This window comes from Pinus tabuliformis, chromosome 2_2 (assembly GCF_031772625.1).
Source record: "Pinus tabuliformis cultivar Carrire ecotype Pingquan chromosome 2_2, CPIR1, whole genome shotgun sequence".
NCBI classification, from domain to species: domain Eukaryota; kingdom Viridiplantae; phylum Streptophyta; class Pinopsida; order Pinales; family Pinaceae; genus Pinus; species Pinus tabuliformis.
The window spans coordinates 1,124,246,995-1,124,535,352 of record NC_142300.1 but is presented as its reverse complement, the minus strand read 5'-3'; the positions used below and the strand labels follow the sequence as shown (position 1 = coordinate 1,124,535,352).

General features: G+C 39.2%; 1 protein-coding gene across 2 annotated transcripts; it reads right to left on the bottom strand.

Moving 5' to 3' along the window:
• Window positions 1–52,281: 52,281 nt before the first annotated feature.
• On the bottom strand, window positions 52,282–247,855 carry LOC149197348 (PX domain-containing protein EREL1-like). 2 transcript variants are annotated; one of them, XM_089405829.1, is made up of 10 exons: window positions 247,337–247,854; window positions 243,387–243,512; window positions 195,107–195,205; window positions 155,468–155,560; window positions 150,901–151,009; window positions 124,465–125,246; window positions 105,726–105,890; window positions 105,225–105,467; window positions 54,513–54,731; window positions 52,282–53,302 (listed from the first exon to the last, which is right to left on the bottom strand). In XM_089405829.1, the coding sequence occupies exons 1-10, from the start codon at window positions 247,424–247,426 to the stop codon at window positions 52,979–52,981; spliced, it is 2,250 nt and encodes a 749-aa protein (XP_089261955.1). In that variant the 5' UTR covers window positions 247,427–247,854; the 3' UTR covers window positions 52,282–52,978. The 2 variants fall into 2 exon arrangements, with proteins under 2 accessions (XP_089261955.1, XP_089261956.1); XM_089405830.1 differs by lacking the exon at window positions 243,387–243,512 and having other exon boundaries at window positions 247,337–247,855.
• Window positions 247,856–288,358: the final 40,503 nt, after the last annotated feature.

The following is a 288,358-nucleotide window of genomic DNA, read 5'->3' as shown; positions in this document are numbered from 1 at the left end:
GCTCAACAACCATTCTAGAAAAAGAGCTTGACAATCTAGATTATCAAGTTTATTTCCCTTTTGCATACAAATTGCTAGAAGTGGCTTTAGAGATACATTTAATTATTTATATTTCAAATCTCTTATTTTCATAAAATTTTTCTATTTTTTTGGAATTAATGATTGGATAAATTTTTGGATTTGACAAATTATGACATCTTTCTTAAAAGTAAATCACTCTTTATAAATGTTTCTTTAGAAATTCACATGTGGAAACATTAGATTTTTATGATTAATGTTGTGTTTTATATTGTTAACCTTTAATCTTGTTTTTATCTCTCATACTTTCTTATACGCGAAACTTGCAAAATCTATTTCTCGTATCGTTCTCGCTTTATTTCCCGCTTCTCATTTCTGGTAACATAGGCTAAAGATCAAGAGAGAGTTGTTTTGATAAGAAAGAGTTGTTTTGATGAGAAAAAGATAAGTACCTTGTGTTTCTTTTTGTTTTGATAAGAGAGAGTTGTTTTGATGAGAAAAGGGTAAGTACATTGTGTTTCTTTTTATTACGCTGATATGTATTCCTTTTGAATTTGTTCACGTCCCTTTTAGTCTACCATTTTTATCTCAGTCTGACATCTAGTGCATTGCCACCCACAAATTCTACAAATACCTTTGGAAAAAACCTAATAAAGGTTATTGACCCCTCCAGCTGGATATTGCTGAGATTCGTCTGGTTGGAGGCTACCAAAGAAAGACTACAACGGATTCACTAAGACTGCAATTTGTATGAGGAGCTGTTGCGAATTTGGACGAAGTCAATTGCAATTGGTATCAAGAGTTGTTGCGAGTTTGCATGGAGTCTTTATACACTTGCATGACTTATGTTGTATCATCATGGCATACATCATGAATCTTTGTCCATTCTTGGTCATTCTTCTGGCATTCCTGCCTTTGTGCTGGCAATAAGATGTTTTTTTATCTGTAAATTTTCCACGTTGGCATGAAAGGAAATTGGAGATCTAAATTTCCCTTCTTTAATCAAAGTGTCAACAAAGACTATTTTCTTTTTCCATTATATTAGTAGGAAGATGAGTTATTGTTGTGAAAAAGAAGCCGCCATTTTAGAAGACTCCCCTGCCTGCAAGGTAACCACCGACAGGAGAAGTGAAGTAGCAACAGTGTAAAGGCTGGCATGCCTCGATGTTTCTTGCTTCTTTGGCAAAAGAATGAAATATTTATGTTTCTAAATGAGTCGAAGAATGCAGGGACGACACTGGAAAGAAGATTATCCTTTAAATTCAAGAATTGTCGAGATTATGTATGACCCCAGAATGGTACCAGTTAGGCGATTTTTTGCCAAATTAAGTTGTATCAAGTGTTGGAGTTAATCGAGAATTTGGCCAGTGAGACGACTTTCTCGAGCAGTAATAATTTTTCGATGAAATGAAACGAGGGAATATGGGACAACGTCGGTGGGAGGCGGAATCTGAGCCTTTTTTGAGCAACTCATTACCATCACAATTAGTTGTGAAACTCTCTACCACCATATTGAAGAGAAAGGAGTCGTCTACAAAGGTGGAGGAATTTCCCGGATGGTTAAAAGTGGTCGGAATCTGGGCAAAAAAAATTCAAAAAAACTTGTGGATGCAATGTTTGAATCATGTTTTTGATGGTGGAAATGGATTTAACACCATAAAAACGTTTAAAACAACTAAAATTATGAATTTTGATGACTTTTATTTAAATTTACAAAAAATTGATAAAAAAATACATGCAAAATTCCACCTAGCTCCATGGTATATACATGTTCTTAATTCAAGAAGCATACACTATATCGATAACAACAATGTTGGTAAATGGTTCAATGTATGGTCAGTTCTAGGTTGCATGTAGGAATGAATGACATATTTTAAGACTAATTAAAAATATCTTCAAAATCTTTCCTATAACTATAAAAAAATGATGGATTTTAACTTAAAAACTTTGACTTTTATACATTGTCCAAATGAATTTTCATAAAACACTAAATACAAATAAGAATACAAAAACGATGCTTAATCTCTATATATTTAAGACTTTTCCTCTAAATTACAATTGTCTATTTAGAGAAAACAAAATATTAAAAAAACTTAGTGGCTATTTATTATTCTCTAGTTGTTATAGAATTTCTATGAGAAATAGTGCAAGTTAAAGATGTATACGGGTTGGGATTTCATAGAAAGGTGAAAGTGTTTTTTATTTTTATTTTGTATTCAAGTATATGTATAAGAAAAAAAAAAAAATTATTTAACGTCTACAGGTTAAAGATAGTTTATGGGACAGATTGCTTCTTCATCTGCTTGATGTATTTGACCTTTTTTTTTATTTGGAAGCTTCACAATAAATGCTCCCAGCTTCTCGACAAACCCCTCACTAAATAGATTATTCCAAGAGCTATTTGCCAACATATCTGCATAACTTTCCCTGTTTTCTTTGAAGGCCTCACATTCTAAAATGAAATGCTTTTCTGTTTCCACTTTTCTGGAAGAACAAAAAATGCATACTCTTTCCTCCCACACTTCTTTTGGCCTTTTCCAACGCCCTGTTTCACAACAGAGTTGATGAGAATTAGTCCTTAATTGAGAATAAGAATTTTGGCTCTACAAGAGATATTGGTCTCTATGTATGCTTTTGGTTGATGACTATGAGTGGGATTAAACACTTCAATATAGTAATTTTTTTTTCTTCCTAGCTCCTTATCTCAAGTACGCTTGTGGAACTTTTCCATAACAAAATCTTTTATCTCTTTGTTGTTTATGGGACACATGTTCAAGCAAATATCCCATTTACTAAACCATTTTTTATTTTGCTGCATCCAAATTTGTTTGTTTATTTGTTTGTGTTTTTGTTTTTTTTTTCTTTGTTGTACAATCTGTCATTAAAGACAACCTTAGGTTATCTACCCTCTTCCAGTTGCTCAATTTTTTTAAATACCTTATGACTTGCACCATAGAAATTGCTTCAATGGAGCAACTCCTATTCCACTTAACAAGATAGCATAAGGAACTGCACTTTTAATCTTTAATTTGTTTGTAATCAAACACTTTTGAATTTTCTCAATTTGTCTCCAATGCATGTCGGATGTACTGTTGGCCCATAGTTCACAACTATAGAGAATCACCGGAATCTGGAGCAAGGGGACCTAAATCTTACTCTAAGCTCTAAGAAGCGATAGGGAAATTGCAGGAGACACAATCCGCTAGTTGATCGCATAAAAAATGAATTCTTGCTCAGAAATCTTGTTGATATATTTCCATCGAAAATGCTTCCGACTTGGGACAATGGAAGATCCGGGGAGGCTTATATTGCAAAAAGAATCGACCGTTTCATTGTACGGGGCAGCATTATTGATAAGTTGGGTATGCCACAGTTTTCCATTGGGCAGGGCTTCATTTCCGATCATAGACCTATATATCTTAGCTGGAAGCAAGGTGGTTTCAGAAAAGGTTACTCCTTTAAATTCAATAGGGAATGCCTAGAGGATTTAGATTTCAACGAAGTCATCATCAAAACCTGGAACGAACTGTCTGTTAATGATAAAATTCCCCCTTTTTTGACTTTTAGGGATAAGCTATCAGCTATGAGGAAAGTGGTCAAGGACTGGAAAATTAAAAAGAGACAAAGGGATAGAGCCTCTTATCAAGAAATTCAGATGGAGCTTGACAGAATCATAATGGGTCTGGATGCAAATTCCCTATCCTTTAGCACAAGATGCCAAATCAAAGACCTGGAAAGGAAAAAATAGAACATCCTCAAGCAAGAGGAAGCCTTCTGGAAGCTCAAAAGCAGGATAACCTGGTTGCACGAAGGTGACAGGAATACTAAGTTTTTCCATAAATTTGCAAATTCTAGGCGAGAGAAAAATACAATATGGAAAATAAGCAATGGCCAAGGGGGTTTCTTCACCTCACAGAAAGACATATCTAAAGAAGTTGTACGATATTTTAAAAATCAATACAGCAGAAAAGAAGGATGTAGCTTCCCGGACATTCTTTGGGGTATCGACCTGTTTCCTAAAATTTTTGATGATGAAAAGAATGCAAGTCTTCTTCAGCCTATAACAGAGAATGAACTCCTGGATGTCATAAAGGCTTTTAAAAAAGACAAATGTCCTGGCCCTGATGGCTGGACAATTGAAATTTTCCTTCACTTCTTTGATATTATCAAACAGGACTTGCTGAGGATGGTTGAGGCTTCCAGAATCTCGGGGAGCATTCACCAAATTATAACTTCAACTCAAATTGTGCTCATCCTAAAGAAAGTAGAGGCGGATTCATTTCAGGATTTCAAGCCAATTTCCTTATGCAACATCTCCTTCAAAATCATCACAAAGATCATTGTTGAAAGGATTAAAGGGACTTTAGCCACTTTTCTTACAAATGACCAACATGCTTTTCTGAAGGGCAGAAATATCCTGGATGCCGTCGCCAATACTCAGGAATGTCTTTTCTCCATGCTCTCATATAAGTCTGATGTCGCCATTCTTAAAATTGACTTGAAGAAAGCTTTCGACTACTTAGACTGGGGCTTTGTAAGGTGCTTACTAGCGAAAATTGGCCTTAATTCGCGATCCATTAGCTGGATCATGGCTTGTGTGGAAAATGTGAATTATGTTGTCATTATCAATGGTATGCTTACTCCTTTTTTCCCGGCTGAAAGAGGACTTCGCTAGGGCTGCCCCCTCTCTCCTCTTCTGTTCATCTTGGCTATGAATTCTCTAAGCCTTCACATTAACAAGGCAGTCTCAGAAAATAGATGCAAGCCTGTAAAGATCTGTAAGAACAACTTCATCTCTCACAATCTCTTTGTTGATGATGTTTTAGTTTTTGCAATGCTTTGCTGAATGTCGTGGAGCTGCCTTCAAGACATTTTAATCAGATTCCAAAAAGCCACGGGGTTATATATTAATAAGTGAAAATCCACCCTTTATCACAATGACAGCAATTTGGAAACGATGCTTTGGATCTCTGCCCTATTTGGAATCGAGTCGAAACAGATCTCATACGGTTTTAAGTACTTGGGATTCCAGTTGAAAGCAAATAATTACTCTAGAGCAGACTGGCAGTGGTTGATGGACAGATATTATAAAAAAGTCTCGGCTTGGGAATTCAAGTTTTTATCCTTAGCAGGAAGAGTTATCTTAACGCAAGTTGTGCTAATGCAAATGGCTGTTTACTGGGCTCATATTTTTTACCTCCCTACAAGTATCATCCTCAAAATGAATCATATTTCGGCTAACTTTATTTGGGGTGGCAGTTCTAATCAGCAAAAATATCACCTTGTCAAACTGGAAATGCTCTCCTTGCCCAAGAATATGGGAGGATGGGGATTGCTGGACATGAGAACTTTTGGAAAAGCTCTCCTATGCAAATCTCTATGGAGAGGCGTTTCTGGGGAAGGCCCGTGGAGCTCCACAATAAAAAACAAATACATGAAAGGGCGGGGCATAAAATATTGGTATAGAAGAGGCAGGATTGGAGCCAAATATGGCTCGGCCATTTGGCTCAGTTTTCGCAATATTGAGAATTATTTCTTAAAGCATTTGATGTGGAGTTTACAATCAGGCAACAACGTCCTTATAGGTATTGATCCTATTATGGGTGGTCAGCAAGGCATAGCTATGCCACGGGAGCTTATTATGTTTTTCCACAAACTTGGTTTTTTTACCTGGGACAAGCTCATTTCTAAGTGGCATGGTCCAATCCCTATCTGGAAAGAATCCTCCGATTTCAGCATGCCTGCATCCTTGGCTGATCTGTGGCTTTCATTTAAGGAATCGCTATCTGCACACGACTTTCACCATTCCTCCACAGCTGACTATCTGTCATGGGCTATTCCAAATACCTGTTCTCCGGTCCAAGTGAAAGATATTTACAAGGATATGATTGGTTCTAAGCATCCTTCAGCTGGCTCGATTTTTCCTCTGCTGTTATGGAAGTCAAGGTGCCCTCCAAAGCTTATTTTGTTCTCATGGTTGGTGTTTCAGAATAAAAACCTGACATGGGACAATTTGAAGAAACGAAGTTGGCACGGCCCGAGTAGATGTGCTATGTGCGAGTCTCATGAAGAATCCAATCTCCATATGTTTTTTAAATGTAAATCCTCGCTGCTAATTTGGCAAGCCTTGGCAAACATATACGGTTTCCCCCTCACTGATTTCGATTCATCTCAGGAAGCTTATTTTTGGTGGTGCGGCCAAAAGGATCAATGGAGGCTTATGGTTATTCTTGTCCCCTAGTTTTTGTGGAAATGGAGGAACCACAAAATCTTCAAAGACTCTAAGATGCCCCTACTGTCAATTGTTCAACAGATTATAACATCCTTTGAAGTTGTGCCTTCGAATCAACCCAAAATGAAAAAAATATCAGTAAGTCGCATAGCTATATTGATAAATGTCCTCCATGTGCATTTTTTGATGGTGTTGTGCAACAGGGCGTTTGTGGCTGCGGGGTACTCATCATCATGGATATAGACCTTAAATTCAATAGTTCTTGGAATGGGGGTAACGGCACAAACAGTTTGGCCGAGGCGAGAGCCCTTGCTGGCCTTCTTGCATTTTGTTCCTTCTGTGATATTCAGGCTATCTTTATTTTTGGTGACTCAAAATTTGTAATATATCATGTTCTAGGGTCAAGCCACATCAGATGCCCTCACCTGGTAGGCTGGATGGCTCAGATTAAATATCTTTGGGGTCTCATAAAAGATAAATCCATTTAGCACATCTGTCGCTCTCAGAATCGGCAAGCAGACTACCTATCGAAACAGGGTCTGCTTCTTGATGCAGGCACATGGTCCTTGAGGATTGAAGATGGTGAGAATTCCTGCTTCATTCAGTATTTCTCCATTCCCGGCTTATGATCCATTCTCGGCTTATCTTCGGTTTTATTTCTTTCATCTGTTTTGCTGTTTTCCTTTTTGACAGGTTATGGTCTATGGCCTGTGATCTAGTCTCATTTATGCTCATGACCTGTGATGCACATAGAATATGACTTATGTTGTATCCATCTTTGATCTTTTGTCTATATCTGTTATTATGTTTCTGCTCTTCCTACCCTCGTGGGGGAATTGTCTTTCTTTCTATGCTTTTTACATGAGTCCTTGTGTTAAAGATCAAGACCTATCAGCTCTTCAGCTGTCTTTTGTAAAATCTGGACTTTTATATTATCTCAATATGATATATTCAGCTTTTTCTTTCTGATTAAAAAAAGAGAGAGAGAGAGAATCACCAAAATCACTAGAATCCCAAAAAGAGTTTGAGTGGTTTTCCAGTGCCATAACTCTACCTCTCTACACCTATTTTGAAAAGCATAAAATGCTCTCCAACCCCCAAAGTGCTTTTCTTTCTACAAATATGATTTATTTTATTTTATTAAAATAAACAGTGTAAACTATGAAACGGGAACTATAAACTCAAAACGGGAACTCTGGCCAAAAAACCCCGAAAAAACATCAAAAACAATGCTAAAAACGAAAAGTGTTGATGCCGGAATAACACCTTTTTTTTTCCAGGGTAAATTTTAAACATGTTTTAAAAATGGCGACGAAAACCAATTTTTTGTGCAAAAATTATCCAAAAAATACCCTCAAAACGAAGTGCTGATGTTCGAATAACATTTTTTTTTTCTCAATGGTAAATTTTGTGCAGAAAACACCCTCAAAACGAAAAGTGTTGATGCTGGGATAACAAATTGTTTTTCAAGGGTAAAATTTCAACATTTCAAAATAATAGCATAAAATATTTTATCATGACCCCGAAAAACATTAAAATTTCATATAGAAAAAATAAATAAATAAAAATAAAAAATAAAAAAGTTAAAACAATGAAAAACACAAAACAAAAAAAATAAAAATAACAAAACATAAATAAAAATATATACTAAAAACAAAACATAAAATAAAATTAAAAAAAAAAAAAAAAAAAAAAACAAACAAACATCAAAAATAAAAATCAATCATAAAAATGGAAATAAAAAACAAAATTAACCAACAAAAAATAAGAATTAAAAAACTAGAAAAAAATTACAAATTATAAACAAATAAATAGTAAAAAACCCATATTAAAAAAAAAAAAAACAAAACAAAAATATGTAAACTTTAAAAATTTGGGAAAAGAAAAAAAATAAGCATTATAAAAAACTCTAAAATTAAGTAGGCAAAAATAGAAAAATTAAAAAAAAAAAACATTAACAAAAAACTAAAAAAAAACTGAAAATTAAAAACAAACTAGATTTAAAAAAAAAAAGGAAAATTAACAAAAAAATATTAAAAACTAGTGAAATTAAAATTAAAATGATGATTACTTAAAAAAATAAATGTATATATATATATATATGACAAAAAATAAATAAAAAATTGTTTCATAAACCATAAAAGAATTTAGAAAAAATTAAAAGAAAAAAAAAAAAATTATATATATAAAATTAAGTAAGTAAAAATAGAAAGATTAAAAAAATCATTAGCAAAAACTAGCAAAAAAAAAAAAAATTTAAATTAAAAACAAACTAGATTAAACAAAATTAGAAAATTAACAAAAAAAAATAAAAAATAAAAACTAATAAAATTACTATTAAAAGCATTTAGAAAAAACAAAAAAGACAAAAATAAGCTCAAAATATTAAAAAAAATCAAAATTTTAAAAACATGCGTCTTTTCCAATTAAAAAAATAAAATAAAATTAAAAAACATTCTAAACTTAAAAAAAAAAAATGTGTTTTTGATTTTTAAAAATAAAAATAATTTTTTTTTTATTAAATTTTCATTACATATTTAAAAACAAACAAACAAAAAATCATTAAAAAATTTTAATAAAAATTATTAAATTTTAATTTAATAAACAATTTTAATATAACTTAAATTTTAAATCATTATAATAAGAATTAAATTATTAAAAACACTTATCAATAAATTTAATTAAAAAAAAAATTTAATGTTTGTATTTTTTTTAAACGATTTTTTTTTTTAATTAAAAAAAATATATATTAAATTTTATTAAAAATTAAACTATTCAAAAAATTTAACAAAATTTTTTAATAAGAATTAAATTTAATTTTTTTAAAACTTTCATTTTATAAAAAAAATAAAATGAAAAAAAAAATTAATGTGCGCCCCCGGCCGCGCCACCCCCGGGCCGCTCGGGGGCCATGGGGCGATTCCAGGGAATCGCCCCATGGCCCCCGAGCGGCCCGGGGGTGGCGCGGCCGGGGGCGGGGGTTTGCGTGGGTGGCGCGGCAGGGGGCGGGGGGTCTGCGTGCAGACCCCCCGCCCCCTACCGCGCCACCCCCGGGCCGCTCGGGGGCCATGGGGCGATTCCACGCAGACACCCCCCGCCCCCGGCCGCGCCACCCCCGGGCCGCTCGGGGGCCATGGGGCGATTCCGCCGGGGGGGGTGTCTGCACGCGCCACCCCCGGGCCGCTCGGGGGCCATGGGGCAATTCCGGGGTCGCCCCGGAATCGCCCCATGGCCCCCGAGCGGCCCAAAAAAAATTAAAATTTAATTTTTATTAAAATTATTTGATAATTTTTTTTAATAATTTAATTTTTAATATAATTTAATATAATTTTTAATAAAATTCAAAATAATTTTTTTCACATAAAAAAAATCGTTTTAAATTGTTTTTTTTGTTTTTTCAAATAAAAATTGTTTAATTTTTTTTTAATTTTTTGTTTTTAATAAAAACAAAGATGGTTTTAAAAAAAAAAATTTATTTATTTATTTTTAAATAAAATATATATGTTTAATAAAAATAATTGCAGTTTTTTTTTTAATAAAAATTACGCGCTTTTATTGGGTTTTTTTTATAATTTAAATTTGTTTTTGTGTTTTTTTTTTATATTAATTTTACCAGTTTTTTAATTTTTTTCCCTTAATTTTCTTTTTTTTTTTTAAACTAGTTTGTTTTTAATTTTTTCCTTAGTTTTTGCTAATGTTTTTTTTAATTTATCTATTTTTACTTACTTAATTCTATAAATATATATTTTTTTAATTTTCTTTTTTTTTTTTCCAAAGTTTTTGATGGTTTGTGAGATATTTTTTTTTTTTACATTTTGTATTTTTTTTTAATATTAATTTTACTATTTTTTTAATTTTTTCGTTATTTTTCTATTTCTTTTTTTTAAACTAGTTTGTTTTTAATTTTTTTTTCTTTTCCCTAGTTTTTACTAATGTTTTTTTTTTTTAATTTCTCAATATTTACTTACTTAATTTTATATATATATATATATATATATGTATTTTTTTTATTTTTTTTTCTTTTCCAAATTCTTTTATGGTTTGTGAGATAATTTTTTTTAACATTTTTTTTTTTTTTTTTTTTTGACATATATTTTTATATTTTTTTAGAGACAATTATTTCATTTGGATTGAAAATTTAATTAACGATGTATAAATATGTAGTATATCGAAAATAAAAAATATCGACTTTCTTCTTTAAATATGCAAATCAATAAAAACCCCACTACAAAAAAAATAAAAACTAGAAAATATGAAAAAGAAGACCACTTCCAAAATTATTAAATTTACGAAATAATTATTTACATTTCCTATGTTAGAAAAATTTAAAGTCAAAAAATAGGTCTTTTAAAAAAAGGGTCTGATGCAGAATAACCACTTTTTTAAATCAGCATGAAAATCACTACCATTCTAAAACACAATGTACATAAAAAAAAATTAAAGTTTCAAAAACTATGCTTTAAAAAAAACATGTGTGTTCTGCATCACCACTTTTCAAAATCGGGTCACTTTTTTGCTATCTCTACAAAACGGGTAACAGTAGCAGTTCCCGTTTCATAGTTTAACAAATTAACAAATTATATAAAATGTAATAATGAAAAAAGGAGTCAATAAATTATATAAAAGGTAAGGTAATTAGATAAAATTGAAATTGAGATGTTTTTATATCATGTGTTAAATATACAATGTTTATATTTAAAAATAATTGAAGCTTATTTCACACAAAATTATCTTGAGCATGAAGGTTGTAGTCTCAAATGTTGTAGGTATATTTTTTTATGAGAATAGATTTTCAAAGTCAACACGTATATTTAGAGTCAATAGTTGAAACATGTAGTGTACTTTAAATATGTAAATTTTTATCGTTAATGAACTCGTTGACCTTCCACTCATCAAATATCATGTTATTGTCATTTTTTGTTAAGGTTAAAATCAAGTTAGAACTTTTTATGAATAGGGTATAAATCCCAACTTATCTCACTATTAGTGGGAATGACCATCCATACATGATCAAATAATATTTAGGATTTAGGAATGCACATTCATCTCATTGGTAGTAAATAGTAATTAATAAATAATGAAAATTTCAATAGCCCATATAATGAGAAAGTTAAGACTTTTTCAATTATATATCTTAAGTTCACTTACATATATGGTTGTTTCAGATGAAAAGATAGTTAGGGAAAAACAAAAATGGTTAAATTGGTTTATAGAATATTTTAATTTTATGAAACATTTTCATCACTATGGATTTCATCTCTTTTTTTTTGGTTCAATTGGTGAGACATGTTCAAGGGGTTTGAACTTCCAAACATTTGGATATAGAAGGGATTGCCAACATGTTTTTGTCAATTGTGCTATGACCCATGGATCTCATCCTTCTTGATGCTTAATAGAGTTGGAGTTAGGATAGATATATATTGGGAATTTTTTAATATATATATTTTGCTAAAGCAAGAGTCAAACCTTCTATTAACTTGTGACTGAAAATATGTTACATAAGTTACAACAGGCGTTAAGAGGACGCAATTCCTCCAACAAAGGGAAGAATTAAATCAGCACTTAGTGCCCGTACAAAAATTTCAGCCCTGACCAAACATTTGGCGGACTTAAAGATGGGAATAGAGATTGTAATCAAAAGAATTCTGGTCCGCTGAGGTTAATGTGGACCCACTAACATGCTCGTTGAACCTGGACCGTAGATTTGATGCTTCCTGATCCAACGGTTGAGAACCGTATCGGGTGGAGAAGTACTAGACGGGATACCTGCCCATTGTATTAACAACCTACGCTGACTTTCTTCCAAACCCACTAACCTACTCGACAGCCTGTAGCCGTTGATCTGCTCCCTCATGATCAAATGATTAATATCCATATCGTGTGGAGTAGAAGCCCGAGAAATACCCACTCAATGAGGGCAGTATTCTCTCTCCTCCCAAAGCCACGTGTAGACAGTTGAGTGGCATTGCTTGCAATTCATATATACCACTTTTAGATTTGAGGGCACCCGATAAGGGTGGTATACCGGACGCTGTTTTGACTCCCACTTCCTTTCTTCCGGACCCACAAACCTGCTCGACAGCCTATAGCTGTCGATTTGCTTCATTATGATCAAACGCCCAACGTTCATATCGCACAGCGTAGTAGCTCGAGGAATACCCACCTGATGCGGGTGGTATTCACTCTCCTTCTCAAGCCACGTGTAGACATTTGAGTGGCATCGCATGCAATTCGTATAAACCACTTTTGGATTTGAGGGCATCTGATAAGGGTGGTATACCTGAAGCTCATTTGACTCCCATTGACTTTCTCCCAGACCCACTAGCCTGCTCGACAGCCTATAGTTGTTGATCTGCTCCCTCAAGATCAAATGGCCAATGGCCATGTCTGACGGAGCAGAAGCTCAAGGACTTTCTCTAGCCAAGCTTCCAATAGCACCAATGCAAAGGCAAACTGTGGTGATCGCCTGCGAGACCCTCAAGTTCCCAAACTCTGTGTATCTTCCTAAAATACTCCTATTCTTCATTGACTAAAGGTGATATTTAGTTGCCCTGACTGTTCTGGTATTGCTCCATGTCTATGAGGGCCCGAGATGAACAACCTTCATGCATTTGGTTGTCTGGTACCTCCTCCCACCTGCAGCACATGTTGTCTCGTGTGCACCTTACCCCTTCATTGGCTAGCCAATCTGCTACTTTGTTGGCTTCCCTACGAACATGCACAAAACTAAGAGTTCTTAGAATTCTTAGGTGTGATTGAATTCTGTGATAGACCTGTAGAAGCCTCCAGTGGCTTGAGATTTTATCTAGTGCTGATCTTGTGCCTATCCGCTTGACTGATTTGATGACTAATTCCGAGTCAGCCTCAATGATAACATTATGAGTGTTGTGCTCTATTAGTATCTCCAAGCATTGCTCCATAGCCATGAGTTCAGCCATATTGTTGGTGGCTTTTCCCAGATGACTGTGAAATATTACTTTTATGTTGCCCTCCTCATCTCTTATGACTCCTCCATAACTAGCGTCTCCAGGGTTATCTTTCGAGGCTCCATCTATGTTAAATTTTAAAAAACCCTGTGAAGGGGGTTGCCTGAAAGTCTTTCCCTCTGAAGTATGCTTTGCGGTATTATTTAGACTCTGAGGGATATGTGTCTGAAGTTCCAAACTTTTCAGAATGCATGCTTCTATGTGTCCTGTGTGCTTTCCTGTAGAAAATCCCCCAAGGGTAATGACTGTCTCCTTGAGTTGTTTAAGGATTAGCGCTAAGATACTACTAACTGGACAATTTTTGTCTTTGAAGATCCAGTTGCTGCACTCTTTCCAAACATTCCAGATCAAGAACCTTGGAATCAGAGCCCAGGCTATGTTCACTGTTTCATTGTCCGAGAAATCTCTTCTCCAATTTTTCAATGTATCAGTGATATTATTTTCATTCCTGTCTGTCTGCTTGAAGACATCTGCTACCCAGTTCCATAGGGTTGATGTTAGGCCCCTATACTACTAGTGTAACCCCTTATTGTTATTAGTACAACCCACTTATTATATTGATGTACCCATGTAGTTCCCATATTGTTACTATTGTACCCCATAGAAGCCCACTATTGTTATTATTGTGCCCTTACATTATTATTGTTATGTCGGCTCTCATTATGTTATAACCCCTTAGACTCCTATATATAAAGGAGGTCTTTTCATTTGTATCATCCAAGAATTGTTCATTTATGTAATGTAAAGGAGGTTGCCCCCTCGAAGAGGCTGAATTCTAAGGCGTTGATCTATCTTTTCTATCTTTTCTTGAGCTGGTTCCATAACATTTGGTATCAGAGCTTTGGATTCTAGGGTTTTTCTGCTCCAAACAGGTCATCGTGGAATTTTCACTATAACCTTTTTTCTGTGACGTTTCAGAAGTCGCAAAAAAAACCCATTTGAGAAGAAATCGCTTTGAACCTTGGGTCCGAATTTCAGATCTTTTTGCGCGATATTTGCGGAGATATGATCTGAGGAAGTTGGTCTTTTTGCAGACTCCTGAATTACATTCAAAACAGGTGACCTGGGGAAAATCGTCATAACTTTCTCTCTGAGCATCGGATTGCAATTTCGTAAGAATTTATAGAAAGAGGACGGATTTTAGTTTCTTGTGTATCTTTTTCAAATCCAAAGGTCAAAACAGTGACACGTGGCACTGCATACAAGTTCGCTCTTCTGCTATAATTAGGTCATCTTGGGAGATTGTGCATAACTCTTTCTTGGAGAATCCAATTTGGATCAGACTGGTGGCATTGGAAAGAGGACACAGAGGGCTACTACAAGTCACATTTTCAGAACTTAAAAATCTGAAAGTACAGAGTTACAGTCGTTTCAAGGTCAAGCTCCTAAAATCAAGAAAAAGCAAGATGAGGAAGTTTGATGGCAAGGATCCAGTAAATTGGATACTTCAGATGGAGCAATATTTTGATCTACATGGTGTACAACTGTTACAAAATGTATGTATTGCATCTTCATATTTAGAACCAAATCAATTTTTATGGTATGAAGGGCTTTGTTCTCGTAAAAAACTTGTTACGTGGTCAGTTTTCACGGAGGAAATGATAGCACATTATGAGGATACAAAGAGCAACACCTTCTTTAGAGTAACACCACTACAATTGGAAAGAGTAAAAGGGCTTTGTGACATAGTGGAAAGAAAAATTATGGAAACCAGGAAGCATACCCCTCATAACTATAAAGATGGAAGTGTTGTTTCTCCTAGCCTTCCACAACCTACAAGGGTTACACCACAACAATTGGAAGAAAAAAGAGAAAAAGGGCTTTGTTACAATTGTGATAGCAAATGCACTAAAGGTCATAAGTGTGCTGAGAAGAAATTATTTTACATAGAAAATGAAGAGGAGGAAGAAAAGGATCAAGAAACATCAAAAGAAGAAGATATACGCCAGGACCCCAACCCAGAGAAAGAAGAAATGAATCAGACCATATCTTGTAAAGCATTGGCAAGAATTACCACTCCTCAAACTCTCAAGATAGAAGGACATATCAAGAAGAAAAAGGTGCAAGAAGTGAAATATCACATCGAGAAAGAAGAAATGAATCCAACCATATCTTGTAATTCATTGTTCGAAATTACCACTCCTCAAACTATCAAGATAGAAGGACATATCAAGAAGAAAAATGTTCAAGAAGTGAAAGATCACATCAAGCATCAAGAAATGAATCCGACCATATCTTGTAAAGGATTGGAAGAAATTACCACTCCTCAAACTCTAGAGATAGAAGGACATATCAAGAAGAAAAAGGTTCAAGCAGTGAAAGATCACATCAAGCATCAACAACAAGTTCTCCAACTTCTAAAGGATAACGCCGCTTCAGTGCAAAATCAAATGAAACAACATGTAGATCAACATCATAGTGAAAAATGTTTTGACGTAGGTGATTGGGTATTTTTACTGCTACATCTCAAGCAAGCTATTTATGAGAAGGAAATTTTGGCAATACTACATGCACTTAAAGAATGGCGACCTTACCGAAGGGGAAGACTCTTCAAGGATGAGGATGTGGAAGCATTGTTGTGCGCCACTTCTGTTATCCAACCAGATTGGATAAACGAAGCAATGGATGAATGGAAGAAGGACGACGAAGTATGGCTACTTATTCAAAAGTTGCAAAAGATCCCAATTCAAACAATATTGCCAGAAATTGAAGAGGATGGAAAATCATATTGGAACATAGAGCAGTCACAGAAACAAGAACCCGACAGCTACGAAATTGATCAATTTCAGAGTATCTCATCAAGTGGAAGAACTTACCCGTTGAAGATTCCACATGGGAGGACAAGAATTTTATACAGAATCATGAAGAAGTACTCAAGCGTTGAGGACAACGCTTTTTGAAGGAGAGTGATCCGGATTTAAACAGGAACGCAACAAATTACAGAGATAACCATATACACAAAGATGCAGCGGAAATAATACTTCATTTCATTAATGGAAAATACTGAAATATGCTTACAAACAGAAATGGAAATAAACTAGCTAGGGCGATGGTAGCTTATCTCTGAGAAGAGATGTGATGGCTACATGCCTCTGAACTGTGTTACAATGAGGCTCGAAGGCCTATTTATTGTTGAGAAACAATGGAAAAACCCTTAACATTCCAAAACCTAACCCTAGGAGATGAAACGCCAAACTGTGGGCCCCGTTTGGGGGTAAGTTGGTACATCAACTTCCCGGGGTCGTAACTTTGGCATATGATCTCCGTTTGACGCGTACAATAGCTCATTAGAAAGATCTATCCGAGCACTATCATTGTTGGAACGGGAAACACCAGTCCATTCCATGGACTCGTGTTGTGGACTCGTGTTGCCCCCGGATTCCCCAAAAAACGTCGTTTAGGGCCTCAAAACGGCTCCGGAAGTTCAGGACCCGAAAAACTGCTAAAAATAGTAAGTTGTGCTACAATTAAGGAAACTGAAAATGCTGAGAAAGACAATGGTGGGGGTCCAGGTGGACTTGGCAGGTGGCCACCAATATCCACCTGGATCATTCCTCCCCCCTTAGGAAGCAATGGTCCCCATTGCGTTGAGCTCCTCCATGAGATGAGGAAACTTCTGCTGAACTTGTTCCCTGGTGAGCCACTTGCCCTGCTGAAGGAGTTGGCCCGCTTTGACAACTCGATATAGTTGGATATTCTGTTGGCGAGTGTTCTTGATCTGTGTGTCCATGATCCGATCAGTTGCAGATTGTTCCATGCAATCTGGATTTAATTCTGTGGGTTTGAGCTGTTCTGCAATGTCGGATGTGTCTAGCAATGGTGGAAAGTATGGCCGAAGGCGGTCCACATTGAATACTGGGTGCAGGCCAAGGAATGGGGGAATGCTGAGCTCAAATGCATTGTCTCCCATAGCCTTAGTAATGGTGTAAGGACCATATCGGAGTGGTCTCAATTTCCGATAGGCTCCAGTAAGGCGTTCCTTTTGCAAATGCAACCAGACTTTGTCGCCCACCTGAAACTTGTGTGGCACCCGATGTTGATCATGTCGCTGCTTGTACTTGGCATTTGATTTCTCAAGAATGTCATGGACCTGCTGGCGAATATGTTGGATGCGCTCAATGAAGCTGGTGGCCTTATCTGTTTCGGACTGGACATGAGCTGAATTCATGTGAGTAGCTGCAAGTGGCATGGCCACATCAATGGGGCATAGTGGCTGGAATCCCAAACCCACCTGAAAAGGGCTATGGCCAGTGGAGCTGTGAAGAGCTCGGTTGTAGCTGTGTTGAACGTAGGGGAGGCTCTCGTCCCATGTGCGTGGATGCTTTGAGTTATACATGCGCAGAATGTGCACAATCATCCTATTGACAACCTCTGTCTGGCCATCAGTTTGAGGATGGAAGGCTGTGGACTTCGTGAGTTTGGTGTCCAGCATTGACCAGAGACTGGACCAAAAGGTGCTGAGAAATCGACTGTCCCGATCTGAGATGATAGACTGTGGGATCCCAAAGTGCACCCACACTCGTTCAAAGAAGAGTTTAGCAGTGGCTTCTGCTGTGATATTCTTCTTGCAGGCCATCATAATGGCCATCTTTGAGAACCTGTCGACGACCACAAAAACACAGTCATTTCCATGCTTAGTGGAAGGAAGGCCTGACATGTAATCCATGGAGATGGATTCCCAAGGTCGACTAGGGGTAGGCAACGGGGTATAGAGGCCTTGCTTCTTAATGGTCGGTTTGGCAATGGCACAGGCAGTACATGATCGGATGTACTTCCCAACATCCTGTCGAAGATTCGGCCAATAGAAATAGTTTTGCAGTACTGCCACTGTTTTCTCGACCCTGAAATGCCCAGCAGCCCGACTGTAGTGTGCTTCCCAAATCATCTTGGCACGCTCGCTTGAAGGAACACAAAGGTGACCGAGGTGGCATAATAGGGCATCCTGGAGGTGAAAATCTGCAACATGCCGACCCTCCAAGAGTGTCTGGTATGTGTGGCCGAATTCTGGGTCGCTTTTGTAGAGAAGTGGCCAATCAGAAGTCTCGTGCCCGCAAGAGTTGAGCACGGTGGTTAGCGCCATGATCGGTGGTCGACTGAGGCAATCTGCAACATTATTGGTGCTGCCCTTTTTATACTTGATATTCAAGTGAAACTGTTGCAGGTATGTAGACCACTTCTGATGGCGATCATTCTGCAATTTCCCTTGGGTCTGTATGAACTGCAGAGGTCGGTGGTCTGTGTGGATGACCGTTTCCTTCCCCAAAATGTAATGCTTCCATTGTCGGCAGGCCTGTACAATGGAATACATCTCTTTATCATAAGTGGGGTACTTCCGGACTGTGTCTGAAAGTGTTTCACTGTGATATGCCACTGGATGTCCATGTTGAGTAAGGACTGCCCCAATAGCATAGTCAGAGGCATCTGTCTCGACCTCAAATGGTTGTTGTAAATCTGGTAACGCGAGCACTGGTGTCGTGCAGAGGCGATCCTTCAACTCCCTGAATGCCTTCTGTTGAGATTCAGACCAAAAGAATTTTGCTTTCGCCCCGCCCTTGGTGACTTGACTCAAGGGCCAAGAAATATGAGAAAATCCCAACACAAACCTGCGGTAGAAGTTGGCAAGACCTAGAAAGCTGCGGAGCTCTGTTAGAGTGGTTGGAGAGGGCCAATCCCGAATGACTTGGACCTTGGCTGGATCGACATGCACCCCCTGTTCATCAATGATGTATCCTAGATACTGAACCTCGGTCATGCCAAAAGTGCATTTCTCCAAATTGGCACATAGCTTGTGTTGCCGCAGTGTTTGGAGAACCTGTCGGATGTGGTGGAGGTGCTCTTCCCAACTCTGGCTGAAGATCAGAATGTCATCCAAGTATACTACTACAAAGGAGTTGGTGAATGGCCGCAAGATGTCATCCATTAGCCTCATAAAGGTTGCAGGAGCATTCGTCAATCCGAAAGGCATGACCAACCATTCGAAGAGGCCCTCCTTGGATTTGAAGGCAGTCTTCCACACATCTGAGGGTTCAATTGGTACCTGGTGATATCCTGACTTCAGATCGATCTTGCTGAAATATTTCGCCCCCTTTAGTTGGTCTAGGAGGTCATCAATCCGCGGGATCGGGTACCTATTACGAACAGTGATCTTGTTCAGCGCCCGATAGTCAATACAGAGTCTCCACGTCCCATCCTTCTTCTGTACCAACACTATCGGGCTTCCACAGGGCGAAGAACTCGGACGGATGTGACCTTTCTGCAGGAGCTCCTGAATCTGCCTCTTGATTTCATTGTTCTCCAGAACGGAGCGCCGATAAATTGGTCCATTGGGTAGCGGCGCACCTGGGGTCAGATCGATGGAGTGCTTGACTTGACAGTGCAGAGGAACCCCTGCCGGGGAGGTGAAGATGTCTTCGTACTCCTCCACAATCTTGTCCATCTGTAGCTGCCGTGCAGAGGGACCCCGTTTGGAGGCCGCGGCCACTGTCTTCTTCTTCCCTTGAGGGCGTATCATCAGGAAAACAAATTTCCTGGTTTTGGAAATGATCTTACTGCATTGTTTTGCAGTAATCAAAGAGATGGCGGCAGGTGGTGCTACCTCTGGTATCCTGAACAACTTATTTCCCAATGTAATAATAACAGCACAGGGCCTTGATTCATACACAGCATGTCGCTTCCACAAGTATGGTTGTCCTAGTAATACATCACAAACTTCAAGGGGAGCAATGTCACACAATACCTCATCTGTGAAGGGCTTGATGTTGTATGGAAGGCGACACTGCTGGCTCACGCGAAGATCTCGCCCTTGGTGAAGCCACCCAATGGTGTATGGTTGTGGATGTGCTGTGGTCGGTAAGCCCAACCGCTTCACGACCTCTGCCGAAATGAGGTTCTTTTGACTCCCGCTATCAACAATGAACTGTATCGGGGAGCCCTTTACCCACATCTGGGAGTGGAAGAGACGCTCCTCCTCCTCTGGATCTTCGGGTTCATTTTTCTGGATCTTTGCGGTAGCAACAGTGGCGCTGGGATCCGCATCAATGATCTGCTTCCCTTTTTCATACCCCTTATCGGGTTCTGACTCAGAGTCGGAACATGCATCTGATTCTGAAACCTTTAGCTCAGCCACCAGTGACTGCTTGGCCCGACACTCACTTGTGTTGTGAGTGGAGCTCTTATGGAACTCGCACCATTTTCCAGTGTCCTTTCTCGGCTTCGCGGCGTTGCTCTTTGCTTGCAGCTTCGGCTGGTTGTCTTGGGCTGTCCCGCCTTGGCTTTGTCCTTTGTTCTGTGGTTTAGGGGCACCTTTCCCCTGCTTTGGATTCGCAGATCCAAAGTCTCGCTTCTTTTGTTTAAACTTCTGCTCGACCTTGACGGCATACCGGTATGCTGCGCCGAGCGAGGGGATGTTTAGGAACTGTATTTCTTCCTGGATGTACTTGTGCAGGCAGCCACGGTATTTGAGTATCAAATGTTGCTCCGAATCCTTGATACCCAACTTTGTGCGAAGGGTATGGAAAAGATTGGTGAACTCCGGCACGTCTTGGTCCCTTCCCTGCCGCAGCGTGGTCCACTTTATGTATTCATCCTCATAGCTTCCGACAGGGTAGTACTGCTCCTTGATGGCATCCCGGAACGAATCCCAGGTGGGTGCGGCTGAAAATAGTGAGCCAGTACTTTCATCCTTCTGCTCGCAGTAGGTTTCCCACCAGTCCTTGACGTGGGGGGCTGCTTTGAGAAGAGCAAAAACAATCTTTTCCCGACTCGAAAATTCATGAACAGAAAAATAACCCTCTAGCAGATTTAACCATTTATCTACGGCATCGGCGTCTATCTGACCCTCGAATATGGGGATTTCAAAATTAACTTGTACCTTAAAGGGTGTGGCGTTTCCAGAGGAGCTGCTGGAAGCCGATGCGCCGCTTCTGGGTAGCCGCTGAAGGATCTGCGCAAAGCTGTCCATCATCGCGTTCCGTTGTCGCTCGAGTGCTTCTTCGAGCAAGATTTTGATGGGATCTCCTGCCCCCTCATCTTTCTTCTCGTCCGCCATGGGAGGCCGTCGGATTTGCGAGGCTGGTCTTGCAAAGGTTCAACCAGTTCAAGCCCTAACTCCTTATATCCCGACCTTGTTGGGGACATGCAAAGAAAAACAGAGAAAAAGCAGACCGCTCTGATACCACTGATCCGGATTTAAACAGGAACGCAACAAATTACAGAGATAACCATATACACAAAGATGTAGCGGAAATAATACTTCATTTCATTAATGGAAAATACTGAAATATGCTTACAAACAGAAATGGAAATAAACTAGCTAGGGCGATGGTAGCTTATCTCTGAGAAGAGATGTGATGGCTACATGCCTCTGAACTATGTTACAATGAGGCTCGAAGGCCTATTTATTGTTGAGAAACAATGGAAAAACCCTTAACATTCCAAAACCTAACCCTAGGAGATGAAACGCCAAACTGTGGGCCCCGTTTGGGGGTAAGTTGGTACATCAACTTCCCGGGGTCGTAACTTTGGCATATGATCTCCGTTTGACGCGTACAATAGCTCATTAGAAAGATCTATCCGAGCACGTCGTTTAGGGCCTCAAAACAGCTCCGGAAGTTCAGGACCCGAAAAACTGCTAAAAATAGTAAGTTGTGCTACAATTAAGGAAACTGAAAATGCTGAGAAAGACAATGGTGGGGGTCCAGGTGGACTTGGCAGGTGGCCACCAATATCCACCTGGATCAGAGAGGGGCATGTTAGGCCCCTATACTACTAGTGTAACCCCTTATTGTTATTAGTAAAACCCACTTATTATATTGATGTACCCATGTAGTGCCCATATTGTTACTATTGTACCCCATAGAAGCCCACTATTGTTATTATTGTGCCCTTACATTATTATTGTTATGTCGGCTCTCATTATGTTATAACCCCTTAGACTCCTATATAGAAAGGAGGTCTTTTCATTTGTATCATCCAAGAATTTTTCATTTATGTAATGTAAAGGAGGTTGCCCCCTCGAAGAGGCTAAATTCTAAGGCATTGATCTATCTTTTCTATCTTTTCTTGAGCTGGTTTCATAACAGTTGAGGTGAAGGAGCAGATATTGAGAAGATGATTTGTGGTTTCTTCCTGTTGGCCACATAGGTGACATCTTGAGGGGCCAATAAAACCTCTCTTTCTCAGATTCTCCCAAGTTAGAATCTTGTCTTGTTGAACCAGCCACCTGAACAGTTTGATCTTCATCCAATGTGGGCTTTTCCATAGGTCTTTCCATGTCTTGTCAGTGTTTTGAAAGTTAAGACCTGTGGCTATTCTTTTGGCTTCTTTGAGGTTGAAAACACCCTCATTATTTCTGCCCCATCTTAATTGGTCATCTGAAGTTGAGGTCAAAATTTGTCTCTTTTCCAGAATAGCTTCTAGGGCTTTAGCTTGAGTTTTCAGCAGGGTCAGCTCATTGTAGTCTGGTAGTTTCCAAATTCTCCATTTGCCATTATCCTTTGAATGATCCCAATAGTCACTTACCTTCTTTAATCCTTTGTTAATAGTATCAGTTTGGATGCTTGCTAATTCCTCTCTGCTGAGGTTACCTTCTTGCTGCCAGTTGTCCTCCCAGAACTAGGCAAGATTTCCATTTCTGATCTCCCAGAAACTATAATTTTGAACTGAAGCTCTGTTCTCCAAGGCTTTATTCCAAATTTGGGAACCTTTTATGTGTCCTGTCATTCTTATGAGGTTTGTTTCTTGCCAGTTCATTGCATATTTTTGTTTCCAGAGATTCGCCCAAGGATTTTGTATTTCCTTTAGCCATCTCCACCACAGTTTTTCTCCCATAACTTTATTTAGAATTTCTGGGTCATGTAGACCCAAACCACCATGGGATTTGGGTTTGTAAATTTTGTCCCAAGCTTCCAGAGCCCATTTCTTTTTCTCTTCCCCTTTCCCCCAGAGAAAGTCACTTTGAATATTAATGATTTGCTAAAGGACTCTTGTTGGTGCCGGAAGGGCTGATAGCATGTAGATTGGGATAGTTTGGAGTATCGCCTTAGTGAGGACCAACCTCCCTGCTAGGTTCAGGGCTCTGTTTGTCCACTTGCTGACCTTTTCTTTCAATTTATTTATTATAGACTCCTATATGTCCTTGTTCAACTGTTTGTCGATGAGGGGAACCCCCAAATACTTTGAGGGCAGTGAGTCTCTTTGAAAGCCTAGAATTCTGGACAGATTTCTTTGAATAGAAATGTCAGTATTAAAAAAGAAGATCTTTGATTTTGAGAGGCTTACTTCAGTACTAGCTGCCATTGCAAACTCATTCAGAATTTGCTTGAAATCTTTGGCTTCATTGACTGTAGGTATGCCCTGCAGCATAGTATCGTTCACAAATTTTTTATGTGTCACAATGTCTCCGTTCCGAGTGATTCTCAGTCCCTGTATTCTTCCTTCCTCCTTGGCAGCACTGATCGCTCTGCCCAACCCTTCCATCATGAGAATGAAGAGAAATGGGGAAAGAGGATCTCCTTGTCTGAGACCTCTCGTAGGCTTGAAGGTTCTGGATGGAGAGCCATTGAGAAGAATTGAACAACTGGCAATGGTAACAAGAGCCATGACCCACCTTATCCAATTATGGTCAAAGCCATATGCTTTTAGAACATCCCTTATGTAAGCCCAACTTAGTTTATCATAAGCTTTCGCTATGTCCAGCTGTATTATCATTCCCACTTGCTTGTTGGTTTTGAGGGCATGTACCACTTCATGAGCTTGAATGATGTTATTGAGAATTTGTCTCCCTTCCACATAGCCCATTTGCTCCTCTAACACCAAAGTTGGGAGGAGGGGTTTTAGTCTATTGGCAATGACTTTGGAAATGATTTTGTACACCACATTGCATAATGCTATGGGTTTGAATCTGTCAGGAGAGGTGGCTTTTTCTTGTTTGGGGATTAAGGCAATGAAGGATTCATTGAGCGCCCTCAAAACTGATTTATAGTTTCTCAAGTCCTCCACTACCTCTAGAATGTCTTGTTTAACAATCTTCCAGCATATTTTGAAGAAGTCCACATTGAAACCATCTGGGCCTGGAGCTTTTCCATTATGCATTTCTTTGATAACTTCATTGACCTCTTCCTCCGTTACTGGTCTGTTGAGATTATGATTGTCCTCCCTAGAAACCAGCTTAGGAATGTGCTAAGTAAATATCTTCGTGAATTGGGATCTGTTTGCTATGGTTTCCTCAGCAATGCTTTGAAAATGCTGGACTAGTACATCTTCCATTTCCTCATGAGTATTTTTCTCTGTTCCTTGAGGATCTATGAGTTTCGAAATTATGTTGTTAGTTCTGTGTGCTATAGTGGATTTGTGAAAGAATTTGGTGTTTCTCTCCCCTTCCTTAATCCGTTGTACTCTGGATTTCTGTCTCTAGAAGATTTCCTCTTGTAGACATCTGTTGTCCCATTCTCGTTGAAGTGAGTTTGCTAGCTCTTTTCTTTCCTCTGTGAAGCCTTCTGTGATGAGAATTTGGTTAATTTCCTGTAATTTCTTTCCCACTTCACCTTGGGCTTTGAAGATATTTCCAAACTCATTTTTATTCAATTCTTTGAGTTTACTCTTGATGTGTTTGAGCCTAAGATGTAGAAGGAACATTTTCGTGCCTTGAAAGTGTAACTCTTCTTTCCACCACTTCTCAATGTTTGTGAGGAAATCAGAGTGAGTGAGCCAGACATTCTTAAACCTGAAGGGTTTGTTTCTCGGTTTACCAATTAAGGAAGCTTCCAGTTGGATGGGCCAGTGGTTTGAGCCTCCAAAAGGGAGGATGAACGCTGTTAGGCTTTGTCCAATGAGAAGAAGCTCTTCTGAGATTATGAATCTATCTAATCTTGAGGCTACTTGGGTAGTGCCCCCTCTTTTGTTATTCCAGGTGAAAATTCCATTGCTTGTGTCCATATTCACCAGTCTCATATTGGTGAGGAAGTTCTAGAAGGCAATTGAATCTCTACCAAGTGATCTAGTTCCCCCTTTTTTTTCTGTGAGAGATTTAATCATATTGAAGTCTCCCCCTAGAATCCAAGGTATCGCTGGGTGTATTTTTTTCATTTCCTCCAGAGAGGTGAGGAGCCTAAATTTATCTTCTAGATGTTGAGGGCCATAGACATTAGTGATCATGTAACACTCCCTTTCCCCCACAGGTTGAATGATCAAAGAAAGGTGGTGCCTGGACGCCTCCGCATCAAGAATACCAAATTGCTGAGGATTCCATAAAGTGAGAATTCCTCCAGCTGATTTTGTTTCTTTGACTTCAAGATACTCATACTTACTTAACCATTTTCTATGCTTTTCTCTGATCTTCTCTACTGAGCATTTGGTTTCCTGTATGAACACTATGTCTGGTTTTTCCTCTTTGATTCTATTACTTAGATTTCTTTGTTTTCTTATACTCCCTAGTCCTCTAATGTTCCAAGTTGTGAGCTTCATTGAGGGGGATTTGTGAAGGAGTAACTGGAGAGATCTTTCATCTTACCTGAGTCAATCATGAGTTTTCCACATTCTAACATCAATTCTTTCTGTCTCTTCCTTCCTCTTTTCTTACCTGGGTTTTTGGCAGCTTTTCCTTTTATTAATCCCATTGATGTAACCCCTCTATTTTCTTGATTGTTGTGGCCTCCTTTGACTCCTAGCACTTTTTGATGTGACCTATTGAGGAATAACTATTGCACCCTATCAACTTCTTCCTGTGGTAGAGAGTTAATTCCTCTGTTGCTTCCTTGTTCTAGAAACTTTTCTAGTTCAAGGTTCTCCCTCTCAAGGATCTCCTGTAAGTCTTGGTCCTCCATGCCACTTTCACTCTTGGTCATATCATGGTCCCTTTCTAGATCCATGGTACTCAGTGGGTCTATTTTGTGTTCATTCTGTTCCTGAGTGATCTCCATGCTAGTTTCTTTTCCTTTCCCGCTTTGCTAGTCCTCTGGTTTCTTTTGTATTCCTTCCTCTTCTACTTCTTCTTCTAAAATTTCAAAATTGTTGTGACTTAGTGATTTTCTTTCAATAGGTTTCTTTTGTGTCTTTTTCCCCCTCCTTTCCATTTTCCTCCCACTTTAGTAAAACTTGTAGGGTCTTTCCCTTTGTTGGTTCTCTGGTGTTCCTCCCTTTTATTAAGTGGGTAGTCTTTGAATAGGTGTCCATGTTCATGACATTTAGGGCATTTAAATGGTATGTGTTCATAGTCAACTGCCTAAACCCATTCCTCGTCATAAACTTCAAGGATGACTTCATCTGGAAGTGATCCTGATAAGTCCATCTCAACACATATGGGAGCAAAGGAGGTATATTTTCCTCACAGAGTCACTTATGAAATCTTTATGAAATGACCTAATTTATTACCTATAGCTTTTAAAGATTCTGGCATCCAATAATCTAAAGGTAAGGAGCATAGTCTGATCCATACCTGGACCGATGTGAACGTCTCTCGCTCCGGAACAAAGTTCATCGTCCATGGTCGCATATAGAGACCAGCAACCACATAGAAATATGGTCCTCCTTCAAAAATTTTGTCCTTGTCCTCCAGGTTCGTGAATACCACAGTAAAAAAACCTTTGAAACCAAGATGTATATTTAACTCTCCTTTTGGTTTCCAGGTGTTTTTTATCCAAGTGTATAGAGATTTCTCCGTCGGCCAGATGACCATAAACTTGCATATGATCGCATAGGTTGTCATATGATCCCTGTGCTCTTGCAAAGCTGGATCATTTAAGATTACCCGCGGTTTATGTTAGACTTTGGTTTGCAGGGCCCCATCTTAGCTTTATTCTCAGATCCCTGACCGTTGTCTTCTGCTTTCTCCTCCTGTCGGACTTCCTCGTGGGTCCCTTCCTTTTCATGGGGTTTGTTGCCTTCCGCTTTCTGGGTGTCAGAAATTTTTGTCTTATTCTCTGTGTAGTTTTGAGACTTGTTTCTATTCATTTCTTTGCCTCTGTTTGAAACAACATTACAGTAGGAGGGAGTGGAGCTCCCTCCTCCTTGTCCTTCCATGGCTACCAACTTAATTCTATTACTTCCTATGTCAAACCCTAGTTTTTTCGCTCCAGCACACACACACACACATATATATTGAAGTAAAATGATGAAAACTTGACTAAACTGAGAGGGGGTATGAATCCGTTTAGTATATTCATGGAAATTAAATTATTTTCTTCAATCTCACTAACTAAACCATTATATGAGCATCTTAGCAAATGATGACCAACAAATTGAATATGTGAACAAAAATTAATAAGCAAACTAAAACATCATATCAACACATAATAATAATGCATATTGACACCAGTTATATGTGGAAATCCATAAAGGGAGAAAACCATGATTTTATTATTGTAGCGATGCAAAGGCAAGCTCCTACTCCTTTTTACATTTGATTTTTTGTAGGCCCCAACCTATAGGAGGTTGCTACCTCAATTTTTTGCAAGCTGCAACATTCAATGAAGCTCCAACTCCCATATGTTTTCTGTAGGCTACAACGCATAGGAGGCTCCTACCTCAACCAACTCCAACCAGATATTTATGAAGCCTCAACTTGAAAGGAGACTACCATCCCCTGATGCAAACAAGAAATGACAATGTGTTGGCTTACCTAGTCATAAATTCTTCATATGTCCATCTTCATTTCTACATCTTCTTCCCTCCAAAGCTGCTTCACATTAGCTTCATAAGTTCTAGGTAACTAATTCATAATAGTTCAATCAACTCTCTTACATTCTTCCATTCTCTAACATCACAATGCCTTCCAAAATCATATCTTTTATAAAGATAGTTTTATGGTTGTTTGTATCCCACATAAGAATATGAAGCGAATAGGATTGACTCTTTGCATTCCACTCATTTCCAAACTCTTCATATATTGAATATTAGAACACAAAAATAAATAATCCATCCAATATTAATTTCAACCACATGCAATCATTAAATGCATCATCCTAATGCCAACATCAAATACCAATATTTATCATTAATGCATCACAACAGTATTTTCCTTTGCCTTGGAGTCTTGCCTTTACATCACAACAATTCAGCTCAATCAACAATTTTACATCACAACCAATTCTTCAATATAACAACCAATGTTTCTTGTTTCTCCTTGCATTGTTGCTCCTTATTGCTCCTTTCCTTGTTGCTTAGTGCTTCTCCTTGCATTGATGCTCCTTGTTGCTCCTTGCCTTGTTGCTTCTTGTTGCTCCTTGCATTCCTTCAATTCTCATTTGCATTGTTTCTCTTCACTGCTCCTTGCATTCCTTAAATGCTCATTTTCCATCAATGAAAATATTACCAACAATCTCCCCCTTTGGCATTGATGGCAATACATTTATCCTCCCCCTTTCATTCTGCGAAGTGTATTTTTTCCTATGATTACATACCCCTTTGACATCAATGGAAAGGGGGTTAAATATGTCTTGTAGCATGTAAAAGAGTCCTTATTGTAGTTGTCATCATTGCATTAATGCTCTATAACCTACAATGTATTGTTCTGCACAATGTTGACAATATCATTGAATGAATGTCACTCAAATGGCTTATTAGGGCTCCTCCACATTGAATAAATGTTGCTCCAAATACGCTTCAGGATTTTTTTTATCCTTGTAAGAGTGTTGCAACATATTGTTGTGAGAACACTCTGAAAGAAAGAATATTGTTGAGAGAACACTTGGTAAGGAAAACATGGTATGCATGAAAAATGTATTATATTGAGCATTGCAATCAACATATGTATGCTAAAGGTACCCCTATCATATGTAATTTACACCAAGATGACAACAAAGTGTATTGAGTGGAACCTCATTGACTGACACCATTATAGAATAGTTAATAGAATATAATAAGACCACCCAACTTCATTTATATTGGAAAAACACTTTGTCTATAATCATCAAGGAGTTAGAATTTGGAATAACTATTCTTCCTCCTAGATTTAGTTGATTTACCAGAGGCTCTGGTAATTCTGAAGTTGTTGGACCCACATGGATAACATTAAAAAAAAACGTCATTTGGAAAACTCTTCTCTCCATCACTCACATGAATGGAAAGAGCTCATTTATCTAACAAATGAGCAACATGTCCCTTCTTTATCAATTCAATATACCTGTCCAGTTGTTGGAAATACTAAGAGGGGGGGTGAATCAATATTTATTTTCAATTGTTATTTTTACCAATTAGATCACTTATAATTAGAACACAAAATGAACAATAAAAATAAATACTTTTATTAATCTCAATAAATCAAGTACAATATTTGTGTAGGGCTCCAGCCCTAGATGAAGACACCAACCTTCAATCTCCCAGGCTCCAACGTATATTTTGTCAAGCACCGACTTGGACTTGCCAAGGCTCCAAACTTGTCACTTTGAGGCACCAACCTTTAGGGCTCCAACCCCATCTCTGGTACAGACACCAACCTGGCCTCTTGAGGACTCCTATCCTCTAGGGCTCCAACCTTATATTCCAAGGCACCAACCTTGTCTCTTTGAGGCTCCAACCCTATCTTCCAAGGCACCAACCTTGTCTCTTTGAGGCTCCAACCTCTTGGGCTTCAACCCTTAGCTTTACTTCATCAAGATATGTTTGGTTATACTTCGTGGATCCCAATGTCTTCTTCAACAACCCCTATCAATCTTCAGTTATGCCTTCACTTAGTCTCCACCTCACATCATCAATGACAACCTTGTTCTTCACATGAAGGTGTCACTACTGCTCTTCATGTTACCCAAACAAATCTTCTTCAAGGTCACCTCATGATGGCTTCAATGCATCATGGTATTCTATGATCTCCACAAATCTTCAATATGTTGCTTCACAAAGTTCTCCAACTTTGCCCTATTATGTTCTCAAGAGAAGACTTCAAAAAGCTCTATTTGTCCAATCCCAATAAATCAACACTTCGACCATGAAAATTATGACAAATTCGACCACGATAGCTTCAACCACGACAACTACGACAACTTCAACCACGACAACTACAATAGCTTCGACCACGACAACTACGATAGCTTCGACTACGACAACTATGGAAGCTTCAACCATGATAACTATGGCAGCTTCGACCATGACAACTACGATAACTTCGACCACAACAACTACGATAACTTCGACCACAACAACTATGACAACTTCGACCATGGCAACTATGGCAGATTCGACCACAAAAACTACGACAACTTTGAGCAAGATTTTATGCCCAAATAGAATTATCCTTTTTTTTTTGTCCTAAACAAATAGTCTCCTTGTTCTCCTTGACCTTCTATCTTCTTCTATACTCTATATCTCTAAATTCTTGCTCGAATTGCTGATCAAAATGAATTGTTTAGACATCTATTTATAGAGATTTCGTTTATAATTGAAGGGACATGTATATTTGAAGTGAGGCCGACTTGTATGAATGAGTGTAGGTCGACTTACTGCTAGGAATAATTTCCTTAACTTAAAAATTCAATATCTCACAAACTATTGGGAGTTTCGGGGAAAATAAAGGTTCATTAGAAAGAGGAAAAAATCCCTTTTAAGATGGTCTAGGATCCATTTTGAAAGGATTCCTCCAAGGTGTCCAAAATATTTCTTCTTTGTGATTGCCCTTAAATTTTATGCATAAAATGTTTCGGACAACATGAGGAATGTTTGGGACAACGTGGCTTCTTCATTGTTATCAATGTCATCATATGATCATAGAGTCATTATGTAGGAGTGCAACATCCATGTAGCATGATGCATGAACAATCTCATCATATACTAGTGTAGGCATAGTGCAACATCATTAGGAGAACTCCAAAATAATATTGCAACCATCAAATGATCTCCACTCATGTTATTAAGACTTCATCAATTGTGGTCATTCGTCAGGAATATGACATCATCAAATGAAGTCCTCCATATGTCATCAAGGGCTTCTAAATACTTGGCACTTGGTACTTCTTAAGACTTCTTCATTAGTGAATTGACATATTAATTGATGACATTCTTATCAAAGAAGAGTTATGACATCATCATATGGAACCAAGCATTTATTGTCTTCAACCTCATCATCTCATTCTAAGGTTTCATGATATTCATTAGGCATATCAAGAATATTTTCCATCTCGGCCAATGTCATATTGAAATCAATAACAACATTGATTAACAATCCCCCCCCCTTTGTCATTGATGGCAATATATTTTCCCTTCCAACATTCTCTTTCCCTTTGACATCAATGGCAAACAGGGTTCCCAAGCACTCCCCCTGTCAAGTTTCTTATTTTCATCATATTTTCTTTATCAATAGTAGTTCTTCATAGGTATGTTACTCCCCTTGTCATGGTGTTATTTTTTCTGGCAATGTGGTCCATGATAGATGTGCTTAAATTCCTTCATGTGATGAACCAACTCCCCCTTATGAAATATTACCTACTAGTGATCAAGTGGAAGAGATATTCAATAATAATCCATTGGATGAATAAGGATTATATTCTTCAAGGAGTGTTCCTGAGATATGATCTATCAAAGAATGATTGTCCATATAGCTCATCAAGGATTTCATAAGACCCATTCATGGATAGGTTCTGCAAGAATGCATAATCCTCATGAGCTCCTCTAACTATATGCATGGTCTTCCTTTTGGAAGAGTCTCCCCATCAAATACTTGGAATATCAAGGATGACTTCATCAACTCAAAAACATGTGTTGTTGGATAGAGTGTTCAAGGGACTTTCGGATTCAATTTGCTTCATTCTCCATACTTGTATAACTTTCTTATCTGGCATGGTTCTTCCTTGTGCACGGGCCCAAGTCAAGTTACAATCACGTGACATATGTCCAATGTTATGACACTTGAAGCATTCTATGTTGTTCATGAATAAGATTCCATGACTTCTTCTTGCAAAATTGCTTCTCGGAGATTGATAGGGACCATTATATGCCCTACAATCTTTTTCCATGTGTCCAAAGTTTGTACAAGCATAACAATAACCAAGAAATATACTTTGGTACCTGGGAGATGGAGTTTTCCTTGATGTAATTCTAAAGTCTTTCTTCCTTGAGATCCTTTCATGATAACCATTTCTTCTTGCATCCTTGGCACCATCTGCATTTCTTCTTGGAGTGGGATTTCTTCCAATGTCAATTTGACTCTTGCCTTTGTTTGGGGCATCAACATTTCTTCTATGCTTCCTCACAACCTTGTTGTTTAAAGCATTATAATTCTTTCTTGAGGATTCACCTGCATAGCCAAGACTTGATTTATCAAGGGGAGACCTTTGATGACTTAGGATGTCATCTAGGGTTTGATAGCTTTTCAAGTTCTTATTCAGCAAGTCAACTTCCTTTTTAAGAAAGACAATTTCTTCCTTCATTTTCTTGCATTCTTCATCCTTATTTGATAGAATTATCTCCACTTCATCTTTGTTGCTTCACATGATTGGTCCTTAAGCGAAGTGATTTCCGATTTTAACTTGGTGATGACATCATCTTTTTTTTTCTAGTTGGCATATCATGGTGTTTCTCTCTCTTTTTGCTTCATCAACTTGTACTTCTATGAATGTCAAAGCTTCCATCGCCTTCTCAGCTCCTTGTGCTTGTTTCCTTGCTTCTTCTAGTTGAGATCTAAGGGATGATACCTCTTCCTTGTATTGACCAATCTCTGCTTCAAGTTTGTTCAATCTCTTGTGCCTTTGTTCAAGTTGTCTTAACACGATATCTTCCCATTTCTTTGCCTTATCCAATTGATTTGTCATAGATATGACTTCTTCATGATGCTTTCTCTTGTGTTGATGAAATTCTTCCTTAATATTGGCGAGCTAATCCTCTCTTTTTTGTACTTGAAGCTTGACAAGGTCAACTTCCTTCCTTGTCTTATCCTGGTCACCAACTTGCGATTTCTTCTTAAGATCCTCATTTTCGTTTTTCAAATTGTTAATCTCTTCTATGGCAGCCATAAGTTTAGTGAGGGAATTTTGTTCAAAAACTTCTTCATTTTCTTCATCTTCTAGATCTTCTTTAGCCTTTATGTTATCACTCTTATCTTCAGCTTCCTTGATGGGTTTTGGATTTCCTTCTTGTTTTCCATCATTTTCTTGACTAGAGATCATTGTCAATGCTCCTTTTGAGTGAATATAATGAAGTTTATCCCATATGCCTTTTGCTAACGAACATTTTTCAAAATTGGCCTTCATAGGATCTGGTAGCCCATTCAAGATTTCTTTCATTGCTCTTGTATTATGTTCCTTGGATTCTCCATCCATCATGCTATCAGCAATCACCAATTTCCACACTTCAATACTTTGAGTCTTTAAGAAATTCCTCATTCTTGCTTCCCATATATCAAAGTTTCCATTAAAAAAATGGAGCCTTCACAAATTGATTGACTTCAATTTCGGTAGTTGAGGGAGACGCATGTTTAGGAGGATTGGAGACTTTCTTCCTTGGCTTTGCCATTTGTGTTCTAATAATCAACCTTCAAGCTGTTAGGCTTTGAGCGAAGGTACTAGCTCTAATACCAATTGTTGGAAACACTGAGAGGGGGGGTGAATCAATATTTCTTTTCAATTGTTATTTTTACCAATTAGATCACTTATAATTAGAACACAAAATGGACAATAAAAATAAATACTTTTATTAATCTCAATAAATCAAGAACAATATTTGTGTAGGGCTCCATCCCTAGATGAAGACACCAACCTTCAATCTCCCAGGCTCCAACCTATATTTTGTTAAGCACCGACTTGGACTTCCCAAGGCTCCAACCTTGTCACTTTGAGGCACCAACCTCTAGGGATCCAACCCTATCTCTGGTACAGACACCAACCTGGTCTCTTGAGGACTCCTATCCTCTAGGTCTCCAACCCTATCTTCCAAGGCACCAACCTTGTCTCTTTGAGGCTCCAAACTCTAGGGCTCCAACCCTATCTTCCAAGGCACCAACCTTGTCTCTTTGAGGCTCCAACCCTTAGCGTTACTTCATCAAGATATGTTTGGTTATACTTCGTGGATCCCAATGTCTTCTTCAACAACCCCTATCAATCTTCAGCTACGCCTTCACTTAGTCTCCACGTCACATCATCAATGGCAACCTTGTTCTTCACATGAAGGTGTCAGTACTGCTCTTCATGTTACCCAAACAAATCTTCTTCAAGGTCACCTCATGATGGCTTCAATGCGTCATGGTATTCAATGATCTCCACAAATATTCAATATGCTGCTTCACAAAGTTCTCCAACTCTGTCCTATTATGTTCTCAAGAGAATACTTCAACAAGCTCTATTTTTCCAATCCCAATAAATCAACACTTCAACCATGACAACTATGACAACTCGACCATGATAGCTTCACCACGACAACTATGACATCTTTAACCACGACAACTATGACAGCTTCGACCACAGAAACTACAGCAGCTTTGACTACGAAAACTATGGCAGATTCAACCACAGAAACTATGACAACTTTGACCAAGATTTTATGCCCAAACATAATTATCCTTTTTTTTCCGTCCAAAACAATAGTCTCCTTGTTCTCCTTGGTCTTCTGTCTTCTTCTATACTTCGTATCTCTGAATTCTTTCTTGAATTGCTAATCAAAATGAAGTGTTTAGACATCTATTTATAGAGATTTCATTTATAATTGAAGGGACATGTCTATTTGAAGTGAGGCCGACTTGTATGAATGTGTGGTCAGCTCACCGCTAGGAATAATTTCCTTAACTTAAAAATTCAATATCTCACAAACTATTGGGAGTTTCAGGGAAAATAAAGGCTCATTAGAAAGAGGAAAAAATCCCCTTTAAGATGGTCTAGGATCCATTTTGAAAGCATGCCTCCAAGGTGTTCAAAATAATTTTTCTTTGTGACTGTCCTTAAATTTTATGCATAAAAAGTTTTGGACAACATGAGGAATGTTTGGGACAGCGTGGCTTCTTCATTATTTGGCTTCTTCATTGTTATCAATGTCATGATAGGATCATAGAGTCATTAAGTAGGAGTGCAACATCCATGTAGCATGACGCATGAATTATATCATCATATACTAGTGCAGTCATAATGCAACATCATTAGGAGAAATCCAAAATAATATTCCAACCATCAAATGATCTCCACCCATGTTATCAAGACTTCATCAAGTGCCATCATCAATTGTAGTCATTCATCAAGAATATGACATCATCAAATGTAGTCGTCCATATGTCATCAAGGGCTTCTAAATACTACCTATTCCAATAGATATTCCCCCAATCTGATTTATAACTTGATTTACAACAAGTTGTGAATTCTTCTTTAGCCCAATTCATGAGCCTCTAGCAATTTTCTTTTCTTGTATTTTCTTTTCTTGGTCAGGACATAACCTTGCAAGCCGAGGTACAAGATGTGACAAACCTAGCTTTGATATATGTGAATAATATTTTCGAGCACCAATATCCCCATTTTGAAACCGAGCAGAGACATCTTTAAATGTTGCAAATTGTTGCTCATTGCCGCCCAAACCTGATCGATACTTTCAATTAATTCTTTGTTTGCAGCACACACTTCCTCAATACTAAGCAAAGGAGCATTGCTTGCCTGGCCTTGGTTTTCAGTTGTAGATGCAACATAAACATGATTTCTTCCTAAAATAGGAGGAAACTCGTCTGAATTAAGCATTGGTTCTTCAACATTAACAACAGTAGGCCGACTAGAATAGTTCATATTTCTGTTTCCATTTGTCTGATTCGAGGATGAATTCACAGGATACAAGGAAGAAAGTTGCCCAAGACCAAAATTATTTCTTGATTATGTTGCATTAAGAACCCTTATGTTTCCTTGACCACCACGTACAAGTGAAGCCATAGACTTACCTGATCTCTTTCCTTTGTTCCTAGATTTATGCAAAGCATTTTCTTTTCCTACATATTTAATCTTTTTAGCATCATATAGTTTCTTATTGTCTTTGGTCCCTGGGAGTCAAACAATCCATTTCAGTTGGCTTGATTGCTGGTAATGTGTGCTCCTTGGAAAAAAAAATGCAAGATCTTCAAATCCTTTCTCTACATAGAAAAATATATTAGTGGTGAAGGTTGATTTTCACTTTCAAGTTGACATTGCTCTCCATTCAAATTCCCTTTCTGCGTTCAGATTTTCTTTAAATATTTTCTACTAACATCTGTTTTATTTCCATGTCTCCAATGAGTATTGATAGGACTACTCTCCCCCTGAGTTGTTGTTGTTCTTCTAACGCTGATTGAATTCTTCTTTTGCTTTCTTGAGCGGCTCCCCTTGAGGCCATGATGATTTCAATTTTCTATTGAGGTCTTAGGTTTCTCCTTTTTCTTCCTCTTCCATACCTTAGTTGGCTTCCTTCTCAAGCTCTTTAATAGATATTGCAACTTCGAATCCTTGACTTTGTGACCAAGGTTATCACACACATAACATCTTGTATGGTCAAGAAATAGAGAAAATGGTGTGTTTCTTTTTTGTGTTCGTGTTTTTCTTCATATACACTTTGCATTCAAACGCATTATGTCCAAATTCATGACACCTATAACAATAGCCATAGAAAGAATTTATGTACTTGGTTGCTAATGTTCTCCTTTGTCTGCTTGTTGGATGGTACTTTCTTGTTTGTTGCATATTTTGGTGAATATTTTTGATCTTCTTGTTCTTACAATCTACTGCAACATGTCCATGTTTATGGCAAGAAAAACATGTGATGTTTTTCCCAAGATAAAAGAATATCCTTTGAGATCTTCCGAACTTGTTCAACTCGTTTTCAAGAGAGAATGATCTTCTTGCAATGAACCCTTCTTTCATCTCATTCATTGGCTTTTGATATTGTTGCTTGTTTTTGTTTTCTTTACAAAACATGTTGTTGTTAGACTCTTGTTCTGTAGGTCCTTTTAGAGTTGCTTCATTATAATCTTTAATGGTTTCCTTTGCTGAGTTCTTCATGGAGGTAAGGTCTTCTTCCTTACGTCTAGCTAAATCAACCTCAGCTTCTAATCTTTTACACTGTAGGTCTCTCTCCTTGAATTTACTACTCATCACCTCCTCTAATCTCCTTGCTTCTTCAAGTTGAGTCTTCATGTTGACAATTTCCTCCTTGTACTCATGTTCTTTCTCATCACATATCTGCATCAGTTTCTTAAAATATTTATTTTCATTTTTCAATCTTTCTATACTAGCCAATGATAAGTCAAGCCTATATTGATTTTCATATGATTTTTCTTCATGAGAGTCAGGCACATTCACACAAGTAGAGGTTTCACTTTCCTTTTGACGGGGTTTTCTCTCCTTCCTCTTTCTCTTTCCTTTCTCTACATTGTTGCTGCTAGCCTCTTCAAGCATGAGCTGCAATCTATCCCATATTTCTTTTGCAGAAGTTAGATCTATTATTTTATCAAGATCCTCATCATGAAGATTGTTATACATGACACATTTTTCTTTATCATTCCATTGTTGTTCTCGCAAAGAGGGAGAATCTTTTGCAGTAGTCATCACATACTAGTTTCCATATACCAGGTATGTAAGATATTAGATCAGATTTTACCTTATCTCTCCATTCATGAAAGTTTGATGCACTCAACACAGGTACACTTTGATAGTCCATGACTCAACCCAATCTACCTTCAAGTTGTTAGGCTTATATAGAAGGAACCGACTCCCAATTGATGAAAACTTGACTAAATCGAGAGGGGGGAGTGAATCAGTTTAGTATATTCATGGACATTAAATTATTTTCTTTAATTTCACTAACTAAACCATTACATGAGCAGCTTAGCAAATGATGACCAACATATTGAATATGTGATCTAAGCAAACTAAAACATCATATCAACACATAATAATAATGCATATTGACACAAGATATATGTGGAAACCCATAAAATGAAAAAACCACGATTTTATTATTGTTGTAATGCAAAGGCGAGTTCCTACTCCTTATTACATTTGATTTCTTATAGGCCCCAACCTATAGGAGGCTACTACCTCAATTTTCTGCACGCTGCAACATGCAAGGAAGCTCCAACTCCCATATGTTTTTTGTAGGCTACAACCCACAAGAGGCTCCTACCTCAACCATCTCCAACCGGATATTTATCAAGCCTCAACTTCAAAGGAGACTACCATCCCCTGATGCAAACAAGAAATAACAATGTGTTGGTTTACCTGGATATAAATTCGGCATATCTCTATCTTTATTTCTGCATCTTCTTCCCTTCAAAACTGCTTCACATCAACTTCATAAGTTCCAGGTAACTAATGCATAATAGTTCAATCAACTCTCTCACATTCTTCCATTCTCTAACATCACAATGCCTTTCAAAATAACATCTTTTATAAAGATAGTTTGTTGTTTGTTTGTATCCCACATAGAAATATGAAGTGAATAGGCTTGATTCTTTGCCTTCCACTCATTCATTTCCAAACTCTTTATATATTCAATATTAGAACACAAAAATAAATTATCCATCCAATATTAATTGCAGCCACATGCAATTATTAAATGCATCAACCTAATGCCAACATCAAATACCAATATTTATCATTAATGCATCACAACAATCTTTGCCTTGGAGTCTTGCCTTTGCATCACAACAATTAAGCTCAATCAACAATTTTACATCACAACCAATTCTTCAATATAGCAACCAATGCTTCTTGCTGCTCCTTGCATTATTGCTCCTTGTTTGTCACTACCTTCCTTCAATTTGCATTTTGTTCCTTGCATTGTTGATGCTCCTTGCCTTACTGCTTCTTGTTGCTCCTTGCATTCCTTCAATGCTCATTTGCATTGTTTCTCCTCGCTACTCCTTGCATTCCTTCAATGCTCATTTGTCATCAATGATAATATTGCCAACATAAAATCCTTCTTGGTCTTTAGTAAATGGAGGAAGTAATGAACTTAGAAGGTTTTTTGAGATTTTTAGAATAGATAGATCTTGGGTGAGTACATGATGGAGTGTTTCTAAATATAAGAGATTGTATAGTTAATTAAGCAAACACATTTGAATCAAGTTTTTTTAATGAATAGAGAGATTGCTAATGCTTTTGTGACCAAATGAGTTATATTAAATACTTATCACTCCTTTCATACTTTTGCACAAGTAAATCAAACTAATGCAAATATTTATACTTTTGCACATGGGTTTAATTATGAGGATATCCTTTTTAATATTTTAATTAATATAATAAATTACCATATTTTAAAATTATTATTTGTTTGTTTTGTTTAGACGTCAAAGTGATCCATATGAAAACTAGTTCATAAGGATTATTTAACATATGCATAAGAAATTGATCACTCATTTTAAATTAATGTTTTTAAAGATAAACGTGAATATGGATATTGTACATTGCATTAGAAAGTTTGAATTAGATCTTTTTATACATAGTTGTTTGACAAAATAAGGTTAGGAATGATTACAATTGTTAAAATGTAATTATATCATTAAATGTGACTTTATCGTTCAAACAATTGCGTAATGATAGGAAGTTATGTAATGTAGTCTTCATATTAAAATGATGTTTCCGAGGTTGATGTATTGTTGGAGAGTCATTTTTGTGTAACGATAGGAAGTTATGTAATGAATTCTTCATATTAAAATGATGTTGCCTTGATTGATGTATTGTTGGAGAGTCATTTTTGACCTTGAATAATAAGAATTCCAATACTTTGTCCCATGGAGGTTTCCTTAACACACTGTCAGGGTTTTATCATGTAAAATTCTTGTGTTTATTTGTGTGATTTGTTTCTTGCTCATTGTGTATTTTTCTTTATGATTTAATTATTTTTTATAGGCTCTAAATAACAACAACTAATGGGCTTTCTGTAAGAATGAATTCGAATATATTCATTGGCAAGTGAAACATATACCTTCATATATCTTCATTCTCATGTGGTCACAAAAATTAAGTTAATTTTTTGTGCTTGTTCTACTCGTAATCACAGTGATTGCAATAACTTATCAACTACCACATCCTTGGCTCGAATCATCAAAGGCAATGTCCAAAAAAAAATTGTTTGTAGGACATGTCACATTTAAACAGGATGACTCCATACTCCACGTTGGTGAGGATATTATTGCTATTGCACCAACCCCATCTTTTAATTGCCTGATCAAGGGTCCAAATTGAATGAATGTGATGTAACATGGAGGTTCAAATGTAAGAAGGAAAAATCATGGATGAAGTATAGGGATTTTAGAAGATTTGCTTTGGGTTTCGATCTAAATTGGAAATATAAGGTCACAAGGGCATCAAAGTTCAAGGGCATATTTCCTCTGTGCCTGCATGATTTTTTGATATCCTCTTAACCAATTGATAACCATGGATTTACGAAAAAAAGGGGGTTGAATGGAAGTTGACTTTTTGTTTCGCTTGATTCCAGTTCCAGTCAAAGTACTTTATTACGTCGATACACCTGTTGTTTCCACTCACTTAATTTTCGGAAGGTAGCTCTAGGACTCTACCAACGAGTTCCATGGTGCACTATTGCATAAGCAACTATTTTTATGGTGCACGACCAGCTCCTTGCTAATTCTATGACACACGTTCAACACATTTTCTGCAGTGTCGAGTCAGAGTAAATTCAAAAGCAATCTTATCTACAATGAAGTTGTATATTATCCCTCTTTCTATTTCTTTTTTCTCAATTCCCTACTAACTCAATGAATTATTTATTAATATGAAAAATGTTAATAATTTCATCAAATTTATTTGATGTATTAAGAATATCAAATTTAATTGATGCATCAAAATTTATTAAGTAATTTTGATGTTTATACAAAACTTCATTTATTTTTATGTATTATGTGTATTGTTAATTATGTAACTTTCATATTATTTTATGCATAAAAATTTAGAACACAAAATTATTTTATAATCATTAACTATCTTACAATTTTCATATTTATAATTATAAATTGTTTTTATATTCATAAAATTGTATTGTATTATATACTAATTAATTTACTATTATTATTTTTATTGATTATAGAATTCAAAACACAAATTTTTCAATTTAAAAATCTTATCGGTCTTTGTTTGCACTTTTTGGAGCAATTACTAGTTAATACTAACAATGGATTGTTTGTAAACCCTACGTAGGGTTTGGATGAAGGTTTATTAACCTTACCCTAATTTCTTGTTGAGATCGTGCACTCAGTAATGACATGGATAATATGAGCCTCATGATGATCGATCATTCTTAATGTAGTAGAATCTTTAATGATGATGATGAGGACATGGAATTGTTGATGACATGAACTTGTTGATGATGAATTGGACTAGATATAGACTTAACGATAATGCGGACTCCTTGATGTTGTGAACTCTTTGATGATAATATGGACTTCTTGATGATATGAATGCTGATATGGATTCCTTGAGGATGGTGATGTGGACTCCTTAATGATGAATGATGTGTATTCTGTGATGTTGAAGATGTGTACTCCTTGTTGATGATGATAAGTACTCCTTGCTAACAATGATGTATGACTCATTAATGACGTGAATGATGTGATTGGATTCCTTGATGGTGATCTGATCTCCTTGATAATGATGACGATGATCTAGATTATGAGGATTGTTGAAAATGACAAGAAGAAATACTAAAAATATAAATTCCAAAAATAGCATTTCAAGATATACTCCAACTCTGTTGGAAATAGCAAAAAATAGAAATGCTAAAAATAGCATTGCTATAAATAGCATTTTGGGATAGATTCCAATTTTAATTAATCCCTGAATTAAAATTCGAATTTAGTCTCACTAGCTGTTTGAAAAATAATTAATTAATTAATTCATCTTGAGTTAATTAATTGGAAAAAATCAAACATGAAATATATGTGAAGACATGCAACAATTATCCCTTCGATTGAGGAAGTTATCCCTTAATTAAGGAGATAAGGATGAGTTGTATTTGAGTTGTAATTAGTTAGCTCAGTTAACTTAATTAAGTCCAGTTAAATTAGTTCCAAACAGTTGGAGGAACTAATTGTGAGTTCAGTCAGTTAATGCATGCAACTAGTGTTATCTAGATAACTGAATATTATCTCATAAATAATTCATGCATGTCAGTTCAGAGAAAGACCTAGTTGAGATTAAAGGAAGGGACAGTGTACTATTAGTTGAACGAATTTTCCTATATAGGAAACTCATCCATGCAGAAGAAATTATCTCCTTCAAGATTGCGCAGTTATTTCAGAGGTTAGTGTGGTGTGTGAGAGAATTATTCACACAAGTTGCAGCTAGAGGACCCAGGAGAAACTGCGCAAGGAAATAGGAGGCTTGGAGGACTGAAGGAAGGCATATGTGTTGTCTATTCTATTTATGAGCAACAGTGAGGGATTGTACTGAGCGTTGGATAGCTTGAGAGCTAAAGCTTTGTGTAATCCTGAGATATTTCCACTTGTATGATAATACAGATAGCGGGGTTTTTAACTGAGGCTTTCCCCTGAGTATTCTTTTGTGTTTCATGTGCATGATTTCCTCTTCTCTGTTATATGTGATCCGATTGATCTTGCTCAAATTGATTAAGCTTTCACAAAGTTTGATAGCAGAAATAGATCAAGTATTTTGCTTTAGTATATTGCATTATCAGGTGATCTACAAGTGAAATTTCTACAATGATGTGGACTCATTGATGATGATAATGAGGACTCAGATTTGACATAGACATGTTGATGATGTGGACTCTCTGATAACATGAACTCCTTGATGATATGGACTCCTTGATAATGTGGACTCCTTAATGATGTGAAGTCTTTAATGAGATTGATTGGATTTGAGAAGGCTAAGATCAAAAGGGAGCTCACATGCTCTCAAAATATAATTATTGTCTTGATTATTTCATTATGAGTCTTTGTTGTTCTTTTTCTTGTATAGCCTCCTAGTGAGGATTGCATGTACATAATGGAAACTGTCGAGGTGTGACAATTACTGAAGAACAATGTGACAAGAAGACTCGTGATAGGCTCTATTCTTAGAGGAAGCAAACAAGATCAACCTTATTGAAGTATGTTTCAATGAAGTTGGTTGTTAGTTTTGAAGACCGATGTTGATCTATATATGCTCTGCTATGTAGATATTTTTTTGTTTAAGAGGGAGTTAATTTTGGCATGAGCCTAGTGTTAGAAAATCAAAAGGCATAAAATATTTTCTTATCTTGATAGTTACTTGTGATTTCTTTGAATTCTTATTATCTTCTTTTGTATCTTATTTTATCTTGTTATCATCAAGGAGCAGCCAAAAACATAAGTACGTGAAGATCAACACAACAAAGACACGGGATATAGGCTCTCAGTGAGAGCTAAAACACCTCTTCCAAGTGAAAACCCAAAAATCCTCTTCTTTCCTTTAGAACCAAAACAAATGAGACAACCAAAACCTTTTGACCAAGACAAAGACCTCCTCCAATCCACCAAGTCATCCTTCCAACATGATTAACCAAACTACAAAAGTCAAGTCAAGTCAAACTACTTCAATCCTGCAACAAACTCAAATTTTGACCCTCCTACTTCAGATTTTCAGCCCTACTGCAGACCTGCAATTTCGACCTTCCTTCCCGCAGCCCAAAAATTCGCACATGTGGTAGAAAAGAGATAATTTTGACTTCCTTTTACTTGACAAGTGTCTCCTTCGCTAGGGTTCCTCCTCCTTTTATAGGTATTTCACACTTATTTCTTCACTTCAAATTGCAAATCGAAATCGCTGATTGGATTATTGCTCAAATAGGTCAAATTGCACTGCTTTTATAATCTTCATATGAGATCAAATTCCTTTAATGAAGCTAACTTCTCTTTTCTTGAGGCCGACTTGGTGGAGGCGGCATAAAATACAATTTTGACTCAAAAACAATTTTCTTTCTTAACATACAAAGCCCAATAAGGGTCTAAATCATAATGACAATGACTATGGCTCATGACTTACACCTTAGAGGAACTCAATAGATGCTTTGACCTAGAAATAAATAAATAAAGCATGAAACTCATGCTTATAAATACATTTTCTTTCCTTTGTTTTGACAAATACATTACATCATGACTCAAATACAATTGTGAAGACTGATACTAACAACATTTCTCAAGACCTAGTGATATCTTGGCACAATGGACTACAGGTCCATCAATATCTCCATGATAAATTATTTGAAGAACCTGGAAGACTCTATTGTTGACTTGGTTGATTTACTTATTGGTTCGTTGATCTATTTGTTGAAGTCTATTATTATCTGTTGGATTCAATTATGGTTTGCTTGATTATTATCTGTTAGATTCAGACATTCACCTTTGTAAAAAGCTACTTATTGTCTATACTATGGTTGCCAATGATTGCTTTTGTGAGAAGCCACCACTAAGGTCTATTATTATCTATTGGTGTTTGCTTCCAAGAGAAGCCATGGTTGAAGCTAAATGAACAATTGAATGTTGTTTTGTTTGAGATCCATCATGGCTACATTTTTGATGTTGAACTGGTTGTGGATATTTATATGAAGAAACTGGAATGTGTTGATTTGGGGTAGCATCGGATGTGCTCCAGCCACGAAATTTGGTGGAGAGATTGGGGCACATGAGATCTCCAATACCCAGAAAGGGTTTGGGAAGATTCTAAACAGATCAAGAGATATTAAAATAATTAATATTTTTAATAGAGTCCCTAAGTCTAAACTTAGGGAAAATAAAATATTAATGTGTATTAATATGAATCTGTGTTAGAGTGGTCCAAAAGACATGGATCAAGCCATATATAATCTTAGTCGTTGATTATGGACTTAATCTCGGCCATTGATATGTCAACAGGAAAAATATAAGAGGAGGCTTGAGGGTCACTTGGAGATGACCCCAGAGTGATCAATCATTCTATTCTTTAGAGCGGGATTTGCTAAGAGAGATAGAATCAGTGATCGAGAGCGCAGTTGAGGGGCATTGAGTACAGAGAAACAGAGAAGGCAGAGATTGTGTCGGGAGAGAAGCGCAGCAGCCAAGGAGAGTGACGCAGAGCCAACAAGGGCTCACGTAGGGCCACGCAGAGGCAGCCAAGTGCTGCGCAAAGCACCAGAGAGGCTAGCATGTCTAACGCAAAGGCCCAGAAGGCTGACGCAAGGCCTCCTAGGGCTGATGTAGGCCAAGAGAGGCTGACGCAGGGCCAACATGAGACAAAGAGGGGCTGACGCAGTCCAGATTGGGCAGACGCTGGGGTTGTAGAGCAATTTTGTGCCGAGGAGCTGTCGGAAGGATTTTTTGGGTTTCAGCCAGGAGATTTCTCTCAAACTGTGAGGTATAGCTGCTAAGGAAATTCTCTGTTGGGTAGGCCAGTTTCGACACCCAAATTGTACTTTGATATTGCTTAATAAGAAAACCCTCAAATAGTTGCACCAGTTTTCCCGCATTGGGTTTTTCCAGGGACATTGGTCCAAAAGTAATGGTGTCATGTGGTGTGTTTGTTCTTGTTTCTTTTAGTTGTTGATCTGTAATATGTTGAGCAGGCACTAGCGTTTATTTTCAGTAATTACTTTGTAAATAACTTGTTAAAGAAAAATAACAAGTAGGTAGGAATAAAATAGAAAAAGTGCATGAAGGGTTTCTAAACTAAGTAAACTTATAAACTTCAACATGGTATCAGAAGAAAGTTGCAGATCACAGGAGGACTAAAAGACATCAGCCGAGCGGAGCAATAGTAGCGAAAAATCGTTGTCCCGAGGTAACAGAAGTTGTTTTTAGCGGTGCACAAGTCAAGAAGTGTGACGCAAAGCCAACCAGAGCCACGCAGAAGAAGCCGAGAGTTGTGCAGAGCCTTAGAGAGGCCAGCGTTCCTGACGCAGAGGGCCAGAAGGCTAACACAAGGCATCCCAGGGCTAACACAGACCCATCTGGGGTGACGCAGAGCCAACGTGAGGCAGAGAGGGGCTAACGCAGTTCACAGAGAGGCAGTTGCTGGAGTCTAGAAAGCTGCAGAAATATTGCAGAGTGGAGCTGATGAGATATTGTAGTCAGAACAGTACCTGACAAAGCAAGGCCAGAGGAGTTGTTACTGAGGATTTCTAGCCGAGGAACCTGGATCAGCAGTGTAGTTCCACAAGACGATCATTCCAAGAGGGAAATCAAGACTCAAAGGGAGTCCAGAAGAGAACTTCCAAACAGGAAGTAGAGGCACAAAGGAGTCGAACAAAGAACTTCCAGGATGGAAGTAGAGGAGTGTCATGGCACTACACGGGGTAAGAGACCAAGACAGACTAGACAAAGCATCGAACTTCACAGTTTAGAAGGCCATAATATTATCAGTGCTTGACAGGAATCATGTCAAGAACTTCGCCTTGAAGGTTATAGCTATCCCAGTTGACCCCAATGATAACGACAAGTACGAAGAGGCGATGGCAAGGGCCAAGTGCATTATCCTTGATGGGGTCAAGGATCATGTGGTACCACATATAGCTGAGAAGAAAACGATTGTTGAGATGTGGGAGGCTCTCAAGAACCTATATCAGCGTACTTCTGTGTAGAGAAAAAAGTTGCTCGAGAACCAGATCAGGTCATATCAGATGAAGTAGGGTCAATCGATTGACACCTTCCTCGAAGGACTAAATGAGATCCGAGACCAGTTGACTGCAATAGGAGCGACACCAGATCAGGAGCTTATGGTGAGGACAACCTTGAATGTTGTCTCAGAAGATTGGGAAGTGTTTGTCCAGAGTATCCTGGGCAGAGGGACTCTCCCACCTTGGGACAAGATGTGGGCAGCTCTTCGCCAGGAAGAGATCAGACAGCAGTCGAAGATAGGTAGCAGCAACAAAGGGATCAAAGTCAAGCAGGAGGAGGATGTGGCCCTAGCATCTGAGGGAAAGCAGGAGAAGCGGAAGAAGAAAGATCTCTCCAAGATCAAGTGCTTCCACTGTGGGGAGATGGGTCATTATGCGACCCAGTGCCTAAGGAAGAAGAGTAAGGGAGAGTCTTCCGAGACTAAGGCAGCGCCAACACGAGCAGAGAAGGAAGTTTTGACAGACAATGACTGTGCCATGAGTGCACACGCGTCACTTGAGCGGAAGTGGGGAGACATCACGCTGTAGTCAGGTGGACTATAGGCGACGAGGGGCAGGATCCTTGAGGTACCCAGTCTCTTGGATTAGACCTTGCTACGAGAGCCCTGACAAGGAGTAGCAGGATTAGTTGAGTGGGTAGAGATGGATGCGGATGGAGTGACAGAGAGAGCTACAGTGCAAGAGTCCCAAGACAGCGCAGAGCTAGCAGGTTGCAGCAGTGTGAGAGGCATAAGAGTGTTGCATCAGTGTAAGAAGCCACGACGAGGTGTAAAACGGTGCGAGATGCAAGGAGTTGTTGCAACAGCGTAGAGGTCAGAGAGAGGGAGCACTTGTCAGCGATAGAGGGAGCTTCAGCATCAGTGGGTGTTTCTAGCCCAACAGGGAGGTCAGATGGAGGATCAGTTAATTACTTCTCAATAACTAAGTTGCAGTGCAACAGTGGGCAGCGCAATGCAACATGATGAGAGGAGGTGCAGTGCAAATGCAAGCTGGGAGAAAGGACCAGCAATAGCACGGATGTAGAGGGAGTTGTCGTACAGATGCAGCAGTGGCAGTGGAAAAACCATGGGCAGCAGTGCAGAGGATGTTGCGCAGGAAGGCCTAGCATCAGCACAGGTACTGATGCTGGATGATTAGAGTAATACTCAGTGAGGAGTATTGCTAGAGCACAGTTCACACTAAGAGGGAGTGTTGATTTGGGGTGGCATCGGATGTGCTCCAGCCACAAAATTTGGTGCAAATTATGGCACATGAGATCTCCAATACCCAGAAGGGGTTTGGCCAAATTCTAAACAGATCAGGAGATACTAAAATAATTAATATTTTTAATGGAGTCCCTAAGTCTAAACTTAGGGAAAATAAAATATTAATGTGTATTAATATGAATCTATGTTAGAGTGGTCCAAAAGACATGGATCAAGCTAGATCTAATCTTAGTTGTAGATTAAGGACTTAATCTCGACTGTTGATATGTCAACAGGAAAAGTATAAGAGGAGGCTTGAGGGTCACTTGGAGATGACACCAGAGTGATCAATCATTCTATTCTCTACAACGGGGTTTGCTAAGACAGATAGAATCAGTGATCGGGAGAGCAGCTGAGGGGCATTGAGTACAGAGAAACAAAGAAGGCAAAGATTGTGTCGAGAGAGCAGCACAGCAGCCAAGGAGAGTGACGCAAAGCCAGCAAGGGCTCAAGCAGGGCCACGCAGAGGCAACCAAGTGCTATGCAAAGCATCAGAGAGGCTAGCGTGTCTGACACAGAGGCCAAGAAAGTTGATGCAGGGCCTCCTGGGGTTGACGCAGGCCAAGAAAGGCTGACGCAAGGCCAGCGTGAGACCAAGAGGGGCTAACGCAGTCCAGATTGAACAGACGCTGGGGTTGCAAAGCAGTTTTGTGCTGAGGAGCTGCTGGAAGGATTTTCCAGGGTTTCAGTTATGAGATTTCTCTCAAACTGTGAGGTATAGCTGCTAAAGAAATTCTCTGTTGGGTAGGCCAATTTTGGCACCCAGATTGTACTCTAATATTGCTTAATAAGAAAACCCTTAGATAGTTGCATCGATTTTTCCGCATTGGGTTTTTCTGGGGACATTGGTCCAAAAATAATAGTGTCATGTGGTGTGTTTGTTCTTGTTTCTTTTAGTTGCTTATCTGTAATATGTTGAGCATGCACTGGTGTTTATTTTCAGTATTTACTTTATAAATAACTTGTTAAAGAAAAATAACAAGTAGGTAGGAATAAATCAGAAAAAGTGCATGAAGGGTTTCTAAACTAAGTAAACTTAGAAACTTCAATAGAATGACTAGGAATCCCCTTAAAGAGGGAGCATTGATTACATAGCATCATGGTTAGACCATCTCCTGTAGGTTGTGTACTGCGAGACATTGTTGCCTGGGAGATGTATTGATGATTCCTCATGTAGGCTATGTCATGAAATATTGTTGTCTTAGAGATGTATTGATGATTCTTTTTGTAAGTTGTGTCGTGAGACATTGTTGTCTGGGAGATGTATTGATGATTCCTCCTGTAAAATGTGACATGAGATCTTGTGGTCTGGGAGATGCTTTGTTGGTTCCTCCCTTATGTTGTGTGCCATGAGACCTCGTGGTCGGGGAGATGCTTTGAGATGGATGTTATGTATCTTTCCTTATGATGAGATTAAGAGAGAGAGAAACTTGGATTTTGTTCTATTCCTTAGGTTGCGGGCCATGAGACCTATGGATTGGTCAGGAAGATTGATTTTGAAAAAGAATGAAAAACAACCTCCCTAGTTAAGAGTGAGTGTTGAAAAATAAAGTAGATATTGTCAGAATTTTTCATTAGAAGCATGGAAGAAAATCTAATTTTTGGCATTTACATGTCGGCTCTAAGAATGCTTCATGTCAACCCCAATAGGGCTAACTAGCCCTCACATAGCGCCTATATATTAGAGGTCATTCATCCTCATTTGGACCCATAGATTAATCAAGAAAATTCAATCTGCAACTACAAGAAAAAGATTTCACACGTACAAAAAGGAAGAAAGGTTCACTTGATTTGTGTTGACCTATTTTCTATGGGCTCAAGTTGACGAAATTTTTATCTTGGGCATTTTGCTTTTGTTTGGGCTACTATCTTGTGTTAACTAGAAGGCCAAAAAACTTTAGAGATGTGGATACTTTTGCTGACTACAACTTTGCACCTTTAAGGTGACATTGACCTAAAGTTGACTTAGGGTTTTAACTGCAATTATTGGGTTGAGTTTGTAATTTGTTCATTGACACTTCTAGGGTTACGTCAAGACCATTTTCGGCCTTTTGTCACAGTGACTACAAGCCTAAGTTTCGGCCTCTTTATGCAAACCTTATCTATTAGACAGAAGTGGTTTATCTCTCCTTTTATGAGTAGACTTTGATTGATGACTCATTTGGATTTGTTGGAACATTTTGATGTACTATTGATGAACAAAATCTCTCTCTCAAAAGGAAAGAATTTTGGGTTTGCCCCTTGTGGGTTTTGCCTTGGCTGTGAGCCTAATCTTGGTGTCTCTTGTCTCTTGCTTATTGTCTATTGTTCATTGTCTACTATTTACTGCTCTTGTTGAAAAATTAATGGTTGAAGATTTTCAAGTATATCTACTTGTTGACTGAAGTATAAAGAAGGAATAGTCTATATCAACAGAAGTAGTTATCAATTGTTGAAAAACTACTCTAGTCATTGCAACACTAGAATTTCAACAAGAAGTTAAAATAATTTATTGATAAAAAAAAATTCAAATCTCACATATCTTACAAATATTTGTCAACTGTGTTTAATTTACTAGTAAAAGAAAATTCAAATTCCACATAGTCTCGTGAAATTCATATTGTGACAACATCCTTGCCTCACAATCCCTTCAATCAAATCCACATTTGTAAATATTGAACTTTGTGTGCAAACATATTACACATAATTTCCCTACGTTAGAATAATGGTCGAGGAAAGGCCTGCAAAATCTTTTTCTAATTATTCTAAATGTTGATCACCCACACTCTGCCTCTTGAAAAAAATGGTTTAAAGGTTTATTTCAAACACGCTGCAATTCCATCTTGCATAATGCTTTCTAAGCCCGAGGAATGTTGACCTTTTAACAATTGCACGACAGAATTTGTAGATATTACACCCAAAAAAGAAATGGACGTCTATTTGCATTACTTTTCAGGTATTTATCAGACATTGGGCTTTGCATGCACACATATTATACGATTCCCATAATTTCGCAGTGTTGGAAGAAGATGCCCACTATATCTTCCTTCAACTATTCTAAACGTTGATCACGCACTATCTGCATCTTAAAAAAAATGCTTTAAAAGTTTCTTTCAAACATGTTGGAATTCTACCTTGCATAATGCTTTCTTAGCCCTAGGAATGTTAAGTTTTTAACAATTTCATGGTGATATTTGTAGACATTACACCCAAAAGAGAAATGGACATCCATTTGCAGTTGCTTTTCAGGTATTTGACTGATTAGTGATTTGTTCATAACTAATATGCCACCAAAGATGGACCTGAAACTGAAACTATTTGTGCGTGGATCAACACACAATTTTGGAATGTGTAGAGTTTTTCTTGATAAGAAATGTGCATATAAAAACTTGAAGTTGTCACTTTTGCTAATAATGTCAAAATCATCCAGACTTGCACTCGGTCCATCAGTACCTTAAAGGGATTCTGAACCTGGATTTCTGTGTTAATACAAGCCTGATCACCTCACTACTTGCCGTTAGACCACATTATCTAGTGATATAATTAATCTTTGTGTGTTGTGCATTCAAGATTAATGAAGAATTGAAATAGTGTAGATCAGCTGTGCTGCTTTTTATAAATCAAGAATATGTAGATCAGATCTTAACTAACAACAAAGGGAAAAATCAATTCTTAGCATGGTGTATACCGCTAGCCAATATAAAGGATCACTTGTATAAATAAATAGCATACCAGCCAGGAGCTGGCCCTTCATGAGAAATTTCAGAGAGAGGAAGTATTAATGTGGAATGAAATCCCGTCAAAGGGACGTGCCACATAATAGGAACAAGCATAGTGCTAATAAAGAGGTCAAGAAATATTTGTTTGAATAAAAGTCACTTGGCACTGGGTTATTGCATTCTATGTAATTGAGAGCCATAGTAACCATGTTGCAAAGTAGATCTAGCCTTGTGGTGGGATATATATTGTGAATGATTGAGACAACACATCACAATCAGAATTAATAAATCCACACAAGTAATATGCATCGCACTAATAGCCTATTATTAATGCATTAATCTTTGAATAGCCACTGTAAGGGAAACTATTAAATACAGATTGATTATTCTAAGGAACTTTTAAACAAACCAATAAAACGCAGTTCTCTAGACAGTTTCAGATGAAAATTGCTCAATACAACATATTTTTAGAAAATGAAGCATCTCTATAAAGTGTTGAAAGTGTATCTTACTGAAGGCATTCAAAAACAAAGAATAGCAATGCCTCCATTGTCCTGTTCATCAGGTCAGGAAATGAAAACAAGCTGAATTGCTAATTGCCATAAAAAACCCTGCTCTCAAAAATCATTAGAAACATGGTGGAACTTTTATACAAAACGTATTTCGTCTTTGGAGATATACATGGCAGAACTTCTACATAACATATTTTATCTTAGAAGATATAGATCCAATATAAATCTCCCAGCATGTGCACTTCATCCTTCAATTGTCGCAGCAACAATTATAAGTTACACTGGATTGGGAATTCTGATTTCCTTTGGCTTACACTTGTAAGCCATAAAACTGTACATAATATTGCAGGCCGTCATTTTCAACCCCCTTTAAGGAATTATTTTTGTTGGGCTGTTAATACCCCATGAATGTGTACATGTTTATAGCGAAATATTGATAATAAAGTATTGAATAGAAGTATGCGAGATGCTTCAAATGAGTTGATGAACAGGAGAATTAGCTGGGAAGTTTGAAAAGAGTGAAGATATTGATGCTTCACAGCACTGATCAAGACTGTAAAAGATGTTTTTGATGGCTTTTGATTCGAGACAGTTATGCAGCACAAAATAGATGGCACTGTTAGCTCCAAACTTTCAATGGCTCCAACAAAATCAATTTTCCTCAGCATGCATTTCTTAAACCTCTTCTTCTGTGTTGATCCTTAATACCAGCCACATGTAAAACAAATGCAAGCTCCAAATCCATCTATATGCATTATTCTTAGCCCTTCGAGATATGCATACCAGGTTATTTTTCTAAATATTTGTTTAGATAACTTTTTCTACTGGGAGCTTCATCCCCTTCATCTTTCTCAGGTTTTTGATCTGCCAAAAGTGCAGAACGTGTGACAGCATTCACAACCTTCCGCAATTGAGCATTATCTATGAAAATGTCTGTCAACATCTTGCGCACCATGGCCTCACTGGCCCCAGCTTCCCTGTCAACCATGTTAGTTGCTTCCTCTAAACTTGATTTACTCCCATTTCCATGAAGTCCACTATTTGTTTGCATCAAAGTTACTTGCTCAGTTGAATCAATGGCATCTTCATCTTGCTGCGCAAGAAGTTGTGCCTGCATACATTTAAATATAAAATAAATAATGTTAAAAGTTATATTCTTATTACTTATCCATTTGATTTCAATCTTCCACCCCGTATCTTTTGTGTCCTTTCTTTTAAATGAATTTTCAGTTCACACTTGCCTTTAGTTTAGTCTCCAGCATTATTAAGTATAGAAACTTTCAATTTCATGTATATTAGCATTTGCACAAGCATAAACAATAGGAAGCTAGTGCCACTAGTCATTTTCCTTTTACACGCATGCCCCTTACGCATCACTTTAGAGCAACTGGTTACCAACTAAAAAGATCTCCACCAAAAACAGGAGAAAATACAACCCAATTTACCAGAACCTTGAATGGTTCCCAGAGAAACATAAAACAGAGGTATAGACCATAAACATCCATAAGACAAATAGCATATGCCCAAAAATATTTCACAGTCAAATGATAAACAAAATAGTAGGTATCCAATTCCACAATGCTCAAAAGTTTCAGAAGCAAAAAGGAGAAATGCAGCCAGGACTTAACGAAGGAAGACAAACAATAATTACTCAAGTATAATGGTGGAAAAGACTTAACCGAAACAGACTCAAGGACAAGATGACAAGAGAGGGATTCCAAAACAAGCCATTGACATAAGAACTAGATAGAGAACTAGTCAGTTGTAAACAGCATGCAAAAAACACAAAACAGAGAATCAAACAGCAGGAAAAGTACAGCTACTCCAAAAAATTGAGGAATTAGAGAAAAGGATCATCAATAAAAGTTCAGGAATGCTCCATGAGAACAAACAAGAAGCACCATTTCAGCTTAATGTGGGACACATAATCTCAAATGTTTAAGGATACTTTGCTGTACTGTTGAAACATGAATCTCTTTTATCTCCTATTAGTTGTGGTTGCACGCTTTTGTAGGAGATTTCTACATACAATAAATTATTAACACAAAAAATTGGACCTTTTGTAGGATTTAGTAGATTTCTGCTCCTGAAAGCTAATTCAGGATGAAGAGGATCAGAAATAAGATCCATTGGTGAATACATTTTTGTTCTAATTCTATGGATCCCTAAAGAAAAACCTCTTTTCCATTTTATAAAGTAGAGAAATTTTAAGTGACATCATCACGTTATATTAGATGTTTAATAGTCAGATCCCCATACCACAAAAGCCAGAAATAAATGTAAATTTCAGTTAGTTTTCATCCAGATGAAATCCCCCCTACCTCTGCAAATAATAGGCCAATTCGGTTATCAGATGTTGCCAGGAGATCTTCGGCCTCCGAAATTGAAGAAGCATTTACAGTGTGCTTATCTCCAACTTTTGCAAGAATATCTACACTGCACTCTTGAAGCCGTTGGCGAAGAACTGCAGCTTCATGCAGCAGCTTAGCTCTTGCAGCACTTGCTTGCTCTTGCTTTTGTCTTTCTTTTTGAAGCATGGCCTGGAAAACATCAGACAATTGGATGCATTAAGCTTTTTGTAAGTCCATGAAGTAGTACAGTTTATCTTTAGCTAGAACAGAAATAATATAGCAGTTATAGAAGTACTAACCATGTTCCGGAACTTCAACAAAAACTGGCATGAAACTACAAGATTAACAGTGATTATCCCAGACATATAGAGAATGTTTAAATAGGCTGTGGCATGAGGAAGCACACAGAACTGGTTAAGCCTTGAACTCAAGATCCACCAATAATGGAGCCAAATTACAGGGGTTCCTCCCACTATTTTGTTTTATAGAGCTGTTACAGCTTACAAGTAAAGATGAGGAGAAGAGAAGTTTCATAGACAAGTGTCCAATTCAGCCAATCTGTTCAACTCATCCACAACTACTCGAACAAGACAATGGGGAAGAGAGAACTTGCCCCCCAATGAAGCTGCTTGATGGATGCTTATAAAAAGTGGTAAAACACCCAAGAATTAAAAGTCAATCCAGAGATAATAGCTGATGACGTAAGTTACCTAAGTAATCATGCTCTAATCTGTGAGTATTTTGGTGCATATCCATCTGGAAAATCACTGAAACAGAAATAATTCTCTGTGCATATCCATCTTGGCTATTAAATTAATATTGAGGAAAGAGAATATTCCAGGGAAGCCCTTGGTTCATTATACCTCTTTATGAAGCAATGGATTGTTGGTTTTGACTTTCAGCCCATCAGAGGAATTCCTATTAGCGCCAGTATGGATATGAATGCATTCCCTGCCCTTGGGATTTGAATGTAGAGTGGTCTTTGAACACAAGGGAATATGTTAAGAAGATATGTCAGATCAGCTGACATCAAAGAGAATAGATCAAAAGTAGATACTGTGTAAAACTGAATCTGGAAAAATCACTTTAAGATAGATTAATCCTGCAATTTCTTGATCTGGAATGGGAACAAGCAGTAGGCTATGAAAATATTACTTTCAAATGCAGATTATATTACAAATACAGGCATTTGATGACTGTTTGTCAAAAAGCCAAGGTAGCGACCACAAATGACAAATAAGCAAAATGAGAGACAAAACAGGAGGTGCGAAGTTAAAAAAAAGGAGAAACAGAATGTCATCTTAGGAGAAGAGGGAAGGGAAAACATCTAAGGTGAACACATTTGAAGTCAATTAAGGAGGCTATGGATATTTACTAGGGAAATGCAAATAGTCCTAAGGAAGAAGAGGGGAAAAAATAAAAAGACATCAGGAAAGCAAAAATCATAGAAAACTCCCACAAAAGCAGCTCAGGACTCTCAGCAAGGTCACATACATAAAATCATGGACAGTATAGAAGCAAATACAACAATGATTCAGGAAGGCCAGGAGGTCACACAGGGATGAGGCAAAGGGAGGAAAAATAGGCAGATTAAGCCATGAGGGAAGCTCAAGTAGAGGAAAAGAATGCAGGAAACAATCTCCCAAGAAGGGGGAAATGAGGGTCACCAGAGTATTCTCAAATCCAAAGAAAAAACAATTGAATATATGAAGTCCCCAACAAAGAGGAACCAAATCAAATAATGAGACAGTGACAAAGGAAAAGAACTTCAGCAAATCCCATCTCAGACAATGTCAGGAAGTTAGAGTACCTCCCCAACAGTGACAGAATGATCATAATCTTTTTGAATGTTTGATGTCTGAACTTGGAAACAAGAAAAGAGCAATCCAAAGGCTGACAAAAAGCCTCAAACTGGTTATATGTTTATTATAGCAAACAAAAATACCAGACTAAAATGTATAGGAATTGTAAGAAAATATGGAATAGAAGCAACAGCTGTTAGCAGCACTGGCCCTCATCCGGAGCCCAAACACATTGATAGTTGAATCCTCTATAACACAGTATTCATGAATATCAGCTGGAAAATTTGGTAATACTTTCAGGAAAAGAGTCTGTGTTACCAACATTTATGCACTGATCAACTCTCAAGATTTAAAAAAAAAACTTGTTGCGAATCCCTAGGATATCAACGAACTATCCCGTGGATCATATGAGGGGGGCATTAATACCACGCTATCCATAGATGATAAGAAAGGAGGAAGCACAAGACTAGATTGAGCAAAGTTCTTTGTGGAAGTGTTCACATGCAGGTGGGCTCTTATTGATAATTGACCCAAAAAATAGGATAGTTTACATTGTAGCAGTACAATGGGAGATGCATTTCAGCATCTATCAGAAAAATCAAGAAATCTATTACCATTGAAGAACGGTTCAGTAATAGCTATTGGATGGAATCACAAATACTGAAGGGTTCAGGATGAGAACACTGGCCAACTGCACCTAAGATGACAGACGGTCAACAACCAACAAACTCACCTTTCAAATTTGGAAAGAAGTGAATGATATCCAGATTAACAAGAGTCCAAGATTGATAGGAAGGACAAATCATAGTTAGAACCAAAAAGTTTACCCTGCATAAAATGTTCGAAGTATGTCAAGAAAGAAACTTAAAGAGTCAAATGAAGACATTTTTGGGGATATACTTCAAGAGAAAATTAGGAATCAAAACTTGCTGGGATAGAAGAAATTATTCAATTCTAGGGTCTTAACCCAAGAGCTACTGCCACAAGGAGAATTACTAATTAAACTATTAAAATTAAAAAGAAGGAACTTGCAAATGGAAAACAAGACTGGGATGGATAAATCAGGCGACAGGGAGACAAGATTAATACCTTCCACAGAACAGCAGTCCAAAGAAGGAACATCAAGATAAGCTACCTGATCTCAATTTTCAAAAGAGGGTGGTACGACTCAATACCCAGGAATTGGGCCAGGGCAGCATCTGTCATCAAGCAAGAGATTGTAAGCAGTATATGCCAAGGGGATTTTCAAGCGCTGATAGGACTAAGGCACATCCTAAAATTAGTAACAGGAGAACAAACAACGATCTGATGGTACTGGTCATGAAAGAAGAGTTAAAGGAAGTTGTGTTCAGAATGAAGTATAAGGCCCAAGGCCCAGCTGACTTTCCAACAAACATGGTCCAATAATATTGGGAGATAATTAAAGTCAATCTAACAGCAGCAGTGAAGGAAACTAGGACATCCAAAAAAATGCTGAAATACCCTCATTCTCAGTTTTATTTAATGTACCCCATGACGGGCATTGTTACCACAAAATATCGCAAGCCTAGTGCAAAGCCTCACTAAGCAACCCACGTCAAGGGCAACAAAAGATAACCGCCCACTGTCACCTCAATGATCTGTCTTCTGTCACCTCAATGATATTTAGATGTTCAAAGCAGTGTTGCACATACCACAATATTATCAGAATCATCATGATAATATAGCCAAAACCAACCTCAGTGATAATGTCGGCAGTAATTATCATGATAATTTGCCCTTTTGAACTTACCGTGATAATTTCAATTTATCGCGATAAATTCAATTTATCACAATAATTTCAAAATTATCTCCCTGTCTTTGTCAATTTCAACTTATTACCAATTTTTTTTTTTGACCCTAATTTTTTAAAAGTCAGTTAGGGGATTGAGCTATGAGGATACTGTGACTATTTCCATCAAACAAACAAAGGGAAATCTATTGTTTTTATTTGCCATGATTAATTTCATGAGATACATACCATAGTAGTTATTGACATTTTCCTTTATCTTTCATTCTCATCATTAAATTTTTAATATTACCATTAATTTACTCAAGATGCTGGAGAGTGGTTTCCAACCTCATTGGATTTCTTATGGAGAAAGTAGATCCCATTCAAAATCTGGCGGACTTAATTTCTTTTAGGATTTTAGGATTGGCAGGATTGCAATGTTTCTACTACATCCTGTGATGTACGAGAGTGTGGAACTAACATTTAATCAAGATCACCAAGCCCTCCATGTACCTAATGTTGGTGAGACTGACTGCTGAGCTCCCCCTTCATGACCCTAGTAAAAATGTTAGTTCCATACCACTCAATTATTCATAACCCTAGTAAATATGTACAACTCACTCAAGCAAAATTATTGATTATGATGTTAAGCATTTTCTATTGTATTTTAATGCTCGGAGGGGGATCTTGACGAGGAAGAATCACCCAACAAGTATTCAACAAATCAAAAGTAGGGTCTGAAGAAAAGGCAAGGAGAGCACTAGCCAAACCTTAAAAAGCTTGAGATAAGAAGGATCCAAATTTCAGGTAACTTCCCTTATGAACTTGAAGAAGAAAGGGTTTGCTACAATTTAGGGTTTGAATGTTTCTCAACAAATAGGGCATGCAATGGATTGCAGACAAGAGATAGAGGAAATGACCTCAAAGATTGATTGATAAAGGACCAAGGTCATCAAATAGGCAAGAGAGCAAAGCATAAATAAATATTTTCACCATGCGCTAGCTTACAATAGCTAGGATGATGTAACACTCAAATATTAGGTTTTATATAGTTTTAATGCTAGATTTGGCATGAAATAAATATCCAAAATAAAGCCTAAATTAAGATAAACATTTTTTTCCAAAAATTATTCAATTTCATCCATTAAATAAGAAGCCCTAAATTAACCCTAACCCTAACTTTGCCTACGAAAAATAGATAAAAGGGAGAGAGAAGGTGGATTTTATTAGGTTTTGAGTGGTCAACACACCAATGGCCAATTGCCTTATCTTCCTAGGCTAAAATGGAGTCAATTTCATGGATCAAATTCAAGAAAAGGGAAGTTTTATGGAGTATTGCGGGATGCCCTAGGTATCCACTTGAAACCATACCTATTTCATTTGTGAGGGGAGAAATTAAATAATGCATGCACATTCAGAGTTGCATTATGGGCCTTGAAGTGACTAATTTTGCAAACAAAATTATTGCAAGATTTTCATAAAATATAGAGCACTTAGCCACGACACGAATAAACCCAACTTTATTACATAAAGGCTTAAATCATACAAAGTTTCAATGATAAAGCATTAAAAACTCACAAAATTCTCCATGAGGCACCTTCTTTCAATCCCAAAGAAACATCTCAACAAACTTTTTTCCAATCCAAGGACTCGCACCATGAAAAGGACGACATCTTGGCCACTGGAGCAAAAAAGAGCAATTCGCACTCTCTAGCAAGGTAAAGAAGAGAATTGTTTGTGTGATGATGAGAAACAAGAATAGAGTGATCCTCTATTATATGACGTCAATCACTTTCATTAATTTGTATAAAAGCCCTATAACAAGTTTAATTTTGAGTGAACATGAAGTAAATGGGTTACAAGCTAAGTCACATAACACAAGGACAAGGGACACGGAGGACACGAAAATACGAGTATCTGACACATGACACCACGAACCCCTTCACCATGACATGGAGGACACGTTATATATTATATATTAAAAAATATAACAAATTAGTGAATTCCAAATAGAATATGAAATATATAAAACATTTCCATGATGATCATACAAATTAAAGCATACAACTAAAAACAAAAATAGAATTCAGTGTCATCCATCTTTGAACCGAAAATAAACCAACAAAGAGACCCTAAATGGCTCGTAGAGTTTAAAAAAAGCATGCTACAACAAATAACTAGCACTACATATCATCAAAAATATTGCCTATATTGGGGTCCTCATCATCAATATCACCCTTCAAGCACTAAAATAAGATAGAAAAAGCTTAACATGTCAAATCATGATTATGTTTGAATGATGGGTACATTTTTACTTGGGTCATGATAGAGGAATTCAACAATCAACACTGTTCATTTGGGGTAGCATCGGATGTGCTCTAGCCATGAAAATTGGTGGAGAGGCTAAAGCACATGAGATCTCCAAGACCCAGAAAGGGTTTGAACTTTGGGCAGATTTTAACCGGTTTGGAAGATATTAAAATAATTAATATTTTTAATGGAATCCCTAAGTCTAAACTTAGGAAAAATAAAATATGAATGGGTATTAATATAAAACTGGGTTAGAATGTTTCAAAGGATAAGGATCAAGCCAAACCTAATCTTAGCCGTTGATTAGAGATTTAATCTCGGTCGTTGAAGGACCAACGAGAAAAGTATAAGAAGAGGCTTGAGAGTCAGTTGGAGAATACACCAGAGTGATCAGTCATTCATTTTGCTAGAGCAGGGTTGCTAAGAAAAGTTGAATCAGTGATCAGCAGCAAGGGGCAGTGAGTACGAGGCAGAGAGGCAGAGACAGTACTGAGAGACCAGTGCAGAAGCAAAGAGAGTGAGAGCAGCAGCCAGTCTAGGCTACGCAGAGCCCAGCAAAGACAGCGCAGAGGCCAGAGGGACTTTGTCATCCACGCAGAGGCTGTTGGAGTGATGCAGAGGGTCCCAGAGGCTGCGCAATGCCTCAGAGGGTTGCGTAGTGCCTCAGAGGGCTGACGTAGAGGGTCCTAGGGCTAACACAAGTCAGGAGGCTGACGCAGAGGCCAGAAGAGGCCAGAAGGGCCAGCGTTGAGCTTCAATTGTGCCGGAGAGGGTTTCGTGGGACATGGTTTCTGAATACCTGTTTCTGAATATAGAGGTAATGTTGTCCTGTATTTTTCTCTGTCAGGTGAGCCGGTTAGGTACTCGGTTGTACTCAAAAAGACTGCATAATAATATAACCCTCAGAATAGCTGCACCGATTTTCCTGCATTGGGTTTTTCTGGGGACATTTGTCCAAAAATAACGGTGTCACTTGTGTGCTTGTTTTCTTTCAGTTGATGATCTGTAGATGTTGTGACTGTATTGTGTTTATTTCGGTATTTAAATGTTTTAAATAACTTGTTCAGAATTTACAAGTAGAAGAAATAAACCAGCAGAATACAGATTAATTTTCTAACGGATAGACTTAGAAAATTCAACATGGTATTAGAGCGTGGTTGCAGATCACAGGAAAGCTGAAGGCATTAACTGAGCAGAGCATTTGCAGCAGATTCAACTGTCTCGAGTGATAGAGCTAATCCTTGCAGAAGCGACAGAGGAAGGGTTGATGCAGAGGGACTGCATCATCAGTCCAAGCCAGAAAGAGGCCAGCGCAGAGGCTGAGGATGGCAGAAACAATCTCACGCAGAGCCACGCAGAGGTCAGGAGGGCTAACACAGTTGGCTGAGGGAGTTGTTTTGTCGGTGCCAAGAATGCACAGAGCCTAGAGGCTCAGTCCTTTAGTTGCTAGGGTGAAAGAAGTTGTGGGCAGTTTGCGGGAGCGAAGCTGGTGGGGTGCTATGGTCAAATCAGTACCTAACAGGGCAAGACCAAGGTAGGGGGAGTTGCTACCGAGGCGGATTTCTAGCCAAGGAAACCGGATTAGTTTTGTAGTTGCACAAACGATTAGAGAGGGGCAACTTGAGGTTGGCAGAAGGATTTCCAAGAGGGAAATCAGGACTCGGAGGGAGTCCAGAAGAGAAAGTCCAAACGGGAAGTAGAGAGACTCAACAGGAGTCGAACCGAGAACTTCCAGACAGGAAGTAGAGAGACTCAGTAGGAGTTGAACAGAGGACTTCCAGGAGGGAAGTAGAGAGACTTGGAGGAGCCGACAGAAGAGCAGTGAGATGGTCGTGAATGGGCTGAGAGATCAGGACACGCTGGAAGGAGCGTCCAACTTTGTGGTCTGAAAGGCCAGGATCTTGTCCATTCTAGACAGACATCGTATCAAGGGCTTTGCCTTGAGAGTGATGGCTATCCCAGTTGACTCGATAGCTAATGAAAGGTACGAGGAGGTAATGGCTAAGGCAAAGTGTATCATCCTTGATGGGGTCAAGGATCATGTGGTCCCACATATTGCCGAGAAGGAAATGACAAAGGAGATGTGGGACACTTTGAAGACATTGTACCAGCATACTTCCATGCAGAGGAAGATGCCCCTGGAGAATCAGCTAAGGTCATACCAGATGCAGAAGGGAGAGCAGATAGATGTCTTCCTCAGTCGATTGAAGGAGATCCGTGACCAACTGACTTCCATAGGGAGCACACCGAATCAGAAGTTGATGGTAAGGACCGCACTTAACAAAGTCTTCGAGGATTGGGAGACATTTGCCCAGAGCATACTGGGTAGGACAAGTCTTCTGGATTGGGAAGAACTGTGGGCAACGCTTCGTCAAGAAGAGATCAAACGGTTGACCAAGACAGGGAGTAGTAGCAAAGGAGTCAGGATCAAGAAGGAAGAGGAAGAGGATGCGGCTCTGGCATCTGCGGGAAAGCAGGAGAAGAGGAAGAAGAAGGACCTCTCCAAGGTCAAGTGCTTCCATTGTGGGGAACTAGGTCATTATGCGAACCAGTGTCCGAGGAAGAAGAGTAAGGGAGAGGCTTCTTACTCAAAGGCAGCACCAACGGAGGTGGAAAAAGAAGTCGAGGAGGATGACGATTGTGCCATGAGTGCTCGTGTGCCACTTGAGAAGCAGTGGCAAGACATCGAGCTGTAGTCAAGAAGACCACAGACGATGAGGGGCAGGATCCTTGAGGTACACAACTTCTTGGATTATACCATGCTACGGGAGCCCCGAAGAGGAGTAGCAAGACTGGCAGATGTGGGTAGAGAAAAATGCGGATGAAGCGACAGAGAGCGCTACAGTGTTGTAGTCTCAGGCAGCGCAGAGCTAGCAGGCTGCAGCCGTGCAAGAGGCACAAAGGAGGTTGCAACAGTACAAGATGGCACAAAGAGGTTTGCAGCAGTGCGAGAGGCAGGGAGTTATTGCAGCAACGCAGAGGCAGTAGAGGGAGAATTTGATAGCGGCAGAGGGAGCTTCAGCATCAGGAGTGTTTCTAGCCTGAGAGGGATGTCAGTAGTTGGGTGGATCAATTACTTACTTCTCAATAACTGAGTTGTAGTGCAGTAGCGGTTACCAGTAGCACGATGTAGCATGATGAGAGGGGGTTGCAGTGCAGATGCAGTGTTGGGAGGTGTTGACCAGTACCGGTCAACTACCCATGCAGTACACCCCCTTTTTCTTTGCAAGAAAGGGGCAGCACCTGATCAGCATGTCCGTGCCATCCTGCAGTCATCAGCAGCTTGATCATTTTGATTGTAAACCCAGTCTGCATGTATGAATTGTAAATAATCCTAGCAGATATGAGTCATGTATGTAAAATTGCCTAGGTGGACCTAACTTTCTAATGGTAATCTATGTCCCGGAAGGTTTTTCGTCTCACCGATCCATGGATCGGCAGAGTTTTCCTTCAAACCTGACCCCAAAGCCGGGATGGATTTTGTCATTAGAACTTTAGGAGAATCCTAGTGTGTTGATCTGCTAGATTATAGTTGTGTCGCAGAACTGGGTGTTTTGTGAGGGTCTGTATTAAGTGGGTTTGTCCCCTTGAGATGTAAATTGTAAAAAGTCATCATGAAATGTATCTTGAGGGTTGAAAATGTTTTAAATCCCCTCGTGAGTCCTAAGTCCTAGGTCCTAGGTGATGTTTCCAAAGGCTTAGTTCGATGATCCATTTAAAAAATGAAATAAAATAATAAAATAAATAAAAATTAAGAAATTTAAAAAAATAAAATAAAATAATAAATAATAAAAAATTTCAAAATTTAATAAAAAATAATAAAAAAATTTCAAAATTTCAAAATTTTAAAAATGAAATAAATAAAAAATTTAAAAAATAATAATATTTTAAGTGAATAAATCGACGGATGAGATCAAGAGATGTCTTGATCCTCATCAGCGGTCGAGATCATTTCTACATGGATCATTCGAACTAGCCGTTGGGATCATTTCCTTTATATAGGGTCTTAGGTGGTCATTTCAGATCATTTCGATCTGTGAGTCAGACACTGAAGAAGCTCTCTTGTAACTCTGTTTCTGGTTAATAAAAGAAGACTTTGGGGTCCATATCTTGCTGGTGTTACTCTCTTGAAATGCTGTGAGATTGTTTCATTTTCTGCATATGTTATTTTCAGCCGTTAATAATAGCTTTTCGTAGAGTATTGTGAGCACAGGTATCTTGTTCACTTGCTGGGGTTTGGATGCTGTTAGGGTTTCTGAAGTAATGGCAGGTATCTCCATTACTTCCTGAGATCTTGCAGCATTTCTGCCCTCTTTATTGACAGTTGTTTTGAGCTGTGCAGAAAACATCATTGAAGGAAATTTTGTGGGCGTTCGGGGAAGTTCTCGGCTGAACCAGCCAACTCCCGCAAGCACTTTTTGCTGAGCCCAGTTGGATTTGATCCTGGGTCTATCATTCGGTTTATTTTTCTAAGTTTGCATGAGAGATTTTCTGAAGTTCTTCACAGTGACGATCTGGAATTTCTGTTCTTTAAAATGTTTTCCGTGCTTACTGCTGAATCTGGCTGTTAAGGGGCCAAATCTGTAAATTAATAAACTGTTCTAGGGTTTCAATTTTTCTGATCTAGGGTTTTGAAAATTTTGGTTTAGGGTTTCAAATTTTTCATTAGGGTTTTGATTTTTGTATTATGTACATATTATTTTTTGGTGATTTCATCAGATTGGGTTGCAGGATTTCTTAAGTATCCAAGGGTTTATCAAGGCTGTTCTGCTGTCCTTGCCAGATCTGAGAAAAGTTTTACGCTGATTCTATCAATATCAGTTTCTGAGATCTGCTATTGTTCATACTATCAGCATCCATCATTGACAGAGAAATTTGAGCTTCACCGTCCCTGATCAGCGAATTTGAGCTACAGCACTGAGCGTTTCTGGGCGATCCATTTACATATTGGTGTACTAAGGCCGTCAGCAGAGGAAGGCCAGAACCTGCAAATCAAAATAAAATAAAATAAAAAATGATGAAATGTGGCTGACTGCATCAAAGCCACCAGCTTCAGTCCTCGGCATACATTTTTAGGTCTCATCGTTCCTCCAGACAGCAAACACGTCCCGCCCTTTGCACCTGCAATTCCACTTTCTCAGGTGATACGCATGACTTCAGGGAGATCAGCTGTGGTGTGGTGGCTTTACTGCGTGAAGGCTCCAGGGTTACCATTCCAATTCAAATCCGCTGCCAGTATACCTGCGTTCCCACTTCAGCACTTTCGATTTCCACTGAAAAACGAATATCTTTGAGGTCAAAACGATCAGGTAAATCAGCTATCCGTCGAAGATTTCAGGCCAAGTAATCTGCAGGTTATATTAAATCGATCTTCAAAGCCGCCGTCAAATCCCTCTGCTAAGAAACGTGCCCATATAAATCGAACTCGTCATTCCTTTCTGCGTGCTCGAATTTTTCTTGTTGCTGTCGAAAAACCCGCGTCGAGAGGTGGAAATCGCAAGGGATCAACAGAGTTTATCATTCTATTTACCAATGTGCAGGTAACGTTTCGCTGTTCTATGCATTAGTTAGGGTACCGTTCTCGTTTTCGTTTTTTTTTTATGCGCCTTCGTTTTCTCAGAAACAAAACCCGTAGTGTAGTTTTTACGTCAAGTTTAGTTTGGTTACTAACTTAGAGCTTTATCGTTTTAGATTATGGTTAGGTATTAGTTTTGTTTTATTTATTTCTTTCAAAAATTATATTATGAAAATCAAAAAAATGTGATTCCGCCCCATTTTTATTTTAACGTAGTTTTTCTTTGTTTTATTTAAATTTTAGTTAAGTTACATTTAGATTTAATGTTTCATTAGATTTTAATTTATTTAACTTTTAGTTTTGTATAGTTTTTATTTTATGTTCTAGATTTTAGTATTTTAGATCTTAGTTAGATTTAGATTTTAAGTTTTAGTTTAAATAAATTTTAGGATTTTTTTAAAATTTCATTTTTATGTAAAAAAAAAATATATATATATATATAAATACATAAATAAAAATTTAAAAAAAAATGCAAAAAGATTTATTTATAAATTTTTAGGCCCGTTTTTTTATTTTTATTTTTATTTTCATATAGTTAGATTTCTCGAAAAATTGAAAAAAAGATAAAAAAAAAATTGTGAAAATTTATTTTTGCCAGTTTCAGTGGTTTCCATGTTATATCTTTCATGCTGGGATCTAAATTTTCAAGCCGAGATACGAAATTGATATCTGGTTAATGATCTGCGATTCTCGGGGTATTTTAAGGCATTTATCTCTTCAAAATTTTCAGTTGTTGGATATCGTTTTGGTCATTCTAAGAGCATTGTGATTTAGCTGATGACAAATGATTGTTGTTCACAGTTTATGTTTCTATATCATCTAACAAGTAATCGTTTTAATAACAATCTCTTAAGGCACTGGTCTGCTAAATTAATCAAGTCCATCGAGTGCTTTTTATATCGTGTCTCGTGTCTCCCAACCAACTGGTCGACAGTTGGTCTTCATTATCTCGCAGGGTCTACCGCCCTTAGCCGCGGGAGACAGGCTTAAACGGAGGGATCGGGGATCAGAGTGACAGCCCCCGGTCTGAGCGTTGTCGTGTCAATCCGCGCGACAACATTTTTTGGCGCCGTTGCCGGGGATACTTTATTCTCGGTGTTTCAACGACAAATCATTTTTCTCATTTCTTATCTCTTCATCTGGCCCGGCAACGCCAACATTTTTTGGCTGGCAGATTCAATATTATTGACATCGTTTCGTCCCATATCAGCAGCATCTCTTGGATTTGTTTCTTGTTTGGGTGGCGACTCCACTTTCTCATTTTTCCCAGACAAGAAGCTTTCCTCATATTTGCTTGTGGTTACCTTTTGGATCCTAGAATCAGATTCATTGTTCAAGTGGCGACTCCACTGTTTTCATCTCTTGATTTTCTTGAGCAGGTATCTAGTTCTATCATCCTTTTAATCCCTTATCATTCATCATGGACTATTCATTTAAGTCATGTCGTTTTACTGAACGACTCCATGATTTTCCGGAAGATGCCATTCCTAAGTTACCTATTTTCTCGGATGGTGATCCAATCGCTGTTAGAAGGCATATAGTCTTGTTCACTCGCATCATGACCATATACTGTAGATCCCCTCAGTTTAATCATGAAGATATCAAAATGCGTCTATTTGTCCTTTCTTTAAAAGATGATGCTTTGAATTGGTTTAACAATTTTCCAAAGGAATCTTTCACTTCTTTAGAAGACATTGTCGATGCTTTTAAAAATAGATATGGTTATCCAAACAGCTTGCCTTCTGCCTCTAAAATTGTGCAACAGAATGAAAGTAATTTGATAAGAGGTCCAGCTGAAAGATCCCAAGACGATTCATCATGTCAGAATGTGTCATTCACTGGAAATATTGCAGATCACGTTCATGATAGTGTAAAATCAGGGACAAATGACAATGAAAAAGAAGAGCAAAAGCAAATTATACGAGACCTAATGATGCTGGTGAGAAATATGGAAATCAATCAAACTAATTATGTCAATGATGTGAAAACTTTATGCACCCATCTGGAAAAACGTAACAAGGAGATTGAGGTCACGCAAAGTCACCATGCTAAAGAAATTGAGGCCATAAAAACTAATTATGAAACAGAAATTAGAATCATGCAAAGTAGGTTGTCAGTCTTAGAGGAAAATATGGTGACCATGAAAGCTGATCACGATATGGAAATTGACTCTATGCAAAACAAGTTATTAACTATGGATGAGGAAATGACTATCATGACTTTCAATCATAATAATCAGTTGGCTGACATGCAAGCGAATCACAGAGAAGAAATAAATTCCATACAGCATTGCTTGAGGAACATAAAGGAAGGAAATGATAAAGTAATAAAAGACATGCAAGAACATCATGCCAGACAAATCGGTGATATAAAGGTTGAACACTCTAGACAGATGGATGCCATTAGAATACAGGTTCAAAGGTTTCAGCAATTGGAAGATGAAAGAAACCAGGTGACATCAAATAGATCAGGAGCCTTCTCATGTGCTGCAACAAGCTCCATCTTATTATGAGGAGGTTATTGATTCGATTGAAAGATGGTTAATTGAAGGTGATCCGGATAGACTTAAGAATGATAAAGATCAGATGCAAGATGAAGAAAGACATATCACGCAATCTGATAGTTTTGAGACAGAAAGTTCTTGGTCATCAGTAATTCAACCTGCCAGAAAGAAAAAACGTAAGAGAAAGAAAATAAGAAGAAGATTTGATGCATCAGACGGTCGTGACCAGCTTGATTTTCGGGTAGGAAAAAGTCCTACCTTATGCAGAATTGGACATGGTACATCCGACAAGCAGCCGATAGATTTGCCTGAAAGCAGGCAAATGCTCAGTATGCACTATATTGAACACATCTGATGCCATGGGCCATCTTTTGTATCGTATTTCTAACCCTACTCCTTGTTTTTTCCGCATTTTCGTTTCTGCTTTAGATAGTTAATAAATGAAGAGCTTTTATCTTTCCTGTGCTTAATGTATATGATGATTTCTTGGGATGGACGCTACTTATATTTTATTGTGTGTCGTGTGGATGCAGATTCTGGATTCTCACATTCCTGCAAGCAGCAACGTGTCCCCAAGTAGAGCCATATGTTGACCAGTACCGGTCAACTACCCATGCAGTACACCCCCTTTTTCTTTGCAAGAAAGGGGCAGCACCTGATCAGCATGTCCGTGCCATCCTGCAGCCATCAGCAGCTTGATCATTTCGATTGTAAACCCAGTCTGCATGTATGAATTGTAAATAATCCTAGCAGATATGAGTCATGTATGTAAAATTGCCTAGGTGGACCTAACTTTCTAATGGTAATCTATGTCCCGGAAGGTTTTTCGTCTCACCGATCCATGGATCGGCAGAGTTTTCCTTCAAACCTGACCCCAAAGCCGGGATGGATTTTGTCATTAGAACTTTAGGAGAATCCTAGTGTGTTGATCTGCTAGATTATAGTTGTGTCGCAGAACTGGGTGTTTTGTGAGGGTCTGTATTAAGTGGGTTTGTCCCCTTGAGATGTAAATTGTAAAAAGTCATCATGAAATGTATCTTGAGGGTTGAAAATGTTTTAAATCCCCTCGTGAGTCCTAAGTCCTAGGTCCTAGGTGATGTTTCCAAAGGCTTAGTTCGATGATCCATTTAAAAAATGAAATAAAATAATAAAATAAATAAAAATTAAGAAATTTAAAAATTTTAAAAAATAAAATAAAATAATAAATAATAAAAAAATTCAAAATTTAATAAAAAATAATAAAAAAATTTCAAAATTTTAAAAATGAAATAAATAAAAAATAATAAAAAATTTCAAAATTTCAAAATTTTAAAAATAATAATATTTTAAGTGAATAAATCGATGGATGAGATCAAGAGATGTCTTGATCCTCATCAACGGTCGAGATCATTTCTACATGGATCATTCGAACTAGCCGTTGGGATCATTTCCTTTATATAGGGTCTTAGGTGGTCATTTCAGATCATTTCGATCTGTGAGTCAGATACTGAAGAAGCTCTCTTGTAAATCTGTTTCTGGTTAATAAAAGAAGACTTTGGGGTCCATATCTTGCTGGTGTTACTCTCTTGAAATGCTGTGAGATTGTTTCATTTTCTGCATATGTTATTTTCAGCCGTTAATAATAGCTTTTCGTAGAGTATTGTGAGCACAGGTATCTTGTTCACTTGCTGGGGTTTGGATGTTGTTAGGGTTTCTGAAGTAATGGCAGGTATCTCCATTACTTCCTGAGATCTTGCAGCATTTCTGCCCTCTTTATTGACAGTTGTTTTGAGCTGTGCAGAAAACATCATTGAAGGAAATTTTGTGGGCGTTCGGGGAAGTTCTCGGCTGAACCAGCCAACTCCCGCAAGCACTTTTTGCTGAGCCCAGTTGGATTTGATCCTGGGTCTATCATTCGGTTTATTTTTCTAAGTTTGCATGAGAGATTTTCTGAAGTTCTTCACAGTGACGATCTGGAATTTCTGTTCTTTAAAATGTTTTCCGTGCTTACTGCTGAATCTGGCTGTTAAGGGGCCAAATCTGTACATTAATAAACTGTTCTAGGGTTTCAATTTTTCTGATCTAGGGTTTTGAAAATTTTGCTTTAGGGTTTCAAATTTTTCATTAGGGTTTTGATTTTTGTGTTATGTACATATTATTTTTTGGTGATTTCATCGGATTGGGTTGCAAGATTTCTTAAGTATCCAAGGGTTTATCAAGGCTGTTCTACTGTCCTGGCCAGATCTGAGAAAAGTTTTACGTTGATTCTATCAATATCAGTTTCTGAGATCTGCTATTGTTCATACTATCAGCATCCATCATTGACAGACAAATTTGAGCTTCACGGTCCCTGATCAGCGAATTTGAGCTACAGCACTGAGCGTTTCTGGGCGATCCATTTACATATCGGTGTGCTAAGGCCGTCAGCAGAGGAAGGCCAGAACCTGCAAATCAAAATAAAATAAAATAAAAAATGATGAAATGTGGCTGACTGCATCAAAGCCACCAGCTTCAGTCCTCGGCATACATTTTTGGGTCTCATCGTTCCTCCAGACAGCAAACACGTCCCGCCCTTTGCACCTGCAATTCCACTTTCTCAGGTGATACGCATGACTTCAGGGAGATCAGCTGTGGTGTGGTGGCTTTACTGCGTGAAGGCTCCAGGGTTACCATTCCAATTCAAATCCGCTGCCAGTATACCTGCGTTCCCACTTCAGCACTTTCAATTTCCACTGAAAAACGAATATCTCTGAGGTCAAAACGATCAGGTAAATCAGCTATCCGTCGAAGATTTCAGGCCAAGTAATCTGCAGGTGATATTAAATCGATCTTCAAAGCCGCCGTCAAATCCCTCTGCTAAGAAACGTGCCCATATAAATCGAACTCGTCATTCCTTTCTGCGTGCTCGAATTTTTCTTGTTGCTGTCGAAAAACCCGCGTCGAGAGGTGGAAATCGCAAGGGATCAACAGAGCTTATCATTCTATTTACCAATGTGCGGGTAGCGTTTCGCTGTTCTACGCATTAGTTAGGGTACCGTTCTCATTTTCGTTTTTTTTTTTTATGCGCCTTCGTTTTCTCAGAAACAAAACCCGTAGTGTAGTTTTTACGTCAAGTTTAGTTTGGTTACTAACTTAGAGCTTTATCGTTTTAGATTATGGTTAGGTATTAGTTTTGTTTTATTTATTTCTTTCAAAAATTATATTATGAAAATAAAAAAAATGTGATTCCGCCCCATTTTTATTTTAACGTAGTTTTTCTTTGTTTTATTTAAATTTTAGTTAAGTTACATTTAGATTTAATGTTTCATTAGATTTTAATTTATTTAACTTTTAGTTTTGTATAGTTTTTATTTTATGTTCTAGATTTTAGTATTTTAGATCTTAGTTAGATTTAGATTTTAAGTTTTAGTTTAAATAAATTTTAGGATTTTTTTAAAATTTCATTTTTATGTAAAAAAAATATATATATATATATATAAATAAATAAATAAAAATTTAAAAAAATGCAAAAAGATTTATTTATAAATTTTTAGGCCCTTTTTTTTATTTTTATTTTTATTTTCATATAGTTAGATTTCTCGAAAAATTGAAAAAAAGATAAAAAAAAAAATTGTGAAAATTTATTTTTGCCAGTTTCAGTGGTTTCCATGTTATATCTTTCATGTTGGGATCTAAATTTTCAAGCCGAGATACGAAATTGATATCTGGTTAATGATCTGCGATTCTCGGGGTATTTTAAGGCATTTATCTCTTCAAAATTTTCAGTTGCTGGATATCGTTTTGGTCATTCTAAGAGCATTGTGATTTAGCTGATGACAAATGATTGTTGTTCACAGTTTATGTTTCTATATCATCTAACAAGTAATCGTTTTAATAACAATCTCTTAAGGCACTGGTCTGCTAAATTAATCAAGTCCATCGAGTGCTTTTTATATCGTGTCTCGTGTCTCCCAACCAACTGGTCGACAGTTGGTCTTCATTATCTCGCAGGGTCTACCCCCCTTAGCCGCGGGAGACAGGCTTAAACGGAGGGATCGGGGATCAGAGTGACAGCCCCCGGTCTGAGCGTTGTCGTGTCAATCCGCGCGACAACAGGAGGATGGACCAACATCAACACAAATGCAGAGGGAGCTGCCATACAAATGCAGCAGTGGCAGTGGCAGTGGCAGGGCCATGGGCAGCAGTACAGGATGTAGCAGTGCAGAGGATGTTGGGCAACAAGCCTAGCATCAGAGCAGGTCCTGATGCCGGATAATTAGTGTGATGCTCAGTGAGGAGTATTATTAGAGCACAGTCCTCGCTAAGAGGGAGTGCTGATTTGGGGTAGCATCAGATGTGCTCTAGCCATGAAAATTGGTGAAAAGGCTAAAGCACATGAGATATCCAAGACCCAAAAAGGGTTTGGGTAGATTCTAACCGGTTTGGGAGATATTAAAATAATAAATATTTTTAATGGAGTTCTTAAGTCTAAACTTAGGAAAAATAAAATATTAATGGGTATTAATATAAAATTAGGTTATAATGTTCCAAAGGATAAGGATCAAGCCAAAACTAATCTTAGCCGTTAATTAGAGATTTAATCTCGGCCTTTGAAGGACCAACAAGAAAAGTATAAGAAGAGGCTTGAGTGTCAATTAGAGAATACACTAGAGTGATCATTCATTCATTTTGCTAGAGCGGGGTTGCTAAGCAAAGTTGAATCAGTGATCAGCAACGAGGGGCAGTGAGTACGAGGCAGAGACAGTACTGAGAGACCAGCGCAGAAGCAAAGAGAGCGAGAGCAATAGCCAGTCCAGGTTACGCAGAGCCTAGCAGAGACAACACAGAGGCCAGAGGGACTGCATCATCCACGTAAAGGCTGCTAGAGTGACGCAGAGTCTCAGAGGTTGCGTAATGCTTCAGAGGGCTGACGCAGAGGGTCTTGGGGCTGACACAGGTCAGTAGGAGGATGACGCAGAGGCCAGAAGGGCCAGGGTTGAGCTTCAGATGTGCTGGAGAGGGTTTCGTGGGACAGGTTTTCTGAATACCTATTTCCGAATATAGAGGTATTGCTACTGTGTATTTTTCTGTGTCGGTTGAGCCGGTTAGGCACCCAGTTGTACTCAGAAAGACTACATAATAATATAACCCTCAGAATAGTTACATTGGTTTTCCCGCATTGGGTTTTTCCGAGGACATTTGTCCAAAAATAACGGTGTCACTTGTGTGCTTGTTTTCTTTGAGTTGATGATCTATAGATGTTGTGATTGTATTGTGTTTATTTCAGTATTTAAATGTTTTAAATAACTTGTTCATAATTTACAAGTAGAAGAAATAAACCAGCAAAATATAGATTGATTTTCTAATGGATAGACTTAGAAAATTTAACAAACACCACCAACATCAAGGTACATTGAGGGCTTGGTCCTTGTTGACCACACTTTGTCAATAGTCCAAGAAGCAGAGTACAAAGCAGTAGATCATTTTTTTTCAAATCAATGTCATCATTCAACTTCCAGTTATATCATTGTAAACCCAATTTCTGCAAAGTTTATTGTAAATGATGCTAGTATGACCATTGAGTCATGTAATTGCACCTAGGTAAGCCTATGATTTTTGTCAAAGGATTTCATCCTAGGAAGTTTTTTAGCCTCCCTAAATTATGTGTGTTTGTAAACACAGATAATCGACAAAGTTTTTCTTCTAGCTATAACCCCAAAGCTAGGGTGGAATTCGTTGGCAATGTCTTAGATGAGTCCTAGTGTTTATCGAGTCTATGTAAAAGTGTGTTTAGGAATAATTTAGTGCATGGTCCCTCATAATTAGACATTATGGCTAAATTATTTTATTATAAGCACACTTGGTTTCATTTTAGATCAAATTGTGTCGCAGAATTGGATAATGTTTTGAGGGTCTATGTCTAAAGGTGTTTTCCCTTCTAAGGGTTGATATTGTAATAATTTGATGTAAAAAATATTTTGGTGCATGGTTACTCATAATTAGACATCATGGCTAAACTATTTGAGGGTGGAAAAGTAATTAATTTTGAATCAATGATAATTAGAGAAGAATTAAATTCTCTCCAAGTGGAAAATAATAAAAAAATCGTGGGTCAAAAATAAATTAATTTTTGGAGGTCCTCCACCAAGGGAAAAATGAATATTTTAAGAGAATTTGGCCCCGTGGACCTTGGTGGTTAAGTCAAAGTCAAAATTTTGAGGAAATTAGTCCAAAATATTAATTCTTGGATTAATAAAAAATTGTTTTCAAAAGAAATTCGAATTTTTCCTCAAAAATAAAATATCAACAATGGAGATTAAAAGAAGATCAAGTTATTTTCGATGGATGAGATTATTTTGACGAGAATCAAGCCAACTAGCTGTTATTTCCACTTGGAGGGGTTTATTTCTCTCTCATTCTCCATATAAGGAAGTTATTGAGCTCCTATGAGGCATCGAATGATGATCTTTGAATGGTGTAAATCAATGTTATAGGGATTGAACCGAACCAGCTAGTTTAGATAGGTTCGACCGTTTTGAGGCAAAAACTGGTTCGAATAGGTGACTTCAACTGTTTTTGTCTGGTTCGGTATGGTAAAGTCACATAGAATGCAACAAGTGGGGCTTGGTTTGCTTTTTCTCTTTTAATGTTTGGCGTAGTTGGTTTGCTTTACTTAAATTTTTAACACTACCATGAAATGACTCGGGATGTTTGAGAGTGGTTTTGACCTCACTGGATTTCATAAGGAGAAAGTAGAATTTTAGATCTCACTCAAAATCCAGCAGACTTAACAGTTTTCCAAGATTTTAGGATTGGGGGGATTGCAATGCAATATTGGATTTTCTCATGTACAGGGATATGGAACTAGCATTTAATCAAGAGCACCAAGCCCTCTATGTACCTTGATGTTAGTGGCATTGGTTGTTGAACTCCTCTATAATGATCTTACTAAAAAGCTACCCATCACTCAAACAAAATCTTGACTTGACATGCTATGTTTTTCTATCTTATTTTAATGCTTCAAGGGTGATATTGATAGCAAAGATCACAATACAGGCAATGATTTTGATGATATGTAGGTATTTGTTGCAACATAATTTTTTTGTATGCTAGAGGCCATCTGGAGCTTGTTTGCTGATGTATTTTCGGTTTAGAGATGGATTGTACTCGATGCTATTTTGGTTATGTGCACCCTTACATGTTATATAAATGAAAACTTTTGCTTATTTGTGTATAAATGGTTTGGATTCATATGGATGCACATGAATGTTTTTCCTTAAAATTTGAACATTTTATGTGTATTTGGTTGATCAATTTTTTTGTCTGGTATTTTTACTAGCTTCCATACAGTTATGACCGGTTCTCGGTCCGGGGTGTCTACCGATTCAATGATCGGTCTGGTTCTTATAACTTTTTTTCTCATAATAGAAATACTTTAGGGTTTTAGTTCACGGTGTTCTTCTATCTGTTGATCTATGGTATGTGCTAGTATTTTATTCTTTCATACTCTATATTGTGCTAAATTTATAATTGTTATCTCAGTGGTCGGTGATAAGAACATTCTATTGGTACGGTTATCTTTACCTTAGGTGATCTGATTCACACCATGATCTAACAGTTATTTTCAATATTAAATAGAGATCTACAAGTACACTAGCCCTTGGGCTCCAAGTTCACAAACTGTGGGAAGGATCGACCTTGTTTGAGCTCTAGGCTTTCATTTTGACAAATTATTTTGCAGGAGGGTTTTGACCAATAAATTTTTCGGAATTATTCATCCATATTATCTACTCAAAAAATCTCAATATTTTATTTATTTTGTGCCATAAAGAGTTAATCCGCTAATGAGAGAAAACATTTAAATTTTGTATATTGACGAAAATACTGAGAGGGGAGTGGATCAGTATTCCTTTTCAATTGTTATTTATATCAGTTAAATCATTTATATTTAGAACACAAAATGAACAACAGAAATAAATGCTTTTATTAATATAATCTTTACAATAAATCAAGTACAATGTATATAGGGATTCAACCAATTGCCAAGCACCAACTTGGACTTTCTATGAGGCACCAACCCTATCTTGTCAAGGCACCAACCTTGGATTTAGGAGCACCAACTCCTAGGACACCAATCATTCCAATTCTGAGGCACCAACCCCAAGGGCTCCAACCCTCTGCTATATATTGTCTGGATATGTTTGGTAGCAATTCTCTGCTCCCAACCCTGCTGGACCTACAACTTACTTCTATCCTCCTATATCAACATCTTCGATCTTCACATATCAACATAGTTAAAACCATATAATGTGTGGTCCCACCTACCACATCACCACCTTAATCGCAATCGCAACTTCTGGAGGTCTTCTCATAACATAGTCGATCCCCCTACTGCCGATGGAACAAATGCGATACGATCTTAAGCAGTTGTTAATAAACCCGTAGGGTATACAACCTTATCGCAATCGGTGGTTTACCATCATTACATTTCTTCAAGACTTGCAATATGCGACGGATGCGATATTCCAATAAGCTTCTTTTGATAACTCAATCGGGTCCACAACTTTATCACAAACAACAGTTTTAACATGTCATCCCTTTTGAACTTTGCAATTCAACGGATGCGATATTACATTAAGTTATGTCATAGTGGTGCAGTTGGGTCCTCCATCACAATCACAGTTTTTACTGTGACATCCATTTATGAATTGCGATATGAAAGTTTTGATACAGCAGATGCGATATTACAATAGAGCATGTTATAATGGAGCAATCGGGTCCGTAATAATATCGCGATCGGAGGTTTTAACGTGACAAGGCTTTAAACACTTGCAGTATGGCGGATGCGATATTTCTTTAAGATGTATTATAATGGTGCAGCGGGTCCACAATGTTATCTCAATCGACGGTTTGCGGGACTTCAACTGGCACATGGATTAAAAACCAACCTTAACCCCCCCAAGTTAACCGTGATCTAAGGGTTGACTATGATATCGATGGCTAGGATTGAGTGTAGGACTTCAGCCACGATCAAGGAAGTTCGTACTTTCCTACCCCCGTTCTTCCGATATGTTAACTTCTCTGATACTCCACAATACTCCTCCGATATGTTTACTCCTCTGATATTTCTCTGGTATTTCATGTGATATTGTTGTTAACTCCGTTAACACTGTTTATGCACCTCCGCTGATGTGTTCCTCTTTGCTTCTCGTGGCTTCCAATGACCTCTTCCGATAGCTCTTGTTTGACTGCTCCTGTTCTTGACTTCCAATGTCTTTCCAATGGCTTCACTGATGGCTTTGCTCCTTGACTTATTGCCCCTGTTTCTTCACGGATCTACTTTGCTTCTCCTTGGCTCCATATCATCATTTAGTATCCTAGAATATTGCCATATTAACATCAATGACAATCTAGATCAACAATCTCCCCCTTTGTCATTGATGGCAATATTCTTCTTCTCTCCCCCTTTGACATCAATGGAAAAGGAGTGCACAAGAACTCCCCCTGTCGAACTGCTCCCCCTATCATGCAACATCTTTATGAATCAACTTAATGTGATGCTAAAGAAATAACCCCCATCTTTTGACGAAGATGTTTAAATGCTTCTCAAGGAAGAGGTTTTGTGAAAATATCAGCTATCTGCTCCTTAGTACTGATATATTCCAAGATGATGTTTTGTTCAGCTACTTGTTCACGAAGGAAATGATACTTGATTGGTATATGTTTGGTCTTTGAGTGCATCAATGGTTTTTTGTTGAGGCTGATAGCACTTGTGTTATCACAATAGATGGTGATTGGTTGATTTCTACCTATGTTGACATCTTTCAGAGCTTCCTTCATCCATAATATTTGAGTACAACAATCTGCAACAGCTATATACTCGGCTTCAGCTGTAGATAGTGATATGGATATTTGTTTACTGCGCCAAGATACTAGACAGTCTCCCAGGAAGAATGCATTTCCACTAGTACTTTTTCGATCATTGCCACTTCTGGCCCAATCGACATTGGTGTATGCAGTCACAGTAAGAATTGAGCTCTTAGGGTACCAAAGACCGAAATCAGGAGTTCCTTTCAAGTATTTGAGAATTCTTTTTATAGCCAACAAATGGGATTGTTTAGGAGCTGATTGAAATCTTCCCACACTGGCATTATGTTGGGTCTCGTAACAGTTAAGTATAGAATGGCTCCAATTATTGACCTGTAATGAGTTGCATCTGCTAGAGGAGAATCATCATCTTTGCTTAATTTGCAATCTGTGGTCCTAGGTGTGCTCATGGGTGCACAACCTTCCATTCCATATCTTTTAAGCATGTCTTTAAGATATTTGGCTTGAGATATGAACATCCCTGCCATGGTTTGAGATACTTGTAGTCCAAGGAAGTAAGATAACTCTCCTATCATCGACATCTCGAACTCTTTTGACATATTTTGAGCAAACTCATGGCTCATCTCATCATTATTACTAGCAAAAATCAAATCATCAACATAGACAAGTGTGACTAGTAACTTATCCTCATCCGTCTTTATGTAGAGATTACTTCCTGCCACCACCTTCTTCAAGCCTTGTTGTTGTAGATAGTGATCCAATCTTGCGTACCAAGCTCTAGGAGCTTGTTTCAACCCATATAATGCCTTTTTCAACTTACAAACAAAATCTTTTCCTTCTGCTAGATTAAACCCTTCTGGTTGCTCCATGTAAACTTCTTCCTTGAGTTCCCCATTCAGAAATGTTGATTTTACGTCCATTTGATAGATTTTAAATTCTTTTGAGCAAGAAAATGCCAAGAACATCCTTATAGCTTCCGCACGAGCTACTGGTGCAAAGGTTTCTTCAAAGTCAATTCCTTCAATTTGTGATTAACCTTTACAAACAAGCCTTGCCTTATTTCTAATAATTTGTCCATCTTCATTCATTTTGTTTTTGAACACCCACTTGGTTCCAATTATATTTTTATCCTTTGGACGAGGTACCAGCTCCCATGTCTCATTCTTCTCAATTTGAGACATTTCTTCTTCCATGGCTTTTACCCAATGAGGATCCTCGCTTGAGTAAATGTTTCTGGTTCTATCATGGATAGAAGAGCAACATCATTTTTCTTTGGTGTACATGTAATCCTTCTTCGGGTTTGCATCCCTTAAACTATATTGCCAATAATCTGCTCTTCTAGGTGATGTTTTTGGAGAAACTTCATCTTTGAAGGGGTTTGAGATGGTTCTTTCTCCTTGTGTTTTTCTTGATCTTTTTCCTCTTTTCAAGTTCTTCTTCAATGAGAAGGTCAACTTCATGATCTTCAATTTCTTTTTCTAGAAGGTCTTCATCAATCTTCACATCAATGCTTTCCACTATTTTCCGTAGTCGATTATTGTAGCACTTGTAGGCTTTGCTCCTTGTAGAATATCCAAGGAATATCCCTTCGTCAACCCAAGAATCAAATTTTCCTGGTGAGCCATCATTGATTTTTATGAAGCACTTGCTTCCAAAAATCTTGAAGTATTTTATTGAAGCAGGTCTTCCTTTCCATAATGCATAAGGAGTCTTCTCATTATTTGGTATTAGTTGAGTTCGATTCAAGGTATAAACAGCTGTCCCGACTGCTTCTCTCTAGAATTTTGGCTACAAGTCAGCTGCTATTAACATTGTTCTTGCCATTTCTTGAACTGTTCGATTTCTTCTTTCAACTACCCCATTTTGCTTGGGTGTTCTGGCAGCAGAGAGTTCTCTTTCGATTCCATGTACTTTACAGAATTCATCAAATTCTTTTGATGTGAATTCTCCCCCTCTATTTGTTCTGGGACATTTAATCTTAGGATCCTTTTCATTTTCTACAATAGCTTTAAGATTCTTAAAACACTCAAATGCTTCGGATTTATATTTTATGAAATATACCCACATCATTCTAGTATAGTCATCAACAAATAAAGCAAAGTACCTTTCTCCTTGGAGTGTCAGAGTTCTAGTTGGTCCACATAAATCAGCATGGATGATCTCCAAAGGTTTTGATGTAGAAAACTCCTTAGTCTTGTGGCTAGTTCTAGTTTGCTTTCCATGTTGACATGGACCACATACTCATTGATTTGGCTTGAATAACTTTGGCATGTCTCGTACTGCATTAATCTTGCTAATATTGATCAAGTTATCGAAACTTGTATGTCCAAGTCGCTTGTGCCACAACCAACTTTCAACTATTTGACTTAAGTAACATTTATCTTCTTGAATTTTGTTCAGAATGTAGACGTTATCTGATGTTCTAACCCGTTCGCCACAAGTTCCCCAGAGGAAGAGTTTCTTATTTCACACTCTTTAGTGCTAAATACAACATTATGTCCTTGATCACAGATTTGGCTAACACTCAGGAGATTGTGTTTGAGCCCGTTTACTAGCAAATCATTTTGAGCCTTTCCTTTTCCATTAATAAGGGTAACAGTTCCTTTTCCAGCAATTTTGGCAGATCCACTTCCAAAGGATACATTTCCTTCCTTTTTGTTCAATGAGACAAACTTCTTTTTGTCCCCTGTCATATGTCTAGAGCACCCACTATCCACAAACCAGTGATTTTCATCACTGTAAGCACATAGAGCTAGGCCACATTTATCTGTGTTGGGATTCTCGTTTTTTGCTTTTCTTCTTTTGAGGGGGCAATTTTGTTGATTATGTCCATTATCATTACATAATGAGCAAACTGGATCAAATTTGGCCAAGGGATCAAAAGAGTTGTAGGTCTTGATTTGTCCTTGCCCTTTGAGACCATATGGTTTGTTTGTTTGATCCTTCAATTTTGGTGTTTCATTCTTACGAGCCATGCAATGTCTAGCTTGATGACCAAAATTTTTACAATAAAAACAATGCCCAAAAAAGATAGTTTTGTACTTGTTGTGATAGCCATGATTTGAATCAACATTCTTCCTTGTAGTTACTCTCTTCATTCTGTGGATTTGAGATGGGCTTTTAGCCTTTTTATGAAATAATCTTTCTTCTTTTGGGTTGCTAGAAAGTATGTCGGCATAGCTTTTCACATTATTCTTAGTACTTGATGATTCTCCTTTAAAACCTATCCCAGATTTGTCATGTTGAGGTTTTTGATTATTTAGGATTATGTCAAGTATTTGAGAGCTTTCACAACCCTTTTTGACTTGCTCCAATTCCTTCCTCAGAGATACTATTTTGGCTTCACGTTCTTCACAAATTTCTTCTTTTTCTTTTAGTTTATTTTTCAAGAGGTCTTCCCTTCTTTTTGTTTCCTCGTTTTCTACCTTGAGAGAGATGATTTTATTTTGTAATTTCTCATTTTCTTCAATGGCACTCATTAACAATTCATCTACATTTCCTTCTAGACCTGAATCATCATCATTTGTGAATGCCATAAATAATACTTCTTGGCTTCCAGCATGGTCATTTTCTTCATCTAATTCATCATTACCTCCTTTGCAGCGAGGGAATTGATTAGTCGATTTCTTTTTGATGACTACAAATTCACCTTCATCAGACTCATCTTGCTTAGAGAAGAAATTCTTCTTATTGAACCCTTTCATTTTGTATACCATCCTTTTAGAATTTTCCTCACCATCACTATCATGCTTAAGAGGACATTTTGCAGCATAATGACCTATTCTTCCACATTTGAAACAAATAAGAGGGTACTTACCTTTTAGCTTAGATCCTTTCTTAAGTCTTCGTACAAATTGCGCCAATTCAAATTCAACGTCAGAGTCATCACTACTCGTATTCCATTCTTTCCCCTTTCTTGATTTTGAGGCCTTGAATGTTGCATCTTTGGAACTTGGGCTTCCTTTTCTCATCTCATAGGCAATGAAGATTCCATGAAGTTCATCCATCTTGAGAGTATAAAAGTCCTTCATTTCTTCTATAGCACTTACTTTGGAGTCAAATCTATCTGGGAGAGATCTTAAGACCTTTTGAACAATAGTGCTTTCTTCAATGTTTTCTTCCAATCCTTTAAGAGAATTGACCACATCAGTTACTCGGAGAAAGTATGATGCAATATCTTCTTCATCATCCATTTTCAGACTTTCAAATTGCCTTCTATGAGTTTGACGCTTTGCCTTCTTAACTTTGGAGTCCCCATCGTATATGCTAACTAGCTTATCCCATACTTCTTTGGCCGAGTCACAATTCATGACTTTAGTAAATTCAGAATCAGTGATTCCACTAGTGATGGAATTTAAGGCTTTTGCATTTGCAATGTAAGCTTTCCTTTCGTCTTGATCTGTTGGGAGAGTGGAAAAAGTTGTGTACTCATTTAAAACCGAATGCCAAACTTCAGGTCCAAGGGACATTAAGTAGTAGGACATTCTTTTTTTCCGAAAACCAAAATTTGTGCCATCGAACAAAGGAGGTCTTCCTGACACTTTTTGATTTCTCATTGTGACGAAGAATCCTTCTTCTAGCTGTTAGGCTGATATGAAGAACCTGGCTTTGATACCAATTGTTGGAAATACTGAGAGGGGGGGTGAATCAATATTCCTTTTCAATTGTTATTTTTATCAATTAAATCATTTATATTTAGAACACAAAATGAACAACAGGAATAAATGCTTTTATTAATATAATCTTTACAATCTATGAAACCGGATTCGTCCAAAACAGGCCAAGTGTCTGAATCCCACAAATCTGACACGATTCAATGGGAATTCGAATCCTAAAATGGGACACCATGTGTCTTAACAGGACACCATCGAATCCTGGTTGTGTCCCATTAGGACACTTCGTGTCCTGATTTTGGGATTCGAATATCAAAAAAGTGAGGGTTTATGAGGTTTATGACGATTTACGAGGTTTGTGAGGGTTTATGAGTGAGGATTTATGAGGTTTGTGAGGGTTTATGCAGATATTTGAATTTTGTATGTACTATGCACGCTATAGTGCTACTAACTTACTTTGTAAACAGTAAAACTAACATCTATATGAAGATCTATGTTTGAAATCAATGAATTTGTATCATTAATGAGAATTTGTGTAAGAAATATCTAATTTGTAATATATGTGTATATATATATATAACGAATCCTGCGTGTCCTGTTCCAGGGGGTCAACGTGTCCGAATCCGACACTTGAATCCCCGTATCCTACGAATCCCGAATCCCCGTGTCAGCTGACTTAGTTTACAATAAATCAAGTACAATGTATATAGGGCTTCAACCAATTGCCAAGCACCAACTTGGACTTTTTGTGAGGCTCCAACCTCCAGGGCACCAACCCTATCTTGTTAAGACACCAACCTTGGATTTAGGAGCACCAACTCCCAGGACACCAATCCTTCCAATTTTGAGGCACCAACCCCAAGGGCTCCAACCCTCTGCTATATATTGTCTGGATATGTTTGGTAGTCATTCTCTGCTCCCAAGCCTGCTAGACCTACGACTTACTTCTGTCCTCCTATATCAACATCTTCGATCTTCACATATCAACATAGTTAAAACCATATAACGGGTGGTCCCACCCGCCAAATCATCACCTTAATCGCAATTGCAACTTCCGGAGATCTTCTCATAACATAGTCGATCCCCCTACTGCCGACGGAGCGGATGCGATACGATCTTAAGCAGTTGTTAATAAACCCGTCGGGTCCACAACCTTATCGCAATCGGTGGTTTACCATCGTTACATTTCTTCAAGACTTGCGATATGTGACGGATGCGATATTCCAATAAGCTTCTTTTGATAACTCAATCGGGTCCACAACTTTATCACAAACAATGGTTTTAACATGTCATCCCTTTTGAACTTTGCGATTCAACGGATGTGATATTACATTAAGTTATGTCATAGTGGTGCAGTCGGGTCCACCATAATATCACAATCACAGTTTTTACTGTGACATCCATTTATGAATTGCAATATGAAAGTTCTGATATAGCGGATGCGATATTACAATAGGGCATGTTATAATGGAGCAATCGGGTCCATAATAATATCGTGATCAGAGGTTTTAACGTGACAAGGCTTTAAACACTTGCGGTATGGCGGATGCGATATTTCTTTAAGATGTATTATAATGGTGCAGCGGGTCCACAATGTTATCTCAATCGACGGTTTGCGGGACTTCGACTGGCACATGGATTAAAAACCGGCCTTAACCCCCACAGTTGACCGTGATCTAAGGGTTGACTATGAGATTGACAGCTAGGATTGAGTGCGGGACTTCAGCCATGATCAAGGAAGTCCATACTTTCCTACCCCCGCTCTTCCGATATGTTAACTCCTCTGATACTCTGCAATACTCCTCTGATATGTTAACTCCTCTGATATTTCTCGGTATTTCATGTGATATTACTGTTAACTCCTCCGTTAGCATTGTTTATGCGCCTTCGCCGATGTGTTCCTCTTTGCTTCTCATGGCTTCCAATGACCTCTTCCGATAGCTCTTCTTTGACAGCTCTTGTTCTTGACTTCCAATGGCTTCCAATGTCTTTCCAATGGCTTCCCTGATGGCTTTGCTCCTTGGCTTATTGCTCCTGTTTCTTCATGGATCTGCTCTGCTTCTCCATGGCTTCATATCATCATTTAGTATCCTAGAATATTCCCATATTGACATCAATGACAATCTAGATCAACAATATTGTGAATATTTGTAAAACAATTTTAAATCTATCCCTTGTTTTATTTTTGTAGCATTTGGGATTTGGGGTTTCATTTTTATTTTTGTATATATTTGGGTTTTGGGAATTTTTGTCTTCATTTGTACAGGTGATTTTCTCAAGCCATCAAAGGAAATTTGAATTTGATTGAAGAGACTAGCCCTAGGGCTATGGTTTGAGTGGTTTCTCACCCACAAGAGGAGTCGTCCAGCCCATTTGTCAAGTTTATTTAGAAAAGAAGGGTTGATCCAAACCCTAGAGGCTTAGATCTAGCCTCCTAAGGCCCTACAACCTCAACTTACAACCAAGAAGGAGGGTCACAGGCCCTACAAGGTAGGTTCAGTGGTTTTTTCATGGTAAATATTTTACTTTTCGTAACGGTTTTGTGTTTTTGCAGGGGTTCGAGTTCTGTATGAGGCCTCCAAGGCCTAGCCAAGGGCTCTACAAGCCTTGGTGGTAGCCTTATACCCCTCATTACCCCTTGCGGTAGCCTTATCTAGCCCTATTCTCATCGTCCTTGTGAGTCACAACCTTGTTTAGCCCTTGTTTCAGTGTGGTCGCGAGCCCTAGAGGGCTTATCTCCCTTGTGACAACCTCTAAGAAGCCCCTCTCTACCTTGCCGCAGGCCTACATGCCTCTAACCCTCATTGTTTCCCTTTCCTTCGCCTTCTAGCCCTCCTACCCTCATCACTAGCCCTCATTTTGTCATCACTTGGTTTGGCATTGGTTTTTGGCACTAACATTTTGATTTTGGGTGTTCTAAGAGGTTTTGGAACTAACATTTGTGGTTGCAGGTTGATAGACTCATTGGAAGACTTCTAGCAGCCAAACTAGTCACCAAGAAAGGCCATAAGACCTAGTGGTTTGCCTCCTTAACCCTCCTTTATCATCACTATTTTCAATTGCAGCCTTAACAGACTCATAACAGTGGCATAAGAAATAATTGAACGTCATATTATCTCATCGGAAAGTCATTAGCATTGTTGGGTGTTCACTCTTAGCATTCCTTGCATTTTTGGTAGTGGTATTGTAGTTGGCAAAGTAGTTTTCTTGCTGCTGTGATCATTGGCCCCTTGCATCCATCTATTGCACTCTTGAGTGGTTCACTGTTAGCAATCTCATCTATGTGACAAAATATATGTGTGCTTATTAAGTCAATGCTCTCAATAAGAAGATAAATTCTCTTTGTTATACTTGGACTGATTTGGCATTTTTACATAAGATAGGCTTGCTTCTCTCATAAAGTTGTTGTTGCTCCTTTAATGTCATAAGCATTAAGTGAAGAACAAAATCATTGGGCATTTCATCATTTTCTAAAGTTGCCAAGTGGTTCTAATTGCAAGCATTCTTACATAGCACTGGTTGTCAAGTTAGTGAATGTTAAGCTCTCTTTCTTTTCATGTCATTGGTTATCATTAACACATTGTTCTGTCTAAAGGATTACTAGCATTTTTTGTGACATTGGTTTCAAAGGAATACTAACACTTGTGCTTGTCATTGCTATCATTGCCTAAATAAATTGGCTATTGGATAAGTGGTTACATCAATATTGTCATAATTAGCATTTCTTGCACGTTCACATTCTTGAAAATAAGTGCACTAACATATTATTTTGCAAGTAAGCTTCACATCTAGAAATCATAATATTGCAATATTGTAACTCACTCTTAAAGCACTTGATTGATCTTTATATTGTGATAAGAATAATCTTGAAGTCATCTAAGTAATCTCGAGGATCTCTAACTTCATTGATATCCAGATTGGCATTGTCTAATTGGCACATTAACATTGTCAAGAGAAATATTGGACTTGTGCATTTATTGTTATTTGATCAAGTAATTGTCCACTGTGAGACTTCTAATATTGAATTTCTTTACACTCTCTACTTGTCACTTGATAATCTATTTCAAAGAGTTCATTAAGCATTGCTTTTGGTGAAGATTCCCTTTGCAATTGTTAAACACTTTTCTTTATTGCTCTAAATCGAACGTTATTTGTCTCGAAGTGCTTAAATCATTTAACGATCTCACCTAAAGCTAATCACTCATTTTGCATTTAAGGAATAGTAGTGCATTAATTAATTTACCTCCAGGCAAAAGCTTGGTTGAAAAACGATAGGACCACATTTCTCACCCAGCTTGCGAAGTTAGACCCTCACTTTTGGTTAACACAGTGACCTTGCAGTCGTCAAAGCCATAGTCTCTATAGCATTAGAAGCATTCGGGTGGTTAGAACTGTAGGGGAGGTATCATTAATATATCATTTTCTATCTTCCCCTGGGTTTCTCTCCACAGCCTACACTTGAGACTAACTTCAAAATAGTTCAGAGAAAGGACTCACTTAGATAGGCATCTAATCTAAAACCAAGAGTTTGCATTCCACTTAGTTTTAGGTGTTCCATTTCATATAGGATAGTGTGCATCCTAAGCAACAAATGTTCATCCGGTAACTTGGTGATTAATTTATATTGTGCAAGTGATTTGACTCCATAAGGCATTGTCTCCCAATAATCTAATTAAATTGTGCTCATAATTATACTTGCTAATCATCATTAACCAAGTTGCTAGGCCATTCAGTTGTGTCTCCCAAGCTTGTCGGTTCCCAATAAGCCCTTCATCTTCACATTTCATAGGGAGTACCCCCCATAGCCTGTTGAAGAGAGACAGCTAGAACAAAGAGGGAGGGGATCAAACTGACAGCCCTTGCCCTGAGTCGTCGCCGCATTTACTTGTACAATTTGGGTGACAACAGTCCTCTTAATTAAATGCTAGTTCCATACCCTCATACAACACAAACGCTAATGGAAATGTCGATTGGATTTTTGAATGGGATCTAAAATTTTACTTTCTCCATATGAAATCCAATGAGGTAGAAACCACTCTCAAACTTCCCGAGTCAATTAATAGCCAAGTCACATGACACGAGGACACGAGACACGGAGGACACGTAAATACGAGTATTCGACACGAAACGCAGCGACCCCAGAAACAGGACACGAGCGACACATTATATATATATATATCTTAAAAAATACTGAAATATAGTGCTTGATCCATATAGATATGAATCATGATGATATCTATTTAGTACTTAGTATACACTATTTAGTATTTCATATTTAGTAATTTACTAGTTAGTTTATTAATTTACTACATCAATGATGTTCATAGTTCAAGGTTCATTGTTCATGTTATAATTTTTGTTATTAACTTCAAACAAGTTTGATCATGTTCAAACTTCACATAAGGTAGTTTATGAACTATAGATTTATATGTGTTCAAACTTCATTGTGGACCAGAGCGTTAATCGAGCTTTCCTTCCCTTAAGGTGTAGTGAGCAATGAGCACATGACGGGGCGCTGGGATTTTTATTTCAACACACGATCTATACGTGGTCACTCGTGTATAATTAAGTTAAGTTTTGTAGGCTATAACACAACTTACAAGAAATTTAAGTGCTCCAAACTCTTAGCAAAGCATGCGAATGCTCGTCTCCTACATCTCCATGTCTAGGTCGATGTGAAGTTGTAAGCATTGCACTTGAATCTGATGGAATTCCTCATACTGCACAACAAATTGGATTCTAGCGATGAGCAAACTCAACTTCGGTGGCGAACAATGACAAAAAAAACCCAAAAATAAACCATGTTGCAGGTTTTAAATGTCACTTTTCATGGGACACGTGTCCTAAGAACAAAAAACGTTAGGGCACGTTTTTGACACGTCCAAAACACGTGTCTCGATTGGAGGACACGAAGAAAAACATTTTCGACACATTTTAAGGCGGTTTTCGTGTCTGACACGTGAAATACGGGACACGAGACCCTGAGGTACATGTCCTGTGACTTAGATTAATAGTAATGTTAAAAAAATAAGCAAAAGGATGAAAATGAAAGATAAAAGAGAAAATTGCCATTAATTGCATAACATTAGTAAGGCGTTTTGTCACCCAGATTGTACAGGCATCACGACAACGCTCAGGACAAGGGTTTTCACTCTGATCCCAGCGCACTCCGTTCTAGCTATCTCCCAATAGCAAGCTATGGGGGGTAGTCCCTATGGAATGAGGTGAAAGAAAGTAAGTTGAGAAATCAAGTTACTTGGGAGACACGGATGAGTGGCCTAGCCACTTGGTTGAATTTAAGCAAGATTATGATTAAATTAGATTTTCTATTATGAGACCAATCCCTTAATGGAGTCACAAATTCTTGCTTCTTATGAATTGAAACCAAATGACCGGATCGACACCCACTACTTGAATGATTGACTAACCTATATGATGTGCAAATCCTAGAACCTATGTGAGATGCAGTTATCTTGGTAAATTTTAGCTAAACGCCTAGTCTAAGTGTAACCTTCCTTTAATTATTTTGAAGTTGGGCTCCAAGGTAGGTTGTGGGAAGAAGGCTAACAAAAGGCAGGTTAGGGCATGATTAACGATACCTTCTGTTAGGCTTCTATCACCCGATGCCTCCAGCACTGCAGAGACTGTGGCTCTGACGACTGCAAAGTCACCGTGTTAACCACCGAAGAGTTGTCGAGGCCCCACAAGCTAGATAAGAATGGTTGACATATATCTCTATCAACCTAGCTTATGCTAGGAGGTGAATTATTAATGCAAGTCTAAACCTAGGATGCTTATGCAAGGGATTATGAGTGAGATTTATCTTGAGTTAAGATTGTCTTAAGTTTGTTTAAGTACTTTGATTAGAGACCTTTTAATGGTACTTAACAATATTGAAATGAAAATCTTAAACAAGATAAATTGCTTACGGATACAAGTACAAATTTTACAAGATATCGAATAACCCAAGATGCCAAATGCTAACAAGATGTCGATCACAGATTTATGACAGTTTATATTATCAATTCTACTTCAGAAAATTTAGACTTACCAATGTATAACACTAGTGCATAAATCACTCCAAATAATGAAAACTATTCAACACATTGAAGCAAAAAATTTCCAATTCAACCAGCTATGTAAATTAGCTTCCTTAGCACACTTTACGATGGAGTATTCAGCAATATTTCAAATCTGATTTTAAGATTACAGCAGTACGTAAAGGTAGATCAGCAAGATAAAGATTGTCCAAACAAGATATCCAATATGCCTAAAAATAGCAAAATGCATCAGAACTTGAGAATTTCAAATTTAGGGCTCTAAGTGAGTTTACCTTAGCAATTTTCAGATATGATATGATTATTGCAGCAGTGAATTAACCACGGATCAACAAATTAACCTAGCCAATAATAGTTGTCGAATACTTCTAAAAATAGAAAATTTTAAACAAAATTTAAAAAAATTAAGTTTTAGAGAATATGATTCAAAAAGTTCAGAACTGATAAACTAATTACAGTAGCAAGTTAGTTACAGATCAGCGAGCTAAAAACGCTGAATATGTTGCCCCAAATGGCTTAAAATAGTAAGTTTTTTGCCAAGGAACTAAAAATTCAAAATTTTAGTCATAATTAAATATATGCTTTAGAAATATTTCAGACTTGAATTTCACAGTTATGCAGTGAATTCCGGCAAGCTAAAATGTTAGATCTAAGTCAAAATAGAGATGCCCAAGTGGCCAAAACTTGTGAAAACTTAGATTTTGCAATTTTAATCGATTTTGACCATGAGAATATGATTTTAGGGTCTAGAAACTTATGATTTAACTGTTGTAATGAAATTGAAGCAAAATGAGGGCTTGCAGATCAAACCCTAGGCGCAAGGCCTTAAAGATCCCACCGATGAAAATCGTTGAGACTTTGGGATTACCTTGCTGCTTGCTAGATATGAATTTTGATACATTAATCCTGCAAAAACACTATTTAGCCTTAAATCTTCAGATTAGGGTCTCAGGTCAATTTTAGGGCAAAATAGGTCAAAATTTGGAAAACTAGGACAAGGGAAGCAAATTTGCGGGGATAGTTGGGCTGGGATGATAGATCGGGCCACAAGGAGGCTGGAAATGGCCAAGAAGGGCCAACGTTTTGCCTAGAGAGGCTAGCGATTGGGAAATAGGGGTCTAGGGGCCAAACCCCAAGGCCTAAGGCCTAGGGCCTAGGGCCTAAAGGCTCCACAAGGGAGTCGCAATCCCTTAGGGGGTTGCGGCTAAGGAAGAGGAGGAGAGAGAGCCAAGGGAGAAGGGTCGAAAAGGAGGAGAGGCCTACACAAGCCTAGGAAGGGCTAACGGCCAGCCTAGGAGGGCCAAAAAGATGACACAAAGGGAAAGGAGGGCTGATGCAAGCCAAGAGAGAGAGACGCTAAACTTGGAGGAAGTTGATCTGGCCCCGGGAAAATCTAAAACTGAAAACCCTTGCTATAAAAAAAATTATGCTTCAGTTCTTTGATTTTCTGAAAATTCTGTCATGGGAAACTTGCAAAAAATTCAAGAGACTAGATCTTACCCTCAAGGGCCTAGATCTAGCTCTTCTTCCACTTAACTCCTTGATTTAACCTGTGAAAATGAAAATTGAAACACCCAAACCCCAAATATATACAAAAGAAATCTAAAACCCCAACCCAAATTAGAAAATAAATTACAATTTAATTTACAAAATTAACATGGGTTTTTAAATGGATTTTGAGAACATATTTTTTACTTGAAAGAATGACTAAAATACTTCAGAAAAATTAATGATTCACTATAGCCCAAGCAAAGATTAAATCCACCATATAAAAACTAAAAATCCAAGCAACAGTGATTCTTGCCCAAGTTTGCGAACTTAGAGACCAAGTACTGAAGTACGTGCAAGCACTATGAATTTATCTCAAAAAAAATTGTTAGATCACATGGGGAATCAAACCACCTAAGATTAGCCCAAAACTATCAATAGTATGGTTTTATCTCCATCTAATGATAAAAACAAATCTTACCAATATTCAGCACAACATAAAGATGCTCGTAGTCAGCACAAACCACAAATCAATAAGCAAGAACACCTTGAATTGCACCCCAAAGTTTTTTATTACAGTAGAAAAAATAGTTTCCAACAGGACAATAGTTTACACAATGCTTCAGCGGCAATTCTAGCCAGAGATCAAGATGACTAGAAACTCAAATGACTCTCTAATTTATAGATAAATCCTCCAAATGGAAAAATAACAACTAGTTTCTTTGATCTTTGTCAAAATAATCTTGATCGTTGATAAATACTTCAAGATCTTTTAATCTTGGCTCTTGATTTCTTATTTTTGAGGAATTTTCGAATTTATCATTTAATTCCATTTTAATTAGCTCAAAATTAATTATTTAGAACTAATTTCCTCAAAAATTTGACTTTGACTTAACCACCAAGGTCCAAGGGTCCAAATTTTCTTGAAAAATACAATATTCTCTCGGTGGAGGACCTTTAAAAATTGACTTTTTCAAGACCCACGAATTTTTACATTTGGAGAATTTATTTTCCTAGACAATTTAATTTTGACTCTAAGTAATTAATTTTCTGGTTTAGGATTTAATGTTATTTTGCCAGAAAAATTAATTAATTTACACGAGGGGATTAATTTTTTTTCCAACCCGCTAATACATATGATTTTTCTTTTACACGACTCAAAGAGGGAATACACATTTGTCTTAGACCCTCAAGACACAACCCATCTACGACTCAATATGATCTAGTAAACCAAGTGATTTGTAATAAAATAATTTAGCCAATTAGCTTAAATTATTCTTGTTGTAGCGACTACAACCATCCTCCAAAATTTTTCCTTAGCTTCGTTTTGGAGCCTCCCTTCCAACCTTCATAGAAACTTGCCTTGCCTCGACAAGTTCACAAGCTTCAGTGTCTTTCTTGCACAAAGGCAGCCTGTCGGTCACAGCTTGATCCATTCCCCTCATAGGTTGTTCACCCGAACTTGGTCCAGCTGCAGGCTGAGCAGCTTCCCCTTGAAAATTGCACATTTCTAGAGGGAAACCAGCCTTCCCTCCAGAAATTGCGCAATCCTCTCTGGCAACCTGTTGGGCTCCAGGATTGCGCAATCCTGCCTGCCAACACTCCCAGCAGGATTTGCACAAATTTCCCTAGCAAGGTTGCTCAGCCCAGAATTTGCGCAAATTTGGGTAGCAGTCAGCTGCTCTGCCCAGAAATTGCGCAAATCTCCTGGGCAGCCAGCCCAGTTCCCAGCGAAAATTGCACATTTTTCTCCAACAGTCGAGCAATCCCTTGCATGCGCAGCTGAGTTGATCGGATCCCTTTGGGACTGAACAAAACAGACTTGCATGCATGGGTTGCTTCTCCCAAGGCAGCATGAAAAAGCATCCCTGGTTTCAGGGATCTATGTTTCCCAGTTGGAGGTTACATGCAAGGAGCAATTTCAAAACCTCCCATCAAGTGTCGCTTCCCCTAGATTCGTGGCATGCACGTCACAACCTCAATGTTATCAAAACTCATCAATCAGACGTTGTAGAGCTCATTCCTCACATCAACCTTGCAGCTCTAACATCCCACATCACATCTAGGAGCAGTCGGCACATTCAGCTCAGTTGTTTTGGGGTAAGCCCGCTTCCCATGCCTTGTGCTGCATTTCTGTCGCTTTTTGTGTTTTCGCTTGTGGGAGTATTGTTTGCTTGATTTCTTTGAACGCTTGCTGTCATTTACATATATACTAGCTTTTCCTAGCTTTGTTTCAGTTTTCGTTGCTATCTCACTATTGTCACATGCATGAAACTGTTTTGCACGGACGTTCGCCCAACTGACGAACTGCCTCACCCACATGCATGTTGATCTGTTTGTTGAATCTTTCATTCATGTTTTGCATGCACTGTCAATCACTTCTGCTATCACTTAGTGTCACCATGCATTTATTGTCTTAGTTGCTTTTAGTTTCCTGTCAGTGAGTCGGGCCAACCTTGGCCCGGACTCTGCGTTCACCATCACTGCATTGCGCAATCTAGGGAAGGAAGGCTCACCTTCCTCTCCAGATTTGCGCATTCTTGCCCAACACTGGCCTCCAGGACTATTTTGTGCATTTTTAGAGGACAGTTGCTACTTGGCCCAAGAAATTGCGCAAATATGTCCCTAGACCAACAGTCAGCAGCCAGACTGGACTGTGCATTGCGGAGTTCCAACAGTCAGCCAGTCTTCCAACAACCCAGAGTGTGCCTTGTGCAGTCTTAGTAGTCAGTCTCCCGACCTCCCGGTCGAAATTGCGCAACCTTCATGATCATGCACCGAGGTATGTTGCAAGTCAGTTCTCATGTTCATTTTGGTTTTCGACTGACATATTGCTTGCCATGAGTGTTGCCATGTCTCCATGTATCCCAGGTGTTCATCTGCCTCTCAGCAATACAAATACAATGGTTTCCAAGACACAGGACGAAGACACCGTTTAGAGCACACTTGGGGATGTAGTCGATCAAGTGTCCATGGACTTGCCTACCCACGAAGACATCAAGTTGTTCGTAGACAAAGACATCAAGATATGACAGCAGCAACATCACAGTGAACAGCATCATGAACAACAGCTGAAGACAACATACCAAATGCAACGAATGCAAGAGGAGGGTGGTTGACAACATGAAGGCAGAACAAAGTTGCAAGATCAAGGAGATCCACTGATAATGAAAGCAACTTTGGAGACTCGGACTATGAGGTGACGGCGCAACATGAAGGTCGTGCGAAGACAGAGAATGGAACGAAGAAGGAGTTGCATGTGCTGAAGAAACAACTCAAGGAAGAACATGAAGTTGCACAGACAGACGAATGAGTTGCAGCAGGATCAAAAATGACAGTGGGCGCAACGTGCACTCACAGATGAAACTGCGCCCATACAAGTTAAAGATCCGACCCAGCAGCTAACATGGAGCAGACATGGTGAGCAGTGTTGTTGATCGCATGCAATGGATTCAACAACATGCATGTCATTGTGCGCACGGATGCAAGGGATTCAACAGCATGCATGTCATTGTGCGCACGCATGTAATCCAACCCATTCAACACACTCACCAAGGCAAAGACAAGAAGCAAGTCCAACTGGAGCTGAACATGTACTTCGGTAAGTTGATGCGCATGACCACCAGCACACGTTTGAAGATCAACACAGACACTATGCATCAGTGTGTTGCCGGTTCAGCCGCACCCAAGAAGATCATGTGCATGTTAGCAGACAAGTTCAATGTTTTAAAACTCTGACTCGGCCGAGGATCGACTCCGACTCCGACTTGGTATCGACTCGGCCGGCTCGATTTCAATGACTTGGTCGTTGTAAAAAATACATTAAATATTTATTTTTTATAAAAACACATAATTTTAAAGATTTTCATTAATGTTTCCAAACACACAACATTAGAATATAGATACAAGACAACATATGATCAAAGTAAGCTCATGAATATATCCATTACATCAAAATGGCACCCAGTGCATTGTCCAATACATACACGATGATGATATAGAGATCAAAACAAAAACACATAACCAAGGAGGCTAGAAATGGCCTCTACAACAAAAGTCTGTGACCAATACTACTAGCTACTGCTAGAGTTGCCAACATCATCTGGCTCAGTGTTACTTGGGAGCGGGAGCAAAAGCGGGGAGCGGGAGCGACATTTTCAGAAGCTCCCAGTTTGGGAGCGAATCTCGGAGGAGTTCGACAACCAATGTCACTAACATCAAGGTACATAGAGGGATTGGTGCTCTTGATTAAATACGAGTTCCATACCCTAATACATGACAACATTCAATGGAAACATTGTAATCCCCCAATCTTGAAATCCTGAAAAACTAATAAGTCTGCTGGATTTTGAATGAAATCTAAAATTCTACTTTCTCCATATGAAATCCAATGAGGCCGGAACCACTCTCAAACATCCTGAGTCATTTCATGCTAATGTTAAAAATTTAAGTAAAAGGATGAAAATGAAGATTAAGGAGAATGTCACTTAATAGAATATCAATACTAGGGATCAGAGTCAAACAGGGAAACCCACGAGTCAGACACGGAAGCCCAGGGAGTCCCCCACACTCAAAAAAATTAAAAAAAAAAAAGTAAAAAAAAAGCGGTTTTTTGGGGTTCACTGGCCGCTGTCCATAACCCGGTCAGGTTGATACGGACTTGGCAGAGCCGTCCGGGTTAATACCGAGACAGCCGAGTTGTGTAACAACTAACACTGGACAAGTTGGATGAAGGGGCCGAACCAATGCACCGATTCCAATGGAGGCAAGAGTTCGCTTCAGCAAGATGTCACCATGAGGTGCATGCACACCATCAGGGACCACCAAGCTTGGCATCAGCTCACCACCTTTACCATCACAAGAATGTCAAAGAGTTGGTCTCATCACAGCAGACCGAGTGTCGGTGATGTCTTGCATGGCTTGCTCAAGGGAAATGTCAAGGGTCACGCCACCCTTTGTTATAAATAGTCCCTCATAACTCATTGTATAGGCTTTTGGTCAGCCAAGCTTCTACTAAGACTATCTTGAAGAAGGTTTGGACAGTATTGTAATGCACCTTGGCTTCTCCGTTGCGCGGCGCTAGTACATCTCTTTGGAGGAGCAGGCGATGTGGCTGTAATGTTCCATTGTTGGGGCTAGCAGGTTTACATGGATGTATTGTATGGTTGTGATTGACACTCCTTTATATAATAAGAGCCAACACATTTTCATGCATATGTTGTTATTGTAGTTGGATTGCTCCGGTTTCCTTAATGATATATGTTGTTTAACTTACGTACTTGTGTATGAACTGATTCACATGCAATTACATGAATCTTGTTGTTAATGTGTTGAATATGTTGTTAATGTTGTCACCGTCCGTGTTGACTGCTTTGTCGGACATCAGACAGACCTTTCACATGAACCTTGTTGTAACAACTGTCGCACTCATCTCAGACTGATTCATGAGTGTTGTACGTGTTATCTTACCTTGTATGATGTGACTGCCACATCCGAGTGGACTGCTCCACCGGAAGTTGTGCATGTCCTTTTGTGTTGTGTGTTCCTAGCCGAGTTGGGATTGATCCCTTTCAACCTGGAACTCACCTTCACCTCCTTCCCCCTTCAAAGTGTTAGAACCTCTCATACACCTTCCTTGACTCATTGCATCAGTCACACCCTTGCTACTGACAGAGTTATCTTACTTGCCTCTGTGTGACATCGCAGTCAAGGCATTACCTTACAACCCACTGCTGGGACTCCTACACCAAACGGTCTGAGGTCTAATTGGGACTTCTTACTGGGGAGATCCCCTTGACATGTTGGCGGGTCCAGCACCGTCAACATTTCTGGCGCTAGAAGGAGGGCCTGATGACAAGCAGTGCCCTCTCATCCAGTTTTGAACCTTTGCATATCTTTCATGGAGTCTTGCACTCTTCTTCCCCCGAGGTGTTTTTCGAATCGTGAAGATGTCTCCATCTCGGGGAAGCTTTTCGATCTCTTGTCCACTCACACATATGATGGTGAAGGCGAAGTGGCCTGGCCTGAGAACTTACATAACTTTATTTCCATGATTCATGAGGAAGATGAGTTTTCTGACAAACAGGTTGGTTTGCTGCTTGCATACACACTTCGCGAATCTCCATTTCGTTGGGTGCTTAGCCTACCGGCTGACACCGTGCACTCATTTGAGCACTTCTGTGATCTTATTGAAGACATGTTCTATCATTTTGATCCAGACCATCTTGACCAGAAACTGTTACAACAACGGAGGGCTCCGCATGAATCCGTTATTGATTTTTGGCAACGCTTCCATGACTTACAGTTTCAAGCTCTGAGGAGCCAGATGAAATTTTCTTATCTTTGGGACCAGTTCGAGTACTTCCTTAAGAAATCTGCCCATCCCAAGAGAAAGTTTGAGATCAAGCCTCGCTCAACATTCTTCGTTGATGGAGCTGCGCAATCTCATGTGGAAGCGGGCACTGTCTCAACTGACTGTCTGCCTTCCTCTTATTGAGGATCATGCTCACACACATGTTCATCCTTCACACCCTCCCAACATCACTTCACTCAATTTTCGTGCAGATTTGGTTGTGAGTCCTTCGAGTCCTCATATGCATTCTTTTCTACGACCTTCGTCTTCGCACCTGGGTGTTCCTCCGGATGATGTTGTCTTGTGTTCGTCCATTCCAGACTCTTCACTTGTTGTGAACGAGGAACAACCCATTGACGGAGTTGGTGTTGCACAACCAACATGCGCTGTCATTCATGAAGAGTATGAGTGGGAGCTTGAGCATCAACACTCGGCGAAGGATGACTCCCTTTCATCCAAGCCCCCTCTGTTCTTTCCTAACATTGTTGGTGAACCTGCCATCCATGATTTCGCATGTGTGTCTTCATCCATGGATGCACCCATTGTTGATCTTTCGCAAGACACACCATATGTTAGCCCATCATCCAACAACGGAGAGGACCAATCATTCATTGGAAATCCACTTGATCTTTCATCTGCTTTTTCCAGAAACGCAGAGGGTGAACATCCTTCCTCCTCATCTACCCCTCTGTGTGATTCATCAAACCATGAGGATGTCGACCAACATCCTGAATTTTCTGATCTTGGTTGTCGTGATCTCTTCACCTCATCATCCGATCATGATGTTGATTCACTCGTTGTTAATCCGTCTAAGCCATTGGTCTACGAAGATCCATCTGTCAACGAAGTCGAAACCCCACAGACCGTTGAGGCACTTCATCCCAAGCTAATGGTTATGTCAAGACCTCGCTGCCCTGAGGTTGGTTTCGCTTCTGATCAGGAAATTGTTCAAACACTCAAGGCTCCTCATCACTCATTTGTACGCACTCAAGATCAATCTAACACTCAGATTTTACTTCCTCCACTCGAACTACACCATCCCTTTCAACCTGGAACTCACCTTCACTTTCTTCTCCCTTCAAAGTGTTAGAACCTCTCATACACCTTCCTTGACTCACTGCATCAGTCACACCCGTTCTACTGACAGAGTTATCTTACTTGCCTCTGTGTGTCATCGCGGTCAAGGCATTACCTTATGACCCACTGCTGGGACTCCTACACCAAACGGTCTATGTCTAATTGAGACTTCTTACCGGGGAGATCCCCTTGACATGTTGGCGGGTCCAGCATCGTCAACAATTCCCAAACCACTTTTACATCAGACTCAACTAAAACACTAGGACACACCTAATAATTCGACAGTCAATTTCACCCTAGCTTTGGGGGTTTAAGCTAGAGGGAAAAAACTCTTCTGATTAGCCGTGTCAAAAAACACAGATAATCAATGAGGTTAAAAAACCTCTTCGGATGGAATTCGTCATCAAATTATAGGCTTACCGAGGTTGTTACATAGGCTCATGGTTTTACTAAGATCATTTACAATATATAACTTGCAGAATGGGATGACTAAGACACATGGATTGTTGTTATGTGATCCGATACTTGTTGAAAAAATTGGTACTTCCAAGTTCCACTTCCTTGGAACTTTGAAAATTTGATGGTCATTTTCTATGTTGCTAGAGGCATCTATGGTTTGGGATTTTCATTGGGTTACTCTGTGATTTGTCTTCAATGCCGAGACAGTGGATGCGTAGTTGCCGAGGGGCAGGAGGGCACAGCTAGCAAGGCAGGTCGCAAGTCCTATCTCAAGCCCAAGAAACAGCTACCAATTACCTTTTTGCAAATTCTCTTAGCACCTGGGAGGACCAACTAGAGCATTATGATATTCAGGACTGTCAGGCCTACTCTGATTCAGAAATACTTGAAAAGGTTTCTCGTTGACTTCCGTACCTTGCTCATACTAGCGGAAAATAAATCGATACATGCATTCCATCACTTTACACGAGCAGTTGAAGACTCTGTTAGGCCGAGTGTTAAAAAAGAAACATGAGAAGAGAAATGAGATAGTCTCCTTTCTTAATGACATCCAGAAGGTTCAGTGGTAGCAAAAGGCTTGTCTGGAGAGATTGGATGCTCACTTGGCTCACTTGGAGAGGCACATCCAATGCAAGTTCATGCCACCTGAGCCAGGTACAAATGCTTAGGACCCTGCTCTAGTGACATCTTTGGATTCATGAATATGTTGTTATGTTGTTCTTTTGTTTTATTTTGTAGTATCACTGTCATAGGTTACTTCCAAGAACAATAACTACTTATTTTTTTTGTTGAAACTTCATATATCTTAATATTGGCCAACATATCTAGTTTCCCTTCTATTGGATTGAGATCAATATAAGCTTTCACAATTGGTCAATCTGGGATGTATTTTGTTTTCCAAAGGCAATACAAATCTAACTTACAAAAAAAAAACATGATAACATCTCTCCCATACTAGGCTATAGAGAACCTCTCATTACAATCATACCCCTCGACAAGAAATATACTGACAGAGTTATCTTACTTGCCTCTGTGTGTCATCACGGTCAAGGCATTACCTTATGACCCACCGCTGGGACTCCTACACCAAACGGTCTATGTCTAATTGAGACTTCTTACCGGGGAGATCCCCTTGACATGTTGGCGGGTCCAGCATCGTCAACAATTCCCAAACCACTTTTACATCAGACTCAACTAAAACACTAGGACACACCTAATAATTCGACAGTCAATTTCACCCTAGCTTTGGGGGTTTAAGCTAGAGGAAAAAAACTCTTCTGATTAGCCGTGTCAAAAAACACAGGTAATCAATGAGGTTAAAAAACCTCTTCGGATGGAATTCGTCATCAAATTATAGGCTTACCGAGGTTGTTACATAGGCTCATGGTTTTACTAAGATCATTTACAATATATAACTTGCAGAATGGGATGACTAAGACACATGGATTGTTGTTATGTGATCCGATACTTGTTGAAAAAATTGGTACTTCCAAGTTCCACTTCCTTGGAACTTTGAAAATTTGATGGTCATTTTCTATGTTGTTAGAGGCATCTATGGTTTGGGATTTGCATTGGGTTACTCTGTGATTTGTCTTCAATGCCGAGACAGTGGATGCGTAGTTGCCGAGGGGCAGGAGGGCACAGCTAGCAAGGCAGGTCGCAAGTCCTATCTCAAGCCCAAGAAACAGCTACCAATTACCTTTTTGCAAATTCTCCTAGCACCTGGGAGGACCAACTAGAGCATTATGATATTCAGGACTGTCAGGCCTACTCTGATTCAGAAATACTTGAAAAGGTTTCTCGTTGACTTCCGTACCTTGCTCATACTAGCGGAAAATGAATCGATACATGCATTCCATCACTTTACACTAGCAGTTGAAGACTCTGTTAGGCCGAGTGTTAAAAAAGAAACATGAGAAGAGAAATGAGATAGTCTCCTTTCTTAATGACATCCAGAAGGTTCAGTGGTAGCAAAAGGCTTGTCTGGAGAGATTGGATGCTCACTTGGCTCACTTGGAGAGGCACATCCAATGCAAGTTCATGCCACCTGAGCCAGGTACCTGAGCAAGGCAGGTCGCAAGTCCTATCTCAAGCCCAAGAAACAGCTACCAATTACCTTTTTGCAAATTCTCCTAGCACCTGGGAGGACCAACTAGAGCATTATGATATTCAGGACTGTCAGGCCTACTCTGATTCAGAAATACTTGAAAAGGTTTCTCGTTGACTTCCGTACCTTGCTCATACTAGCGGAAAATGAATCGATACATGCATTCCATCACTTTACACGAGCAGTTGAAGACTCTGTTAGGCCGAGTGTTAAAAAAGAAACATGAGAAGAGAAATGAGATAGTCTCCTTTCTTAATGACATCCAGAAGGTTCAGTGGTAGCAAAAGGCTTGTCTGGAGAGATTGGATGCTCACTTGGCTCACTTGGAGAGGCACATCCAATGCAAGTTCATGCCACCTGAGCCAGGTACAAATGCTTAGGAACCTGCTCTAGTGACATCTTTGGATTCATGAATATGTTGTTATGTTGTTCTTTTGTTTTATTTTGTTGTATCACTGTCATAGGTTACTTCCAAGAACAATAACTACTTCTTATTTTTTTTGTTGAAACTTCATATATCTTAATACTGGCCAACATATCTAGTTTCCCTTCTATTGGATTGAGATCAATATAAGCTTTCACAATTGGTCAATCTGGGATGTATTTTGTTTTCCAAAGGTAATACAAATCTAACTTACAAAAAAAAAACATAATAACATCTCTCCCATACTAGGCTATAGAGAACCTCTCATTACAATCATCCCCCTCGACAAGAAATATAAATGTAAAGTAGTCCACAATTGACAAAATGATAGCATAACCAAATGGCATAAGGCCTAGAAACAAATAGAAATATAGTACCATCCAACAATAGCGAGAAGGGACCCAACACTCCACAGCAGGTTGTCAGGGACCTTTAGGGTTTCGACCCCCAACCAGCGGCAGCAAGCTCATGTCAGTCAACTCACAAATATTACCTGAGGTCATAATGTTTGTTGGATTTACCTTCTATGTGATCAACTTATTGCTAATCTTCATAATTTCATTCTCTTATGGCAAGGGCACATCATACATGCAATGGCATACACCCACATCTCAAAAAACCATATAAAGTTTCAGAAATCATCCTAACCTAAAACCAATCTTTAGAACAGCAAGGATTCGCCCTCTCCAAAATTGATAAAGCCAAATATATCATGCTCACGTATTTAAATATGGGACCAAAGAATTTAGGATGTCAATCAACCTGCTTGCTATAGTGATTTGGGCCCTCCAAATGGGCAAGCTATCACTAGATTGAGGCCAGTTCTTCACATTGATTATGCATTGTCTGCAAGATGGATTAGGGCAACCTACTACACCAAATCCAACAGATTGATTGTCTCATAATAAACCAAAAATGTCGCATGTGCATTATAATAATTGATACATGTCCCATTTAGGACTCATCCATCTCATTCACTACACTAAAAGTGTTAATTCATCCACGTGTACCCTACCAAACCATCAAATCAACAGTTGTTATTAATGCAATTTTTACCATAGATCTCATCATGTTCAGTCAAATCCTATGAATTCCACTGCATATTGGCACTACATCCATGTCATTTGTGCAATTATGTAGGCATGCGATCAGAGCCACATATGTTTTCATTTACTTCTTTGATCATGCATCTGTGAAAATTCCTAAATCTAACACATCAAAAACCCCTACTGCATTTTCTGGTTTACTATCTCCTACTTGTTCTTTGCATTAACAAGTTATTTAAATGCATAAATATTGAAGTAAACACAAATGCAGCGTTCACAAATATACAGATCAACAACTGAAATAAACTGAGACAACACAAGGGGCACCGTTATTTTTGGCCAATCGTCCCCGGAAAAATCCAATGCGAGAAAATCAATGCAACATAGAGGGTTTTATTATTACGCAGATTCTGAATACAACTAGGGTGCCAGAAATGGCTCACCCTTCAGAGAATTTCCTTGGCAGTGGTACCTCGCTATGGAGACAGAGATTCCGGCAAATCAGCAGCCTAATGAACAACCCCACAGTGACTCTGACTATTCCTTGTGCTGGACAACGATAGCTGCACCAAACACTCCTTTAGAACTATGTCACCCTCTCTAGAACTGCGTCACCCTCTCCCGGCTGATCTTCTCTCAATTTGCCCCACAGAACCTCCCAATGCAACCTCTTCAGCCCAGTGTCAGCCTCTACAACCCTATGCGTTTTCTACACAAGCCTCTACAGCTTTCTGTGTCAGCCTTTGCGTCCTCTGCGCTGGCCTCCTTAGCCTTTGCGTTAGCCCTCCTAAGCTTTGCGCTGCCTCTTCCGGCGCTTTGCTGCCTCTCTCATATGTATTCTTCGACCTCCTGCCGAACTACCCCTCACTGCAACTGATCACTTGTTCGATTTCCTCAGCAAACCTCGCCCCAGAAAATCAAACTGACTGATCTCTCTTGGTGTGTCTCCAACTAACCCCCAAGCCTCCTCTTATATTTTTCTTGTTGACGATTCAATGGCTGAGATTAAGTCCCTAATCAACGACTAAGATTAGATCTAGCTTGATCCTCATCTCTTAGAACTTTCTCACCATTTTATATTAATACACATTAATATTTTAATTTTCCAAAGTTTAGACTTAGGAACCCATTAAAAATATTAATTATTTTAATATCTCTTCATCCGAGTGGAATTTCTCCAAACAATTTCTAGGTCTTGGATATCTCATGTGCCTTAGCATCTCCACTAAATTTTATGGCTAGAGCACATCCGATGCTACCAAAAATCAACAGCATCCACATCTTAAATTCATGACCTGACATATTCTAGAAGAATGTTCTCCTTCTATTGCAGAAATATGTTAACCCCAAGTGTACTGACCCGGTTAGGCTCAATTAATCAGCCATTAGTGCTTTATGCAAGATTAATCATGAAGGCAGGCGAAAGGAAATTTAAATCAATTGATGGATTTGCTTGCAAGGTCCAAAATTAGTTAAAAAATTTAAACATTACTGAAAGAGAATACTTCTAAGTCAATATATGACCAAGATATAATCATAAGGACATTATTTTTCTCATCAACTCTGCATCTATAAGATTATGATCCTGCAAAAAATCTATATGTTTAGTGTGCAAAAAATCGCATGTCTCTTCACAGATGACTTTGAATCATATTGTATCATGTCATAAAAAGAAAACTCGATAATCTCAATATTTATGTCTCAATGGACATAACACACCTTTGTATCTAAATAGACCAAAGACACAATGGGAAGTCAATCTAGAGAAATCTGCAGAGATAGATTAAGAGAAGGGTGCAGAGTTGCACCAAGGGTTGGCTAAGGTGTCATTAGGTTGCTACCTAGCGTCTTTGATGAACCAAAAGGAGTTTGAAAGTGTCAATGAGATTGGCAGTGGCACCAAATCTATTTAAGCATGGCGGGCCCCTTGTCTCACAAACAAGGGGGTATCATACACCAATTTGGTGTCTGGCTTGGCCATGACCTTAAAATTAGATTATTGTTATTGCTATAAAATATAGTTCTCTTTTATTATCATGACGATGTATGGATATATCATTCCAATTCTACTTTGATTTACTAATGAATAAAAGTAATGATTCACCTATTTCAAATTATCTGATTGGATTTGTGTTATTTATGTCTGGGTAAACTTTTTATCTTTATGTCTTTTCTATATTATGGAGGGATCGCATATGCCATATCTTTAATTCTCAGGGATCTTGCCGGCCATTGTTGAAAGTTTTCCACCCATCCCTGAACCTTGGTGTAACATAAGAATTGAAATAATAGAGCAGTATGGTGAGTTTTAAAAGATGATTTGAAAGAATACCTCTAATTCTGATTTTTCCTTTGCTGCAAGCTGTAGCTCTCGTTTTAGCTCTGGTTGAGACTTCCTTAGCATCTTCAACTCTTTTGCTAGCACTTTCATGTCTGCCTTCTGTTTAGCTTCTGTGTTATCACGATCCAACTGCAGATTTTGAAGTTTTTCCCTCAGTTCAAGCACCTCGTGTTCTAATCTCTCCCTGTCTGACTCTGCTTGTTGCATTCTTGCCTCAGCATGGAACTTTGCAGCCTGAAAGTCCATGTTTAGAATAGTTAGCAGATCATACACAGGCAAGGATAGGCAAACATTTCCACTGACAGACTAAACTACCCTATTATGAATTAACTGTTAGTATATGTAACAGATAAAACCATCGAAGAAATAATTGATATGTGAAAATTCAATAACATAATAACAGAAACTGATAATACATCAATTCCATTGACATCCATACCATAAAAAATCATAATTTGATCCTTAAGAACTATTCCAAAGCAAGAACCATACCTGCTCCAATTTGTAACCTTGCTCTGTCTCAAAGACCTTCCTACGGAGCTCTTCAAGGTCCCATTGAAGCTGGGTAACTTGCTCTCGTTCCAGTAAGACAGCTTGCTGTAGTGTTTCCCTGCTTTTAAGCCGGGCATTTTCAAGCTCACCCTCAAGGTCTTTAACCTACAAAAAGCAAAATACACAGCATTTTTTCCTTGCACATGAGATTCTTAACTCAGACCATAAATTTTTAAGAGACTACATATTAATAAAACAGAGATAAGAAAGATCTAGAGACTACAATAAAACACAGAGAAGAAATATCTAGAGACTACATCTAAATCAAATATAGGGAAGATCAGCAAATGAATTATAGGGGCGAATACCCATTTTAGGCTGGGTATTTATGACAAATCACTTGTTTGATAAGATAAGATAGTTTTATTAATGACCAGAAAAGCAGGTCAATATAACTAAAAGGTACACCCAATGTGAATACAATGTGAGAATGTGAAAGCAACTCCTATATCAATGCTGAAAGCAGAAAAGAAGCAAAAATAAGGAAGCATAACTAGGTGTCTAGGGAAGCTAATTGCTTAGCTGTCTAACTAAAAAAACAACAATGTAAGCAAAGTGGTATAAGAGAAAGGCTAGGGATTGGAGATCCCTGAGTTGAACGAAATAAGGAGAGACGATGTCAAGGCCTGCTGATCCTAATGGCCAAAGACGGGTGGAGTGGGGTGAAGTGGGCAAAAAAGGTAGTGGCTTGCTGCAGAGGTCATTGACCACTGTGAAAGGTGTGATAGAATGGCAGATCATGTCCTCCGAGCACTGACCAAGGCTAAGAGGACCCACCTGTATGAACCTAGGGGAAGCATAGCAACAAAGAAGCCACACTCTCCTACCATCCAAGGTTATAGACAATCTTCTCATCCACATTCGAGTTGCTTTCCCCCAGATTACTCGAATTTGTGGCATGAAATTTTTCCTCTTAACATCTTTCTTTCAGTTCTTCAATTTGTACTCTAGAAGACTGAAGTAACTCCCAACACTTCTCCTCTGTATGACCATCAAAGTTATAGTGGTTGTAGTGGTTGTTGGGATCTTTGCCCTGGTGTGTTGTGGTTGTTGTTTTTTTTATTTCTTCCCTCTTTCCACTTCTTCCCTCCTTGGAAGCTTCCTGGTACTCCTCCTACTTTAACCCACTTAATTGCCCTTTCTTCTGGCCTATGTTCTCCAATTACTTTCCTTGTACACAAACCTCCTCAACCGATCTGGGTTTGAACAGTGTCGCTTCTACAGATGGTTGTGTATATCACCCAAATACTTGAGTACATTTGGGTTCTTTGGGGAGAAACCGAACATTATGGCCATCTTTTTAAATTATGGTGTACTCATGTACACCCTGCCCCTATCTCTACCTAAGTAATGTCACAAGATCCAATAGTCCTCCACATACCCCGAAAAGGGTAAAATTGTGACTTTAGGAGGGTTTTGAAATCTCCCCACTTAGTCACTAGAGGATCTCCCTCCAACCTCGAGGTGTCCATGTGGCTTTTCACCAGGTCAGGGCATGGCCCTCTAATTTCAATCGATCAAAATTCAAATAAACTCTTTTGATTTTCCTCTATAAGATGAGCTTCTAACTGTTGCAACCAATGATCTAACTTCAAAACGTCAATCTCACCTTGATATGGCTTGATGTTGACCTTCACTTCCATTTTGAACAATGATTATGAATGGTTCCTGGAACTCAAACTAGCTTGATCTTTTTCAGGTTTTTTCTTAGGCTCCTTTGTTTCATCCTAATCTCCCCTCTGATCTAACGTTTGTGTTAGAACACCCATATTCTCTGAATAGCTCGAGCTTATTGGTCAAGGCCACCATGAAGAGGCTCACATTACGGTTTATATTTGTGACTTGAGTTTCCAACCATGGAAACCTATCCTCTGCAGGATCTTGAGGGTTATTAACAGATTCATCGAGCATGGATGGGGTTTTATGAATTTTGATTTAATAGATCTAGATCCCCTACAATTCGCCACCATATACCCAAATAACCTGCCTTGATATCAATAAGATCCTTAAATTGTCGTGGTAATTTCACTAGACAGTTTGTCGCAACATATCTACTAAAATATATTAGAAAATACGAAATCTACACAATGAGGGTTAATTTCTCCTTAGATTTTTGGATATGTTAATTATTTCATTGCATGTCCATGAAAATAATAATTATGCAAAAAAAAAGTTTTCCTTAGATATTTGGATATGTTTATTATTTTCATTGCATCTTATGCAAAAAAAAAGAGAACAAGTAAAACAAACACTCACAAACCATAATAACATAAGATATGACCTAGGAAGCCCTTTCAGGAGAAAACCCAGCTAGAAGGTGAGGTTGCTCCACTCTCTATTTCTCTAAATGGAAATGGATGCAAGTAAAAAGGAGTGAGTCTTGTGGCTCGTGGGTTGTTATAATATACGGACCCTCTCTATTTGCAATCTCTATCCACTCAACTATTCTATTCATCAATGAAACAAAATGCACTCGAATAGTCGTCTTCATCATGATCACATGTCAGTCTCGTTTATATGAATAATGGAAGCTTAAGTGGCATCCTCTCGAATCATGGAGGTCAAAATAGGAAGCTCAACTTCTGTGTGGCATAACTTTTGCATAGGACTCTGATTGAGGCGACTCTTGTGTTGTTAGAAAGGTATTTGTATGTAAAATAGCATTGGGGGGACAGCGCTTAAGCAGCAAAGTTTTACCCACCCCCCACCCCACCCTGTTAGTTTTTGTAGCATCGGATGTGTTCCAGTCACCAAACTTGGTGGAGAGGCTAGAATACATGAGATCTCGAAAACCCTGAAATCGTTTCTTGAAATTTCACCTAGAGGTGACTTAATTAGATTATTAACCGATTTTTTTTAGTTTTCTTAAGTCTAAACTTAGGAAAAATGGCTAATTAATAAGAATTAATTAAGTAAAGGTGAGAAATCTCAAGAAATTCATACAGATCGATAGGGAATTAATTTGGGCCCTTGATTAAGCTCTAATCTTGGTCGTTGGTGCTCCAATAGAGGATTATAAGAAGAACTCAATGGGTAGATGGAGAACACACCAGCGAAGATAATTTGTGATCTAGACAATTCGATTTTCCAGTGTAGGTGATTCAACAGGAGAAATCGAGCTGCAAGTGGCAGAGTGGCAGAGTAGAAGATTTCCGAAGCAGATTTACAGCGTCGAAAGAGTAAGTTGAGAGAGAGACGAGTCTTCCTCAAGGAGCTCCACAAGGCATGCACAGAGGGTTTCTGAGAAGAGTTCGATTCAGTCGTCGGAGGCTGGGATAAATTCCAGGAAGCCTAGCAACTCAATTCCTAAGGCAGAGATAGGCAGAGATGTAGGATTTAGTGAGTTCCAGAAGCAGAGTAGAAAGAGCCTGCGCAAGCACTACGGAAAGGCTCACGTAGGGGTAATTCGTAGAGCCCAGTTTGGCCAGATTTCAAAGCAGAATTAGTTGTGGTGTTGAGGCAATTGCCTCACAAATATTTTTCCAGTGCTTCTCTCAGATTGGATTGTCAATTTGGCATCCAAATTATTGTACTCAGATTTGATGTTGAAGAATAATAATAAAACCCTCACCTACTGCATCGATTTTCCCACATTGGGTTTTTCGAGGACAATTGTCCAAAAATAACAGTGTCACAATTCTTGTGTATGTGTGCTACAATTTCTCAATTTCCAATATTTTATTTTCCGTGGTATTTTTATGGTGGAAATTACAGTTGTGATTTTATTCATTGTTTGTCGTAGCAAATAAACTGCATAATTAAAGTTAGAGTTCGGAGAATAATTTCAAGTTACTGCAATAGATGAAATTTTCACATGGTATCAGAGCATAAAAGAAAGCTAGGATTTAATCCCATCTCTCAATCACTTTGGAGATTAGGGATTTGGCTTATGGACAATTATAAAAGCAGCCTAAGGGAGAGGATGAAGACCCAATACACAAGGGAATTTTAGATAGAGAATTTCTAAAAAAATTGCATGAGTCATAGTGTAGATCTGGTGAGTGCCTGATCAGGAGTGGATCATTATATTATTTGTCATCCATCTTGATCCTTTTAGAATGGAAAAAGTGGAGGAATTAACATGCAAGACTATTTTTTATTGGTGGGTCCCATTTTGACAAGTTGGCATTTGAAACCTTTTGAAAGCAGTTTGAGGCATCAAATGGCTTTTTTTTTTGGTGGGGGGGTGGGGGGCGCTTGTGTGTGTGTGTGTGTGTGAAAATTTCATCCATTGCAGTGTCTAGAAATTATTATCCTAACTGTAAATTTAATTATGAAGTTTATTTGCTATGACAAACAATGAATAAAATCACAACTGCAATTTTCACCGTAAAAATACTGCGGAAAATAAAATACTGGAAATTGAGAAATTATAGCACACATACATAAGAATTGTGACATCGTTATTTTTGGACAATTGTCGCAAGAAAAAACCTAATGTGAGAAAATTGATGCAACAAGTGAGGGTTTTATTATTATTCTTCAGCAACAAATCTGAGTACAATAATTTGGATGCCAAACCGACAATCCAATTTGAGAGAAGTATTGGCAAAATATCTAAGGCAAATACATCAACACCACAATTGATTCTACTCGGAAATTTGGCCAAAATGGGTTACGAATTGTCCCCGCGTGAGCCTCTACGCAATGCTTGTGCGAGCTCATTTTGCTCTGCCTCTAAAACTCACTAAATCCTGCATCTTTGCCTGTCGCTGCCTCGAGAATTGACTTGCTAGGCTTCCTAGAATTTATCCCAACCTCCAGCCACTGAATCAACTCCTCCTCTGGCTAAATCAAACTCTTCTTAGAAACCCTCTGCGCATGCCTAGTGCAACTCCTTGAGGAAGACTCGTTCCTCTCTCAGCGTACTCTTCTAGCACTGTAAATCTGCTTCAAAAATCTGCTACTCCGCCCCTCTGCCACCTGCAACTTGACCTCTGACTCGATTTCTCCTATTGAATCACCTGCACTGGAAAATTAAACTGTCTAGCTCACTGAGTATCTATCCTGGTGTGTTCTCCATCTACCCATCGACTTCTTCTTATAATCCTCTGTTGGAGCACCAACGACCAAGATTAGAACTTAATCAAGGGCCCAAATTAATTCCCTATCAATTCGTGTGAGTTTCTAGAGAGTTCTTACCTTGACTTAATTAATTTTGATTAATTTAGAGAGAATTTTTCGGCAAAAATCACAAGGAATATCATTTGTCGACGCGTTTCGAACCAACCAGTGTGGTTCATCGTCAGGACAAGTTTATTTTTAGTAGAGTTCAGGCTTCTGTGATCCATATCAATTTAGAGAGAATTTTTCGGCAAAAATCACAAGGAATATCATTTGTCGACGCGTTTCGAACCAACCAGTGTGGTTCATCGTCAGGACGCGTTTCGAACCAACTTGTCCCGACGATGAACCACACTGGTTGGTTCGAAACGCGTCGACAAATGATATTCCTTGTGTTTTTTGCCGAAAAATTCTCTCTAAATTGATATGGATCATAGAAGCCTGAACTCTACTAAAAATAGATATGTAAAAATAATTTTGATTAATTAACCAGTTTTCCTAAATTTAGACTTAGGTAAACATTAAAAAATGGATTAATCTAATTAAGTAATCTCTAGGTGGAATTTCCCTAAACGATTTCTGGGTTTTGGAGATCTCATGTATTCTAGTCTCTCCACTAAGTATCGTGACTAGAACACATCTAATGCTACAAAAACTAACACTCCCTCTTAGCGAGGACTATGTTCTAGTGTTGCACACACTACTACAACACTTTGTCTCTGTATCATCTCTTGTCACGTTGCTAATGTCTGGCGGCTATTGCCTACCAACCAATGTGCAACTCTGATGTTACTACTGACACTGCCATACCGCTACAAACTCTGCATGTGCATCTACACTGCAACTCCCTCTCATATGTTGTTGCTACAACTGAGAAGCATCCAAAATAATCTGTCCCTACTACTAAAACAAGTTCTCCACCATACCCATATGTTCTCTCAAATAGACGAAATTAGCTCTCCATGGAGTTGTCGTGAGTATGTCTGCAACCTGCTCTTCTGTGGGAACATACTAAAGCTAGACCACTCCACGTTGTACATGAAACACTAGATTCTCATAGAGCTTAATGCAACTCTGATTATCACAAAAGACATTGGTCGCCTCCATCTTCTGCTTGAACAAGCTTACTAGCAGCTTTCGAAGCCATATGGCTTTGCACGTAGTTGTGCTTGCTCTCATATACTTTGCTTCTACAGAACTCAGTGCTACTAACTTATGCTTCCTGCTACACCAAGAAACCATCCTTGATCCAATGTTGAAGTAGTATCTAGAGGTACTTTTCCTGTCCATTGAACTGCCTACCTAATCTACATCCATGAATCCACATAGTATGACGTCATCCCCTCGGGTATATCTCAAAATATGCCTTGTTCCTGCCCAGTGTATCCTCTTCGATTCTACCATAAACTGATTGAGGGTATTGACTGCGAAGCAAATAGCTGGCCTAGTGTTGACCAAATACATGAGAGAACCAATAAGTTGTCTATACAAGGTGGGGTCGACATCCTTGTCATCTGATGCATCTATATTCTTCCAGTTGGTGATCATGGGAGTAGGCATGGGTCTACAATCCTGCATTCGGAACCTCTTCAGAATATCTGTATCATATCTTCCCTGCCCTAGGAAGATCTCCCCATCCTTTTGCCACACTTCCAATCCTAGGAAATAGTGCATCAACCTCAAATCCTTCATATCAAACTTTGTTGCCAGGTTTCTCTTGCAGTGCTCTATGAGCCTTGATGATCTTGTCAAAAAGACATCATCCACATACAATCTAGGATGAGTAGCTCACCCTCTACCATCAAATAGTAAAGTTTGGGATCTGCTTGTGAAAATTCTATCACTGCAGCAACTAATTTACTTTTCCTACTTATTTCATCATAAGTTATTCATGAAATTACTTCAACAAACATTAAAATAAATATTGCTGCAAATATCACATCGTAATACAGAAACAAAAATATGCACACATTGACACATTTATTTTGGACTAATGTCCCCAGAAAAACCCAATGTGGGAAAACCGATGCAGCAAGGGAGGATTTTATTATTCAGCAATTTTCTTGTACAACAGGGTGCCAAACTAGCTTACCCACAGATAGACAAACTTCCAGCACTTTCCTAAACCCAGCGTAGGCCCTACTGACCTTTGCTACAGCCTGCAACCCTCTGCGTCAGCCTGCGACCCTCTGCGTCAGCCTATTGAGGCTCTGCGTAGCTTCTTTGGGCTTCTGTGTCATTCCTGCAACCTCTGCGTGGATAACGCAGGCCCTTCTAGTTCTACGCAGTCTCTGCTGCCTCTACGTGGCTTCCTCTAGCTCTGTGTCTGCCTCTTCTGCGCTGATCTCCCGTCTCTCTATTCCGTACTTGCTGCCTCCTGACTGCTCTCCAGACCACTGGTTCAATTTCTCAGCAAACCCCGCTCCAGAAATTGAACTGACTGGTCTCCCTCAGTATGTTCTCCAAGTGCCCCTCAAGCCTCCTCTTATACTTTTTCTGTTGACATCTCAACGGCTAAGATTAGATCTGGCTTGATCCATGTCTTTTGGACCATTCTAACACAGATTCATATTAATACACATTAATATTTTATTTTCCCTAAGTTTAGACTTAGGGACTCCATTAAAAATATTAATTATTTTAATATCTCCTGATCTGTTTAGAATCTACCCAAACCCTTTCTGGGTATTGGAGATCTCATGTGCCCCAACCTCTCCACCAAATTTCGTGGCTAGAGCACATCTGATGCTACCCCAAATCAACACTCCCTCTTAGCGAGCATTGTGCTCTAGCAATACTCCTCACTGAGTATTACTCTGATCATCTAGCATCGGTACCTATGCTGATGCTAGGCCTCCCTGCCCAACATCCTTTGCACCGCTACATCTTGTACTGCTGCCCATGGTTCTGCCACTACCACTGATGCATCTATATGACAGCTCCCTCTGCATCCGTGTTGTTGTTGGTCCTTTCTCCCAGCACTACACCTTCCTCTGCATCTGTGCTACTGTTGGTCCTTTCTCCCAATGTTGCATCTGCACTGCAACTCCCTCTTCATTCGTGTTGCTAACACACTACTTACGAAAGGGGTTCTTTACCATCCCCATCTTTTACCTTAAGTAGTCAAATTTTGACTTTCCAAGGGCCTTGGTGAGGATATCTGCCACTTGTTCCCCTGTAGGAGTGTAGCTCAACTATACAACGCCACGTTAGACACAATCTTTGACAAAGTGACACCGGATATCAATATGCTTTAACCTATCATGAAATACTGGATTCTCAGAGAGTTTGATGCAACTCTGATTATCACACATGATCTTGGTCGCATCCATATTTCTTTTCAATTAGTTTACCAGCAGTTTTCTAAGCCACATGGCCTCACACGAAGTTGTGCTTGCTACCATATATTCTGCCTCAGACAAGCTCAGAGCCATGGACTTTTGTTTCCTACTGCACTAGGAGGTTATTCCTGATCCAATGTTGAAACAGTACCCAGAGTTACTTTTCCGATCCACTCAACTTCCTGCCTAATCTGCATCAGTAAATCCACCCAACCTGATATCCTTCCCCTTGTTGTACAAGAGCCCATAATCAACTGTTCCCTGTAAATACCTAAGAACGTGCTTGGCTGTTGCCCAGTGAGCCCTCTTTGGTTCCACCATGAACTGACTGAGGGTGTTGACAGCGTAGCAAATATTTGGCCTGGTATTGACTAGATACATCAAGGACCCTATGAGCTGTTGGTATAGGGTGGGATCGACATCCTTGTCTTCTGATGCATTAATCTTCTTCTAGTTGGTGATCATTGGCGTAGCCATAGGTCTACAGTCTCCCATCCCGAACCTTTTCAGAATTTCTGTAGCATACCTTCCTTGCCCAAGGAAGATTTCTCCTTTCTACTGCCAAACTTCCAACCCTAGAAAATAGTGCATTCGTCCCAGATCCTTCATATCGAACTCTGTGGCTAGATTCTTCTTGCAGTCTTCAATGAGTCTGGATGATCTTGTCAGGAAGAGATCATCCACATATAATACTAAGATAAGTGGCTCGCTCTCTACGACCAGATAGTAGAGATTCGGATCCGCGTCACTCTTAACAAACCCCATCTTCTGCAAGCAGCCATCTATTCGACCATACCATGCTCTTGGTGTCTGCTTCAGCCCATACAAGGCTTTTCTTTAGTCTGCATACATGAGACTTCTTATGAGTTTCAAAGCCCTCTGGTTGTTCAATGTATTCTTCTTATTCTATTACCCCATTCAGAAATGTCGTCTTGACATCCATCTGATGGATTTCCTATCCCATCTGGGCTACAAGAGATATCACGGTCCTAATAGATGTACACCTGGCTACCAGGGCGATGGTTTCCCCATAATCAATCCCTTCCTTTTGAGCATAACCCTTAGCCATAAACCTGGCCTTGTATTTTTTAATACTGTCGTCTGCAGCATATTTGATCTTGTAGATCCATCTTGAACCTAGCGCAGATCTGTCTTGAGGCCTTGAAACCACCTCCCAGACATCGTTTACCATTATGGAGTCATACTCCACCATCGCATCTAGCCAGACCTGATGCTGAGCTGCCTCCTTGAAGCTGGCAGGCTCTCCATCCTGAGCTACTAACGCCTGATACCTGTCTGGTTGTTTTCGCTCCCTTTTACTGTTCCTTGGCTCTCCGATGAAGTTTTCTACATCACACAAAATCTGACGAAGTTCGTTGCTGGTTCTTCCTCTGCCAATAGGTGCTTTTGTTTGCTCCTCTTCCTCATCCTAATAATCTTCCTGATGTGAGGAAGGATTCTTCACTTCCGTTGGTTGAAGAGGCATGACCAACGGATCCTCTTTCGACTCCTCCTTGGAAGGCATTTCGCGAGATCTTCTGAAAGCTCTATCCTCCATGAACTTTACATCTCATCGTATTACTACCTTCCTGCTCCCTGGAAGATAGATCCTGTATGCCTTAGTGTTCTCGCTATATCTTGCCAGATACCCCTTTTTTGTAGTCTGATCCAGCTTCTTTCTCTTTTCTTCAGATATGCGACATATGCCAAACTCCCAAATATCCAGAAATAACTGACTTCAGGTGTCTTCCCATTGAAGACTTTCACTAGAGTAATCTTGCCCAATGCCTGATGAGGAGTCCTGTTTTGAACGTAGACAGTTGTGTTGCATGCTTTTGCCCACATGAATTTTGACATATCCTGATCATACAGCATGGCCCTAGCTGCTTCTACAATAGTCCTGTTTTTCCTTTCTGCCACCCCATTCTGCTCCAGATTGTAGGGAGTTGTCCACTCTCTTCTCTTGCCCTCCTTAGCGCAATAATCAGTGAAGTCCTTATCGACATATTCTCCACCATTATCTGAGCGCAAGACTTTTATTTTCTTACCTGTCAGATTCTCTACTAGAGCTTTGAACTCCTTGAATCGACAGAAAACCTCATCCTTGGTTTTCAAAAAATAGATCCATGTTTTCCTCGAGTGGTCATCAATGAATGTAAGGAAATACTCGGCACCACTGAGAGCTTTAACAGACATAGGTCCACAGATATCTGAGTGTATCAATCCCAGTACACTCTTGGCCCTGTGGTTGCTCCTAGGAAATGTCACCTTGGCATACTTTCCTAGAGCGCATCCCCTACATATATCATCTCGTTCCGTACTCAGATCCGAAACTCCTGTTACAGTGCTTCTAAGAATTCTCAGAGCTCCATGGTGCAAGTGACCCATCCTTTTGTGCCATAGTTCATTCAAGTCTTTGTCCCCGTGACTGCCTATTTGTGCCATTGGAGACTCTAGTTGTAATCTGTACAACCGATTACTTTTGATCTCGATCTGCACTTTCTTCTTCCAGCTCGGGTGTTTGACGTATACATTTTCCTTGATGAAGTAGACGTCATAGCCCTTGCCTTGTAGTTGTGACACAGAAAGTAAGTTCATCCCCAATCCTGGCACATGCAACACATTTGTGGCACGGAACCGCTCTCCCGATTCTGTCTGAAAAACTATGGTACCCTTTTCTACTGGAGTGCACTTTGCCTTGTTTCCCATGGTGATCTGAAAGTTCATCTTCTCTTCTCAATATTCTGAGAAACACTCCCTGATTCCTGTCATATGCCACGAGGCTCCCCTGTCTATATACCATACTTCTGATGATGCAGCACTAGTCATGCACGCCACTTCTTCTTCCAACCTGGAAGCCAACATAGAGAAATCAAAATCTCTCTCTTATGCAATCTTCTAAAAATCTGCGTGAGTCCCCTTAGGTGGATGCCTCTGCATCGTGGTCTTGACCCATAACTGATTTTCCCTTCTATCTCTGATTACTTCCTCTGATACCATGTGAAAATTCTATCACTACAGCAACTAATTTACTTTTCCTACTCATTTCATCATAAGTTATTCATGAAATTACTTCAACAAACATTAAAATAAATACTGCTGCAGAAATCACATCGTAATACAAAAACAAAAGTATGCACACATTGACATAGTTATTTTGGACTAATGCCCCGGAAAAACCCAATGTGAGAAAACCAGTGCAGCAAGGGAGGATTTTATTATTCAGCAATTTTCTTGTACAACAGGGTGTTAAACTGGCTTACCAGCACTTTCCTAAACCCAGCGTAGGCCCTACTGACCTTTGCTACAGCCTGCAACCCTCTGCGTCAGCGTGCAACCCTCTGCATCAGCCTGAAACCCTCTGCGTCAACCTATTGAGCCTCCGTGCAACATCTCTGGGCTTTTGCATCACTCCTGCAGCATCTGCATGGATGACGCTGGCCCTTCTGGCTCTGCGCAGTCTCTGCTACCTCTACGTGGCTTCCTCTGGCTCTGTGTCTGTCTCTTCTGCACTGATCTCCCGTCTATCTATTCCGTACTTGTTGCCTCCTAACTGCTCTCCAAACCACTGGTTCAATTTCTCAGCAAACCCTGCTCCAGAAATTGAACTGACTAGTCTCCCTCAGTATGTTCTCCAAGTGCCCCTCAAGCCTCCTCTTATACTTTTTCTGTTGACATCTCAACGGCTAAGATTAGATCTGGCTTGATCCATGTCTTTTGGACCATTCTAACACAGATTCATATTAATACACATTAATATTTTATTTTCCCTAAGTTTAGACTTAGGTACTCCATTAAAAATATTAAATATTTTAATATCTCCTGATTTGTTTAGAATTTGCCCAAACCCTTTCTGGGTATTGGAGATCTCATGTGCCCCAACCTCTCCACCAAATTTCGTGGCTATAGCACATCCAATGTTACCCCAAATCAACACTGCGTCACTCTTGACTAATCCCATATGCTACAAGTAGTTGTCAATCTATCCATACCATGCCTTAGGAGCCTGTTTGAGCCCATATAGAGCTTTCTTCAATCTGCACACATGGGTGCACCTCTCATGAGTCTTAAAGCCCTCTTGTTGTTCAATGTACACCTCTTCCTCTATCACCCCGTTCAAGAATGTTGCCTTGACGTCCATTTGGTGAATTTGCCATCCCATTTGATCTGTTAGGGATATAATTGACCAAATAGAGGTGTATTTGGCAACTGGAGCAAAGGTCTCCTCATAATCTATCCCTTCTTTCTGTGCATACCCCTTTGCCACGAACCTAGCCTTGTACTTCTCCACGCTTCCATCTATAGCATACTTGATCTTGTAGATCCATCGAGAACCTACAACTGACCTATCATCAGGCCTCGACACCACCTCCCAAACATCATTCATCATGTTAGAGTTGTATTTTTCTACCATGGTATTTACCCACATCGAATGTTGTGCAGCTTCTTGAACGCTAGAAGGTTCTGCAACCTGAGCTACCAATGCTTGATATCTGTCAGGTTGCCTGCACTCTCTCTTGTTCGTCCTAGGAGCTCCAACAAACTCCTTTGCATCTCTCAATGTCTGACGAACCTCTCTACTAGCTCGACCACTAGTAGTGGGAGGTTCTACTAGCTCCTCCTCATCCTGCCCCTGCTGCTCCATTTCCTGAGATCTCACTGGATTCCCTGCTCCTGAGGAAATGCTAGTACTAGTTATTGTATTGGATCCCTATGACTGTCCCACTGGTGGTCCCACTGGTTGCCCTTGTGGCTGGACCAATGGAGCTTCAGCTGGCTGATTTTGATCACCTGCAGGCATCTCATGAGATCTCTTGAAAGCTCGATCTTCCATGAACTTTACGTCCTATCTCATCACAATCTTCCTATTGCTAAGAATGTAGATCATGTATGCCTTGGAGGTCTTACTATACCCAATGAGAAACCCCTTCTCTATAGTATGATCCAATTTGGGTGCGCTTCTCATCTGGCACGTGGCAATCACCAAGTGCCTATCGAACCCTCCGATGTGTGGAAGACTGCCTTCAAATCCAATAAGGGCTTTTTCGAATGCTTGGTCATGCTGTTTGGATTGACGAATGCCCCTGCAACCCTCATGAGACTGATGGATGACATCTTGGGACCCTTCACCAATGCATTCGTGGTGGTGTATTTAGATGACATCTTGATCTTCATCCAGAGTTGGGAAGAGCACCCCCACAATATTCGACAGGTCCTTCAAACCCTGCAACAACATAAGTTGTGTGCTAACTTGGAGAAATGCACTTTTGGCCTAACCCAAGTTCAATATCTAGGGTACATCATTGATGAGCGGGGTGTACATGTGGACCCAGCCAAGATACAAGTCATTTGGGATTGGCCAGCCCCAACCACTCTAATAGAGCTCCGCGGCTTTTTGGGTCTTGCCAATTTCTACTACAGGTTCGTGTTGGGGTTCTCTCATATCACTTGGCCTTTAAGGCAAATCACCAAGGGCAGAGTGAAAGCAAAGTTTTTTGGTCTGAAACCCAACAACATGCACTTTCCGAGTTGAAGCATCACCTCTATTCTGCACCATTGCTCACATTACTAGACCTACAACAACCATTTAAGATTGAAATAGACGCCTCCGACTATGCTAGTGGTGCGGTTCTTACTCAGCATGAGCATCCAATGGCTTACCATAGTGAGACACTTTTAGACACAATCCGAAAGTATCCCACTTACAACAAAGAAATGTATTCCATTGTGCAGGTCTGTCGTCAATGGAAGCATTACATTTTGGGAAAGGAAACAGTCATCCACACAGACCACCGACCCCTGCAGTTCATATAGACACAAGGTAAGTTGCAGAACGATCGCCATCAGAAATGGTGTTGAAATTTGATGACTAAAAAAAGTTTCCAACAATCCCAACCGGGTTTTAATTTCACCTTATCACTCCCATTCAGTTAAATTCCCTTTCCCATAAACATACATTCAACATATAGAATTTCGGAAATGAAATTTTCAGATTAAAACACATGGGACTGTCAACACATGCTGAAAATAAATATGGAAATAACCAGACCAGCAACACATAAAAATACACACAGATTTTTGGTCAACTTAGACCCAGGCAAAACCCCTTCAATCTTCTCCAGGGAAATCTATTAGAGAGCTCTTCAAATTTATTTATCTTTCAAGTTCAAGAAAATACATTTGCAGACAAAACAAACAGAAAAATACAACTTATCTCTTCAGCCCAAAACTCCTGGAGAACTATGCCCACTTTGCCTCGATTTTCGTGCCCACTTGAAGCTGAAAATATGTACTGTACAAATACAACTGTACAGACTGTACAGATTTTTGTACAACTGTACAGACTATACGGATTTTTTTTCAAAAAAAGTCAAAAACTTCTCTCGAACGGCGTGCAACTCACAGCATTCAATGTTGTTCGTACTGTACCTTTTGTTGTCTTCTAAACTTTGATTTCCATGCCCAACTTTGCCCAAAAATCACTCATTCAGCTTGCTACAACAAATTTCTCCTTCAGAACTTTTCTCCAGCTCTCAGCCTCCTTTCTCCAATCTGCTCATGAAGAATGAATGCAGTCTCTCTTTTCTTTTCCCCCTTTTGTTTCCCTAAATGACTTTTGGGCAACCCTAAGATCTAATGGCTCAGATTCATTTAGATCAAGGGATGAGAATAAATGTGCATTTAATTCTCACTTTCTATTTTTTAACTCACCCATTAAATAAAGTACCCACATTGTACTTTGTCTAAAGTCACTTTTCACTTTATAATTTAACATTGACTTTACCACTTATAAAGTCACTTTCACTTTATAAAGTCACACTTATGAAAAGAATTATTTTGGACATTTTTCCCTAGGTAGAGACTAACCCATGGGAAACCAATTGTCCAAGGTACATTAAAAATCAACAAATGGTCCACTTATCTGCACCAGTTCCATTTGAACATTAAGTATAAGAAGGACAGCAATAATAATGTCATTGGTTGCCTCAGCCGTCCACCGGTCATAGCGTTGATCAATGTGCTCGACTCTTGTAGGCATGAGACATCGGGGTGGCCGCATCTTTACAAGAGCGATCCAAAATTCGGCAGCACATACCAAACACTCCTGCCTTCGAGCTCAACATCCCACCGTTCCTTGGTCTACACCCAGTGTTCAATGTAGACCGCCTTCAGCCATACTTTCCACCATTGTTGGACACATCCGACATTGCAGAACAACTCACACCAACAAAGCTCAACCCGAACTACATGGAACAGGCCACCACTAATTAGATCATGGAGACACAGATCAAGAACACTCGCCAGCAGAGGATACATCTATATCGAGTTGTCAAAGCAGGCCAACTCCTTCATTAGGGATCAGGTTCAACAAAATTTTCCTCACCTCATGGAGGCTCTGCACACAATGGGGACCATTGCTTCCTAAGGGGGGGAGGAATGATCCAGGTGGATACTAGTGGCCACTCGCCTATTCCACCTAGACTCCCCAGTCAGTTTCATTTGTTTCCTTGTTTATTTCAGCATTTTCTATTTTTAGCAGTTTTTCGGGTCCTGAACTTCCAAAGCAGTTTTGACCCCCTAAACGGCATTTTTTTGAGGTACGTTGCATGTCCTAACTTGTAGTACTCAGAGAGACCTTTCCAACAGGGTATCGTACGTACCAAACGGAGATAACATAACCAAGTTACGACCCCGGGAAGTTGGCTGCCCAACGGGGCCCACAAACTCTTGCCGTTACATCTCTTGGGGTTAGGGTTTTGGTTGTTTAGGGTTTTCTCATGTTTTTCAATAATAAATAGGCCCTTGAGCCTCATTGTAACACAATTCAGAGGCATGTACCCGCCACATCTCTTCTCCAAGATAAGCTATCATCGCCCGAGCTATCTTATTTCCATTCTGTTTGTAAGCATAGTTCAATATTTTTCTATTAATGAAATGAAGTGTTTTTCTGTTGCATCTCTGTATTTATGATTATATCTGTAATTTGTTGTGTTCTTGTTTAAGTTTGAATCATTCTTGCTTCCACATATTTTGAAGTAGTGAAGGTTGTAGTGTATTGGTTTCGATATCTACCGTAGAACACAGTAAATAGTTTGTTTAGTTATTTAACAAATAGAAGATACTTAATCAGTTGTTGCAACAGAAATTCAAGATTTCGAATTTTCACATCAACCCCCTTTTCCTATTTTATCTTAACCTAGTGAGCTCATTGGAGGAGTTCCTCCCACGATTACTCATAACCCTAGGTCTTGTTTAGGTCTTTCTAGGTCTCTCTCTAGTGAAGCAAAATTCCTCAACCCCCTTTTCCTATTTTATCTTAACCTACTGAGCTCATTGGAGGAGTTCCTCCCACGATTACTCATAAACCCTAGGTCTTGTTTAGGTCTTTCTAGGTCTCTCTCTAGTGAAGCAAAATTCCTCTTTCAAGTGACAAATCTTCTTTTAAGGATTCTAGAGAGGTCATATATCACATTGGAAGTCTTTACCTTGGATATACTCATCATCATTGAACATCTCTCAACCCTACGTCTAGATCTTACTCCTAGGCCTTTTTTGGAGAGCCCTTGGCTGCTCTTGAAGCATTGAGCATTAGTTGAGTCTCTAACTGAATGGGCCTTGGGAATCACTTCATGTATTATCATTGATCCCATCATTACAAGTGATTCCCTCCATACAGGGACTCCTCCCATTAGTGAAAGTCCATAAAGAGCAAGGGACACTAACTGAGATGATAGTAGGTCTTTTTCCCATTATTGTCATTTGGTCTAGTAGTTGTCCCTTAAGTAACCCTCCTAGGACCCCTGCTAGATTGTGTGGCAGCACAGCCTAAACTGTGAAAATGGGGTTGTGGGAAAGCAGAATATAAGCTCTGTGTCGCTAGGCAAAGCAATTGAGAGCTAGATGGTGAGACTCCAGTAGCCAAAAGATCCACTAGCTTAAGCTCTAACCCAAGTAGCATGGGGCAGGTGGAATCCCATGTGACTGTGAAAGCACCACCTACATTTATGTACCCATAGCTGCCCCATGCTACTCAGTTTAGAGCATAAGCGAATGACGTTTTTGGCTATTGAACTCTCGCCATCCAGAGAATAGGACTCAACTGCTTTGCCTAGCAGCCTAAGCTGTGAAAACGGAGTTGTGGGAAAGCAAAATATAAGCTCTGTGCTTCTAGGCAAAGCAGTTGAGACCTAGATAGCAAGATCCCAGTACCCAAAAGATACATTGGCTTATGCTGTAACCCGACTGGCATGGGGCAGGTGGAACCCCCTGTGAATCTGCAAGGACCACCTATATTAATGTACCCATGGGATTCCACCTGCCCCCTTCTACTCAGGTTAGACCATAAGCCAATGATGCTTTTGGCTACCGGACACTCACCATCTACAGCATAGGACTCAACTGCTTTGCCTCGCAGCACAGAGCTTATATTCTGCTCTTCCACCTACATTGGTGTGTGTGTATATTGTGTATCTTTCGGTTGACAAGTTTTTTTCCAGTCTTTTCCCAGTTCCTGGTTCTAGGGTATGCCAGTTCAATTCCCATTCTGGTTCTGATAATTATGCTCAAACCTTGAATGATATTTATGTATTAGGCCTTGTGATTTCAGATTTAACACTAGATAGTTTGATCATTTCTGTTCATAAATGCATGCCAATGTCCATGGTGATTTTCATGTATGATCATATGACATACTTAGCTACACAGATACAATTTTGGGATTCCAGAAAACAAACTTGTTATCTTTGCATTATATTCAATGTAATCATTCAAATCTAACAATACATATATATATATATATATTCTGTGTATTCTATAATCTTTGCATTTTTCTATATGCAGAGTTGTTGCTGTCTTGAATGGAGAGTTTTTAGGCTTTTAGCCAGGCATGAGTCAAGTTTGACTGCGGGGGCAAATTGAATCCTGTGCCAAGTTGAGTCTGGTGACTTTGCAGTATAATTAACACCCATGTGCTGGTTAACATATGTCCTATGCTTGTGATGCAGCTCAAGTTCAAGATTGTTATAATAAACACTAAATAGTAAACACAAACATTCAGAAGAAAGCAGCCGACATTCTAATTATAAAAAGCCTCCATCCTTATGAGTTCAAAATTTTAATCTATATCAAATTTTGAATTCAATATTATGAACGATTCCTTAAACTAATTTGACAATCTATATCAATTTTTAAAATCAAAGATCAAACACAATCTCTTCGAATAATAAAGAAAATATGGTTTAACTATAAAAAGTAAATAATGAATGGATATGCACCTTAGTCATCAGAAATTCTTTTGCAGCAATCTCCTGATTCAGTCTTGCAATAAGATCTTCCATATCAGTTTTGGCTGTGATCAAACGTCGCTGCAAAGTAATCAGTACTCTCTTCATTTTCCCACGTTCATGCAAAGGCAAGACCGCCTGAACATCCTTCGGAAAATGTGAATCAATGCTACCCAAATTATCTATTCCATGTTCCATGCCTCCATGAAATGAGGCAAGACCATCAATAAACGAACTAACTGTGCCCGCATTTGATATTTCACTTCCTCTAATAGAACTAGTCTCACTCCCAATGCTATCATGTGATGGTTTACGACCATGACAAGATAAAATTTCACTCTCTGTGTCATTCGGAAACTCTGACCTGTTTCCAGAAAGAGCTTTGCATTTGATTATTTCACTACTTGTTGAATCTCCATCTCCAGAAGTCATCTGTTTTTTGGTGGGCAGTTGCTTTCTCCCTGTGGCACCTCCTTGACGATCTTCATTAGACATATCCAAAAAACCTCGTTCATCTTCAGATATTGCTGGGTCTTCCATCTCACTTTCATATTCATTATACCTTCCCTGTCTCGGAGTTCCCAGGTCTGAAGCTTCATAGACAGCATCACTTCCATAGTCTGCAAAAGAAGATGATGCTCCAGATGTAACTAACATGCTACCAGCAAGATGCGAAGCACCCAAACCAAGGTTGAGATCTAATGAAGGCTTGACACTGTTGATAGATAAACTTGTATCAGATGACTGTTCTGCTTCATTGATTTCTGCAATGGCTGCACAAAGAAAGCCAGATATGAAATGCCAAAGGTGACCATCTAATACTCATTTTTTCATGTCATTGCTTCAAAACCAGGCAATCAACCCTCTACAAGAAAACTCGAAAATCTCAAGTAAACTATAAGTCCAGGATTAACATTTGAGATCAAACTCACTACTATTTTCTCAAAGACTAACAGTTTAATAACTACTAGTTAGGAATACAATTACATTATAAAAGAAAATTCTTCCACTCTAAACGTAAGAGATTTCAATGCTTTCAAAAGGACTTCCCATATGCTACCATAGCTCTTTATAGACCTGCCAAATCTATGGTTTAGAATCTATTACCTAGAGGCACCCTCCCTGAGTTCAGCCCTGCCTCTCTTCAGTCAGAAAGTAACAAATGGTTTTAAAAGAAGCAACAACAGGGTTTCTAACTACGTAATTTATAGAAGATCAAGCCAACAATCTGTTTTCTAAAAGTTGAACGAACAATGTTCGTATGCTCAGAAGAATGCTCCAATACCAATGTAACGAACAGGGTTCGTACTTAAGTTAAATACTCCAGAAGACTTGGAATAATATAAAGATCTCCATTGAAGATATATATATATATATATTAAAAATGTATGAATGAGAATGATGATACAAATGAGAGTGAGACCCTGCTTATATACCCTAGGCAGGTACCTCTTCATGGAAGGTCACGTCCCATTTAGACATGCCTCTTCAGTGCTAATTACTAGTAAACTAATCATTATAGCAATTATCATCATTATTTATATTTTTATTATTTTTATTCATAACATTGCCTTCCTCCTGATAATATAGCAGGTACATGTACTCAGAGGAATGCTCAAATACCAACTGGAATGAACAAAGTTCGTTCTTCCAGTTAAATACAGAAGACTTGGAAAAGAAAGATCTCCATTGAGATACAAAAATATATATTAAAAAGTATGAATGAGAATGATGTTACAAATGAGAGTGAGGGGCCTGCTTATATACCCTAGGCAGGTGCCTCTTCATGGAAGGTCATGTCCCATTTAGACATGCCTCTTCAGCGCTAATTACTAATCAACGAATCATTATTACAATTATCATCATTATTTATATTTATTTTATTTATATATATTTTATTCATAACAAAAAAGAAAGATACTTACAAGGGGGAAGGACTGTAATATAGCAGGTACTCAAGCAAAGATGCAAGAGTCAAAGCAAGCCAACTTCTTTAAGCTTTTGCAGAAGTACGAAATCAGTGTTCCATGTTTTCCTAACTGACAAGTTTACAATAAATTAATTAATTCATGAAAAGTGAAGATAGGGAGAGAACAAGCACACTGTTGATTCAGTGATGTCAGCGCGATAATGCTTTCAACATGCATCAGTGTTCCTAGAACCAAATCAGAAATTATTCCAGTGAAGATAACTTTAAAAAGAATACCAGCAATTAGGATTCCTCTGTGCTTGCTGAACATGGATACCACCAATTAAGATTTCCTCTGCTAAGGGGACTGAGTTCCAGGATTTCTATATTGCAACTTCATAATGTCCATGCGACAATGAGGATTCTCTTCTTTCAAACTTACATGCTAATGTGAAGACTAACAAATCTGACCAAGAACAAGACGAGACATGACAAAGAGCATTGGTTTACAGGCAAGATCTACAGAGCATTAAGCTATCCACCAGGGCTGCATTTTCAATGTGGTATTACCACCCAAATGGCATGTCCAAATGGGATGAGGCCAGGAGCAAATTTTGCAGAGTGAAATCAGCAGATATCATTTGGGCAACATCTAAGCTGAAGGGAGTCCATGTTATGCAGTTCAGCCCCAACCTCATGGCATGATTCACAAAGCAACCTCCGACGAAAAGACAAAAATTGAAAAAAAAATATCAGCAATAACATCATATTAAAGTATATAACGCCACCAGTAGTTTCCTCAGAAATTGAATTGCTTTAAGTTACACATTTAAATTTTGCAAGAATGAAATAGCATACCAAATAGAGCTGAGCAGTGGAGTGTACCACCAACCATTAATTACAAACGAAATGAAAATGAAAGCAAGGTTACTTGGGAGCGGGAGCAGGGAGCAACATTTTCAAAAGCTCCCAGACAAAAATTGAAAACAAAATATCAGCAATAACATCATATTAAAGTATATAATGCCAAAGTAGTTTCCTCAAAAATTGAAGTGCTTTAAGTTATACATTTAAATTTTGCAAGAATGAAATAGCATACCAAATAGAGCTGAGCAGTGGAGTGTGCCACCAACCATTAATTACAAACAAAATGAAAATGAAAGCAAGGTTACTTGGGAGCGGGAGCAGGGAGCAACATTTTCAAAAGCTCCCAGTTTGGGAGCGAATCGGGAGTGAATTTTTATACAATAAATATTTTTATATATTTTGATGCATATATGTCAACAAAAGCATGTAGAATGATGAATTATATAAAAAGCATAAAAACATGGATTGAACCATATAACATCAATCATCTAGAAGTTATAATCTTCAACAACCACATCCACAAGTTAGTAACATACAACATATTGAGTCTCATGATTCATCAATCTTAAAGTTTCAAGCTTTCAAAATTCGATATATAACATTTATCATCATTGATCACTAAAGTTGTACTTGTAACCATTACCATTACCAAGTAACAAAACGATAACAAAGAATATCTAACATGAAATGAAATGTTTCAATTTTCAACTTTCACGAAGCATAATATTCATAATTCATTACCAATGAGTTATAAATGCCAACTTCAAACTTAAATTGTCATATATTGTTTACAAAAAATATCATAATAAATATGAAAGAGTCAATAGTTATAAAAAGTACTAGAAACTAGAAAAGACAAGTAAATCTATTATCTACTGCTTGATCCTCTTGCCACGAGAAATTTCTAATTTCTTGTCTCGTGCTTTATTGGGAGTCTCCACCTGCTTAGTCAAATGACATTGGTGCTCTTGATTAAATACAAATTCCATACCCTAGTACCCTAGGTGCTCTTGATTATTGGAAGTCTCCCCCGCATAGAGGGTTTGGTGCTCTTGATTAAATACAAGTTCCATACCCTAGAACATGACAAAATCCAATGGAAACATTGCAATCCCCCCAATCTTGAAATCCTAAAAAAATGATAACTCTGTTGGATTTTGAGTGAGATCTAAAATTCTACTTTCTCCATATGAAACCCAATGAGATTGAAACCACTCTCAAACATCCCGAGTCATTTCATGGTAATGTTAAAAATTTAAGTAAAAGGACGTTATCTTTCATATTTAGCCTTTTACTTTAAAAATTTAACATTACCATGCACTCCATAATACATATCAACACAAGGGCCATAGGATTGAATATTAGGCTGCCCCACTCAAAAATCTTCAATAGCTCCCTTTATCACTCCTGAATTGGAATTGGCAAGGAGTGAAAAAAAAATTAGGGAGCATGCCCTCGAGGTCGCTTCCGCCCAGAGCATGCTTCAGGAGCAGGTTCGAGAGGGGGGGCTCTCCCTCACAACCCTGAATGAAAGTATTTCATGACTAAAAGAGAAAAAAGAAGAATTTCTCCAATCAAATATCACTTCAGATCCAACAAATCTCAAAACACTGGCAATTGTATTATTGGTGAGATAAGGTAGCTCTGAGGAACTAGATGGAGACAAACTGACTACTCAACTAACCTAGTAGGCTAGTGCACTGCAACAGGCCAAATTCCAACCCCATAATTTTCTGCGCACTGCAACAAACCCATCTAGGGTCAACGGTAGGGATCATTTTAAAAATATCATCATTATTGTTTCCTTCAATTCCCAGTAATTTCTATTAAATATACATAATTACAGAGCATTTTACCAAAAACAAAAGGGCAGCAAATAGTGGTAGTTAAAAATGTCCCCCACTTTAACTCAATAAACTTTACTAACAAAAGTCAAAAAGCATCCTTTGGTTCTTCAAGCATATATAAATTAATATTGTCAATAAAGCGTTCCAAAGAAGGACACCAAAACACCAAGTGTCCATTGAAATGCAATAAACCAATCACACTTCATCAAATCAAAAGTCTAAAATTAGCATTGTTGCCAAAGGGGGAAGTTTGTCATTTTTTCTATCTGAAGGCCACACGCCTCATGCTTTTCCATGCAACTGGGAAGGGGGGGCACCTAGCGAAACATTTCCCTATGTCCCCCTTTTGGGGAGATGCGGGGAGACACAAGGGGAAATGTTTCCCCAAAATGGTTGTTTCTGGGCGTCCTCCTATAGATAGGGGGTGCATCCCCCTCAATTTTACGTAATTATCCTTAATAATTTTAAAACATTATAAAAATAATAACAACAATAATTAAAACTAAACAAAAACAAAAAAACATTACAAATATCAAAACCTAAACTATCCCTCACTCATTCGACTTACCAAGCTTACCTTTGCTCAACTTACCCCACGACATTATCCAACTTACAAGTTGACTCAGCATTGTTACCTCTCCTCCCCCCACAGTGTTATTCGACTTACCGGTACACTATTCCTATTCGGCTTAACAATCCATGGGCAGCAACACTATTTGACTTGTCACTTACGAATACCAAGTTACTAAACCACAAGCGACAACATTATTTGAGTCCAACTTGTCACTTACCAATTGAACTTAGAAACTACAGTCCACAGTGCTATCCAAGTCCAATTTACCAATTCAACTTACAATGTGCAACATTATAGCCTAGTTGCCTATCCAACTTACCTCATTCCTACAAGCTATAGTTATACCTCAATCAAGATCCTGCAAAGCTATCCAACTTAAAACTGACATGTTTTACCTCTCCTCAATTGTTACTTCCCATGGAACATTGCTTACCAAGCTACCAATCTAAACTCTTCACCATCTCAGTGCTCATTGCCCAAGTTTCAACTCTGAGTTGAAAATCAACTTAATACAAGCCCCAATGAATTATAGCAAATTGCAAGAAGACTCGAGAGTAAAACCCACGGGCCACGTCAACGTTGAAACCTATCAGCACATTGCACAATTGCGACCTCAAAAGTCACACTCCACACTTCAACCTAAACAGATTGAGTCACATTGAACTACAGTGTTCCATGGGGACGCCTCCCCTAAGGTGGGATGCACACACTTCATGCTTTTCCATGCACCTGGGTAGGGGGCGCCTGGGGAAACATTTCCCCAGGTCCCCCTTTTGGGGAGATGCAGGGAGACACAAGGGGAAATGTTTCCGTAGCGTGGGGGACGTGTTTCCCCAAAATGGTTTCTTCTAAGTGTCCCCCCTTTAGAGAGGGGGCATGCCCCCTCAATTTTGCATAATAAACCTTAAAATTTTAAAAACATTATAGAAATAATAATAATAATAAAATTAAAACTAAAAAAAAAACAATAATAAATATCAAAACCTAAACTATCCCTAACTCACTCATTTGACTTACCAAGCTTACCTTTGCTTGGCTTACCCCATGGTGCTATCCAACTTACCAATTGACTCAGCATTGTTAACTCTCCTCCCCTATGGCGCTATTCGACTTACCAGTCCATTGTTCCTATTCGGCTTTACCAATCCACAAGCGACAACACTATTTGACTTGTCACTTACCAATACCAAGTTACCAAACCACAAGCAACAACGTTATTTGATTCCAACCTATCACTTACCAGTTCGACTTAGAAACTACAATCCACAGTGCTATCCAAGTTCAGTTTACCGGTTCAACTTACAATGTGCAACACTATATCCTAGCTTCTTATCCAACTTACCTCATTGTTACAAGCTACAGTTATACCTCAACCAAACACCCTGTGTTGCTATCCAACTTAAAATTCACCTTTTTTACCTCTGCTCAACCCTTGCCCTCTCCTCAACCGTTACCTCCCGTTGAACATTGCTTACCAAGTTACCAATCTAAACTCTTTGTCATCTTTGTGCTCACTCCTCAAGTTTCAACTCTGATCTAAAAATCAACTTAATACAAGCCCCAAGGAAACAAAGAAAATCGCAACGAAGACTCAAGAGTGAAGACCCACAAGCCACATCAACGTTTAAACCTGTAAGCATGTTGCACAGTTGAGACTTCAAACTCCATACTTAGTCGGCCTGAGCACAGTAGCACAAATTTTAATAGTTGGGAGGTAAGAATTTTTTTCTTTCATTCTATTGCTTGTTATTTTTTAATTTCTCTCATTTCCAAAATTTCAATGCTAAAGCCTAAAACTTAGCATTTTCCATTTTGGAACCATGTAAAATTTAATCAAAAAACCTTCTTGCAGGTCATTAAAAATAAAGAATTTGCACATAAAATTAAAACCCAACAACATGAGCGACCATAACAACAACAACAACAGTGCCTTAATACATATAGTGAATATGATCCACAAAAAAATGCTTTGTTGAGAAATCTAGGACAGTTAGACTAGGTGTGATTTCTCTAAACTTGATAATTGCTTGTGATGTTTTCTTACTTTGACTACTTGTACTTATAATTTGCTTCTTCTTATCTGGATTATTATGGTGTTATTATCATCAAACTGTTATGTTTTGTAGCATCAAATGTGTTCTAGCCACGAAATTTTGTGAAGAGGCTAGAATACATGAGATTTCCAAAACCCAAAAATCGTTTCTAGAAATTCCGACTAGAAGTGTCTCAATTAGATTATTAATTGATTTTTTAAATATTTCCTAAGTCTAAATTTAGGGAATATGGTTAATTAATCAGCATTAAATGAGATAAGGCGAGAATAGTCTAGAAACTCACACATATCGACTCCAAGATGATCCTAGCCATTGATTAAGTTTTAATCTTGGTTGTTGGTGCTCCAACAGTGGATTATAAGAGGAGGTCGATGTGGTGATGGAGAATACACTTGCAGAGTTCGATTTCATTGGCAGATTGATTTCCAGAGTAGCAGCGGTTAGTTGTCGGAGAAAGAGTCTGAGAGATCGAAGCAGTGAGAGAGGGACAAAGACAGTGAGGCTAGAGGAGGCATTCCAGATCCAGCGAGTGCATTTGCAACGAGGCAGAAGAGCCATAGAGAGGTTGATGTTGGGGCAGTGTAGTAGTCTTTAGAGGCAAATCAATTTGCTGAGAAAGAGACACATTTTCAACTCTAGAGGCCGGGAAGGAGTCCTAGAGTGTCAGAGAAGCATCTTTCCAGTCAGCAAGAAACAAAATGACTTCATTAGAGATCAATCTGAGGCTAGACATCCAACCAACTACGCAGAGCAGCGCAGAGGCTGACGCAGAGGGCCAGAGTGTTGTATTTCTGAAGGCAAGCCATGTCGGGAGATTGCCTGAGAGGTGAGGAAAATTCCTTACAAGATTTCTGTCAGTGTTTTTCTCTGTAGGATTGCTAGTATTTTGGCATCCAATTGTACTCAGATTTTCTCACTACTGCATAATAATAAAACCCTCAATTGCGGCACCAGTTTTCCCACATTGGGTTTTTCCAGGGACTAATAATTTCCAGTTTCTACAATAGGATTTCGTTGTTTGGAATTTTCACATGGTATCATAGCGCAATTGATCAGTCAGAGAGCTCATAAGCAAAAGGAAGGAATTTCATTGTTCAAAGTGGGTAGCAGATAGAAATTCCCAAGGGCAACGCAGTCACTTTGCCAAAAGGCAGAGTTACTTGAGGAGATTCAATTTTTTTGAGTGAGGGGCAGGAAAATTCGATCTCTCCACATCGAGTGAGTCTAAAGGCAGAGAGAGCAGCTCAATATTTTTCGTTGGGCAGATCTCTAGCTAGACGCAAAGGATTTATGCAACAATTCGCTAGAGCAGAAACTGCGTCGAGTGGAAGAAGAGCACACCTAGAGGGAAAATTTCTCTCAGGGAACTTCTAGTCTCAAACGTTCAAATTTCCAGTTGCAGATCAGCAATAGCATCTAGCAGAGCCACGCATTCCAGGAGGGGGTGCGAGTAGCAGAGCAACAATCAAGCACAGGGGAAGAGGGAGTTTTCGACATTGTCAAAGATGGCCAATGCAGGGCTGAGAGATCAAGACAGGTTGGATGGTGCTTCCAACTACGTCATCTGGAAGGCAAGGATCTCCTTCCTTCTAGATGAATTTGGCCTAAAGGCATACAATGATAATGGGGTGGTGATTCCCATGGATGCAAATCAACTGAAGGAGTACAGAAAGGAGATGGCACAGGCAAAACGATTGATCCTAGATGGGGTCCGGGATCATGTAGTCTCGCATATAGCTGGCAAGGATACTGCCAAGCAGATGTGGGATGATCTTGCCACGTTGTACCAGGGTACTTCCGAGCAGTGAAAGATGTACCTCGAGGAGAAGTTGAGATGCATCCTGATGCAAAGAGGGGAAGGCATAGACCCCTTCCTTACCAAAATTTAGGAGGTCTGAGACCAACTCTCAATTGTTGGGGCAGTGCCTCAACCCATGGAGCTAGTATGATTAGCTCTCAACAGCGTCTCTAAGGAGTGGTAGGTTTTTGTCCAAAGCATATTGTGCAGAGACACACTACCAGGATGGGATAGGATGTGGGTTGATTTGCAGCAGGAGGAGTTGAGATGAGCTCTTTTATAGAAAGAGCTCCATCAATGGCAGCAACAACAGCAGGCAGAAGATGGTGAAGGAGGAGGAGAATGTGGCCCTTGCATCTAAGGGTCCCATTCAAGGACAAGGAGAGCAGAGGAGGAAGAAGAAGGACCTGTCAAAGATCAAGTGCTTCAGATGTGGTGAGCTTGATCACTACAGTACCTAGTGTCCTCTCAGGAAGAAGGACAAGGAGGAGAAGCAAGACCAGCAGGCAGCTTCTACAAAGATCGATAGGCTTTCATCCAGGCTTGGAGGAAGACTTAGCTATGTTCATCGATATACCTCAGGGAGTGAGGTGGGGTGACCTGGTGATGTAGCCCCAAAGCACTACTGATGGGCTAGATCCTTAAGGATTCCACCTCTTGGATCAATATCTGGCTACAAGGGCCCACATTATTGAGTAGCAATCAGATGCCAAAGTGACAGTTGCAGAGACTAGTAGCAGTGACATGTTGGGAGGCGCAATGCAGAGTTTGTAGCAGTGCAATTGGCATAGTGCAGATTCAGCAGTAGCGCAAATTCCTCAGTGACAATGCAGATGCTAGTAGTAGTCAGGACTCGGGTGACAAATGCATCATACTAAAGACAGGTGGTTCAATTTTGGATGTCATTCAGTTGCAGATGTTGCAGTAGCAGCAACAACAAAGTTGCAGTGCAGATGCATTGTTGGCAGCGGTTCAGCAGGGTCAGTAGTAGCACAAATGCATCGCATATCAGAGTTGCGCAGTGGCTGGTGGGCAGAAGTAGCCAGACATCAGCAGCGTGACAAGGGATGATGTAGATAAGATAAGATAAGATAAGATAATTTTATTAATGTCCAACAAATGACCATAATAGATCAATGGGACTGTTAGTTACAATGACTACATCATGCCAAGCCGGTGGACCAAACGGTCCCCTTTAACATTTCTTAAAAAGCAGAAATACATCTATAATCTAAGTAAATGTAAATGTAGAAGCTAGAAGCTCTCGGCTTTGAAACAAAGGCAGAGAGGAGTCTCCTGCCCAGTTCCTACTCCTAACATCCGAGGTCAAGAGAAGAAAACTGAGAGAAGTTTGTCAAACATTGTTGTCTTGTGGGCATACTGTGCTGTCGCTTGGAGGTTCTAGGGTGCCTCCCAAGGGTGGATCCAATCCTGGAGCACTGGTGCAGTCTGGTGGGTCGGCCCCCCGAGACCGCCCTGATCTGCTCTCAGTGTCTGTGGGTCGGTCAATGGTTCCTTTGGTGCCCCGCGCTGATGGTAGCGCCCTAAAGAAGTCCGTGATCTTCTGCGTGGTGTCCAATCTAGTGGGGGGCTGAAGAAAATGGGCCCGAAATCTGAAGGCCTCCTGGAGATAAAGTGCAAGGCATCTCTGATCAACATATCTGAGGAAGCTGGTCAAAGTCTGAGAAGACCTGAAGAGACAATGGAAACAACCTCGAATCTCGTAGTAAGCAGGGCATCCGAAGATGAAGTGTGTCTCTGTCTCTATCTCCTGTAAGTGACAGAGCTGGAAAATTCTATCTGCCCTATCGATGTGGTGATTTGTCTCCACCCGGAGTCTGTGAGACCCAACTCTGAGTTGCCCGAGGGGGATTCTAAGGGCATGCATCCAATGCTGGAACATGTACTGGGGTCTGATGATGAGCCCATCCCTGATCTCCAGGCAATGCTCTGCGTAGAAGGCCATTTTTGGACGCAACCCATTGGGAGGATTGGTCCATGTGTTCTGAATGTATCGTCTGTAAATATCCTCCTTGATGATTTTATTCAACTCTTGCTGATTGGGAAGGAAGTGGCCTGGAGCATTTAGAGAGTACTGAAAAGGAGGGGGATGGTCAATCTGGATTCCTGAAGCCTCCAGAAGCTTTGTCACACCGGTGTACACACATTTGGATCGGCCTGTCTACGTATAGGGGATGTTCTCCGAGGAGCAATATGCTAAATATGGGTATCTATCACGACCCTTCCTCATGTCTGCCAAGCCTCGGAGCCTGTGTAGGAGCGACACTACCCTGAATATCACCTCTAGGCGGAAAGGTTGAGCTCCGAACTCTGCTAGAATGATGTGTTGAGGAACTGTCTGCTTGCACCTAATGAAACAGCACAAAAGGAGGGTCTGGACCCGCTCCGCTGAAGCCCAATCTAACTCTAGGAGAGAGGGACCCCAAATCTCTGAGCCGTAAAGCACTGTGGGGCGAATCAAAGTGTCCATGATGCTCATTTTGGACGAGATGTCCTGGAAATGGTGCCGGAAACACTGCCTCTCCAGAAGGGCTAGGGAGCCATACCCTTTGTTGATCCGAGGCTGAAGAGCTTGTCGCACGCTGAAGCGAGGCCCTGAAAACTAAACTCCCAAATATGTATAGGTGCTGACAATCTCAATCTCTCCTCCTTTAAATAGGAAGTGGAAGTCCAAGGTTTTCTTGACTCCATTGAAGATAATCACTTTGGTTTTACCCAAGTTCACAGTTAGATGCCTCCGGTCACAAAAAGCTGCAAGAGCATCCAGCTGTCTCTGAAGGCCTTCTTGGGAGGAGGTAATCAGGGCAATATCATCTGCAAAGAGGAGGATGGAAATCAAGACCTAGTGAAGAAGACACCCATCTGTATCCTGGATATGCTCCCGAAGGAAAGACTCAAGCTCATCGATATAGATCCCGAATAAAGTAAGAGAAAGGGGGCATCCTTGCTTGACTCCAATGGTGCTTCGGATGAAATCTGACATCCACCGACTGTGCGTAGACGGCCAAGGACAACCTCATAGAGGCGCATGATCGCTGTTAAGAGAGTCGAGGCAATCTCTCTTAGCCTCTGGAAAAGATCTTCCCTCGAGACTGAGTCAAAGGCCTTCCGGAAGTCTACAAAGTAGCAGTACACTTCAGAGGATCGATGCCTAGCTTCCTCGATCACCGCACGAAGAGTAAGGATGTGGTCGATCGTCTGATGGTTTGGGCGGAATCCTGCTTGGCCCTTGGCCCTGAGTTGTCTCTGCTGAGGGTGTTGACAGGGTGTTGTGGCAGCAATTGCAACACTAAAACACATTCCTCACTAAGAGGGAGTGTTAGTTATTGTAGCATTGAATGTGTTCTAGCCACAAAATTGTGTGGAGAGGCTAGAATACATGAGATCTCCAAAACCCAGAAATTGTTTCTAGAAATTCTGACTAGAAGTGTCTCAATTAGATTATTAACCGAGCTTTTAAATATTTCCTAAGTCTAAACTTAGGGAATATGGTTGATTAATCAATATTAATTGAGATAAGGCAAAAATAGTTTAAAAACTCACACGGATCGACTACAAGATGATCCTCGCCATTGATTAAGTTTTAATCTTGGTCGTTGGTGCTCCAACAGTGGATTATAAGAGGAGGTCGATGTGGTGATGGAGAATACAATTGTAGAGTTCGATTTCATTGGCAAATTGATTTCCAGAGTAGCAACAGCCAGTTGCCGGAGAGAGAGTCGAAGAGATCGAAGCAGTAAGAGAGGGGTAGAGACAATGAGGTTGGAGAAGGCATTCCAGATGCAACAAGTGCATTTGCAGAGAAGCAGAAGGGCCACAGAGAGGCTGACGCTGGGGCAGTGCAATAGTCTCTAGAGGCAAATTGATTTGCTGAGAAAGAGAGAGGTTTTCAATTCCAGAGGTCGAGAAGGAGTCCCAAAGTGCCGAAGAATCATCTTTTCAGTCAGTAGGAGGCAGAACGACTTCACCAGAGATCAGTTTGAGGCTAGACGTCCAGCCAACTACGCTACGGCTGCCTCGAAATTCATGCCCAAATCTACCTCAAAGTTCATGCCCTTGCTGTCCCTCGATTTTTTTGTTGTCCCTCTTCCTCGATATCTGTGCTTTTCTCCTACTATACAATTTTGCCTTGGGATGCGTGCCAATAAATGTTGTTGCCCAGATTTGTTGAAATGTCTTCTTGCTGCTCTCCTTCACTTCCTCACTGCTCGGAAATTTTCTCCTTGCTCTCTCTTCTCTTTTTCTCAAATGCTCATGAAAGAATGAATGATCTTTTTCCCTTCTCTTCTCCTTTTACTCTCTAAATGACCTCTTGGGTTACCCTAAGATCTAATGGTTGAGATTCAATTATATCTAAGAATGAGAATAAATGTACATTTAATTCTCACTTTCTATTTTTTAACTCACCCACTTAGCCTTTTATTTCCATAGTCACTTTTTCACTTTCTAATTCTTCATTGACTTTAATAAAGTCACCTTTAAATTAGAATGTAACTTTACCACTTATAAAGTTACTTTTAAATTAGAATGTAACTTTACCACTTATAAAGTCACTTCTAAATTAAATTGACTTTACCACTTATAAAGTCACTTTAGGAGAAAAGTACAAATAAATTTGGACACTTTTCCCTAGACCAAAGATCAAAGCCTTAGGGAACCACTTGTCCTCTGGTACCCAAATTTTAACAATTTATCCTTGATCGAGTGAGGGATCATGTTGTACGTGACATTGTTGGCAAAGGGACTACCAAGGAGATGTGGGATGCCTTGGCCACATTATATCAGGGATCTTTCGAGTAGCGGAAGGTGTACTTGGAGCAGAAGATGAGATCCACGCAAATGCAAAAGGGGGAACGCATTGATTCGTTTCTTGCAAAGCTTCAGGAAATTCGAAACTTGTTGGTAGTTGTGGGATCATTACCTCAACCTACCAAGATGGTGAGGATGGCCTTGAATTCGGTCTCAGAAGACTGGCAAGTATTTGTCCAGAGTATCCTGGGCAGAGAGAAATTGTCGGATGGGAGGGGATGTGGGTCACTCTTCAGCAAGAAGAGATGAAGCGAGACTTGGTTAAGTGCAAACTTGACAGCACTAGGAGCAGTGGGATGAAGCCCAAGGAGGAGGAGGAGAATGCAACTCTTGCATCTAAGGGGCAGCAGGAGCAGCAGAAGCGGAAGAAGAACGTCACAAAGATCAAATGTTTTTGGTGTGGTGAACTTGGTCACTATGCTACGCAGTGTCCTCTCAAGAAGAAGGACAAGGATGAGAAACATGATCCGCAGGCTACAGCTGCAAAGATCAAGGAGTTTGCCATGATTGCCTAGACACCTCCAGGGGAAGGGTGGGGTGATCTAGTATTGTAGTTCAAAAGAGCTGCAAATGGCTAGATCCTTAAGGAGTCCACCTCTTGGATCAATATTTTGCTACGGGAGTCCATATCAGAAGTGGCATGATGGACCAGTGTCAGTTTGTGCATAGGAGAATTGCACTGACAATTGCAGTGGCTAGGAGCGCCAGAGACTAAGCAGTGCAAAACAGAGTTGGCAGTAGTGCAGTTAGCACAGAGTAGAGTCAGCAACAATGCAGAGGCTTCATAGGGTCAGTGCAGAGACTAGCAGCAATCAGAACTCCAACAACAAATGCATCATGTTGAACACTTATTCAGTATTTTGGATTCTTTTATGTTGCTATTGCAGCAGCAACAACAGTTGGAGAAGGTTGCAGTGCAGATGCAGTGTTGGCAGTGGCAGGGCTAGCAGCAGCACAAATGCAACAATGGCGCAATAGTTGGTGGGCAGTGACGCTAGACATCAGCAACGCAGAAGGAGATGTTACAGAATTAGGGTGATGCTTCTGCAGGGTGCATTACTAGAGCACATTCCTTGCTAAGAGGGAGCGTTGATTTCTGGTAGCATCGGATGTGCTCTAAGCCTTAAATTTTGCAGGGAGGCTAAGGCACATGTATTCCACAATACCCAGAAATCGTTTTAGGAAATTCCACCCGAAGGAGGTTTTATTAAAATAATTAATTATTTTTAAGGGTATCTAAGTCTAAACTTAGGAAATTAAAATAATTAAAGGGTATTAATTAAACTGGGGATGAAACTTCTAAAAGAAGACAAGGATCAAGTCGAAATGATCTAAGCCATTGATTAGAATCTAATCTGCGTCGTTGATTACTCAACTAGAGGATTATAAGAAAGAGGTTTGATGGGCATTTCGAAAACACATGGAGAGAGATCAAGAGATTGAATTTCTCAGATAGGGCAGCGTAGCAGTTGCTAGAGAAGTGATCGAACTAATTTCTTACAGTGAGGGGTAGGGATAGTTTCTGAAGGAAGATTTCCTGATTCGGGGATACATCGCAGAAGACGCAGAGAGAGATCCAGAAGACGCAGCACAAAGCCACGCTGGGCAGCGTAGGGCGACACTGAGGCAAGGCAGAGTCAGAGAGGAGATACAGAATTTGTTGGAGAATCAAGTTTCAGAGTCAAAAGTCGAGGTGTGAGACCGGGAGGGCAAAAAGTATAAGTTCCAGAGGCAAAGCGATCAGCGAGAAGGAGTGACGTAGTCCCCTCTAGCTGTGACGTAGAGCGGCGCAATGATTGCATAGAAACTGCGCAGACACAGCTAGGAGCTAGCCATTTAGTCACTGGATCAATACTGGATCGCCAGTGATAGTGTGAGGTATATCTCACTCATCTCTCTATCAGTCAGATTCTCTGTATTGGATAGCCAGTAAGGTCTGTATTGGATACCAAGTCTTGTAAAGGTGTTCCCTACCTTAATAGAGGTGGCTAGTGGTCGACACTATTAGGTGTTTCCAACCCTTAAGGGGAAGTGACAGTTTCGAGGTCAACCCCTCAATCAATTGTGGAAATTTCATCTATCAAAACAACTCGAAATTATTTTCCTAATTGTTAATTTTATTTAACAATTTATTTGCAGTTTGCTATGGCAAATACCAAATTAGTTTCGCTTCGGCCCGTTAACCCACCCACTCCTCTGTCTGGTCTTATTCCGAGCATCGCAGGACACTGATACCAACCAAGCTGCCAGCTGTCGTCATTCTTCCTTTTCTTAATGGGTAAGGAGCCTGCCCTACCTGCCATACATCTGTTGAACGGTTCGCCACTGTGATTTTCACAAATAAAAACTACGGAAATAATAGCGCTGCAATCTGAGAAAATACTAGCACACACATATAAATTGACATCGTTATTTTTGAACAATTGTCCCCGGAAAAACCCAACTTGGAAAACTCAACGCCAGCAGTAAGGGTTTTTATTATTATGCAGTGTGAAAATCTGAGTACAATCTATGGATGTCTGACTAGCAATCCAAAAACAAGTAAATTTGGGCAAAATTATTTTAAGGGAATTACCCTTCTTCCATGAGCAACCTCGGCACTGCCTCTAATGAAGTCATTATGCCTATCTCTACTGAGGAAATCGCCTTTCCGACACTCTAAACCTTCTACCCAACCTTTGGAACTGAGAACAATTTTTTCCTCAGCTAAATCGAATTGTCCTTTGAAGCTAACTACGCAGTCTTTTGCGCTGCCTCATTGGGAATAACTCGACCCTCTTGCTACTAACTCTCCGAATCTGGAAAATCTCCTCTAGACTCATTGTCCTTGCCCCTCACTCACTGCTTCAATCTCAAGCTCTCCGGCAAATGACTGTTGCTACTCTGGAAATCGATCTGCTAAGGAAATCGAACTTCTGGTGTTCTAGAGTATCTTCTCCAAGTGCCCATCGACTTCCTCTTATAATCCACTATTGGAGCACCAACGGCCAAGATTAAAACTTAATAAATGGCTAGGATCATGTTGGATTCGATCTGTGTGAGTTTCTAGATGATTTGCACCTTGACTTAATTATTTTTTATTAATTAGCCATATTCCCTAAGTTTAGACTTGGGAAATATTTAAAAACCGACTAATAATCTAATTAAGCCATTTCTAAGTGGAATTTCCAAAAATGCTTTCTGGGTTTTGGAGATCCGTTGTATTCTAGCCTCTCCAACAAATTTTGTGGATAGAACACATTCAATGCTACAGAAACTAACACTCCCTCTTAGCGAGGACTGTGTTCTCTCTAGTGTTATACATTCTGCCACAATACCTTGTCTCTGTATCACCTCTTGTCACGTTGTTGATGTCTGGCCACTGTGACTCCTTGCCACTGCCCACCGACCACTGCACATCTCTGATGTTGCCTATGTGTTGTTGTTGACCCTGTTGTACTACTGCCAACACTGCATTTGCACGGCAACCCTCTCATCTGTTGTTGTTGCAACTGCAACATCTGCACCTGAGAAACATCCAAAATAGTAAATTATTGAATCAACTTTGTTCAGTATGATGCATCTGTCTCCTAAGCCCTGATTGCTACTAGCCTTTGCATTGTCTGAAGAATTTGTGTTGTTGTTGACTTTGCATTGTGCCACTCTACATTGCGCTTCCCAGCATCTGACTGCAACTAGTTTGCAAGTGTCACTCTGGCATTTGACTGCATCTTCTGACATTGATCCAACCTGCTACTAAATACTGCGGGCCCCCATAGCCAGGTAATGATCCATGAGGTGGACTCCTCAATGGACCCTGCCCATCTGGCACGCTGGAGTTTCATACTCCTCCTCCTCCTAGATCTGGTGCCCCACTATCTCCTATCGAGCCTAGTCCTTGGTTGGGACACTTCCTTTCTTTGCAACTAACACTTCCTCCGGCACCTGTCTCTGGCAACTGGAAGTTGATCTACTGCCTAGATCTGCATTCTAGCTAACTCACACAGCCTCTTTTGGAAATATCATATGGTCATCCCTCCAAAGCTGTAAAAATATAGAAACTCTAAACTGGAGAAAATAAACCCGAAATCACCCTCTCTTCCTTGCTCGGCTGCTCGATCTGCTACTCGCACTCCCTTTTGGAGTGAGAAGATCTACTCACAACCACTGCCAATCTGCAACTGGAAAAATTAGATCTCTAAACTAGAGATCCCCTGATAGAAATTTTCCCACTGTTGTGTGTGTTTTTCTCTTCCACACCACAATCGAAAAGTGGATCAGTACAGTGACAGAGAGGCGCAGACTTGACCTACGCAGTGCCCGGTCACCTTTCTCAGTCAGGAAGGATTGTCGCCCGTGGCCAGGAGGTGTGGATTTTGTTGGTGTCGGGGTTGCGCAGAGCCTAGAGGCTCTAACCTTTAGTTTGTTGGGGCATAGGAGGTTGTGGGTAAGTTGCGGAGTGAAGCCGGTGGGGTACTGTAGTCAGAACAATACCTAACAGGGCAAGACCAAGGAGGAGGGAGTTGTTGCTGATGATTTCTAGCCAAGAAATCTAGATTAGTGGTGCAGTTGTACTAATGATCAAAGTGGGGGCATCTCGACATTGGCAGAGGGGTTTCCAAGAGGGAAATCGAGGCTCAGAGGGAGTCATACCGAGAACTTTTAGGAGGGAAGTAATGAGACTCGGAAGAGTCGAAAGAGGAGCAGCGAAATGGCAGTGAATGGGGTAAGAAATCAGAACAGACTGGACGAAGCCTCAAACTTTGTAGTTTAGAAAGGCATGATCTTTTCCATTCTAGACAGGAATCGTCTTAAGCACTTCGCCTTGAACACGATAGCGATCCCAGTTGACCCACCTGAGAACAAAAAGTACGAGGCAATGGCGAGGGCCAAGAGCATCATCCTTGACGGGGTCAAGGACCATGTAGTACCACATATTATCGAAAAGGACACGGCAAATGCAATGTGGGAGGCCCTGACGAAATTGTATTAGCATACTTTCGTGCAAAGGAAGATGCTACTAGAAAATCAGTTGTGGTCATACCAAATGCAAAAGGGAGAACAAATAGACACCTTCCTCAGTCGATTAAAGGAGATTCGGGATCAGCTGACTTCCATAGGGGCCACACCGGATGAGGAGATGTTGGTGAGGACCGCATTGAATGCAGTCTCAGAGGATTGGGAGGTATTTGTCCAGAGCATACTGGGCAAGTTGACCCTTCCAGATTGGAAGGAACTATGGGCAGCTCTTCGTCAAGAAGAGATCAAAAGGCTAACCAAGGCAAGAAGCAGCGGCAAGGGAGTCAAAATCAAGGAGGAAGAGGAGGATGTTGCCCTAGCATCTAAGGGAAAGCGGGAGAAACGGAAGAAGAAGGACCTCTCCAAGGTCAAATGCTTCCACTATGGGGAACTGGGTCACTATGCGAACCAGTGTTTGAGGAAGAAGACCAAGGGAGAGGCTTCTGAGACCAAGGCTACGCCAGCAAGGACGGAGAAAGAAGTAGAGACAGATGATGACTGTGCCATGAGTGCTCATGCACCACTTGAGAGGAAGTGGGGAGACATTGAGCTGTGGTCAGACGGACTACAGGCGATGAGAGGCAAGATCCTCGAGGTACCCAACCTCTTGGATTATACCTTGTTACGGGAGCCTCGAAGAGGAGTAGCAGGACTGGCGGATGTCGGTAGAGACAGATGTGGATGGAGCGACAAAGGGAGCTACAGTGCAGGAGTCCGAGGACAACGTGAGGCAGCAGTGCGAGATGCACAGAGTTGTTGCAGCAACACTAAGGTCAGAGAGGGAGCACTTGTCAATGACAGAGGGAGCTTCAGCATCGGGAGTGTTTCTAGCCTGATGGAGATGTCAGAGTTGGGAGATCAGTTACTTACTTCACAGTAACTGAGTTGCAGTGCAGTTGTTAGCAGTGGTAGTGCTATGGGCAACACGATGCAGCATCATGAGAGGAGTTGCAATGCAGATGCAGCAGTGGCAGTGGCAAGGCCATGCGCAGCAGCACGGATGCAGAGGGAGTTGTCGTACAGATGCAGCAATGGCAGGGCCATGGGTAGCAATACAAGATGCAACAATGCAGAGGATGTTGGGTAGGGAGGCTTAGCATCCGCACAAGGACCGATGCCAGATGATCAGGGTGATGCTCAGTGAGGAGTATTACTAGAGCACAGTCCTCGCTAAGAGGGAGTGTTGATTTGGGGTAGCATCGGATGTGCTCTAGCCACGAAAATTGGTGGAGAGGCTAAAGCACATGAGATCTCCAATACCCAAAAATGGTTTGGGCAGAATCTAACCAGTTTGGGAGATATTAAAATAATTAATATTTTTAATGGAGTCCCTAAGTCTAAACTTAGGGAAAATAAAATATTAATGTGAATTAATATAAAACTGAGTTAGAATGGTCCAAAAGTCATGGATCAAGCTAGATCTAATCTTAGTCGTTGATTAGGGACTTAATCTCGGTCGTTGAAATGTCAACAAGAAAAGTATAAGAGGAGGCTTGAGGGTCACTTGGAGAACACACAGAGTTGATCAAGAATTCGATTTTCTGAGGCAGGGCTTGCTGAAGAAATAGGAGTGATCAGAGTTGCAACTGGGGGGCAGTGAATGCAGTAGAAGAGAGGCAGAGATAGTATCGGGAGCATCAACACAGAAGCCGAGAGAGGGTTGACGCAGAGCCAGCTAGAGGCCACGCAGAAACAGCCAGAGGCCACGCAAAGGCAGCGAGGAGTTGCACAGAGCCTAAGGAGGGCCAGCGTGGGAGACACATAGGCTCCAAAAGCTCACGCATAGCCCAGAGAGGCTAACGCTGGGCATACGCTGGGCCAAAGAGGATGACGCAAACCCTAGAGGTTGACACTGGGAAATTTTGTGTGGCAGATTGTGACTGATATCTGTCTCCGGCTAAGAGGTACTACTGTCGAGGGCATTCTCTGTTGGGTGAGCCATTTCTGTCACCCAGATTGTATTCTGAAACTGCTTAATAATAAAACCCTCGATAGCTGCACCGGTTTTCCCGCATTAGGTTTTTCTAGTGACATTAGTCCAAAAATAACAGTGTCCCTTGTGTGCTTGTTTTTTCCTTCAGTCGATGATCTGTACGTGTTGAGACTGTACTTGTATTTATTTTCAGTATTTACATGGTAAATAACTTGTTAATTAACAGAACAAGTAGGAAGAAATAAATCAAAAATTATAGGAAGGATTTCTAACAATTCGACTTAGAAATTCCAATATGGTATTAGAGCGTGGTTGCAGATCACAAGATAACTGAGGGCATCAGCCGAGTAGAGCAGCAGCAGCAGAAACAGTTGTCACGAGTGACAAAAGTTGTTCATAGCTGAAAAGCAGCAAGCAAGGGGGTGATGCAGTGCCTACGTCATCAGTTCAAGCCGGGAAGAGGATCAGCGCAGTGGCAAAGAGGAGCAGACCTAACCTACGGAGTGCCTAGTCACCTTTCTTAGTTAGGAAGGATTGACACCCGTGGCCAGGAGGTGCGGATTTTGTTGGTGCCGGGATTGCGCAGAGCCTAAAGGCTCTAACCTTAAGTTTGTTGGGACATAGGAGGTTGTGGGTAAGTTGCGGAGTGAAGCTGGTGAGGTATTGTAGTCTGAATAATACCTAACAGTGCAAGACCAAGGAGGAGGGAGTTGTTGCCAATGATTTCTAGCCAAGAAATCTAGATCAGTGGTGCAGCTGCACTAATGATTGAAGTGGGGGCATCTCGACATTGGCAGAGAGGTTTTCAGGAGAGAAATCAAGGCTCAGAGGGAGTCAAACGAGAACTTCCAGGAGGGAAGTAGTGAGACTCGGAAGAGTCGAAAGAGGAAAAGCGAAATGGCAATGAATGGGGTAAGAGATCAGGATAGACTGGACGAAGCCTCAAACTTCGTACTCTGGAAAGTCAGGATCTTGTCCGTTCTCGACAGGAATCGTCTCAAGCACTTCGCCTTGAACACGATAGCGATCCCAATTGACACGGCTGAGAACAAAAAGTACGAGAAGGCAATGGCGAGGGCCAAGAGCATCATCCTTGACAGGGTCAAGGACCATGTAGTACCACATATTGCTGAAAAGGACACAAAAAATCCGATGTGGGAGGCCTTGACGAAATTGTATCAGCATACTTTTGTGCAGAGGAAGATGCTTCTAGAAAATCAGTTGCGGTCATACTAGATGCAAAAGGGAGAACAGATAGACACTTTCCTCAATCGATTGAACAAGATTCGGGATCAGTGGACTTCCATAGGGGCCACGCCAGATGAGGAGATGTTGGTGAGGACCGCATTGAACGCAGTCTCAGAGGATTGGGAGGTATTTGTCCAAAGCATACTAGGCAAGTCGACCCTTCCGCAATGGGAGGAACTGTGGGCGGCTCTTCGTCAAGAAGAGATCAAAAGGCTAACCAAGGCGGGAAGCAGTGGCAAGGGGGTCAGAATCAAGAAGGAGGAAGAGGAGGATGTTGCCCTAGCATCTGAGGGAAAGCAGGAGAAACGAAAGAAGGACCTCTCCAAGGTCAAATGTTTCCACTGTGGGGAACTGGGTCACTATGCGAGCCAATGTCCGAGGAAGAAAAGCAAGGGAGAGGCTTCTGAGGCCAAGGTTGTGCCAGCAAGGGCGGAGAAAGAAGTAGAGACAGATGATGATTGTGCCATGAGTGTTCATGCGCCACTTGAGAGGAAGTGGGGAGACATCGAGTTGTAATCAGACGGACTACAGGCGATGGGGGGCAGGATCCTCGAGCTACCCAACCTCTTGAATTATACCTTGCTATGGGAGCCCCGAAGAGGAGTAGCAGGACTGGCGGATGTGGATGGAGCAACAGAGGGAGCTACAGTGCAGGAGTCTGAGGACAGCGTGAGGCAGCAATGCGAGATGCACAGAGTTGTTGCAGCAATGCAGAGGTCAGAGAGGGAGCACTTGTCAGTGACAGGGAGCTTCAGCATCGGCAGCGTTTCTAGCCTGACGGAGATGTCAGAGTTGGGAGATCAGTTACTTACTTCTCAGTCACTGAGTTGTAGTGCAACAGTTACCATGTGGCAGTGTTATGGGCAGCATGATGCAACATGATGAGAGGGGTTGCAGTGCAGATGCAACAGTGGCAGTGGCAGGGCCATGGGCAGCAGCATGGATGCAGAGGGAGTTGTCATACAGATGCAGCAGTAGCAGTGGCAGGGCCATGGGTAGCAGTACAGGATGCAGAAGTGCAGAAGATGTTGGGCAGAGAGACTTAGCATCAACACAAGGACTGATGCTCAGTGAGGAGTATTACTAGAGCACAATCCTCGCTAAGAGGGAGTGTTGATTTCGGGTAGCATCGAATGTGCTCTAGCCACGAAAATTGGTGGAGAGGCTAAAGCACATGAGATCTCCAATACCTAGAAATGGTTTGGGCAGAATCTAACCAGTTTGGGAGATATTAAAATAATTAATATTTTTAATGGAGTCCCTAAGTCTAAACTTAGGGAAAATAAAATATTAATGTGAATTAATATAAAACTGAGTTAGAATGGTCCAAAAGTCATGGATCAAGCCAGATCTAATCTTAGTCGTTGATTAGGGACTTAATCTCGGCCATTGAAATTTCAACGAGAAAAGTATAAGAGGAGGCTTGAGGGTCACTTGGAAAACACACCGAGTTGATCAAGAATTCGATTTTCTAGGGCAAGGCTTGCTGAGGAAATAGAAGGAGTGATCAGCGTTGCAGCAGAGGGGCAGTGAATGCACTAACAGAGAAGCAGAGATAGTACTAGGAGCATCAATGCAGAAGCCAAGAGAGGGTTGACGCAGAGCCAGCTAGAGGCCACGTAGACGGTAGAAGCAACCAGAGGCCACGTAGAGGCAGCCAAGCGCTGCGCAAAGCCTGCGTGGGAGACACAGAGGCTCCAGAAGCTGACGCAGAGCCCAAAGAGGCTGACATTAGGCCAGATAGGCTGACACTGGGCAGACGCTGGGCTAGAGAGGTTGACGCTGACCCTCGAGGTTGACACTGGGAGATTTCGTGGGGCTGATATCTGTCTCCGACTAAGAGGTACTACTACCGAAGGCATTCTCTGTTAAGTGAGCCATTTCTAGCACCCAGATTGTATTCTGAAACTGCTTAATAATAAAACCCTCAGATAGCTGCACCAGTTTTCTCGCATTGGGATTTTACGACGACATTAGTCCAAAAATAACAGTGTCACTTGTGTGCTTGTTTTTTCCTTCAGTTGATGTTCTGTACGTGTTGAGACCATACTTGTATTTATTTTCAGTGTTTACATGGTAAATAACTTGTCAATTAACATAACAAGTAGGAAGAAATAAATCAAAAAGACAGGAAGGATTTCTAACAGTTAGACTTAGAAATTCCAACAGCAACTAACTGCTTCTACTCTAGAAATCGATCTACCAAGGAAATCGAACTTCTGGTGTTCTGGGGTATCTTCTCCAAGGGTCCATCAACTTCCTCTTATAATCCATTGTTGGAGCACCAACGGCCAAGATTAAAACTTAATCAATGGATAAGATCATCTTGGAGTCGATCCTTGTGAGTTTCTAGATGATTCGCACCTTGACTTAATTAATTCTAATTAATTAGCCATATTCCCTAAGTTTAAACTTAGGAAATATTTAAAAATAGACTAATAATCTAATTAAACCATCTCTAAGTGGAATTTCTAAAAACGATTTTTGGGTTTTGGAGATCTCATGTATTCTAGCATCTCCACCAAATTTCATGACTAGAACACATCCGATGCTATAGAAACTAACATCAATAGCTGTTACCGTAAATTTATGATAATGGAGGGGAAAAGGCTTCATGGCCAAGTGCCATGGTCAAGGGGACTCATTGATGCAGTGTCCACATCCCGAACATATGAATGTGAAGAAAGGCACAATCGTAGAGGAATGAGTTACCCTGCTCGACCTGCTTTTTCCACCCCTCTTGTGCACCTTTTACTTCTTCATAATGCTTTTTATTATCGCATATAGCTCAAAGGTAAGAGCTTGCTCTTTATCATGTAGCATTTATATTACCCCTTCAGATTAGACAGTTTATCACTCATCCTAGTTGGGACACACAAGGGTTCCTTTTGATATAAAAGAGCATCACTGCTCAAGAATCAGGTGATGGCTAATGAGGAGGGTAGAGCTCATGCTTGGCTTTTGTCCACGTGCTAACTTATATCCCTGGCCATCTTTTACATTTTGGTTTTCTTTTTCTTTTGTTGTTTCCATGATATGCTTTTACATTCTTTTATCTGCATCAACCTCCAAGGCAATAGTTTTCCGACCCTACCCAAGGTGTGTGGACATATGGGTGCCAAATCCCAAAGAACCAATGACAAGTTAAACCCAAAGGATGGATATTCCATATCAGTCTTGTCATGTGTGATAGAAATTGTCAAATATGGTATAGGGGATAATGTTGGATAATGAACATGCTATCTCAATCCGGGTTCTCCAAGTAGTGCCTCTCCTATGACCTCAAGGCCTTAAGGAAGGTCCCACTAGACTAGGGCTAAAGATTAACCCCCTTAATAAGGTGAGAGAACTCAATATTGGTCAATCTTCCAGATCACCCCTTCATCCATACTAAATGCTCAAAACAAACAAGTATAAGCGACCAATTGCAAAATGATCTAAGTACCTTTTGAATAGTAGCCCATCTTCATCCAAATGGTAATGTCAGATGGGTGAAGGTATATGGTTGATGCAAATGGAAGAGGCACATGGCATATCATCGTCAAATAATGGTTGTCAAGGGACGTTGGCTGGTAGGCTATCCGGTTGGCTGTCAAATGAAGGAGAAAAGTTTTCTCCTATGGGGTTTACACATTTTGGTAGGTAACAGGGCCATGAAAGTGTTCACAGGAATATACTTGACACCTATTAAATAGATCTCCCACGATGGCAGTCAAGCAGAAAACCCCAAAGAAAGCATGGTCTAGAAGAGATCCAAGAGTACGTCATCTTAAAGTCTTGGGTTCTACTGCTACACTTGGATTCCAGCTGAGAAAAGAACCAAGTTAGAGGCACAGCGAAAGAAGTTGATGATTACAAGGTACAACGACACTCATAAGGCTTACAAGTTGGTTGATACTGACATTGATGAGGTGAGCTTTAGCCGAGATGTTTTTGTTGATAAAGAAGTTGGACCTTTACAAACTTCTTTCGAGTTCATAATTACTGAGGATTCAGGTGTCAAGCTTCAGGTATCAAGACTCTGGTATATGGCAGCAGAATCACTTTTGTTCAACAGAATTCTGAAAATTTAAAAACAGAACAGAAAAAAAAAAGTTCAAACAAAATAGGAAAATTTTATTCGACAACCATTCTATCTCGTAAGTATTAAAGGCCTCATTTTGTGTCGATTTTTCGAAATAAAGCAGAGAAATATTTCCACCATTGTCTCAACTTTGTGAGATTTTAGCTACTTTGAAGAAATTATATTAATGCAGAGTTGAGGTTTCGTGGTTTTTCACTTTCAATGAATTGATCAAAGGGCAATGCACCTATTTGTCTTTAAAACAAGTCACAAGTACATTGTGTAGAGAAGAAAATCAAAATGTACCTGATCTTGCAGCAGCCTCTAATTCAATGAAGGACGCTACTGGGGCACTTCGTGATATGTCAACATCTGAAAAAACCTTCCACATCCATTCTTCTAATGCACGCCGCCTCTGCAGTGATTTCAGCCAACTGTAATCAGATGTTCCTGACTTTGTATTATAAATTATCAGCTTCATGACATGCAAAATATGTCATATAAAAATTAATGCACAGTACGAAACTTTCATGTAAATATAGCCCAAGTGTAGTAACGAATCAGATATTAACTTTCAACAATCCAATGTAGTTATCTTTATTTATGTTTCAGGCACAAAGAGGATCACTCTTCTAAAATTCATCATAGTAAATAAACTGTCAGCACGTCTGCAGCAAATACAGACCTGGTGAAGTTTAAAGAAAAAAGATAGCTATACTTTTCAAAGCTTTAAATACAGCAATTCTCAGCATCTATAGACATCAATAAAGTAGTTCTCAAGATTCATATTCATTGAGAGATATTCAAACAAGTATTTGATAAAAGTTAACGCAGAGGATCTCTTATGATCTGCAGCAGATGCCCAAAACCAAATAAAGAAAATTACTATCACAGATCTTGCTTGACAGTTTATATACCATCACTGACCTTATAAAGCGATCCCAATTATTCAGAGAATAATTTGCATGGCGGTTAGTAATAAAGCTTACAGTTCAAAGAAAATAATAGCTGAAAAGAGTACTTTTTTCTGAGGAAATAATTTCATGGAAAAACTCCCCCACCTTCCCTGGAATAATTAGAAATAGTTTTCTGAAGAAGTAGCTTCACAGAGAAATTCTCACATCGTTTCTCGAATAGCTGAAAAGTATAGTTACCCATGAACTGGAAGATCCGACTGGCTCTGACAGCGATGAAATAAAATTATTTGAAAGTAGTTTTGTTTATGTGAATAAGCTATGATAAGTAGTGCTCCAAATGTGTAAATCAAAGACAAAATTATTTGTGCACCAAGGAAATCCTGCACCAAAAAACCTCCAGCATCTCTTAAGTTTGTTTGATGAACATCCACAAACTACCAAATATAATGTGTGCCTCAAAAGGAATATTTGATGAATATAATAAATTGTATGAGTGACCAAGGGTGCCCATTTTAAGGATGTGGATTTCTGATGGAATTTTGTAAAAGACGAGGTAAGGCAAGCAAGACATACTTGGGGTACACATCAATAATCTCCATACTCATGAAGAAAATCTAGGTACTAATATATTACGAACATTATACCCTTCATTTAAATCAAATGACCTCAACTTGATTTCATACCCCCCAGAATCATGCAGCCAGACTGCTCATCCCCAGCCAAACCCCGGAGGATATCACCCACCCATGCATACCCTTTCATGGTGATTGATGGCTCAGATGGGGAATGTACCTCTTGGTCCCCTCATTCATCCTCAACAACCCAATGGAATTAATGGTGTAATTTGGCCATATTTTATTTCAATCAATGTATACTAGGTTTGTAGCCAAGGCCAATTTAGTTAGACTTCATATATACAGTCAATAACCTTCTTGGGGTGAGTGTCCTAGCTATGCGGACCTATAACTCCTCTTTAGAGGACACCTCACTTGAGATGCACAACTCAAGTTCCCATTTGCATCATTTCATCTTCTTGATCTATTATAAAAGTGTGGTAACCCTATAGGCGCCTATATTTGGCATTTTTTCTCTTGTGACTGGATTTTCTCTTGGGCACTTTGTTGAAATGTGTAGCTTGGAAGTATTCCACAAGCTCATATCTGGGATGTGTGAGAATTTTAGTAATATGCCTAGCTAAAAGTATCCTTCCTCTTAACTATTTTGAAGCTAGTCTCTAGAATAGGTTGTCATCACACTGAAGTCATGCTTGTGATTCTCATCACATATGTTAAAGGCTTGAAGGATGATATTGATGGAGCATTTGACAGATGAGGGGCACCCTATTTATGCACACTTTCATAAAATTTCTTCCCAAGTTCCCATGTGACAATTTATCTATTAACCACCTAAGCAGGTGTTGAAGCATTCTAGTGATAGTCATTTGATTGCACATTTGTCACACATTTATAATCGGCACTATTGTCTAGCTTGGAGATTGTACTATCATGTGGTTGATGTTATTCAGTGCCTTGACTGAGAATATGCATTCCCCTTATCCAAGGGTTACTTATCATGTTTATTAGCTTCTTGGTGGTGCACTACTCATCTTGCATACATTTCAATGGTGAATCGTCTTTCTAGTGACTATTCTAATGACTTTCATGAGGTCTCCACCTTGGTTGTTGAGTGCCCTAGTTCATATGGGTGCTTCTAGCATATTCATCGTATATTTGTTATATGTTGACTCATCCAAAAGAGCAAGCACTCCGCACTCGACACAAGTTTCTATGTTAAAATGACCCCTTAAATAGTTATATGTTGGGTGATGCCTTGTACTTGGAGCTTTCTTGAATGAACACCATCACTAATGCGGCAGCTTTTGCATATGGATTGTGTATTGATGAACATGACCACTTGTTTAGGTAGAGCACTCCCTTATTTCTTGCCTTCTAACATGAGGATTGATGATTGATCACATATTAGCACAGATTTTGATGGGGCCATCCCCTCATACTGTGGATCTTAAGATTATTTGTAGCACCAAGTACGTGGATCTATGTTGGCACATTGTTTCATGATTCCCTTATTTGTGGATCTTGGTTTTGTCCTTGATTTGACAGTGGTTGTGATTTGGAAAGTAAGCTAGTTGAGATACCTGAGGAGATGTCCTAGTTGTTGGGACTATTCTTGGCAAGTTGTTACCATTTAAGAGGTTTCACTCCATCTTCTAGTGGGATGATCCACTTCTTGAGACCTTTTGACACGCATATTTGTAGCCCTCAATGGATCTCTCCTCTTGGAGAGATTCAAGGTGGAAGAGGGAACATTGGAGCTTCTTTGGTCAACTTATCTTGTTGGAGAGATGCCTTTCATGAGATGGAGACATGACACATTCCCACTTCTCATCTATCATTATTTATCTATTTTTAACTTGTCTACTAAGAATTGGTTAGAGAATAGTATTAGTTTATGGTATCCAAGGAGAGATCTAGGATCTCACATTTAGATATTATTGTTTAATTTGAGGATGTTTTGAACTTGTTCTCTATGTACGAGAAGCTCCTCCTATTGTTTTGGGTTGTTGAAAGTTTGTGAGAACACTACAGACCAATGTTTGGAATTTATTGAAGGTTAATAGAAACTTGAGGCATATGTGTTTGGACTCAATTTGCTGAAGATTAATGCTGGAAAATACTAGCATCAAATGTGTTATAAAAGGCTGAACCCCAGGCAACATTGCTCCATTATTTAAAAGAGCTGAACTGTGATTTAACTTTATCCCCTTTTTATGCATGTGTTTGTTGCTAGATAAGATAAGATAATTTTATTAATATTGTAAATCCATTCTTCATTCAAGCTGAATGCAAATTTGTATATCTATCAATAAACACACCCTCGTGCATGTTTAGAATTTCTCCTTAATTTGAGTTTTTCATAAGAATTTTCTGTATTAGTGAACAGCAAGATAGGACTGCAGTAGGTTGTTAGTTGCAGCTGCATTCGTTCCTAATCTCATTAAAAAGAAGTTTGTAGTTGCTGCGTTATAGACTCCATATGCCCAAAAACATTCTAGGGACTGATATTCCTTTCAACCACCTCTAAAAAATTATAAAAACAACTTTTCTATTGTTGTTAACAAATCTGAAATTTATTCAAGCATAAGAACAGAAATTGCCATTCTTTGTGCTTGTCATAACATAAGGTCAAGGTTTCTTAAGGATTCCCCCCTTGTGCTGGAGGAGAGCCAACCAAAAGTGATTTTAAAGAGCTGCCATGTTGACATTGAGTAGACCTTACTTGTGCATAAGACTTTTTATCACTAAAATTAAGGGCATGGGTGATAACATTTTGGTGTCATTGCCAGGAATAAATTCCACTTCCCTAATTAAGAAGAATATGCTTCATGACACTTGATGAGTCAAAAACCAAAGTCTCATCTTAAGAACTCGTCTGGCAACTGCACAAGAAGAAAATTCAAAATACATCTAGGAGATACTCCACAAGGTCTCAAAGGCTTGTTTCTCTACTTGCTGAACAGGAGCGGGGTGAACAAAGCAGCCCAAAATTCAAGTGTCAAGAGCCTTGAAATCCCTGAAGATATAAGAGGGTTGTTTCCTGATACTTCAGGACAGCAAACTCATACAAGGACCATAATTTCATGGAAAAAGAATTAGTATAAGTCCTTGGATATCCCAGGTTTTGCAGGAGCCCCTCATAACATACCAAGCCTCTCTTAAAGCATTGTAGAAGGTCCCTTGCGAAGACAATGAATTTGTTAAATTTTCAATTGCTCAAATTACATTTTTTAACATGCCACATTACTAGAACTATTTTTCTTTTATAAAGAAAGGGTATAAAAAAAATACCACGAAGTAATATGGAACCTATAGAAAATGATGCAGCATCTATGACTCAACAGAGATAAAAGATATAACTGAGAGAATAATCTAGCTCACCTCTTGAAGGAGTGACTGGCTGGAGTTAATTCTCAAAAATGAATGCTTTGGTGGAGCTGGGGGAATTCGCTTCTTTGGAAATGTGCGCTTAAGCTGCAATTAACAGTGAAGAGAAATATAAGGAACATTTTACCTGTATCATAATGCACTTGTATAGCATTAACCAAAAGAACTATAGTTACGAAACACCTACACCTTCTAAATTGGTCAAAGTGACAGTGATCAGCTAAAATTTACCATTTACCGAAGCCATATACTTTTGCACAAATGTAGAGGAAAAATAAAACAGAATGCCCGCTTGGATGAAAGATGGTGCATGTTTTAACTTATTAATATAAATGCACAAGGCATACAAGTTCCCATAACAAATAAGAAAACTATTGCCTCAAATACCCCTGAAACAGCAAAATTTGTATGGGCAAATGTTGTTATCATTGATCTACAACAAAAAGTTTTTTCATTTTTCACAGATTTGAAATGTGAATTGTAGCTGTCTGTAAACGAGCATCAGAAATAATCATTGTCTTGAATCTTGATTAAAATATTTAAGTCAAACTCTTGTCAGACTGTCATCACAGTTTAGGCGTCCCAATCACCCAGCTGTAAATTTCAACTGCACTCGTGTGTTCAATAGACCTGTATATTGGCCATCCTTAAAAACATGAAATAATTGTCACTACAAAGCTGTGTTTCTTTCACTATACACGTCTGTGTTCCATTCTCCTTTAAGTCACAACCTATGTCACACGGTTCGGGTTCGAATTCGAGTTCCGCAACGATTAGGTTCGATTCAAATTCGAATTTTCCGATGAGGTTCGTATGAGGTTCGACATTAGGTTCGACTATACATATTTTTCAACATATATGTACATATATATGACATAAAATAATAAAAAAATTGAAATCAATCAATAAAGCTATATGAGTAAGAATTTTGATTGGTAAGCATACATGAATAACTTAATCATACTATAGCATCTAATTATCAATGACATTAGTTAAATGTAAACATACACCGTAGTAGTTTGCAATTTGCAAATACAAAAAGTGATGCATAATTTACAATTTCCAAAATTTAAAAGAATGACTATAATGTCAAATACTTGTGTTCTCTAAAAACTCATATAATTAAAACATAATCAAAATTTAAACATACAGATTACAATAGAGGTATTATATTTTTAATAAATTAAAAAAATAAGTTTAGATGTTGATTTTTAAAAGTAAATTTATAATTTATAAACTGTATTCAAGTTTACATTTCTAATTTTTAATAATTAAGTTAGAGATTATATTTTTCAATTTTATTTTTTACAATAAATAATCATTTTTATCTTATTGATATTTCTTCAATATTAAATATTTTATAGTGAAATTCCATCCCTTGTATATTAGCAATAAATATAATACTAAGCAAATATAAATATTATAGCAGCTAAGCAAACATAAATATTTATTTTAATTTTTAATATAGCAGCTAAACAAACATAAATATAATATTGAGTCATGAATGCCAAATACAATATTTGAATATTAAAATAGTTTTGAAAAGAATGATTTGAAAATAACAAATGCTAAATGATTTAAATATTAAAATAGTTTTTACAGGTATCATTTAGAAATAACTAATGCCAAATGCCAGATTTGAATATTAAATTAGCTTTTAAAAACATCATTTAAAAATAACAAATACTAAATGGAGCAGCTGCAGCCTACAACTATAATCGGTTTTTTCTATAAATAAAAAATTTAAATAGTGTCATATTATAAATGCCATAAAGAAAATTATGTGTATTAACTTATTGGTGGGAAAACATAGAAGCCAACACTTCTGCAGACTGCAATTTGTTTTATGTTGGTTATATTACTCTGGAGGTTGGACCCAGGACACATGCTTGTCCATAACACCATATTTATCCTGGGTCCAGCCTCCAGAGTAATATAAAGCCAATGTGTCCTAGGTAAATAAAGCCAATGTAGTTGTAGTGGGCACTGCGGGAAATAATTGGCGGGAAGCGAAAAAACACAAAACCGCCCACACTTTTTTCATAAATCTTAGAAACCACTGAAAAAACCGCACGAACCCTAACTTCCATAAAAAATTATACAATTCAATTTCAAGTTCGGCTTCAGGTTCGGCTTCTAGTTTGGCTTCAGGTTCAGGTCCGTTCAGGTTCGAATTCGTTTAGTTCGAATTTGAGGTTTGGCTATGAGGTCCGCAGAACCTGAACGAATTTGAAATTTTTTTTTAGGTTCATCGAATTTCGAACCTCAAGCTTTAAATTCGGCGAACCCTGTGACATAGGTTACAACTATATTAACATGCCAATCAGATGGAGCTAATACCTTTATCAGCTAAGATCTACATCAGTGTATTTACCACTGATCCCCTATGTTACCGGATCCGTCAGCCTTGGGGGATGGATTCGCGGATCCCTGGATCTGATCCAGATCTGGATCCGGATTCGCTTGGATCCGCCTAGGGACCCATATGAAAATGTTTTCTTCACCATAATGTGCACCCCGAAATTCAAACTACGGTTCCTGCAATTTGGGATTTTTACAATACAAAAATACCTATATTCACTGAATTAATTTTCTGTTAATATTCACTGAATTAATTCCTAACTTTGGGCCCCTTTGGTCACGGGAGAAGTTCATATTTGCTGAATTAATACTCTATTAATATTTGTTGAATTAACAGTTGAATTAACACATTGTTAATATTCGTTGAATAAATACCTAGCTTCGGGTTCATTTGCTCATGGAAGAGGTTATTTCCCAAATAATACTTAGCTTAAAAGTTAATACCTGGCTAGTAAAATGCATTCGGTGGATTGCTTGTAGCCACCATGGCGGGCATGCTCGCAGGGTCATCTCGTCACCAATGGAACATATCAATAATGTTAGAAATACTATGGTATCGGAAACCAAGGGCTGACCATTCGTTGGAACGTGGGGACATTTGGGGACAATGGAAAATTTATTAATGTTCTATAGATTATTCACGTTCAGATGTCAGAGCTCAACTAACAACTTATTAATATTTATAACTATATAATTTATAACATGTAATAATAATAATACAGATAATACTATAAAAATTTAAATTTATAATATCGTAAGCTCATATATTAATGAACTCAACTTGTAACTTATTAACATTAATAATTATGTAATTTATAACATATAATAGTAATAATACAGATATATTATACAAATTTAAATTTATAATATTGTAAGCTCATATATATTAATTAAATTTTAAAATTTGGTATTTTAAAGTTAAGTTTTATATTTATGTTTTAATTTCTAAATTAAAATTATATATATAAGATTCAAACTTAGACTTTAAAAAAATTATAATTTAAAATTAAGTTCTATATTTATATTATAATTTATATATTGCACTATAAATAGAAATATTAGAATTTATATATATACAATGTTCCACCAAGGTTCTGGGACGAGGGGGCGAGGGAGCGAGGGGGCGCGGGAGCGGCCTATGCAAAAGCTCCCTACCATTTTTTAGGAAACGTGGGGGAGCATCAGGGTCTTAAAAATTTATAGATATAAAATATAATTTATTAATTGAGTCCACTATGACAATTTGGGTTGAATTGAAAAGCTGCAAAGCATGATCATTGATATGAATTCCTAGAGCAAGAAAGCAATGAATTTGAAAATTTACACAATCCTTCTTAGAAGAAAACTTAAACAAAGAGAGAATTGTCCTTCTTAGAAGAAAACTTAAACATAGAGAGAACTCAGAACTATAGTGGATTATGTATAATGATTTTGAGAAACTGGACTTCTAAGTTCTTGACATATTAGTTAGGCAGGCCGTAGATTTTCAACTGATAATATTAATATATGAATAGCCTATTTGGCAATGCTTCCATAGGACTAGCCCATAGGTCTGATATACCTTCACAATTCTGTTTTAGATACTGCTAACCTAGAGAAAAAGTCTAAAAGAAATCATTTTTGGAACTTGGACTAAACGGAATTTGGATGCTTTTTCCACAGGTAAAGACCATAGGCCTAATATAGTAATAAGCTGACTGTCTATTGTTTATTCAGTTCCCAGGTAACCATTGCGACAGCCATAACCTTGTGCCATAGATTTTTCCATCGGCAATCTCATGCAAAAAATGATAGACACGTAAGTGGAAGTTACTTTCTTCTTTTCATGTTGTTAGACTGCTTAGTTAGTTTCCATTTTACAGATCTTGCTGGTTTCTTTCTTTGAGCGAATGTTTATTTTGAACCCTTTAAGTTCTCATGGGATCAAAATTAGATGTCAAGGCAGAATTTTGAGAAATCATATAGGAAAGTAGTTGGGTGGCTGGTGGAATATTAACATTCTGTATTTTAATCAGGTCTTATTATATCAACAATATTATATTTCAGTCAGGTCTCATCAACACAACGCATGGTAGTCAAGGAGGCAATCTTTTAAGTTTTTACAAGTCGGATTTTTCACCCATACTTGTGGTTAATTGGTTCCTAGAAACAAAATAGTCAGATCCACTTTTCAGAACATGTGACAATAGGCTCTTTTCCTAAACCTACTATCACCATGAACTGGGAGAGCCCATATTGAACCGATTCAAGGTCTTGGTTTTCCTAGCTTGCACTTTCAACAAATTGTATTAATTCACTGGTAATTTACCTTTTGTATACAATTCCTAATACAATCAATAATGATACAGGCACTGTTTATTAAAATCCGAACAGTGAAATCCAACGCTGTGAGTGGAGCGCTCAGCGAACTTGCAAAGGCTGTGAGTGTGTTGTTCATGGTTCAAGGTGCCGTTTTTATAACATGAAACAACGATTTTCCAAAACCCTAAACGTTAATTAACTCTTAATTAAAGATTAAGTTCAGCATTTAGTTAATTAAAATGGTTTTTAATGCATTAAAGGTGTGCCACGTCCCCCCTCGTCCCCCCACGCCCCCTCACGTCCCCCCACGTCCCCCTTTTTGGAAACGCCCCCTCAGGGAAGGGAAACGTTTCCATGGCACGTCCCCCCGAGTTTCCTCCATTTTGGGAGCGTGGGGAAACATCCCCTACTCATCCCCAAGTCCCCGGAGCGCGGGGGTGCGAGGAAACTAGACCCCTAGGGAGGGGGGCGAGTCCCCGTGGAACACTGTATATATATATATTATATATATATATATATATATGATTAAATATATTAGTTTATGATATCATATATTGAAAATATATATTTATTATTAAATATCACATAAAATATAATTATATATTTAAATTTTTGTATTTTTATAAATTATAATTGCTAATGTTTATCTTCTTTGAAAGTAAGGAAACATATTAATGGCTCAAGAGCTAAAAGTATCTTGCGAGAGTGGAAGTCGCCCCTATTACATACCACATACAAGTTATTAACTTATTTTTAGATGCCCAATTTTGCCTACACAATAATGTAGCTGCATGCTGAGATCTTCAGATTGTATCAACAGAGGTTAGAACAGAAACCATGAATATTGTAGCCTTTTCCATACTATGAAAAATATTTATTACTATATACATGTCGTTTCCCCACCATATCCGGATCCTGGCTTTTAAAAAATCTGACGGATCCATATCCGTATCTAAATCCAGATCCGGATCCAAATCCGAATCCTGGTAACTTAGCTTATCCCAATTTACAATCTTCCTTAGAATCTTAAGTTTTAACCGGGCAAGATAACTAAAGAAAAATATGGTGGACATTAGCAAAACTGGCAGCCATAAGTTCTCTTCCCAGCCATACTCTAACCAGGTTTTGGGCTTCACATAAATTAATCTTTTCCTACATTGTGACTTCAAAGTTCAAATAGATATGCTGAAGCCTTAAAGCATTCACTTGGTTGTTGTGAAATTTATGATACCCAGAAAGTGCTATTTACCCAGTTAATTATTTCCTATTACTTGTTCACAAAAGAATTAAAAATTAATCCTGTTGCTGGAATCAATGAATAATAACATGAATAGCACCATTCACAAAATAAATTACAGTGAAATATACGAGAAACCAATCACACAATTGATAAAAATATTTTTGGACAAACATCCCTAGAAAAACCCCAATGTGGGGAAAGCCAGTTTTCAGCTGTGAGAGTTTATATCACTCAGCAAAAACTGTTATTGAGAAATTACAACTGCTTGCTTGACATTGGCAAAGCTCCGGCAAAAATAAATCTCCATTTCTGCTAATCAAATCACCTGAAGATTTCCCATAGCTTCCTCTTTCTGCAATTTGCACTGTCAACCTGGCAACTCACAGTGGTCTTCCAGCGATTCGCACCTCCTCTGGCAAACTGCACTGGCCTCTAGAAGACTCACACTGCCTCCCAGAAAAAATCTCAGCCTCTACTCCTACAAATTTATTGAGCAACTCAGCCTCCTCCTGAAGCTCACGGCCTCACTAGAAAAACTCAGTCTCCTGCAGAAAATATCTAAGAGCAAAAACCTCCAGAAAATATTTCCTCAAGGCTCAAACACTACTACTGAAACCCTCTCGGTATCTCACTGAAAATCACCCACTCAATGTGTTTCCAAAGTTTCCCATCGATTACCTTTATAATATCTCATTCACAAATGAATGGATTAGAAGTTAACTCGATCCAATCGATCGCTGAGATCATATTAGAAACTTTCTACAAGCTTCTAGAGGTAAATCGATCTTAACCCAGGTCCCAAATAATATCAATTAATTATCCACTTTCCCTAAGTTTAGAATTGTGAAATATTTAAAAAATCACTAATTGACATAATTAAGATATTTTCCCTAGGTGGAACTTATGAAAAAATACATGGGTTTGGAGATAATTAAAACCTCTATGTTCCTAGCCTCAATGACACCTCTCAAATATAGAACACCTGTCCGAGCTACAATATATAGCAGTTGTTTCAGCACCACATTTCGGTCATCAATCTACATTAGTACAAATTATTTCCTTCTTGTCCTGCAAAATACTAGAAAGAAATACCGGAAAGGACCAGAATTGAATCATCACTCTAAAGGAACATCTATAGGTTACCACTCGTGATGATCCAAGCTAAAGAAAAATCTTTGTTATGTGAAATCTTTATAGTTTTCAAGACAACTGCTTTTCAGTATCATTTTGATAACAAAAGCTTCAAATTTGAGCTTACCCAGCTCAGTGATCAAATAAGCCAAGATGATATGACTCATTGTCAGAGTGCATGGTGATTATAGGTATTATTTGTAGCAGAAGTTCCTATAACTTGAGCCTAAGCCAGTGCAAACCCTAAACCCTAAATGACCATTTTTTTCTAGACTCGAGGTGAAGGGTAAATATAAAAGTCCTGTTGAAACTTCACATGCATGCATCTACAATGCTTGCCAAATTACATTTGGGTTTTACATCTGATAGTCTTCAATGGAGTACATTTATGTATTGTGTGAAGAACAAACAATTACTTTCCAAAGGGCTTGAAAAAGGAAATGTGAGTTCAATGAAGCTAAGGAATGAAGTTTTGGAGTCTCCATTACTTTCCAAGAGTTTCAAAGAGGAAACCTGAGTTCAATGAAGCTAAGGAAAGGAGTTTTGGAGTCTCCCTTTTTGTCTCCCTCGACTTGTCGAACAATGCATAGCAACAAGAATTTGTTGAGTAACTTCTTTAATAGCTAGTCTGCCATAAAGTATAGGTGGGGTAGTCAAAGGACTGAGGTGAGTTTGAATATCCTACCATCCTTATGCAAACTAAGGTTGTTGAAGTTTGAACTAGCCATCATATTGTGCATGCTTATCCAAATGGTATGACTAGCCCATAATCAAGATAGAACCAGTGAGAGGAGGGATATCACAGTCCACTAGATCTTGGAACAAAGAATTGGACATCCAAATAAATATAGGTTGCCGTTATATCAACCTCGTTCCTATGAAGAAATGGAAATAAAAAGTGTTCTTGGACGTATTAAAAATCGTGACCTTAATTCGTCAAACCATTATTTTACAGTAGAAATCAAAGAAAACACTAAGCTTCACCCAAAAAAAGAGAGAGAAATGATGCTCGATTTCAATACATGCAACCTTTATGCAATAATTAAACTAACTTATGCACCACGGAATTGGAAAAGATACCTAACCTAATGTCTAGAGGCAAAGGAGGTGCCACTCGTCAAGAAAGGTAAATACTTCTAGCATTACTTTGGGAGAACCAAATGGTTGCAAAACAAAAATGTAAAATGAAATTTTGTTTCTAAATACTACAGGTTATCAAAAATTATGCAATGGTACTATGGACAAGTATACATCATATTACTGCCCATAGTCACAATCACAACGTCCAAACTTCTAAGCCATTTTTGTGCATAATAATGTAACACAAATCATTGCCATGGAAATGTAATGGTGATACCACAACCGAACATGAATAACACTACATTCTGGGCATTTAATTGATTTGAGTAGCACATGGTTATTGGAACATTTTAGTTTGTATACATGAAATCTACAGCTATTTGCAACTCAAAAAATAGGTCTTCTACAACCACTCAATCTCTATGTTGCAGAGAGACTCATCCTCTGCTAAAAAACCCATGGACCCTTAGGAAATGTCCCCAAATTGTTGGGGACTTGCTAGACACCCCCAAGCAGTATTGCACGATCCTCCCCCCCACCCCCCAATGTTCCAAGGGCGGAACCGCATCCCATATGGATCTGTGGGGCAAATTTGGGGGGGCCGCGGATCCTGGAAATCCGGAACCGCACGTACCCGTTCTGCGGTTCTGGATAAGGATCTACCACAGATCCGTGATAAATCGGGCACGGATGCGAGTGGATCACGAGCAGATCTCATGGGCCGCCGGGACTTTCGGCAAAGACTTTTTTTTATTTTATTTTTTTTTGTAGCTTTAACTTGAATTGGGGATAGAATAAATGGGGATAAAAGTCATTTCCCCCTCTCTTTTCCTCACTCTTGCATCCTTGGAGAGCTTGGAGAAGAGAGGAGAAGAGAGGTTGAAGCAACAAAACTTGTAGCTTGTTGACTTTACATGTAAAATACACAAAGGTTGTAAATAAAATTTTATTAATATATGAAATGTACAAGTGACGTTTGAATGTTACAATGAGGCCCTGCCTATATACCTAGGCAGGTGTCCTTTCATGTTGGAGCATGTCTTTTAGACATGCCTTTTCAGTTAACTAATGACTATTTAAAATAATCATCATTTGGTTATTTATTATTTATATTTATTTATATTCATTTTTATTTTATATAATTTATATTCGTAACATTGCCCCTTCTTTCAAAAGCTTTGTCCTCAAAGCTATATTGTTGACAATTTTATTCCTCTTGCATTTGTCATCTCACTATATATAACTCCCTCGGCTTGTATAAATTGCTGATAACACTGTCTTGAACCAGGTTATCTATTTTTTTTTAATTATAATATTATTATTTTTTTAAATAATAATAATAATATTATTATCACGACTTTTATTTATTTATTGAAATAAATCGATTTATATATATATGACTATATAATGTTTCTTAATATATATATATAGATATATAGATATATATATATATATATAATGATTTCTTAAAATCGTGATTCGAATAGGGATGATTATTCAAATGGGCACATGCATCTTTCCACAACTTTTAGCGCAACAACGACGAGTCAACAGTGGAGAATATGGCAACCTGAGCATCTGAACAAGGGGTCTCACGGCGCCATGAGTTGTCAAACGTGCCCTCGTTGTTACAATTCTAGTTACAGTGTTAGAATTAAATCTGGTCACTAACTGAGTTGCGAGCGACCTGAGTTTGAAGTCTAAACTCTCTAGCATATCCACTATGTTCTCCAAAATTTCATCGTTGATGAATGTCTTTATCAGATGCTCAGATTCAAAGTTTGAATCTTGAATTTGATGCCAAGCTTGAGACAAGGCTAGTATAGCAAAGGCACTACGCCATTGGAGCTCGACATTGTTGGAAGAAAGCATGACCGAGAGCTGAGCAGGGAGGGTTTGGTTGGACCAAGTAAATCTACGCATGTACTCCCGACTCTCTGATATTAATGCGCTTATGATATGAAGCGCTAAGAGTTGCACCCGACAATCAAGCAACCACAACAGCATTGAGAATTCACGGCCGAATCCACGATTGTCGTGGCCTTGGATAGCAACGAGAACGTTCACCACTTCCTGGTAAGGTAACACTTCGAAAATTTTCAGAACAACGCAATGGATGTGAAGGGGCAACTCATTGTCTGTGTGTCGGTGTTTTATGTTTAACAAACGAAGAAAGTTGGGTATCGCTCTTCCCTGCATTATGGCTCTCTGGGTTGACTCGTTCTCTCTGGCAAGATATTTCAATAGGCCCAATACACAAGTCTCCAGTTCCTGGATACCTGTCGGAATATTGTCAGCGGGATTGGGTGGAAGATGGGAAGTTATTTTAGGTTGTTGAATTAAAATGGGAACAGTTCCCTCTCCCACCATGGCTCCTGCGTGCTTCTTGTCAGTCTTGAGAAACCCTTTGAGAGCACGAATGGTTGCGACCTTGTTATGCAATTCATTAGAGTCTTCAACGTTTTCTCTGATAAATTAGACATGTTTCTTTATGTTTTGTATAATTGCATGAGGAGGAACTAGAGAAGAGGAAGCTTCAGCGAGAGAAGTAGAAGAAGAAGATTGTGATGGGGCACCTTCCATCTCATCCATGGTTACAAGGCTTCCAAAAAACACAAGTGCATTAATGATTTGCAAAATGGAGTTTGTGTTTTGGAATTGCAAACTGTAACATGGTGGATGACCAGGGGTTCTAGTTTTGCACCTGGTAGGTGCCCTTGCAGCCTCCGTTGACAGAGGTTTTGTTTTTTCTTCATATATAATAACAGCGACCTCATCATCATTATGGTTTTCTCTATCTTCCTCTTTCCCATAATCCACTTTTTCTTTTTCAAATATGTCATCTTCATAATTATCTTCAAAAGTATCTTCTTCTTTTGCTTCCTCCACATTTTCCTCTTCATCATCATCAATGTCTTCTTCCTCATTGTTATGATATTGTTCATCTTCTTGTTTCTCAAGATAGTCCTCATCCACATTATCTTCATCTGAATCATCATTTTGATCTACATAATCCTCATCCACATCAAGTTCAGCTTCATCTAGATCCTCATCTTGATCGATATCATTTTCATACGCATCATTATCTATTACATCTTCATTTTCATTATCATCATTCTGATTAAAATCTTCTTCTCCTGCTTTACCATGTTTCGTTTCTTCACCAACGTTAACATCTTCCATATTATGGATTTTTGCATAACTTTTCTTTAGACATGTTGTAACTTTTGCACATGATTTTTCTAATCGCTGAAATGCTTCTTGAATTTTACTAAACTACTCAATGAATTCAAGACAAAAACTTAACGGCATATTGTGCGGCGGATAACGTTCAAAAGACTTGCATGGCTCTGATAACACTGAAGCAACAAAACCTGTAGCTTGTACAAGTGATGTTTGAATGTTACAATGAGGCCCTACTTATATACCTAGGCTAGCGTCCTTTCATGTTGGGGCATGTCTTTTAGACATGCCTTTTCAATTAACTAATGATTATTTTAAATAATCATCATTTGGTTATTTATCATTTATATTAATTTTTATTTTATATAATTTATATTTGTAACAGAGGCTTGAGGAGAGCTTGGAGTGAAGGAGGAGGAGCTTGGAGAAGTAAAGAAGGGCTTCCATCTACAAGAGCTAAAGAGGTAAGTGCAAACCACAAACTGCCTCATTTTTTTGTCATCGTTGTTTGTATTTTTTCTCCTCCCTCTCCTACTCTTTCCCAGTTTTTCTTCTTGTTCACTTCATTGGAGGTTGTCCATCTACATTCATATTCCAAAATGGTGTTCTTTTGGCTCCTATGTATCATTCCACTTTTGGTTTTCATGATGGTAAGGAAGGGTAGGAATAGAAGGGAAGAAGAACAAGACGATAGTGGCCCCCATATGAGTGACCCAATGTATGATGAGGAGGAAGGGTTTGAAGAAGAAAGGATAAAGAGGACACTAAAATGTAAGAGGGTAAAGCTGCATTGACAGCCTTATGGAATTATGTGACCAAACTTGAAGGGGGAAAAGGTGGTGTAAGCTACAAGATTTTGTGCCCTCATGGTTGTCATGGAGGAAAACCATATAGTGGTTCATATACCGATGTGAGGTGACATCTTTGTGGAGTGATGGATAGTGATGAGAAAAAGGGTGTCGTGGGGATAGCAATTTGCCTTAAGGTTTCAATGGAACAAAGAAGAAAATACATCCAAATAGAAGAGGTTCCACAACATAAAAACAAGAAACGAAAAACTCATTATGAATCAAGCACAACCTCTAGATTTGGTAGCTCATCTCCTCATGGTACTTCTACAACCACTGAAAGTAGAAGAACAATAAGGGATTTCCTGAATGTTGTTGGGAGGGATAATGTGGATGGAAAGATAGTCTGCTTTCTTTGTGCTTGCGGCATACCATTCAATGTATTTCGCTCCCCCTATTGGCATGATATGGTTAATGGCATCAATGAAGCCGCAAAAGGATACAAGAGGCCCAACAATGAGAAAGCTAGAACAGTGTTATTAAAAAGAGAAAAAACAAAGGTTCAAAAAAAATTGACACGTTTTACAAATGAGTGGGCAGATTGCGAGGTATCCATTGTATCAAGTGGGTGGACAAATGTTAGAAACCGACATTTGATAAACGTTCTTGGTGTTTCTGCTAGTGGTGCAGCGTTTATTGCAAGTCATGACTCCTCCTCCATCAATGCAACTTCCCAAAACATTGTAAATCTCCTATTGAAATCAATCAAAGACGTTGGTCCTAATAATGTGGTTCAAGTGATCACTAATAATGCAAAAAATTGTAAGGCAACGGAAAAAATTATTGAGCGTACTCATCCACACATCTTTTGGCTTGGGTGCTTGGTGCACTCATTGAACCTTTTGATGCATGATATTGTGAAGCATAAAGAATTTGGATGGATTAATGAGCTTTACAAGAGAGGGAAGCAAGTAATTAAATTCATCACCGAGCATACAAGGGTAAACTACTTTTCTAGCACTGACTCCAAGTTGCAGTTGCTTATACTTGCAAAAACAAGATTTGCAAGTTATTACCTCACCTTTAGGTAGCTAGTGAGATGAGACAAGCTTTAACTAATATGGTAACCTCTGAATCATGGGATGACATTAACACTGATAAAGATGGTGCTAATGTAGCCAAAGACACTATTCTTGACAGTTACTTTTGGTCACAGATTAAATATGTTTTGCAATTCACTGAACCAATATATTACATGATCAAGTTTGCAAATCGGCCAATAATTGGGGAGGTGTATGAACAAATGGACAACATGTTGGGGCAGATTAAAGACATTGTTGAGCCTAGAGATATCACCTTGTACAATTGTATTTGTGCAAAGGTGGAAAAAAGATGGGACATGCTAAACATTCCATTGCATGCCTTACATATGTTCTGACACTTAATACTATCATCCATCATGTCTTTCAACACCAGCAACTAGGGGGAGAGCACAAGAAAACCACACCTAGATCCAGAGGTTCTATCTAGTTATATGAAAGCATTGGATAAATTAGTCCCTGATGAGGAGTCTGCGATGCTATGGAAACATTTGAGCAACTATACGTTTATCAGTGGTCCATTTGGAAGCATGCATTCAATTAGAGATCGAAAGAATTTCTCTTCTTTTGAGTGGTGGAACATGCATGGAGGTGCTAATCCACTTCTATAAACTTTGGCATTGCAGGTGCTATCACAGGTGGTAAACACTTCTTCTACAGAGAGGTGTTGGAGCTCTTATTCTTTCATCCATAGTGTTAAAAGGAACAAGTTAAATTTAGACCAGGCAAAGGGCTTGGTTTATGTTCACCACAACTTGTGATTGTTGTCCCATTACTGTGTTGATTCAAAGACTACTAAAGACCTTAAGGTTTGGGACAAAAATCCAAAGGAGCCCAATTTGGAGGATGGAGTGTTGCGATTAGAGCAATTGGAGGATGCTCTTATCCAAGATGATGATGATCGAGTTGAGATGCCACCCCCATTCGGTCCCATGGTTCACAAGTTCCATGTTTTAACACCAACAGCAGGGGCTTCATCTTCATCAGTTCCACTGCCACAACTTCCAGAGCCACCATCTTCTTTACTACCACCATCTTCTTCATTGCAACCACGTGAAGGCTCACGTACTATTTGTGGTGGAAGGAGGAGAGATTAGTAGATACTAGATATATTCACAATTCACTACCTTTTTCATAGATTAGACCTGTAGCCTTGTTGTGAATTTGAAAAAAAAAATCTTACTCTTCCTAGTTCAATGTGTATTTGAGTCTTGGTAGTGGCCACGTGGCCTATTTTGTAAACATTATTATTTGAATTTTGGACATGACTCATGTTGACAGTTGCTCACTTGCTAGATAAGTTACTTGAATATTTGATGATTTTATCTTCTAAATGTTTTGTTTATGATATGCTTAAAAATTTGATGTATGTTTGTAATTGCTAGAATATAGATGGTTAATGCTCGAATAATTAATCATTGATGTACTATGGATGCCATATCTATCTTGATTTATGTAAAAATATGCATGTTTTCATGTCTTCTACAACTAATTTGGTATTTTGGATTTTTTTAATATAAATGCAAAAAAAATATAAAATATATATAGTAGATGCTTTCAAGATGCTTCGCTTCCTACATTTTTGGGAAATGGCGCTTCCACGGATCCGTTTCCAAAAAACGTCCCTACTTCATGCAATATTGACCCCAAGACATTCTATACAAATTTCAAGGACATTCCAAACAGATTTCAAGGATATTTTGGGCATATATCTTCAGATTTGACAACCATGAACATTGATGCTTGGACAATATGATCATTTTCCCTTCCATTATGTTTGCATTGCACTGAATCCAAATCTGTTGAACAAGTTACAACCCAAAAAATGGGTTTTGTATGATGGGTTGCAATCCGGGTTTTTGGTGATTTAAATATTGTATTTTCGGCAACAACATTACAACAAGCAAAGCTTCCATGTGAAGAAAAAAGGATGCAACATTCCGAAGGGTTGATCCTTGCGGTTATTGTTCTTGTTCTTCTCATTTTTGGGTCATCTCGGCTTTACATATTGTACATGGGTTTCCAAAAGTCATTCATGTCCAATTCTTCAACAATCCAAACCTCAAGCATTGTGAAAACAATCAACCAGTAGTGACATGGATCAGGTACTAAATGCTTGAATAAATTCCTATTCAATCACCTTCTTAATCTGAATTATGAACCTAATCTCTTTACAAAACCACATTGTTTCAAAGTGGTTTTCAAGACAGTTGTTAAAATATGCAAAACCTATTGATAAGGGAATGTCTTTTATTAGAAATCTGCTATAAAAATAGTTGTATGTCATAGAACCTTCATGGACCTTGTTGTCGCACAAAGCGTCTAGGCACCGCGACAACGCTCAGAGTAAGGGTTGTCACTCTAATCCTTACTCACTCTGTTTAGATTTTATCCTAGACAAGTGAAGGGGGGTAGTCCCTAAGGTGAATGGATGAAGATAGTCTATAGAACACAGGCTCTAGGATATTTTAAGGATGAACAACTTGATGAATTTAGACAAGTCCTAGTTAACCGAAATGGATAAATCTTAATAAAATAAGACACAACCACAAGATATAAATGATTATGGACCAATGCCTTTATACTCAATTAACCATAGACTAAATAAAAAAAATAAAAATAAAAACAAGTTATCTAGGGTAATTTATAAATGTGCAAAATAGTGACGATCATGAAAGATTAAATGTAAACGTCCAAAACTGCAATATGTTCTAGCAATTAAATCCCATGAAAAATTATGAAAATTAACTGCTAAGCAATGATTCTAGATTAAAAATGATTTTATTCAATAACCCAGATCTAGAATTAATTTATCATTCTCCGATAGTCAATATAATTTTTAAAACATTAATCACACTTGCGAATAGAGAAATCAATACCACAAAAATTAAATTTTTATATTTAACACCAATGACACCAAGGAACTTTAAAGTTTAATTTTAATTATTCCTTAGGCAATTAATTTAAGTGGTGAAATGAAGACATTAAATTTTTGAATATCTCTTAAGTAGTTTTGGAATTTTCAAGTAATTGTCATTGAAGCATAAATTGGATAAATGCTCTAGTTCTCTTTCTTGACATTAATATCATTATTGGCTTGTGGTTATTATAATTTTTTGGCATATTAGTGATCTTTCTTTAAGAGCATATATCTTGTGTATCTTATTGGCACTTGAGATATTTGGCACTTTGTCTTGTATAAGATTGTCTCTTCATTTCATTAAGTACTCTTGTCATAAAGTTAATCAATACTAAGTACTTGAGTCTTAAACGATCTTACCTCAAGACTACTCACTCATCCCTTTGCTAATCGCATCTTGCATCTCTTTTCATCATAATAACATTTTCCTTAGCAACAGTTGTCCATCATGTACTTGGTCCTAAATTTCTTAGCAAGATAGTTGACTCCACAAGGCACTGGTATCAATTGTATAAATCGAATCATTTAAGTCTTGCTAGATCTAAACAAGTATTTGGTCGCTCAACTATGTCTCCCGGACTGGTTGGTTCCCAACTAGTCCTCCTTCATTCCATTTCCATAGGGTCCACCCCCCTTAGTCTGTTGTAGGGAGACAATTTAAACGAAGAGATTGGGGATCAAGGTAACAGCACCCGATCTAAGTTGTTGTCACGGTGCCTGGGCATTCTATGCGACAACAAACCTTATAGCAAATTGCAAACAATTACACTTAGTTTCCTAAAGCTAAACTTCATTTTGCTCATATCTAGTGGCCAATAATGGAATGTCACTAAGCCGTTTTAAAATTGTTCATTTTTTTTAAATTGGCCAATGTAAGGACTATGCATAACAATATACAGTATAGCTTCTTATTATACAAGCTTGAACCAACAACAAATGTTTATGGTGAATTCTAAATTTTTGACATTTTTATTATTATCATCGTCATCATTTCCGTCCCCAACCAACCCTCCCTTGAAGACTTTGGCGATGTGCTCTAGCCATCCCTGCCATTCTCCTGTTCCAAAAGCCAATGCAAAATACCTCAAGCTCCAATCGCCTGGGAACTTGTGTTTTAGTATGAAAAGGGAAGTACCAAATTATGAAAAAGAGCATGAACATTTTCCATATAAAAAGACATAAATTTGGACAATCGATTTGGAAGAATGTGAATCTCAATATTGCCTCTACATATTGTTGCTATGAATATGATTACAATTGTTGCTTGTGCTTTTTTTCTCCAATTATGGCATCCTTCAAAGAAATCTAAAATTGGAATTTCAAAAAGAATCATTGTATATACATTGTATACTTTGCATTATTTTTAAATAAATAATTCCATTATTTATTACTTCAGGCCTCCACAAGGAAGCCTCTCACAAATTTCTCAAAACTATAGTTGCTTTTTATTCAATTGTTGCAAATTATGTTCTTTAATATGATACATATCAACCAACAATATTTCTTCAATAATATATAATCAACAAACGAGGAATCTTTTGAGCTTCAATCTATTTTAGTTTGTAAAATGAAAGTTGATGACCTAAATTTTGAAAATAACACTCAAGTTGCTTTTCTTGTTGTATCCCAAAGGAACCCAGCAGTCACTTGACACGTAACGTGTAATATCCCTAATGGAAATATTCTGCGTATAACAAAAGCATGCACAAGACAATAGCAGAGAATTTGTAAATAACATTGAATGCAAACACACCACACAAATTTTAGAAACAATGTTGAGCCATTTTATTAAATTTTGAGCTGTATGGAGTACATATAGCAAGGAATAAGTGCACCTAGGCTTGCACAAGCAATTTGAAGCAAACCCAAGTGAGAAAAATGTCGCCAAGAGTTGAAAACTTCGACCCCCAAATGGATTTTGCATAGAGCCAGAAAATGGCGGCTACGGCTACCTAAAAGTGGTGTGAATCTCCCCGTGTAGTGCCTAGAATTGCCTGAAAATATGGTTGTAGCCTCTTCCAAAAATATTCAACCAAACCTAAAAAGGATTTGCCCCAACTCAGAGTAACCAGCTGACCCACAAAATAGTGTGAGTTGCCAATTGAGACAAGCAGAATGCACTCCTGAAAAATGGTTCTAGAGGTCGGCCCGCCAAATGCCACCAAGAATTCTTCCTCAAATTCCAAAAATTCTTCCCCAAATTTTATCTCTCAACTCCAACCTTTCTCACAACAAAATTCCTTGACTTCAAGCCCCTGCGAATTTGTTTGGTGTGATGCTTGCGCAAGCCCTGGGAACCACAAATTTTCCCTTGTATAATTCACTCCATTTCCAGCTATGAAACCACCCCAAAACCTCAACAAAATACTAGGCCACTTTGCCCCTAAAAGCTCAAAATTTCTTCTCCCCACATGCAGCTCCTCCAAGTGGTGCAAAATTCTCCTACTGTGCCCTCCCCTGGCAAGGTTAGTTGTTCAAACTCCTGTGACAGCTCCTATAGCAGCTAAGTATGGCAAGGAAATCTCTCTTAGGGGTGGAATGCGAAGCCCCCGAAGGTAGAGTGGAGATTTCCTCTTGGAATCCCCTAGTGTTGAACAGCACTGAGTTGTCTTAGCTTAACAACTCAAGAGAACTTAGTTCTATTGTCAAATTGTCAAAAAACCCCAAAATGAGAGCCTCACCTCCAATTTATAGCTAGTGATCCCTCATCCTCCTTGTGGGCTCCACCCATCGAACTCCCTCTCTCATCCAATTCAATTTCCTCCAAGGGGTGCGTATTCCCTTGGAGTGGCCCCCACTTTCCACTTCCCATCGAATTTCCTTGGCTTCTCTAATGTTTGGAAAACCCCCCTTAGCACATTTAATCAATTTTTCCCTTTTCACCCACTTTTCCTAAGTTTGGCACCAAAATTGTGTTCACTTCAAAATTGCAAAATTGTACAAATCCCCTAGCAGAATTTATTGGGAAGGGGCATTACAATCCCCCCCTCCCAAATGTTGCTTGTCCTCAAGCCACCGTAGTGCAAGATGTTGCAAAATCTGCTCACCCTCCCAAGTGGCTTCCTTAACTGGCAAGTCTTTCCACTTGACCAAGTATCCTCTGATGACCCTGCTTCTCAGCTTCCTTTCCCTTGTCTCCAAAATGCGTCTTATGTCAATATCAAGTGCCCTTCATCATCCAAAGGAGGCAATTCAGTTGTTGTGGTAACCTATTGCCCCAAATCCCTTTTTAGGCATAAGGCCTAGAACACATTGTGGACCTTGCTTCTTGGGAGAAGCTTCAGCTCATACACTACCTCCCGAACTCTCCTAGCCGCCCTATAAGGCCCATAGAAACGGGACTTGAGTTTTTTTGCGCCCCTTTGCTTGAGGGTGGTCTACCTGTAAGGTTGGAGCCTCAAGAAGACTAGGTCCCCAACCTCAAAATGTCTCTCCACTTTGCCCCTGTCTGCATAAATCTTTTGTTGGTTTTGTGTCGTTTGCAGATTATCCTTGAGGGCTCTAAGGATATCCTGACTCTCCTTATCCAATTGTTGGCTCCTAGGGCCCTCCTGTCTCCAAAATCCACATCAACAAACGTCAGTGGATCATAACCATACAGAGCATGGAAAGGGGGCATACCTATAGACATGTGGTGGGTGGTGTTATAGCAGTACTCACCTAGATGTAGCCACTTCACCCACACCCTATGTTGCCCAGTCACATAGTTACGTAGGTAGCGCTCCAACCATTTGTTCACTATCTCTGTCTGACCATCCATCTATGGGTGGTAGCTTGTGCTAGGAATGAGCTCCATCCCCACAAGCCTAAACAGCGCCTGCCAGAAACCCCCCATAATCTTGTTGTCCCGGTCACTCACAATGGTCTTGGGGAGACCATGGAGCCTAAACATCTTCCTGAAAAACAACTAGGCTACCTGTGAGGCTGAATACCGAGTCAGAATAGCGAAGAAGTGGGCATATTTAATTAATTGGTCTACCACCACATAAATACAGTCTCGACCCTGCACTATTGGCAACCCAGTGATGAAGTCCATTGAGATGTTCTCCCATTTCCTTTGAGGAATAGGGAGAGGCTACAATAGTCTCGTCGGATGCATCTACTCCACCTTGTTCCTCTGACAGGTATCACACTCCCGAACGTGCCTCAATATGTCCTCCTTGAGGCCCTTCCATGTGAAGCACTCTCTGATGGCCCGGTAAGTCTTTAGGAACCCCTGATGTCCGACCAAAGGTGAGTTGTGAGCTGCCTGTAAAATCTTCTCCTTCAGCTGGGAGCCAAGCACTAAGTAGATCTTGTCCTTGTAGTAAATCACCTCATGCATCACCCTGTACTGCTCATCATCTGCCACACCATCAAGGATCTCGCATGCATGCCTATCCTTGGAGTACTCAACCAATAGTTGCGCTCTCCAATCAGGGGTGATGCTCATGAGTGAGAGGGTCGCAAGCCTCCTAGACAATGCATCTGCTACCACGTTCTGTCGACCCTTGACATACTCTATGTCAAAGTCATATGCCTAGATATTGCTGACCCATTTCTGTTATCTCTCCTCCAGCTGCTTCTGCTCCAAGAAGAATCGAAGATTGTTGTGGTCAGTCTTCACCTTGAACCTATTACCCACCAAATACTATCTGAACTTGGCCAACGCATGCATGATGGCCAACATCTCCTTGTCATATATGGAGTATAATCTCTCATGCGATTGTAGCTTCCGACTCTTGAAAGCAATAGGATGGCCACCTTGTGTCAACACCGCTCCAATGCCCTCCCTTGATGCATCACACTCCAACACAAAGCGCTGAGAAAAATCTGGCAACGCCAAAACTGGGCAAGTGCTCATGACCACCTTGAGGCACTCAAAGACCTCCTGTGTCGTGTCTAACCAACTGAAATCCCCCTTCTTTGTGAGGTCTGTATGGGGGGTGTAGCCAACTGGGAGAATCCCCTCACAAATCGCCTGTAGTACGTGCATATGCCCAGGAACCCCCTCAACTCCGTAATGTTCCTGGGTGTGGGCCAATCAAGGATGGCACAAATCTTCTCCTAGTGGACTCTGACTCCATCCTCGCCTATCACATGCCCCAAGTATAGCATCTTAGTCAGCCCGAACTCGCACTTAGACATCTTGGCATAGAACTGTTGCTCCTCCAAGATGCTCAAGACCTACTCCAAGTGCTACAAGTGCTCCTCCCAAGTCCTGTTGTAAATGAGTATATCATCAAAGAACACTAGGACAAATTTGTGCAAGTGCTTGCGGAACACGTGGTTCATGCAAGACTAAAATGTGGCGGGAGCGTTGGTGAGTCCGAAAGGCATCACTAGGAACTCAAAGTGCCCATAATGGCATCTGAATGTCGTCTTTAGAATATCTTGCTCATGCATTATGATCTGATGGTACCCTGAGCGCAAGTCTATTTTAGAGAAGTACTTGGCTCCTCTAAGCTCATCCATCAGTTCGTCTATCCGAGGTATGGGGTACCGATTCTTCAGTGTCTTCTTGTTCAAGGCCCGGTAATTGATGCACATACATAGAGACTCATCCTTTTTCTTTACCAGCACAACTAATGAAGCAAAAGGGCTAGTACTATGCTTGATATGTCCCAACGTCAAAAGCTCCTGGATGGCCCTCTCAATCTCGTCCTGATAGGCCTTGGGGTGCCTATACGGAGTGGTGATAACTGTGTTGACCCCCTCCTCCAACTCAATGGTGTGCTCGAACCCCCGATCTGGTGGCTTGCCGGGAGAAACCTCCCCAAAAATAGTTTGATACTTCTCTAGCAATGCAAGGATGTATGGATGAACCAGTCGTGTTGGGGTCCCTGTCTCTGAAATTCTTAGCTCCACCACCCACTCTGTATCTCCATGGCGCAAGTCTGCCTCCATCCGATGAGAAAACACCATCTGAGGTGGGTAGGAGTGCATACCCCTTAGCACTACCAACTTCCCATCTAGGCCCATGAACTCCATCTCTAACTTCTGCCAATCAGTGGTAACCCATCCCAACGAGTACAACCACTAGACACCCATCACCATGTTGGTGTTCAACACATCGACTACAAAGAAATGGTCAGTGACGGAGTAGTTCCCCATAGTCAGGGTCAAGCTGGGAACATACTTTGTACACTGCATCATCCGGTCTTCGGACACCAACACCAAAAATCTCTCAAATGTCTCTGTGTGTATGCCCCTCCACTCCACCATTTGGGCATCAATAAAATTTTGGGTAGCCCCATTGTCCACTAACACTAATACACATTGTCCCTATATTGTGCCTCTGATCCGAAGTTTCAAGTACTTAGAGACTCCCCAAAGTGAAGCTAATATGCCCCCAGAGGGCATCAATGGGCCCCCTCCTTGAGGTGGTGGTAGTGGTGGCGGTGGCGTTCCCCTGCAAACTGTGGTCCCCCATCTCCTTGATCTGCCCCCAACTCAACCTCCTACTCCAACTCACTATCAGAGTACACCTCAATATAATGGGCCTTGCCTGTGGTGCACTTGTGCCCCAGTGCCCAAGGTTCCTAGCACATGAAGCACAACTTCCTCCTCTAGAGGTCCCTCCTAGTCTCATCGTCCAACTACCCACAACCAGTCTCCCTCTGAGACTGACGAATGTCTCAGCTCCGTTGAGGAGCAGTGGGCCTAGTGGGCACAAAAGCCCTGATCTTGGGCACAACATCAATCATGTCTCAGGGCCTGGAAATAGCATCCATTAAAGTGGTGGGCTTGTAGGCCCTCACCCAACTACGCAAGGGTTCAGCTAACCCCTCCACAAAGATCATAATCAACCGAGCCACCGAGATATCTGTCACCATCACGACCAACTTCAAATGTAGGCCTCTATGTTGCCTATCTGTTTGATCCGAGTCCAGGTGTGACAAAGGACCCTTCCAAGACCTTTTACTTTCATGATGTGTTAAATTGCATTTTTAAAAGAACATAAATGAATACATCTGCATGCTGTGAAGAAGAGGAACATGACAATCATCAGCAACATAAAATAACAAGACGTTGATAACGGAGTTCATCCAGGAGGGACTACGTCTCCGGGTCCCAGTGTCAAGATGGTGTAGGCCGCTACATTAAGTGTTGTCAATAGTGATGATGTACATAAGAGGTGACGTCGCTATCATACAAGGAAAATGCCCTCACGCAGGAGTGGTGCCAAGAGATGTTCCGCTACGGGAACTCTCATTCAAAAAGGACTCCTATCAATATGACATAAACTCATGCATGATCATGATGAACATCCCACCAACATGGCATAAAAGGGATCTCAATGCAAACATACATGACGACAACATGAGTATCCCATCCACATGACAGCAAAGGGATCTCAAATAAAACATGACGAATCATGACAACAAGTACATCACACAGATGATTCCGCATCACATCAAGCAGGAATCATGAAGCAAGGAAGAAAACAAGATCCCACATCAAACATCAAACAGGGATTTGTGCAGCACAATGCATAGCAAAAGAAGTACATGAACACACTGCATATACCTCACATCTTGGGGCCATCTAAAGAAAAGGATGTCAAATTGTTGAAGTTGTTCGTACCATCGATCTCACAGCATCGAATCTCATGGAAATGGCTGCTCGTACATGAATGTTGACACCTGCACTCCACTTAGAAAAGTCATCGAAAAATGAAATGAGCAAATGGAAAATCTGAATACACCATCAGATTTGTGGCATCGAATAGTGCAAAATCAACTATCAAATTTCTGAATTCTGAGAAAGTGGAAATCTGGGGCTTAAGGAATCTTTTAGATTCTCGCTAGATTCCTCAAAGATTCCCTCCTCAGGGTCCTCTGCAAATTCTCTGCTCAAATCAGGAAACTGACGGCGCCATCGAGTTCGTGTCGCTGAGAGGTGTAAGATCGACATAAAATTTGTCCAATTTGGACACTACAAAAATTTCACCCCCATGAGAATTTTGCTCAATCATGGTTCCACCTGCAATAAATTAATTAAAAAAATTATGGCCTTGAATTCCATGCGCGCTCCTGGTTCCTCCATGCTTGTTGGGCGAACTGACAAGTGAGGTTTATATAAATTTTTCAGGCAGATGTCCCAAGGCAGCCATTGGTGGATTGGTTATGAAATCGAATTTGGTGGAGGAGGTCGGGTGGTCAAACCCTGCCTACTCCATGTTAATGCCCTTTAGTTTTGAAACAAATTGCGTTAATGTATTTTGGGGGTCGAGTCCGCATTGGGCGGCCCGCCCCATAACTTCCGCAGTATATGTGGTAATTGTTTTGGCACGTTGTTTTGTTATAACGGCGCGGAGGTTGTGGTACATGGTACATGGGCTGCGTTATATGAGGTCGTCGCATGGGCGGGGCTGGCCCTCCCGCCAGCCGTGGGTTCAACTCCCACCGGCCCCTCCTTTTAACACAGTGTAACGTTGAGTGTTGGGGTTTTGGGGATGTGGGCCAGGTCCACCGAAGGTGGCCCGCCCACCCCATAATTAAAAAGTTTAATGTATTATGGTGCGAGGCTGAGGGAGGGCCAACAGGGGTCATGGCCCGTCGACCCAATAAATTTGTTAATTTTGTCATAATATAGTTTGGGGGTACGATGGCGATGGCGGGGGTCATGGCTCGCCACCATTTTTTTATTTATTTTTTTTATTTAAAATTAATAGTCATTTTTAAAAATTCGAAAAATGACCAAAGGAGACAAATTAAACAGGCCACAAATTCGCCCGGAATCCAGCCGGATTCCATCCACCGAAAACTTCCAAATTGTGTCTCCATTAACCCTGCCCAGTCAACAAAAGTCAACCAAAACTTTGACTAGCTCGTTATCCCTCATACGAGCTCGAATTGAGGAACCGTTCGCACCGTTGCGATCAGGACGACGAGATCTACGCTCTAGTCTTGGTTCGAAAGCATTCTAATCATTTTGATTTTCTAGTTTCCATAAGCCCTCTTTATCCTATGTGTGTCTCTAGAGCCAACAGGATCACTGTCTCAAGTGGGCCAACTCCCTTAAGTGCAACCAAGGTCCTTCCTTTCAAATCTCTCAATCAGCTGCCTAGTAAACTCGATGTAGGAGGTGATGTGTATGTGTCCAAGTGTGATCAAGCCATGGTACCACCACTCCTAGGCATCTCCCTCCAAGTGCAGTGTGGTAAACTGGATGGCATTTGTCTCCTGGATGGGGTTCAAATGAAAGTTGGTGTCTAACTTTTGAACCCATGCCCTAGCCAAATTTATAGCTGACCCATCATAGTTGGGCAGTGTGACTTTCGCAACTATCTTCTGCACCTCCTGATTTGACTGCCCTCCTCTATAATGAGTCCCATCTCCAATGGCACGTCTCTCCTTGAGGTGAATGTACTTCCCAAATGATATCACTCTCTGAATCCTGGGGTCTAGGGCCTGATATTCATCAATGCCTGAGGCAATTGAGTTCACCAAATCTGCTACTGAGTTTGGTTCCCTCTCATGCTCTGGCTCATTTACAAAATGGGGCATCATGGGACGACTTGCTTGCCCACACAAAGGGGTGTCAAGCTGCTGGAAACGACGCTCATGTGTGTGGCTACCTCCCCCTGCCCTAGAACCCCTGTCTCCTTGAGGTTGAAGTTCTTGTATGTTGTTCAACTACAATCCCATCACTTGTTGCATCATGTCCATCATGAGCTGGCCTTGACTCAGCATTTGCTAGTTCGTCATCAACAACTCCTATAGCACTTGATTTTGGCCCCCTTGCCTGGGTTGTTCCAGACCCTCGTTATTCTCCATGGGCTCTCTAAAATTGTCCAACTCAGTATCTAAAAATGGATATTCTCTTCCTTCTTTACCTCGACCTCTGCCTCTTCCTCTGCCACCTCCCCTCTGGAAAACAACTCCTTGGTACTTTGGTGGCATTACCTGTTATTCACTCACCATGCCGGCCAAGAACATGCTCTGATACCACGCACAAGACAATAGCAAAGAATTTGTAAATAACATTAAATGCAAAAACACCAAACAAATTTTAGAAACACTATTGAGCTATTTTATTAGATTTTGAATTGCATAGAGTACATATAGCAAGGAATAAGTGCACCTGTGTTTGCATAAGCAAGTTGAAGCAAACCCAGGTGAGAAAAATTCCCCCAAGAGTTGAAAACTTCGACCCCCAAATGGCTTTTGGCAAACCCAAAAAATGGCAGCCACTGCTACCTGAAAATATAGTTGTAGCCTCTCCCAATAATACTCAACCAAACCTAGAAAGGATTTGCCCCAACTCAGAGTAACCAACTAACCCACAAAAAAGTGTGAGTTTCCCAATGAAACAAGCATAATGCACTCTTGAAAAATAGTTGTAGAGGCCCACCAAATGCCACCAAGAATTCTTCCCCATCTTCCGAAAATTCCTCCCCAAATTTTATCTCTAACTCCAACCTTTCTCACAGCAAAATTCCTTGACTCCAAGCCCCTGCGAATTTGCCTAGTGTGATGCCTGCGCAGGCCCTAGGAACCACGAATTTTCCCTTGTAGAATTCCCTTAACTTCCAGCTATGAAACCACCAGCAAACTCTCAGCAAAATACTAGACCACTTTGCCCCTAGATAGCCCGAAATTTCTTCTCCCCACATGCAACTCCTCCAAGTGTTATGAAATTCTCCTACCGCATCCTCCCCTGGCAAGGTTGGTTGTTTGAACTCTTGTGACAGCTCTTGTAGTAGCTAAGTATGGCAAGGAAATCTCTCCTAGGGGTGGCATTTGAAGTTCCCAACGATAGAGTGGAGATTTCCACTTGGAATCCCCTAGTGTTGAATAACACTGAGTTGTCTTGGTTCAACAGCTCAAGAGAACTTGGTTCTATTGTAAATTGGCAAAAAAACCAAAATGAGAGCCTCACCTCCAATTTATAGCTAGCAATCCATCTACTCCTTGTGGGCTCCACCCATCAAACTCCCTCTCTCATCCAATTCAAATTCCTCCAAGGAGTGTGTATTCCCTTGGAGTGACCCCCACTTTCCACTTCCCATCGAAATTCCTTGGGGAAACGCCCTTAGCACCTTTAATAAAAATTTCCTTTTTAATCCACTTTTCCTAAGGTTGGCACCAAAATTGTTTTCGCCTCAAAATTGGAAAATTGTAGAAATCCCCAAGCAGAATTTATTGGGAAGGGGCATTACATAACTACTAGTAAACCTTTGGGGGTCTACGGTCTGTCCTCCTCCCCGTAAACTTGGGTCACAACCAAGAGGGTTTGAACCTTAGATCTCGCAATTTTCACAAATTTCACATTACTTCGATCACCAATTGAGCTACCCCCTATTGAAAATTGTAACTCGGGTCGGTCTTCATAATGACCTAATTATAAATCATCATGACATCGTACATTCTTTATAAAAAAAGAAAAAAGAAATTATATTTATTTTTGCAATATGGGTTTCATACTCAAGTTTGAGTCAAAAGCATGTTCTTCACGGTTTTAGGTTTTCTAGGTCTTTCTAGATCTTTCTAGAATAAAGAACATTACTGGTCATGTGTCATAGTCCCATTTGGGCTCTTTGTAATAAAGAAAAAAATATATATTCTATCAAGAAAAATCCAATTTGTATCCCAAGACCAAGTCAGCCCAAGAGAAAGATCAAGTCAACCTAAAGGAGGGTTATTCGACCCTCTTGAGAGGCTATAAATACAAGGGAGCTCAACCTCATTTAGAAACTAACTCAAGTCAAGTTCGATCTACAATAACGAAGGAGAAGAAGAGCTAAGGAGGACAAAGACGGGAAGAAAAGAGCAAAGTTTCTTGGGCTAAAACTCTCTCTCTCTCACACGTACAGAGGGCTTATGTGAAGTCGCAGTTGCAAGAGGCCGAAATTGTGAAAATTTCTTAATCTAACACACCAAAAATCCTACTGCAATACACTAATTTGCATTACCTACCTGTATTCTTCATTAACAAGTTATTTTGCAGAAATATTCAAAAAATATTAATGCAAATACGCTGCAGCCTACACCACTATAAAGATCAAGAACAGAAAAAATAAATGAGACCACAAAAAGGCACACTTCTTTTTGGACTAAACGTCCCTAGAAAAACCCAATGCGGGAAAATCGATGCAGCAAATATGAGGGTTTTATTATTAAGCAGATTTTTTAATACAACTAGGCTAACAAATCCGACTCACCCAACAGAGAATAAACCCAGCAGAAGTACCTCTATCCTGAGACAGACATTTTGGCAAATCCAGCAACTGGATGAACAAACCCCATAGGTGACTGTGTTGTCCCCAGTGTTGGGCAGCGATGGTTGCTCTAAGATCTGCGCTAGAACTGCATCACCTCCTCTAGAAGCTGCGTCACTCTCCCAGTGAGCCTTCACGGCTCAAAAATCGATTTGCTAAATTGTTGCTCTCTCTAGCTCACAGAAACCCCAGTGTTGCCTCTAAGTGTCTACGTTAGCTTGTCTAGCCTCTGCGTCACACTTTCTGAAGCTACGTTGTCTCTCCCTGGTGTTGCTCTGCCTCTCTGCTATGTATTCTCAGCCTTAGACTGAAGTCCCTCTGTCGAACTGCCCCTCTCTGCAAGATCTCCCCAATCGATTTTCCTCCTGAGAACTTCTCACCCCAGAAAATCGATTTCCTTAGTCTCTCTGTGTGTATTCTCCAACTGACCCCAAGCCTTCCTTTATACTTTTCTTGTTGAGAAAGCAACGGTCGTGATCTAATCTCTAATCAACGGCTAAGATTAAATTAGACTTGATCCTCGTCTCTTAGAAGCTTCTCACCCATATTTTATTTATACCCATTAATATTTTAATTTTCCTAAGTTTAGACTTAACAACCCCATTAAAAATATTAATTATTTTAATAAAATACAATACGGGTGGAATTTCACCAAACGATTTATGGATCTTGGAGATCTCTTGTGTTCTAGCCCCTCCACAAAATTTCGGAGCTAGAGCACATCCGATGCTACCAAAAATCAACACTCCCTCTTAATGAGAAATGTGCTCTAGCAATATTTCTCAGCGAAAGTATCACACTAATCCATGGCATCGTTCCTCTGCGTTGCTGATGCTCGACCTGCTGCCCCTCATCCACTGCGTTGCTACAATCTGTAATGCTACCCATGACACTACCACTGTCACTGCTGCCTCTGTGCTGCAGCTCCCTCTCAATATGATGCATCATGTTGCCCATAGCACTACCACTACTAATTGTTGCACTGCAACTCAGTTGCTGAGAAGTAAGCAACTAAAGAGCCACCCAAACGCTGACATACTGGTCAGTCTGGATGCCCCTTTCATGCTGAAGCCACCTCTGCTACTAATCTATGCTGACCCTCTGATGCTACTGTGTTGTTGTTGTATCTGTTGTGTCCCTTTCGCACTACTGCAACACTCCACTGCGCTGCTTCAGACTTTGGCACTCTAGCTCTGCCACTGTTGCTCCATCATCCCTCACACCAACTAACTCCCGGCATTCTGCTACTGTCATTAAGGGCTCCCGTAGCCGTATGTGATCCAAGAGTTTGGGCACCTCAAGGATCCTACCCACTGTGTAGTCCTCCCGACTACAGCTCAATATTGCCCCACCTCCTTTCTAGAGGTGCATGAGCACTCATGGCGCAATCATCATCGTTGTCCTCTCCGCCAGCGTTCGTTGGAGCAGCCTTTGGGTCAGACTTCTCTTCTTTTCCCTTTTTCTGAGGGCACTATGTGGCGAAATGACCCGTTTCTCCACATCTGAAGCATCTGACTTTGGATATGTTCTTTTTCTTTCTCTTATGCTGCCCTTGTTGTCCCTTTAATGCGAAAGCCGCATCCTCCTCTTCCTCCTCCTTGACTCTGATCCCTTTGCTGCTGCTTCCCGCCTTAGCCAACCGTCTGATCTCTTCCTATCAAAGAGCTGCCCACATCACCTCCCAACTGGGAAGAGAATCCCTGCCCAAGATGCTTTGGACAAAGGTTTCCCAGCCTTCAGTGACTTCATTCCGGGCAGTCCTAACCATAAATTCAAGATCTGGTGTAGCCCCTACGGAAGTTCGCTGGTCACAGATCCCTTGCAACCTGAGAAGGAAGGGATCGATTTCTTCTCCCTTCTGCATCTGAAACTATCTCAGCTAACTCTCAAGCAACATCTTCCGTTGAACAGAAGTTCCCTCGTACAAAGTGGTCAAGGCCTCCCACATTTCCCTTGTTGTGATCCTTGACCCCGTCCAAGATCATGCACTTTGCTTTTGCCGGAGCCTCCTCATACTTCTTGAGAGGATCAGCATCAACTGGAACAACAACCGTTTTCAAGGCATAATCCTTGATGCGATTTTTATCCAAAACTGCCAGGATCTTGGCCTTCTAGATGACGAAGTTGGATGCTCCATCCAACCTGTCCTGATCCCTCAGTCTGTTAATGGCCATCTCTGCTCAAAAGAATGTCGAACTGGTCCTCTTCTCCCTCTTTCATTACTGCCCCAGCAAAACTCGGATTTGGATTTCTTTGGCACTAGAAATCCTCTAAGGAACAAGCTCCCTTTGAATTTTGATTTCCTTCACGGAAATCCTTCTGCCAACTACTGTCGAACCACCCCTCTCTGATCTCTCTTTGCTATTGCTCAGCACTAGATCTAGATGTGTTGTTAAGAAATCTTCTAAGGAACTAATTCCCTCTACTATGCTTCTACCCCACTAGGCATTGTTCTGCACCAACAGAATCAGCACCCCACCAGCGACTCCAAATGAAGTCTACGCTGCACCTCTAGCCACGACAACCGGAAAAACGAGACTCAACAGTCTATGCAATGGCCCAACAATCACTAAGCTGCCCTCTACAGCAACAGCGTCACCCAATCAGGCTGACACAGGCTCTGCGTGAGCCTCCCTTGGTGACTGCGTCACCCTTCATCTGCACTCTCGGTTAGAAACTACGCTGTCTCTTGGGGTAGGTGTCTTTAGCACAGATTTTCTTTTGTCCTTTCACTAATGGCTTTAGTCCTCCTTGATTTGCAATCGCTCTGATACCATTTGAAATTTTCTGAATCTAACACACCAGAAATCCTACTGCAGTAAACTGATTTTCATTACCTACTTGTATTCTTCATTAACAAGTTATTTTCAGAAAATATTAATGCAAATACGTTGCAGCCTACACCACTATACAGATCAAGTACTGAAAAAAAAAAATGAGATAACCACACAGAGGACACACTTATTTTTGGGCTAAACGTCCCCGGAAAAACCCAATGCGAGAAAACCAGTGCAGCAGATATGAGGGTTTTATTATTAAGCAGATTTCTGAATACAACTAGGGTGCCAAATCCAACTCACCCAACAGAGAATAAACCCGGAAGAAGTACCTCTATCCGAAGACATATATTTTGGCGAATCCAGCAACTAGATGAACAAACCCCACAGGGGACTATGTTGTCCCCATTGCTAGGCAGCAATGGCTGCTCCAAGCTATGCGCTGGCACTGCGTCACCTCCACTAGGAGTTGCATCACCCTCCCAGTGAGCCTCCCCGACTCAAAAATCAATTTGTTGAATTGTTGCTCTCTTTGCCTCACAGAAACCCCAGCGCTGCCTCCAAGAGTCTGCGTCAGCTTCTCTAGCCTCTGCATCACCCTTTCTGGAGCTGTGTTGTCTCTCCCTGGTGCTGCTCTGCCTCTCTGTTATGTATTCTCGGGCTTGGACTGAAGTCCCTCTGTCGAACTGCCCCTCTCTACAAGATCTCCCCAATCGATTTTCCTCTTGAGAACTTCTCACCTCAGAAAAGCGATTTCCTCAATCTCTCTATGTGTATTCTCCAACTTACCCCAAGCCTTCCTTTATACTTTTCCTGCTGAGAAATCAACAGTCGTGATCTAATCTCTAATCAATGGCTAAGATTAAATTAGACTTAATCCTTGTCTCTTGGAAGCTTCTCACCCATATTTTCATTAATACCCATTAATATTTTAATTTTCCTAAGTTTAGATGTAGGAATCCCATTAAAAATATTAATTATTTTAATAAAATACAATCCAGGTGGAATTTCACCAAACGATTTTTGGATCTTGGAGATCTCTTGTGTTCTAGCCCCTCCACAAAATTTCGGAGCTAGAGCACATCCGATGCTACCAAAAATCAACACTCCCTCTTAGCAAGGAATGTGCTCTAGCAATACTTCTCAACAGAAGTATCACACTAATCCACGGCGTTGGTCCTCTGCGTTGTTGATGCTCGGCCTGCTTCCCCTCATCCATTGCGCTGCTACAATCTGTAATGAAGGTCATCTCCAAGATTGCAAAGGAAACATCAGATGGAAGTTTGTTTTTTGCTTTATCTAACACTTTCAAGCACGAGAATGTATGGGCTATTGTAAGGTGGTGCCTCCAGACACATCACTGGAGAATGCAGTCAACTCCAAACCCTATCTAAGGGAAACTCCTCTCACTCAATTGAACTTGGAGACAACAAAAGCTATCCAGTGAAAGTCGTTGGGTCTACTTCTTTGGAGCTCGAATCTGGTGGAAGCATTCACCTCAACAATATTCTATACATTTTAGGTTTGAAGAAAAACTTACTTTCCATTTCTTGAGGATAAGGGTGATAGAATTGCTTTTGTTGATGGTAAGGTTCTGGTTTGGGGTAAGGCTTATCGTATTAATGAAGCTATGGTGATTGGGATCCGTGAAGGGACATTATATAAACTCTTTACACCTCTATCTCAAGACCTAGTCCATTTGGATGTGAGCCCTTTTGCACTATGGCATAGAAGGTATGGACACCTTCATTATCAGAAATTGCAATCTCTGAGGGTCAAATGGTCAATGGCATCCCCAAATTGGAGGAATGTGAAGGAACCTGTAAAGGATGTGCTCTAGGCAAGAATGTAAAGATACCATTTGCAAGAAGTGATACCAAATCTAAGGAAGTTTTAGATCTCATACACTCAGATGTATGTGGACAAATCGCAGTCAAGTCTCTTGGTGGGTATCAGTATTATGTATAACCTTCATTGATGCTTTCTCAAGGAAGACTTGGTTATACCTCCTCAAGAATAAGGATGAGGTATTCAAAAAGTTCCAGGAGTTCAAGAATGAAGTGGGAAAACTATCTGAGAAGGATCAAGACTCTGAGGTCAAATAATGGGGGAGAATGCACCTCAAAAGAACTAATAGCTTTCTGCAAGGATATTAAGAAGGGCAAGGACGAGGACATTCAATCTTATTGCTTGAGGGAGCTCATTGTTCCATATAATCCTGAACAGAATGATGTGACAAAAAGGAAGAATAGAACTATTGAGTAATGCGTGAGGACTATGCTACATGATCAAGATCTCCCTCAATTCCTATGGGGTGAGGCATATATGATAGTTGTTTACTTGCATAACTGAATTCCTCACAAAAATCTCCACAATATGACTCATGACGAAGCATTTATAGGAAAGAAGCCAAGTGTGGATCATCTTCGAATATTTGGGTGTCCTGTGTATATTCATATACCTAAGGACAAGAGAAAGAAGTTAGATCCTCCCAGTCTAAAGGGCATCTTTGTCAGGTATAGTGTTTCATCAAAGGCATATAGAATCTATATTAAGGAGGATCATTGAATTGAAGTAAGCGAGGATGTCATCTTTGATGAGAGCATAGCTTACAAGAAATCAAAGCATGTTCCGGTTGACTTTGATGAAGAAGAGATACCGATCTTTGAGGACATCTCTAGGGACAATGATGGTCAAGATCAGATATCTACTCAAGAGAATATTGAAGGTCGTTGTTAACCTATACAACAAGTGATTATTCCAAAAAATGGGAAGAGGCCTACTTGGTTGAAGACTACACATCAAGAAGCAGAAGGACACACAGCATCAATGTTAAAATTGGCAACTAGGGCCAAACTCCACATCGGTCATCTTATTTATGACAGTTGATATTTTTCTTGGATTCCTCTCTCCAAGAGGTGTAGGATTGATCTAAAGATCATCCCATTCTGACATGTACAAATGAAGTTATGAATTTATTTTGATTATGGACAAATTGTCAAGGTCGGCCAACAAACTCATGTAGGCTCAGAAGTCCAACAGTCACGTCTATTCATCCTCAACGTTTGCCTATAAATACATGATGCCTCCTCATTTGGACACACTTCACTCACTCATCTTCTCTCTCCTACTTTGATTGGGTACAAAAATCAAAAGCTACTCTCCACACATGCGAAGGGAAGGGAGGGTTTTTTCTGTTTCAGCGTTGACCAAATTTGACCAAAAATTTCAGAGGTTGTTTTGACTGCGTTGACCAAGAATTGACTTGTTTTTGGTGTGATTTTGGGTGGAGGAATTCTATCCTAGCAGGTTGCAGATCTGGGCACAAGAACCAAGGCAATTTGACCTCCTGTTTGACTAGCGTTGACTGTACTAGGGCTGGCCACAGGGTTGACTTTGTTGACCAGTTTTGACTTGACTTTTTCAGACTGTTTTGGGCTGATTAGACTTGTTGTTGGAGGCCGAAGTTAACTAGTTAGGGCTCTTTTGTTGTTGTTATAAATTATCAGAATTTGTAAATTGTATTATCCCTCTTTCTACTGACTATTGAAGACTAAAAGAAGATTTGATCAAGGGTTTCCCCACATTGGGGATTGTTCCTAGCTGGTGCCACATCTTGTGTCCTCTTGTCTTGGCTTGTCTTCTATTGTTTATGTTTATGTTCTATCAGCGTTTTACTTACATTTTATGTGATTGCTAAACTGAAATTGATATTGGGCTCATAAAGAAATTTAAGTAAAATTGCTCTAAAGCGTAAAACATACCATTGTTGCCTAAAATTAATATGGTATCAGAGCTAAGGTGAAGACAGAGCCCAAGCAAGAGTGAAAGAGCAATCACCAAAGACAGTTGGACAAGGACAAAAGACTCAATGGGTTCCTCATCCTACTTCCCAGTTGAAGACAAGCTCCATGATAAATCTGACTATCATGGATGGAAGATGTCTCTTGATTTAACCTTGGACGAGAAGGAAGTGATGGATTATGTGCAAGGTAAAATCCCCGAGCCTCCTTCAAATGCACCGGCTGCTACGAAGACCAAGTACAATAAGGTTGAAGTCAAAGCGAAGAAGATTATCAGGGATTACATTGACAAGCATCTGGTGGCCTATATCTCTGAATTGAAGACCTCCAAGGAGATATACAACAAGTTGGTCAGCAGGCTCAAGGTTAGTAATGTTAATCAAATTCTCTTTCTCAAGAATAAGTTGAAGGATATTAAGAAGGGCAAGGACGAGGACATTCAATCTTATTGCTTGAGGATTACTGAGATCAAGAATGATATACTCTCGATTGGAGAAGTCATTCCTGACAAGGAACTTACTCTCACCACACTTGGAGGACTCCGACACCTGAATGGTATGTATTTAGAACCACTATACTCAACAATGATCAAATTCCAAGGTTTGAAAAATTGATGTCGAGATGCATTCAAGAAGAAACAAGAATGGTGGAGCAAGAAATGCCTTCTAATAGAAGTAACCCCACTGCATTCTCCGCTCATGCCAAAAGGAGGAATAATGCAGGGTCTAAAGGTCACTTCCATGGAAAGCCTGGATCTAAGGGTGGAAGGAAGGGCATGTGCTTTGTTTGCAATAAGTTTGGCCACTATGCAAAGGAGTGTCCTAATAAAAGGGATACACCTCGAGATGATGACTATCATAACAACTCCAGGGGCAACTTCAACAACAAAAACAACGATCAAAGGAATGGCAGGTACAATGGCAAAGACAATGGCAAAGAAAAAAGGAATGTGAGACATCAAGGAAATGGTCGACCCTCCAAGAAATCTAGGAACTCCAGGTATGATGAATCTGTTGTTAACAATAAGAAAAAAGAGTACTATCTTATATCGGCCCTCTCCGCTGCCTCTCCTCCGAAGACTTTGGGAAATTGGTTGATTGATAGTGGTGCCTCAAGGCACTTCACCGGATATAAGGAATCCCTCTTTAATCTAATAGAAAAGGAGACAAACTTGGAGGATCATCCTTGGAGATGATGCCACCTATCCCGTGAAGGGAGTAGGGAATGTTACCCTTCAATTGAATCAAGGTAACACTATTCATTTGCAAGAAGTACTATATGTACCCAATCTCAAGAAGAACCTCGTGTCCATTTCAGCAATGGAAGATAAAGGATTTAAAGTGGCTTTTATCGATGGAAAGGTACGTGTTTGGAAAAGAAATTACAAGGATGCTTTTATCTTGGGTTCAAGGTTGACAGTTTGTATCAAGTTGGAGGAACTCCACTGGGAGCCATGTCTTGCGACACATCTCTACAATCTAAACTATGGCACCGGAGGTTTGCCCATCTTCACTATAAGGCCCTACCCGATGTGAGACAGATGGTGATAGGTATGCCCGAGTTCAAAGTAGAGCTTGAAGGTGTATGTCTGGGATGTGCCGAAGGAAAACTTACAAGGGACCATTCCCCTCAAGTAATAGCAAGACCACAGACATATTGCAATTGATCCACTCCGACATATCTGGTATGATGCCTGTAAACTCCTTGGGAGGATACTTATATTATCTCACCTGTGGATGATTACTCTCGCAAGACCTGGATCTAATTTCTGAAGAAGAAGGATGAAGTGATCCCCTGGGTTCGACATTTCAAAGCCTTGATCGAAAACCAATTCGGGAAGAAAATCAAGATATTGAGGACTGATAATGGGACCGAGTATGAATCCAATGAATTCCAAGATTATTGCAAAGAAGTTGGCATTAAGAGGGAGACTACAACGCCCTACACTCCCGAGAAAAATGGTGTGGCTGAAAGGAAGAATCGCTCTATTGTAGAAGTTATCTGTGCCATGCTTCATGATCAAGGCCTTTCGAAGTTTCTATGAGGTGAAGTTGCAAACGCTGTCATGTATGTTCAAAACCGATGCCCTCATCTAGCATTGGACTCCAAGTCTCCGGAAGCTGCTCTCCTCACGTGCAAAGGGAAGGAAGGGTTTTTTTGTTTCAGTGTTGACCAGATTTGACCAAAAATTTCAAAGGATGTTTTGACTGCGTTGATCAAGCGTTGACTTGTTTTTGGTGCGATTTTCAGTGGAGGAATTCTGTCCTAGCAGGTCTCAGATTTGGGCACAAGAACCGAGGCAATCTGACCTCCTATTTGACCAGCGTTGACTGTACTAGGGTTGGCTGCAGTGTTGACTTTTGTTGACCAATTTTGACTAGAATTTTTCAGACTATTTTGGGCTGATTAGACTCGCTGTTGGAGGCCGAAGTTGACTGGGTTTGACTGAGCCGAATTGAGGAAGAAAATCTGCCCTGTTAACCAGCGTTGACTTTTCTTATTAGAGCTCTTTTGTTGCTGTTATAAATTATCAAAATTTATAAATTCACTATCTCTCTCTACTGAACTATTGAAGACTTAAAAAACATTTGATCAAGGGTTTCCCCACATTGGGGTTTGTCCCTGGCTATTGCCACATCTTGTGCCCTATTGTCTTGGCTTGTCTTCTACTGTTTATGTTCATGTTCTATCAGCGTTTTACTTACATGTTTATGTGATTGCTAAACTGAAATTGCTATTGGGCTCATAAAGAAATTGAAGCAAAATTGCTCTAAAGCATAGAACATACCATTGTTGCCTAAAATTAACAATCAGGGACCTCTAGAGGAAGTAAAAGAACAAAAAGGTATTCAAGGTATGTTGCATACTTAAAGCTTATTGAAGTCGAACCATCCTCCTATGAAGATGAAGCCAAACATCAAGAATGGAGGAATGCTATGCAGGAAGAATACCAATCAATCATGATAGAGGGAGCTATTGAAGATTGGAAACAAGAATTTTGGCCCTAGTGTTGATATGTAGTTCATGGTAATGTTAAATTTCTTTCATTTTCATCTTTTTACTTAAATTTTTAACATTACTATGAAATGACTCCAGATGTTTGAGAGTGGTTTCGGCCTCATTGGATTTCATATGGAGAAAGTAGAATTTTAGATCTCACTCAAAATCCAACATACTTATCATTTTTTCAAGATTTCAGGTTGGGGGAATTGCAATGTTTCCATTGGATTTTTTCATGTACTAGGGTATGGAACTTGTATGTAATCAAGAGCACCAAGCCCTCAATGAGGGGGAGACTCCCAATAATCAAGAACACCTAAGGTAGAAGGGTATGGAACTTGTATTTAATCAGGATCACAAAGGTCATTCGACCATGCAAGAGGAGACTCCCAATAAAGCACGAGACAAGAAATTAGAAATTTCTCGTGGCAAGAGGATCAAGCAGTAGATAATAGATTTACTTGTCTTTTCTAGTTTCCAGTCCTTTTTATAACTAATGACTCTTTCATATTTATTATGGTATTTTTTGTAAACAATATATGACAATTTAAGTTTGAAGTTGGCATTTATAACTCACTGGTAATCAATTATGAATATTATGCTTCGTGAAAGTTGAAAATTGAAACATTTCATTTCATGTTAGATATTTTTTGTTATCATTTGGTTACTTGGTAATAGTAATGGTTACAAGTACAAGTTACAACTTTTGTGATCAATGATGATAAATGCTATATATCGAATTTTGAAATCTTGAAACTTTAAGATTGATGAATCATGAGACTCAATATGTTGTATGTTACTAACTTGTGGACGTGGTTGATGAAGATTATAACTTCTAGATGATTGATGTTATATGGTTCAATCCATGTTTTTATGCGTTTTATATCTAATTCATCATTCTATATTCCAAGAAACTTTACCCGTGCGAAGCTAGGGTTTCTATGTAGCTGCAGTTGCAGGAGGCCAAAATTGCAGGGCCGGAATTCCAAAGCAGTTGAAGGGGGTCGAAGTTGCAGCATCAAAGTAGCAGTATCGAAGTTATGGAGGCTGCCTTGAAGAAGATCTTGCTGAGGGCTGGTTTGGGGCTTGGAGGGTTTGCTGGCTTTGGTCATTGGGTCTTGGAAGTCTTTTTGTAAGAAGAGAAGCATTTTTTGGGTTTTCCCCTTGGAGGGGTTTTGCCCTGGCATGTAGTATATATCTTGTGTATTTTGTCTCTTTGTGATCTTCATTGTTTTTGGTAATTGTGTGATGAACAGAATTAAAGAAGTAATGAAAAGCCAACATCACAAGTAATTATCAAGATAAAGAAAACAAGTTATAATCTACTAGTCTCCAGATTTTCAAACACCTCACTGAGACAAGATAACACAAGCTAAGATAAAAGAAATAAATTAAAGCTTGAAGATGGAAATGGACATCATGATAGAAATTAGAAGAAATTTACCAAGCCTTCAGACCCACCATTTCGGTTCTTTAATGCTTTATTATTAAAAATATCCTAAAAAATATTATCATATTTAGAGAGAGACAGAAAGAGGTGAAAACAAGAAATTGTTAAGTGACATAAGGTTGAAATATGAACAACTAGTTCAAGAGTAACCTGCAACAAGGTCAATCAATGAAACTTAGACTACATCAAAGGCATTATGCAGCAGCATAAACAAACCACTAATGCTCTACTAGATAAGTATATTTCAAGTTCTACAAATAAAATGCACTGATAAGAGAAGCATTCTGCACTTACAGCAGCAAAAAGCTTAAGGAAGTCACTAAATCTCCGAAGAATTCCCCGAACAGCAGTGATGCCATTTGGCGATTGAATGCCAATTTGTACCCTGTAAAACTGTTATCCTGGAAATCAGATTGCCTGTCGGTAAACTGAGGCAGAACTACTATGAAAAAGAACTGACTGCATTTCTAAACAAAATACACATAAACATGTATATAAATATATATTGCTAGAGTGTATAGGTATGGAAGCAGGTGCGATGGTTTTTGAAATAGGAGACAGCTACATCAGGGGCAATTATTCATATTCAATTTCAAATGAAATTCAATATTCAAATCATTCAACTTCAAAATTTTGTCAGTCATCAACTGACATTCATGATTCTCATTCAACATTGAATAATGATTAAAAGGAACCATATACTTAATCATATTCTCATCTAAGAAACAGGACCTGTTGGATAGGACCCGCATGTCCTGCATCTGAATGTTGGAGATGTGGAACCTATGTGTTGAACACACATACTGTTCCAAATCTATGTCCCATATGTGCTCGCACTCAGGCCCCGAGTGTCCTGGCATGTTTGACACTCAAAACCAAAATCTTTCAAAAAAAATCAAAAACAATTCAAAAAAGGTGTGCTTTTGTGTCCCAACATGTCAAAAACTTTCTCACACTGTGTAGAGAGGACATTGGTATAAGTGCATATGAACATTTGTCTAATATACAGGGCAAGGGAAGAGAGATTAAGAGGAAGGACAAAGATGTGGAATGTACTTCCATAAGATATGAGTAAAAGATGTAGGAGGTAGAGATATAGCCCATGACTCATACCCCATGATATTCTTGTACAAATCTACCCTATTTTGTATTTGTCACTGGCGTTCCATCTACAGTATGATAGTATATTAGTATCATGCTTCAATTTCTTGATTTCATCTTATCAATCATTCTGTGTAATACATTTTGATGACACTAAATGAGAAAACCACAAAACTTCTGATTCCCGATTTTATGAATCTATATGCATGATCTATCGTTTAATCATATGAGATGACCAAATCTTTAAGTCTATATTTATTTCTATATTTTAATATATATATATATATATATATATTTGTGTATCCTACGTGCCAATTTCAAGGAGTCTATCCACCCATGTCAGACACTCGAATCCATGTGTACCCAGGTCAAGTTACTTAAATTCTCATTGATAGCTCTCCAGTGTTAAACCAGGTACATTCAAAATTTCTCAATGGCATATTCAAAAATGAAATTTTAAAAAACAACACGATTGATTCCTTGATGCAAGTGTCCTAGTTCTGATTTATCCGCGACATCATTGCTAAGGCCCTTTATGCACAGGATCTCAAGTTAATCACCCTAAAACATAGGCTTCTCTACTGCAACAGTGACTCGAGGTATCTCGACAAGGTTGTCTAGTTGTGGCTCCTTGTCCACACACACAGCATCATGGAAAGGACCCTGGGTCTTTACAGGCAAATGAGATATTATGCTAATATAGTGTGTTTTGATAGAAGACTGCTATTTCTCTGCATTCTTCATGTTCGTTTACATGTTGCTCAGCCAACGATTCTGCTTCAGCTTGGCATGCTAGAGCAATTCCAGGACCTTGATTCTGTCCAGCAATAGTGCACAGTGGACGGAAGCACTTTTATAAGGTGATGCAACAGTAGTAAAGGAAGCATGCATAAGCCAGCTTTAGAGCTTTTTCAGTTGTAGACTTTCTTGTTTTGGATCACTTTTCAGGTTTTAGGAAGCAGGAGATTTGTTTTATTTAGGAAGTGCTTTTTAGTTCAAAATTTGCAGAGTTTATGAACTTAGGAAAGCACTAGCTATAAATGATTCTAGTCTGAGTTAGGCATTGTTTTTATGGTTGTGAGAACGTGAAGAACAGTGGGAGTGTCAGGAGTCCAGGACCATCATTTTCCAAAAAATATCAAGTGGAGCATCCCCAGAGCCTCTATTTTATATATTAAAAATAACATGCAGAATGCCAAATCAGTTGCAAAATATATGAAACATGCATATTTGTACATTTATGAAGGTGGAAATGGCATTCATAGTACATTAATGATTAATCAATCGAGTATCAAACATCTGGAATCTGGAATCTAGATTCTAGCTATTACAAACAAACATACAAATTTTGAAACCATATAATAGAAAGTAGACCATTAACTTATGGAACGAGGTAGATTATCTAGCAACTGTCAACAATAACATGACCAAATAGTTATGTTTACAAAATAGGCCAACCATCTGCACAATGAAGTATGAAGACCAAAAGGTCCAAAATAATAATAAATAAACTAAGCCAGTTGCTAAACAACTCTCTCTAGAAGAAGTGTTCACCAATTGTGAAATCACCAATGTTGCCAAATGCTGTAGCTGTGGGGTACCACTGCCATGCACATTCCACCACTCCTTGACAAGCAATGCTCCACCATTGCTTATATCGAGATCCTCATCATAAGTATCACACTTCATTATTGGCCTCTTGCCTAGCCTTTGCCTCTACCTTGATCATCTAGGGACATTAGTCAACACCACCCAGTTTTGATGAAATTGCCTAATCTAAGCCTCAATCTGATGCTCTTAGTACCTTTCAGAAGTTTAAAACTTTGGTTGAAAACGAATCTGGTTGTAATATCATGACCCTTAGGACCGACAATGGGGGGGAATTTTGTTCCTCAGCTTTTGCCAACTTCTGTGATATTCATGGCATCAAACGTCAATTCACCACACCTTACACTCCCCAGCAGAACAGTGTTGTCGAGCGTCACAATCGCACGGTTGTTGAAATGGCTCGTTCCATGTTACAACACCGGAGTGTTCCAAACAAATTCTGGGCTGAAGCAGTATTTACTGTTGTTTACCTTCTTAACCGATCCCCTACTCAGGCTGTTAAAGGGAAGACTCCTGAAGAAGTGTGGTCTGGTCGTAAGCCTAAGATCAGTCATCTCAAAGTTTTTGGCTCAGTTGCATATGTTTGGATTCCATCTGCTGAGCGATCTAAGTTGGATTCCAAAAGTCAGAAACTCATGATGACAGGTTACAGTGATCATCACAAGGCTTATAGGCTGATAGATATAGTCACTGGTCGACTTAGCTTCAGTCGAGATGTAGTATTTGATGAAGACAGAGGATTCTTTCAGTCTTCTTCTTCTGAGCAGCGTTCTGAGGATCCGCCTCACAGTGTTCTTCTTCCAGTCAGTCCATCTGATGGGAGGGATGATGTAGCATCAAGATTTGATACTACTCTATCTGAGCTTCCTCCAGAAGCTAATCCCCCTCTTGCTGTCCCTATTGCTCTTGAGCCTGCTTCTCTTCCTCCTGATATTGGTCCCTCTAATCCTGATATTGGTTCTTCTTCTCTTCGGCCAAAATGGTGGGCTAAAACCATAGGTGATCTCCGGGATGATGAGCTCCTTGAAGGTAGAACTTCTAGGCATAAGAACAGACAACAGTCTACAGTCAATTTTGCTCTTATGGCTAACCTTCACAGTACTTTTGAGCCTCAAACATATTCAGAAGCTAAGGGTATATCTGAGTGGGAACAGGCTATGGAAGCAGAATTTCAGAGTCTTCAGAAGAATCACACATGGACTCTTTCTGATCTTCCTGCAGACAAAAAACCCATAGGCTGCAAATGGGTGTATAAAGTCAAATACAAAGCTGATGGAACCTTAGACAAGTATTCGGCTTGTGGCTCGAGGATTTTCACAGCAGGAAGGCATCGACTATGAGGAGACTTTTGCTCCTACAGCCAAGATGAGTACTATCAGGCTGGTGCTTGCCCTAGCAGCTCAGTTCAATTGGAAAGTTCATCAGATGGATGTAAAAAGTGCTTTCCTAAATGGTGATCTCCAAGAAGAAGTCTACATGACGCAGCCTCCAGGATTCAAGGTTGCTGGTCAAGAACAGAAAGTGTGTCGGTTAGTTAAAGCAATCTATGGATTGAAACAAGCTCCTCGGGCTTGGTACATAAAAATTGATCAGTATCTGACAAATCAGGGTTTTCAGCGGAGTCCATCTGATGCAAACCTGTATATCAAGCATACTGATGATGATATCTTGTTTGTAGTTGTCTATGTGGATGATCTTATCATTACTGGCAGCTCTGCACATTTGATCCATGGGATCAAACAAGATCTATGCAGAACTTTTGAGATGACAGACTTGGGACTTCTTCATTACTGTCTGGGGGTTGAAGTGTGGCAGACTGAAAATCAGATCTTTCTTTCTCAGTCCAAGTATGCCAAAAATCTTGTGGAAAGGTTCAGAATGCAGGATTGCAAACCGGCCACGACTCCTATGGAACCAGGGCTCAAACTTTCAGCACAGTCATCCTCTCCTCTTGTGGATGAAACTTTATTCAGGCAATTAGTGGGCAGTCTCATCTATCTTACTGCTACCAGACCTGACATCAGTTTTGCAGTAAGCTACATTTCTCGCTTTATGTCAGCTCCTAAAGCTGATCATTGGATAGCAGCAAAGCGGGTGCTACGATATGTGCGTGGTACTTCTGATTATGGCCTCTTATATACTCACAGCTCCACTCCTGTTCTCAGTGGCTACACTGACTCTGACTGGGCCGGTTCGGTTGATGACCGTAAATCTACAGCTGGGTATGTGTTTAGTCTAGGATCTGGAGCTGTTACTTGGACTAGTAAGAAGCAACAGGTAGTGGCTCTCTCCTCAACAGAAGCAGAGTATCGGGGAGCAGTTAAGGCTGCCTGTGAGGCAGTTTGGCTTCGTCGTATGCTTGCAGATATGCATGTTTTTCAGACAGGGCCTACTTCTTTGTTTTGTGATAATCAGGGAGTGCTCAAACTTGCCAAGAATCCTGTCTTTCATGAACGAACAAAGCATGTGGAAACTCACTGCCACTACATTCGACAGCTGGTTGAAGACGGCTCAGTTCAGTTGCACTATGTTCCCACCACAGAGCAGCCCGCCGATATTTTTACCAAGCCTCTTGGTCCTGATAAATTTGTAAAATTTCGCGGGTGTATTGGTGTTGTAAATAGATTGAGCATTAAGGGAGGGTATTAGAATATATCTCTATATCTCTATTTCGTAATGCTCAGTCTTTTAGATGTTTCTATTCTTATTCTTTTAGCAGTTTCTTAGATGAAACTGTTTTGTTCGATATTCTACATAGAAACCTGATGTTTCTATTCTTGTAAATATCTTTGTATTATCATTGCGCTGTTTGCTCCATGTGAATTAATTCATTGAACATTCTTTTAGCCCTTTCATTAAGGGTCACATTTTTTAGTTGGAACATGTACTTTCATATGTCCCTTCATTAATTATAAGCCACTTTTAATTATGAGTTCATTATTATTTATAATATTTTATATTTACATTCATATTAATAGAAAGGCAAGATATTGTCGAAAAGTCCTTCTAGAACTTGATAGCAAACTTGTTCATCTAAGTTTTTGTAGAGATTGATACATGCTTCAATTGTTGCTTCCGATTATCCTTCTTCTTCTCTAAATACAATGACACATAAAGATCATGCTCATGAAAAAATGAAGCACTTAATTTTACTCAAATCCTTCTTTCCTAGCTATGAGGTTGACTCCTCACTCTTTACTTTATGCTTGTTGGGCCTATTACCCACTAAAATGGGCAACCCTGTAGGAGAAAACTTTTTTCCTATCACTACATTATTAATACCATCATCGGCATCGTTTTCAACTTTAACCAAGGTCTTCATAACCTAATCTTGAAAACGTATATCAAATGTTGATTGCATGGAACATACCATATATATGTTTGGATTGATTATAGTGGATTGCATCCACCTATATTAATATTTACACTTTGCATTTATCATTTCAATGTGGTATTAATCCCATAGTTTATATAACGATTTCGATATAGTTTATAAAGTTTATTTGATACTTTTTTGAACTCTTCCACATACATATGTGTCGTTTCTTTGTGATTCCACACACAGTCCTTTTGATCTACCAAATCTATGACTAAGATTTGATCTGCAAAATCAACAGTGTTTAAGGTTTAGGGTTTTTCGAGTAGTGTAATGACTACCTCGCCAATTCGTATCAATCCATTCATTTTCTCGTTTCATTTCGTAGCTCACCTCTTTGCAACTAAATTTTCTCAAGAAACAACTTCTTGTACAATGGCATGGAAGAACAAATGTTTCATCTGTATCATTCGTCGAGTTGCTGATTCTTTCGAATAGGCAGTTATACCCTGAATTTGCGTGAGGATTTAATCAGAGGTAAAAAATTTAAAAATTGTTACGTCATTTCTATTGTTCTCAAACTAATTTCTAGTTAACTTTGTTGGGTTTTATCTACTTGTAAACTAATTTCCTTGTCATTGTTTTTATCAGGGCTTTTGCCACTTTTATAATGTCTCTATGTCGAGGTTTTTCTACAAAGCTTTGGCCATCGGCCTTAAGAGTTTTCCAGAGAATTTGTAACGATAGGCTCTTCCGTTTTACTTTCCAACCATGCAATGCTTCTCAGGCAATCTTTCAGATATAACTCTTATTTGGTCCTTGTTTCCTTTTAGAATTCATCAATATAAAGTTTCAACTTTTACATTTGTGATCTAGAATTCATTTACAACCTTCTTCTCGGATATACATTTCATTGGAGCTATCATTGAGGTTCCAGAGTTCAGAACTCTTACCCCTCAATTTGACAGCTTCCTCGAATTCCAAGTGAAATGTATAAAGTTCTCTCTCTCTCTCTCTCTCTCTCTCTCTCTCCTAATTCTATATTATAGATTTACTCTGTCATTTGGTCGTTTTCTCATAAATTCCTCTTAGGGTTTCTAACTTTATACCAATTTTGTCTACATATTTTTTTATAATCTTGGAGTTAAAAGTTATTTCTTGGTCGTATAATATTATTACAGTCCACCTCTTCGCAATGACTTTAATAATCTTTATTTTTATATATATTGAATTACAAATTGGTAATACAAAACTTACCTAGGTATTAGAGGCCAGGGTTTACTCCCTCAACCATATTACTCATAAACCCAATTATGTATTGAAAATATGTTTAATCACGGAATTGATTAAACATATTTTTAATACATAACTGGGTTTATGAGTAATCTCGCTGAGAGGGTAAACCTCTATATATGTGTGTGTGTGTGTAACAAATCATTCAAAAATTTGCTCTATAGGTATTGTTAAAGAAAGTAAGAATGAGATTTCATCCAAGGTAACTAGTTAATTATTATCCTAGTAAAATACTGGTTTTTATTCTTCATTTGCATCATTATTGCAATTTACTGTTAGGACTAATATGTATACACTTGTTCGTTCTACAGATACTCCTTTTTGTACAAAATGGGCTATTCCCTTTTCCTTCGATGTTTCCAGTTAATGCGTTACTTTACTTCGGCTCACAAGTCACTTAGTCTCTTTACCAAGTCGAAAGTTCTTGTACCTCGCTCCTATGTTCGTGACTTCACTGCCAAAGTTATGATACATGTTTATTTATAAATTCTCTGAATGTATTTTTAAACTCGCATTTGCAACACAGATTAGGGTCACTCTTGTTGACTCAAACTGCTATTGCACAGTTCTTCTATTTATTATTTCCTTTAGCATGTATTTGTACTAAATAGTAATTACGGAAATAACTTTGTTTACAACTTCTCCTTTTGCTTACTAGTATGTGTTTTTTTTACCTTATATGGTTGTAATATTTCAAAAATTCAAGTTAGTTTAATAGTTTTTTTTCCTCAATAACCATTACTCATTAACATGTTTGTTTCTGCTTCTATCTATATTACTATCTGCCTTATTTATACGCTTAGCGTTTTGTTTACAATATCTGTATTTTACTTTTATTTGTAACTCCCTAACCTTTATGTAGATAATATGAGCAGATAAGTATTACGTGTATACATATAATCATATACACATGTATAAATATTTATACCTTTATATATCATTTAATCTCTTATAAGAAGAGTCCTAAGTTTCAATACACAACTATACTACTACTTTATCTTCGCTAATAGACAAACTTTGTTCAGGATTGGAATACAACTTGTCACCTTTGGTTATTCACGCTTATAGCCATAAAATCCTAAATGCATTAGAGTTTTTCATTATAAAGGAAAGAACATGCTTTCCAATTAGAATTTTACTACTTTTTGTGTATTTCACAGTCGTAATCTCATTCATCATCATATGAAAGAAAAATCATTGATGGCCAAAAGCAAATCCTCCTCCACATCTTTATTGTTTTTCTCTTATCTATTTCTTCAAAAATTATTTTACCAATGATAAAGTAAGGAACAATTGTTCTAATCTTTTCATTCTGTCATCATTTCTAACAATACATAAACTACACAAAATAAAAGCATAAAGCAATTATATCTTTTACTCTTCTAAACAGAACATAAGGCAAGAATATTGACCTAAATTTAGTTGTCTGGAAAAATAAAAATTGAATACATGGCTCCTCCCAACCTTGATACAACATCCATCCAATATCCCCCCGAGCATAACAGGTCTACAAAATACCTTTTTGTTTGTCCTATTCTCTTGTTGTTCTCACAGTTTCTTTGTTAGACAACTTGAAAACAAGAAGACAAAACTAAAAACAAAAAAAAGTTTTCCATACCCATCTACCACTCGTTTTGGTGGTTGGTAACTACCTCCACCTCACCAACAGGTGGCAGGTAGCTACTAGCTCATTAATGAGCTTTTGTTTCCCACTCCAAAAGACAACACCATATTTTTTAAGGAAACAATTAATTGGCCAATTCCATAATTTCACAATAAATCTAATCATCCAGATTAGATGCCTAGGACTTATTACTAATAATTAATATTCACCAATAATTTTGCAGCCTCATCTCTTTCAACCACATGTACTCCAAAATTGATTTTCCATACTGCTTTATTTATAAAAACAAAAGCCTCATAATTATAGATTTATAATTACTCATTGTCAATAACTGAATATCGATAATTAAATTCTTCACATGTTTTTCAAGCTTTAAACATTCAAAAAGGAACCACACATATACACAATTAATTACATAAAAGCCTCAAGTCAGGGGATATCACACCCTCACCTTAAATGGGGAGTTAATCTTTGATCCCAGCGCAGTGGGACCTCCCTTAATGGCCCAATGGGTATAAGAGGGGCACTACTCGGAATTCCTAATTGAAATAGCATTGTTCCATCTATCCTTATTCCATACTTACCACTTTCCATCTTACATTACAAGCCCATATTCCACCTCCATTCTTCAGGTTCAATTGACCACTGGTTCTCTAGGATTTCGCACCCATGCATCCACAAACCTAGGTAGGGCCCGGAACTTTGCCCTAGGAAGTTGATGCAGCTACGAGAAAAGGAAAGAGAATATCATGGCCACAAAACATAATAAAAAGAATATCAAAATGCAAAAGATGGTCAAGAGATACATTAGCACGTTGGGAAAATCCTAGCATGAGCTCTACCTCACTCATTATGGTCATCACCCAGTTCCTAAACACACAGTGCTCCATTACATCATAAAAAGGAACCCTTGCATGTACCAATTCCGATGAGCAATGAAATGCCTCATCCTTAAGGGGTGATATAATTGTTATATAGCATTCAAAGAAACCTCTAACCCTTTGAGCTACAAGCAGTAATACAAAGAAAAAATCAAGCAAAAATAGAAGGTCATGTTGGAAAAGAGGGGTAGAAAAACAAAGTCTAAGTTGGTAACTCATGCATCCACAATTGCTCCCTCCTCACATCTATACAATCGCGACGTGGATCCCCATTATGTTGGTCCCTTTGACCATGGCACTTGGCCATAAAGTCTTCTCCCCTCCATACCATCATTATTATTCACTAACACCTATCAATTGAAGGTTGGACCAAGGAAATGTTACTCCTACCAATTATAGTGTTGTCCTTCAGCCACTCCTACCTAGGGAGGAAACACCATTGTGAGCTAAAGGCCCCAATTTTGGAAGGGAATCCTTATTTGAAGTATTAAATAGCCCTTTAAATTCAAGTTTAGCTCACTTAGATGCAAAAATGATTATTGTCCCTGATGATCGGTTGCTTTCACTAGATTTTATGTTGTAAGTTTCAGGTGGTTTAGTAGCCCATGACCTGGGCACCTAATCCATAGGTACCCAAGCCCCAGCGAAGTATATTGGCACCCAAGTGAAGTGTTGAGAGCCTTAGGTCTCTTAGTAACAACTCTTCATACCCACCCCTGGGCACCACCTACACCCAAGACATTGTGCCACTTTGCACTATACTTGATGATTCTTTGTTATGTAAAAAATTAGTTAATTTTAGGTTATTATTTAATTCTAGGTTTAATTAGATGAAAGGGCACGATCATAAGATCATGCCCTTTCCCAAAGGGTGCCCATGGCGGTATATAAGCCAGGCAACCCATTGTAAACATTCATCATCTGTAATTTTCATCTCTTAATAAAATATTTACATATATAAATTTCTGCGTATCAAGCATTTTCTGTTTCATCTGGTATCAGAGCGGTTCATTCTCGGTGTAGAGTTGCCCGTCCGTCCGCTGCCCACAGTCCCCCGTCCTCCTGTCGATTGTCCGTACCGAAATCCGCTGTCGTCCTCCGCATCTGCGCTGACCATTCCACATTGTTTCACTGCCACCGTCTCACAACAAATCACTGCTTTGGTTGCGACGGCTCAAATTGTAGCCTTCTCGTCCGTGACAAAGCTACCAGTCATCGACGGACTGTTCAGAGTGCCTGCGGTGACATATATTCCCAGCCTGCGGTGATATATATAAGCGACGTGCTGTTCAGAGTTTAACGAAATATATTAGCGTGTTCGATAAGTTTCAGGACAGGAGGAAAAGACGTGACTGTCCATTCGTAGGTTATAATTATAACGTGATTTGATTATATATATATCATATTTAATTTATATATAATATATATATATATATATAATTTAATTATAAGTTATATTATAACTTTAATTTATATATATAAGGTTAATAATTATAAATTATAATTATTATAATTTATAATTAATTAAAAAATATATATATATATATAATAATTAATTAATTAAATTAAATTATTAAATTAATTTAATTTAATTATTTAAAAAAAAAAAAAAAAGACGGGAAGGAAAAATATTTTAGCTGGCAAATAAATACACGCCTCCGCAAACCCGCTCAATGTCGACAATGACAATGGCGGATTTCCAAAAAAGGTTGTTGGATGCAGAGCAAAAGATAAATAACAACCACGACGAGGTCAGTAAAAGATTAAATGAAGTCGAGAGCAAGCTTGGGGAGCAAGCAGACAAAATCAAAAATCTTGAAGATACGACAAATCGAATAGAGATAAAGATGGAAAGTCAACATGTCCAAACAGGAGTAAACTTCAGAGAAGTCTTAACAATGCTGAAAAGTCTGTGTAAAAAGTCGAATTGTACACCCGAAGAGCTATTAAAAGATGGTGAAGAAAATCAAGAACATCTCTCATCAGATTCAACAAAGTCAACAAATTCTCATGAAAAGGTTGAATCCCCAAGAAAATCAGCGGCACCCCACCAAGAAGCAAGTAACACTGCCTTTACAAACAAGCAACTTTGGGATACCCTTAATAATCAACACCCTTTTTTTGCTCAACCATTAGCCACATACCAGAAGAGGGTAAAGGTTGAGATGCCTAAATTCGATGGGAACGAAAAAAACAATGTTGCATGGATAAATAAAGCAGAAGAATACTTTGAGATATATGACATCACTGACGATGACGAAAAGCTCAGACATGCATCCATGAAAATGGAGGGAGAAGCATATAACTGGTATATGTGGTGGAAAAAGACAACACACGTCATTAGCTGGAGGAGATTTAAAGATGCATTCTTCAAAAGATTCCAAGGTGTAAAGGAAGAAGAGTTCTTTTCAAAACTCATCAAACTACGACAAAAAGGAAGTGTCGATGAATACACTCAAGAATGGGAGACCTTAGTAACACAAGTACCTGGGTTATCAGAATCTCGTCTAATTCAGTCATACATCTCGGGACTCAAAACCCACTTACAAGCAGAACTTGAGATGCATGATATTACATCTATAGAAGAAGCAAGATGAAAAGCAAAAACAGCTGAAAAGAAATCCGAACCAATATTTTGGTCAACAGCGGAAAAAGCTTATGCAAGACGAAGGATACCCCAGTATGTGGACTCAAATAATACAAGATATGTTCCACCACATCGTCGTGAAGATGAAAAATCTAATGTGGAAATGCAAAGGATAAAAGAGGGTAAATGTAAACGTTGTGGTGAGAAGTGGGACCCCAAACATAGATGTGTTAAAGGAAAAGAACCAAAGAACCTATATAATTGTGAAGCAACCAATGATTCGAACAGTGAAGATTATGACATAGAAGACACAGAAGACGCCGCAGAATTCTCACCAGAATTAGATGACGGAAGTATTCCGCAAGTGTCATTATCAGCCATGACAGGTATATCACAACCTCAGACCTTAAAGTTAAAAGGACACATAAAGAAGAACAACGTAGTGGTTCTCATCGACTCTGGAAGCACACACAATTTTTTAGATACAACTGTGGCAAAGAGACTCAATATATTTTCATTTCCCTTACCAAACATGAAAGTGATGATAGCTAACGGTAAAAAGATTGAAAAGGTGGGAAAATGCCATAAGGTTAAATTGCAGATTCAGGACTTCAGTTTAGAGTCTCCGTTTTTCACAGTACCGTTAGGAGGAGTAGATGTAGTCTTAGGTATCCAATGGCTACGAACTTTAGGTACTTATGCCGCCAACCATCAAGTACAATTTATAAAATTCAAATGGGGAGGTCAGAAGTACAAGCTACACAGATTCCAACCACCAAAAAATCAAGTTACATCATCATCCCAGATGATGAAGCTGAGTCGAAAAGGAGCACCTACTTATGTAGTACAATGTCACCAATTAGAAATGTTATCTGCAAATATGACCAGAGAAGAATCACCAGAGATTCAAGACCTACCTATGAAGATGCCGCCTAATACGGAAATTGAGCGTAGAACAGAAGTTAAAACAGAGTCAGACCTTGTCAACATCAAGCCATACCGATATCCACATCTCCAAAAAACGGAAATTGAGAGATTAATCCAAGACCTTTTACAGTGTGTGACTTTGATCATTTTGGAATATATAATCAAGTGGAAAGACTTGCCGAAGAAAACGCTTCATGGGAGAATGAAGCATTTTGTCAACAACATCCGTCGTTACGTATGCTTTGAGGACAAAGCATTCTTTCGAGAGGAAGGCAATGTTATGTAAAAAATTAGTTAATTTTAGGTTATTATTTAATTCTAGGTTTAATTAGATGAAAGGGCACGATCATAAGATCATGCCCTTTCCCAAAGGGTGCCCATGGCGGTATATAAGCCAGGCAACCCATTGTAAACATTCATCATCTGTAATTTTCATCTCTTAATAAAATATTTACATATATAAATTTTTGTGTATCAAGCATTTTCTGTTTCATTCTTCAAGGTGATACACCTGGACCCAACATGCCCCCAAGATAGCCTTAGCAACTTATGAGGGATGGCAACTGACTCAAGGCCCAGATGAGTATGTACTCACTTTCAAAGACTTGGGAGGTCTAGAAGCGCCTGAAAAGCCCTCAACGTTGAAGCAAAGATGGACATTTTGTCACAGTTGGATACCCAAGAGACCCCTTTGTGGTGCTCCAAGTGGATTTTGGGAACCACTCAGAACCATTGATACAGATTTGAGAGTCAACCCTCAAAGGATGATCATTATAGGCTTCTACACCACACTTGGCACTTAAAAGCCTCAATGTTTGACATATGGAGTATCTATCATGCATGACGTCAGCCTAGAAGGCCTCACAACTCACATGTGTGGGCTCTCTCTAGCATTTATTTTGAAAGCTAGTGGGTTGGCTTGTAACCCAATGCATTGTTGTGATTTTACTTGTTGTCTAGGGGCTTTTAGACTAAATTATGTCTTGTCCTCCTCATATAAACAAAGGAGAGGACCGTTTTGTAATTCATCATCATCTCTTCGACAATTTGGCCTCTCTTACAAGAATCTTGACCTCTTTTATTCTTTTGAAAGGTGTGATCTATGGAGTATACTTGGTTATTGGAGCTCGTTCTTAACTTTGGAGAAGTTGTCTTGGATTGATAATGGAATGTTCATACATTTCATCTTGAAAGTGTGCCTTTTTTTTGAACAATCTTTATGCTTATGTATAATGTGTGGAATGCATTGATGATCTAGGGTTTTTCTATTGTGCCATGTCTGGTTTGATCATCTCTATGGATCTGAGGTTGTTCCGCAATACCATCTTCTTGTTTTGTATTCTCACTCCCATAGAGACTAATCAGGGCATTGAACATCTCCTTCATTGACTTCTACTCAGATATATGAAGGTATTAGATGATCTTTTATAGCATTCAAGATCATCCACTTGGCCTTCACTTCCCTCTTGTTGTGAGCTTACAACTACTGTAGAGCTATAAGCAAAGTCGCAGTGTCCTTGAGAATATCCCATAGATCATTCTCTTCTAGTAAGAGTGTAACACTCACCTCCATGATAAGGAATTCAAGACACTATCCAATCTATCCTCAAACCTTATGCTAGCAAATGCCATTTCTAAGATCTACTACATAAATTCCCAAATCTGAAAATTGGTTTATCCTCTAATTGCTTGTCCTCCTTCCTTGCAATTGATTTACTACTGCAATTCCCTAAAAATTCCAATCAATGAAATGGCTCTAATGTTATGTGAAAATTCCAAGCCATATGTTACTCATGTCCTAAATTTAATTAAGGTTGAAATTAAATTCAAACCATAGCATCAATCACACAATAGTTGGATATTAAATAGTGGAAGCATAAAATCAAATTCATACATGTACAAGTGGCCCAGTGAAAATGGCACCACACAGTTATTGATTCACCTTGATATGGGCAAAATAGTATGCCTAAGAAGTACAACATGTTGTATTGATTATACAAACTATATGTTCCCCTATATAGTCCATCTATACAACTATATGGGCATGTTCGTACAACTCTATAGATCTGCATGGAATTGTCTATACGACTTTATGAATCCACACGGTCTTTGTCTATACGACTATATGAATCCACACGGTCTTTGTCTATACGACTGTATGAACTTCCATGCAACTTTCTGAAACTATTTCATACAATGATACAACTGTGTGGAACATTCATTGGAATGGTGCAAAGCCTGAAAACACCTCTTTCCTGACTTCCTATTCTCTCTCTTAGCCACTCAACTTGCTCGACTGTGTACCTCTATCTTGTTGGACAATCTACTAGGGAAACTATTTAAACAATTCTCGTTATCCTTAATAATTGCTTGTGAAATTTAGTTATCTTCTTATTCTTCTTTATTAGATCTTTTCATCAAACAATTATCAAGAGCATAAGCAATAGAGACAATAGACACAAGAAGTAGGCTCCAAGCCAGCGCAAAACCCCTCCAAGGGGAAAACCCAGAAAGAATATCTTATCTTCTTATGGAATCAATTCAAATGAGAAATCCAAGACCCTAAGACCAAAGTCAAGACCTCCTCCAAGCACCAAATCAGGGCTCCAAGATGTGAAAATTCCTAGCCTTGAAGGAACCCCTACTGCAGCAAATCTGAATCTACTTCACCTACTTGATTTTAAATTTAATTCATCAAGTTATTCTTCTGAATACTGAAGCAAATTACTTCTACAACCTACACTAATTAAATATTTGATCTCATGAAACAGAACAGAGCAAAGAACAACATGCATAAGACACTTACTTTTGGACACAATAGTCCCTAGAAAAACCCAATGCGGGAAAACAGGTGCAACAGCTCTGAGGGTTTATTATTATGCAGCAAAAAATTCTAAATACAAATCTAGGATGCTCAACTAGCAATCCTTTACAGAGAAAAAACTGGACAAAATATTGGTGAAATGATCTCACCCTATCACTGGAGAAACAATGACTGGTCCTCAGCTCTGGGAGGCTCTGCGTCACCCTCTGATGGCCTCTGCGTCACCCTGGGCAGCCTCTGCGTCACCCCTGTTGGGTATTACGTTGCCTCTCTGCTTTGGATCTTCTGTTGGCTGATAAATTGACTTTCTTGCCTCCAATCTCACACCCTGGCTCCCGACAACTACAAGTCCAATTCCCTCTGCAGAATTTCGAATTCCCCTCACTGACTGTAATGCCTCTGCATCAACACTGCATAGGCCAGCGTCAGCCCTCCTCTGGACGTCTTTCTGTCCTTTCCTCAATTTCTGTCGATTTCCTCAATCTCTCTGTGTGTCTTTCCAAATGGACCCCGAGCCTCCATTTTATACTTTTCCTGTTGAGTCTTCAACAGCCGAGATTAAGTCTCTAATCAACAACTAAGATTAAAACATGACTTGATCCGCCTTCTATATCATTCTCACCAATATTTTGATTAATACCCGTTAATATTTTAATTTACTTAAGCTTAGACTTAGGAACTCCATTAAAAATATTAATTATTTTAAATAAAATACAATCCGGGTGGAATGTGCCTTAGCCTCTCCACCAGTTTTCAAGGCTAGAGCACTTCCGATGCTACCAAAAACTAACACAAGAATCACCTTCAAACAAGTCAAATATTGACCAAGTCAACAAAGGTCAAACCGCTTCCAATCTGCTCCACTTCAGATCTATAATTTTGGCCTCTGGTAACAACAAAAACCCTATCCTTCTTGCATGTGTCAACCTTCCAAGAGATCTTTCTTCAAGCAAGTTAAGGTCTCCAAAGTCAACGAAAATCAACTCCTTCAAGATCTGATCCAATCAAGGTTTTGAACCTCAAATCAAGTCTGCAATTTCAGCCTGCAACAACTGCAGAAACCCTAGAATATTCGCATGTGTGATAGAGAATGATCACAAAACTCTTATTTTCAGTTTCTTCTTGAGATGCTTTATCTTCTTAGATCTTTGCTACTTCTTACTTGTTCCTTGCTTTAGGTCGAATTTGTCTTGTGTAGATCGAATGTGTCATCAAATGAGATCGAGCAGCTTCTATATATATGCTTTTATGGAGGTTGAATGACCCCAAACAAGGTCTACTTCCTCTGGCAGGGCCGATTTGGTCTTGGAGGTCACTTTTGACTTTTTAGACTCAAAAATAATATCTTTTACATGTTACAACTTGCCCAATAGTGTCTTATGCAAATGATAAAGTCTCTCTTGACTCAATAAAAATATTCTTTTGACATGACAAACCCTAGGAGCATAAAATGCATGCTTGACCTAGATGACCAATACAACTAGAGCATGAAACCCATGCTTAAAAATAATATTTTTCTTTCTTCTTTTGCTTGTTACATAAGATATACATAATGATATAAGTACAATGACAATTATGAAGACCAAAACTAGTTACATTTTCCAACACTCCCTCTTAACTAGGGAGGTATTCAGAATTGTACAACTGGTACAAGGATATTCTCAAACTGAAGAGTTCTCATAAGAAGAGTCAAATTAGTAAGTTGACTTTAAGCATCAAGATCATAACCAACATTGTCAAGATAGTAAGTCCTTAACTTGACAAGCTCTATTTATTTTAGAGAATAATCCTGGGAGGCTTTACGTGAGACCCCACACTACCTCTTAAGGTACATACCCCATCCGGATGTTCACTAGGTATGTCCTTTTAGGACTATTCTTATCTTGAATTTCTAATCCTCAAAGAATATTGATCCTCTTCGACCACTCTTGTCTTGGATACCTATTCAATCCTCGAAGAGAGTCGATCAACAAGATTACTTCCTATCTTGGATTCTTCATCCTCAAGGAGTATTAATCTTAGATGCTCATCCAATCCAACATTCTCCTTCCTAGTTCTTCACTAAGACTTACAGCTATTAGTCATGGTCTAGTGCATGACACATGGAGAATATGATGTCCAACATCACTCCCTCTCAACTAGAGAGGAGATCCTCATTCCCTTTTGTTTAAGGAATTGATCCTTGCTCCTTTTTCAAGCATTCAAGGAGACTTTTAACTCCCTCTCAAACATAAAGGAGAGTTCTTACTTCCTTTTAATTTGGAAATCATAATCACAAGCTCTTCAACTCGTCTTCATAAGTACATCAACTACTAGTTCTTCATGGAAATCTTCAAGTAGTCGTTGCAAGGCTCCTCCTTTTCTTTGAAACTCATCATATTGAGATTCTACCTTCCTGGATATTATGGAGCCATCCTCTCTTTTTAATCTTGTGATAGGGTTCAGGCCATTAGCCTTTCATATCACTTCTCTCTAGTCATCATCAATATAGGAATTATGTAGAGCCTACCAAAGTAGAGCTTAATCATAGCTCCCTCTAAACGTGAAAGTGATCTTTATCGAAACAAGAACATTAGGTTATCTTCTTGTATTGCTACCTTTCACTTCCCAAGATGATAATGTAAACATCTTGACCACTCAATCCTTCAAGGATTACCAAAACCATTCACTCAATCCATATGATCGTTGAATTGACTTCAAAACCAATAGTTGAACATGCCTTGACTTCCATGATGTATTTCTGCAATATTCTTTCAGGTAGCAAAATTATATATCAACCAGATAACCAATGCCACAATATTAATATCAGAATTACCTGATCATGATGGCCCATTCATCAAAGTATTTGCTTTTGAGATCAACATCCTTCTGCATGGTCCATCTTCATATTGTGCAAGAATCCTTCTCCATGCATTTACTTTTAATCAAGGTGCCCATGGAACGATCTAATCAACAAGCTACAATATCTTCCTTGGAGTTGTCATTATCAACTCCCTTTCTTTCTTATGGAGACCATACTTGATGTTGATAATGTCATTATGTTTATGCCATGCTAACTTGCAGTAGAGTCTTGATCTTTTAGTCATTTTGAAGCATACTAAACTTCTTCTTTCAAGCATTGAGTAACCACATGGAAGACTTATCGAGCACACTTTTATAACACTTTTTGCATGATCCTTGTAGATATGAACCCTACCTTAGAGAAGAGTTACACATACCTATGCTTCCATATAACCATCTAGTCATACTTTCTTTGAATAAGCTTGCTTCAATCCTTATATAAGTTTTCCTTCCTTAAGAGTAGAAAGACTTCACTTTCTGCCTTTCAAACTGTCATCCAACCATTTGCATGCCTTCATTCTTCAAGACAATTGTTTCCATACAAGATAGAATAGATACCAGTCATGTCATAATGCTCCTTCCAAGAACATTCTAAAATGGTGGTTCTTATTGGATCTTGATGATCCCTCTTTGCAAGATGACTACTTCTAACGTTATGTTAGAAAATGCTTGGATGAACTATAATGTGCAATATGGTCCCAATCTTCTAATTCTTGTAAGCTAGATAATTTCTTTTAAAGCAACCTGATCATGTAGACTCTAATTCATCTACTATCATATGCTTCTTTCTATGATGCCATGCTTTATAAAAATCAAGACTCTTCTAGAGAATGCAACAATGCATGCTACTCTACTTTCTACTTAATAAAAGAAAGACAAATTGCATAATGAACCTGATAGAGATGGATCTTCCTTCAATAGTAAAGATCCTTGGGATCTTCTCCTTTCAACTTCTTTTTAGGTTCTCCCTTTTCTTCAACTATGTGAGCTTCACTCCTTTCCTTCCTTTTGTTATTCTTCTTGTTTGGACAATCCCTCTTAAAATGTCCATACTCATTGCATCAAAAGCATTGAATTTTGGACATATCTTGTTTTACTTTGGATTTTCAAAACTTTCTTTTCTTCTTCTTCTTGGATTTTACAATAAAGGCTTGAGACTTCTCATTTGATTCAGTGTCATCCTTTGCCTTTATCCTAGTTTCTTCCAAGATACATTGAGCCCATAGTTCATCAAAAGGAGTAATATCCTTTCTTGAGTAGACACTAGTTGCAAAATTGCTCCAATCAGGTGGCAAAGCATTTAACACACAAATAGTCATTTATGTATGTTAAACGACTTCCCCAAGCCCTTGCAACTGGTCCCTTATTGTGAGATCTTCATCAGATAAGTGGTCATATCTTCATCCTTTGACTTCCTTATTCTATATAGTTGATTACTCAAGGATATCTTCGGACCCGATGTACTTGTAGAGTACAATTTCACCAACTTATCATACATAGTTTTAGATGTCTTCAAATCAGCAACAAAGGGAACAAGATGATATTGTATGGATTCAATAAGAATCCTTTGTACCCTCACTTCTCCCTTCTTGTATTTTGATAACTCTTGAGTCTTCTCTTTCTCTGGTACAGTAACTTCACCAAGAACATATTCCATGACTTCATTTTTTGTGAGCACCAAGTCAATCCTCTTTCTTAGGAAGTTTGTTGACCCAACGAGCTTGTTGCTTTCCTTGCAAAATGTAGCCATATGATCTGTAGATTGAGACATGGCACACAAAATGGTACTTGTCAAACGAGTGTCCTTCTTGATGATGCTTTCAAAACCTTTAAAGAGACTTCAAAGATGCCCTAGAATGATGACTTCTAGGATGCCTTCAACAATATTGTCTTCAAGCAGCTTTAGAGAATGGATGATGATCCTAGGTTTTTTTAGATGCTTCCTTTCCTTCAAGATGATGGAATGCAAAAGAGGACCTTCAACAACAGCTTATCCTTCCTTCCTTCAAGGTCAATAGGTCTTCTTATTTCCTTGTGTCCTTTTGCAAATGATTCCCCTTGGCAAGCAATCCCTTCTTATGTCAACAAGTTGATTTTCAAGCTGCCTTACTTTTCTTCACCTAAGCTCTAAAACCATGTTGGAGAATCTACTAGGGCAGCTATTTAAACAATTCTCCTTATCCTTAATAATTGCTTGTGAACTTTAGTTATCTTCTTATTCTTCTTTATTATATCTTTTCATCAAACAATTATCAAGAGCAAAAACAATAAAGACAATAGACACAAGAAGTAGGCTCCAAGCCAAGGCAAAACCCCTCTAAGGGGAAAACCCTGAAAGAATCTCTTCTCTTCTTATAGAATCAGTTCAAATGAGAAATCCAAGACCCTAAGACCAAATATAAGACCTCGTCCAAGCACCAAATCAGCTCTCCAAGAATCACCTTCAAACAAGTCAAAGATTGACCAAGTCAACAAAGGTCAAACATCTTCCAATCTACTCCACTTCAGATTTGCAATTTCAGCCTCTAGCAACAACAAAAACCCTATCCTTCTTTCATGTGTCAGCCTTCCAAGATATCTTTCTTCAAGCAATTTAAGGTCTCCAAACTCAACGAAAGTCAACTCCTTCAAGATCTGATCCAATCACGGTTTCGGCCCTCAAATCAAGTTTGCAATTTTGGCCTGCAACTTACAACCCTGCAACAACTACAGAAACCCTAGAATATCCGCACATGTGAGAGAGAATGATCACAAAACTTAGATTTTCGGTTTCTTCTTGAGATGCTTCCTCTTCTTAGATCTTTGCTCCTTCCTTCTTGTTCCTTGCTTTAGATCAAACTTCTCTTGTGTCAATCAAATGTGTCATTAAATGAGGTCGAGTAGCTTCTATATATATGCTTCTATGGGGGTTGAATAGCCTCAAACTGAGTTGACTTCCTCTGGCAGAGTCGACTTGGTCTTAGAGGTCACTTTTGACTTTCTAGACTCAAAAATAATATCTTTTACATGTTACAACTTGCCCAATAGGGTCTTATACAAATGATAAAGACTCTCTTGACTCAAGAAAAATATTCTTTTGACTTGACAAACCCTAGGAGCATGAAATGCATGCTTGACCTAGATGACCAATACAAATAGAGCATGAAACCCATGCTTAAATAATAAAAATTTTCTTTCTTCTTTTGCTTGTAACATAAGATATACATAATGATATGAGTACAATGACAATTATGAAGACCAAAACTAGTTACATTTTCCAACATATCTTGACCTGTCGTTATGCTTTTAGTTGAGATCAAAACCCTAATCTATTTTCAATTTACTCATAGTCTAAATCATGCATGCATAAGATACACCTTTTTAAATTTAACAACGAAATATAAGACTTTTGCTTTTTTTACTAAAGTCAAAATAGAATTACTTTTCAAAAATACAAATATCTAGAACTACTTCTCATGCATTTACACTAAAATTTTGCAAAAGTTCTTATCCAAACTATAATTCTCAACATTGGTGAGAAATCAAGGGTATAACACTTTCATGTATTTGGTTGTTCCATTTATTTTCATGTTCTTGACAAGAAGACAACTAGATTTGGACCACCAAGCATTACAGTTATATTTGTTGGTTAAAGTGACACCTACAAGTCTTACCAAATATATATTCCAACACGGTGAAAGACAGTGGTAAGTCGAAATGTAAAATTTTGTTGCCTTTTGGGGCTACTTTGAAATTGTTTACAACATGCTTGGGGGTGCTCCATGTGATACGGGGAGTGGGTATTGATTACCCTTGGATGTATCATGATGGACATACACATAAGAGAAAGGTTGTTAAAATTGGCAACTAGGACCAAACTCCATGTGGAGTCATCTTATTAATGGCAGCTGATATTTTTCTTGAATCCCTCTCTTTCTCATCGAGAGGTGTAAGATTGATCTAAAGATCATCCGATTCCGATAAGTATTCATGGAGATATGAATTTATTTGTGTTATGGGACAATTCGTCAAGGTCGGCCAGCAACCAAATAAACCCCACTTGTGCTCAACATTTTAGTATAAATAAAGGAGGACTTCAAGTCATTTAGACACTCATCCTCTTGGTGATCTCTTCCTCTCCACTTGTCTTTGGGTTTTGGTGGGAGGAGAGACCTAAAGAGGATACGCTGCCCTAGAGGATGCCCTATCCTATACGTTGTCATGAAGGAGACCTCTACGCTGCCCTAATGAAGATCAAGCTTCAGCCATGGAGAGATCTATACACTGGACATCTAGACACAGGCCCTATAGACGCAGTCAAGGAGGATCCTTATACGCTGTATAAAGGAGGCCTTAATAAGCCCTAGTCGCAGTCACAAAAGAGGCATAGCCGCAGTTGGAAAGAGCCCTACCGCAAGTCCTATTACGCAACAAAAGAAGGTCTAAATACAGCCCAATATCTGCAGCTAAAGGAGGCTTCTCTATGCTGCACAAAGGAGGACTAAATGTTGTCAAAAGAGACCTAATCTATCTGCTGTTGAGGAGCCCTAATCCGCAATCTTGAAGAAGACTTATACGCAGTCAAGGGAGGACCTATATGCTGCCTGAAGAAGCTCCTCCTAAACGTTGTCAAGGAAAGGTCTTAGACACAATTCAGGATGGGTCTTAGACACAATTCAGGATGATGCCCTAGCCACTGTTATGTGCAGCCCTTATTCCGTAGCAAGAAGACCTTATACGCAACTCTCAGAGACCTGTTACAGTCATCTAAGCAGCTGCCATAATGCCACATTGCTGTAGGTGACAGCATGGCCTATTTAAGGACTGTTTAGGCAAGTTAATGTTATTCTCGAGGGGCAGTAGAATTCGCAATAAGGAGGAACTAGAGGTTGTTTTAGGGCTGCTTGGATCCCTAAGCTACAACCAAGAAGTGCCCTAACCAATCATCATGACAACATCAAAGACTGTGTCATAGAAGTGTGGTGACGGTGCAGTGATGAAGTTGTTCATGAGGACAGTTTATAAGGTTGTCATTACAATGAAGAAAATTGTCCTTGTGTATATTCAGATTGAGTCAATCTTGTTGGGCTCAATAATCATAGGCTTAACTCCCTGCTGGGCTAGGCCGTAGGCCATAGCCAGCAGCATAGTGTAATCTAAGGATCGCTCAAGTGGTAGAGCCTCACCTTGAAGACCTGCACTGTTGACTGTATGAAGGAAGAACACTGAATGTTGATGACCTATCTCATAAAGCAGTGACAGCTAGTGCAGCAGCATGATGTGTGCAGCATGATGATTAAGAGCAGCAAGTTGTGTACAGCGTGATGAGGTACAGCTCAACAGTGGAGCAGCATGGTGCAGCTCAGGAACATGGTATGATGTTGTAGCATGGTGCAGCATGGTGAGGTGCAGCACATGGACGAGATGCAGCACAATGATAGGTGAAGGAGTCACCTTGGAGAATCAGTTGAAGCAGCATGTCTTCAACTAATCTCATGTAGAGATGATCGATTCTCTTATCTAGAAAGTCGAAGTGTTGACTTCTGTTGTAAATGTACTATCTCTCTCTCTCTCTCTCTCTCTCTCTCTCTGTGCTGAACTATTGAAGAACATATAAGAAGAATTGATCAAGGGTTTCCCCACATTGGGGTTTGTCCCTGGCTAGCGCCACATCTTGTGTCCTCTTGTCTTGGCTTGTCTTCGGTGATTTATGTTTATGGTCTATCTGCAGTTTACTTTAATGTTGATGTGATCGCTAATCTGGAAAAGATATTGAGCTAACTATGAAAATTGAAATAAATTGCTCTAAGCATAGAACATACCTAAAGTTAACAGTTGTTCATGGATTACATGCCTTAACTTGATTCTTATGTAGCGTACTACCTTAAGAGGTTGGAAACCTAAGTTGCTTAGTGCTTCCTCATGAGGCATGCACGTGGAGGTTGGTTTCATGCATAGGAGGATGATTCAAATTAGAGGACAAAAATTTGGGCATCTTGGAGGAAGCTCGTCAGCCCTAGACTACATAAGGGCACTAAGTTGCTTGCATGTAGGCTTGTACTTGACTTGAGGATGACTGGTTGGCAAGTGATCACAGAGATGCGGTGGATAGACACCATGGAGCACATGGCTTAGGAGGTAGCATTGGAGCATTAGAGGCCTTTGCACAAGTGTTGAACTGTAATGATCCTTGCTAATTAATTGCCCCAAGGAGGACAAAATAACCTATCCAACCCTGTAGGCTATAGTCTTGATAAAGGGGTAAAATCCATTTTTTTAAATGTTGGGGCAACATTATGTAAATGTCGACTCAACTGGGGCAAAAAAGCCCAGAATTGGGGGATGCATTCACAACCCCTCACATTTGGGAGCCCATAAGGAATCTATAAATAGAGGAGAGTTGGAATCAGTGTTACTTGGGAGCGGGAGCGAAAGTGGGGAGCGGGAGCGACATTTTCAGAAGCTCCCGGTTTGGGAGCGAATCCCGGAGCATTTTTTATATAATATATATTTTTTATATTTTGATACATATATGTCAACAAAAACATGTAGAATAATGAATTAGACATAAAAAACATAGATTGAAATTTGAACCATATAACAACAATCATCTAGAAGTTATAGTCTTCATCAACCACGTCCACAAGTTAGTAACATACAACATATTGAGTCTCATGATTCATCAATCTTAAAGTTTCAAGCTTTCAAAATTCAATATATAGCATTTATCATCATTGATCACCAAAATTGTACTTGTAAGCTAAGTGTAACCATTACAACAAATAATATCTAACATGACATGAAACGAAACAACTTTCAACTTTCAAGAAACATCATATTCATAATTCATTACTAATGAGTTATAATTGCCAACTTCAAACTTAAATTGTCATATATTGTTTTAAAAAAAATATCATAATAAATATGAAAGGGTCAATAGTTATAAAAACTACTAGAAACTAGAAAAGAGAAGTAAATCTATTATCTATTTCTTATGCTTGGGCCTCTTGCCACCACGAGAAATGTCTAATTTTTTAGTCCTGTTGGAAAATCAGGATCTTTGTCATTAATATCACCCTCTAAGCATTAATATCCAGAGGTATCTTTGTCATTACCTCTGTATCTGTATAGGGATCTTTGTCATTAATATCACCCTCTAAGCATTAACATAAGATAGAAAAAGCATAGCATGTCAAGTCAAGATTTTGTTTGAGTGATGAGTACATTTTTAGGAGGGTCATGATAGAGGAGTTCGACAACCAATGTCACTAACATCAAGGTACATAGAGGGATTGGTGCTCTTGATTAAATACGAGTCCCATACCCTAATACATGACAAAATTCAATGGAAACATTGCAATCCCCCAATCCTGAAATCCTTAAAAACTGATAAGCCTGCTGGATTTTGAATGAAATCTAAAATTCTACTTTCTCCATATGAAATCCAATGAGGCCGGAACCACTCTCAGACATCCTGAGTCATTTCATTGTAATGTTAAAAGTTTAAATAAAAGGATGAAAATGAAGATTAAGGAGAATGTCACTTTTACTTTAAGAATTTAACATTACCATGAATAGCATATCAATACTAGGGACATAGACTTGATCATTAAGTTGCCCCACCCAAAAATTATTTGTTTCTTTCAAAAAAAATTGCATTTCGAACATTACTACAAAAAAAAAAAAAATTACAAAAAAGGCAAAACGCTCCCAAAAAGGCAGGGAGCGAAAAAAAATTTAGGGAGCGCGCTCCCGATTCGCTCTTGCCCGGAGCGCGGATTAGGAGCGGGATCGAGGGGGCGGGGAGGCGCTCCCCGCAACACTGGTTGGAATCAAATTAGCATCATGGACTTGGATCAAATATATCTATTTTCTTGAGTTGTGGTTCTGCGGGTGCTAACACCCCTTTTCCTCTACTAATTTCTGTGGTGAAAGATTCCACCCTAGTTAGTAAATTTCTCATTTATCTTTTGTTTTGGTCTAGAAATCATGGGATCTATCTATCTGGTTGAACAGCAAATTCAATGGCTAACCTCGGGTAGATTTCGGTGCTCTCCTAAGGAAGATTTCAGTGCTCTCCTCAGGCAGATTTTCGATGGCATCCTGAGACAATTTTCGATGGTATCTTGAGCACAGTTTCAGTGATTTTATGGACAAATGGCGATGCTTAAGTAATCTAGAATGCAGGGCCGAGGGCTGCATAGCCAAATCTACAATCTCAACATTATGAGGCAACCTGTTGAGGAAATTCAATAGCACTCTGAGGAAGGTCGTCGAGCTTGTAACATAGACACATACTCTTCTACATGGCCCTGTTGTGACTTACAAATTTGAAGAACGAGCTATTGTAGTTATTATCTAAAACCAACCAATTTATATAGATAAACAAGTTAGGTACATGAGAATAGTATAGAATAAATGATAGCATAACTCAATTAGATTGTGAATCTAGTTACTTACACTTGCAACAACAAAGTATTGGTGCAATATTGATTTTGGGCATTCGTTTATTGCCTTTTGGGAAATATCTTATTGTTGTTAGTTTAATTATTCATGCATTCCCACTGTTGCTATTAGATGATTGTGTACTATATGGAAGAATATTTGTTGTTGTGTAAATAAAGAATTATTGTTCTACTAGGAAACCCTAGTTGAAAGAAGAAGCCCTAGGACAAAAAAATTACGCTAGAATACTACATGAATGCCTTTGTCATGTCCCTAATTAAAAATTTTGCTAAGGGGATTCTCAATTTTGCAATTTTGGCGATTAATATAATATTATGATAAACAAAATTTAGGAAAAAGTAAGTTGTGGAGGTTTTAATTTAATTTTGGAGAAAAAGGAAGGCTCAACTTCCGAAAAGAAAAAAGAAAAAAAAAATTAAATGGCATTAAGTTGTGGGGGTCAAGAAAGGGAAATCGAACTCCCTAGGGAAATCGAACCACAAGGAAAAAGGGGATGATAAAAGGGGGGTCGAATTGGTGGAGCCCACAAGCAAAGAGTGAGCAACAATTATAAAAGGAAGGAAGAGCCTCAGTGTTGGCATCATTTTGGCATTTCATTTTCATAATTGGAGAGTTTCCTTGAGCTGCTTAGCCAAGCCAACCAATGTTGTTTACCACAAGGGTTTTCCAAGCAAATATCCCAACTCTTCTTCAGTGAACTTCAAGTGTTACTCTAGAAGAGAGATTGTGAGCGGGATTGGGATTTGACATTTTTGATAGATTATTGCAAAGCATCTTCAACTAGTGTGAATTTCTAGAGGACATAGTTAGAGTTTTCGTGGTGCTTTGAGGAGTTGGCATTTGGTGTCCTTTGGGCTAGAGATTTTGCAGAAAAATTCCTTTGAGGAGGATGAGTTTCTCTTGTGAACTTTCCAAGCTAAGAGTGTTGAAGTTTGGTGAGCTGAATTTTCTCTTTCTTAGGCCTATGTTGGGGTTTACTGGTTATTTCCTGCACAGAGGCTGAGCTTGGGTGTTTTGTGGGTTGTTGGAATTGATTTTTACCGAGAGATTGAAGAAGAATTTTCGCTAGGATTTGGAGGTGCTTCCCTTTAGGATGATTGAGTATTTTTCAGCCATTCGATTTATGTGGCTCATTGGCAGATTGGGAAAAGCCACACACATATTTTGGGGCTTCAGGGGCTTGCGGATTCAGCTTGAGATTTGTCTAGGTTTTGTTGGATTGGATGTGAGGAGCCTTCTAATTTTTAAGATTTTTTGGGGCAATTTTGAGGGTTCATTTTACAGTTTTCCTCCAGCAATCACAGAAATTTCTAGGCAATGTGTTTGGGCAGATTGAGCCATTTCAGTTGGATTTTTGCTGAGATCTTCACCTGGGTATTGCATGCTTGCATTAGCAAGCCCAAGTTCTATCATTCCACTCCATTGCACTCAGTTCCAGATGAAAATTTAATAAAATAGCTCAAATTTATGGTTGTTGTTCTTGTTGTCGCACAGATTGTCACGACAACGCTCAGACCGGGGGCTGTCACCCTGATCCCCGATCTCTCCGTTTAAGCCTGTCTCCCGCGGCTAAGGGGGGTTGACCCTATAGGAAAATGGATGACCAACTGTGAATCAGTTGGTTTGGGAGACACGAAAGGAAACCAGCACTAGATAGATCTTATTGAATTAATCGACCAGTGCCTTGTGGAGTTAATGTTTAAACGATTAATTATCAAACGCTGCAGAAATATAAACCATGTAGAGCAATCATTTATCATCAAAGCTTAACTTTTACCACATACGAGATAATCAATAAAGGCTCAATGGCTTAATGATACTCCAGCAATTAAAATTTCGAAAGATAAAGTTTGATACATAACCACGTAAAATATTAACCAGAGATCACATTCATGTAGTTGATCTTCATATGAACATTAAAGCATGTTAAACATTAATTCCCACATCAACATTTTAGCCTCAGCAGAAAAGATGAAAACTAAGAAATTCCCGAGCCAAGACTGAAATTGGCAAAAAATTTCCCAAAATATTTTTATATTTTTCAGATAAAATAAAATTTTAAAACTAAAAAATCTAAATGATACTAAATCAAAAACTAAACTATAAGAAAACAATTTCTATATGCTTTTTTAAAGTTTTATAATTTTTATGAATTTTTTATTGTTATATTTTTTTAAAACAAAACTTTAAAAATAAAATCTAAACTAAAACTAAAACAAAACTTGAAATTAAAATCTAATCTAAATCTAAAGTCTAATAAAATGGGACTTTGTAAGTCTTTTTATATTTTTTATGATTTTTTATTTTTATAATTTTTATAAATTTTAATTTTTTTAAGCTCAAAATGAAACAAAGAAATAATATTTAATTTAAAACTATCTAAACAAAAACTAACATCTAACGAAATTTTTTATTTTTTTTATATTTAAATAAATTTAAAACTAAATCAAAATTAATCTAATGTATGAAAACAAAACAAAGCCTAAATAAATAAATAAAAACTTAAGTCTACAGTCAAAAATCGAACACAAATAAAAATAAAAATCGAATTTTTTGATTTTAATTTTTTATATACCTAAATCAGATCAAACAAAAAGACTTACGTTATGAAACAAAAAGACGCCGAAAACTAAATTAACGCTAAGCCTCTAAACTATAATCTGAGTGAAATAAAACCAAAGGCCCAAGCTTTCAAATCGTATTTATGCTGAACCTAAAACGATTTCTTCATAGGCAGGCAGGGAGAAGACTCACATATAACAGTTCACCAAAAATTTACCTGGCCCGTATTGTTTGATCAATTTGTGCGTTGTGCATGAGCAGGTTCCTTCAATGGCGGATGGAAGACGTTTGCAGGTTTGCAGCTTCCAGCAATCACATAAAGCCTCCAGCGTTGGTCATATGCAAAGCCCACGATGTTTGACGTTGGGAGCTCCTTTGATGGCGGAAAGAAAAGTTTGCAGTGTGTGAATGCAGGTGTGTGGAACTGGAAGGCGTATGGTGTTTGCAGATCGACCGTGGGTAACTTGACGGCAGCAGACGCGTTTTGCAGATAGAGGCGTGGGAAATCGAACAGCAGGCAGCGTATTGGATTATGAAGAAAATACGCAGCTTCAAGCAGCAATGGAGATCACGTGAGGGAGAGAGGATTGACGCAGGCTTAGTGGCTTGCTGAGAAAGGCGTGTGCAGGATAAGTGGAAAAGAATTGATGGACTGTGGTTTTGAGAAACAGATTCGCCTAAGGGAAATATGCAAAATGACTGCGTAAGGGAGAAAAACACGCAGATCTGGGCATTCAACGGTGAAATGTGAGTGTGGGCTGCTGCCATTGTGAAGAGTTGCGTGATGGCAGTGCAGGGCAGAAATAAAGACTGTGTGTTGGGCAATATGGAGAACACAGGAAAAGGCCACGATCTTCTTTATAGATGGATTCGTTTGCAGGTGTAAGGGAATGCAACGAACAGGCAGTTGGCCAAGCGGCAAGGGCTTTGCCCAGGTCACAAAAGTTTTCTTCGGGAACTTTCTTCCTGCAAATAAAACCCTCCAGATCTGAAAACAACTGAAATTGAAACCCTTGGATAGCAAAACAACTTGGATAAACCCTTGAAAATCTCCAGAAAACCCTGCAACTTGCAATGACAAAGAACCGAAAACCCAAAAATAATATGTGCAAGAAACGAAGCTGAAAACCCTAAACCTAGCTAAAAATTTACAGTATTTACAGATTTAAGGCTCTTTAGCAGCCAGATTTGTCAATAATCCACAGTTATATTATCATAATTTAATTTTAACGTGAGACACTTCAGAAAACCCTGCATGCATTCATAAAAAAAAATTCAAATGATAAGCCCGGGATCAAGAACTGGCTCGGCTCCTTCAGAAAACACAATCCGGGAGTTCGCTGGTCCAGCCAAGAACTTCCCCTAACGCCCGATAATCTGAAAAAGGGATTTCCTACACAGCTTAAAATCAACCATTAACTTAGGGGGAGAAAACAATAGTGAAACCCAGATCAAATGGAGATACCTGCCACTATATTTCAGAATCTAAACTATCATTCAAACCCCAAAGATCAGACAAGATACCTGTGCCTAGATCAATCTTCATTAAGCTATCATCAATGGCTGAAAATAAAATTATGCAGAAAAATAAAACAATCTTACAGCATTTCCAGAAGAGTAACACCAGCAAGATTTTTAACCCCAAAGTCTTCTTTATTGCACAAAAAAAATGACTACAAGAGAGCTTTCTTTAGCACCAGACTCTCAGATCCAATCTGATCTCAAATGACCCCTAGCACCCTATTTAAAGGAAAAATTCCCAACGGCTAGTTCGAGTGATCCATGTCAAAATGATCTCGACCGTCGATGAGGATCAAGATATCTCTTAATCTCATCCGTCGAATTTTTAATGCATTAAAAAATTGAAATTCTGCATTTATTTACTCAAAAATATTATTATTTTATTATTTTTAGGTTTTTTACTTTATTTTATTATTTTTTATTTTTATCTAAATTTTTATTTATTTTTTTAGTTTATTTTATAAATTTTATTATTTTTTATTTTTTATAATTTTTATTTTTCAGTTATTTTTTTTTTTTAATTTTTAATTTATTTTTAAATGGATCCTCGAACTTAGCCTTTGGAAAAATCACCTAGGACCTAGGACTTAGGACTTATGAGGGGATTAAAACATTTTCTAACCCTCAAGACACTTTACATCATGACTTTTACAACTTTACATCTCAAGGGGAAGAACCCATTTGACATAGACCCTCATAAACCACCCAATTCTGCGACACAACCATAATCTAGCAGATTAACACACTAGGATTCTCCTAAGATTCTAATGACAAAATCCATTCCGGCTTTGGGGTTAGGCTGAAGGAAAACTCTGCCGATCATAGATCGGTGAGACAAAAAACCTTCCGGAACGTAGATTATCACTAGGAAATTAGGTCCACCTAGGCAATTTACATACATGACTCATATCTGCTAAGATTATTTACAATTCACACATGCAGACTGGGTTTACAACATAGTATGATCAAGTCATTGATGATTGTCGAATGGCACGGACATGTCCATCAAGCGCTATCCCTTTTTGCTAAGAAAGGGGGGTGTACTTGCTATGGGGAGTTGACACGTAGTGGTCAACAATTCTATTGTTCACTAATCTATATTTGCATGTGTGAATTCTATGTTTGCATGTTTAAAATATTGTTGTAGCTTAGTGCATGTCTTTTATATTCGTTGTTTTTCCAAGTTTGGGACATTACAATGGTATCAGAGCATGTTCTTGGTCAATTGTGGGCACAAGAGCAGTTGATTTCTCGACATTTTGGTGGAATGATCTATCGCAATGTTGCACGAAGCGGGAGCGAAGCAGAAGCGTTTTTTGGAAGCGGGGACGCCGAAGCGTCATTTTCCAAAAATCTAAGAAGCGAAGCGTCCGCGGAAGCGTCTGCTATATATATATATTTTTTATATTTTTTTGCATTTATACTCAAAACAAACATCCCAAATACCAAATTAATTGTAGAAGACATGAAAACATGCATATTTTTGCATAAATCAAGATAGATATAACATCCATTGTACATTAATGATCTAGAATCTAGATTCTTCTCCTCTTGTCTAGCCTTTGCCTCTACCTCGATTGTCTAGGGATATTAGTCAACATTGCCCAATTTTGATCAAACTACCTAATTCAAGACTTAAAATATGGTAGAAAAAGCTTAACATGTTTGATCGATGATTTTCACTTGATTGAAAGGTAATTTTTTGCTAAGGGCGTGCCGCGTGACAAAGGAGTTCAACAATTAACACCACCAACACCAGGGTACATATAGGGCTTGGTGCTCTTGATCAAATGCTAATCGCATGCCTTCATACTTGATATAATCTAATGAAATGCCACAATCCCATTGATCCTGAATACCTGAAAACTGTTAAGTCTGCTGAATTTTGAATAGGATATGAAATTCTATTTTCTCCATATGAAGTCCAATGAGGCTGGAACCACTCTCAAACATTCTGAGTCATTTCATGGTAATGTTAAAAATTTAAGTAAAAGGATGAAAATGAAAAATAAAGGAGAATGTCACTTTTACTTTAAGAATTTAACATTACCATGAGGGAGCATCTGCTATATTTATATTTTTTTTTGCTTTCATTTGTCACCCTAACCCAAGGTGGACCCACCCCCAACAAGCAAACTCACCTAAAATTTAAAAAAAAATTGAAAAAAAAACGATTTTCTAAATGCTTTTCCGGAAGCTTTTCTGGAAGCGTACGGAAGCGTCTAGGAAGCGCCTGGGAAGCATCTAGGAAGCGCTGTACGAAGCGCGCTTCGGCGCTTCGGAAGCGCCAGCGCTTCCAAATTTCCAGGAAGCGTCTAAAAATTTCGGAAGCGCGCTTCCGGCCAAGCTTCCTAGGCGCTTCCGTACGGGACGCGCTTCGGGGCTTGGAACCGGGGGGGGCGCTTCGTGCAACACTGGTCTATCGTACCAAAGGCAACGGTAGAGGTAGAGGAAGAGGACGTGGAGGAGGAGAACTTGACCATTTCTCTGATAAAAACCTTGACAACGTCACATGGAGGGTTAGGATGGAAATGGAGGAAACGAACAGCCTAGGCAAGGAGGACAGAACCAGGTTATGGAGGAGTTGTTGAGAGTAAATTAGCAAATGTTGAGGCAGGGTCAATTAATGATGGACATGATGCAGCAAATGATGGGCCTTCAAGTGCAGAACCAGCCTGAGCATGAGCACAATGGTGATGGAGGTTCCAGAGCAAGACCTGGGAACCAACACACAAATGAGCGTACATTCCAGCAACCACATACTCCTACTCATGGCCAGGCTAGCCGTCCCACTATGCCACAGTTTATGGATGAGCCAAAGAGAGAGAGGGAACCAGATCCTGTTGCAGATTTGGTGCACTCTGTGGAGACGAGGATTAATGAGTATGAGGGGTTAGACCCCAGGATTTAGTGTGCCATGTCTCTTGGTGAGTTTATTCACCTCAAGGAGAGACACAAAACGGGAGATGGATTATCACATAGAGGAGGACAGTCAAAACAGGAGATGTAGAGGGTAGTAGGGTCAACCAAGAGCTCAGCTAGAGCATGGGTCCAAAAGCTCGACACTTACCTCCATTTAAACCCCATGCGAGAGACTGGTGCTATTCGATTTGCCACCCTGCATTTGGAGGGAGATGCACAGGAATGGTGGTACCATGGCTTGATCACTCTTGGACATATACACATTACTTCCTACACTGAGTTCAACGGGAGGTTGGTTGAGAGGTTTAATAGGAAGGATCCAAAGTTGCACATCAAGGAGTTAACACATCTAAGACAGACTGGTAGTCCTCGGGCTTATATATCAGAGTTCCAACAATTGGTCGTGATGGTTATAGATATTTCAAAGACTTGACTGATCATGTTGTTCATTGAAGGGCTAGTTGATCCCTTACGTGGTTGGGTGAGGGCTTACAGGCCTACAACATTATAGGATGCCATCTCCTAGAGCCAGAGACACAATTGATGCCTTGCCCAAAACCAAGGCCCCTATACTTGCTAGACACACTGCACCCCAAGGGGGACGAGACACCAGACAAGTACATAGAGATGTTAGGCGTAGACAGCTTGATGATGAGACTAGAAGGGAAGGGACCTCCATAGGAAGAATTTGTGCTTCACGTGCTAGGAGCCATGGGCACCGGGGCATAAGTGCACCAAGGGCAAGGCCCACTACATTGAGGTGTATTCAAATAGTGAGCCCGATGATGAGATGGAGCAAGAGTTAGATGGAGGAGGTGGAGGACCCCAAACCATGGGAGGTGGACTACCATTACCACCACCACAGGGAGGAGGACCTCTTTTGCCCACCAGAGGAGTCATTGCTTCACTTCGGAGAGTTCTGAAGTATCTGACACTACAAATCAGGGGCACAGTGAAGGGACAACAAGTTTCAGCGCTAGTAGACAGTGGGGCAATCCACAATTTTATTTATGCTCAGTCAATGGAGCAAAGAGGCATACACAGAGACATTCGAGGTGTTTTTAGTGCTTGTACCAAGAGATCAGACCATGCAATGCACGAGATATGTTCCCAACATGACCCTGACCATGGGAAATTATTTGGTGACGGATCATTTCTTTGTGGTTGATGTGCCAGATACCAACGTGGTGATGTCCAGTGGTTATATTCCTTGGGGCGGGTTACTACTAACTGGAAGAAGCTGGATATGATGGGAAGTTAGTAATATTGAGGGGTATGCACTCACATCCGCCACAGACTGTATCAACCCATAGGATGGAGGCCGATTTGAGACATGGAGATATAGAAGGGCAGTAGATTTGCGCATTTCTGAGACAAGCAGCAGCAACCACATCCAAATGTTTTGGCATTACTAGAGAATGCATCAGGTAGTATTCGGGGACATTCCCCAAGTTGTCCACCAAACAGAAGGTTTGCGCACACTATAGAGTTGGAGGAGGGTGTGCATGCAATCATCACCACTCCATACAAGCATCCCAAGTGATGTTGAGGTGAGATCAAGAGAGCTATACAGGAGTTACTGGCCTTAGTACACATCAAACCCAATTCTAGTCCCTTTGCTTCTTTAGTTGTGTTGGTGAAGAAGAAGTATGGGACACTCTGCATGTGCATTGATTACAAGGCCCTAAACAAAAAGACACTGAAGAATAGGTACCCGATCCCACGCATTGATGAGTTGATGGATGAGCTTAGAGGAGCTAAATACTTCTTTAAGATAGATTTTCATTTGAGGTATCATCAGATTGAAGTGCGGGTGCAAGACATCCTGAAAACTGCGTTCAAATACCACTACGAACATTTTGAGTTCTTGGTGATGCCCTTTGGGTTGACCAACACACCAGCCACATCTCAGTGTTGCATGAACCATGTGTTTCGCAAGCAGTTGCGCAGATTTGTGCTGGTATTCTTTGATGACATTTTGATTTACAGTAGGGCATGGGAGGAGCATCCGCATCCCTTGAAAGAGGTCTTGCGCATTTTGGAGCAACAGTTTTGTGGTTGCTTTTTCTATCACTTGTCGCACAAGTGCTTCAAGAGATATGGAAGCTTCCTAGAGACAACCTCTGGGTTGAAGGGAGACCAGTGCCTAGGACATCTTAGAGAGTGCTAGTCAGATTTGACTTAAAGACTTACAGCACTATAGTTTGTCACAAGTAACTCAAATAGGATTGATTCATAACCATTCATAAAGATACAGGGTATGAAGCATCATATACATAGGAATACACAAGGAATAATACTCAACTAGTGGTGGTCAAATCAGATTAAGAATTTGCAGCAAATTAATTGTTGAGACAGATGTAATGGTAAAACGCTGTAAAGGAGAAATCTATCATACAGAGCTTAAACGTTAAGAATTTTGTACATTTAGATTTGGAGAGAAGTGAAAGTGAGGAAATGCTTATGGAATGCTAAGATGCACAGAGCGCTTTTTAAAGACTGAAGTTCCACATTAATACAGGCATTATCCATCAATGGTTTGATTTAAATGAATGCATCCAAAGGGAAATATGGCTAGCTGCTACTTAACATGCAATCTATGAAGAATATTTAACACATGAAAATACAGAGGGAGAAGAACATACTGCAATCCAATAAGTTGGAATCACCACAAATCTTGTATTAATCTTCTAAGAAAAACCCAACGTACATCAAGGTCAATACATGCCTTTATGAAACCAAGAAAAGGTCTCTTATGCAGGGTTGCAGGGGAGCGCCCCCCCCCCCTCCAATCCCACTCCCAATTCGCACTCTTGGCGGGAGCAACTCAAGCTCCCGACAAAAGAAATTCGCTCCCTGGTTTTTTTGGGAGCGAATTAGCTCTCGCCGCTCCGGGAGCGATTTTTTCAATGGGAGAGCCATCGCTCCCGACCGCTCCCCCATTGAAAAAATCACTCCCACCCGGTGAAAAGGAAGCCCATGCGAACAAGAGGGATGGCGATGGCAATGTAGAGAGAGGGGGAAAGGGAGGGAAAAGGGGAGAGGAGAGAGGGAATGGGAGGGGAATAAATAGACCCTCTCCCCTCACATTATTCACTTCATCCATTGAGAAAGCAAGAGAGTTTGGAGCAAGAGAGAGTTTGAAACTTGGAGAGAGGAGCTTGGAGGAGTTTTGTAAAAAAAATTCTCATTTCCCACCCCGGTTTTCAGTTCCACCTTATTTCTCCAAAATAGTTAAATGCCCTTTCCCATATCCATACATTCAACAACTGGAAAATAAATTTTACTGAAAACACAAATTCTGGAAATTTTACAGAATGCTGGAAAATGCAGAAATATAAAAATCAGCACATACAAACAGCGATTTAACTCATTTAAACACAGTGATTTTTGGTCAAGGTGACCCTGGAAAAACCCCCTACAACTCTTGGGGAAAACCAGTTCGAGAGCTCTTTCTTATTTCTGAAAAATGCTTTTTACAGTGAGAAATATTCAACAAAAAATCAGCAAGCAAATTTTACAACTTATCTCGTTTTCCGTGCCTCACAGCCAACTGGGAAAACTTGCAAACAGCAAAACAGAACAGCAATAAATGTTGTACGGCCTCCTCGAAAAAATAGCAGTACAGCTGTACGGATTTCTGCCCTCGACTTGCTGAAACTCAGCTGTACGGACTTGCTGAAACTCCGCTGTACGGACTTGCTGAAACTCCGCTGTACGGACTTGCTGAAACTCCGCTGTACGGACTTGCTGAAACTCCGACTTGCTGAAACTCCGCCTTGCTGAAACTCCGCTGTACAGACTTGTTGAAACTCCGCTGTATGGACTTGCTGAAACTCCTCCTCCTCACTGTCCAGAAATCTCCCTTGCTCTCTTGCTCTCCTTCTCTCAATCTGCTCATGAAAGAATGAATGACCTTTTCCTCATTTTCCTCCCTTAATCTAACCCTAAGTGACTTTTGGGTAATCCCTAAATCCAATGGTTGAAATAGATTGAGATCTAAGGCTGAGATTAAATGCTCATTTAAATCTCACTTTCTATTTTTTAATTCACCCCACTTTAATAAAAACCCACTTAGTCATTTGTTTCCAAAGTCACTTTTCCTTTCTAATTTTACATTGACTTTATTAAAATCACTTTAAAATTAGACTTTAGTAACTTTATCACTTAAAGTCACTTTTAAATTAAATTTGACTTTATAAAAATTTTAAAGTCACTTTAGAAGAAAAAAATAAATTTTTTTGGACACTTTTCCCTAGGCCAAAGATCAAAGCCTTAGGGAACCACCTATCCTCCGGTACCAAATTTCAACAAGTTTGAGGAGCTTGCAAGGGGAGATTGGATCTTGAGATTGAAGGCCAAAGAGGTAGGATCTACACTCTAATCTAGCACTATTTTTATGTTCATTGCTAAATAAATAAATTTCTCTATTTCCCATTCTCATTCATCCATTTTTTCGCAGATTCAAAACTTCAAATTTCAAACATCATAGTTATATGGTTTGGCATTTTCTTCTTCTTGGTTCCTTTTTTGGTTATTATGGTGTTGGAGAGTAGAAAAAGGAGGGTTGAACATGAAGAAGAGGATGAAGAAGTGGGTTATAGTGGATTTGATGAAAATCCAGAGAGGAGTACTTTGGTGAGGAGGAAGAGAGAGAACATGATTCAACCCAAAAAACTAACAAGATCAAACGCCATTGTGGAAATATGTTTCTAGGCCTAAAACAGGGAAAGGGGGTGGAACCACTAAATTTCACTGCCCCCATTGTAACAATACTTACACAGGTTCATACACCCGTGCCAGAAAGCACCTCTGTGGGAAAAGGCCAGGGGATGGAGATAAACAAATAAGAATCAAAACTTGTGCAAGTATGTCAACAACAGATAGAGCCAAATACATAAAGGAAGAGGAGGACGCCCAATATAAATCTAACAAATCAAAGGGTTTCTTTGAACATAGCTCACAATCACATCAACACGCATGAAGAACCCCTTCAGCATCATCCTATGGCAATGGATATGGAGGCACAGGGTCACCGAACATCTCTTTAAGGCGTAGAACCATATCATATTTCCTTGATGAAGGGTGTAGGAATGATGTGGATTCGAAAGTTTACTGGTTTCTCTATGCATGTGGGACACCATTCAATGTTCTTCGATCACCTTATTGCATGAAATGGTTTCTACCATAAATGATGCCCCTAAAAGATACAAGAGCCCTAGGTATGACAAGGCTAGAACGGTTGGACTTGATCATGAAAAAGAAAAAATATCACATACTTTGGGTAGAATGACAAATTCTTGGACTGATCATGGGGTGTTCATTGTATCTGATGGATGGACAAATGTAAAAGGCAAGCCATTGATAAGTGTTCATGTTGTGTCTGTTAGTGGTACCATCTTTCTTTCAACATATGATTATTCAAATAAGTTCAAGACCGTCATCAACATTGCAACACCATCACTGATAATGCTGCTAATTGTAAGGCAACGGGAGCAATTATTGAGGATAAATACCCCAACATATTTTGGTCTAGGTGTTTGGTTCACACAAAGAACCTTTTGTTGCATGATATTATTAAGAACAAAAACCAACAATATAAATGGATTGGTGATTTGTAAAAGAGAGGAAAACAAATGATAAAATTTATTACAAACCATAGCAATACCCATGGGCATTTCTGCAGTCACTCAAGATTGGAGTTATTTGAAGATTGCGAAGACTAGATTTGCTAGCTATTACCTCACCTTCAGGCGCCTTTTGAAGGTAAGAGAGTCATTGGTTAGCATGGTATCAAGTCCACACTAACTTGTATTAAAGGACAGGGCTACAAATGCAACTGACAAGCAAGGTTTTGAACAGGTGGAGGAGACCGCTCTTGATGGTCTGTTTTGGGCACATGTGAGGCAAGTACTGGAATTCACCAAGCCCATTTATCACATGATTCATTTTGCAGATACAGATAAACCATTGATTGGGGAGGTGTATGAGCGGATGGATACCATGTTGGGGCAAATAAAAGATATACTTTAGAAAGATGATCCCAACTTGTATACGTTGATTCACGATTGTGTGTGTACACGGTGGAATAAACTTAATGTTCCACTACATGCTTTGGCATATATCCTTACGCCAAAATACTACTCTCCATCTTAGTTGGGCCAACCTGCACCTGGGGCTAGAATTAGGTTCAAACCCCATACAAATGAAGAGGTATCTACAGGATATTTGGAAGCATTAGACAATTTGATACCTAACAGGGTGGAGGTTGCTAATGTGCGTCTTGAATTAGGCAGATACTTCAATTGCACTGGTTTGTTTGGTTTTTTGCATGCAATGGAGGATAGAGACAAATTTGATGCTCTCACATGGTGGGAAGCATATCGCGGATGGGACATTTGCCAAAATTGGCAAAAAAAGTTCTCTCACAGGTTGTAAATACTTCTTCTGTAGAGAGGTGTTGGAGCACCTACAGCTTCATACATAATGTGAGAAGAAACAAACTAAATGAAAACCGGGCAAAAAGATTGGTTTATGTGCACTACAACTTGAGGTTGTTGATTCATTACTGTGATCATGCTTATGAGGATCCAACATATAAAATTTGGGACAACCACCCAGAGGACGATAATTTGGAGGATGGCACTATACATCTTGAAGAATTGGAAGAAGAGCTTATGAGAGATGAAAATGAAAGAACAACCATGCCACCCCCACCATCTAGTAGCAGTGCCAGTGTTCGAGTTCCAAGTATTGTTCCTTTGTTGGCGTCGCCTCCTCCATCTACATCCTCACGTGGAGGGCAGGTGGCTTTTGGTTCTGGTCATGGGACTGTGCAGAAAGAGACTCCTAGAATACCACCACGACCTGCTCAGAAATTAGACATTTCTCGTGGCGGCAAGAGGAAGTAGTGGATAATAGATTTACTTGTCTTTTGAATTTTCTAGTTTCTAGTAGTTTTAATAACTATTGACTCTTTCATATTTATTATGATATTTTTTGTAAACAATATATGATTATGACAATTTAAGTTTGAAGTTTGAAGTTGGCAATTATAACTCATTGGTAATGAATTATGAATATGATGCTTTGTGAAAGTTGAAAGTTGTTTCATTTCATGTTAGATATTCTTTGTTGTAATTGTTACACTTAACTTACAAGTACAACTTTGGTGATCAATTAGGATAAATGTTATATATTGAATTTTGAAAGCTTGAAACTTTAAGATTAATGAATCATGAGACTCAATATGTTGTATGTTACTAAATTGTGGACGTGGTTAATGAAGATTATAACTTCTAGACGATTGTTGTTAGATGGTTCAATCTATGTTTTTTATATCTAATTCATCATTCTACATGCTTTTGTTGACATATATGCATCAAAATATAAAAAATATAACAAAAAAAAAAATTAAAATATATATATATATATCATAAAAATAGCTCCCAAACAGGGAACTTCTGAAAATGTCGCTCTCGCTCCCCGTTTTCGCTCGCACTCCCAAGTAACCTTTCTCTTAAGAGAAGTATTTCCAGAAAAATTTGAACCCTTCTTAAGTGTTTCTTCCCTCCTTTTATAAGGAGAGGGAGAGCTTGAAAACAATTACAAAATATCCAGCCTGAGCTACAGCTGTCCGATCCACTAGCTATCTCGGCGTGCAAGGCTTTGTCACCCAAATCATTGCAACAGAATGATTATTTTTCTTTAAAATACAATAATAACAGACTAACAAAACAACTGAATAACAAAACATGGGAAAAAACTGAATGATGACTATAGCCAAAATATCTCCACGCCACTTCCTATGATGGCCTCTGATCAAGCCACGTCTCTGCCACATTATGCCTCTTACATTACTGAGTCGGTTCCCTTGTCGCTTTTTGCCTGAACTGAAAGAACTTCCCACTCTCTAGAGCTGGGAGCGATTAACAATGATGGCCTTTGTGTTGCTCAGGAATCATAGCTACCAACTCATCCATCCCTCTAAACTTTCAGTATCATGCAATCGGAGCCCCTTTATGCCTTGTAGTGTCGTTGTAGTGCATTATCGGAGAAGTCCCATATCACAATCTTCATAGTGGTGCGGCATTCAAATCCGTCGATTGTCGACCTCCGATTGGATGAGCGACCTCCGATTGGATGAGCTCCTTGGTGTTTGGTCCTTCCCGCATTTCTCTCCAAAAGACCAAGGGTTGTGACTGCATGCTTAGCCTTAAGGCGCTAAGGCCTTATGTTCCTGCCCAGGAGCTACTTTTCCTTTATAAACTACTCTCCACCCCTGGTTCTTTAAGTTCCTCTTGACCGTGGGCTAGCCATGTATCAGAGCTCCATTATCAACGATTTTCAAGTGACCACTGCTACAAAATGCCGATATCCATCAACCTCCGATATGCGATGTGTGATGTGACATCATCCTTGCCACTTGGCACTTCCTTAGTGGTGACACATGTCACCCTTTTTTGGCCTTTTATGACCCCTGAAAATGGCGAATCTGCCTACCACGTGTCCACCATAAAGCCATGTCATGATGACATTAGCCACCACGTAGCTTAGCGAAACCAATCACTATTCAACACGTGTCCCTCATCGGAACCAATCTTACATTACCACGCGTCCCGTTAGAGGAGAGAAAAGGCCCGAACCTGCTCTAGTTTTTCACTAAAATCCTTTGTTAATTCATCTTCAGTCTTTCCCAGTGCTTCAACACTGAAGGCACAATCCCGATGATTTAACACTATCGGCATTCATCGATCGCAACTTTGTTGAGGTTGAAGGTTGAAATTTTGAAAACGCCAATCACCGATATGCGATATGGCTTGGACCTCCAATATTGCAGGACCTCCGATATTGCGATCGCAAATGTGCCCTACTGCCTAATCCTCCGATTTGCGATTTGCGATTTGCAACACGTCTTGGACCTCCGATATGCTCCTCTCCTTCCTTCCTTTCAAAGGCAACAAAACCCCTTAAACTTCAACTGCCCATATCTTCTGATCCAGAAGTCCATTTTCAGACTTCCACATACCATTGGAAAGCTTGTTCAGAGCACTTTCCAATGGACTATTTTTTACAGCCGGAACACATTTTGTAGAAGGTGACAACAAGTTCTACGCCAAGATGTCCAAGTGTGATTTTGGTTTGATATAGATGTTGTATCTCGGGCATCTAATCAAAGAGGATGAATTCAGAGTCCATTAAGAGAAGATCAAGGCTATCTTGGATTGGCCTACACCTAGGAATGTGACAAAGTTGCGAGGTTTCCTGGGCATATGCACTTACTACAGGGAGTTTGCGAAGGGATTTTCACAGTTGGCAGCACCACTCACAGACTTGACAAGGAAGGGAGCATTTGAATGGACAGACGTGGCACAAGAGGTTTTTGAGCACCTCAAGCAGGTGATGAGCAGTTGTCCAATTTTGGATTTACCTGATTTTTCACAACCCTTTGTATTGGAGTGTGATGCATCAAGAGAGGGTGTGGGAGCAGTTATGACGCAGGGACGCCACTCAATTGCATTTGAGAGCCAGAAGCTATAGCCATTGCATTTGAGAGCTGGAAGCTACAGCTAAATGAGAGATTATATTCCATCTATGATAAGGAGATGTTGGCCATAATGCATGCGTTGCCCAAGTTCCAACAGTGTTTGGTGGGTAATAGGTTCAAGGTGAAGACTAATCACAACAGTCTTTGATTCTTTTTGGGGCAAAAGGAGCTTTAGGAGAAGCAACAAAAGTGGGTGAGTAAGAAGAATGAGTACGTCAAGGGCAAGCGTAATGTGGTGGCAGGTGCACTATCTAGCAGACCTACGATGGTCACTTATGGAATCACCCAGGATAGGAGGGGTCAATTGCTAGTAGAGTACTCCAAGGATCGACAGGCATGCGAGATCTTGGATGGTATTTTTGGAGATGACAGATATCGAGTGTTGGATGAGGTCATATATTATAAGGACAGGATATAATTGGTGCCAAGCTCACAATTGAAGGAAAATATTTTGCATGCAACACATAACTCACCTATAGCAGGCCATTAGGGGTTTTTCAAAACCTGTCGGACCATCAGAGAGCGTTTTACTTGGAGAGGCCTCAAGGAAAATGTTCTGAGGCACGTACAGGAGCGCGATGTTCACCAAAGGAATAAAGGAGAATAGACATATCCAACTGGTTTACTTTAGCCTCTTCCTAATCCAGAGAAGAAGTGGGAGAGCATATCTGTAGATTTTATCACCGGACTTCCAGTTGTTCAAGGGTGTGATTGCATATATGTGGTGGTGGACAAACTGACCAAGTTTGCTCACTTCTTCGTCATTCCATCCAGATCTTCAAACTCATAGATAGTTGAGCTCTTCTCCAGGGAGGTATTCAGGTTGCATGGTCTTCCCAAGACCATCATCAATGACCGAGATCCCAGATTTATGGGGGTGTTTTGGCAGGAGTTATTCAGATTGGTGGGCACTGAGCATACTCCTAGCACTAGCTACCACCCCCAAATAGATGGGCAGAAAGAGATTGTGAATAAATGGCTAGAGCGGTATTTGCGGAATTGCGTGACAGGGCAGCATCAAGCATGGGTGAAGTGGCTTCAATGGGAGAGTAATGCTACAACACCACTCAACATATGCCCATGGGAGAGTAATCCTTTTCGTGTCCTTTATGGTTATGATGCATTATCGTTTGTTGACATGGTTTTTGGCCACAGTCGAGCCCTAGGGGCAAAGGATTGGATACAGGAGAGCCAGGAAATCCTAAGGGCTCTCAAGGATAACTTGCAGACAACGCAAAATCAGCATAAGATTTATACATACAAACACCGTGTGGGGAGACATTTTGAGGTTGGGGACATAATTTTCTTGCGTCTCTAGTCGTATAGACAATCCACACTGAAGTAGAAGGGAGCTAAGAAGCTCAAACTACATTTTTATGGGACGTATAGGGTGATCCAACGAGTTGGAGAGGTGGCCTACATGTTGGAGCTTCCACTGGGAAGCAAGGTGAATATTGTGTTCCATGTGCCTTGCCTGAAAAAGGCCTTGGGACAACAAGTTACAGCTATAGCAGAACTGCCACCCTTGGACGATGAGGGACATCTGATTCTAATACCTGAGGCCATACTGCAGGAGAGGGAGAGGAGGCTCAAGAACAGGACCATCACAAAATATCATGTCAGGTGGAAGGACCTACCAGAGGAGGATGCCACTTGGGAGGGAGAACAAATTCTACAGCATCCAGCATTGCAGTTACTTGAGGACAAGCAACATTTTGGAGGGGAGCACTGTCATGTCCCCAATTAAAAATTTTGCGAAGGGGATTCTCAATTTTGCAATTTTGGCGATTAATATAATACTATGACAAATAAAATTTAGGAAAAAACAAGTTGTGGAGGTATTAATTTAATTCTGGAGAAAAAGGAAGGCTCAACTTAGGAAAAGAAAAAAAAATTAAAGTGGCATTAAGTTGTGGGGGTCAAGAAAGGGAAATCAAACCACAAGGGAAAAGGGAATGAGAAAAGCAGGGGCCGAATTGGTGGAGCCCACAAGCAAAGGGTGAGCAACAATTATAAAAGGAAGGAAGAGCCTCATTCTTGGCATCATTTTGGCATTTCATTTTCAAAATTGGAGAGTTTGCTTGAGTTGCTTGGCCAAGCAAACCAGTGTTGTTTAGCACAAGGGTTTTCCAAGCACAAATCCCAACTCTTCTTCAATGAACTTCGAGTGTCACTCTAGAAGAGAGATTTTGAACAGGATTTGGCATTTTTGGTGGATTATTGCAGAGCATCTTCAGCTAGTTCGAATTTTTGGAGGACGCAATTAGAGTTTTCGTGGTGCTTTGAGGAGCTGGAATTTGGTGTCCTCCGGGCAAGAGATTTTGCAAAAAAAATCCTTTGAGGAGGACGAGTTTCTCTTGGGAATTTTCCAGGCTAAAAGTGCTGAAGTTTGGGGAGCTGAATTTTCTCTTTCTTGGGCCTGTGTTGGTGTTTACTGGTTGTTTCCTGCACAGAGGTTGAGCTTGGGTGTTTTGTGGGTTGTTGGAGTTGATTATTGCTGCGAGATTGAAGAAGAATTTTCGTTGGGCTTTGGAGGTGCTTACCTTTGGGAAGATTGAGTATTTTCAGCCATTCGATTTTTGTGGCTCACTATCATTCCACTCCATTTTACTCAATTATAGATGAAAATAAAATAAAATGGCTTAGATTTATGGTTGTTGTTCTATTGTTTACTGATTTATATTTGCTATGTGAATTTTGTGTTGCATGTTTAAAATTTTGTTGTAGCTTAGTGCGCGTTTTTGATATCCATTGTTTCTCCTACTTTGGGACATTACAGCTTCTTGAGGAAGGTTCAACCTTGGACCCTTGCTTGTTGGATGTGCTCACCTTGGAGCATGACTTGTGTCACTTAGAGTTGGAGCACTTCACATGTGGGCTTATCTATTGTTTAGTCAGGTTACTTGTAGTGGACTAGGTCCACTTGTTATCACTGGCCTCCTTCAGCTTTCATATAGATAAAGGGAAAGGAGGGTCTTTTATCACTTCAATGTTGTCCACTCATGTGATCACAAACTTGTGTTAGAGATGTGAGCCAGAGTGAACTCGTCTCATTGTACTCTTCTTCATTTGTATTTGCTCTCTTTGTCTTCAGCACTAGGGTTCTTGAGGGGATTCAAGGTGAGGATAGGGTTCAACTTATGCCCTAAGAAGACAAAGAAAGCTAGGATTTGGGATAAACCCTAGAAGGTCGATAATTTTTTATTAGTTAAACTTTGTTCTTCATCTTCTTTTGCTATTGATTCAGGAGTTATTCTTGCACTTCCTGATTATATTTACTCTAGATGTATGTTTTAGTCCCATTAACCTAACTTGGTGGTCATTTGTTGAACATTACGAAAATTATCTTATCTTATATCTCGCAATAAACCTGGCGTTGTACTTTTCAACGATCACATATTTTTGGAACACAGGATTTGATGAATTATCGGCTCAAACTAGGGTGAAAGATTTTGTTGATTAGGGATGCCAAAGATATTTCTGCTAGTGCTCATTCTCAGATCACTGCACCCCTAATTCCATTAAGGCAGATGCTCTCTATGATCTTGTACTTCTATGTTCTCTGTATTATATACACAGAATTTATTCAAAAAAATAAAAGCTTCCTGTGCAGCAAGAACCAAAAATAGTCTCATAAATTTGTTCATACATATAGCTATTAATTGGCTTGCATGTGCGTGATAAGACATGAATCTGTCAAAAACATATCCAGATCAGAACCTATTTAGATTGATGCTATATCCTTCCCCAATCCATATCCATGAAGGATCTAAATATGTCCTCGAGAAGGATGCAAATCAGATATCTATACAGGACTATCTAGGAGGAAGAGGAAGGATTCAATAATATGGCTGCTCCCCATTTCTCATTTGAAAAATCATTTTGTATATTGAGCATCACTTCCATCTATGTTCATCACATGCATTGTATAGATTATGAGTTGAATAAGATCAAGATCAACATTGCAAAATGGTTAACACTTCAAGTAATATATCATAGATGTCAAGTGATTTCACAACCCAGTTCCATTCTCACTTCTAGGTTGTTGCAAGGATGACAGTAGAAACCAAGCTATCTGTCATTTGCATACCAGATCTGGAACCTACTCTTCTACCTTTCATATTCTAGCACTCCACTATGGTATATTTCTAGAGAGACAAGATTTTAAAACGTATACAAAGCGGAGAAATAACCATTACCAGCAATAAAATCAAACACAAACAGAAGAATTATGAGTGGGAGAAAAACAATAGTGTCACATATCATATCTTGACGAGTACATGAAATGTATACGTGTTAAAAATCCATAGCCCATTTAAAGCCTTCATTGTTTTTTATCACTTTGTGTTCCTTTCAAAGTGTTAGCCTGACACAAATTTTTCAACTCAATCATTGACATATCCTTTTCCTTTATTTATGTTACAGTGAAAAACAGAACATATCCAATTAGTTCACCAAAAGCAAAAATAAGAAACAAAAAAATAGTGAATCCCGGCATGATAGAAATTAAAAAGGCATAGATCATGAAATTGTGGTTACAAAATGCTTGAGAACATTAAAGAGCATTCTGCTTACCACTGTGGGATTAATCAAGGTACCATCTGCAGTTTTTGCTTCAGGAAGGACAACCCACGAAGGAATCATCACACAAAAACTCCATCCAGTCCGTGGATCATGTGGCCAAATAGTATCGCGTCCAGTCTACCAAAATCAAAAACACCATTGTCAATCATTGTTATAAATCCTTGAAGCTCTTAAAAAAGGCCGGATGTCTTGCTCACATTCAATTAGGAATGACTTCAAATGGAGTCAAACCAACATTCAGAATAAATGCGCTCAGTTTTATGCTAACTTCAGCTATGTATCACATATCGTAAAGAGGAGTGTGCATTGGTTCAAGCAAGACTGAAGAACTTCATTATAAAAGAATATATGCAATAAAGTAGATATCAAAACAAAAGATGGAAGACACAGTAAGCACTTTTGAAAAGTTCATATTACTATTTCTGTCACAAACTTCCAATAGTGTAGATGACAGAACTGTCAGTGTGAAAGTGAAACTAAAGATGTTGTCACATGATTGGAACAAAAGGAGTGACGAAGCTCGTGTTTGAAAAAAATTGCACCACAAAAAGAAAGATGTTACAGATTTGTACTTTTCTATTTTGAACTTTAACCTTACCTTTTTTAGGTGACTTAATCTAAATTGACTGGTCACCCAATTGATTCTATCTTATTGGAGACATGGTCAACTTTGATCACTCCCCCACAATTTTGTACTCCATATCATAGTTCTAAAACCTAGCCCAATCCGAACCGAAACTGGTCAAACCAGTCAGTTGGACAGGGCCAAGTACCAAATTGACCAACAACCCGAAAGAGTGAGCTGGCTTGTACCAGTTTACTATCAAACAAACCCAAATCAGCCAGTCCCATCTTGAGCCACCTGAGCAAGTTAGGCTGCATGAACCCCACACAAGCAGACTTTAAATGAGTGTATAGGCTGGCTTTTAGGCTAGGATCCCCACTCATGCTTTTGCTAGGCATTGTATTATTACAACTACTGCTACTACTAAGGTTGCAGATGTTTGTAAGGAGTCCGAGACAAACCAAATGATGTTTATGTAGCTTCTGTTTATGATCCCATTTCTAATAGTGGTGATGAGTTTGATGAGTGATCAGTGATTTTTAGTAGGGCAGTGGCCCAATAGCTTGTAGCATGGTTTTTGGACTAGTCTAGGGACTATTTAACACCCCATTAAACTGTATCTTGTTGTTGATATGCATTGCGCCCAGTGCCATTTTGGTATATTCACCCTTACATGGTGTATAGATGAACAAACTTTGCATCTTGTCTCTGATGGTTTGGAATCTTAAAAATAATTTTTTCATAAAAATATTATGTATTTTATGTATTTTCTTAAAAGCCAGTTCATAGAATCCAGATTGATCCAAGTCAATTCGAGCCCATGAAGAAACCTGGTTTCATAGGTGGTCGCTTCAATGATCAGTTCCAAGTTTTAAAACTATGCTCTATATATAGTAACAGAGATAAGTGTACAACTTATGTATAACGTTGAATCTCCTCTCTTATACTTGCATACTTGATCTCTTATATTCGCTTGTGTGTGAGTATTCACATTATTGGTACTATGCTCGTATCATAGCCTATAGGTGGAAGAAGGAGATGGAATGTTCTTGGTGAGAAATCCCTAGTTGTAGAGTGAATATAGAGGCTAGGGGAAGATGGCACCATTTACCCACATGCAGTTGTTGGTTTGTTACTGGAATTTGAGCCAAAAACTACCATACCAAGTTCTCCCAAAGATCAATTAGCAATTGGACTCTGCATTCATACACTAAAGTACTTGATAAGTTGAACTTCTAAAGGACTATGTATCAAAAAAGGAAATGCACGAGTTGGTGTTCTGATTATCAAAGAGAAAGAGACTTGTGGCTTATTCAACATTGGTGAGGCGCCTAGAATATCATATGGTGTGGTAAATTGGTCTAGTCAAGAGTATTGTGGGACGGAATGAGGGAGAGATAGATCCAAGTGGCTTTCCTTCACCCTTGCAGTCTAATAATGGCCCGACTTGGAGGTGCCATCTACAATAGGTGCCTACAGCTAGGAGTTGAATCACTACGCTACAGACTACAACTGATTTGGTGGATAAATATTTTAGAAAAATAGATTTGTCTTTTGTAAATTAATTCCTTGAATTTTGTTGCCTATTTCAATTTTGTTAATGGAATGGTTAGTTGATGGAAAATCTCATTGTGGAATATTTGAAAGAATTGGAACAGTTAATTATTATAAAATATGTTTATGCATGATTAATTTCTACATATAAATGCATTAACAATTGTTGGGTGCCATCAGTGTCCCAACTTGGTTCATTGTTAGCAAATGAGGAAAAATTCAAGACAAGTGCCTCGCTGCAAAGGGTCGTAGTGCCAAGCAAATTGCATCCTTGTACTCGGTAGACCAAACACCTTATTTGAGAACACAAATATCCAAATTCTATTTCCAAACATGCTAGATATTCTTTGTCTACACAATGTAGCAAACAAAAGTGTTGTAACAGCGTAAAATCTTGGTAGTCTATAGAAATAAATGGGCACAAGAACAAAGCACAGAAGTGCACCCGTAAGAGAAACACGAGTACAACAGAAGCTGTAGAAGCCCACCCATAGGCGTAGGAGGTGCAGCCAAAAAAAGCACAAATAACAGGCACAACCCAACACAACGGGATTTTGGCAGCTGTGGCAAGGAAGTCTCAAGTATTGGAACTCTGATCTTGGGATACAAGCGTGGTGTAATCGAAGTCATGTGTGGTGGCCAATTCAGTTAATGCAGTATCCCAGGAAGGCCTATCACACAATGAAAATTCCCGCAAAACTTTCAAATTCGAAATACAAAGGCATATCTAAGCAACCAGATAACTGCCTCCAAGATAATGAACATGTGCTACCCACAAACTTTATCTACTAATGCAGTTCATATAAAATTTTACCATGGCAGCTTTTAGTTTAGATTGATGTACATTACGCTTCTTAGATAGAATTTGTTTTAAATAGGAAATTTACCCTGTCACCCAACTTAAGAATTTGGATAATATTGACAGACTTCAAGACCTTTCGAAGCCAACCTAAAAGTTTTCTCGATCTTTGACTTAAAATTTAATTATAAAAAGTAATAAAATAAAATAAAAAAGCAAGCGCCTCCTTTAAACTCTAGAAGCATTATCATCAAACCGGATCCGTCAAGCACCACAAGTGGCCCTTTTTCACCAGCAAGACAGCCCTCAAAGAGCAAACTATTTAATCACAGGCACTTCCATTCAGCTAAGCCTCTGTAACCAGAGTTACTCTTCCATCCAAATAACACAGGGCTTGCACCTGATTCAACGCAGCCGTTTATTCGTGCCTCTGCAAGAATTGAACCTTGGTGGGTGTCCGAGTCAACGCACGCTACTGCCTGCACTGTTGAACAGCAACCCAATTGGTAGACTCTACTAATTTGGCCACAAAGTCTTCATCACATAGCCCTTGATTACATTTTTAACCGAAAATCATTCCAGTGGCATCACGAGCAGGCATGACCGAGAATCTCAACATGCTAGGAAAACTCATAATGGAAATTTCCGAACGCAGTCTGAAATTCTAAAACCAACATATTTTAAACATGTTTACAGTCGAGTAAACCAGATGTTTAATTGGGCATTAAATGTAAACGAGCAATTAAAATCAATTGGGGTTTGCCCGACTCAGTTTAGCCACAACTTCAACTCCCTAAAGATCCACCATGGATCCATCCAAGCTATGATCTAGATAAAAAACCTTCCTATGTCTTTCATCATTTCCTCCTAGTCAAACATCGGGTCCTCGAAGAAATCGAATTTGCAACACCAGAAGCAGTGAATATACAAATAAAAAGAGAATTCGATGAAATCTCAATCGTCCTGCCACAGAAAAGGATATCAAAACTGAAAATTAAAATGAAAGAATGGATGAATTGTTACCCATTTGCGAGGGGGAGGGCTCCAATCCATTCCCAGAGGCAATGGCGATGTCCCATCGTGGCGATACTTGGGAGGGCTCCTGGCGTTCATTGTCTGTATTATTTACAGAGCTCTTCCCTTTGTCCCTGATAGATAAAATCCAGGATTTTGAATTGTTCGTCTGTAACTTTTCCGATCCAATCGCCCTAAAAATTTCATTTACGGACAGCCAGATAGATCCGATCTGCAGGAGCTGATCCAATTGTAGGCCCGTCTGAACAAACCCTTGCTAACTTTGAAGGGAAAATTATATGCAGATGTTTAGGTGTAGTTCTACTTCTGTGAATTTTGTTGCCTTGCCTAGTCTATATGTTTATTTGTCTCTAGTAGTATTGATTATATTTCTGAGTTTTTATATTGACACATGTTTGCACTCTCGGCCTTGCGTGCTCTTCCAGCGCTTGGGAGGGTGGGGCTGGGGCGAAGCCATGTGAAAGAGTGTTTCGGCGTGTAAACGAATGGAGAGTGGTTGTTGTATGCTTCATTTGTGTAGCTGTAAACAATGAATTTTCCATTAGTGGTTTGGGGATGATTCTTATTGGTAGGTAAGTGTAGCTGTAAACAATGAGTTTTCAAGTCGTGGTTTGGGGTGATTTTTATGGGATGGTGTTCTTGCATTTCAATTGGGCGTTTAAATGAGGTGAGTTTCAAGTAACTGTGATTATTATTCTTGTGAATTTTTATTTTTTTTAATTGGATTGGTTCTTTGGTAACGTTGGTTCTTATTTTCTCATAACGCTCAAATTCTTTTAACAAGTTTTCTCTTTTTTTCGCTGGCCAATCCATTTTTATAAACAAGTTTACTTATGAATCTTTAGGGTTGAATTCATAAATAATGTCTATTTAAAAAATAAAATTAAAAATAATCAAAATTATGTATATATGTTTATTTATTTGCATAATTATTATTATTATTATCTAATTTTAAGGTCATGGCTAAGTCGGATACTAAAGTGTATGAGACTTTCTTGGTTGTGGGACAAGGGACTCACCTTGGCAATTGTGTGAGACCCTCTTGTTTGTGGGACAAGGGACCCACCTTCACCTAGACACCAAATTGGTGTATGAGACCCCCTTGTTTGTGGGACAAGGGACCCCTTTGCGTAGCGATTTGAGTGCTAAGTCTACGAAGGGATACATACTCTACTCCCCTCCGGTTTTGAACCTGTGACCTCTTAGGAGGAAACACGTGCTCTTAACCATTAGGCCCACTCAGTTGTATAAAGAGTCTTTTGTAAACTTTTAGCTAATAAAACGAAGAAGTTAATCCTTCATGTTTTTAATTGCTTTTAGTCAAAGAAAGTTAAATGTTCTATGATTTGAATGCATTATTACTACACCAAAAAAAAATGTTGAAATTGTATTTCTTAATTATTGAGAAAAAAATTAATATACAAATGGATTCAATGCCCTTAAGGCCCAAAAACGGGTACTCTTATTTGCAAAAGCACAAATATGTATTGAATACTAACCTGCATTGTTAGTAAATTCTATTCATATTAAGAATATTGGCATGCACTACTAGTAAAACCCACTCAAAGTTGTTTATCTTGCATACATATTATAGCTTGCATAAACTCATAGGTGTCAAGCTTGAACAATGACTTGCATTATTAGCAGAATCCTTTCAAATTAAGAATTCTAACCTGCACTATTAGTAAAACCCTTTCAAATTAGTTTATGAATCATAGCAATTGCATGCATCTCATAGTTAATGATCACAGCAATTGCATGCATTCAAATTATAAATATGTCTTTATCTATTTTTATATTTGGATAAGTGTATAAGGGAGAGAGGTTTGGAGTACATAGGCCTTTAGGGCTAGTTATTATATGTAGGTCATTCCCAATTAAGGGTTCTCCTCTCCTTTTATATTGATGATAATTTATTTCCAGTTTTTCATTAGTCGGGTCTACAATCGACTGGTTTATTGAGAGGCTAGGTTCTTAGGTTGATCTATTGGTTAATAAGTCAGGTTCTCCATGGAGAAAGAAGAGTTGGTTGATTTAAATCAGAGGAAGGTGGTGATGTCTATATTTGGGCATCCACCTCATATTTTAAGTCCAAGACATCTATTGATAGGCAAAAGCGTGGCCAAAAATTGAGCCTCGGACTAACCCCTTTCCAATAACGACTAATGTAACACCCTCCTCCCACATCTACCCAAGCAATCGGTCAGCCTAGGTAAACATGCGATGAGAGGCCACTATGATATGATTCGACCTCCTAAGTCACGTTAAGGAAGTGGAACCGACAGAAACACACCATACAAACATTCAACATCAGCTTCGGGACCCTCAGGAACCAATCCAACACTTCAAACAGCTTGCCCTTGGGTCCCACTGAACTTTTGGACCACTTAAGCCTTAGTCGCTCTCATGTTATAGGCATGAAAGCATCCAGAAACCCAAAGTCGCTCTCACAAGCTTGCCTGCCAGTGTCCAGAGACTAAATTTGTCAATGTTATGCTAGCGTCCCCGAGATTTGAGCCAACTTTTCAGGCCTAGAGCCCAGGTCATTGCCCAGCATTGAACCATCTCTTCATAATAGTAAAATAACATGGAAATGACAGTGCTAAAGCAAATACTTGTTTAAGACCTTAACTGGACCCTTACTAGCCATGACAAGCATTTCGTCAAACATATCAAGAATATGTAATCTACAGGTGTAAATAACAGATCTAAGCATAAGGGTCTCATACTTATCTAAAATTCGTCATGAAGCATTGATATATCAACACATTAACTATCATTCCATCCATTAGTTCATAGTTACATTGTTCATTCAAGTAGAAACATGATGAGAGCCATACATAGTTGTTGTCGCAAAATATATACATAACCAACGTAATAGGGACATAAATATAAATGAAATCACAGCCATATAATCCAGTGTATTATTCATAGAAATACAAGGAGAAATAAACTCTTATTGATGATGCAAAATCCAACCCAGGATGGGACTTCCACGTTCCACGCGACTGTAGAATGGCTGAGCCAAATCTCTCTTCAGTCATTCACCCCCATGCCATATTCCAAGCATGATTGTGGGATCTCGTAGAACGCATCAATCAAAACTCATCCAGGGCTTCCAGAGGCCATCCACATCAACCCACCAAACAATGATTCCACCTCACAGTCAGACATCACAAAACCATCATCAGATTGGTCTCCACCCAAGCCTTCCAAGGCTTCCAGAGCGTTTGTTCCAACCCGGCTTCCAGGACTAGTAACTCAACCCACGACTGTCGTCAAGCTCCAGAGCATTTGTCCAACCAAGGTTTCCAGGACTTGTAACTCAACCCATGGTGTTTTCCGGGCTTCCAGAGTGTTTTTCCAACCAGGGCTTCCAGGACTGGTAACTCAACCCACCAAGGGCTTCCAGAGCGTTTGTCCAACCAAGGCTTCCAGGACTAGTAACTCAACCCAAGTTGTTATAGGGCTTCCAGAGCGTTTGTCCAACCAGGGCTTCCAATCAACCCAAGTCGTTATACGACTTCCAGAGCGTTTGTCTAACCAAGGCTCTAGGAACTAATAACTCAACCCAAGCTAAGAAACATGAGAACTAACCAAAACAAAGCAATGAAAATAAACCCATAATCACCATGGCTATCCAGGAAATGGCAAGGCTAGGCAATCCACTATCAATCCCGGTCATCCTCCATGCCAATGACAAATCATAACCAAGAAACAACATGCATGTGCCATGCATGCTGAAACTAGTGAGGAAAACATACATGCAACTTGGTGCCTGCAAGCCAAACCCATTGTAGTTGTTGATCCTCATGTCCTCTTGCGCTTTCCTACTCTTCCTTTGCCTTCTTGCTCCAAGAATCCAAGTATGCCCCACCCACCAAGAGTGTTCCAAGAAAACTCTGAGTCTCCAAGAGTATGAGAGAGAGAGAGAGTAATGAGAGAGTTCCACCAAAACCTATCAAAATATTGAGCCAAGAGCTTTTCAACTGATCCTCATAAGCCTTTTTATTAATGATGCCTCTATTTTCTTCATTTTCCATTATTTTCCTTTGTTTCCCTCCTCACATGCAACCTGTGACCTTTCACCTCCTCTTTCTCCTAATTTCCATTATTTTCATAAGTAAATGTGCCAAAATGTCATTTTTCCTTTCCAAAGCCTTAGCCATTGCCTTTGCCAATTTCCTTAGCCATAATAAATCGAATCAACACCCACTGGGATGTTTCCCCCACCATTCAGCTTGGAATACATGTCCCATCATCCATGGCCTTATATATTTTTGACATGGAATTTTCACCAGGGTTGTTATAGCTAATTTGGAAGAGAATCGAGCTCCTGTTAGAGGGTCGATAGAAGCAAATTTAGTTGCAGATTTTTTGGATGGAGATATGTAGTGGATGTTGAGCCTGGTCTAGGAGGTCTAGGGTCATGCCTATGTAGGGACGTCCTGGGGATTCCCAGATGAACTCACTCCTTCCCAAGAAAAACTCATTCCATCAATATTTACGTCAAGGATATCCCACCAAACAATCCAAACCCTGGCAAAAACCCCTCGTGGAACCAAGTCTCAACAAGGATCTATTCTTTATAGGAGCCCCACTGCTCTCAACGCCTCCCAAGGAGCATTCACCTTTGTGGTTTACAATAAGTTTCTTGATGGATGTGGTGGTATCAGAAGAAGGGGAGGGTCAAAATCTAGGTGAAAGCGGTAAAAAGAACTCGGAGGAAAACCCTTTGTCTGTTTTAGGTGGAACCCTAATGTTGGCTTGATGGGGCGTGACCCAGGTTCAAAGTTAATTAACCAAAAAAATCCATACACTACTGGCCCTTTCGGCATCAGCCTGCAGAGCGCGGACTGAAGTCTCACCCGAAGCAGTATGGGGGATGCTGGAACCAAGTTTCGACACCCTGGAGATGTCTGACCTGCGATACCTTCGCGATCTATTAGGATCGCCTTTCGCGCAGCTGTAACCAGGGGCTGAGTTGCTTTTGCGCTGCTAGGGCAACAATCTGCGCTATTTCCCCAAGTTACACCACGTATCTTACTTATCTTCTTACAATTGTTAGTTAACTTCGCATAAACAGATACCTTATCTCACATTTACTTAATTAACACAATTAGATATGTTCGTTCATCATATGGACAACAAAAATGCAATTTATATATATTCGATATGGAAAACAGGAAGTAAATACACAAAAAATGATGTAAAACTTCTCTTATTAATGCTCCAACGGTTAAAGACTCGACTCACCCTGCGCACTGAGCTGCAGGGGTCTGCGCACTCAACTGCAGACTACTAGGCCTCTGCGCACTCAGCTGCAGAGCCTTCTCTTACTCTACGACCCAAAGAATTAACTCTACACTTCAGACAAGACTCAATTCTTCATCATTCTTTCTTCCATTTCTATCTCCCCTTTTCTACAACTTAGAGCCTTGCTCTATTTATACAATCCCATGGTCCGCGGACCATGGGTAGATCTCTAAAGCTCACATTACATTACAAATTTAAGGGCGGACAACCCTATGACTCATGTACAAACTTCGCACTCCGTGCCCACAAAATGTGGAGTCTTTACATCAGATTGACATATTTTGACCAAAATCTGGGCTTTAAGCCCTAAAACTTCCCTTGGGGGATCCCACGCCCAACAGACCCCCAACACAAACATCTTGACTCACCCTCGAGTCACTCTATCAATGCAAAGATCTTCACGTGAAGACCACCCAACTCTGCCTGGACCGCTGCAAGATCGGAAGCGCACTAAGCAGCTGCCTGTTGCACTTCCTGGATGCAATGTTTAGAGACTGTTGTAGCTGAATTGTTTCCCTAAACTGGTTTATAGTCTTGCGCCTCCTTTCAGCTGCCTAGAGCGCTAAGACTGTGCTTCTGTCAGCTAGTCAGATAGTCGAGCCACCCATGTATGGCTTCAACTGACTGCCATTCACTTTTCCTGGGAAAGGTTCTCCATTTAACTTTACCAACTGCACCGCGCCTCCGTCTGTGACCTCCTTAATAACATACGGTCCCAGCCAATGCATTCTGAGTTTTCCAGGAATTTATCAAACTTACTATCATATAGTAACACCAAATCGTTCACCTTGAAGGTGCGCAACTTAATATGTCGATCGTGCCAAGCCTTTTCACGCTACTTTTGTACATGTTGGTGAAAGCCAACCAAAAATCATTCTTCCTCGAGTTCCTCCAACTACGCGAGCCTCTCCTCCAGGGCTCTACGGTCCATCATACCTGTGAGTGCTGCTATGCACATACTAGGCATGATGTATTCTGTCGACATTACTACTTCCACTCCATAGACCAGCCGGAAAGGTGTTTATTCCATCAGTTTCTTGCATGTCGTCCTATAGGCCCATAATACTATGGGTATGCGCAAGTCCCAATCACTTCGTTGCACATTGCATACCTTGGTTAGCGCAGTCTCCAGTACTTTGTTAAGCGCTTCTATTGTCCCGTTAGCTTGTGGGTGGTACGGTGTGCTTTTCTGATGATACACCTGAAATTTTTCTGTTAGTGCGCTGATCATCTCATTCAGGAAATGTGTAACGTGATGGCTCATCAAGATCTTCAGACATCCAAATCGTGTCAATGCATGTTCAAATAGAAAACTTCGCGACCGTCGCGGTCGTGCAATATTTTACCGGCTGCACTTCTGCCCAACGAGTCAGGTACTTTGGCGCAGTGATAATGTATCTCGTGCCTGTTTTTCCTTGAGGTTTGATAGGTCCTACGAAGTCAATCGCCCACTTTTCAAAAGGCTGCAATGTCATTTGCGGATTCAAAGGCATCTCGTACCTCCACAATGGTTTACCTGTTCTTTGACATAAATCACACGCCTTGCAATGTGCTTTTGAATCCTGATGAAGGGTCGGCCACCACAACCTTGCGCGGAGAATCTTCTGCATGGTCGCTCTTCCTGCATAATGTCCTCCCGCAGCACCCCCATGAGCATCCATGAGGATATTGTTTCATTCAAATTCAGGTACATACCTTCGTAGTATCTCATCATTCCCCATCTTATATAGGTGCCCCACAATGACAAAGAAATCTGCCGCGCGCACCACTAGTTCCTTCTTCTGCTGGACAGAGTATCCTTTTGGCGCAGTTCCAGTCGTGAGAAAGTGAATTATATATTCAAAATGTCCATCCTCTATGCGCACAGCAAAGAGCTGCGTGTCGGGTAATCCTTCCTCTAAACTAGTAGGTTCCTCTCCTGTCTCAATGCGCGACAAGTGATCTCGTCCCGCGTTCAATCATCCAGGTTTCACAATAACTTCAAAGTCATATTCTTGGAACAATAAAATCCATCTGCGTATGCACCACCCCAACATAGGCTTATTGACCATACCTTTCAGCGTGGAGTTCATGCGTATCCGCATAGGTTGTTTTCCATATGCCTATATCCACCTGGCTAGATGTGCGCGCGGATCATCCCGCCCATGGCATTTACCTGTCAATCACACTCTAGGCTTCCCAAACCGTGTGCACATCATCATTCTACATTTGTGCCAGTCATCAAAGCTCCCTTTATACGTACCCCATAACCTTGCGAGCGTAGCGCACAATACCCAATTGAAGGCTTGGAAGCGTTGCTTTTCCGGCACCTCCCTCTCAAATTTGTCCAAGAAGGAATCTACCTCACTTAACCCATCATAAGTAGGCAGGTATTTTACTTCCGTCGATATGCAGCGCAACGATCTTGTCATCATATTACAGTTCAGCGTGGTTACCTCATGTAAACGGTTCTGTCATCGCTCCATCTCCTCATCTGAATCCGAAGTACAGGAGCTCTCGCACTCCCATGCAAGTCGTCCATCCGTAATGGGATTCACCCAGTCCTTGTTTCACGTTGTTATCTTATAAATGTAGTCCAAATAATCATTCCTTTCATAGTCGCACACCGGCTCTATATAGTGCGATCCTTCAGCAGGTTCTAGAGGTATAACTATGTGCAAAGACTTTTTCTCAAAAATCATCTTGCGCTTCTTCAGATTAATCACTCTGTTCATGTCAGTGGCCCAATCAATTCCTAAGAGCATGAGGTAGGGATTGTTGTCATCAACAATCTCTATTACTTCAAAGTCTGCTAGCGCGCTCGCTCCCTCAATATCCACAGTAATTCCTTGCAATCTCCCCATAGGCATTATCTTATGCTCGTTCACCATTCGCAGCTGAATAGGAGACCATTGCAGCGTAGGTCTCCCCATGCGCTCCCATGTCTACTTCGGTAGAACATTCACATCCGATCCTAGATCCAGAATTACTTGGTCTATTTCATATTCTCCAATTTGTGTGGTTAACCTCATTTCTCTTCCCGTCCTCATCTTATGCTTTCCAATCTTCTGGACTACGCGCGGTTCTCCTGGTGCGGTCCTAATGCATCTATTAATGAGTTCTTGCAATCCTTTTACAGCCTTACTGTCGCGTAGTAGCTTCATGCATGTTTCCAGGAACGTCGTAAGCATAGAAGGGTCCATCTTTGGCTCTGATCGATCTTTGCTTCTTGAAGTGGAGGCATCAGCGAAGCTCTTATTAGCTTCCATAAAGATTTCTTGAGCGCGCTCCAAATCAAACTCCGCTTCTTTCGTTGTTCTAAGTCGGGGAAGGTGGTAGCACTCCCTTATCACGTATCCTAGCTATCAACGTAGGACAATCTTCCGTCTCATGATCAAACAAGGTACAATACAGACACGATGGACACGTTGGGTTCATACAATTGCAGGCATAATGTCCTGGCCCTCCACAATTGTAGCATATCAGTTGTCCGTGACCTCTTCTAGGTCCTCCTCCACCTCAGCCTCATCCGTGCCCCTGAAATCCTATTCACGCCACTCCTGCATTCGGGTCTAGGGGCCGCGATTCATCTTGAACTCTATAGGTGGGAGTTTTATCCATCATCAACTCATAACTCCTACAAGTGCGCTCATCGTGTCCCACCGACCTACAAAAGTTACAGAAAAATTGTTGCAAGTTTTGCATGTACTTCTATAACAAATGGCAGTTGTCCGTAACATGCTTTCCATTGATTTGACAAATCGCGCACCACAAAGCAGGCGCCGCACTAGGTCCTGCTTGTGCTTCCGGCCTTAATGACATCGGTCCTCCTCCCATGAGGTAATTCACGAACATTGAGCAGTGGTCCTTATCATGACCTTGAACCTTGCATTTTACACACCACACCTCTTCGCGCACCTCTGGTCGAGCTATTATGTTTTGTTTCAGACTCTGCATCTCAAGACATAAGTTTTTCAACTACGCGTGGATCTGTTGAACTCCCAAGTTAGGATCCTGCATTTGGGTCTCATACAGCCTCATCGCGATCTCTAAGGCCTCTGCCTGAGTCATTAAATTCTGTTGTGATAGCGTGCTCCTTAAATGTGGCATTAGCGATGCTACAAACCATTCACGATGTTGTCCATCTGTTAGATTCATATTAGCTTCGTGAATCATACACTTCAACCTCTGATCCAACTCCCAAGGAGTCTCACCTGGTAGCATCATGATTTCTTTGAATCCAATGATCGACTGTGCTTTAGACTTCGACCTGCTAAATTCTTTGTTTAGCGCTGCTTGGATATTCGCGATTCCCGCATTTGGATTGTCATTGGAGTGCTTAATATACCAGGTCAGCGCGTGGTCCTGTAGGGTGCTAACCAGTGTCGCTTTCTTTATATTGTCATCTGTAACTCCTTGTGCTTCCCATACGGCTCTTATGATGAACCAAAATTGGTCTGGATCCTCATTTCCCACTCCCTTGAACACAGGCAACTTTATCGTGCTTGCCATATTGACTTGCGGTGGTGGTGGAGGTGGTACGGGTGAAGATGGAGGTGATGGCGGTGAAGCTGGTGGCGGTGTGGGTGGGGGTGGTATGTGTGGAATTCTCTGCCTTATCAAATGGATCACACTTCGCGGAGAGACCTTTGTGAGTTCTTCCTCGTCCCCTCGTGGAGGTGAAATCAAAGGGCTATTCTCTGGTCCCTTACTTCCTTTGTTCCTATAGGTTTTTCCACTTCGTGTAGCTCCGAACATCAAGGTAATTACATAACCCTCTTTTCACACAATAACATTTTAATCCAAGTATTCAGAGACTTTACGTACTTACCTTGCGGTCCTTTGAGAAAACATTGCTCTGCCTCGCTATAGCTGACTGAAGTATCTACCACGAACTTAGTAATGAATCCTCCTATAATCGATCGAGCCAGTGATCAACAGTGCACGCGATCTTATCCTCCGATTCTTCCAACCTTCGCACTAACTTTGGGGCCCACACAATAGGATTGTTGAGTTTCCACATTCCCTGGCTATCTGCTAGCTTTGCGATCCACTCATATAGCTCAGTAGGAAAAGACGCGAAGAAGATTTCGTGGATCTCTGTGTATAGGTAGCAGTCTAACCACTCTTCTTTTGTCAGTCGCGGGTTCTTGTTCTCCTATGCCGTGAACTCGTAAATCCTCCTGTCCAACCAACCTTCAATTTCCTTCTTAGTTGGATTCCAATGATACGTCATCAGACATCTCTATGCAGATTCTGGTACCAGCAATGGACCATTTGTTGGCTTGATGGCGCCTGACCCAGGTTCGGAGTTAATTAGCCAAACAAATCCCTACACTACTGGCCCTTTCAGCATCAGCCCGCGGAGCACGGACTGAAGTCTCACCCGAAGCAGTATGGGGGGATGCTGGAACCAAGTTTCTGCACCTTGGAGATGTCTGAGGGGTTGATTTAGTCCAACTATGCCTAACTTCGCGCAGGTTACTCCGTTCATTGTTCTGACCTGCGATACTTCGTGATCTGTTAGGATCACCTTTCGCGCAGCCCTAACCAGGGGCTGAGATGCTTTCGCGTTGCTAGGGCAGCGATCTATGCTATTTCCCCAAGTTACACCGCGTATCTTACTTATCTTCTTACAATTGTTAGTTAACTTCACGTAAACAGATACCTTATCTCGCATTTACTTAATTAACAGAATCAGATATGTTCACGCATCATATGGACAGCAGAAATGCAATTTATACCCAATATATTCGATACGGAAAATAGGAAATAAATACACAAAAATGCTGTAAAACTTCTCTTTATTAATGCTCCAATGGTTACAAACTCGACTCGCCCTGCGCACTCAGCTGTAGGGGTCTGCGCATTTAGCTGCGGACTACTAGGCCTCTACGCACTTAGCTGCAGAGCCTTCTCCTACTCTATGACCCAAAGACTCGACTCTACACTTCAGACAAGACTCAATTCTTCATCATTCTTTCTTCCAATTCTATCTCTCCTTTTCTACAACTTAGAGCCTTGCTCTAGTTATACAATCCCATGGTTCGCGGACCATGGGTAGATCTCTAAAGCTGACATTACATTACAAAATTAAGGGCAGACAACCCTATGACTCATGTACAAACTTCGCGCTCCATGCCCACAAAATGTGGAATCTTTACATCGAATTTACATCTTTTGACCAAAATCTGGTCTTTAAGCCCCAAAACTTCCCTTGGGGGATCCCGCACCCAACACCTAAGTTCAAAAGAGATGCAGGAGAAGGGCACAAAGTGGAAAAATATGTGATGTGTTTAAAAGGCAAGTAGAGCCAAAGTTCTAGGGGCATATGCCACAATGGAGAATGTTGAAGGAATGGTAGAGAATTCCTTAATTAGTCGAACGAGAGGGAAGAAATTCAGTATAAGTTTCATAAAGTCGTGGGTGGTTAATTAAATCTTGCCTACAATCAAGAACCCCCAGAGGTCACTATATTGGCTAAGAGATGGATTCATTTGCAATTCATGGAAGCAGTAGAGGCAGAACAAGTTGCATAGAAGGTCTAAAAGATGGACTCCACCCCAATCATATTCAATTTCTAGACCCTAGTGTTCGATTCCAAACGAGAAATAATGGACATTGTCCCAATATGGGTTAGATTTCTAGGCCTTCCAGCGAATTATTGGGATGCCCTAGTTTTCCAAGACCTTGAAAACTCTCTGGGGATATACTTGGAACATGACTTATACTATCTAATGATAGGGGACAAGTCCTTAGTTCGCATCCTAGTAAATATTAACCTATATAACGGGTTGTCTGAAGACATCAACATTGGGTATGGTGGGGGGGGGGAATACAAATTCTAGACTACGAGGGGGTTCTCTTCAAATGCAGAATGTGTTACAAGTTTGGGCACTTGGTAAGAGAATGTGAACTTCATTTCCACAAAAGGGCTCTCACAACCCCCTACAAGAGAAAAGAACCTAGTCAAAAGGGTAAGGAGTCAGTACATATGGAGGAGGAACAGTCATGCAACCTCCATCAAATTTCTCTGGCCCGAGAAAAACTGAACCACCAAGGGAACAAGCGGAGGCATAAAATCCAAACCTAGACTCAGTTGGAATCATGAAGACAACAAAAGGAACTTACATGACTTCTTTACCCAACTCCCTTTGCCTTGTTCTTATCAATTCAAATGTTTCACAAATAACTACGGATGTTGAGAATTATGGGGCCTTTCTAGTTATCGTATTTGCACTTCATTTGTCATTTCCTTCTTCCCTTCCATGTCCTTTATTTAAAGGCCTTTGCACATGCTCTCTAGCGCTAAGCGACCACTCTTCACTTGCGACTTCAATATTCGAATCATTCTCTGAGAACTCAGAAGAGGGTGGTATAGTTTACAACATTTGTTAATGTTCTATTATGCCTCATCCTGAATGGTTGGCAAAGGGACTAGGTAGGTTTTTCATCACCTCTGGTGAAAGCAGGGGTAGGGGTAGAAAATCACATTTGGTGAAAGCAAAAGAGCAAGCTCGAGAGGAGCTAGAAACTGGTAAACAACAAACCGTTCAAGGGGGGCTTGGAGCAATGAAAGCCCTATGAGGGGTTTTCAAATGAATATAATCTCTCTCAATCGTAGGGTGTTAGCATGTCCTCCTAAAATATGTGCTTTAAAGAGGCTTGTAGCTACCAATATTTTGGATTTAATTTTCCTCCAAGAAACCCTAAGATAAGGAGACTACATAGCTAGATGTCTTGAATCTCTTATAGGGGGATTGAAGTTCATAGGGTTAGATGTGAGAGGAAGATCGAGAAGATTAGCAATGGGCTAAAAATGGAGGGCTCTTCTAGAAAAAGAATTATGGAGTGTCAAGCATGGCCTTGGTATGGAAATCTTATCAGAGGAACTTGGAACCATTGTTTCAGTCCTAAATCTTTATGTCCCCTACTAATCGTAAGGAGTTTTGGGACATACTTTTTGATAATGCTCTCATTAATTCAAACACCCTTGTTATAGGAGGGTATCTAAATTTCTCCCTAGGAAAAGTTGAATCTTGGTGCCCCAAGGCGAGCCCAGATCCGCTCGTTGAATACTTCATGAACAAAGTTGATAAGACCAAGCTTGTGGATATGGATCCAGTCAGAATTTTTCATACCTAGAGAAATCGTAGAACATGGGAAGACAACGTTGCTAAGAGAATAAAAAAAATATTAATTTCAAAATCTCTGGTGGATAGGTTTAATTTAATTAAACAGTGGGTAGGGATAAGTGGTGAATCAGATCACTCCCCAATCATTCTGGAAATAAAAGGAGCCTTTGAGAAACTAACAAGTCCCTTCAAAATCAACTCCTCTTGGCTTAACGAAGAATAATTGAATAACCTTGTTAACTCCCACTAGAAATCCTACAACCCCATGGACGGTCCTTGAGCTACATATCAATTCAAAGCCAATTTGAAGGTCATAAAACAAAAGTCGAAGGAATGGGCTAAGAAAAAGAAATAAGAAACTATAGGAGTTGGTAGGAATTGAGAACTAGCTTCAAACTCTTTCAAGTCGAGAAGGGGAAGGATATGAATCAAGCGAAGCTAGAGCAAAGCCATTCAAGTTGGAAAAAGGAAAAAAGAGATGTTAGAAGAAATGGGGGCTGAATGCATATTAAAGAGTAGAACCATTTGGTTAGAATGCAGTGATAAGAACAAAAAAAAAAATCATATCTTACTCAAAAGGAAAGAAATTATGCAACACCATCTGGAGCCTAAAGGACTCAGAGAGCAGAGAGGCTTCAAAATTTGAAGGGTTGGAAACCCTTGGAAAGAATCATTTCCAGAACCTCTTCCGTGCCCCAAAGGGGTCTTCAATAGCAAAAAACAATTAGAACAACTATGCTCTTTCCTAGATTTGCATAAGAAGAAGAGAGTAGAGCCATCATGGAGGAAGTGATCGAGGAAGAGCTTAAAATTTTATTACATATCTTTCAAAAGCACAAAATTCCAGGGTTAGATGCTTGGGTTGTTGATTTCCTTTTGGGATTATACGATATTATTGGGAAAAACTTGCTTTTAGTTGTTGAAGAATCGAAGAGGGACCAAAAATTATTGTCAGCCTCTAACTCGACCTTTATTGCACTCATACCCAAAGCCGAACCTCCTAAATCTTTTGAAGATTTCCAACCCATCTCTCTGTGCAATGCAATCTACAAAGTATTAGCAAAATAGGCAGGCAACAAACTGAAGCCCATCCTTTCAAAAGCAATTTCAAAGGAACAATTTTCCTTTTTGGAAGGAAGGAAATGATCCAGGTGGATGTTGGTGGCCACCCACCTATCCCACTTGGACCCCCACAATTGTCTCTTTTAGTTTTTCAGTTTCCTTAATTGTAGCACAATTTACTATTTTTGGTAGTTTTTTCGGGTCTTGAACTTCCGGAATCGTTTTGAGGCCCTAAACGATTTTTTTTTTTTTTTTTTTTTTTTTTTTTTTTTTTTTTTTTTTTGGAAAACGGGGGCCAACATGGGGATTACATTGATGTTGGACATTTGAAATTTGTAGTTCTCAGATAGATCTTTCTAACGAGGTATTATGCGCGTCAAACGAAGATCGTATGCCAAAGTTACAACCCTGGGAAGTTAATGTACCAGTTTTCCCAAATGTGGCCCATAGTTTGGCGCTTCATCTCCTAGGGTTAGGTTTGTGGATTTTTATGGGTTTCCATTGTTTCTCAACAATAAATAAGCCTTCGAGCCTCGTTGTAACATAGTTCAGAGGCATGTAGTTGCCACATCTCTTCTGAGAGATAAGCTACCATCGCCCGAGCTAGTCTTATTTCCATTCTGTTTGTAAGCATATTTCGTTATTTGATATTAATGAATGAAGTGTTATTTCTACTGCATCTTTGAATTTATGGTTATATCTGTAATTTGCCGTGTTCCTGTTTAAATCCAGATTAGGCAAATTCATAAAGTGATTGGAGTGGCCCACGAAGGCCAGGCCTTCATAGCATAAAGGTTCATAATCTTCAAGGAGTAGTTCTTAAGATCAATCTCTCAAAAGCTTATGACAGGGTCAACTAGATATATATCAAACTCTTTTTAACTCATGTAGGTTTCAATCCGGACTTCATCTATAGGGTTATGAGTTGCATTCAAACAATTTATTTTGCAGTGTTGATAAATGGCTCGACTTTCCCCTTTTTTTGTGCCTAAAGAGGGCTTAGACATAGGCGTCCTTTATCACCCCTATTATTTCTCCTAGTAGTAAACGCCCTAAGTCGTCTTATGGCATAAGCTAAAAGAAGAGGGGATTTACAAGGAACTCTTATTTCTATGGCCCTGGCATTGACTCACCTCCTCTTTGTCGATGACATTCTAATATTTTGAAATGGCTCTCTAAGAGATGTGGGCAAGATAGTGGAGATCCATTCTCTCTACGGAAGAGTCGTAGGGATGATTATAAACAACAAAAAGTCTCTCGCACCACAACCTAGAACAAGAGGAGATGAGACATATCTCCCAATAAATTTCTTTTGAGACAATGCCTTTGGAATAAGGTCTAAAGTATTTGGGACTCTTACTAAAAACAAACAATTACAACAAGAAGCATTGGTCAAGGCTCATTGCTAAGGTAGAGAAAAGATTGAAAAGTTGGAGTCTAAAATGGTTATCCAGAGTAGGTCGCCTTGTATTGATAAAATCTATCTTGAAGTCATTATGGTCTATTGGATATCCCTAGCATGGGTCCCAAAGTGCATTCTAGAAAAAATAAGAAAAACATGATTCAAATGGTTAAGGAATCAGGAATAAGGTGTCCTCCCTTGGGTAAAATGGGACAAACTAGCGGCTCCAAAGCTCCTAAGTGGATGGAGGCTAAAAAACATCTTTTTGTTTTCCAAAACATTGGCGGAAAAGTGCAACATAGAGCCATTGGACATCTGTAACTATGCATAAATATATAGGCCTAAGTCCGTTGGAAGAATGGATCAGGAGGGTGCACAAGCCTTAGGTAAACATTTCAACAATCTAGAGATATGACATGGGTTGGCCTAGAAAATTAGTAAGGATGATAGAGTGTGGATTGGAACATATCCATGGTCAGGGTGTGGTGTTGGCCACATCCTTCCCCAACCACTCATTAATTCCCTACAAAATAGGGGTATTTCAAAGCTAGCACACATTGTCAGTTAGGGCCAGTCCACCATCTGGAGGCAAGGATGGAGATCAACAGAGGAGCTTGGGATAGAGGCAAAATTCCATGTGGCATGGAATGACTACTTAAATTCTATGACAATCAGTCATATAAGGATCACATAATGAGAGGATGAACTAGTCTAGAATTTCTCTCCCTTTCACTCTTACTCCCCAAAGCACGATTATTTAGTATTAAATGTAGATAGTGCATTGGAAGAACCTAAATGGTGGTGGAGAGTGGTTTGGAAAGCCAAGTGTCTAGCAAAAGCTATATTTTTTATGTGGTTCCTAATGGAGAAGAAGGTCCCCACCTGGGACATCCTTTAAAGATAGTTTTCCATTGGGTCGGGTTGGTGCTCCCTCTACAAGGGAAGTGAAGAAATCTTTTTGCATGTGTTCAAGCAGTGCCCATTCTTCAAGTATGTGTGGGAAGCATGTATGTTTGTATCGAGTCTAATTCGAAGTTATATTGAAAAGGGGAAAACTTGGAGGAAGCATGGAGAAGATGGTACTTAGATCCAACCAATCATGCACATAGAGCCCTCTCATTGATAATTTGTTGGGGTGTATGGTTGGCCCGAAATAATGCAATCTTCTAGGACAAGTCCTCAGCCCCAGAGCATATCACAGTTGAAGCTCTAGCAATTCTAGCTCACTTCGCCCCCAAAAAAAGGCATTAGTCCTCCCATAATAATTGTTGATGAAAATTCAAACCTCACAAAGCCATGAGCTTTCTTTGATGGAGCTTCTAGTGACACGAGTCATAGGAGGGGGGTGGATTTGCACTTTTTCTATCTACTACACATTTTTTCCATGTTAAAATGGGATTTGGTCCATGAACAATCAATTTAGCTGAACTAATGACATGTAACAATTTGCTGCTTTTTGTAAAGGAAAAGTATGTTCTCAGATCCAAGTTTATGGGGATTCAATGCTCATAATAAACTGGCTAAAAAAATCACAAGCATGCAAAAATCTTCTTTAGTCCCCATCTTGGAAGAATTATGGAGGATCAAAGACTCATATTTTTTTTTTGCATGTTCTCATATCTAGAGGGAGAAAAATGGGTTAGATGATAGGCTTTCAAAAGCAGGTTTGTCTGTGGATCGAGGTCTCTCGCATATGCAAGAGCAGTGTGAAGATTCCTCCTACGAGTACTATCACAGGCCATACATAGAACAAATAGTCGAGGCTGAAAGGACTTAATTTTTTGAATGAACACTTCACATAAAAAATACACTAAATCATTTAGTCCATATGAGAGACTTTTCTAAGAAGGCCAAAAACAATTGTTTTTTCACCTTTTTTGTATAATATGATCTATGTAGCTATTTTTGAAAATCCTAATGCAAAGTGAGAAAAATGTATCAGGCAAAAGTATGCTAACTCTCAATACAAGCACTCAAAGTTTTTTCTTGGAATACACTTAGGGGTGTATATGCAAAATTTGTAATTTTGATTCATTTTATAAATGAATGAAAATTACAGTTTTTTCTTGTGGAAAAAAAAACACCCTCAAATATCCTTAATACAATTTAATTTTGCAATCATAATGAATAGTTTCATCAAATCTTTATTGTAGTTTACTTTTGTAATATTAATAAATATTTTTATTAATTCAAAATTATTCTCACCAAATTTTTAAAAAATATCAATTTTTATATTATTTTAAATTACTTCAAAAAATCATCCACGTGGCATAGAGTAGATGGTGACATGATGTTCTATTAAGGCACTTTGTGGTGAAAGGTCACCAATTCAAAACTCCACGGGCAAAATCGAACCATGCACTAAGGGTTAGTCTAGCTTAGGTCGGATGCGACCCCTAAGTGATTTTGACAACTTAGATACCTTTGGTTCGTGGCTACTCCAACCACAGGTTAGGGATGCCAATCATCTTAAACTCACATTACCTAGAAAAAATAAATTACTCCAAAAAATCATTTTTTAAATATTTAAATTTTAATTAATTATATTATTTAAATTTATAGATATATATAGATGTTCACACTCCCTCTAAGTGAGTAGGTTGTTCAACATAATTAACCACTACATTTAACGCTGAATGGAAGTTTAATGATAAACTAAACATATAGTAAATACAAATTCTAAATGAATTTGATGCAATGATTATTTTATTTAATAAAAAAAATTAAAAATTTAAACAAAGATATATTTCGTTTATTTATTTTATATAGTTAATATTTATTAAATTTTAGCTGTGAAAATTACAATTTCTTATATTAATAAAGAATTATATATTAATTTATTTAAAGAATTATATTAACACTTTTGTAATTCAAGTGGATCAAAGTCTATTTTTATGTGTATGTGTTTTATAAATAGTGTTTAGGGCAATTTAATTGGTGATGGTAATGTTAAGAGATATTATGTAGTGTGATTCAATGTTCAAATTCCTTCCATGTAGTTTGTGAGTTATGTGTTGGGATGCGTGTGGTTCCATTTAGAACTTACAATGATAACAATTGAAATCGATCACGTGTCACACAAATACGAGCCTTAGCCTCGTTGTTGATTCCTCTAGTCTAAAAAAGCTATATACCGATTAAAAGTAACAACAACATCCTTTTAAGCATACTTTAAAGTTTTAAAGTTAGGAAATGTTTTAGTGGGTAGTTTTGAAATTTAGTATAAAATAATCACTTGTTTGTGAATTTATATATATATATATATATATATATATATATATATATATGAGAACATATTAATTTTAATTATTATTATTATTATTCAAGAGAATTGCTAGAGTTGTCATCTATCACCGAGGAGGTTCGAGGTCAGCAGGAGGGATTGCTCCTATATTTCCGAGCCTAACATAATCACCCATAAACCATGCTAGGCAGGTTAATCGAGCTTCAAACATGGGAGGGACCCCAATATTGGTTAACAAATGCTTTCTAGAGCAATTTGTTCATTGTTCGGCTGAGTTCAATGGGTTTTTCTAACTATGAAGTTTGAGTGAGTTTGATAGTTAAACATTTGTATTTCCTCTCAAAATGTCAGACGGGGGTAATTTGTAAAGTATGTACACCTACATAATATAGAAAGAGAACTTTGAGTCTAATAATTGTGCTTAAGACAAGGGGTTACATACATTTTACATTATAGAATATTTTTAAAAACTTATAATTCATATATATATATAACCCCTTCTATTGAATATAAATTCACCAATCCTTGTATATATATAATGAGCCGACATGTTCATTCTACGACCCAGTCTGAAGGCGATGTGTAAGTATGTCCGTCCATCTCAAAATAAAAATAAAATATTCATGTCGGCTATAAGAAAAAAGAAAAAAAATATGCTATGCATATTTAATTAGTTGTTCATGTGACCTAATATAATTTTTATGTAAACTAATTAGAAGAAAAAAAATATGTAAGTAACATTTTAAACCTTATACTTTTCAAAAACTATTTTAACACATGATATCAACTTCATATATATCTATATATAGAAAAAATATGTTAAAATAATATATTTTAATATTGTGTAGAATAAAATATCCAATGTGAGTTATGAATACAATATTTTAATATGAAATAATATTGATGTATACTTAAAAATATATTAATAATAAAAAAACAAGTTTAATGTGCGTTGATATAAAAATAGCGCAATACACATGTTATATAATCTTTATAAACAATTAAAAATTACACATTGTTTTTTGCACTCTAAAATAAATTTGCACCTAAAATAAATTGATCCCTCTCAGCTCATGTTAGATTTGTGCTTAAGATATGTGTGTGTGTGTGTGGATTTATATTCAATAGAAAGAGTTTCAACAAAGGTACAAAAAGAAGTAAATTATACAAAACTTTTAAAGATGTTTTAAGATTTCCTTCATCGACATGATATAAGGGAAAATTTGTTGTTAATAGTGTCAAAGACATGGAGAACCTACTTATGTCTAAGATAAAGATTGGAAAATCAAGATTGTCAGAAAGATTGTTTTGGGGCTTTTGATGCCCCATTTGGGTACCCTATATTCGAATGCATATTTACTCCAATTAGCTAGATCAAATGGGAAAATAATATATATGGCTGGAAAGCTTATTCCTAGACCTTTCCAACGATATATGGTACTCCCTCTATCTCCATAGGAAATGAGGAGATATGAAAGATTTTGTCAAGATAACCCAACTAAAGTGCAAGAAGGCATGCCCAACTAGTTTAACAAGTAAGCCTCATAAGTGAACATCAAACACCATAAATAAAGATAATATGAGTTTATTTTAACATCAATCCATCAACTGGAAGATCTGAGGTCGCAAGAGGAACTGAGGAATAACTTTTGGGGTGATTCTTGGAGTCTAAAAGTGGAAGCAAAAATGTGATTTATGGGGTGAACGAGTCATCTAGGAATTTTCACTATAACTTTTCTTCTAGGATGTTTCAAAACATGAAACTTGGAGGATATAGATAGAAGATATTCATGTACCTATCTTTCCAATTTCATACCTTAATTTGCAATAATTTCAGAGATATGGTCTAAGGAAGTTATGCTTCCTAAATGCTCCTAAAATCTTCTTCAAGCAAGTCAGCTTGTCATTTTTGCTATAGATTTTCTTCTGGGATGTTTCAAAATGTTAAACTTAGAGGATACATATAGAATATCTTTGTGTGCATGCGATTCAAATTCCAGACTTTGTTTCACTATAATTTCAAATATATGGTGTAAGGAAGTTAGGCTTCCTAAATGCTCCTAAAATCTTCTTGAGCTTGACATTTTCACTATAACTTTTGTTTTAGGATGTTTTTAGACTACGACTTGGAGGACAAAGATAGAATATTGTAATGTACCTATAATCCAGGTTGATATTAGTGGTCACCCACCTATTCCACTTGGACCCCAACACTCTTTCTTTCAATTTCCTTAATTATAGCACAATTTACTATTTTTGCCAAATATTTGGGTCCTAAACTTCTGGAGTCGTTTTGAGGCCCTAAATGACTTTTTTTTTTGGAAAATGGACAAACCGACATGCAATGAGAGGGGGTTACAGTAAAAAGTTGTAATCCTCAGATAGATATTTATAACGATGAATCGTACGCGTCAAACGAAGATTGTATGGCAAAGTTACAACCCTCGGAATTTGATGTACCAACTAACCCCAACGAACCCACAAACTTTTGGCGCTTCATCTCCTATGGTTAAGTTTTTGGATGTTTAGGGTTTTTCCTTATTTCTCAATAATAAAAAGGCCTTGGAGCTTCATTGTAACATAGTTCAGAGGCATGTAGCCGTCACATCTCTTCTCATATATAAGCTACCATCGTTTGAGCTAGTTTATTTCCATTCTACATGTAAACAATTTTCAATATTTGATATTAAAGAATTGAAGTTTAGTTTTCACTATAACTCTGTGTTTCTGTTTGAATCTATATTTCATTTCATTCTTGAAAAATTTTGGATCAACCTATGGTTCAAATTATAGACATTGGTTCACTGTAATTTCAAAGATATGTTGTAATGAAGTTAGGCTTCTTGAGTTCTCTTGAAATTTTCTTCAAACATGTCAGCTTAGTATTTTCATTATATCTTTCCTTCTACAATGTTTTTCAAAATTTGAATTTTGGACGAGACGGAGGAGAGAACTCAAGGTACTTGTGATAGAAATTCTAGACCTTGTTCATTATAATCTCAGAGATATTATTTGAGGAAGTTAGTGTTCCTAAATGCTCATGAAACATGCTTCAAATATGTTAGCTTGTCATTTTTGCTATAACTTTCTTTTTGATATGTTTCAGATTATGAAATTTGGATGAGACAAAGAAGATATCTCTAGGTGCTTGTGGTGGAAATTTCAAAACAATATTTTGAAAATTGGATATGTGACATGTTGTGCAAATTCATTCTTGGGAATAAGCCAAAAGCAACAAGTTTTGAGAGAGGTATACTTGATGAAGGAAGAAGCAACAAGTAAACCTAATGAAGGTAGAAGAAACCAATAGAGTTGGTAAAGATAGAAGCAACAAGCAGAAACAATTAACACACCTTGTGAAGAGGTGAGCAGACTTATTTAAGTTGTTTGGTGTCTATGAATATTTGTTATAGCAAGGATTGGTGTCTCTTGTAGGTTGGTGCCTATAAATAAGTAGAGGGGATTGTTTCTCCTCTAGATTAGTGCATACAAAGAAGTAGAGAGGATTGGTGTATCCTATATGTTGGTGCCTACAAAGAAGTAAAGGGAATTGATGTCTTTTATAGGTTGGTTGGTGCTTATAAGATCTTTCATATAAAGAAGTTTTGTGGTTTTCTCCTGTAAGGGTTTCCACGTATATCTTGTGTTACTTGTCTAGTTTATGAGATTGATGTTTTATGATGTTTGACTAGCTTTAAATGATTAAAAATTATCATGATCCCCAAATTATCCAAAAATTAATCTTACTACTGCCTTCTTGCAACAATAAATTCTTACGAATTGTTCGCATAAACTAATGTAAAAACAAAACTTGATTCACTATTTTATGAAGTATCTTGAATGGGGTGAGGTGGGATGTAATAAGTGGGAGGGCAGCATGGCAATCGTCCCACCAAGCAATTATGGGAGTGGACGTGCCATGTTGTCCTTCCCATGAAAAATACAACAAATATCTCCTTTTGGTTTACTCATGCAAATTTATAACTGTTATATGTTGACTTCGTTTGTTCACCACCCTCGTCATGATTGAAGTATTTGATGTTACATTTTTTCATGAATGCGAAGAAATTCTAGTTGTAGGATTCCTTAATGGAGAATTTTCTCTCGCACTAAAAGTCATTAGAGGATAAGAATTATTTTATAAACCTCTTAGGAACTTTCTATTATTATGTTCTCTCTTGGAGTTGATTCCTCCATAGTCTTTCACTCTGAGTTTCCTCCTCTAGTGTGCCTCCTTTAGTTGTGGAGTAGAGAAAGTAGGTCTTCACACACAGAACATGTATCACACCAACTCATACTTTACTTTTTCCTTTAGGGATGCTCAATTTATCCTTAATTAGCTCCCTCGCTTTGTCCATCCCAGTTCCTGGCTAGGGGCATACACAAGCTCCTAGCCAATTCATTCCCTTAGTTTCTAGAGGTCTCTCCACAGGAAAATTACTCAACTCTCAATTATAGTTATGAGCTTAGACTTTAGTTATAGCTCATTATAGAGCATGTTGTCAAAGAGGTGTTGTGCATTACACATTGTGGGGAGCCTCAAGAGATTATTTTAGACTGAATTTCGACATTTTCAAGAGAAGACCCCCATATCCATCTATAAGGAGCTCAAATAATCTGGGCAAGAAATTGTAGGAGAGAGGGGTTTGCCTCTTAGATACTGATATTCTTGCCAAAGTCATTGCATGGATCCCAGACACAGGACATATGCGGGGAAGGCAAAACCAATAGCTTCAAACCATTGACTTATATTAGCACTTGAAATCTTTGTTGGGTAGGGTGTTGTTAGGCACAAATGATGCCAAGCATGAAATATTGCTTATGATGGACAAACTTAAATTTCAAATGAAGTATTTGAGTTGTAGATTCAGAAGGATAGAAACCCGCCTAGGCATCCCACTAGATCCATGGATTCTATATCAACAGAGTAAGGAGCCTATAGAGGTATGTCCTTCTTATTCCACACCGTCTATGATTTTCTGGTTTCATAACAGTCTTATTTTATCTCTAGTTTCTCGGTCTACTTAAGTCACTTGGCTTAAGGCCATCTATTTTTGGACAACATTGTATGTTTATTTTGGTTTATATTACGACTTCAAAAGTTTTGTTGGATAAAGGTTTAAGGCATTGCCACTAGTTTGGTTTCCCTAATGGCAGATCAAGGCATGCTTAGACTATCCAGTGTGTATATTTTTTTGAATGATCAATGAAACTTTAACTTTTCCAAAAAAACAAAAAACCTCTATCAAGTAGTTCTCCCATCACTGTGCACTTGTACATCTAAGGTTTATTGCACACCCCATGAAAAGCTAGATTTTATTTCTCTCTCTATGTTCTTTATTTGATTTTCTACCTCTTGTTAACAACAAAGAATGACCCTCTTTAGTACTTATGCAAAGGAAGGAGATTTGGAAACATCAAGGATATCCTCCCTTTGTTCTTTGAACTCCTTCCCATCCAAAGTTGGATCATTTTCTTCAAGAGTTCTTGAAGTCCCGTCCTTGTTGATTAAATCCATTCCCACCATTTCTAGTTATGATTCCTTCACATGTGCAGCTACACATACCTCAATGGGGGTACCATTTGTAGCTATCTTTTTTGTTCCCTTGGTGGTGACCTAGATTTATGCTCTAAGTTGTTCTTTGGAGGATATTTCTCAACCAATTGCTCTTCTTCTTCCTCCTAATTTTAAAGAGCTCCAAATGTGTTATTGCTGCCCATTGTTAGGTTGAGCCCCCCTAGGCTGTTGGTTTTTATGCTTTCTTGCTACTTGGTTGAATGCACCTTGCTCAATATTACTATGAGGAGTTGAACTTAGCTTAGAAGATCGGTATATTCCTTGGGTTTTAGGACAACTTTTGGCAAAATTCCCATGCTCATGGAAATAGTTATGTTTGAAAGGAATTTTCTCATAATCAAGGCCCTAAAGTTGACTCCAATCCTCTAAATTCAGTTGAATTGTCTCTGGTAGTCCCTTTTCAATGTCCAATTCCACAGATAATCTAACACAAGTGAAAATATTACCCTTAGGCTCAACATAAGTTATATAATGACCCAACTTATTTCCAGTAACGTTGAAAGAATCATCACCTAGAAAACATTTTTTCATATATATTTATTAAACAATTGAGTGACAATTGCCTATGAAGTTTTGTATTGACAATAACTAGGTGCATTGTTAAGAAACTCCTTGCAATAAGTCACGAGTTCAAATCCCCCATAAATGTTAGCCAAAAAAACAATTGAGTGAAAATTAAACAATATGTAATGTAATAATGTATAATCAGTGATACAATAGTGAAAATAAGATTTATTTGGATATAATTTTATGTAACAAATAAGATATATTATTTACATAATTTTCATGTAAAAATACTTATAATTTTTATATATTATGAATCAATAATTTTTTGTTTCAACTTCTGTGATCCATTTTTTCAGAGAGAAAAGCTATATGGATTATATTAAGATCATATAATTATCAAGATTTACATGTAGAAGATGGGCGACAGCCAATATTGCCAAAAACATTTGTGCAAATCGTTGAGCATGGGAAGGACATATTCCCAAATAGTTCAGAAGGCACAGATCGAAGGGATATCAAAAATGATCAGAAAGGTGGCATATGAACACATGCGCAAAGAGAGAAGAGATGCTGAAATGTAAACAGAATTATAACAGAGAGAACATATAAGAAGACAAGAGGCGGACAGTTAGTCCGATGGCATGGATCCCGAAATCGAGGGCAAAATGGAGTCCAGTGGCAAGCAGCAACCCTGAAAAACACGTCCATTTCTCCATTTCCAGATGTGCCAGCAGGAAAGAATGAAGAGGGCATGCCATTTTGGGCATTGAGAGGCCCACCACAAAAATGCTTCCTGTACAGAGGAGAACAGGCGGTGAGGAAAACCATAAATTAAGGAGAGCTCATACCAGATTGCAGAGGCGGCAGCACATTGAAAGAACATGTGATTGTTCGTTTCCACTTCGGCCAGACAGAGTTGACATCTTCCAGGACCGTGCCAACCTTTCTTTTGGAGAACTTCCCAGGAGAGGTTCCGGTTGGAGAATAGAAGCCAGGAAAAAAGGATAGATTTAAGCGGGCAGGGGGCTTTCCAGAGATTGACGGGGAAAAGGGAGGGGAGGGGAGGGAGATCAGATGATAGGACAGAGTATATGAATCTGACAGAGATGGGGTGGATTTTGGATTTGGGGGACCAGATGAGTTCATCCTTCATGCCCAGTTGAAGGATCCCCCGGTGAGAGAAAATGTTGGTGAATGAGGACCAGAGAGGGCGGAGAGGAGGGGGGATGCCTAATTGAAGGTCACTTTTCCAGATGGGTTCTAGAGAGGACCAAGAGTCTATAAGATTGAACCAGGTGAAGAGGCCCTTTGTGTGGAAGAAGGAAAGTAAAACCTGAGGAATCTTGGATTCTAAGTTGTATAGGGTAGGATCAAAACCAATGAGGACAGACGAGCCAGAGAAAATTGTCCATTTTAAATTCTTCAAGAAGAACGATTGGATCTTTCTGAAACTGCACCAAATGGGGGAGCCATTCCTGATGCCGAGGGAAGACCTTCTGAACCAGAATGCCATGTTCCTACCTTTTAGATATCTTTGCTTGATAAGAGAGCTCCACGGACTGTTCCCGAATATACCCCTGTGTAGAGATTTGCAAATGAGCGCCTTTCCAAATAGCTTCATGTTTAGAAGGCCCCATCCACCATTCTTTTTCGGTCTAGAGATAAGATCCATTCTCGCGAGATGAAATTTTGCTTGATAGGATCGACCACCCCACAAAAAGTTAGCAGCGATGGACGTCATTTTCTTGGTGACGGAGGCCGGAAGAAAGAAGAGGTGGCCCCAATAGACCGCAAGTTGGGAGAGCACCGCCTGAACCAAAATGAATCTGCCAGCAAGAGACAGAAAGCGCATTTCCCATCTAGAGATCTTGGTGTAGAAGCGCTCAATCAGCCAGAGCCAGTCCTGGCAGCGGTATCCCTTCGCTTTAAGGCGAAATCCCAAATATGAGAAGCCATCCTTAATGAGAGCGAGATTAACACGAAAACGATCTGCGATCCAATGTGCTATTGCAGAGTTTGATTCATTGTGATATAGCACTGATTTCCCATTATTAATATTGAGACCTGTGGCAGATTGAAACTTTTGAAAGAGCACGTAGAGACAAACCCAAGTAGGTTTGCACAACATTGCAAAGATTAAAATATCATCAACGAAGAAGTTGTGGGAGAGAGAGATGTCCTTGCATATCTTGACTGGTTTACATCTGCCCAGAGCAACAGCATGATTGATCTGAGAACTGAGAGTATTCATCACCAAAATAAACAGGAGGGGCGAGAGAGGGCAACCCTGGCGGAGCCCTCTCTCAGCATGAAAGAAGGTAGATGGGATTCCATTAATGATAACAGAGAAATGAACAGATTCGACGCATGCCATAATCCAGCTAATAGCCAAAGGCCTTAACCCGATTTTTGCAAGGAGGATTCTGAGAAAGCTCCAGTCGACGCAATCAAATGCCTTTTGAAGATCAATCTTGAAAGCCGCGGCATCAATATTCTTGGTGCAGATGGAGAAAAGGCATTCCTGTGCCATGGCTACAGCATCTAGAATAAGTCTACCCTTTAGGAAAGCATGTTGTTCCTTTGTTATGAAAGAGTTAAGGGTTTTTTTCATTCTTTCTGCGATTATCTTGGAGATGATCTTGTAAAGTGAATTGCACAATGCTATCGGCCTGTAGTCCCCCAACGATGTAGATTTATCTTTTTTGGGAATCAATGCAATGAAGGTGGCCGATAGAGCACTATTTATGCTTCCAGAGTGACGAGAGGCATCCACCATATTGAGCAAGTCATTTTTGAAGAGATCATAAAAATGGGCGAAAAATTCAACCGGCCAGCCATCTGGGCCTGGGCTTTTATCTTTTTTGAAGCTCTTGATTGTCTCGGAAAGCTCCTCCTCCGTGATAGGCCTATAGAAATCATCGTTAGCTGCTTCGTCGAACATGACCGGTAAAAGGTCCACAGCCCAAAGCATATCGTTTAGGTGACTGTGTTGCCTTTTGTATTGCTCCTTGAAGAAACGGGTGGCTTCTGCGGAAATTTCGTGTTGTGAAAATAGGAGGTCACCATTACCATCCTCAATTTCCCATATTGCATTCTTTGCTCTGCGCGCATTTGCGAAGTTATGAAAGAATCTGGTGTTCCTGTCCCCTTGCTTGAGCCATGTTGCTCGACTTTTTAACCTCCAAGATGCTTCCTCTTTTTTGAGCAGCTCTTGTTTCTTTCTTTCGAGGAGCCTGATTTGAACTTTTTTTGTCGAAGGATAGGCCGCTAAGATGGGATGTGGAGGTGAGCAGACTGATTTGGTGGTTGATGTTATGGAGGTCCTGCGAGTCTTTCCGCTTCTTACTGATCTGCCAAGACTTGACTTTGTCCCTCAACTTTTGTATTTTAACGCGAAAAGTGTATAAGAAAGCATCCTCGGCTTGGTTGATATTCCTCCAACAGGACTTGATGTATTCATTGAATGATTCATCCTCTAGATAGGTGGAATTGAACTTGAAAGAATAACCCCTTTTGTGCTCGGTGAGCACCCAGTCAAGGAGAATGGGCTTGTGGTCCGAGGACAAATCCCCTCCAGTTTTTGCAATAGGCATTCCCCATCTTTCGATAATGCTGGAGTTTAACAGAAAGCGATCAATTCTTTTAGCTATGAAGGCAGGACCCAACCTACCATTGTCCCATGTAGGAGTCATTATTTCTGGGATGATGTCGACAAGGTCTCTTTTTAAAAGCTCCATTCTCATTCTGTCTGCCATTCTATCCACGGATATGCCTTGTCCCCAGCATTCTTCCGATCTAAGGGTCAAGTTGAGATCACCTGCAATAAGCAAAGAATTAATGTCTAGGATTTCCGAGTTGAACAGAGAATCCCAAAAGGAAAGCCTATTCCTGTAGGGCGCGTAGATATTCAACATATTAAGAATATGTGGTCTTCCTCTAATGGAAGCCGTTAAAAGAATTCCAGCGCTGCACTTGTAGGCCTTCACTTTGACCGTGAGCGGATTCCAGAGAGCCACTAGCCCACCGGATAGGCCATCTGCATTGGTGGCAGCCATGTGCCATGTTGGGAACATTCTTCTAAAATACGACAGAGCCACCATGCTGGAGTGCATTGTCTCTTGGATAAAAATAATATGGGGACGCGCAGAAACAAGAGTCGCCTTCAGAGCTAAGAATTTTGGGCCCGGTCCTAAGCCCCTGATGTTGTATGAGATTAGGAAGGTCATTTTGAGGCCTGTCCAGCCAGACTTGCTCTAAGGGGCTGTGGCGGAGGAGACTCCAGAATAGGAACATCAATGAGGGGAAAATTTGAGACACCCAATTCAGAAGCAATCGACCGGCCTCTGAAATGTCTGCTCTCGCCTCTATGCTTTTTCCTTACTGTGATATTTTTAGCAGAGTCGGGACTTATGGAGGGGAATGACGGTTTGTGGATGGTGAGGGGTTCGAGGATGGAAGGTTGGCGATTAAGGAGAAGGTCAATATCGCTGTCAAGATTATTGACCGGGGACTCTGTAGGAGAATTGAATGGAGTTGGGGTCAGCAGTGGCTCTTTTCCTTTGTGAATGGCGGAGGGCGAATTTAATGGAGAGGGCGATGAAGAGGATATGTGGATAGGATGCGAGCCCACAACAAATTCTGCAGCATTCATCGCCGGTGGGGGAGGAACCGCATTTTCTTCGAACTGTTCGAGGACAGGAGGGCTGGTGAAGTCCGCCATGTTCATGAGAGGGGGAGAGAGCGGGGGGCTCTTGAAATCTGCAAGATTGGGCGATTCCGGCCTGTTCTGTGAGTCGCCCTGAGAGCATCGGTGGTCTGTAGACTTGAAGGAGAAATGATTCCCCGTAGGGCTGCCGCATTCGGAGCGTGAATCTGAATTCATTTGCCTTCCCATCACCTTGGAAAAAGTGGGGAGCCTGTGGTGACGGTATTTGCAGTCTCGGATGAGGTGTCCAGTGTGATGGCAGGAGGAACAGCGAAACGGGATACCCCAAAAATCAAGCCTTTGACATATCTTAGAACCCTCCCAAAAGATATCAATTTGATCAGGGTAGCCACCCTTGTAAGGTTTGTCGATGAGAATCCAGGCGATTCTTTTGTCCTTTTCCCCACGAACCCATGGATCGACATAGATGAACTTGCCAATCGCATTTCCGATTGTGGCCAGAATCTCCGGCGTCCAAAGATGGAGCGGAAGATTTGGGAGTTTAACCCAAATCATACTGTGAGAGGGGGTATTTTTGAGAGGGTCGAAGCCGAGGTACCATTTAGACAGGGAGAGGAAGCTTCTACCCGAGACCCAAGGTCTGTTCAAAACCAGCTCCAAGTCTGACTCCTTTTGAAAATGGAAAGAAAACCACTCTTTCATAAGACGAGAGATAATTGGTGTGTATCCGATGATGGGGGACCATGACTTTGTAATCCAGCTCCTCATTTGGGCCTCGTCCAGTTCCGGGAAAAACCATTTCCCAACTAAAGCGTTCTTTTGAAGACTCTCAATGCGCTCCACCAGAGAAGGGCCAGAAACAGAAACTGCCTTGGGGGGAGGGACCGTTTTGACCGGGGCTTTGTGCTTGTAACGGCCGCGAAGCTGTCTGTGAGAGGCAAGGAGGGGAGGGTCCCGCAGCCCAGAGGGAAGAGACACGGTCAGCGAGTCGTGCCAGCTAGGATTCCCACTGGCAAGATTACGTGCTGATTCAGCCTCAATGGCCGCGGCAAATAAAGCCTTCGTGGCCGGCGAGTCACTGTCTTCTGCCATCACTATCAGGAGGAAGATCCCAAAAGGGGATCCCCCGTACCACCCGAGCTTGTGGAAGATCCCAAGGAATGTCACCGACGGAGAATGTTGCCTGGACAAAAAGACTATTGCAGGAAAAGGAGCTGGAGAGAGGACAGGATTAGATCAGGGTCCAGAGCTCCCGTCAAGCGAAAAGGACAGACAGAAGAAAGAGAAGACTCTAGAAAGGCACTTTGGAGGGAATAGTGACGTTGGCCAGCCTCCAAAAAGGCAAGTTCGAGGATAGAGCACTTATGGAGCAGGAGGGAAAAGCCTGGAAATGCAGAGATGGGATTCAGAGGCTTAATTAAGAGTCACCGGAAAAGGAAATTTGAATTCAACTGCCGGGAAAGTTGTCGGAAAACTCTGGGAACCTCAGAATATAAATATGTATATATTACGTATATATTTTTAATGTTTATTTATTATAATGTTAAAATCAATTTTCTTATAAAATTGAAATGTATTTATATAAATATATTAATTTTAGTTTTTAAATTGAAAAATTATAAATTCAGAATGTATTTTGGATTAATTATACCATTGGTTTTGAGTAAAAAACCAATAATATGATTAATCTAAAATACATTCTGAATTGATATTTTTTCAATTTAAAACTAAAACTAATATATTATATAAATACATTTCAATTTTACCAGAAAATCAATTTTAAAATTATAATCAATAAACATTAAAAATATATACATATATTTATATAAATAATAATATATACATATTTATATAATTACCTCAACTTTGAGTAAGTGAATGACATTATATAAAGAGATGAAATGTCACGCATGATAATAAGTAGTGGGCCGTATTAAGAGGTGATGTCAAATTATTGTGATGGAAATTGTTTGCAATTACCATGTGGATTGCTTAGATTTGTTTTATTATGGTAGTGCATGAATCACACATTAGAGGGTTATTGGAAGCCTTGTCTTTTATAGGGATTTTAGTTGTGAAAGTTACAACCATATAATAATGTATGAAAGGTTCTTTAAAGGGTTTTTATGGAAGAAGGTTGGCCCTTTTGTAATTTAGGGAATGACGATAAAACCTATTTTTGTAATATTTAAGTAATTTTTTTATACTTAAATGGTAAATTATTTAATAAATTTGTTATATTTAAATGATAAACTTGTTATAGTTTAAAAATATATATGGAAGGGGATTATTTTTATGGATAATAATTTTAGTTAATTGTAATTTCACTTAATTTTATGAGATTTTTTTACATGTAAATTTGTATTACTAAATTGTATTTAAGTATTGAAAGAGTACAACTAAAAAGTTTGAAGGCTAATAGAGGATGACCATTTAAATTATTGCTTTTTCTATTTTCAAAACACCAATTATGTTTGTATGGATATAATCTACAAAAATTGTCTAATATATAATATATTTAGACGACATTAAACACAAATACAACTTCAAATGACATCATTGATCATCAACAATAATGAGAGTTCCTTCTGGTTCTACTATGTTGAGATCGAGCTACTTAGGTTGAATTGGCTAGACTGAGTTAACAGATGAAGCTTATGCTCCTAGTTCTCGTGTTTTCCCTATTTTTTGAGCTAGTAACTTCTGCAATTGAGCTTCAAGGCATTGAAGGTCGAGGTTGACGCCATTAAATTATTGCTTGTGTAAGGAGAGGATATTAATTGTAGTTCCTATTTGGACGATGAGTCTGTCCGCCTTTCTTAACCATTGCAATCTTGATTTTGAGATCTTTGTTAAACTTTTGGGTATTTGTTTTTCCACACAATTGTTTCCCTTTGCTCCCCATTGTTACTAAGCATAGTTCGAATTATGCCCACGCTTCTCCACTGGTAACATCTCTCTCCACTTAATGTAGCCTCACAAAAATCTCAATTTCCATGCCTTACACTTGAACCACTGCGTTAACCTATGCTCCTTTTGTCATCGAATTCTATTTATATGCCCAAATGTTCATGTTGCCAATTAACACCATCACTGGTATATTAATGGGGTTTCCAACTCCACGTCCCTTGAATTGATATCCCTCATTGCTTCATCATACTCTCATGGAGGAAATGTCTCTGCTCTACTTCAAATCCCACTCTAGACATACATTGTTGAACGTTGTCTTCATATGCACTTTCATATTAGGGTGGTATCTAATGACATAGCACAGGGTGAATGCCACATATCCTCAAGCGAACCTTGATTGGAAGCCTAAGTACCCTACCTCCCTTATGTCTATGTTGGTGTGATGATCTTTGGACGAATTTCCCTTGTGGTGCATGCCCCTCCTTCATATACTTATGATTACAAACTATGGGATGAGAGCCTCCCTCAAGGTTTTGTTGATCAACATGGTTTTGGGGGCTAGTTGTATTGATTGGTTTGCGAGTTTATCCGAGGCATTATTAAGTGCTCTAAAAATATGTTTAACTTGAATGTTTGAGAATGATGTTATCAATGAACTGACTCTCTTATATAGATGTGATAGTTTTGAATCTGAGGGACTAGTCCTAAGAGCAAGATGCTTGATTGTGTTATTTGAGTCACCTATAATTGTAAGGGATCTTATTGACAATGACATGGTTAATAGAAGGCCTTGAAGGAGCATGTACATCTCGACTTAGTTATTTGAGGCTACCCCAAATTCCATGAATACTCATATTCAATTTTTCCATAGAGCTTGTGAAGAAACCCCTCCCCCCACTCCTACAACCCTTGTGTTATTTTTTTTACTATATATATATATAGATATATATATATATATCTATATATATATATACATATATATATATATACATATATATATATATATATCTATATATATATATCTATATATATATATATGTATATATATATATATATATCTATATATAGATATATATATATATATCTATATATATATATACATATATATATATATATATATATATATATATATATATATATATATATATATATTAAATTTTATCTAAAGGCCCATCAAAACATAAAATTTAGGATTTTAATTACTAATCTATTCTTGGAATTAGTCCTTTGTAATTAAAATTTTCCAGTATTGTTGCTTATTTAATGGGTGGATGAACTAATATTGAATATGGAAGTTTGCGAGCACCCATTCCTTAGTTTTGTTCATTATTTGAGGGTTGAAGAGGGTTAGAATGATAAGGTTTGTATGCTCAGCTAAATGAGGCTTTGCTCTTTCTGCTACCACCTTTAATAGAGTAGAAGAGTCATGAAAAACTACTTAGTTCCTTGCTAACCATATCTTCCAACATCAAATTTGGGTAGAGCCATCTAGATTCTTCAAAAAATTGGTTTCCCTTTGAAGGACGATTTGTAATGCTTGTTCCATGATTCAAAAAATTGGAATATTGATTCTCGCTAAATTAATCATGAAATTATTCCTTACAAGACTTGCTCCCAAACTTTTTTGTAAAATTGCACTCCAAAAAAAGATGATTATTTGGTTTCGCTTATAATCTACAAAGGGAACAAATTGATGTACCATGGATCCCACTTTTTCAAGGTTTTTCAACTATTATTTTTTATTTTTATTTTATGGGACAATGTACAATAGAAAATATTAATCTTCAAGAGGATGTTCCTATTCCAAATATTCTTCCAAATACATGATTTTGATATAGGAACATGGAGCTAAGATTCATAACCTAATTTAATAGTGTAAGTGGATTTCCCCATCCCTTTTGTCCTTTTCAATTAGGGACAAATATGTGCTTTAAGCTATTTTTGATGTATAACTTGCTTCCACTAGTTGTAATCATCTATTATCAACCTCCATATCAGTTCCCAACCCCCAACCCCCATACACAAGTTCATTAGGGTGGGGTCTTTAACACCTAGGCTACCATGTTTCATGGGGGCTTTGATTGTTGCCCAATTGACTAGGTGGAATCTTTTGGAATTTGTTTTGCCTCCTTGCCATATAAAAATTCTCAATTCTTGGGCCATTGAGTTCCTAACTCCCACAGAGGAGAGAGAAGCAAAAAATTGGAAGACTGGAAGTACATACATCTTTTAATAATTCCTATTGGGTTTAGACATTGTGTTCCCCATTGAATAAATATCACCTTTATTTTATCTATAATTGGATGCCAATTGTGTGGGAGGGCCTTTAAGCTAATAGGAATTCCCAAGTATTTGAAGGATGTCCACTCTTATTGTATGGAAATTTGTAGCTTTCTTTGGATTGCTTCTATTATAGTAGAGGAGGCATTCCAAGTGAGAAGAAGGATTTTCTTATGATTTATTAGACTTTCGGAAGGCCAAACAAATGTTTTTAAAATTGTGTTAAACCTTTCTTCTCTTATAGTTAAAGCTCCCCTCAATTGAAATGTATCACCGTCAAACTTGATGTGGTATTGGGTCTTCAAAATGTCATTCTTTTTCACTCTCATTTATTTCACTTTCCTTTAGTATTTACCATATTCCACAGCGCCATCACCTTACACTAAGACCATTTTCATGATCATATATGGGTTTATACTTATTATTTTCCAAAGCATTTATTTTAGTATTTCGAGTGAATTTATGGTTAAATATTAGAAAAATAACATGTATAACTTATATCTAAAAATTGGATGAGTTTTGTGATGTTTGTAGGCATATTTGAAGATTCCAACAAAGTCATATTTGGCCTCTAAGTCTCAAATTCGAATTTCTTCTTCAAACTCTTGAAGATTTGAAATCATTGATAAAGCACATTTCATGGGCAAGAATCATGGAAGTTTTCATAAGTGTCTCCTATAAAATATTTTAGAGATTTGTGAGAGGATATGAAGAGATGTTTACTTGCTAGATGTTAACACATAGTTGTAACCACATGCGATATTTGTGTATCTACATTTATTAATTAGTTATATTATTTTTTGTATAAATAGGAGTGCCTTCTCCATTCAAAGGGGTGTTAAGTTTTGAATGCTAAAGCATCGTGTATGCTTGATGAATACTATTGAAGTTCATGAATTGTTCAGTTAATACAATCCTTTGATATGGTTATGCCTTCGTGATGTGATATGGTATTTGATCAATAGTTTCTGGAGCTTTCCACCTCTCATGCACTTCAACAGGCCCCCTTGATGAGTACGAGTGTATTTTAATGTTTCATTTATGCAAGATATATTAGTTTCTTTTATGCTCATTTTCGGCAAAGTTTATTTCAAGTCTTTTGATTAGATGCTCTATTTTATACATAGTCTTTATGTTCTTTTATGCTCATTTCAATTGTGTTCTTTTGTAGATCAAGTGCTTGAATTGCATTTAAAATACCAAAAATATTTACTTCTTTAGCTTCTTTATGCACTCATTTCATTTGCATTTGCAGGCATATCGTAGTTTTAATTTATGAATGAACTCTAAGCTTTGAACACACACTGAATTTATGAATTGCTTTACAATTTTCAATGGTTTCATAGTTAATTATATCATTTTCATAGATTAAATTTACAAGCTTTCATAGATTAGATTTACTCGCCTTTCTAGATTAAAGATTTCCATGCTTTCATAGACTAAATTTTGAATGTTTTCACAAATTAAGATTTCATGTTTTGATAGATTAAGTTCAATTGTTTTCATTAGATTAGATTTACTACGTTAATTAGCATAAGTGTCTTTGCTTTCATTAGATTAAAATTTCTTTGCTTCCCTATAATATATTGTTCTTGTTTTCATTAGATTAGAACAATTGTCTTTGCTTTTTTTTTTTTTGTATGTAAGGTAGTTCTCTTCTTTTCTATTCACATTAAACATAAAGACCAGATACACAGTTATGGTGGCCTCAACCTGCCCCTAGGGGAAACCAGGTCTGTTGGCCACCTCAGTTTACTGTAGGCATTCCAAAACCAAAATTTGGTAATTCTGTCCATACTAGCTATATAAACATAACATTTGAAATTACTTAATAAGCTTCTATGCTGCATAAAACAGTATTTGTAAAGAAACAAAAAACCTCCAGTGTATTGTCCTCCGCATCAGCCAGTTCTGGTTCCAGTATCTTTGTTTGTTTCCATGGGGAAATTCGCATGATCTTCCTGGCTTGGGACCAAACTTGCTATCCTGGACAGGGTCTGAGATATCTCTGCCAGCTTATTGTTCTGGTTGATCATAATGGTTTGGAAATTTTTCATTTCCTTCTGAACATTTGGGATTCCATTGGCAATTTCAGCCATTTCTTTAGCAACTTGTTCCAAGGCCTTTGCCAAAAGACTCTTCAAAACCCAATAAATGTGCAGGGATCTTCGATATAGCGTCTGTCTCCCCCTTGTATTGCCTGGGTCACTAACTATAGCAGCCCATTCTTCCATTTCCGAGCCCGACTGTTCTTCAAGGACTCTTTCCTCCAGATTTTGAATTATACGGCGAATGTCTTCGTCCGTTTCCTCTTGGTAGGCACGGGCTGCCTCTTGGCTAATAGTCCGGGCAGACCGCCTCTCTCTACGTTGATTCTCGGGTTCCTCCACAGGCCTGTCACCCTTATTACTTTGTCTCAGGCGACCCCTTCCTCCTCGACCACGCCTTCAGCCCTGTCGAGCCATCCTGGCTTCTACCTCCTCCTGTTCACACACATCAATCACAGGTGTTAGATTTATAGCGATTTCATTTCATCGGAAACCACTTGACTCTTTGGAATTTCTTTCCTCTTACTACTCTCCCCTTTCATTTTTATGCTCTGTTCATGATAATCCTTTCCCGAGTTCAGGGGGTGAAGCACTCCCTCTGTCATGTGGGTCAGGTACCATTTTAAGGGGTCCATCGGCAAATCTCCGACTTCTATCTTTCCTTTACTTCCAGCCATGGCTGCCCCATTCTAGTTTCCCTCATTATTTCTCAACCTCTGCCCCTGACTGCAGTTTCTTCCTCCTCCCTGGGATCTCTCCAGATGGTCTTCATATTGCGAAACATGGGGCCTTCCCAGTTTTCTCGGACTCTTTCCACCTCCCATCTCCTCCCACAACTGACTGTTATTCATTCTACTGATAAATAGGAGAACAAGTAAGGTGAGAAAAGCAGTTTGCATGTACTAAAGCTTGCAGATTACCCTGGTAATGTTTTCCTCTTGCTCCTCAAGCCGTTCCTCCTTCACTCCATCCGCATTATCATTTTCTTCGCCTTCCGTCACCTTCTTGTTATGCTTCTTCACCGTCCTTCTCTCCCAGTCATAACCACCGCCATTTTTCTCCATCATTTGTACGCCTCGTTTCCCACCCTGCCACTTGAAGTTTTGTCTGACAAAGTATTCATTTCGCTTGTGGGGAGGGTGGCCTGATACCTGCAGTCATTTCCTACTGTCCTGTCCTTATAATCAATGCCCTTGCCATTATCACCTCCAATTTTCCTCATCCCGATCGGGAGACAATTGTCTTTGCTTTTACTGCCTTAAAGAATAATCATTTCATTGCTTTCATCAAAGTTGAGTATGTGTGTCTGCTTTCACTAGATTTCATCTCATAGATTTTCCTTGCATTTGTAGTCTTTAAAATTCAATTGCTTTTTAGATTAAGATTTCATTTTCACTCCATCACATTCTATTTGATTCATTTGCATAGGTTTACCATTCATTTCTTGTTATTGATAAATTATAATTCTTCTTTTAGAATTAAAATTGAAAGTTGGTTTCCTAGCACATATAATGTAGTGTACTTCACAAGTATACGAACTTGGATTGATAATTTTTTCTGAGTAATTTAACTCATAATTAAATTACCCAACATCATGCTTAATCTGCTCAGTACCATTTATATAGTTTTATTAGTGCCATAGTATGACATGCACATTTCCCTCCCTCATTTATGTGGGTAAAACTACAACCATGTCTTCTTATCTCTTGAATTATTTCATTGGAAACTCCTCTAGCTTAATAACCTATCTTGTAATTTTTTTTGAAACAATTTATGTGATTATAGAAGAAGAAGCCAATTAACCTAGTTAAAACATAGATTGCTAAGCTTGAATTAGACTTACTACCCTTATCTTATTATTATTGATCAATGCCTATGCAATTTTGATAATAATATTTAAAAAAAAACCAGAGATCTAGTAGCATGTAATAGCCTTAGTGTTTAGTACATGGGATGTTTTTGTTAACCCAAGATGTAATAGAAATTTCTCGAGTTAGAACAATGGGCACATTGATGCACTCACACATAGTTTTAGTGTTCTATTCTTCCTAAATTGGTTGGCATGACTATCAATAAATATAACGAGGTAAGAGCTGAAATTTGTGATGGTGCTTGATATGTTCATATTTTAGCATAAATATCCCTAGTTTTGAAATTCGTAAATGAACCTCTTAGATACCATTTCTAATCAATCTTGAAGTGCCTCCAATTTTAACTTAAAAGACACTTTCATTTCAAATTACTTTTCAAAGTGTGAAAAATATCTTTGGGATTGTTTGAGCACTCTCTTAGGAAGCCATTTGGTTGAGTCTCCATCTCAAAATCCTTGGAAGCTAAGTTGCATAGTATGGGAAGACTAGTACATGCTATAAACATGAACCCTCCACCCCCATCACCATGCTGAATATATATATACATATATATATACATACATACATATGAAGAAAAAACAAATGAAGCAATATAGAGAGTATGCTTGCTGTAGCTATAGGAAACAATTTTGCTTAAAGAGAGAGGAATCATGATTTTATATTTGGGAGGGGTCACAACCCTTCTAAATAAGAGTTCTTCCTTGTTACCATATTTTGGCATGGTTAATATCTCATAGAATTCATGTGCCATATAATGGATGATATAATAGAAGGCATGTTGACATAAACCAGAAATTTTTAGCTTTTGTGTGAAGATTGACAATATCCACTTGTTTCCATCCTTGTTACTATTGGAATTTGACACATGATAATATTTGTTTGGAATTCTTCTAAGCGCAATTTACTTCATTTAGTGAAAGCATAAGATATGTTGTATAAAAAAGTTGCAACGAAAGTAGCATGCTTAAATAACAAGTAGACCTGCTTTTGTAAATGACAAAAGCATTATTCTCTGTAATGTATATGAATTCATAGCTTAGTTAAGATTGTACTAATTTTCTCTTTCTCTAAAGAAAAACAGAGGGTGATAAATATACAAACAACAACCTCTAGTTTTGGGTAATACTATTTCATTGATGGTTGATATGGGAGGGTTTATACAAGCTAAGAATGATGTTGATACACTAAAATTAGCATCAACAACAGAGAGAGGACCAATTTCTATTACATAAGCACCAATAGGTCAACCCCTTGAAAATATTTGTCTGTTGTCACAAAATAACCAACATGGGGCATAACTACTGAGGAAAGAGCACCTATTGTTACACAAGAACTGGTAGGAAACTTAGATTCTATGGAAGAGATACTTGCTAAACTAGTAGAGGAGTTGGATTACATGGATGTAGAGACTACCACACCAGAGGAAGTTGCCAAGGAGTCCATCTCAAAATATTGTTCAAACAAAGAATGCAAAGGATGGTCCACAATGTCCTAGGTAAGCTACACTAGAAACCATCCTATGGTACACTTTTTATCCAAATCCATATATTAAGGAAGGTGAACAACAAATTGAAGAAGAAGACGAAGAATGGGAAAAACGAATCTCTATCAACAAGTTGGAGATTACTACTTAAATACTTGATTATCACATATGTTTCATTGAACACACCTTTGTCTATCTACATAAATATTCTATAATCTTGATGCATTGTTTTTTTGAAATTAAAAATTCAATAAAGTTAAATTAAAGAAAAGGGAGGTACATGGAAAGTATGTGGAAAAGGAGCAAGGTAAGGGATATCATAATATTTATTGGTTCTAGTGCCCAAAAATAGAGGTATATTATAAAATTATGTGTCGTGAGACACGTGACACTGACACATGACACACAAAATGGAGTTTTTTGCCTCACTAGATGATAAATCAAAGAGAGATGGTTGTTGATGATAGAGCACACATGGTTAATGGCCAAGGAAAAGTCTTACAAGGACAAATATTACACTTGGCCTTTA

Bases quoted from the DNA above. Each gene is read 5' to 3' on its own strand.
- LOC149197348 (XM_089405829.1), bottom strand. From the start codon at position 247,426: ATGAACGCCAGGAGCCCTCCCAAGTATCGCCACGATGGGACATCGCCA. The intron at 155,561-195,106 runs GTAAGTGCAGAA...TGTTAATTGCAG, and splicing joins TCCTTAAGCTTTTTGCTGCT to CTTAAGCGCACATTTCCAAA. The intron at 105,468-105,725 runs GTATGGTTCTTG...ATGGACTTTCAG, and splicing joins AAGGTTACAAATTGGAGCAG to GCTGCAAAGTTCCATGCTGA.